Source organism: Phlebotomus papatasi, chromosome 3 (genome assembly GCF_024763615.1).
Source record: "Phlebotomus papatasi isolate M1 chromosome 3, Ppap_2.1, whole genome shotgun sequence".
NCBI lineage: Eukaryota > Metazoa > Arthropoda > Insecta > Diptera > Psychodidae > Phlebotomus > Phlebotomus papatasi.
In genome coordinates this window covers 23,530,017-23,791,245 of record NC_077224.1, presented here as the reverse complement: position 1 = coordinate 23,791,245, position 261,229 = coordinate 23,530,017, and the positions used below count along the sequence as shown (strand labels likewise).

At 33.2% G+C, this 261,229-nt stretch overlaps 5 protein-coding genes and 1 long non-coding RNA gene across 6 annotated transcripts; 3 read left to right on the top strand and 3 right to left on the bottom strand.

The window, feature by feature from the left end:
• Positions 1-2,622: 2,622 nt before the first annotated feature.
• Positions 2,623-4,293, bottom strand: LOC129808282 (malate dehydrogenase, cytoplasmic). Its single transcript, XM_055858123.1, has 2 exons — positions 3,976-4,293; positions 2,623-3,788 (listed from the first exon to the last, which is right to left on the bottom strand). Exons 1-2 carry the CDS (start codon positions 3,976-3,978, stop codon positions 2,802-2,804), a joined length of 990 nt encoding a protein of 329 aa, XP_055714098.1. The 5' UTR covers positions 3,979-4,293; the 3' UTR covers positions 2,623-2,801.
• Positions 4,294-8,584: 4,291 nt separating this feature from the next.
• Positions 8,585-13,704, top strand: LOC129808265 (uncharacterized). Its single transcript, XM_055858100.1, has 2 exons — positions 8,585-8,720; positions 8,782-13,704. The coding sequence occupies exon 2, from the start codon at positions 8,810-8,812 to the stop codon at positions 13,388-13,390; it is 4,581 nt and encodes a 1,526-aa protein (XP_055714075.1). The 5' UTR covers positions 8,585-8,720; positions 8,782-8,809; the 3' UTR covers positions 13,391-13,704.
• LOC129808280 (phosrestin-2) lies at positions 13,692-19,135 on the bottom strand. The gene is made up of 5 exons (XM_055858121.1): positions 18,945-19,135; positions 16,278-16,378; positions 16,152-16,211; positions 14,904-15,138; positions 13,692-14,848 (listed from the first exon to the last, which is right to left on the bottom strand). Exons 4-5 carry the CDS (start codon positions 15,010-15,012, stop codon positions 13,809-13,811), a joined length of 1,149 nt encoding a protein of 382 aa, XP_055714096.1. The 5' UTR covers positions 15,013-15,138; positions 16,152-16,211; positions 16,278-16,378; positions 18,945-19,135; the 3' UTR covers positions 13,692-13,808.
• Positions 19,136-29,895: 10,760 nt separating this feature from the next.
• Positions 29,896-70,055, top strand: LOC129808272 (sialin). The gene is made up of 6 exons (XM_055858107.1): positions 29,896-31,231; positions 35,047-35,149; positions 60,808-61,655; positions 65,187-65,319; positions 65,380-65,621; positions 69,110-70,055. The coding sequence occupies exons 2-6, from the start codon at positions 35,113-35,115 to the stop codon at positions 69,296-69,298; spliced, it is 1,449 nt and encodes a 482-aa protein (XP_055714082.1). The 5' UTR covers positions 29,896-31,231; positions 35,047-35,112; the 3' UTR covers positions 69,299-70,055.
• A 19,617-nt stretch (positions 70,056-89,672) lies between these two features.
• Positions 89,673-256,650, bottom strand: LOC129808268 (POU domain protein 2-like). Its single transcript, XM_055858104.1, has 9 exons — positions 256,032-256,650; positions 245,925-246,512; positions 238,382-238,417; positions 152,687-153,184; positions 119,686-119,733; positions 94,125-94,216; positions 93,150-93,491; positions 92,390-92,940; positions 89,673-90,949 (listed from the first exon to the last, which is right to left on the bottom strand). Exons 2-9 carry the CDS (start codon positions 246,109-246,111, stop codon positions 90,580-90,582), a joined length of 2,124 nt encoding a protein of 707 aa, XP_055714079.1. The 5' UTR covers positions 246,112-246,512; positions 256,032-256,650; the 3' UTR covers positions 89,673-90,579.
• On the top strand, positions 99,689-103,044 carry LOC129808295 (uncharacterized). The gene is made up of 3 exons (XR_008752360.1): positions 99,689-100,016; positions 100,459-100,638; positions 102,228-103,044. It is a non-coding gene; the product is annotated as an uncharacterized LOC129808295 (long non-coding RNA).
• Positions 256,651-261,229: the final 4,579 nt, after the last annotated feature.

Genomic DNA, 261,229 nt, shown 5'->3' with positions numbered 1-261,229 from the left:
AGGATTATTCACATACAATTGTACATGTTTGCCTACGATTGTGAGCTTTACCAGCTAATTTGTGACACAATTTTTGAAACAATTTTCAGGAAATTTGAAAATCATTTCTTATAAACAGTTAGGGTAAGTGTGCCAAATTTCGGCATACTTGCTTGCAAGCGCCAAAGTCTTAGGTTTTAAATGTAATATTTTTAATGCAAATTTAATTTTTTTGTTACTTCTTTTTAAGGAGTGTTGCTCGGAATCTTGTAGACAATTTATCGTCTTTATTGTCTTTAAAATCATTTTTAATGCATTTTAATATGAATAAAAAATGTAGACATTGCTTTGGTGGCCTATTTCGGCCACCTTGGTTCTCATAATACCGTGTCCTTCCGGAATTCTTGCAAAGTATTTTTCACATCATCTCGATCGTAGAATGGACATTTTTGCTACTATTTGCACGGTTTATTCTCTAGAGTTTGCAAAAAACTAAAAATTCATGGAATTTTGAGAAACAAAAGAGGTGGCAGAAATTGCAAGCTGGCCGAAATTTGGTACACTTACATTAGTGCTAAAAGTTACCACCACTAATGTTTTTCTGCAACTCCTGTGATAATTTCCTATGCTCTACACAGGATCCCGTAATTATGCAAGGGGAAACTCATTTCGGGGAATTCGAGCCAATCTGACCAGGGAACTCACGGGGAACCCGGGGAACCCATACAGTTTTTTTAGGGAACCCGGGGAACTCATAATACTTTTGAAGGAACCCGGGGAACCCTTATAATTTTTTCAGGGAACCCATGTATTTTTTCAGGGAACCCGGGGAACTCTTACATTTTTTTAAGGAACTCACGGGAAATCCATGTATTTTCTTTAGGGAACCCTGGGAACTCATGTATTTTCTCAGGGAACCCGGGGAACTCATGTATTTTTTCAGGGAACTCGCGGGGAACTCAGGGAACCCGGGAACTCGAGCCACTCTATTTGCATATGAATAACCTCTTGTAATTATGCACATTTTCGGGACCGAAAAAAAACAGGCGAAATTGTATTATGCATCCATAAAATTTTACATTACTTCACCCGTAGGAGACTTCTTTTAAAAAAAAGTAAAAGTAAGTAAGAAAAAGATTCAATTGTTAAGAAGAAATGAATTAAATAGCAGTTGTAGTCGTAGCTTTCTAATCAACATCGAGTTAGAATTATATTTTTTGGATTTTAACTGAATTTCTGTTTTATTAATTGAGATTTGCAGCTCTAGTTAGAGCCTATGATGCAAAGGCTTGAATATTCTTTTGATAACCTCAAATTGATTTTGCGTAGTTTCAGGAGTTTTATTTTCTTGGGAATGTTCAGGATTTCCAAATTTTACATCTGCAACTTGTTTTTAATGTAATTTTATTTTTTAAAATTAGGAAATTTTAGGATTTTTAGAAACCAAAGTATTTTTTTTTCACAAAAAAGCTGAATTTATTGTTTTACGACCCTAAAACCTTGTAGCAAAATTAAGAAATCAATGAAAGAGTTATAGGTTAGCTTATTTGGCTGCTAATTAATAGTAATTTTGGGAATCCAGTTTCAAGGTATGTATGTATGTATGTATGGTTTTATTCTATCTCAATGAGTATAATACATGTCAAAGAGAGTTATAGAGGAGACCTAGCCTATTGGCTGTTTGGCTCCTGTTGAAAATAAGATGAAAAGCTCACTAAGAGCATGCATATCTCGAACAAACTACAGAGTCAATAACTAGTGGTGGGCTTGACTCCAGAAACCACGTAATCAACACACCTCTGCTAAGGTTAGGTATCTCGCGCAGAAGGTTTTATGATCAGGGGCGCTGAGAAGTTCACTGATCTTTTGAATCGCTCAGAAGAAGGTCTTGGTACCATCAAAGCCTCATCTCTACCGAGCCCCTCATGCAGAAAAAAGAAAAGGGTGAACAGGTTGCTTCGTTCCCCCTTAAGGTACTCATCAGCAATTCTATATATATAGAGATTTCTGACCGGCATAATCCTCCACGCGTCAAAGAGAGGCTGCGAATGATCCGTTCTCCCAGCAAACGACATTACTCGTATCAATGACTTTTGCGCCGTCACCAGAGGGGTCAGACGCGCACTATAGGTGTTCCCCCAGAACACAATATCATACCTCATCCTGGATTCAGCCAGAGCATAGTAGGTTTCTGGTTTCTCGTGTTTCGCATGCATTTCTTGAGTTTTAGGACAATTGACAAGGGTTTCTCAGTATGAGTCACCCCTTGATAACCGAGATCCAAAAAGTCTCGGATATTACGAATCCGATTATGGTAGCTGGTAGCTTTACGCCAAGAACCCCGCGGAATTTTGGGGGCCTAAGACATTAGCGATCCCGGGATTTACGAAGTCCCAGAATTTTCGGAATCCTTTTGAATAACCCCACTTTTACAGCTTAACATCTTTCGAGGTTAGGATTAGCATAGAAAATCTCATCACAACACAGAATCATGTTTCAATTGAGATTTTGTCTCAGGACTCTTCTATGACATCACAGGGCTAGCCATCACAGAAGTCCTATGTTAATGCGTTTGCAGAGTAAGGACAAGCCGTTTTTTACTTGATTTTCCTTCCAAAATCCTCTAAAAAAAACCCAAAGCTATTTTTCCTTCAAAAACTTTTTTTATTGTGCATGATGGATATAACTGAGCCAGCACCACTTAGAAAATAATAATTATATGTGAATAATTTTCCGTTGTTGCAACGACTGAACTGAACCACCCTGTGGCTTGTTTCCGGAGATTTTGGCATGCAATTTTACAATTTACTGGGGCCATCTAGTCAATCTGCCGAGCAGACCACCACGGCCTCAGCCTTCTCCTCTTCCAGTTCTTTGGCCGTGATGGCCAGTTTCTCCTTCCCGAAGTCCTCCACTGTCAGTCCCTGAACGATGCTCCATTTGCCGTTCTTCACTGTGCAGGGGAAGCTGAAGATGAGGTCCTTGGGGACTCCGTAGCTTCCATCGGACAGCACTCCCATTGACACAAAGTCTCCGGGATTGGTTCCGTTCCACCAGTCGCGCATATGATCGCAAGCTGCATTGGCAGCAGACATGGCTGAGGACATCTTCCTGGCACTGATCACTGCAGCTCCGCGCTTCTGAACAGTCGACACAAAGTCACCCTGGAGGAAGGCAGTATCCCCCACGGCAGAGTAGGCATCCTTTCCAGCCACTGTGGCATTCCGGACGTCCGGGAATTGGGTGGAGGAGTGATTGCCCCAGATGACAACGTTGCGCACTTGCTCAATGGGAACTCCGCATCTGACGGCAATCTGGGATCGAGCACGGTTCTGATCCAGCCGTGTCATGGCCGTGAAGTTCTCCTTTGGGATGCTGGGAGCGAAATGGGAACAGATGAAGGCATTGGTGTTGGCGGGATTGCCAACAACCAACACCTTCACGTCCTTCCGGGCATGCTGATCCAGAGCCTGACCCTGAACCTTGAAGATCTTCACATTGGCCGACAGCAGATCCTTCCTCTCCATGCCCTCCTTCCGTGGCATGGCTCCAACGAGGAAGGCCGCAGACACATCCTTAAAAGCCACCGCTGGATCAGCTGTAGCCACCACCTGCACCAACAGAGGCAGAGCACAGTCCTCCAGTTCCATCACAACTCCCCCGAGAACGCCCATCATCGGCGGGATGTCCAGGAGGTGCAGGATGAGTTTCTGCTGTCGCCCAAAGACATCTCCCTTGGCTATCATGTGCAGCAGGGAATAGGCAATCTGCCCGGCTGCTCCTGTCACAACAACACGAATTGGTTCGGCCTGTGAACAAGCATAAATGCCCAAAGGTCAAATGAATGTTAAACTCCCGGTTTGCACATCCCAAATATGCAAATCTCGCGGCGGAATTTGACCTCCCCGGAGGAATTTAGCCGATTTGGCACGCGCGTTGTTTGTGGTGAAAATAGCCCGGGAAAATGCTTTTCCGGACACACATTACGTAACTCACCATTTCCACTCGAGAGAGATGCGATGCAAGGAATTAGCAAAGAAGCGACTCAGACGCAGAAATAAATGGAGAGACTGCTCCAAAAATTTGGAGAGGTTTCACTCTGCGAATGGCTCCACCGGAATCTGCAGACTTTCCAATTGGAAAGCTCTGGAGGCAAAAGGCCTATTCGCTTTTCCAATTTGAATATTTGAATACCAACGGTTTTCCCTCGCATTTTTTTCCTTCTCTCATGACTCTGATCACTCAGATAACTAATAAAAACATTCGCGAGTTTTATTAATGATAAGATTAGGAAAAATATTGACTTTGCACTTTAAACTATTTCTGGCTGAACTTGTTGACTGAATGAGAGGCGCAATTTAAGGATTAACCTATTATTTTTTCTGGTTTTTGTTAAAGTTAACACGTGATTATGCTTTGAATAAAATAAATATTTAAAATTATGAACTTAAATTGAAATTTTGAAAAAATCAAAAATAGGAAAAGCAAGCTAGGTCATGTAAAAAGACAAGATTCGCTGAACAAATAAATACTTCAATCTTAGTGAGTTCAAGAGGATTTAACAAAGGAAGGGAGCAAGAGCAATAAGATGGAAACTGCTAATTCCAACCCTTGGGATGCCCTAAGCCGGAAGGTGGATCAAAGTGGTATCTCTTAAATCGTCTGCAGGTAATTATTTATGTAATAATGTAGTTGAAGAAACAGAGTCAAGAATAAGTTATTTAAGTCATTATCCAAAAAGCTTTGGCAGGAAAGTCTCTTTGGTTGGTTGAGAACCTTGAGAACAGTCAGAAGACGCGAACTGGAGGCGAAATTGAGCGTTATTTTAGCGTTTAACCCGAGTCGAGTGGACATATTCTTGATAAAAATATTTAGCTGATAAAAAAAAAATAAAAAAAAAAATAGAAATCCTTAGAGAAGAAACTTATTCTAATCAATCGAACACTCAAACAGCAAAACTTTTCCCAGAAAAGAGTAATTTACTGTTCTCACAGACAAATTTTAGTTTTCATAGGTACAGAAATTAGGAGCAGACAAATTTTACTGTTCGTAGAAAGAGTAAAATTTAATGTTTTCAAGAACAGTAAGATTTTCTATTCTCAGGAACAGTAAAACTTACTGTTCTCAAAGAAAAATTTTACTGCATGCATGCATGCAGAAGCATTATTTCACTGCTTGCTGGAACAGTAAAATTTACTAGTTTTAAGAAAAGTAAAATTCACAGTTCCAACAGAAAACTTTTATTATTCGCTGGAGCAGTAAAATTTTACTGTTTGCTGGAAAAGTAAAAACTTGCTGCTGCAGAAATAATAAATTTGCCAATCTCATCATTCTCACATCAAAATCTACTGTTTAGCAGAAACAGTAAAATTTTATCTTTTCAGGAGCAACAAAAATTTACTGTTTCAACTGAAAAAGCTTAGATTGTAAGGAATCTTAGCTAAAAATACTGTTAACAGGAACAGCAAAATTTGATGATTTCAGGAAAAACAAAAATTATTATTCCTAGGAACAGTGAAATTTGAGAGAAAAAATTTACTATTTGTAGGAACAGCAAAATTTGCTGCTTTCAGGAAAAGTAAGTTTTGCTGTTCTTACAGAGAAAAATTACTGTTCTCAGGCACAATAAAATTTACTATATTCAGGAAAAGTAAAAATTGCTCTTTCCAGAAACAGTAAAATTTACTGTTGCTAGAGAAAAATTTTACTGTTTGCAATAATAGCCAAATTTGCTGTTTTTATGAACAGTAAAATTTCCCATAGAAAAAAATCTATAGAATAGCAAAATTTGCTGTTTGTAGGAACAGTTAATTTAACTGTCCCTTAGAAAAGTTTTACTATTCGCAAGAACAGGTAAATTTGCTGTTTCCTGGAACAGTAAACTGCACTGTGGACTATTTGCAGGAACAGTAAAATTTACTGTTCTCAAAGAAAAAATTTTCTATATCCAAGAGCAGTATTTAACTGCTTTCAGGAACAGTAAAATTCACTGTTCCAACACTAAAATTTTACTATTCACAGTAGCAGCAAAATTTTAGTGTTTGCAGGAAAATTAAAAAAAAAATCTGTTGCAGAAAAAATAAATTTGCTGTTCTCGCCGTTCTCACATCAAAATTTACTGTTTATAGCTGAAACAGTAAAATATTATCTTCCCGGAACAGTAAAAATTTACTGTCTCCTTGAAAACCCTGAAAAATGTTACTGTCAATAGGAACAGCAAAAGTGTGCTGCTTTCAGGAACAGTAAGCTTTGCTGTTCTTACAGAGGAAAATTTTACTGTTCTTAGGCACAGTAAGATTTGCTGTTTTCAGGAAAAATAACAAATTGCTCTTTCCGGGAACAGTATAATTTACAGTTCCTAAAGAAAATTTTACTGTTTACAGCAAAAAATGTGTTTGTGTTCGTGTTTGTGTTAACATAAAATTTCCCGCAGAAAAAAAATCTGTCAGAAGGAACAGCAAAATTTGCTGTTAGCAGACATAGTAAATTTAACTGTTCCCAAAGAAAAATTTTACTATTCGCAAGGACAGGTAAATTCGCTGTTTCCTGGAACAGTAAACTATGCACTGTGCACTAATCGTAAGAACTGCAAACAGTTTGAAAAAGAATATCGGTGGCGCGATCACTTTTATAATATTTCATGGCCTAATTATGACGATTGCGCCACGTCCATTCTGGATTTATAATAAATAACATTATTGTATTTTTTGTTTCGCAACAAATTTACTATTCGCGGAAAATTTTAATAAGTCACTTTTATGTCGGGTTAGGAAATATGACTGTATTTTTTAAAAGCAAATTTAACTGTTCTTGCAAACAGTAAAATTTTACTATTCCTAATTGGGAACAGAAACTCCCAATAAAATGGTGAACTATACAATAAAACCTACCACGAAAATAATTTATTGGTTTATGGTCTTTGTATCTTTTCGAAATAAGTAGGGTAAGTGTGCCAAATTTCGGCATAGTTGCATGCAAGCACTAAAGTATCATGTTTGAAATGCAATATATTATATTTAATAGAAATTGATTTTTTCATTTCCTTCTACTTAAGGAGTGTTCCTTAGAACCCTGTAGACAGTTTATCGTCTTTATTTACTTTAAAATCATTCTTAATACATTTTAAAATGAATAAAAATGTAGACATGGCTTTGGTGCTCTATTCCGGCCACCTTCATTCTGATAGTTCCTTGCCCTTCAGGAATTCTTCCAATGCCTTTTTTACATCATCTCGTTTGTCGCAGCTATATTTCTTGATATTATTTTGCATTGTATAATCCCTGGAGTATGTAAAAATTAAAAATTCATAAAAATTCGAGGAACAAAAAAGGTGGCCGGAATTGCAAGCTGGAATTGGGTACACTTACCCTAATTTTTCAAAAAGGTATTTAAAAAAATAAAACTTAGGGAAATATTTTAAAGAATCACAGTGAATATTATTTTACTGAGTGAACTCATAGAGAGAGCAGTTATATAATCCACTCTTTTTCAACTTGTAACACGGCTAGAGGCCAAACGGTAAGAGATATCGACTTCCGGTATTCGGGGACCCCCCAGTCTGTTTTCCCTTTTTCCTCCCACCCTTCTCCTTCCCCTCAAAACCATATTTTTTTTTGTTTATTTCGGAAACGGCTCCTACGATTTCTTTCATTTTCTAATGTATTTTAGAGGTAGTCAAGGCGCATATTTCGTCCTTAGACACCTATCTTCAAAAACCATTTCAATATCGAATTTTCGAACATCAAAGTTTAACCACTTTGGCGGGCTTATTTTCAAATGATTTGCTTAAATTTGGATCTTGAAATTTTCAACGCGACTGCATCGGACTTTAGTATCCGTAAATGATTTACTTTTCTCGGATTTAATTTTTTATTCGAAAGTTTGTTAGTCATATGCTAAAATCTTTTAAAACCTATTTTTCTTAACCAATTTCTTATTTCGGAATGACTTTTTAAATTCATCAATAATTTTAATAGGTGTAGTAAAGCGTGTACCTACAAAGCATGCGAAAAATTAATGCACCGATAGCTCTTTCTTTTGAGTTCGAGTACACTTCAAAGCTGAGACACTTTGTTTATTTTTCATTTAGAATTTTCTGCATATTTTATTTACTTTTGGTAACATAGATAGCAAGTAAACATTGTAAAATAGTAGAAATTCGAACATCCCTTCTGACACGGGTAAGGGACCCCTGCTCTAAGACTTTAATTAACAGTCAGCTTAGACACATTTACGACTTAAGCCGAGAGGAGGCTTAACGTTATTATAATCAAAATAATGATCGGATTACAGTTCCATCAGTTTCTGCCTAATCCTTTACTTAGCTCAAATCGAAAAACGACTAAGATAGTAGGAAACTGATGGGAACTTAGTTAAATCATTATTTTGATTATAATTACGTTAAGCCGTATGTCGGCTCAAGTCGTAAGTGAGTCTTGGGCATTAGGCTCTATTTTAGGTTTTATCGCTAATAATTGAATAGTAAGTCTGGATTTTAAAGTCTTCTAATAAATTCTGCATTGTTGACAATTGTCGACAATGTTCCAACGTTTCAACGATCAAAAGTGTAATTTTTGGGTCACCTTTTATCTGTCAAAAAATGGGAAGATAAGACCATAACCGGCTTCTAAGAAAAATGTGATTTAGAATTAGTTTCCGGGCACTAAATACCGTGAAATGTAGTGCAAAATCCTCAATAGAGTAGTACCCTGAGATAGATGCTTTTTTCTCCTCCCTATCAGGTAAATCCTATTGGAATTTTCTTAAATTCTTTCGTGCAATAAAGATAGTATCGTTTGATAGCCCCAATTCCCTGAGATATCCCTGCTCCATGGATTCCGTTTTGGGCTGTGAATATGACTCTGAAGTCACTGGAGATCATGGGTTTGAGTTTCAGGAGGAACTCTTGCTCCATGTCTGCCTCCGGATGGTTGAGATGGAGTGTCAGAGCTTCTCTGTTGGTCTGGAAGTCAAAAAATTCCCCAAGTTCGATGATGTTGTCGTGGATTTCGATCACAATGGGAGAAAGTATCTGATCTTCCTCCAGGCCAAGCATGTGATGAACCAGAAGAAGAAAATCCTCAGTGATCATTTCTATTGCGGCGTGGAAAATGATATTGAGACGAAGACTACCAGAGATTTGTGGAAAAACTTCAATTTGAGGCAATACCTCAATGCAGCAATGAATGAGACCTTCCAGGTGAGCCTGCTGCATGCTCAGGATCATCTTCTTAGGTACATTGTCCTAACCAATCTGGTATATGTTGATGATGATGATACAGTTGAGGAGGACAATGAGGATGTTCAGGAATTGTTTGCCGTCTTGAGCGACAGAGGAGCTGAGATCTTCAAATTTGGAGATAAATCAAGTGCCAATATTCAGAAATTAATTGATCTTATTCTTAAAAATTCCAAAGAGAAAGTTTTGGACTTGGGACTGAAATACTTCCAGGATCGTATGACGATTGTGTCTCGGTCGCCAAATCTTGATAAATTAGCTGCCATCAACGACAAGATGTTGTCAAAGAACTACAAAGTGTTCAATGTGGAGTCCTTCAGGAAAATCTTCCGGAAGAATCTCTTTGAATTCACTGCCATTGATCCTGAAAAGAGGTCCAGAAAGACCCTTGGCAGGGATAGTTGGGAGAAAATTTTATGTAAAACAATCATTGAGGTGGATTTCCCGCCTATAAGTGAAACCTTCATCCAGGATCTTCCCGATTGGGCTGAATTTACTGATGAAACTTTAACTAACCTCTTAGAGGAAGTCAGAAAGTGCCATAAAATTGTCTGTGATGGGAGTGTAAAGTTAGCAATACTGAAGGTTCATGGAGCTTTGAGGAAGGAAATGGAGGATCTATTGGTTGTTCCTGCTTCAAAAATTTCAAAATTGCAATTTAGTGCTCTTAAAACTTATGATAAGAAACTTATTTTGTACTTGGATGACGCTGGAAAATTCACAGAAGAGATAACAGATAATGATTGCATAATTTTCATCGTGAAAAAATGGGAAGAAGAACAGGCTGACAATGTATTAAGAATAAATCTCTGTAGGTTCGAGGAATTCACAGAAGCATCAAAGGACAAGTTTATGGACAAGAAAATCGATTTTCAGGGATACTCAATCCCCCTTTCTAGTATCCCAATTTACCATGATGATTCCTATTCTAGTTTCATGAGTGACGTCCTGGAACGTTTGGCTGAAGGAGAACAGGTTCAGATGGGAAAGGAACTTCCTCGGGATAAAATTCCTTCGATTTATTTGGAAAGATGGCCTTTTACTTCCCAAAATCACACAGATATGTTCTTTAAGAGAGATAAGGATGATTTCAGTAGGGTCAGATCCAAAGGGATGACTTACATTGTAACTGGAGGACCTGGAATGGGCAAATCCTGTGGATTGCAGAATGCAGCGATATTCTTCAAAGAGAAATTTTCCTACTTCTGGGTCGATTTCTTCGACTTGAAACGATATTCGAAGGTTTTCTTCGAAAGGAAATCATCGAGTTTCACGGAAGAAGAAGCAGTTAACTTTGTTCTGGATAAATTGGCCACCTATGGTCCCAATAGGACCTTGGAAAACAAGCTTCTGCGCATCTATGTAAATGATCTGTCATCTCCATCAATTTTCCTCTTCTTCGATGGATTCGATGAAATCTCTCCAACCTACGAAACCTTAGTTTTGAACCTAATCCATAAACTATCCAAGAGGAACTTTAAGTGTTTCATCACTAGTCGTCTCCACTGCAAATATATACTTCAGGGTCCAGGTCGTCCTGATCCATCCTATGTAACATCGATAAATCCTTATAAGACTGAAGAAATCGAAAGATTTACATGGGAGTACTGGAAATGGAAGCTACCCAATATGGTTCATCTAGAACGAATCCTCGAGTTTCAGGAGAAATTTTTGCAATATTTTGAAGAATTTACAGCTATCCTACAGACGCCGATCTTACTCAGGATGCTCGCTGATATCACAACAAGGGATTGCGAGCGGTATTGTGAAAATCCTGGAAATCGCTTCCTAATGAAGTTCGAAAATGTGGATACTTGGACCATTTACGGGATCATCTTTGAGATGTCCTTTGATGGTTTCTATGAAAAGGAAGGGATAGATCATACGTCAAATTTTGCAATAGCTAAGAGAAAACAGGATATTGAAATCATCCGAAAAATTCACAAATATCTGGCTGTTGTCGAATTGAACCTAACTCACATAATCGAAATCGAAGCTGATATCAGCAAGGACGTTGAAATCCTAGCCAGAGGTTTCATTACACGATCAGACAACGGTGACTTCTTCTACGTACATCGAACCTACGCAGAATACTTCTGTGCCGAATGTATTTTTGAAGAACTGGAACAGTACAACAAGACTGTTCTAGAATACTTAGCACAGCAACATCCCGACACAGTCATCAATGACTTCGTTTATAGATTTTTAATGGAGAAAATTAAGACAAATTACGCATTTATCAGTAGAGATAGACTATTTAGCTTGGATCCAGAAGGGAACATATTCAACTACCTCTTAAAATTCTGTGATTTTTTCTTACTGCATGTGTGGAGACACAAAATCAAAGAAGTTAATAATGCTGTGAAGTTTATAGAAAATATTTTTAATCCAGAAGAAATTCAAAATTTCAATTTTGACGAGTACTACAATCTTCTTGATAATGGTTATTTGTTTATAAAACCTCCTCAGGTAGTCTTTGTTGTTAGGTATTCTATTAGAATCTTCGGAGATTGTGAAAAGGCGTCAATCTTGCAAAAAGCTGATGCATTTGTGAAGAAAAAAATTGGAGGGTCTGATGCCGATTTCCTAGAAGAGTACTACAATTCTCTAATAACAGAAAACGTTCTGACGGAAAACGAAGTCGTTCAGGAATGTCATCAAGCCCTGAAGAAATACGTAATGTCCACTTGGCATAGGACAAAATTCTTCTTCCTCTACTTCAAACTGAAGCGCATTGATTATGCTGATGAATTCAGTGATTTCAAAGATTGGATACAAAACCGATTACTTACCGAATTTGATACGCACTACATTAGGCATGTTGTCCTTATGGAGGAAGAGTTTAACAAATCGCATGACTACATAGATAATATAGCTAGGTATCTAGTACAAGAAGACATAATGTATGAATTTTTACGTCGGTATGACCTAGATCATCACAGTCGAACTGATTTTGTTGGAAGAATCGTTGCTGCATTTTCAAATCTTGGTCTCAAATTTATTTGTGCGGATAACAATTCGATTTTGTACTACTTCTGGGTAAACAAGAAAGACTACTTGATGAAAGATTTTCTGGCAGTTCTGAAACCTCATGAAATTGAAGAATTAACTACGAGTCCTCATTTCAACGGAAGATCTCTTCTGGAACATTTTCATTCAGATGAAAATGCGGACTACGTCAACGAAGCATTTATAACGTATATATTTAGAACGTTTAACGAAGAAACGCTCTTTCAGTACCTGACCCCCCTGTCCCATTGTTCTGAAAGTGATAATATCCCTTTGTCCATTGGAAGAGATTTGAATCTATGCCTAGCTCTTGGCAATCAAATTGAGTCTGATGAAGACGAAAAAAGTAACATCATTGAGAAACTCTTACTACGAATCCTTGAAGATAAGTTCTCCTGGAAATCCAGAACTGGTAACAAAATCTTTTTCCTTCATACTGTTGTTGGTTTCAAATTTAAATATCGAACCAAGAAAGCTGCAGACTTTATCTACAACTGGCTCAAGAGCAATAAACCTGAAGAACAAAGTAACGTTGACAGATATTTAATGTCGGAACTAAATGACTTCGATGAAGACGGTAATTCCGTTCTTCATATTGCAGCGTCAAAAATTAATTCCAACTTCTTCAAGTTCTTATTCAAAACAATTGAAAATGAAACATTAATTCGTCTTATGACCCTTCAAAATTCGAAAAACCAAAATTTTATGCATTGCTGTAGTACGAATAAAACAATGGATGAAATTAATTTTTACATGGCTTTGAGAGAATGTATCGAAAAAAAGAATGAAGAGATTACAGCATGTATAGAGGAATTACTACTTCAGCAAGATACCTTCAAAAGGACACCATTTCACAATCAATCCGAAGAGTTTTTCTTAAGGCATATTAGATTTGTATCTAAAGAAAAACGATATTTAATTTTTTGTCTGGAAGACGAGAATAAAGATACGCTATTGCATAAATTACCACAAATTTGTAGTAAGTCCTATTTCTTCAGTGATCTTGATATATTAATTACTCACCTCAATAGCATCAATACTGATCTACTTAAGAAACTTTTGCAAAATCCCAACAATGAAGGACTTAGTCCCCTTGATATAAGTAATACTGTTAAGAATGAAAGATTGATTAAAATATATGAAGATTTTATAAATATGGACTAGGAAAAAATATAATTTGAAAAAGTCGGGACGCATACTGAGTTAGCACAGACACACACCATTGTGCACTATTAGAAATAATTTATTTTACTTCCTTGGTTTTTTTTGTTTAATAAAACATTGAGAATATGTTTTTATCTAAATTTAAAAAAAGAAGACGAAAAAGAAGTTTCTGGTAGCGCTAAAGACTACACTTAACGTAGTTTATCATGACTATAAGGTATGTGTCTTAGCTAAACCTTGATGGTTTTTGTATCTCCCCCTATTTGACGTTTTATTTTTCAATCTTAATAAAAGGTTTATGAATGTTTGAATAATAATTTTATTTAAATTTAACCAGTATTCCTATTCTGCAGCATTAGATATATTTTTATAAGTCAGTAACACTTGTTTACTTGTTGGTTCATGAAGTGCAGAGGTCTTAGTATCCGTCAACTGACATATCGCGATCAATGGTATCCTGACGGAATGTTTCAACATCAGCCTGGCTATCAGCCTGCATGAGTCTTCCCTTGGTATTGGGTTTGGGATTCATAAGGACGAAGGGAAGTTCAGCTGATACTTCCCCACCTAGAGCTCCTAGGAAAAGTTTCACTTTGACAGCGTAGGATACAATAATGCCAAAAGCATCCCTCTGTTCGGGATTAGCAAGTAATGTTGTAGATGCCAAGTTTCCATCAACATGCTTAAATTGTCCCTCGAGAGCAATTCCACGGCGGAATTTGTTGGAACTAATTACTGGCATGAGGTACATGACTTTCTGAAGACTCGAACCAGGTTGAATAGGACATCCTTCGCTGGTTTCCATCGTGGCAACAGTATTTCGATACTGACCATTCTGGAAGAGTACAACATCTACTCCCTGCTGCACCATTGCCTTGATCTTCTTCACAACCTTGTTGGAGTTGTTGCGGATGCAAATATTCACTCCGATCCGTTCACCATGGTGATAGAGTTGTTTATCAAGGGTCACTTCCAGTTCCAGTTCCCCAGGGCTCAGCATGAAATCCTTCCGAACTACGGTGCATGGTTGTGCTCCTTGCTTCGTTGGAGCGTACTGAACTTTGCGGATACCCAAAGTTACAGTTGATCTACGATGGGATCTATCGGATTCTGATTCTCCCGTGAAGATCTTCACAAAGTACTGGACCCCACATGGATCTCCTTCTTCATCTGCGCCCTGTTGAAGTGTAATTGAAGCAGGAGCACTAGGTTGAATAGTGAAGGTGAAGGGATAGGCATTAGGTCCTAGTTTCTTAAGCAGACGTTCCTGCAACTTCGTCAACGATGGATTGGACTTTTCTTTAGGGAAGATCATCTCGGATGCCAAATACAATTCCTTCTGGAAATTGAGGCCCATAACTTCATCCTCCTCACGACCATATCGGAACGAGCAGACAACCTGGCCAAAGACCCTTCGTTGATCTCTCACATATTCATCATCCAGCACAATGACACCATCTGCAAAAATTTTATTAATTCCAATTTGCTTAATCCTACTCAAAGCTTTTTCCACCTATTGGTTCAACAGCTGAAAGATGATCAACGAAATCACGCTTTCCCATGTACAGCGTAACTTTTCCATTTGGAGATGACTTCTTGAACACCTTGAAGTTAACCACCATCTTTGCTACTTTTTTTTCTTAGTTAATTCACTTGAGAATACAAGACACAACTGCTCTAATTTCGACTGCAACATTTCCTTTTATACACCTTGCACCACTAAGGGAATCCAATTATAGTTCTCAGTTCTACGGATTCATTTTAGTGGGTGTTGCGAAATCAATTGAGGTGAGATGGAAAACAAAAAGATTTTCCAGGTGCATTGGAAAAGGAATGCACCAAAGTCTAAAATCAATAGCGATACGTAACTTAATGGTTAACCTTTAGGAATATCAATAAATTAAATTAGTTCAGTTACGTAGAAATTTCTGTGACTTGATAAAATTTGTGTTATGAAATAGAGAGGTTTTGAATACGTCATCATTGTGATATTATTTTCACGTGTATTCACTTTCAATATCTTGTTATAAAGAAAAAGGGCACTCAATGAGTCAAGTGGTAGAGCACTCGCTCTATGATGCAAGTGTCCCGGGTTCGAATCTCCTTTAGGTCACCAGGAATTTTTCTGGCGTTAAAGGTGTTTGGATTGCATCCAGTAAGCTTCACTGCACTTGTTGATTGCACGGGCATGGGACTGACAACCTCATCCGTACAAGAAAAAATAATAATGCATGTCTAGAAATCCCCTTGTGGGAAGGCCTAGTTCCTTCATGGAATGTTGTGCCAGCATTATTGTTATATTAAAAAGAAAAAGCAAAATAAGGGACCTAACCAATATCTTAACTTAAATTTTTAGGTTATGGTAATTCTAACCTAAGAAATTCAAGACATATTTCGTATTATAAATTTCTTAGAGCTTAAACTTTCATGAAGAAGAATTTTTGAGTAACATAAAATTCATACGAATAAGTGATTTAATTTTTTTAAATTAAATTCTTGTGTTAAATACATTGATCCTAACTTACGAAATAAAACAGATCCAGACCGTATATTGGTTTTGGTGTTTTTGATAAATTATGTGATGTATATTTTAGATTATTAAATTAAATATAAAATATACACGTTTTTATTACGTTACATTAACATGGAAAGTTTACAATTACTAAATAATTTTCAAGGTTAGTTTATATGGGTCATTACATAACCTCAACATCCATAATAACTGTACGCCAAAATAAAAGAATAAGGCTTATTACCTTACCTTACGTTTTAAGAAGTTCTAAGAAAGAATATGTTTCGTTCACTGACCGTTTGCTCTTTACTAGAACAGAGATAAAATCGTTAACTTTATGGGATGTTAGATAACTTTTCGTACGTCAATTCTTACTTTGCCCTCACTTGTATCTTTCTATGTAAGTGGAGTACTCCGCTGGAAAGAGCTCTCCGTGTATTATCTTTTCGCATGGTTTTTGGGTGCATACCGGTTTACTATACCGATTAAATTGATTCATTAATTAAATTAAGTGAAAAAGTTTAAATTTAAGCAAATCGATTGAAAAATAGGCTCTCTAAAGTGGTTTAACTTTGGCCTTTGAAAATTTGATATAGAAATGTTTTTCGGAAGTAGGTGTCTAAGAACGAAATGTTCGTCTTTACTATTTCCAAAACATATTCGAAAATGAAAGAAATCGTAGGAGCCGTTTTCGAAATAAACCGAAAAAAACACGGTTTTGGAGGAGTAGATGGGGGTATAGGAAAAGGAAATACAGTAGACTCCCGCTAATTCGGCTCTTTTAAGATCGGACTACTTTTTAATTCGGGTAGCAGTTAAATTTGAAAAAGTTTGTTGATATTTTTCAAATTTGGTTATGATTATCAAATGAAGCAAATATGCGTAAAATTATCATGATTTGTCTTAGTTGTGATGTGTTTTTGCATTATTAAGGGGTTTTCATTAAATTTACCATAAATATGAGTATGTAAACTCAATATGTGTGTGCAGATGAATAAAAAATCGTTTCATTTCAAAAAAATTGTCGACCGAATTTCTACCTAATTCGGGTGACATTTTGGTCCCAAATGCCCAAGATTAAAAGAGTCTACTGTAAAAGACTGTGCTCGATAATATTGACATATGGGGAGGGGGGGGGGTCGTCGAAGACCGGGAGTCGATATCTGTTACCGTTTGATCTCTAGCCGTGTCACAATTTGAAAAATAGTGGATGAAATAACTGCTCTCTCTTTGTGTTCGATCAGTAAAATGCAGGATTCGATGTACAGAGAATCGTCAATTACAGCAAATGATACTAAAATCATCCATTCCTCTACGGAGTGAAGATAGGGAAAATTCCTGCCTCCACCCAGGATTCAGAATAATTTTTGAAACATGAAAACATTTCTATGAACACGAAATGTTTTCTCTTAACAGTTATGGTAATATTCCAATAAAAAATGAAAAGAGAAAAGAACAATTTTTTATTAAGTGCATGGCTGTTCTCATGCGCTTCTGCGTTATCGTCCTTCCTATTGGTTCTTGTCACTGCTCTTTGGTGATTTTACGACGAGGACGGGTGAACATAGTCGTGCCAGGAACCAACGCAAAAGAAAAGCCGACAACGCAGGAGTACTTGAGGACAGCTATGCACTAAAAAATATGTTCAGGAGAAGATTTTTTCATTTTTAATGGGAATGGTCCCATTACTCCTAGGGGTCTAAAGGGGGGGGGGGAGAGATAATTACAACTGCATTAAGCTATCTCTTGGCTTACGTATAGGTCTGTCCAGTACATTGGTCTTATTCTAAACGGAGATATTTCAAAAATTCACCCCACTGTTATGTATTAGTCTTGGAAAATGTATTCTTGTGGTTTGTTTTTGGAATAATCTCCCAGTTTTCTGCTGAATTTAGAAAATAAAAAATATCGAAATTTTTAGCCCTATTTTTGAAATATTTTCCGTGCAAAAGATATTAATTATTAGCTACTTATTTTAAATTTGATACACGGGTGAAAATTTCCCAAATTATCTGGATATTCTTTGAATACGAATCCACTATCTATTTTAGAATTTTACAAAGATTCTTTTCTCCAGAAATCCTTTTATTAAAAACGACCACTTGGGGTAAAAAGTAACAAAAGTTATGGAGCAAAAAGTAACAATAACCGATACAATTTCTTATGTCGAACGGTGCAAAGAAACGTCAATGCTATGTGTTGCCGCTTGTTTGCATTGGTCAAACGATTTGCAGTCTTTTGTGTGTTTTACAAAGGTGTAAAAGAATAAATTTCTAATGAAAATATGTAATCTACGTATTTTACTTAAATTTACGGAATCCCGTAATAAAGCGAAACAAAATGTGATAGTATCTCATGCTTGAAACTATTTGCCTCAGCATTTTTGAGAATGATCACAAAATTACCTTTTCGAAAACGACTCGATAAATATATGTCCTTACAAAATAGAAGAAAATGACTTTCACAGAGTTGTAGAGCGGTAAATTTCCTATAAAACTGTGCTAATTAGAATTTTGGAGGTGCACAGGTAGCTTATGAAAAAAATAAAATATCCGTTTTATGACTTTTTTTCCCCGGTCTCCCCTACGAAATATGATATAATTTGAAAGATATTCGAATTTCTCATGAATTTAACCCATTCGTATCTATAGAGTTTTTTCATTGTTATTATACGCAAATTGAACGATCTTGCTTAATTTATTTTTGCATAACTGATAACGTGCGAAAAATAGCGCAACAGAGGTAGAAATATTATTTTATTCTTTTTTCGCTTTGCTGAAAGTTAAAGGAAGTTTATGCACGAAAAGTTTGACATCGTGTCTATTTTGATAATATTTTTCTTCAGTCTCTTTTCTGATTTGAATTCTGGATGGCAAAGTTTGTCTAAGATAGTCACACTATATAAATAAATAGTGTTTGAAAGAGTTTAATGTAAAGAACTTAAATTGAGTGACCGTTAAGACGATTGGTTGATAGAGGCTTACCGCGCAACTTATTGATATTTATTGCTTTTAACAATAATCATCTGTTAATTTGTTTTACCTGTCTTAATAAAATTAACTAGAAGTGATTTGAGAAATGATTTAAAGTTAAAGAATCTTCATGAAATGCTTGATCTCGTCGTGGGTACTATCCTATTATTTCTCTTAACTCAGACAATTAACAAACTTAATTTATTTTTAATTCAAAGCGAATAAAACTAAAGAACTTTTGAGCTTATCGAAATTACTAGTGCGAGCACTCCGTAAAGTTGGGACGTATTGCCATTACCACCCCTTCTTACATAAAATCTTTCAATGTATATTTTCTCCTTAACCAATCATAAAACTTGTTTTATAAGAATCAAAAGCGCCGCAAAAAGACAACGCTTACAAATTCTATATAGCAATTATAATTTCTCAGAATTTATATTACATACAACGCATATGTGGTATTTGCAAATATACTGTGCATTTCATAGGAAGTGAATAAACAATACATGTCGTTGAAAGGCAAAAAAAAAGTTATGCAAATATTTATATAATATTCGATACCACGAGATTACTCACTTAGTATGGCATGTATGGCCATATAAAAGCAATACGATTGTGAGATATTGGATTAAAAAAAATATATATAGTCGATTAATTAGTCAAGGAGAGCTTGTGAGAAGACCACTTGGGAGGCTCGTCATTGCATACGGAGCTTTCATTGGTCAACAGTCGGAGGCAAAGCCACATTCGCGCTTTCCACTTAAAAATCACCTTCAACGAGAAAATGAGCTTTTTCGCCTCTCTGACGCATTTGCATGAGGAGGGAATATACAGGTAATTTATGCAAATCACTTGTGCTCCAACTGAATAAATATGTCATATATAGAAGACAATGTGAAACATTCTGGAACGTGTGTACATAGCAATTGATATTTGGAGTATTTGCACCAAGAAATTCTTTTGCGTGTGTTTGTGCCTTTAAAATGAAGGCAGGCTGAGTAGCAAGAATGTTCCTGACAAGTCTTTTTTTCTTCTTATTCTCATTCTCAGTATTTTAAGCCATTTGGCTTTCCATTTGCGGGGTCGAGAGCTATTTTCATTTCAATGTTTGTTGGAAAAGCATTTTGACTAAAAAGAAAAGTCGCAAATTTGCAAAAACTAACCACTTGGTATTCTTTAAAATTAGAACAGTGCGTGAAGAAAACTGTGAACCATGTGATCTCATAAGACCATCACGAGTTAGCAGTGTCTGCATATTTTTCCAATCATCAACAAATACGGAATTTATCGTAAACCTATCGGATTTTATCTTATCATGTTCGTGCGCCATGAAAAAAAAATTGTGTGGTGGAGCGAAAAAAAATTTCACATGTCTTTCAGAGTATAGATTCAATTAACACCTGTTGGTGGCTTGTTAAACCACCACTTAATTTAATTACACTCAACAGAATCCATTTATTGGACAAGCAATTATCAGTTTAGTCATCTTTTCTTGCTACTCTGTACTCAATGAAATTCGAAGAATTTTACTATATAGTTCAGGAGCTGTGTAAATTCCAGGTTAATGCTTTATTAAATTAATTAAGAAATTTGGCACAAAACTAAAAAAAAAAAAACAATACCGGTGTTCTTTTACCATGCGTCATTATGATCTTACGAGGACATTGATTTTTGACAGCCTTGTCAAATTTTAATTTTGAAATTTTATTAACAAATGTGCGTTACAATTAGCTACATTTATTGAAATACCCTTAAATTTATGGAAATATTTTCGACACGGTAAAGGCTCTTCTTATGATCAGTTAGAAACAAGAATTAAGAATAATTCGGAAATATTTCTTAAGAATTTTTCACTATTTTAGACAAAAATCACGAGATAGAGCTCATCGTGAATTAGCTTTTTGCATAATCTTTTGAAATCACTGATCTACTAGAGATCAAATTGATTCATAAATCACAAAAGCATTTGAAAATCAAAAAATCGGTACTTAACCGATTCATTACCGATGAAGACCGATGCAGCCGGGTTCTGATTTGCAATACTTTTCCAAAAAAAACCAAATTTAACCAAAAAGAAAAATAAGCCTTCCAAAGTATTTGACCTTTGACCTTCAATAATTCAAAAAGGCGAATTTTCCGGTCATAGGTATATATGGGCGAAATATTCGCCTGGACCAGCTCTAAAACATATCCAAAACTTATTGAAAAAGCTTGGGCCAATTTTGAGAAAAATTGAAAAAACATTATTTTTAGGGAATATTAATTTTATTATGGGGATGTAAAATTATTCAAAAATCGGTACTTAATCGGTTCATTACCGATGAAGACCGATGCAGCCGGGTTCGACACTGCAGTACTTTTCCAAAAAAAATCAAATTTAACCAAATCGGTTGAAAAATGAGCCTTCCAAAGTGGTTGACCTTTGACGTTCAATAATTCAAAATGGCAAATTTTCCGGTCATAGGTATGTTGGGAGAAATGTTTACCAGGACCAGCTCTAAAACATATTCAAAAAAATACGTAGGAGTACTCTTGAATTCGGTATCGATCAAAATCCCGAAAATCAAAATCACGAAAGCCAAAATTCTGAAAAACAAATTACAGAAAAGCCAAAATCTCTAAAGCCAAAATTCCGAAAGCCAAAATCCTGAAAGGGACGAAATTGTATGGAAGACAATGCGTAGAATAATTTCCCAAAATACAAAATATTTCCATTTACCTTCGACAAGCGCGAGTGCAATCGTGGGAGTAGCTATGACACTTTTAGGAATTCGGGATTTTAGCTGTTTCGAGATGTTGGTCCATTTTGGATTTAGGATTTTCGGAGTTTTGTCTTTCCGAGATTTGGGAGTCCGGTATTTTTGCTTTTAGGTTTTTTGGTTTTGGAATTTCGCCCTTTCTGGATCTTGGTGTTCGGGATTTTTGCCCATTCGGAATTTTGGCTTTCGAGGTTTTGCTGTTCGGGATTTTGAGAGACCCCTTAAGTTCAAAGGCCTCTAACACATTGGGAGGAATTCTCGTCAAAAATTGCAATTTCAAAAAGTTTTTTTTTTGAAATTGCAAAAAGTTTGAAAAAAGTTTTTTTTAAAGATGAAATATTTGGTCGTGAGAAAAAACGCTGTAATCCGTATATTGATATTGCAAATATTACATTTAACGTACCGTAAGTCCGGGTGACTTTAAACCCGTCCTATCATAAGCTTTTTTTAATTCTAATCTTTAAGGACCGTTCTCATCGATCAGACATGGTAGATTCGATAGGTAAAGACCATCCTTAAGTTCTAGAAGTAAACAAAAGCTTACGAACAAGAGGGTGTCAAAATCACCCACACTTACGGTATAGCGTTTCGCTAAACCGTTTGACAACTGTCAAAGTAAACTAGTAGCAATGCTATATGCTTCTGAACCTGAGACGTTAATCTGTCGTTTATGTATTTATTTGATTTTCGGATTTTAATTGTTATCGGCTATGATCTATAACTTAGGTAAGGAACAAATTTAAAGTAACGGACTTCTGGTATACTAAATTCCGTGTGAATAAATGGGTTTATGTAGAGGACGACCTTTCATGTGTTCTCCTTAATTTGACACCCTTAATTCTCAAAAAATGTCAAATCCATTAGGAACGTAGAAAAAAATTGAGTTGTCTGAAGCTTGAGTCTTCCGAAATGACGCGCTTTCCCTTAATAGTCTTCAAGCAAAACCGCCTCAATAAGATCCGATCTCCGGTTCCATCTGGTTCGCAAGAATGAAACTCTGCATCTAGGAGATAAGGTCGACCGTAATACGCAAATTGATTTAGACTGATCCCCGAGAATATTTAGCCTGTAAAATTTGGCAGTAAAAGAAGAAGTAAAGGATAAAAGACCTCTAATAGATGATACTCCCTTAAGATGGTAGTTAGGACTAAACCTTTGTTGCCAAATTTTTACAGACAAATATTCTTGAGGATCAGCTTGAGTCCAATCAGGGCTTTAGGATGGATCAATGCCCTGATGTCAGCTCTTTAGGGGTATGTTAATATGCACAGTAAAAAATTGTGTGAGAAATAAAGTTGTGTATGGGAAAAGTTGTGTATTGTCACAAGCATTTTGGTTGTAAATTGTAAAATTACTATCATATTTGTAGTACGATACTAACATAATGCTAGTAAAATTAAGTTTGTGTAATGAAATTTGTGTATTGGAAATTTTGTGTGAGAACTGTCAAAATTTCATTGTTTACTATTGCAATTTTTCTAAGATTTTAGTCATTTTTCGCATTTCTAACTGTCTAATTGTCTTCTAGAATCATTCATTGGATTCTTAAAATATGCCTCAGTTGTAAAAAATGAGGAATAATTATGTAATAACAGAAAACAGAGGAAGCATCATGTAAATTAGAAAAATGGACGATGCAACTCTTGGCCATTTGCTTAAGAGAAGTAAGCAAATTCGTGGCGCAGCCGGAAGACGCGAGACCATCAACGCAAAGGTTATGGGTTCAACTCTCAGACCCTCTCTTCATATTTTTTCTTTTTTTTTTGTTCTTTTTTTCATTTTTTCTTTGTTTAATACTGAGACTTTTCACAGATAATACACATAAACCGAACAAAATTGCTCTACAATCAAAATTATGGACAGAAAGCCATTTTATAAAATTGACAATACACAACTTTGCCAATACACAACATTTCCAATACACAAACTTCACAACCATAGCGCTCGTGCAAAAATTACCAACGCTAGTGGTTGTAAATTTTTTTACTGTGTGTACACAGTAAAAAATTGTGTGAGAAATAAAGTTGTGTATTTGAAAAGTTGTGTAAATTCACAAGCAATATGGTTGTAAATTGTAAAATTACTATCATAATGGTGGTACGATACTAACATAATGCTAGTAAAATTATGTATTGTGTAAGGAAATTTGTGTATTGGAAATTTTGTGTGAGAACTGTCAAAATCCCATTGTTTACTATTGCAATTTTTCTAAGATTTCAGATAGATTTTGCATTTTTAACTGCCTAATTGTCTTCTGGAATCATTCATTGGATTCTTAAAATGTGCCTCAGTCGTGAAAAATTAGGAATAATTATGTAATAACAGAAAACAGAGGAAGCATAATGTAAATTAGAAAAATTGACGATGCAACTCTTGGCCATTTGCTGAAGAGAAGTAAGCAAGTCGGTAGCGCAGGCAGAAAACACGAGACCATCAACGCAAAGATTATGGGTTCAAGTCTCAGACTCTCTCTTATTTTTTTTCCTTTTTTATTCTTTTTTTCTTTTTTTTTCTTAGTTTAATACCGAGACATATCACAGATAATACAAATAAACCGAACAAAATTGCTCTACAATCAAAATTATAGACAGGAAGCCATTTTATAAAATTAAAAATACACAACTTTGCCAATACACAACATTTCCAATACACAAAATTTACAACCATAGCGCTCGTGCAAAAATTACCAATCGTAGTGGTTGTAAATTTTTTTACTGTGTACATACAGAAATATGTACAATATTCTTTTTCAGACGGATTTCAAAAGGCATATTTTAAGAAACCTAGAGTAAATACAATAAATAAAATAAATAAAACTAAAATACCTAGGGGAATACTTTCAGGCTTCGCACACACTCTCCGGTTTCGAACACTTTATATTTTTCTCATATTCCTTTAATAAAACTTTCCCCTATAAAATGTAATATAATCACAGGAAATAAGGGACGATTCGGCACCTCACCCATGCATGTTAATAGGGATTATGTTTATTTTTGAATAATTAATTAATGCCTTCTTCAAATTGTTTAGTTGATACACTGAGAGAAATCCGAAAAAGTTAAAATAACATTCCGGAAATGTTAATTTTACTCTGCATTATTGATCCGAAATCGGTGTAAATATTATGCTTTTTAGGTGTATTAGGGGTTAAATTAACCCTTGTCAATGTTAATTTTACTCTTAAAAAGGCGTAAAATTAACATTAAAAAATGTTGATATATTTTTACACCTAAAACGTGTTTATATTATGAGGAAAAAAAGTTAATCGCACCCTCGTTTTTTTCTCAGTGTAGATATTTAACATCCAAGTTCAACTAACATTTCATTTTTGATATCTCTCAATTCTCAAGGCTTAAGAGATGTTGCGTTTTGACAGCTTCTGTCAAAATTTAAAATTTCAATCTAAACTAACACGTGTTTCCTCTAGGTCATGAGTTCTACAGCTTACTCACAAATGCGATAAATTTTGCAATCAATGCTTTTAAGCCACAATTACTGATTAATGCTAACCCTATCGAAGAACACTGATAAGGTTTTTTTTTCTTTTTACTTAAAACTGTACACACATTTGTTCCAATTTTTGCAAAGTTTGAGACTCAGTCAGTGTAGTACCTCTTTCCCACCGAATTAATCCCTCTCAATTGTCCATTTTTCATGAGAATTCGACTAATGATTCGAATGATTCAGATTTCAGATATTGTAAAATGTGTTTTTTTTACGTGACATCTTCAATTTCATTTTTCATAAATTGAAGTCTCTCTGTTGGCGGTTTAAAGTGAGAAAAAAGAGAAGCCGAAAGAATAATTCATCATCAGCGTCATGTGACGCTACTTTGCACGCGTATCGCTCAATATTTCGTCTTATTTATTATTTATAAATACACGAAATAGAATCTGAACAAAAAAAACGTTTAGGTTGTTTTTCTATTGTAATTCAAGGTTTCAATTTTGGGTGTCATTCTCGCTGTAAAATTTGGCGGGACCAACGGACAAAAAAGTTGTTACATGATGCCTCTGCAGCACGCTTCCTCCTTCGGCTTTCAAGGCGATATGATGAGATTTTCAGTGTCAGAGGTCAACTCGTGGGCCTTCCTGGAGGCACTTGTGACGAGATTGGGAGGCCTGTCCACCCACCCACCTCCTCACAGGCGCCAACTGATGATGAAAGTGCAAAGTTGATTTATGGGTCTTTTGAGCGAGAAAAGTGGGTGTGTTACACCAACACCAAGATGCAGAATCTTGTATCGAAATTCACCTAGAAAAACCCAAGTATTCAATCATTCTGCCTTAATGATTAAAGGTCCATGCACACTTAGCGGTAAGGTGACGTAGTCGTTTTATGACTACGTTTTATTGATAGCCTTCACAAAATCCCTTAAACGTCAAAAATTTTGAAGGATTCGAACAAGAAATCTGGAAGGTGTCAACTTTGATTTTTTCTAAAAATTTACGCTTTAGGGAGTGTTACACGAATTATTTGGATACGGGTCCGTTATCATTTTTGATTCAATTATCACTCAAACTACACTGAAATGAGTGACATCTGAGACACTTATAGAGCAAAAGGGACATATTGTAATTCATTTCTCCACTAAAATAACCTACTTTACACTGAGATACCCATTTATTCGATGTACTTTATCTCCCGGTTGCCTTCTCCGTCTTTTCTAAACCCTCGAAGAGTCTTTTAATGCCGTATTTGGCTATCAACTAGAATTCGGCGTCATCATTTGACAGCTGTCAAACTAGCCATCATTTGACAGCTGTCAAAAAAGAACGATAATGCCGTGCTAACCCTGCAATATGTATGGACCTTAACATTCCGGCCACTTATATGTATTGGATCTGCATTGGATGGAATATCGCGAAAAAAAGAGCACATTAAAAGCAAAAAAAAAAGCTGGTGTGCCTTCTGATTCAGTAATTGTATGTCTATTTATAGCAGCGACTTTTATTGCGCACAGTATAAAGTGGCATAGGAACACACATAAGTCAATTTTCTCAACACATTTTCGCGTCAATCTCTTCCCGCCTCGCCTCTAGTCGACCAACAATCCAAGAAGTAATAAAAAAAAAATTGATTAGATGACCTTCAAGTATTAACGAATTTATCAACATGTGGAATTTCTGGCCAGAAGGGGGTGAAGTACGTGGAGACGCCTGGTGGTTTGTTCCACTTTTGCATCCGTGGCGACTTTTCAGCCAAAGACATTGCCTTGCACATGGTATAGTGCCCAATGTGGATCGATTTTTTGTTTGGCCAACAGTTGGTTAATGCTGGATTTGTGGCATTTCCCTCCTTTTCTGCCGTCGCTTTTCATTAATTTACACACTACAATATGCCTCACTTACAAGACGATTGTATGTCGCCGCTGGTGCTGTTGGGCTGCAATTTTTCATGAAATTTAACACTATGAAAGATTGAACGCTAATGTTGAAATGATCGAAATTCTATAAGTTTTAAATATAAAAAAAACTTGAATGGTTTGCAATTTGATTATAAATTATTATTTTCAGAAATTAATATAATATAAGAATCTATCTTCTTGATACATGGCCTTGATTAAATCTGCGAAGTTTGCAGCAGTTTATTACGTAATATTTTTTTTTATAATTGATTTACAAATGGTGTAAGACGCAACCTTGCATATGATTTAGAAATTAGAACGTGTTGCTGATACTTCTGCGTTAAAGAAAAAAATGTTTTTTCACGCTAAATTAAAGTTCTTTTGGAGTAAACACGATGTTAGTTGAATTGAATTCGAAAAATAGTTTTTGGGCTTGAAATAAGCATTGTTAAAAATAGAATTAATCATCGAAATTAAATGGAAAAGGCAAGAGTAATGGATGCTTTTCAATAAATAAAGAATCAACCAAGAAGTATGATGGTATTTCAAGTCTTTATATGATTTAGTATACAAATCTGGTCCTCCGAGTCGGATAGGTTAGTTAGAATTTTATAAATACATGTCATTTTTGTAAATATACATAAATGATTTATATAATTTAGTACAAATCTAAAAATTAGGACTTTTACTCATTTTATTCAAATAAGTATCTGACTTCAAATACATGTTACCATGTAGAAAATTAGTTTTAGCGTCTGTTTGCAGGCTAGAATTTTAGTTTTAGGAAAGCGGTTTTTTAAAAGCCTAAAATATCAGATAGAAAATATTATATTCTTAATTTCACATCACTTATTTTTATTTTTATTATTTTTAATTGTGGAGCTCAGAGGCAAAATGACACATATCCTATGGCTTAAGCATAGCATATGTGTCATTTTGCCTCTGAGCTCCACAATTTATTGTATTTTACACTACAGTTCTTATTAAATTACATTATTTTCCACAGATCGTTATGCAAAATTTAGTAAACTCACTTTGAGAAAAATGGGAAATGGGGCACCTTTTGAAATTGTTTTTTTTATATTTTTAAAAAGATTGGTGTCGTGCTTTGATGTTATTTAATTCGACAAACCAATGCTCAAGTTACTTCATGATAGCGCTCAGTTCCAAAATAGAAGAAAAAAAACCCAATTTCACAAGTGCCCCAATGGCCCCAATTCAAAGGTGCCCTACTTTTCCCTAGCGCCTTAAAGAGTGTGTAATTTTGTGTGTGAAAAATTTAAATTCTTTACTTCTTTTGAATTGCGAAGAAAATTACAGGGAGTTCCATTTTACGAGAAAACGGACTGAAAGAATTTGATATGAATTGCCTACTATTGGAAGCTAATTTGTAAAAATAATTTTTAATATTCCCCTAAATATATGCAAATATTTTACAATGCTGCAAAACAGTACAGTTTCAACAGAGCAAAATCTTCTGTTTTTGTTTTTTCTCTTTTTTATTGGAATTTCGTGTATTCAAAAAAAGTTCAAACATGTTTTTTACATGACTGGCACATACAACCTGAGAAAGAGCTCTTCCACCGTTTTGCTCTGGAGGTTGGTCACCAACGCTAAGACGGCGGTGGACGCTGAAAACTACACGGGATCTCAGTTAAACGAAACTGTACTTCGAAATCATTGTTGATGAATAAATTTATCTAGCTATCTATCAATGCATATTTAGCAGAGCTATAAACTGAACTTCTTATGGATTTTATAAGAGTCTGGTTTGTGTCTTGATTGACTAGTTCTTTTTCGAAATCGTGGATTTTTGCTAATTAATTAGTGAACTTTTATAACAAAAATTAGTTGAAATTGAAACTATAAGTGTTTTGTGATCGATCGAACAAGGAAAGGGAAAGAGAGGATCCTTTTTCTTTTTTGTGAGAATGGTCCTCAACGATCAAGCGTGGTAGATTGGATTGGTAAAGACAAACATTAAGTTCTAAAATTAAAGAAAAGCTTACGAAGATCAAGGAGTAAAGTCACGCACGCAAGACAAGGTCACCTGCATCCACGGTACACGATTGGATATGATGAAAAGTGTGGAGTGCAGAACGAAATTCTGTAGCAAGAATTGCTACGGTTCCACACCAGAACCGTTCCGGAAATGTTTATTTTACACTGCATTATTGTTCCTAAATAGGTGTAAATATTATGCTTTTCAGGTGTATTAGGGGTTAAAGTTACCCTTTTTATTGCTAATTTTACCCTTAAAAAGGTGCAAAATTAACATTAAAAATGTTGATATATTTTTACACCTAAAAAGTGTTAAAGTTATGAGGAAAAAAAGTTAATCGCACTCCCATTATTTTCTCAGTGTAGGTATCTTAGTGGACAATATTCTAGATTTGTGATGCAGAGATTTTGGTTTCGATGCTTATATCAAGATTATCAATTATCGTTATCGAGTATTGTTGCGAAAACAATTCGAAATGAATAAAGCAATGTCAATACACTTGAGAGAAATGCGAAAAAGTTAAAATAACATTCCGGAAATGTTTATTTTACCCTGCAGTATTGATCCAAAATCGGTGTAAATATTACCCTTTTTAGGTGTATTAGGAGTTAAAGTTACCCTTTTTAATGTTAATTTTACCCTTAAAAAGGTGTAAAATTAACATTAAAAAATGTTGATATATTTTTACACCTAAAAAGTGTTAAAGTTATGAGGAAAAAAGTTAATCGCACCCCAGTTTTTTCCTCAGTGTACGATTAATAATAATAAAATCATATCAATAATATTCCTCTTTACTTTCCAATAATTTTTTTCAAATTTTCATGAAATTTTGGAAATTTTGAAGAACAACCAAACCTCAATTATGAATCAACTTTGTTGCGTTTGCGCACAACTACAGTGACAATGTGAGAAATATAATTTGGACTACATGAGGGAATGTTGGGGGAGTGTTGTGGTAGTCTCTTGCCTCACTGGCGGTTGAGCGCGAAAAATTAACTTGAAGCAAGACAGTAAACTGCTCAACGTTGTCCCGTGTGGAGTTTTCGCTGTTCGTTTCCCCAAGTTCCCAAGTTATTAGCTTTTGTGACCGCGGGACTGTGAATGTGATAAATTTTTGTTGGCACTGCAGAGTCAAATAAAATTCACTATAAGTTGGATTTTTGTGGTAGAGCAGCATACACTGTGAAGTTAGAGGGTGCTAGGCGAGCAATTGAATCCCAGAGAGAGAGACGCTTTTCCTGGGCTGTATGTGGTAGTGTCTCATCGGCATTGATCACAAATCAACCGAGTTGAGATCCAGCTGCTGGTGGAATCGGAGTCAGTTCAATAGTCACTGTGCTCCAGAGTGGACGGAATTCTGAAGCAGCTTGGCCAGAAGCGACAAAACGCCCCAAGAAGATTGAAATCCCGTGCTAATCTCTGAGCCACAGACACATCGCAATCTTCTCCATCGAAGACCTACCACGAACCCGTGTGGAAATTCAACGAGGGATATTTATAGGCACTCGACATAGACTTGAGCTTTTTTTAAACCATCACGCATAATAAATTTCATCGGGTTTCGCTCCTCCTGTCGGTTCCCATTTCTTCTTCTTTTTTTCTCTCTCTATATATGCTATAATTTATTTCGAGAGGAGTCTTGACACAAGAAAAATCTCGGGAAGCACGAGATTTGGTGGTGGTGTTAGAAATCACGCGAAATTCCTCAGAGTGACCACGAGACTCTACTCTGGTGCGAAAATTAAGAGTAAGAGATTGAACCCAGTGCTACATTTTACGATTCATCGTGAAATTACCAGACTTCTGCTTAACAACACGATCGCTAAAGATCATCAACACAAACTGATAGTGTTTGATAAGATCCCAGTGACTTAGAATTCCCCTCCAAAAAAAAACCCACTAAATAAACTATATTATTCTCACATGAATAATTCATTGAGTCTATCCAAAGAACAGCAAAAGTGAAGAAAAAAAAATAGTGTATAAAAGCTAGAAACGTTACATTTTTTTCCTTGATTCTCATTTAATGCAAATCAAGCTGTAAAAATAGTCACAGATCGAGAAGAAAGTTGTCGATCACTGAAAGTTGTGCCGTGCATCAAACTCAATTGGCTGACTATTGAACCCTTTCCTAAATACAAAATAAAATAAGACAAGCCATAAAACCACAAGGTATCAATTATAAATTGATTTCTCAACTTGCTGTTTTAAAGTTGGAGAGTGACCGTTTAGTGCAACCTGTAGAAGAGGTATGTATGAATTTTTACCATCCATAAAAGTCACCTTAACGATCACTCACATTTTTTTCTCTCTCTCTCAATTCTTATTGCTCGAACTCTTATAGATAGAATTTATATATTACCTCTTGATTCTTTATAATCTTTAAATCATCGGCCCCTACCGTCAATGCCCAATATTTCTGAGAAATAATCATAATTTGAAATTTTGTGTAAAATCATGTCATATTGTTCTTCTTGGAGTTTCTTATGAGATCTAGAGGCCAAACGGTAGGGGATATCGACTTTGGTATATCGGAAAACTTCTTTGTAAGTTGACGGTTTCTTTACGGTTTACGATATAAGATAGAAACTTGGAGTTTTAGTGCATTAAACGGAAATATATCCTGTAATAAGGATATATAGAGTACAAACAGCTGCAAAACCGACACAATTTTCTCACTTCTAAAATCTAAAAGTATTTTGTTTGAGATTAAAATAACTGAGGGCTTGGAAAACGGGCATAGTAGCAAAACTGGTGGTGGTAGTCCGATAAGATTTCTCCTCTGAAGGGTATGTTGATGTACTCGTAGCTCAGGATCAACTGACAGTCGGCTAAGACCATTATAACTATTGCAAGGCATGATCGCTCTCTGCATAAAAATGCACACCCTTTACCTCCCACACTGAGAAAAAAACTGGGGTGCGATTAACTTTTCTTCCCTGTAACTTTAACACTTTTTAGGTGTAAAAATATATCAACATTTTTTAATGTTAATTTTACACCTTTTAAGGGTTAAATTAACACAAAAAAGGGTAATTTTAACCCCTAATACATCTAAAAGGGTAATATTTACACCGATATTGGATTAATACTGCAGGGTAAAATTAACATTTCCTGAATGTTATTTTAACTTTTTCGGATTTCTCTCAGTGTAGGGACAAGGCACTTTGTGTACCCTACCGGTCTCTGGGAATTCATTATAATGGAAGGGACTTTTACCCGTGGAATTGATTCATCTTTCATTTGTGAGGAATATTGGAGTATTCTCGAAAAAAACAACAAGCCTTTAAAATCTGATTATTAATCTACAAAAAAAATACCAGAAGTTCGTTCTAGTTATTCAGAAGTTCAGTTTTTTCCACTAGTTATATTCTCAAAACCGTTAGGATCCCGTATTTGTCCATGACATCTTAATATATCAACCGGGTTATTTAAGGATTAAGTGCTGCAATCAAGAAAAAAAGATTACAAGAACAATCGGTGGTTTGATTTTTTTTCATAATTATTATTGTGAAGTTATACAAAGATGAACTCCAGAAAAACAAGTACAGTATAACTCTGATAGAGTCAACTCCTAAAAATTTTAAACACCGTGAAAAAATCTGTAAAATTCCAGGTTTTAATGTTAAACTTTTACACTAATTTTATTAAGTAAGAACGAGTATTTAACGAGTGAAATAGTATCAACAACTATTAATAGAATATTGGAGATAAACAAGAATCAAATGTGTTGACTCTATCGGAGTCGTACTGTAATTCAAAAATGTGTAAGATTGATTACCATAGCAATGTACCCTAGAATATCATCCTCATCGGTATTACTCGAAGTACTACTTGAGAAAATACCGAGCTATAAATGAGTCCTAAACTTGTAGTAAGATTTTTGATTGATACGTACACTCTTAAAAAAATTTAGTCCCAACTACCTCATATACAGTCATGGAAACTATAAAATATAGTAAGCATAGACCCATCCATATATTTAGGTAAGGTAACTAAATGAAATAGTTGACCAATATTAGTTACAGTATCTTATTGATTTAGTTATCATAACTAAATTAGATTAATAACGGGTACTATAACATATTAGTTCCCATAAATAAATAAATGTGGTTGATACCCATCTTATTGGCTGTAATAACTATATCATATTAGTTGTGGTTACTATATAGCTCGAAAAAGCTTCAACACATAAGTAAAAAACCATTCTTTACTATTGAAAAAGTTCTCACAACTTTATGAAAGTATAGGCCCATTTATTTGCATTAGTTGTGAGAACTGAAAAGAATTAGTGACCAATATTAGTTGGGATATCGATTTCATTTAAATAACACAAGCAAATATAATTGTATGAGACCATTATCGTAAATATTTCCTTATGTTCTCACTACCAATAAATTTATTACGAGTAAAATGTTTTAAGATTATAAGAACTATTTTAAATAAATTTGATAATAATCACCCGATCAACTAATTTTCATTAGTATGGCTAAACTTTTCTAAGAGTGTACCTGGTAAAATGTCCGTTATGATGTCTTAGGGGGAAGTGGGGCACCTTTAAAATTTGAATTTTTCACCTATATTTTTAAATAAAATTGAGCCTTATCGTGATATAATTTGGGTGCACAAACAGATTGAGAAGCTAAATTACATTATGATATGGCTCATTTACATTTAAACATAGGAGAAAAATTCCAAGCCAAATCGATGGCTCAGAATAAGACTCGAACAACTCGTTATATAGGGGACGGATTGTATAGATGGTTAGGTAGAGGATAAGGTTTGGATTGGGAGAGTGGGTGCAGTGGGTGCTCAAAAATTTGTTGAGAGATGTATCCAGTCTTGCCAAGAATATCACGAGCTGTTGGGTAAGAATATGTTAGGTTATTATTATTAATCGTGTCGAGAATATGTTACATGAATTTTTGTCATTCTATATCCTGAGTTTACCTAAATTTAATTCAGTGTATTTTTTGTTAAGACCTGTTCAATTTTGAATCATTTTCACGTATTTCTCGAAGTTCCTTAACTTCCTTATGTTCTTGTCTGAAACTTTGAATAGTCAAATTTATAGCAAAGCGATTTCAAGCTCAGATCTTATATGTTAAGTATATATGTAAGCCTATAACTTTGACAATAACTAATTTTCAGCCATATTATTCACAGAGAACATAGAGGATGTAAAGTAGTATCCAAAAGCGAAAAAAAACGAATTTTGTAAAAATTCGAGTTATTCGAGTTTTATTCTGAGCCCTCGATGAAATTGGTTTTACAGATTAATTAAAGGATTGAGTTTCATCGTCTCTTAATCCACGTCATGAAATACGCACAATTAGTTTTATGTAATAAACATGCATTCAATCAAACAAACAATATAAAAACAACTTCCAAGACATTGCATGAAAATCACAAGGCCCAGCGTTTCGCAAAGTCTTTTCCACTGCGGTACCCCTTTGAAACTAAATTGCGACTTTAAATAATTTTCCAATAACGTAAAGATGTTCGGACGGTCTTTTTGCTAAGATGATCGTCAATTTTGATAAAAATTTCTTCCCATGTCAATCATTGACTGGACAAGCAGTGTTTTTTCTCCCATTCCACCAAGATTACATTTTAAAATCACCAGATGAATGAGAGATGATCATGAAAACAGCGATTTTATGCACAAGCTTTTTTAGTATTTTGTCTTAGTGGTGAAGATCATGATCAAATTCCAATGCGATGCTTTTTCTCAAGGGTGCATTGGGTTAAAAATGTTGATCGCGCGTTTGAGTAATTAATATTGCCTCCCATTTATTTATTTTTTTTCTTTAATTTTAGTACGAGAGACAGCAAAAATATTGCTGAGAGCCTCCTCAATTAATACACATATGTAACCTTATTTGTTTAATAGTCTTTGTGGCAAAAACAAGTTTTGATTGAAATGTTGTTGCAAATTAATTCAACTGGGCAAAATGATCCAATAAAATCTCATCGATCAAATCCAGTCCCGTCTAGACATAGTTGGATTCATGCATATCAATTAACCGGAAAATTATTCATGAGTTTCTTTTCCTTCTCTCAGGCAGTTTTCGCAGTCTCTCTCCTGTTCCCGCCATCCACCTAGAAGCTTTACCACAGACACTCCAACATGTCCACGGAAAAGTCACCCATTCGTCGTGTCACAGGTAAGGACTTTTGGTCCATTTGCTTTATGAAATACCTTGAAAGACTCACTCCGGAACAATCTAGCTCTTGCCTGGCTCGTTCCGGAAAAAACAAGATATCCGGAAGATCAATTGATTGAACGTGGGAAGGGAACTTTAAATGAAAGCATGAATTAAACAAGAATGTGGGATTGGTCAGTATGCTGTGAGAAAAGATAGTTTATCTTAAACCATTGATATCTTTTTTTTCAATTTAACGGTTATCTCGTTTGTAAATACCTCAGTTACTTCTGTAAACCAAATCTTAACTGCAATTCATTATAAAGTTACTGATATTTTCAAAGTCAATAAATTCTTTTGTAATATTAGAAGAAATTAATTAACAGGTGAATAATAATAATAATAATAAGTTTATTGGTTCATGCCCAGGATACAGAAAGTAACATGTAGGACTATACAATATACAATATACAATAAGTAAAGTATAGTTTTAATTAGTAATTTTATCAAGTCAGTAAAAAATTGAGAGTTTAGTAGGATATTTTTTTTAAGTAACCTGAAATTGTACGCTTGGTATTTGATCAAAAGTGAAACTTTGGACAGGTTGAAACTCTTGCTCTACATTTGAGAGCTTTTTGTTCCGAACATAGAGCAAGAGTACTAAAGGAGAAGCTAAGTACTAATGTTGAAATCCCTCTTCTGAGTTTTTAAAACTTACTTTACTTTGCCCAACATTTTCGATTTAATTTATTGTCTAGTTCTAAAAACACATAATTCCATATAATCTTTAATCTTATTTCTGATTGGCCAGAGCTTAAAAGCTTTCAAAACATTTATTAGCCAATCAGACAGCACGATGGAACTTTAATGTTTTATGAGACTAAATATTTAATTTCATCTGAATAATACTTTTAACAAAATTTGTTTATGCGAATATCGCATTGACAATTAAATAAACATATTGATTGATAAAATTAAGATGAATGAATACATTGGGAAAAATTCTTATTATTTCACAGATATTGATATATTTATTTTTATTTTTAAACATTGATATGTATAGTATCTTACTTTTCAAAATAAAAACTATAATGCATTTTCTAATGCTTTTTTTCGATTAAATGTTTGTTTTCTTTGAAATAGGAAATATAAAGCAATATAACAGAAACTATAATTTTTTCGCGCATAGCAAGTGACTTATCTTAATACTGGCTTCTTTATATTCTAAAATAAACTTTATTATTAATTTATTCAACTTGAACCATGAAATAAAAAATATGGGTTTTCAAATTAACAATTTACAATGTCAGTAAGTTTTAATTAGTTATACAGTAAAAGTGTAATTATTTTTTGATCGTATGAAGTTCATGTAAAATTTTATTTTATTTTATTATTACTACTATATAATAGTACTACTTTATTACTCTTATTTAATTCTTTTAGTTTAACTAAATTTAATTAATTTGCGAATGCTTTAGAATTCTTTTTCGAATTTAACCCTTTAGTTTCCATCATATGAAATGAAAATTAAGCGAATTTGTAAGTTTGACATCGCGTCGATTTTTATAATATTTTTATTTATTCTTTTCCTGACTTGAATTCTGGAAAACAAATTCATTTATGAGCCAGTAACACTATATAAATAAATGGTATTTGAAAGAATTTATTGTAAAGAATTTAAATTAAGTGCCCGTTAAGACTCATATTCAGAAATATCTCCCGGCCCTCCTTAATATTCTTTTTCTTTTCACAATGACCATTTATTAATGTGCAGAAGGAACAAATTCTAAATCATGAATATTCGTTCTTCAATAATTCTAAAAGTATAAAATTTTAAATGGTTAATTAGACAGTCATCTTTTAATTAACGTTTACAACTTAAATCTACTTTAAAAAAAATACAAGGGGTTCCGATATTATGTACATTTATATACATATATATACGTGTAGGAGACTTGTCTTAAATAATGGTCTCTACATAGAGAAATTTATGTGAATTTAGGCGATTTGCTTCAATATGGACATAAATTTCTCTAGTTTATATAAGCCATAAGTTACAGTAACACCGCAATATATGCAAAATATATTAGGTGCCATATATTTAGGGAGTATTTCAAACGTTAATTCACATTTTAGACCCCAGTGGTAGCCAAACTTTCATAAATATATTGCATTTATGCATGTATCAGGATTATACCGAAGTGAATAATCCCGAGACTCCTTGTATCGCTCCTTCTATGATCTTTCTTTTTAGAATTGGGAAGTAAAATAAATTTCTTATTACAATTATATCTCAGTTCATAAAAATTTACTAAGATTTAAAATTTAATATAATGAGTCAACAAACAGTTTCATGTACAGTATCAGCCAAAAGTTTCTTGACAAAGCAATGTTCGAGAAAACAGATATGAAAAATGATACAAAAAAAAATACTTTTTAAAATTTTCTCTTTTTTCAAATGTGTCAACAAACTTTTGGCAGATGAAAAATAATCAACTTTTGAAAAACAATTATTTTTGATATCAAATACATTTTTTTTAAATATATAAATAATATCTATGGATTACATGATCTGTACATTAATAGACATTAATACACTGTACTTTAATAGAAGTACAGTACGACCGCGATAGAGTCAACTCCTAAAAATTTTAAACACCGTGAAAAAGTATATAAAATTCCAGGTTTAATATCTAACTCTCAAACTCCTTTTGTTAAGTAAAAACCTGAGATAATTTTTAATGAATAAAATATTAACTACAAAAAAAAAATAATAACCTAGAATATTGCAGATATGATGACGGCATTACTTGTGGCCTGTCTTTACTTATGGCCCCGTCGCAATAATTTTTCTCAAAAAATAATTCCGAAAACCCAGAAAATGTGATCTGTTATCATAACACATTAAATATTTTTTAATTTTGACATTTTTCGAAATTATTTTGTGACATTGTAAAGTTCTCTGCGAAGAAGCCATAAATAATGCCGTCACCCTATAAGAATCAAATACGTTGACTATTGGAGTCGTACTGTATTATATTTTGTTCAGTTCTGCCATAAACATATTACCAAAACTGTTTTTTTCGGATAATTTAGGGATCTTTATTCTCTTTTGAGAATCGTAAAACGAATAACGGATTAGTGTTCAGGCTATCTGACTTGTTTTGAACCTCGGTCTCTTTCGATCAAACTTTGTCTTCAGTTAATTCAAGTTAGGGTAAGTGTGCCAAATTTCGGCATAGTTGCATGCAAGCGCCAAAGTCTAAAGTTTGAAATGTAATTAATATCTTTAATATAAATTGACTTTTTTCATTCCTTCTACTTAAGGAGTATTGCTTAGCGCCTTGTAGACAGTTTATCGTCTTTATTTACTTTAAAATTATTCTTAATACATTTTAAAATGAATAAAATGAATAAAATTGTAGACATAGCTTTGGTGCCCTATTTCGGCCACCTTCATTCTCATAGTTCCTTGCCCTTCAGGAATTCTTCCAATGCCTTTTTCACGTCATCTCGTTTGTCGCAGCTATATTTCTTGATATTATTTTGCATTGTATAATCTCTACAGTATGTAAAAACTAAAAATTCATGGAAATTCGAGGAACAAAAAAGGTGGCCGGAATTGCAAGCTGGCCGGAATTTGGCACACTTACCCTATATCGTTAAATTTTTCCTTTGAAATAAGAATCATTCAAAGCGCTAAAACTTTTTGTACGACAGAACTTCTAGAATAGCAATATTCTCTGACAGTTTCCTGATTTGGAGTGCTCTATTGTGCCCCATTTGCTAATGTTTGCGGCTAACGAAAAAAAGGGGATAAAAAGAAAAATTGTGGTTGACGCACATTTTCGCATTTTCCGTCTGACGTCAATTGGTCATCAGGCGTGCTGTCGAAATGTCTTGCACGAAAATAGTGGCGATGGAGTTGAAAACAAGCCTTACATCAATTTTATTTTATTTTTCACGATTCGTCAGCCAAAAAGTGAGAGAGTGTCTCGAAATACAAATTAACTATACAATACAATTTAAATTGTCGCATTTGAGTGGTTTGTTGTTATCATGCTTTTAACAACACACAATTTCCGTCTCACTGAATTTCTCAATTGGAGTTGGGTACATTATCGCCGCGAAATCTCAAAATGCCTCACAGTCCAATAGGCAATTTGGTATCAGAATTTGGGCTGTAAGTTGAGTCAGGGAGTATCGATTTGTGTGGATATACAGAGAAAATGAATGAAATTCCTTGATGAGCAACAACCACGAGCGACCTTAGAATTTAACAATCCACGTGCTTCAAGCGAAAGCTCACCACGTCATAAACTTGAACAAAGTAACGCATATCTTTCGCATGGCTAAATTTACTGTTGAGGAATGAGATAAGACATGTCCAATAGACACTTCTCATACCATTTCCTTTACTTGAGTCGAAGTCAAGGTCGTCGAAAGTGAAAATCGAAACACTTTCGGCATCGGAAGTTAGTCTAATCGATAGTCGCCTTTCTTCTAAGTTTTTATTTAGAAAATTTTCCATGAAATTAATTCTGATTGTGAAATATGTAGATTGAAAAAAACGAAGCTTTTTTTGTCAGTGTTACAATGGGACAACAAAAATTAACATCTTTCGGCAATTTTTCAGTTTATTCTTAGCACTTTAATGACAGTGCTTTCTGTCATCTTCCACATTTGAATGAGGTCACGCGAGGTTATCGATGCTGACTTTCGTCCACCCCGAATGTCTCATTGTCCCCCATGTTTTCACATCACCAGTAATTAATTTAATATTCACCACACAAGATAAACCTGTCTTTTTTTTGGTCCGACAAACCATCTCCTGCGGTGCTAATCACTTAACTTTGGCGCTAACTTTGCATTTCGTGATCTTACGACTGTGTCACAAGAGATTAACGGCAATCCATTTAGTGCTCTTTATAGAGATCAAATTCCAAAATGGCCCAGGAGATCGGCTCTCAAAGGATATATGTTTGGGAACTGCCAACATCACAATGTAATATATTAATAATTTAAGCACAGTAAATTGGAGCCAATAAAAAAAATAAGACATCGACCTTGCAATTAATAAAAAAGTGTTAATCTAGATTGAATATCAAAAACAGCATTCAGTCTTGAAACATCCATAAAATTTATTTAGATTATTTTAAGGAAGAGGTTTTATTTTATTCAACAGCATTTTTTTTATAAATTGCGAAATAATGGCTTTAATAGGATGTTGCAAACATAAAATAAAAGTTGCTAAATGTGTTTTATTGAATTAGATTTCCTATACTAAAACAATACGCTGTTATCGTGAGGGGTAATGCATTTGAAGAAACCAATGACATTTTCCTTAGACATTTTTCGCAAATCGCGATCAAACAAAGGTCTGTAGAAATAAGAGAAATCTAAAGTAAGAATAAAAATCAAATCTATAATATTTCTAAAAATGTTTGAAGAAACGAAGAACCACAAAAAATAACCCAAAAACGAGAAACCCAAGAAATTTATTGAAAACCCTTAATATGCCTAGTGTTGTGGAATAACACTAGAAAAATTTTTCAAAATCTGAGAAATTTTAGCAAAATTTTTTAAAATTTGGTGAACTTTCAATAAATTTATCAATATTTAAAAAATATAAAATATATTTTCCAAAAAATGCAAAAGAGGTAAAATACAGAAAGCCAATATCCCTCATTCTTAAAAGTATCATCGCTATTTCAATAAATGCACTAAATAACATAAATGCACTAAATAAATGGAGATTTTCTAAAGGGTAACTCATTTCGGAAAACTCAGCCAATCTGGCTAGGGAACCCGGGGAACTTGGGCAACCCACAAATTTTGGCAGGGAATTCTTACGGAACCCGGGGAAACCATGCATTTTTTCAGGGAACCATCTAAGAATCCGGGAAACCCGTAAATGCTTTATGGAACCCGGAGAAGCCATATCAGAGAACTCACGGGGAACCTTGGGAACCCATACATTTTTTCAGAGAAACCGAGGAATCCATATAGTCTTTCAGGGAACTCACGAGGCTCTCAGGGAACCCATATATTTTTTCGGGGAACTGGAAACTTGAGCCACTCTAATTGCTTATGAAAGCCCTTGAAAGTTTCTGTGTTTTGGGACATTATTGCACATATTATTCTCCGTATAACTTCGACCCTTTCAAGATTTTGACTATTCGGAATTTGGGCTTTCAGGATTAAATAAAAATTGAATAAAACTTTTAATATAAGATAGTAGGGTCGAAGGAACACCTGTTCGGCACAGAAGATTTATTGGCGATTTCATCAAAATTTTGAAATTTATTTAATGTATCTTAATAAAGGGCAAGTAATATGATGTTTTTTGATTAATCTACCTTTTCCTATAAGGCTAGGTGTTTAAATTCCGAATCCTAATCGGCACAGAATAAGGCGTCAATGGGGTCTAAGACGAGTTTTTAAACTACCAATAGGTCTTGCTTCGACCCTACAATGAATTATTTTATTTTCTGTTCACACGATTTTTCCAATTTTAACATTTGTGTCGTCTCGAATAAAATAAATAAACAATTAAAATCTCTGCGAAACCCAAGAAACGAAAAATGAACATTTAGCAGTGAAATATGGGAATGAGTCACCCCTTGAAGAAATATTTTTTGAAGAAGTTTTATTCATTCTAATAAAAAGATTCACTTAAATTCCTTTCACGTAATTCAAAAACTTCAAATGTTAGAAAATCTTGTACATCTTGAAAGTTCTATGGAGTTCTAGAAATTCTCTTAAAGTTTTGACAGCAGACAAAAATGTATGAACAAATGGCAATAGGGTCGAATGGAAACCTCTTCGACAGGGAACCTCTATTGACACTTTTTTTAAAATGTTGAAATTTATTTAATGTGTCTTATAATATGTAAGTAATATGGCATTTTTATGGTACAGAGTAAGGTGTCAATAGGTCCTGACATGAGTTCTTATAGTGTCAATGGGTGTTCCTTTCACTCTATATTACAAAAGAAATTCCTATTTGTATACGAATACTTAGGAACAAACGCGTATAAAAGAACAAATATGTTTGTTAATTCATTATTTTACGAACAATGTTTGTAAAGACAAACTTTTACGAACTTAGTAGTAATATTTTATCTATTTTATACAATATACGAGAATTTTGTTGGTTCCCCTTGGAATTCACGATTCCAAAATAGTATCACTTGCTCTAACTGACGATTCTCTGTTCAGAAATACAAATGATATTGAACAAAAAGTTCGCAAAATTCTCACTGTAAATCAAAATCCATGGGCACATGGGCTGGGCAGCCGGCTTAATTCTACGCATGATACCCTTTTTAAAATTCTACAAAATATAGAAATTTTTTTTGTAGTATATCTACTCGTAGCATAGGGGAGACTTGGGCAAAAAGTCACAAAACGGATATTTTATTTTTTTACAAGCTACCCTAGCGTCCCAGAAATTTCTAATTAGTGCAGTTTTATAGGAAATTTATTGCTCTACAACTTTGTGATAGTAACATTCTTCTATTTTGTAAGGAAATACGTTTATCGAGCCGATTTATAAAAGGTAATTTTGTGATCATTGTCAAAAATGCTGTGGCAAATAGTACCAGGCATAGGATATTATCATATTTTGATTTGCTTTATTACGGGTTTTCGTAAATTTAAAAAAATAGCTAGGTGACATATTTTTATAGAAAATTTATTCCTCTACACCTTTTTAAAACACAGTTTTCCCTATCTGAACGAGAAAAGTTCTTTTCAAGCTATTTTAGAAAAAAACTGCTAATCGTTTGATCAATGCAAACAAAAAGCGGCGAATCATGACGTTTCTTCTCGCCGTGAGACATCATAAATTGCTTCGATCTTTGTTACTTTCTGCTCTATACTTTTTGTTACTTTTTACCCCAATTGGTCATTTTTAATAAAGAGATTTCTGGAGAAAAGAATCTTTGTAAAATTCTAAAATAGATAGTGGTTTCGTATTCAAAGAATCCAAATCATTTAGGAAATACTCCCTCCGTTCCGAAATAAGTCGTACGTTTGCGGAAAAATTAGGGATTAAGGAATGGTTTCAGATAATGTTTTTGTTATTTGCAAATATCTTATGTATGAACTATCCTCCATGCTCAGGGATAATATGGGGATCCTTTCACGATGGTAAGTTGAGGAATCCATATGTTGAAGTTGTCCATTTTTCGCGTTTTTTTCAAAGAGCTCCGGTAGATAGTTAATTACTAAAAAATGGACTGTGATTAACATTACAGGCTAGAATTTGTTCTAAATTTTTAGTATGCACAAGTAGAACTCAACAGTTATTACTGATATGACATTTTTTATATCTCAAATTTTGCAGAATGAGCAATAAAAAGAACATCCTTTTTTATGTGTTCGAATATCTGGGTGCAAAATGGTGAGAGATAGGGACTTGGGACCTTCAGCGGACCCCTCATAAGTTAACCCTGGGACCATTTATATGTTTCTCTAAAACATATCCAGAATTGAAAAAAAATCGCACGACGTATTTTCGAGCAATCCCGAAAAACATGATTTTGGAAGGGAAGGGGAGGGGTGTTGGTAAAATGAAGGACATATTAATGGTCTCAGGGTCAACTTATGGGGGGTCCCCCGAAGGTCCCAAGTCTGTATCTCTCACCATTCTGCGCCTATTTTAGATTGAAAATAAAACTCAAAAAATAAGACATTTTTAAGACATTCGTTCCTCAACTTACCATGAAGATTGGATCCCAATTTTAGTTCTGAACATTAACAATAGTCCTTTGGAAGAGATATTGTTGATACACAAAACTTTTACCAACAAACTTTCCCTTAATCCCATTTTTTTCCCAAACGTATGACTTATTTCGGAACAAAAATTTTTCCCAAACGTACGACTTATTTCGGAACGGAGGGAGTACTTACCAGTACATAATTTTTGGAAAATAAGTAGGTAATAATTGTTATCTTCTGCAAGGAAAACATTTTAAAAATAGGGCTAAAAATTTGAATATTTTTTATTTTCTGAAATTCTTGTTCGAATTCTAAGAATCTTACGACTTTGAAGAAGGTCTATGGAGGATGGAAAAAATTAAGCCGCTATCTCTTTTAACTTGAAATTTTCAAATTTACAATTTGTGACTTTTTGCCCCAGTCTCCCCTAGTTTTTTTTTCGAAAATACTAATCGTATTTAGCCAAGACGTAAACTCCGCTCATTTCTTATTAGAATTCCGTTTTATGTCTTTTCAAATCCAGGAAATAGTGAAAATTTACCATTTGGGGGGTTTTACAGTAATGGTGTAGAAATTTGACTGTCAGGACTTCTTTAAACAGAAATACTTTGATGTGCTTCTGATTTGCAATAGTCCACTATGAAAACCCATCCCAATCTCAAATACAGAATTTCGAAAATATTTCGAATACGTTGAATACAGAGCTTTGCAAAGGATAATTTGCTCTCCGAAAAGTGTGGTACTGTTATTTCGGAAGAGATGTAGCCATATAATTTAACAAGCTTTCAATATGTTTCTCATCTTTTCTAATTAATTCGATTGCCTGGTTCGTGTCTCCGCTAACCATTTTATGATTTTTACCATTTTGACTGCAATACGGGTTTAAGACTAGCGGTTTAGCCCAGTTCCTGAAGATTTAGAATTCCCGAGACAGAAGCGATTGCAATGACTTTTTGAGAATATATTAGATCAATTGTCCTTACAATTCTAATCTTGCTCTTTGAGAAATTCTAGCAGTTAAGCCACACACATAAACCTTTAGTCTGAATACCGTATAAATATATTATAGCCTTAATGAGCAGTAATTTTCTTTCGAAATGCCGTAGATTTCGCCTAGAATTTTGAAATTTCTTGGAAAATCTCTGATAAATTTGTAAACAATTTTTGAAAATCCTAAAAAAAATCAACTAATTGTCCCTCAAATAAACACAATGGTTTATTAAATTCGAAGGAAAAAGAGAAACAATGTCTTTATTAGCAGCATTTGCCATTCAAATTCCATCGATAGTTTGTCGAATAGATATTTGCTTAATATATTCGCAAATATTGCATAATTCCTTCTGTCCTATTATTATGGACGTTTTTCCACAAATAAAAGAGACGAATAGCCATCATTAGCATAGTTCGGGGCTCCGAAAAAGTAAAACTGGTTGAGTGCTGGTTCTAGCTAGCTCGTGTACCAATAAGCCATGGAATAGATTGTACTTTAAATAGATCTTGACATTTTTTTTTCTCAATTGGTCAGTGGTGCCTTGTGGAAAATTACCAAGAATCTTTGTTTTTTCCTTCAGGCATGATAGATTCTTTCCAGTTTTGCAGATGATTCTTGGATTTTCCACACGAACAGTGAATTAGAATTTCTATTAAGATCTTTGCTGTTTTTTTTTCTGTGCCATATGAATTCACCGGAAATTTATTGTACTTGTGATCCACCCATTAGCAATCAGTATGGTATTTAGAGATGTTCTCAAGGTCTCCACTTTGCAAAGTTTCTGCGGAATTGATTTGGTTGAATGCAGTGGGAAATACTGGGATTATCGATCAATGATCGATAGTCGAGAGTCCACTTACTTAATCACATTTAGTGCAGTCTTTAGTTTTTTTTTCTGGTGTCGGAACTCTGAGAAATGTATAGAATTGAACGGCTGGGAAATGCGTCAGCAACTTTATTATCAAATAGCTGAAAAAAAGTGCTGTTTCTCTCTCGATGTTTATTATATAAATATAAATAGTGTATGGGTCTTTTTTGTGCATTTGTGTTTGTGAAAATGGGGGCTCGTCCATGAGGCATGCGAGAAATCTACATCAACAGCTAATACAGACGCATGTGCGCTAACTTATAAAAAGATCACGAAAGTTCAGACGGGCGACGATAGTTTTTAATTGATGGCCAGAGGAGGAATGTCTTCAGTAGAGTGATCATCTAATAAATTTTGCTCGAAACTTCCAGAACAATTTCAGAACGATGAAAAATCATGGCTCAATTGGCACCCAGTACCCCATCATCCATCTCAACAGCCCAATCTTTCTACTTCACCAATTTCCTACGACAATTGTAATTTATTGATCTGAGATCACTCAAGAGCGTGCGCCACTTCATTGAGACCCCCATTTGCGTAAGTGGGCTTCTTTTTAGTATTCAACAACAATAATGCCCTCAGTGATGCACAATTATACACCAAGTGTGAATTAAAACGAGATTTCTGTTAATTGAAATGATCTTGACATGATAAATGGAAGTGATCGACATTATCTCGATCACGACTGTCCGCAAAAATACATTGTAAAGAGGGAAAAACAAGGGTTCACATTCCAATAGGGTGGGGTGGGGCAGATTTATACATACTTCAGGAAATATAGTAACATGCAATCAGGATTTCAGGACAATCACTGAATATTAAACAAATGGTCTGTACGAAACTGCCCCATACTCTCCTATGATTCTGTTCTCACCTTAAACCCCGTTGAGGAAAATCCATTAAAACTCGAGAGAAACATTTCGATCTCTAACACTGAATGCCAAATTGCTCATTAAGATTACCAGAAGGTCAACTCTTAACAATATCTCTTTCAGGTTTTATGACATTTAAAACGGTTTTTGTTTTAGGAATTTTACGACTTTTTCCCAGAGCAGTGGAGCAAAGTCGGTCAATACCCTGCACGCAATAAAAATGAGAGTAATATTCTAAACAGCAATTATGCTAATGATTTAAGATGCCTATCTCAATAGAAAAAGTAGTTTAGCAAGGCTTACACGGCTTACGACGATAGAAAATACGTTATGTTTCATAATTCAATTTTCTAATTAGTTTAAAAATAAATTAAATCAGGAATTTAAATGTTTTCTTGCAATTATTATAAGAAAGAATTTAACAAGATTTTCATTATAAATATTTTGAAAGTGTTGTGGAATACCTTCAATTCGGTTTTATAATTTCGGTTTTTTTTTGAATTTTCTTATTATTGGAATTTTCTTTGTTGATATATTTTTTTATCTTATATATTCGAAAGGCATATAGATAAGATTAGAATCAATGGAAGTATTAGGAAATCGTTATTTTTTAACATTGTAAACTGACAAATTCACTAAGTTAATTTTAAAATTTCCATTATTTTTATATGATCTGTTCTATCTTGCTTAAAATAGTAAAATCGAAAATCTGCAATTTCGGCTATTGGCAATTTAATTTTCGCAATGGCGATTTAAATATGTTTATCATAGATTCAGTAAGTATGGTGTTAGCTCTCAAATGCCTAATGTGCAGGACAGACCTACGTCTTAAGCTGAGAGACGGCTTAACACAGTTATAATCAAAATAATCATTAGGCTACACAGAAAAAAATATTTTGTAAAATTGTTCGTAAATGTTTGTGAAATCCTATGGAGGACTTACGAAATGCTCGTGAATCATATAACCCACGAACAAGTTCGTAAAATTTTGTACTTTTATCGCAAACATTGTTCGTAAAATGATCATTTGACGAACATTTTTTGTACTTTTACAAACATTTGTTCGTATTTGTATATAAACTCGTATATGAAGTTTCAAAATAAATTATTGTGCGAAAATCTAGTTTGAAAATTCGAAAGTCAGTTTGAATATTTCGAACATAAACGACATTTTGTGGAAATCGAAAGCTAGGGTGGAATCACCACTTCTCGCCAGTGCCCCACTTTTCGCCATTTATATTGAAATAGATATTTTTCGCTATTTATGAAATAAATGAGCCGCAAAGTTATTTGTATTTTTACTACTGCTACGTATCCAGCAGAAAAATAATAATTATTCGTTTTGGATTTACGATTATGAGCATATTTGAGAGCAATATTTTAAGCAGGTGCATCGAATCCAGGATTTCTTACCCAATATATCAAGTGTCATCAAATTTTAATCAAGCAAAATTTAACGTTTTGAATAAATAATTTGTCTATTGAACATTTAATTACACTTGTAGAACAGATAAAATTTGTATTTAGTTAATTAATATTTCATTTTATATTATTTTTATATAAAAATGAGGCATGGCGAAAAGTGGCAATATTTTGGAATTATTTTACCACCTGTCGCCATCTCTTTTCTCAATTGTCAAATCTGCATTGTTTACTTTCTGAATTAACCCAATAGTTTGATTTCTCAAATAAAAGCGAAGAAAAATTATTTAAAGTGAGTAATGAATAGGGTGATCATGAGGAAAGTGAAATACTGAATATATTTTTTGCATAATATTGCCTAAAATAATTAAGTTTGAATCTTTCCAAGCGGGTGGCGAGAAGTGGTTATAGCACTGGCGAAAAGTGGTAAAAAGTGGCGACGAAGTGGTTATTTGTGCATTGTTAATAAAAATCAGTTTTTAAAGTAGTCCAATGTTGTATTGGAGGACTTTTGTTTTCACGAATCTAGAATCAATACATCTAAGTAGTTTTGTGTCACGTTTGAGTTATCTAGTAATAAGAGTTCAAAAGTTATAATAAAATTAATTCCCGTTTTTCCTAAGCATGGCGATAAGTGGTTACTCCACCCTATTTACCTTTTAGTTAAAATACTTTTGGAGAATCAAACTCCCGGCTGTATGCACAGAATTAGTGGAAGTTTTATTTAGACAGACTCAACTTTTATTTAGACAGACATTTTCCCCATATCGTGCGTCTATCGCCGTCTTAGCGTTGGTGAACAGCCTCTGATGCAAAACGGTGAAAGAACTTCCATACTGGCTGTATAAATTTTCTATTAGAATTCTTCATTGAACAGTCACAGGGACGTACGGGGATATAGTACAATATTTTTTATATATTTATAGTGACACTCTTTTCAGCACATTTTTGACATTTTTTAGGAAGGAAATGAACTAGAGGTTCTGGCGTGAATTTTAGAAAACCGATTAAGTTTTCTGTTTTATTGTGTTATTCCAATAATTTAATCAATACAATTGAACTTTGCAAATGCAATACAAAATAAATGATGAAAATTCCCATATTCATGAACCCAATCAAATTTTCCATTGAAACTTGATAAAGAGTTTTCATAGACTAAGCAAGAAAGGATAATGACTTCATCAAGCAAAAGCTTTCAGTCTTTTGTTATTTTCCTTTTGGAGTTTAGGAAAATCTCCAGATGGAGATAGAGATCCAATGTGCCCTCTGACACAGCAACACGACAAGATTGATTGGCACTTTGTTGAGATTAGTTAAGAGACATTTTGATCTCGGTTATCGCCGTTGTTTTTACGGCTGGCGTCTCAAGATGCACAAAAAATCCCACGGGGAATATAAGATTAATCTCTAAGTCTGTTTAATGGGATCTTGCTGCCAAAACTCCTAATTTCTTTTTTTTTGCTGGCACTAACCAGTTCAATATAGAAAAATATTTTGATAAAATATAAACAGAGAGGCTCAGAAGAGCTTCTTGGGAACTGGGTTGCGTACGAGTTGCATGCAACTGCTGCGAGTATCTTGTTCCCGCGAATGAATTATTAATGTTTTTAAGCGATCAGCCTACAGTTTTGTTGACCGTGAAATTGATATAAAATACTGGAAATGCGACTTATCTCGCCGGTAATGATGAGATTGCTCCGGTTTATTACATCAGATTAGGATTGGCTTTGTCCTTCTTCTCTTTAACCTCTCCCAAAGTATAAGTGTTCTCGTATAAATCTTCCGGTCGGAATTAAATGATGGAAAGTCCAGGATTTCATATATCAAGGCCCCTGACCTTGCTGCTGGATTCTGGGTCAAGTGATTCCAGTTCTATGCGGGTATGACTATCCCACAGAGTTTTCAAATTGATCCGAATGATTGAGATATATTTTGGCGCGCATTTTCCCGAGCTAAATTTCTCGTGTAACCCCCACTTAGTGAGATTAAATGATTATTAATCAGCAATCTTCTGACACTTGATTGTCTTTATGGCCACTTCTTCGCGGTTTTCCTTACAAATTACTATCTAAAAGCTCTCAAGAGCAAACAAGTGATGCGATTGAAGTCATCGAAAGTGTCACATTGTGATTGGTTCCAAACACGATTGTAGCAGTAAAATCGATAAGAAAATCGATTGATTGACATCAGATTGGATGGGGAAGAACTGATTTATCATCAATATTTGCAATAGATTGCAGTGTCATGTGTCACAGGATCAATTGGGGTTTGAGAAAGGAACTTGGGAGAGGGTGGACAAGAAAAACAAGAAGGAACATGTGAAAAGAATAAACACAAAGTATAATTACATGAGCCTCAATGGCAACTCATCAAAATCTATTATTAACTCTCTCTATACAACATTTTCATTCCCCTTCTTATTCATGTCTCTGTCGCCTGCAAATTTTCCGCTTCATCCTCGATCATTGGCACAATTTTCGCAATATTGTGAAGGCGAAGGAAAAAGCGTCTGCCATGAGAAGAAAAATACTACAATTTCCCATAATTGTTGCCTTTTGAGAATTTTCCGTTACTCACAGTGCCTTCTTATGCCACAAATTTAAGGAAATTACTGAATTACAGAGGGATTCTTTTACAAGGAGAGATAAGACTTTGATATCCTTGCTCTATGTCCAAAAGAAGTCATATTACGGTCATTAAGGAGTCAGATTACGGAAAGTGGCGGTTATTGTGTCTGTAATTTTGCGTCATTATTACAAATTCTGCGCTGAAACTCATAATGATGCTTTAAATAAGCACTTTTCAAGATTCTGAAATGTATGTAGCTTTTTTATAGAAATTACATACGTCTATTTTGTATTAATACGACAGAGAAGCATGTCAAATGCGCTGAGCACTTGTTTCATTTTTTCGAATATTTCTATCTTTGTTGGAATAATTTAATTTTCAGTCTCTCTCAATGACGCAGATTTTTTTGCACACTTTAATATTCTGAATGCATTCAATGGGTTAAGTGATAGAGCACTCGCTCTATGATGTAAGTGTCCCAGGTTCGAATCCCCGTTAGGTCATCAGGAATTTTTCTGGCGTTCCGTGCGCAGGGCTCTAGTGTGAACTGCGTCCAATGAGCTTCATTCCACTTGATTTCACAACCCCATCCCTGTATAAAAAAAAATAACAATGGGTGACCCGAACTCCCCTTGCGGGAAGGCCTAAATTCCTACACTGAGAAAAAAAGAGGGTGCGATTAACTTTTTTTCCTCGTAACTTTAACACTTTTTAGGTGTAAAAATATATCAAAATTTTTAATGTTAATTTTACACCTTTTTAAGGGTAAAATTAACATGAAAAAGGGTTAATTTAACCCCTAATATACCTAAAAAGGGTAATATTTACACCGATTTCGGATCAATAATGCAGGGTAATATTAACATTTCCGAAATGTTATTTTAACTTTTTCGGATTTCTCTCAGTGTATATGAAACGTTGTGTCACCGTTGTCGTTGTTGTTAATATTCTGAAAGTATTCATAACTCAAATTTGAAATGTTTTGTAACTATAGTAAAGAGAGGTAATCCGGATACTTTTCATAGAGTGCGACTTTAATGCTTGTTTTTGGACTGATGAAATATTTTTTCCCCATTCCAAATCAATAGAATTATTCTTTGTTTAATTTAGAATCATAATAGAAATAGAATTTTAGCAATAATATTGATGAAAATTAATAAAATTACGATAATATTAATATATGCGCAAGAATGTTACTGCGACGCTTTTATGTAACTCCGTTGAATTCGATCAAACTCGGATGCTCATTTTAAGGAAAAGTTTAATGCATAAAAATGAGAAGATATTATTTCAAAAACATTCTTTTAGAGTTTTATTCCATCACTTCATTTCATTAATTTATTATTTAATTATATATATTTTTATTTATTTTAAGATTGCACTCAATTCTTTGATTTTTCTCGGTTTTCTTGGCTGACTTCCTTCCACGTTTTTTTCTTTTCAGCTTCAATTGGCATTTGAGCCTTTTCCTTTACCATGTTTTTCTCCTTTAGTTTTATCTCCTTTTCTTCTGCCCTTATTTTTTTGTTCCTCTCTCTGGTCAACTTCCGTTCAGCAATTTCTTTCTTTTTTTGTAAATCCTGCCTCAATTTTTCCTCCTGTTCCGCGATAATTTCCTCGGAAGATACAATATACTGGTGTTTCACATTGCTGGCTTTGACCCTCTTCTTCCGACGACGTTTTGGAATTTCTCCTGGCCAGAAATAGCATTGTTTTAGTGTGTCGAAGATCGGTTGAGTTTCAGGAGGATCGAGAGTCTCAGAAGTTGCAGAGAGTTGGTTTCCAGGGATGACTGGATCATTTGAAGGATTATTGTCGGTGGCCTGATCGTGCTGGTTATTGATAATGGACTCCTCTGAATGTTGGAAAACAATTTTCGGGAAATAAAGACCAGCGTCTTCCGTGCTGATGATGGGTCCATTGTCAACAGGTTCAATGACAATATAGTCCTGCAGTGAAATGTCTTCCCTCAAACTGGTGTCTTCATTTTCAAACAGACCAGAATCCGAAATAGCACTTCACTGATTTGCGTTTCCTGAGCTGGAGATGGAGAAGTTATCAATTCCTGTATTTCTGTAGTCAATGGAGATTGAGGTCGAGGCTGATGTAAGAGATTGAGGTTCGCAACGTTCATTTATTTTACACCAAACCTCAAACAAGTTCTCATCTTCGAATGCTCCACTCCAAATGCGATCCTTTTTACATTCATTGAACTTGCTGAGAGTGTCAGGTGAGATGAGATGATCAATAATCCGCAGAGCTACTTGATAGTCAGAAGCTGTAAAAGCATTCGCAATGCTCTCGTCGTTCTCAGGAAGTGATTGATCATTTGACAGATTCGTTTCCTGATTCCCTGATTTCTTTGACTTCGGGATTTCCATGCTATTCACAACATCAGGATTGAATGGCACCAAACCACATCCTCGAAAGCCATTATTCGAAATTTTAGGAAGATCCAAATGCTTAAGGGCTGCACTCAAAACCTTGGCCACGTGCATAGGCTGGTATTTCACTGATGACAAGTTTGCCATTCTCCAATTCTTCACTTCCTTTGTGTAGGCTGTTTTCAGAGGTGCGAAGAAGACTGTATCCAGTGGCTGGTTAAGGTGTGTCAAGTTTGGGTAAAGGAGAACAGGAACAATTCCGTTCTGGTTACAGAACTTTTTCAATGGAAGTGTCACATGTGAAGCATGACCATCAAGATAGAGTATGACTGGAAACTCTATGCCTTGACTCTTCACCCAAGGATAGAATACATTTGTGACGTAGTCATAGAAAAGTGGCCCATCCATCCAGCCACTTTGTGGTGACGTTCCCATTTTCCATCCTTCTGCGTTGTGAATGGCAATTTTTGGAGTAATGTCAGTTTTATGAACAGCCATTGGAGGAGCAAGTTCGCCAGTAGCTGACACCATGAAGAGTACTGTGATACATTGCTTCGGTCCTGAATTTTTAAGAGATGGAACTACACGTGAACCTCTCCTGGACAGGACATTTCCATCTTCCGGTGTCAAAAAGAAGGCACTTTCGTCGCAATTAAAAACACGGTCTGGTGAAATGCTCAGAAGGTTGTGTTCTGTGAAATATCCAAGACAATTCTGAAACCATTCCGTGAGGTCTTCAGCAGTAACAGTAGCTCTTTCCAATGAGAAGGATTTTGGCTTGCGCATGCTGAGCTCTGGATGACGCTTAAGAAAATTCCTGAACTAAACGTCTCCGGGTCTTCCAGCTGTAAAATGGTTTGGAATTTTGTAGACCTCACAGATGAGTTTAACGCTGTCCAGAACTTGTTCCTTCCCGATGGGATGCCAGCCATCCGCACATCCCAGGATCCATTTGACAAGTTCTTTTTCCTGTTCTTTTGAAAGAATTGTTGGCCTGCCATTGGGGCACTCCTCTGGGTATTTGCCGGTCAATTTGTTGTGCAGTGTTGTTCTTGGGACATTAAATGTTTTGGATGCATATGCTATGGTAGAACCATCTCGTACACACTGCAAGGCATTCCTAAGACCTTCCTTAGAGTAGGGCTTGTCCTTATGGGTCTTTTCTTTTGTTCCCTTTGGCATCTGAAACAGAAAAAGGGTCCTGAACAATGCAAATTCTGAACCAAAACATTGACTTTCACCGCATCCGACTTGCATCGAAATGTAAACATTCACAAAAATCACTTATTTCTGTATGAATTATTAATATATTATCAATAAACTCTTACTCACCTTGTTGATCAATAACTACACTAACTTTTATTAATAATTTTGATTGCAAATAATGTTTTATTATATAGAAAAAACACTAAACTTTTTCCAGCGACGAGCTGTCAACAGCAAAATTTTCTCAGAAATTAAATTTTTAGTACACAACCCAGCTGACCCGAGCTTAAAAAATATTTCTTTTACCCACTTATTAAACCGATAAAAATATAATTTTTGGTTTTTCTTAAAGTAGAATAGTTATGTTATGATACTACAGTAATTAATTACAGATATAAAAATATAAATTATATTTTAAGTGGATGTATCGGAGTTAAATCGGTCGCGGCATCCGAGTTTTGCAATCGTCGGAGTTACATGGCCTTACTATATACGACGCAAGAAATGCTTCTCCTTTTTAACATTCCAATAAGGAGTAGTTTTCAGAACGATATTTTTCTCCAGAAATGAGTAAGGAAATGAGATTGATTTTGTGTTGTAACACTACACTAAGAAAAAACGTAAAAAGTTAAAACAACTCTATGGCAGAGTTGAATTAACTCTACGAATATTGATGTAATTGCTACTCTTTTTCGTTGTAAAATTTAGTAAATAGAGTTGAAACAACTCTTCATGCAAGGTGAATTAACTCGTCGGATATCGATGTAATTATTTCGATGTAAAATTTCATTTCGACTGAAGTATATGCTTAAGTGTTTTCGTTTTAAGAATATACTTCAATCAAGAAGATTTTCGTGTGACATAGTTCATGTTCATATTGAACATCAACTAGAAATATGCCTAACAGTGTTTCATGATGACATGTGCATGCATCATACGTGATATTTCGCTCGGAATATAGGAAACTTGAGATCAAGAAAATATTAATGATAAAATGATAAAATAAAAAAAACATAAAGTTGCAAAATCTATCCATTTTGGGATTTGAAAGAGTTTTATTAACTCCAAAAACAGATTATTTTAACTCTTGGAACAAGTAATTTTAACTCTTAAAACGTGTTATTTTCAGTCTTAAAAAGAGTTATTTACACTCATTTGTCATGTAAATTTTAGGAAAGAAAAGTTAAAACAACTCTTCCGAATATTACACCTAAATAGAAGTAAAATCAACTCTAAAATATAGTTAATCGAAAATCATAATGAAAAAGAGTTAATTCAACATCGATTCGAGTAAGTTTTACTCGATTCTGAGTGTATGGTAAGAAACAATAAACCAAGGCACATACCTACAGAAGTTCCTGGGATAAATTTTCGGGATCGTGAAAAATTACGTGAAATGGTTACCAGGACAGGATAGTTGATGTAAACCTTCTCTGAATTTAGAATCTGAAAGTTTTTTTGAAAACTGTATTTTGATATTTTGATTTCTTAACATTGTTTATCATGATTTTCTTTACTGTAATTAGATGTATGTCTCTGCTAACCAGTTTGAATTTTCAGGAACAGTGTTTTTAATCCCTACACCTAAGATTACTAAGCATTCCAAACCTTTTTTTAAAATCATTGGTTGGAGTTCTGAATGCTTGAGAACACAACGAGACCAAAGATTTCATGGGATTTAAAAGGAATTTACATGTAGGGAAGGATAATCGATATGCTCAAAGGAAATTTCCCTATGCTTTTTTCTAATTTCTTTTACATTTTTTTATCTTACCACATTTCCGATTTAAATTTTATTTAACTTCAAAAACCTATAACATATCTATTTTGTATTGATATTTCAGTTAATAAAGTCAACTTTTATCTCACTTCGCACCAAAATATAATTAATGAATACCTCAAAATTGCTGTTTGATTGTCTCTCGCTTGAAACATGATCACAATTAATTTATGGGAACAAGCACTCAATCAATTGCAATCTTATCAAATGTGCAAAAATCCAATTTCGGCAAATCACAAAACAATTTTGGCCAAATAGAATGCCCCTATTTTAGCACTCAGAACCTCAAAGAGCTCTTCCCCATGCGTAACTTGTTTACTTCCAATCAATTGTCTTCACTTTCAATTGGATGTTGCGAAAGAGTTCTCTTACGACATAAGTGACGGTATGCCTTCTGTCTCAATACTAATTTGCGAATTTGCATGAGGAAAAATCGATGAATTGGCGCGTAAATATTCTGCGTGTTTCATGTTTACATGGCATATTAGATGATGTTATATAGCCCCCTTCCGCGATGACCTCCAAAACAAGATACTTGATGTAATTAATTGCTGTTCATATTCATATTCTAACTGGCGCGAGAGCTTTGAGAATTGAGAAAATGTGTGGGGGCTGGAAAGGGGTGGCTAAGTAAATATTCATTGTATTTTTAATCACACTTCGAGGAAAAAGAAAATTCAGAGAATTCTCCTCAATTACCATTTAAATTTGTTTAGGGGAATGTAGGCAGGCTTCGCACGTGTGTGCTTTCAAACGATGTGAATTTTCTCTTTATTTCCAAAGAGTTGGTTCAGAATTTCTTAGCCATGAGTTAAGTAATTATGAACCTTATCTTCATTGTAAAAATAGGCAGCCAAGCCCTTCTTTCCTAGGTGCTAGGATCACAAATAAAAAATTGGCCCAAAATGGGTAATTTTAATGGCACATATTTCATTTGATTTCTCATATTTAAACTCATTTCTAAAAAAAATCACTTACACAGTGGATGAAGAGTATACTAGAGATGATATTTACGTAATAACTTTTTGCATCGGAGGGAAATTGTTTTCACGGTGCCGGAAAATTCGCAAGTACTACACTGTGTGTGGTTTCAAACACTGAATGTGTGAGCATTCGCATATGCATCCGGCAACTTCAGATTGAAAACCATAACTTCACTAAAGCCTCATAAGCCACAGGGAGACAATCCTGGACATTTCCTCTTCGACAGGCGTATAGTTTCCTGCCCATCTCCATGAAACGACGTTTATTCGCAGTGTGAACCGTGTGAACATGCTCACCATTAGCCTGGGACTCAATGTCACTAACTAAACTGCTACTATGCTAAAGGATATCGAAAAAATTATGAGCCACTTTAAACATTTGCAATAAGAATTAGGAAAACCAAACATTTTACTCACAAAGCGAGTGTTACTCGAACACTCTGAAAAACACAGAAGCTTATCACCTTTCTTAATATAATTTATGCAACCTTTAGGAAGGCAAAACAATATTAACATAACCTCTACAATGTTCCGGCGATTCCAGCTGACCAGACGATTAATTTTGACAGTTTAGTCGATTTTCGATATTTATTTGGAAGAAAAAACAGTGCTCCAGAAAATATGGAAAAAAGTGTTTTAAAGATCTTCTTTTAGTGCAGTGATAGTTTCCGCGGGTTCACGGGGGTACAGTATAACCGTAGGAAAATAATTCTTAATTGTGGATAAAATTTATTTCGAGAAAAAAAGCAATGACGAACCCAAACCCCCCATCGTGTGAACGCTGGCCCCGGGGGCAAGAATCGCACAAATCGTCATATTTTTTTCATTTTCATGTCCAGGAAAAACCAACAATTCTGTGATAGTGGACTAGGCATGCATAGAAACCTAAAGTATCACAGATTTTTTTGGTGTAGTGCAATTTATTGCCCATTTTACAGTTTAGTCAGAAAAAAATCCTGAATATGAAGCACGAAAAAACGTGCGAAGGCTGCCTACATTCCCCTATTTTTCTAAAAAAGAACAAGACACTGACGCCTCGGTAATTTATTCAGCGGCTTTAATTCTTTTGAGTACTTAATATCGTGGAGTATTAAAGTTTGGAAAAGCGGGGAAATGCAAGATGTTCAAGAAACAGTAGTATGGTATCACGACACGACGATATCAGGGCCATTTGGAAACCAGAACAGAGTTGGAATGAGCATGGATAAAAATGTAGTTGGAGATCCTTCTTACGATTCATAACAATTTTCAAAATTTTCTTGAGCGGTGCACAATATGCATTATGGAGTCTACACACTAGAAGCAATTTTCGTCAAAAAATGCATTTTTAAATATTCTGACGTTTCTGCCTACAAGGATAAGGGAAATTTTCTTTAAAAAGGCGTTTTTTAAAGAAATTTCTACTAGTGTGTAGAGGCCAAGGGCAGATACGATATTAAGGTTATGGAAATAACAACAAATGAAAGGAAATTAGAGAGCGAAAAAAATTTTGAATCTTTTTGAAAATTCAATCTCTACCGAATTTTTACATAATTCAGGAATAAGACATTTCGGTCTTATGCCCGAATTTGATAAACTCTATTGTACCTTCCTTTAACTGAACCTTAAAAATTCAAATAACGTTGTAGAGGAGACTGGGACAAAAAGTCACAAAACGGATATTTTATTTATTTACAAGCTACCCGAGCACCTCCAAAATTTATAATTAGCAATTTTTATAGGAAATTTACCGCTCTACGAATCTGTGAAAGTAATTTTCTTCTATTTTGTAAGGAGATATTTATCGAGCTGTTTTCTAAAAGGTAATTTTGTGATCATTCTCAAAAATGCTGGGGCAAATAGTATCAGGCATAAGATACTATCACATTTTGATTCGCTTCATTACGGGCTTCCGTAAATTTGAAATAAATACCTAGAGGACATATTTTCATAGAAAATTTATTCTTCTATACCTTTGTGAAATACTGTTTTCTCGAACGAGAAAAGCGCATTTTAAACTATTTTACAAAAAACACACAAAAGACTGCAAATCGTTTGACCAATGCAAACAACAAGCGGCGACACATAGCATTAACTGTTTCGGTTTTTGTTACTTTTTGCTCCATAGGTTTTGTTACTTTTTTTCCCCAAGTGGTCGTTTTTAATAAAGGGATTTCTGAAGAACAGAATCTCTGTAAAATTCTAAAATAGATATCGGATTCGTATTCAAAGAATATCCAGATAATTTGGAAAATATTCACCAGTGCATCAAATTTAAAATAATTAGCTAATAATAATTGATATCTTCTGCACGGAAAATATTTCAAAAACAGGGCTAAAAATTTCGATATTTACAGTTTGTATAATGTATCAAAATTTAGTTGATATGAAAAATTAATATCGAAATTTACAAATAGTTGGTAAAGGGAAAATTAAGAAAATTTAAACAATCTTGATTACGAAGATAAAGTTAGTTCTGATCATCTTATGGTTTTTAACAGGTCAAAAATATTTTTGCGTTTATTTAATTATTATTTGTATTATTCTTGAGTTCTCTTTATCTATAAATTATTTATAAATATTAATTATTTATTTTTTTTTGTATTGGACCATCTTGGCTATTTCTGTACATTACTTGGCTTACAAATGCTTTATTTACTTTACAAAGTCTCGTGAAAAATGTCCCTAGGTGCTTCGATCTTTTGCACCGGGTGGGATTCGAACTCGCAACTTTGACAATCGGGTTAGGATTCTCAGCGCCTAAAAGCCGAATGAATTACCAATTGTTATTTATCATTAATAACGAAATTTGATCATCAATGAAAATGTTCTAGTTAAGATGCACTATCATAAATATCATTAATATATGTAGTTTCTATATTATTGGTACACTTGGGTACAACTGAGAACTAGTCACAGATGCATTCTAAAGTTTCTTGATCAAATCTACTTCCGTTTTAATTTATTATTTTTTTCTACAATATTTTGAAAGGCTGTTGCTGGTAAATCAATTGGATATTAATAACGAAAGAATATTTCGTTTGTCTGAATTAGAAGGATAGGGGAATGTTGGCATGGTTCGCACAGAGTGAACCTTCAAACGATGCGAATTTTCTCTTTGTTTGGAAAAAGCTGACTTACCACTTCTCATCTCGTTTCATGAGCTTAATAATTCTCTATCTTATGGCTAAGAAATGACGAACTAGCTCTTTGCAAACAAAGAGAAAATTTGCGTTGTTTGAAGGTTGACTCTGTGCGAACTATGCCAACATTCCCCTATAACTTAAGAAATCGTCTTTTATGTTGCAACAATTCGTTCCTTTTCTGAGAAAAGCATATCTTATAACTTATTTTCTCAGTGTTCACAGACACTGCGCAAAAATACTACTACTACCTTGAATAAAATTTGATAATATTTCGAGAATTTTGCGAATATTAAAAATGTTAAAAATAAATTGAAAATATACTACGAGCATAATTATTCTTTCATAGATTCGTCCCTGATTCTCAGACAGCAATAAAGTGGTCTAGCCTCAAGTTTAGCCTCTAATATTTGTCTTTAAATCATCCAATAAATTTTAAGTGTGATTCTTGTGCGAAAATCATTCCTTGCGGACAATTTCTCATGTGAAAAGTCATCCACTTGCTTGTCTTTCTTCAATGAGATGGAAAATTTCAAGCACGCACTAAATTGCTACAAATGATTTCGTTGTCTCTTGTGCGTGGCTGGTGAATGAGTGCGAAAAGATGTGGGGAGAGAAGGGCTTGCAGAGGGGTATTTGACTGTGATTTGGGTAATTTAATCCCATTGACATTAATCAGGGACTTCCTATAGTGCCCTGAGTTCTGCTGAAGAACAAATTGTATCCCATTGTGACATTCTCCAATTGATCTCTCCACAGACATGATCTCATGCCGTCAAGTGCTAAACATTATGGTGATCCTGGGCTTCATGCTCAACTATGCCCTCAGGGTGAATCTCACAATTGCCATTGTTTCCATGACGGCTCCTATGCTCAATACCACCGACAATACCACAGTCACCAGTACTGGAGCATCTGCGGCACGCTTCAACTGGGATAGTCTGCAGCAGAACTTTGTCCTGGGCAGCTTCTTCTGGGGCTACATCCTCACAGAGTTGCCAGGAGGGCGACTGGCAGAGCTCATTGGAGGTCGAAGGGTATTTGGACACAGCATGCTCTGGGCCAGTGTCCTCACCCTTATCACACCCTTCGCTGCCATGCTCCACTATATCGCCCTGATCATCGTCCGGGTTCTTCTGGGCTTCATGCTGGGAGCTTCATGGCCCGCCATCCATCCCATGATTGCTGTCTGGATCAAACCCATGGATCGATCAAAGTTCATGTCTAACATGATGGCTTCCTCGCTAGGTGCTGCCATCACAATGCCAATCTGTGGCTTCCTCATAGAGTACTGCGGCTGGGCTAGTGTCTTCTATGCCACGGGTGGTGTAGGTCTTCTCTGGTCCATCACATGGTTCCTCACCATCTACGAGTCTCCAGCTACACATCCCCGCATTACTTCTGAGGAACGAAGAGAGATTGAGGATGCCATTGGAACGAGCACTTCCAAGAAGCGTCCTAGTTATGTGCCATGGAAACAACTCCTCACCTCAGCACCTGTCTGGGCCATCATCCTTGTCCATGGTGCTTCTGTCTTTGGGTTCTTCACAGTCGTCAATCAACTGCCCACCTACATGAAGAACGTCCTTCACTTCAACATTAAAGAGGTGAGTACATTGTCTTTTCACGGAATGTATTCCTGAATCTTTTGGACCATTCGTAATTTTTTTTTTGTAAAATTAAGTTGTAACTTCGGAGAATAGGGCTAAAATATTATAGCTTTTATTTTATTAGAGTAGATATCACAAAAGTTCAAGTAGGAAGATCCCAAAGAAAATTATTTAAATTTCACTCGACTTATCAAGATTGACATTAAAATTAAATAAATACTAATTTAAATTGAAAACAGATAGAATTAATACGAACTTTGCTTCATTTTTCAAATTTAAATATTAAAAAGACTCTAGAGAATGTATTTTTCAACCAATTTAGGCAAGTTTGGGGTCATTGGAAAGGTCTTGGAATCCTCGTAAATTTTGAGTCATTTCCAATCGTTTTATAACCATAGGTTATGAGCTTATTAATAATTTTGATTAGACAAGTAATTAGGGGAGACCAGGGCAGAATTATGCCCTAGACACACTTACGATTTAAGCCGAGAGACGACTTAGTGGAAAATGATGGAAATGCACTTTAACCATTATTTTTAATATAATTACGCTAAGACGACTCTCGGCTAATTCTTAGGTCTGTCAAGGCCCTTAGCCAGCAAATGGTGTTTGTCTTTGCTTATAATTTATGAAATACTTGTTTAAATTGGACAGATATATATTTCAATGGATAGAAAGAAAAGTTAATTGCTCAATATTCTTTCAAAAAAACTATGACACCCCACTGTCTAATTGTACTGCAGACAAATTATGCCCCGGTCTCCCCTATATTACTTCTATGCAATTTTGGCAAAATTTTAAATCGATTATGAACTTATAAATACAAAAAAAAGTAAAATGAAAAAAAAAATAACAAAAAGATGGCAAAGCGTTTCATCTTTGCGGAGTGCTTAAACTCATGACTTAGAACTCTTACTGAATCATATTTTTTGCAAAATTTTATTGTTCATGGGTGGACCGTAAGCTTTTAGCTCAGCAACAAACTTTCGGACAAATAAAAATACAATAATTCAAATATTATTAAACCAATTACGAGTACTTTACCGATTCATTACCGATTAAAAGCTGTACAGCCAGTTTGGAAATTTTAAGATATTTCCAAAAAATCCAAATTTATTCAAATCGGTTGAAAATGGGCCCTCCAGAGTTGTTTAATTTTGACTTTGGAATAAATAAATGTTTCCTTTAAATTCAAGCAATAATACTAAAACTTCGAAAACTTTTAACTTTGATTTGGTCTGCGTAAATATGTTTAGGGGGAGGTGGGGCTACTTTGAGCTATGGGGCTACATTGTAATACGTTTTCATCGTATATTTCTAAAGGAAACTGGGTTATAATAAAAAGTATTTTAGATAGACAAATAAATTGTGGATTTAAATAAAATAAAAGTAAAAATCAGTTTTATTTAGAAATAGGCAAAAAATCATATATCAATGTAGCCCCACAGCTCAAAGTAACCCCACCTCCCCTATTAATCTCAAGTTTTTCGTTAAAAAAAATCGGAACTTAGAAGCAATTGAAAAGAAAAACAATAATTTATAAAAACTTTTTAATTTGTAAATAAAAATTTTAAATATTTGATAAAAATTATTTTTCAAAATTAAAGTTTTTTTGTTCAAAGTAGAGTGGTTGTTATCTTACATCTTTTTCTTCAGTTTCCACTGTTTATGAGTTTATAAAATGTTATGTTAAACAGCTTTATAATAAATATTGACTTAAAAAAATCATAATATTCATTTTAAGATTTTATGTTTAGTTTGTATCTAATTGTCTGGAATTTTTAAAGACATTTGATACTTGAAAAGTTATTAGTCGCAGAATGTAAATTTAAATGTAGGTTTTAAGTTTTTAAAGCTTTAATTCTTCTTCGCAAGTGTGAAGGGGAAATTTTTAATTAATAGAAAAAAAAGTTATCAGCATATAATTTTATGCTCAGTCCCTATTTTGTTGTGTTGCATTCTCTGATTGGCTGAAGTTCTGAACGCTTTTAAATTTTAACCAATGAAAGAACGCGATGACTCAGCAATATTTCAGAGGATTAAATATTTAATCACATGTGGATAATGCTTAAAAAGAGTATGAAAACTTAATCTCTTACAATAAATAAATAAATGTTTTAAAGAGCGTAAAATTGAATTCAGTAGAAGCGGAACAAATGCGATTTAAAATCAGCATAATAATCATTGTCATAAAACGATTGATAAATAACCAACACAATTAATATCATTTGAATCAAAACGAAATAAAGGTTAAAAATTGTTGCATAGCGTAATATTCCCATGACTTTTAACACAATAATTATTGCAACTAATTATTATAATGTTGAACTATGGCAACTCATCAACATTTACCTTGATTTTGCTATGATTGTATCTTTGCATTGGAAGAAATAGCAAAATTATGACTGTCTAAGTATAACTAAATTAAATTTTTGTTTTTTCCGTCGACTATTTTTATGACTGTTATTTTCTTTATGATCAATTAATGTGGTGCTAAACAAATTGATTTTAGATTATAGTTTAGAGAAATTTATATGTGGAGTGACATTGAGACACCCTTGGATGATTTATTTGTGAAATTGATATTCTCCAGCAAAGATATTTAATTTTATTTACTTTTTATTGACTTTTGATTAAGGAAAAATTTTCAAATGTGATAGTTTTGCTATGATTTAATTATGGTCTAATAAATTATTGAAAATGTGATTAATTGCGTAAAAAGAAACGAGAAACTTGTTTTAGCATCATACTAGGGAATATTTGTAAATGATTATTTTTCAAATCGTGTGAATATTTTATTAGGGGAAACTGGGGCAGTAATAAACATGGGGTAGTTACAAACACTGCGATTTTTTCAATTATTAGATATTAAACTTCAAAGAGCGAAACCAATAAAACTTTATATAGGTAAGGGATTCTTATCCTGGATGAAAGGTCACCATAAGTCCAAGTAGTGTAGCCATAAAAAATAGTGATTCGTGCCGCCCCAGTTTCCTCTATAGAAGGTATTTTATCAATTCGAATTGACATCTCTAAGTTGTCTTTAATTTTTTTTATCATATTTTTTTAAATTAAATAAATATTTTTTAATTTTGATAAAACTTTTATTAAAAAAGAATTTAAATATTAAAATCGTATAAGTTAGTATAAGTTAACGAAATATTCATGATTTAGAAAAATTCAAGCGTAATTTTAAAAACAGAAGAAGAATAATATTACGTTGATAAATCCTAGAATTCCCTAAACATTTCTCATTTAATATTAGAATTAATTAAATCCGCCTCAACAATCTAAAATGGAAAACAAACATCATTGCGTTATAGGATGCTAAAATAGCCATGTGAAGAACACCAACAAGTTTTCCTCTCATTCTATTATTACCAAAATTCTTTTCAAATGCAATCATTCCCGCAATCATTCCCACAATGACGTAGATATTTTTAATAAATTAAATTCATTTTGACTATATTGAGACGAAACAGAATTTCACGAAAGTTTAATTAACGAATTGTCCTCTTTTCTCTTCAGAATGGACTTCTATCATCCTTGCCCTACCTCGGAAAATACATTATGGCTGTATGTGCTTCCTATTTAGCTGACTATCTTAGGCAGAGCAATCGCATGACCACTACAACAGCAAGGAAAGCCTTTACGACTTTCGGTAAGCATTTTTGGATTCTCTGCGGCTTGGAATAGATTTTAGGAATCTCTGTTTTTGCAGCTGTTTTGCCTCCTGGTTTAATGATGATCGCACAGATCTTCATGGGGCACAATCGTGTCTTTGCTGTGACTATCTTTACGATCCAGCTGACTCTCAATGGTGCTGTAACGGCTGGATATTTGGGCAATGGCTTGGACATTGCACCTAATTTCTCAGGTACAATCTTTGGATTGGCCAACACGCTCTCTTCCCTCTCTGGGTTCCTGTCCAACTTTATGGTCGGCTGGTTAACTCAGAAAAATGTAAGTATATTGCCATGGTTTTCTTGAAATGGAAAGTTTGTGATATGAAATTTTATTCGTCTTACTCGCCTATCAAAATACTCCGGTTTCTCCAGTTGTCTTGTTGAATCTTGTTTAGAACTTGTAGAACTGAAAGTTTTATTAAAAGGCTTGTATTTATGTAATTGATTTTTAAAAGGCTTAGAACGATAGGCTTACAGAAAAGTCTTTTTCGTATTTTCAAAATGTAATTATTTTGTTTCGCTCTAAATTCGAAACATAAATAATTTGAAAAAAAAACTGTTTTTTTTTAGAGATTTATGTTTTTTTTTTGATTCAAGAAAATAAAATGTATTTTTTTTTAAATCTTAAAATTATTTCACTTTTACATCCACAAATGTTTTATCTATCGAAATTATATCATGTCAAAACCCAATTTCCTTTAGAAATATGTGAAAAAATTGTGTAACAATGTAGCCCATAGCTCAAAGTAGCCCCACCTCCCTCTATGCCCTATAGATGAAATCGTGCAGGATTACAGCATTAACAAAATAATGATAGTTTGTAGAATATAAATCATACCAATTTGAAAACAGATTAAGAAATATAGAAAATTTGAGAAGAAACCTTTGGAAATATGGGAATTATATTCAATATTCTAAAATATTTCTTCTATACAAAACAAAAAACAATTTAGATTCATCATATCCGAAAAATAAAATAATAATAATAATAATTGTACTACTTACCTCTCATCCTTCATTTGTTTTCTTATAATTTTTCAAGTTCCTAAAGAAAATTCAGGGATCAAAAATATAAAATGTTTGCTTCAAGAATTTAATGAATGAGACTAGAAAAAAATATTAATTTGGCAGAAGAAAAATCTTGGATTTAGAAAATATTTCTCTTAATTTGGTAACAATTATTTCAATTTTTGAGCGAAATTTGAAGACAAAATTTATCTTTTTTATCACTTGAGTACATATAACAGGGCCGTAGAATTTGACGCTTAATATTGATCTAGTAAAGGCCCGAAGGTTTAATCCACCTTTAAGGCAGCCAAAATAGGGAATGCCAAAATCCCAAACGCCAAAATCTGGGAAGGACTAAATTCACGAAAACCAAAATTCCGAAAGCCAAAATCCCGAATGTCCAAACTCCTGAAAGGGATAAAATTATGTGAAGGATAATGTGTAGAATAACCCCAAGCACAGAAAATTTTCCTTTGCCTCCATCAAGCGCGAACACAATCGTGAGAGTAGCTATAACACTTTTAAGAATTCGGGATTTTGGCTTTCGGAATTTTGGCCCATTCGGGATTTTGGCTTTCGGGATTTTGATTTTCGGGATGTCGGCTTTCGGGATTTTAGCTTCCGGGATTTTGACTTTCGGCCTTAAGTTCTTTAAATTTTTTACAGATACAGTTACTGTTCGAATTCAAAGAGAAAGCAATATCTTAAGACATTTACGGCATTTATATCAACTAGAGATCTTTTGTTTTTTTTTTTGATCAAGGTGCTTCCAAGATTGAAAATGTCAGTATTTCTCAATTATCCCATGTACTTCTCTATTGAATCTATCTAAGCAGATGCCATAAAAATTACCGGGTGGAAATTACTCTGGTTCTACTGTTCCCCGTGGAGTGCCTAAAAATATCTATCCTCAGTTCGTGTACTTCTGCGCTGCCATTTTGTATTCAAAATTTAAATAAAAATATTTTTATATTCCTCAAACCATATGCAATAATTCCTGAAAATTTCACATTGATTGATTGATTAACAAAGTCACAAAAAATCACTAGAATACCGTTAATTATAAGCGTTCTCCTATTATAACCCCTTAAGGGGTTACGTGGGTCACGAGGACTAAAGAGCAGCATATTTTCTTCAAATATTTTCTTTTCGACATAATAAAAAAAATAATTTAAGGTTTCAATCATATAAAAGTGCAACAATTATATACTACTTTTATGAAATTTTCATTTAAAGATTTTAAAAAATCAGCCGCTGAAACCTGATTGTTGGAGACCTTTTATTGAAAAACTTACTCCGTGGTAGTCATGATTATTCAGATTAGATTCATCTGACATCAAGAAGCGACATGATTCCTGTTAGAATTAATTAAACTCGCACTTCAGTAAAGGATTTTTTACTTCCTTTATCAAAACTTATTTAACAATGACGATACGTGTTGTAAAGCATTCCGAATATGGCTATTTTAGTATAAAATTTTCCAGAAATACTAATTTTATTTTTTCTTTAGAAATTGTTGTCCACCGAAAAGCTGATTTTATTTCAACGTGTCCGAAAATCACGTCCCAGAATGGTTGAATTTGTAAAATTTCTAAATGAATATTTCGACTTGTCAGAATATAAGTCGAATAAGTCGATTTTTGCAAAATTAGTTTTCTTCGCTTTTTAGTTACTTCGTAACACCCTCTATCTTCCCTGTTAATATTATTAAAAAAAAAATCTGTTTTTAATCTTCATGACGTATATAACCGCATAATCCGCTTTTTAGGTCTTGTTATTGGTAGAGTTGAACCGGTAAGAGATATAGACTTTCGGTTTTCGGGGTTTTCGGTGACTCCCTTAAAAGTGGGCATAAAATCAGATAGTCTTTTTTTCTTTTTCTCCTCATCCCCTAAATATTACTTCAAAACTATACCATTTTGGTTTTTCTTGAAAACTGCATCAACAATTTCTTGCATTTTCGGTTATGCTTTGGCATTTGACCACACCAATATTTTGACCAAGTCTATGATCGACAAATTGAAATTTTGTGTTTTTTAAGGTCACATTTCCACGACTTTGGACCGATCATTTCTTAAACGATTTAATCAAACTTAGATTTTTAGGAAAAGTTTTGAATTTCCAACCCAGCTGCATCGGTTTTAATCCTAAGGAATCGATTAAATACCGGTAACTGATTTACGTTTCTCTTTTGATATATTTTCGAAGTCTTGTTTTTTAAACAGGGGCTAAACGGTGAGTTATACCGATTAATGGCTTTTTTTTAAACCAAATTTTGACTTGATCTGAATTCTTTGGCAATTAATTTAAAAAGAGAAAGTCTTAGTTTTTTTTTAGACAATTTAAAGTTTCATTGATTCGATTTTTGACTAAATTATCAATTTTCGAATTGAGTTAACAAATTGTCGTACCCTATATATCTCAATATGATTTTCATATCGCAAACTTTTTATAATAATCCTATAGGGGAATTCTGTAACAGTATGACAATGTCATATGACAAATTCTGGTAGTAAGTTCGAAAGCAGGGCAACATTAAAAGCCAGTCAATATCAAATCGTTATTCCAAGGCGATCTGTGAAGCCCTCAGTAATTGATATGAATCTCATTTTGGATTGTTTTTCCTAATTTACAGCATAAAAATTCTAAATTTGTCATATGACAATATCATACGGTTGCAGAATTCCCCATCTGGATAAGTCTTTTATTTTCGAAATACAATAGGATTTTTGGATTAATTTTTGAATTTGTTTGCAGCAAACTTACGGCCAGTGGCAAATTGTCTTTGGAATCCTCGCTGGTGTTTACATCTTTGGCTCTCTCGTGTATCTGATCTTCGGTACAGGAGAACTGCAGGAATGGAACAATCCTCCGGAGAGGAAAAAGAAGGGCGAGGAGGATGCAGAAGAGGGAGTACCATTGAAGAACAACAAAATTATTTCGTAAGAAATATGACGATAAAAATCTCTATGGAGAAATTCTTTTGCTCTGGAAGCTTCATCGTCATTTTTTTTTTAATAAAATCTCCAAGGGAGAGTTTGTTGAACCAAGAACACTGTAGCACGAAGTGATAGTGAAAAAGTATGAATTTGTAGACTAGGATGTTCTTTTTTTTTTAAATTGATATTTAGGATCTTTTTTGTTTAGTGTAGACATGAAGAGAGAATGAATTAATTCATCTCCAGAATCTGATTATCGATGGAACTTGCACAAATGACAGTCTGACTAATTCTTAGTGAAACATGGAGATAAATTTAGGATGAGTAGAGATTTATTTCTGGCTAAGTTTTTTTTTCATGTCTTTTGTATGGAGCAATGCATTAAATCCCAAAAAGAAAAAAAAAATATAAAACTGTTAATGATCAAAGAAAATCGATTCGGACGCAAGGTCGAGAATTATATTTTTTAAGTGTTTATAGAGCTTTAATCTTAAGTCATCATCCTCAATCCAGAAAATTTATGGAAGATTATATGATGCACAACATCGACCAATTTCGGAAACAGTGATAAACAGAAAAGTCGAAAACATTTTTTTTTCTACTTAACGCATACACAGGACACAACTTGATGGAAATATCTAATCGAATACTTTTTTTTTAATTTAATATAGCAAAAGATTGATACATCGTAAGATTGTACATAAAACTCTATTTTTATTAGATTTGTATATATAAATTGAATAAAATAAAAACTTTTGCCATTATTTTTAATGAGATTTTTCTGTTAAATGGAGTGGTTTGAGTCCTGGATATGCTACTGCTTTGTCGTCTACAATCAAAAATACCCAAAATACCTTCGAGGGAACAACGGAAAGGGCAAGTAGAAATTTTTACTAAAATCACTAGTGAATCCAATTAATATTGAAATACAATAGAATAATATTCTGAAAGCATTTGTTAATTATTTTTCAATATGTTAATAAATGGAAATCTGGAGACAGGAAATTTTACCCACTGCACAGTGGGGCCAAGACGGCCAAAACCTATTTTTTCAACTATTTTTAATTAAACCAAAATTATTTTTATTTCATTTAGCGATAAATGAAGAACATTTTCCCAAAATTTTCATTAAGATCGGTCAAAAATTGTAGCCTATAGAGATTCTTAAAGTCACCTTTTTATAAATTTTTTCGTCATTTTTGGCTTTTTAGCGACGTTTTCATGGACTCTAATTGATATAGCCAAGTGTACTTTTCTAAAGAAATTATGCCATATTTATTCAGAAGACATATCACTGAATGCAAACTGATCATTTAAAATTGTCCTCATAAGGATTTACCAGGACTTCGATTCATATAATGCGTATTACTTGAAATAAATTTCAAATTCTTAAGATTCCTCAAAGATTCTACTTAAGAAGCCGCTACTTGCCGCTATTCTGAAAAGCGTTTTTTCCTTCAAATTTAATCTACTTTCAGGAAATACTAACCTCATTTTGCCCAAAGTTGCCCGGGGACCCTTCCAAAGCAATTTTCTGAGACTATTCACACCCAGAATGAGGTTTTTTTTTAGTACCTAGGAGCAAAGGGATTAAAGATAGAGACTTTATACCTTTGGAGTACCTCCATAATTCGACCCAAGAATCGTTAACATGCCCCTCACTTACCAGCCCCCCATCGACCCCCGCCCTTTTAACCGCCAAAACCATGTTTTTTTGGGATTTCTCGAATTTCTGTTTTTTGCGATTTTTTTTTCATTTTTGGGTATGCTTTAGAGATTGTTTAAGATTAGTATGTTTTAGAGATTATTTTAGGATTATATATGTGCATAAGAATTACTTCTAATAACGGGTTTTCAAAGTATAAAAGATTACAAAAGCCCTAGAGAGCGTATTTCTTTACCGCATGGTATCATGTTTGGACTTCTCAGAAAGGTTTTGGAATTTCTGACAAGTCTTAAGCGGTTTTAATCGGTTATGAACCGATAATGAACCGGTTCATAAATCACTCAAAATATAGTTTAAGAGTAATAGAATTGTTTTTTGGACCAAAATTACTTATCGGTTATGAATCGGTTTATTACTAGTTCATAACCGATTGGAGTCGTTTCAGACTTGTCAAGAATTCCAAGGCCTTTCTAACAAGCCCAAACATGATACCATTCGGTTGAAAAATACGCTCTCTAGGGTCTTTTTACCCTTTGACTTTGAAAAACCGTTCTTGGAAATGATTCAACGGTATATTGTCGTTTAACGGCGAAATGTCCGCTTGGGTAATCTCTAAAACATGTCAAAAAAAATTTTAAAAAAAATTGTACCACACGTTTTCGAGCAATCACAAAAATACATGGTTTTGGAGGGGAAGGGGAGTGGTGGCGGGAAAATCGAAGGTATCATAACAGTCCTTGGGTCGCCTTATAGGGAGTCCTTCGAAGATTCCAAGTCTCTATCTCTAACCGTTTGCCTTACTAAATATGATTTGTTGGTGTTCGTGCGCCCTGTGTACATGTTACCCCCCTTTCCCCTATGATTTTTTTTAATTTTTATGGTCAAAAATGAATTCAGGGACCCCAAATTACCTATATATGACCTTCTTGCCTCAGAGTCAGGGTTTTGGCCGCAATTTGTATGGAGTGGCCCCACTGCCCAAGAAGCAATTTTTTCTTAATATAGTCTTGTAGAATACCCTAAGTAAGGCACTATAGAACCAAAAATCTTTTTATTTGCTTATAACGCTCTTGGTTCCAACACTGAGATTACTAAAAGTAAAGTGGCGCACTCTTAAGGATCTTAAGAGCTTCTATAGGAATTTCAACAGAAAATTCTCACTTTAAGCCTTTTGAAAGTGCACTAAAAGACTTTTCTAATACTTGGTTCTATAAGGCAGCTATTTTGCTTCTTGGGTGTGCACTGGAGAACAGCAATAATATGCCCCATCTACTAAAAGGGAGAAAGATTGGTGTGCTCGAATTTTCGAGGAATTTCACTGCTGTTGCGTCACGAATAAAGTGCTGTTAAGCATCATACACAATAGACTTAATCCTCATAGTGAGAGGGCACTAGGAGAATACTAGGTTGGCTTCAGGTCGGGATGATCTACGGTAGATCAGGTATTTTGTCTAAGACAAATACTTCAAAAGTGCACAGAATAGTCCATTAACACGCATAATTTGTTTGTGGATTTTAAACAAGCTTATGACACGATCAATATAACCACGTTATGGGAGATAATGAAGAGTTGTCGCAAATATCCGGGTAATTTGAAATTGCCGGGTACCCGGTTCCACTGAAATTCTTACCGGGGTACCCGGGTAGGAACAGGTTCCACATATCAATTTTTAAATAATATTTTTAACTGTACTAAAAATAGGCGCTCTCGGGCGCATGTCATTATTTTTATCCTGCTACTTCGGAATGTTAGCATCGTTTGCATCCGCGGCGATTAGTAAATCTCTCGGGTGATAGGTCATTTCGCTCTCCTTTCTCCCTCGGAAATGTAGGCAGCCACGAGGATCATTGTGTATATAATCAAATCCATCTTGAGAGGATAATAAACTTTTACTTTTACGAATACAAAGGACCAGATAATAATAAGGGCAGAATCACATTGACAATAAAATGCTCACCGTCACCGTCAAAGCCCTCACCGTATTTCGTTAATTTACGCATTTTCATTGCGATTCTTACGCAAATTTTCCATTACCGTATCACCTTATCTCATACTCGGTGGCACTAGGTGAAAATAATATAAGAAAATTGAAGAAATAAAACGAAAATGCGATAAACGGTGAGCAAAAAAACTGTAGCAAAAAATCCTACAGTTTTTCTTATTGCTTACCGTTTATCGCATTTTCGTTTTATTTCTTCAATTTTCTTATATTATTTTCACCTAGTGCCACCGAGTATGAGATAATGTAACACGGTAATTGAGAATTTCCGTAAAAATTACAATGAAAATGCGTAAATCAACGAAATACGGTGAGGGCTTTGACGGTGACGGTGAGCATTTTACTGTCAATGTGATTCTGCCCTAAGACTGCTAAATGGCGTTGAGCAGTTCTGTTTCGAATTTTGGTGCAAGATTTGGATGAAGTGCTGAAAATCCTTTCAGACTCAGCACTTGTTGGAGTGGAAAAGGACCTCCATGTGGAGCCTTAAAAATCCCAAAAACGACAAGATTTTATACATCCTTAAAAAATGTTATACTCGATAGAGCGAAGAAGTATACCTTGGCTTGTATGTTTAAGGCCAATTGCAGAATATGGATTTTTTTTAATTTTCCAATTGACCAATTGATCAGCAAACAAAATGATTGTGTTTAACTGAAGGTAGAATCTTACGATAATTTGGACATTCGAATGGTCACTGGAAGTCAAAGACCACCGTATTTGAAGGCCTGGACTTCCGCGATGGCCAATTATCGATTTCCACTGGGGTTTTTAAGCCGCAGCGTCAATATGAATGCCAATGTGTATTTGAAAATTGTCTCGGAAGGACCCCTGAAGCCGTGGGCATACAAAACTTTCGGTAAATTATTCTGGAAGTTCGAACAAGACTCGAAACCCTGCTCGAAACCGTCGCAGAAATCACGCTCCAAATAAGATTTCGCTAAAAAAAATAACGTTTAGCTTTTCGATTTTGGAGCACAATGACCTCAACGATTTCCGGATGCAAAACTGCTTGACTTCTCCAAGAGGGACATTTTGTTGGTTAAGGTTAGGGACTAAAATGTAGCGAAATGTCCATGAGCTGAAGACAGCCCTTCGTCATAAATGGCAGGGCATTCGGAAGGCTGGCATTCGTGCAAACTACAAATCGACGGTTCCATTCCATACTATTCTATCTCAGAATGACAACATTACAGGAGAGCCATTTGAAGTTTTGCAACTTAAAAACTATGTTTACGTGGAACTAAATTACTCTCGAACACCATGTATATACGAAATAGGTTCTTTTTAATGGTCTACACATAATGGAATTACCATCAAAGAATAATTCCATTATTTTCTTTAAATAATTATCATAATTTTATATAGAATGGAATTTTTGGATTTATTTACCTTTATTTGGATTCTAAGTCGACATAGAATAGTTTAACGCGGAAAATTTTGTACCAATAAACCTGTATGTCGACTTAGAATTATATAGTTAGGAAATACTGCCTACAGTTTTTTTCTTTAAGTGGACTTAGAATAGTATTACTTGGAAAATGTTGCAAATAAATCAAATATCACGCTCAAGCAACATTAAATATCTTAAGGTATTTATAAAAAGAACAATCTTTCATTTTCACGTTGGATGATTAAATTAAAGAGTTCACTATGAAGACTTTTTGTTTATTTTTTTATTTCAATTCATTTTAAACAAAGCTTATAAATATTTTTTAATTACAGAATATTATTCATCACTAAAGCATTCTTTCTCCACCATTTCTTTTTTAAGATCATCTTCCAAAACTAAATCTGCGAAGAAGTTTGAATACGCTTTTGGAATTACACTTTTATTGACAAGATTCACAAGGTCCTTATGCTTTTCTGCAGATATTGGCTTCTTCCCTTGTCGGATTTGAGGAATGGTTTTCAATGTCATCAGTTTTGGCATTGGTTTTTTACTCTTTCGAAGTTTTTGGTATGAACTGACATCACACAGTTTTATCTCATTTGCTTCTTGCTCAAAGTCGGTTTTATACAATAAAGTAAAGGGATTACTTTTTTGGACTTGAATTTCACGAATTTTAAGCCAAGGAAAATTTTCTTTCTTAGAATTTTTGGTTGTGTTCGCTCCTTCAAGGAGAATTTTGAATGTGAGAAAATCTTCCATACACATTTCTTCAACTTCATGCGCTTCCTTTTTCTTTGCGTTACGTATTAATGAGTACCATTGATTTGGTACAAAAATTGTCTGATTTTTTGTCTTCTTTTCAATGAGAGCATGAACACTATCAGCTTCATTCTGGGTATGACCACGCTCTAGATATCGATGAGTAATGTCAATTTTGAACGTTTTACACATCCATCCATAGAATGCGGCCAAGCATTTATTTTTATTCTGAGCAGGACAATTATCCGTCCAGAAAATAAAATGCTTCGTACCTTTTTCAATCTCTTGCCTCATATATTCAAAAAGACAGCTGGCAACTTCCTCTGCTCCTCGTCCTGAGATGCTTTCATCCCAAACGTAACACTTGCCCAGCTTCTTGGCAACATCGAATAAGGTAAAATTGAACACATTTAGCTTTCTAGAGTAATACAGTGTGCTTGTTGGAGCACTTGGGATCGTGATAACTTTTTGGAAGTCAAAACAAGCTACCAATGTCTCTGGGTGATCCTCAGCATATTTCGTATCACATTTCTTTAACTCTCTAGCTTTTTGCTTGTTAAATAGATGCTCATCGTGCTTCTGTTTTTTCTCTTTTTGTTCTTCTGGGCTCAAGCTTTCGTATGTGACACATTCATAACATTGGTCCTTCTTAGGATTTCGAAAGGAGATATTGAATTCTTGATTGAAAATGTCACGATATTTTCTTTCAGAGGCAGGAGCGCATGACTCATTCTGATCATTGAGCCACTCCGTATACAGACCATGCATTTTGGAAACATTGAGCCGGCCATCAATAATTTCTCGCGTTGAATCCTGTCTGCAGTAATGCGCTGGTAGTCTAGGAAAAGAGTTAATATGCTTCCTCACAGAATCTGATGTGGCCTTGTCTTCTTCAGAGATATTACGTTTAAATTTACCCCTGTAGTCTGGTGCTAGTATCTTTGTTATTAAATTCGTTTTTTGCAGTGCTGTTTCAACAACTTGGGAGGTTATAGCTAAAGTGGACCTAAACATTGTGGCGCAAACCTTAATTAAGTCACCATCAATATTTGGCAGTCTGTAAATTCTGGAGTACCTTCTGCGACTCTCTTGGAACATAAGTTTCGTTGACTGCTTTGAAAATTCCGTGCAATGTATGCTCAGGAATTGACGTTGATAATTTATGTCCTTCAATGCGTAGAAATTTTTGAAATTATTCAGCCTATCATTCTCAGTCAATCTTTCACTGCACTTGAGTCGGCAAGACTGAGGACAAGGAGTCCCAATTTCACGCGCATCATACCTTTTATTATACCGTGTATATTCTTGCCCTGCATTACGCGCCATTTTAGCAATATTTTTTTGCCATTTCAATGGGCGTAGTTTTCTCTTACGGCCTTTTGGAGAGCCTTCAATTTCATTCAGTGTGTCCATAGAGTGTCCTGGGTGAGGTAACAAGTTACTGATGTTTGTTTCTTGCACGCCCTTTGAATGGCTTGGGCAAGATGAGATGTTACTGATTCCTGTTGCTGGTAATGAATTTGATGGTTCTGGGTGCGGTGGTGTATTGCTTCTGATTATCTCATTTGGTAAGTTGCACGGCGAATATCCAGGTTGAGATGAGGAGTTACCAATGTCTATATTATTTGGCAAGACCTCCAAATGCTCTGCTGCAGGAGAGGTGTCAATAATTGTGTCAATTCCAATTGGATATTCCTCGGAAGCTCCCTGAATAACCAAGCATACTACTGAATGCACTGAACTCATCGTCTCACTACCGGAATTAACTGAAAAGGTACTACTGGAAAGTGATTCCATTATGTACTCATCATCTTTGCCATCATCTGGGAAACGTTCTGGCTCAGAGTCTGGTGATTCAGACGATGATGAATTCAATCTTATAGCCATTATATGCGATTTATGGTCCCTGATGTTTTGCGTTTATTCGGCTTATTTGCGGCTACAACACGTAAATTTATAGAACAACTCATTAGTTATCTATTATTGATTACAAAACGGTATAAACACATTACCTTTTATTCAGAAGACACAATAAAATGTATTTAATGCAGCGCAACAATTATTTACTTTGTATCCCATTTGACAGATTGCACAAATTTCCAAGCACACTGAAGTTAGCATACTTTCCCATATAAAATTTGAAAAATAACAGTGCAATATTTCCTAACCATATAATTCTAAGAAGACATATAATACACTTCATACAAATACTTTCCATTCTATACTATTCTAAGTCTTGAATTTTCAATTTTTTTTCTATTTTATGTCGACTTAGAATACTAATTTTTCAAAATAGTTCAAAAATTTCCGGGTAATACTAGTTTACGTCAACTTATACATAAAGGTAAGAATCTTTTTTTCACCCAAGAAAATTCTAAGTTGACTTACAATAGTATAGAATGGAAAAAGTGTGAAAATCCTTGTCTATTATAAGTCGAAAAAATTAAATAGCTCGTTACCCGGATATCCGGTGACCCTCATATTCACACAAGTTGTGGAGTTCAGTCTCAGGAGTAACATATCTCTCGGAGTAATATAATTCTAAGTCGACTTAGAATAGTATGGAATGGAGCCGTCGAAATGTATTTCCTGACAGACTTAAGACCATAGTCAAGTCAAAATAAGATTGTACTGAACAAAACCGATAGTATTCTAAAATTTTGATGTATTTACTACCATTTTATTCTTATTTCAAAAAAAGTTAAACAGAAAATGAGAGTAATACAGCGTCTTAATTTGTTGCAGTCTGCCACCCTATAAGGCAGCTATTTGTCTTCATGGATTTCTTGGGTGGTAATTCCGATAAAGAAAATATGTTCTTTTATGCGTTTAAAATTAAAAACATAAATCGATTAAATCCAATGTTTCGGAGGACTTCGTAAGCTGAAAGTTTGCTAAAGCCACCAAGAAAAATTTTCCTTGATGAAAATTACGGGGAATTGATTAAAAATGGAATGGTAAAAGCTCTTTTCCTTTGTTTATACTTTTGTGATACATTTATTTATTTATACTTTGTGACCATAATAAACTTTTTAAATGTGGAGGCCCCTAAAATGTGGGGACCCGGTGCCGTGCCCTCAGGGAACCCACCTAAATCCGGCACTGATAGCAACTAAATCACAAATTCGAGCATTCCGTAAAGCCTTGGACGCTTTGCTACCCCTTTCAAGAATAGTTCAATTTGAATAAAAAACAGGAGGTTTTTTTCTTTTTTTATTGTTTATTATTCAATATTTTATTCTACACACAAACATTTTTTCTCATTAATTTATTTTTTTATATAATTTTAGTTTATTTATTTTCTGTGGTTTTTTTTCTATGTTTTCTCCTTTAGTCAACTTCTTCATTTTTTCATTTAAATACATTTCACAAAACTTCCTTTTTTTCTCACTTTCGATCCATTTTTTGTTAATTTTACAGCATTAAAGTGATTTTCTTGTAAAGAGATTTCATATGACAACATCGTGTCCGTTGATATGATCACCAACATCAAAAAAAGAAATTCATGTGTTTTTTTTCCTTTGTTAAATTCTACATTGATTGAGTTTCGTCAATAAATTACAATCTGGACGTATGATTTTGGTAGAGTTAAAATTTTGGCCAATCAATGGATAATTAAAGTATTTCATTTAAATTTAATTTTTATGATCATTATTTATTTCATTATTTATTTTTCTTTCCTTTTTTTGTCTGTTAGTGTACGGCTAATCAAAGAAAATTGTTCTATGTACAAAAAATATCCATATTATATAAAACAACATCACAATTCTTCATTTTTCTCTCTTCACTATTTTTTTATTTCTTTTTTTTTCTTTATTATTTACTTATATATTTCATTTTATTTAGAAAAATTATTCAATAAGTTATCTTACAATTTTTTTTCATCTATTCAAGTTAGCTTCTTGTTGGGATATGTTGTTGGGCATCTTATCTGTGGGCATTTGTGTGGGAATCTCGAATGTTTACTGTGTTTTTTTGTGTTTGTCACACGATGGCGCTGATGGGTATCTTTTTGGAGACTTGCGTTCATGCGAACTTTTCTCTCCAATCTCCACTGAGTTTTGAACGGGGAACTTGTTGCATCTCTTTTTGTAACCTTTATCTAACAAAAATTACATCTTTTTCACATTTTTTTCTCTTTATATACATGCGATAACATGGGCTTTACAATTAACTATTTTTTTACTTATATTGCACTTTATCATTATTACTATATTTATTGTACCTATGGAATTTATACATTTCAGTTTGAAAATTACGGTTTATGGCAAATCAGTTGACTTGAATTTTTTTTTACTATTGTGGCAATTTCTTTTTTTATAAATAAAACTCAGTGGAGATTGAAATTTTGAAAAATTTCGCGTATGACACGAAAAAAAAATTGTTCGTGTGCAAAATAAAAAAAAGCAAAAAAAAAACATAATGAAACATAAGGGAAAACAATTTTTTTAAAGAATATTTTTTTATTTAATGTAACTAAATAATTTTTTTTAATAAGACATATAGGGGCATATCGCTAATTCGGCAAGACTATTTGGGCTTTAGTTCTCTCTCAGAAATACACGGGGCTTCTAACCAATAAGACAAAATGAAGGAGTTTTTTTTTACTAAATGAGATCGCGATTTTCGATGGTTTCTGGCTCATATCAGTTTTTTTTTTTTAGTTTTTAATCAGAATATCCCCCAACTTTTAATTCTTTCTTCTCTGACATCACTACAATCAGGTAATGTGTTAAAATATTTCTTTTTTTTCTCTAATAAAATGATTTTTTTTCTTGTTTTTATCATACGATTTTACATGCCTAAAATTTATTCACATTTAGAATACATCTTGTGTTTTAGTATACGATTTTTTTTTCATTTATTAAGAGTGTGTGTGCCGTTTTGGAATGATTTTTTCCTTGAACAAATTAAGATATTTTTTTTACACGCCAGACTTCTTTTGCAAATTGCACGCGATTGGCTTGTGGAAACTTGGATGAATTACGGATGGTTCAAGGTATTAAACAAGATTAAAATGGTATTAAAGTAAGACTGAACAGCAAAGTAAATTTTTAATGTGGAGAAATAGTTAATGAGCAAAGTTTGAACATTTGGTGAACTGATATGAGAAAAAAGGGGAAGATAGGGCAATTTCTTATACGATACATGTATGACTTCTTGGGATTTTGAAGATAAACAACAAGTATACTAGACAGATAATTTTTCAAAGTAAGGCACAATGGGGTAGAGGAGAGTGTTCATGCTACGTACGATCCCAAGCTTCGTAATGACTAAATTCTTTCTATGTTTCTAAATACAGTAGACTCGCTAATTCGGCTCTTTTAAGATCGGACTACACACGGCTCTTCGTTATCCGTCACTTCGTTATCCGGGTGACAGTTGTCAAACGCTGGCGGTTGATGTATTCAAAACGATTTTTTACGAAGCATGTAGTTTGTCCAGAGTGAATTAATGTGTTATTTTCATTTTATCAAAGTTTTTGACACACAATCGTGCTACAAAATGAAACATAAACACATCACAAAGGAAATTCTGTTGTTTTTCGACAGAAAACAAATTCCCACAGCAGAAAATATAAAAAACGTTGACCAGATTCAAAAAACCAAAATGTCATTTTGTCCCCACGTCAGCCGGATAACGAAGAGTCGAGTGTACTTTTTAATTCGGGCAGCAGTTAAATTTCAAAAAAGTTTGTTGACATTTTTCAAGTTCGATTATGATTATCGAATGAAGCAAATATGCTCAAATATCCCATGCTTTATCTCAGTTGAAATGATACTTTGCATTATTAAGGGATTTTCATGAAATTTACAGTTAATATGAGCATGTAAACTTAATATGAGTATGGAAATAAACAAAAAAAATCATTGCATTTCAAACAATTTGATGCCCGAATTTCTCTCTAATTCGGGTGACATTTCGGTCCCAAATTTTAGAGAGTCTACTGTAGACGCGACTCCGCAATATAGGGGAGACTGGGGCAAAATTTGTCAAAACGAAAATTTCAATATTCACTATTTTCTAAAATAAAAGAGACTGAGGCTTGAAATTTTTATTATAGATAGCCTTCATGAACCTTCTGAATCTTACAAAGTTTCAAGGGATTCGAGGAAGGATTATGTAAAATAAAAAATAATGAAATTTTGAGCCCTAGTTATTTTTGGAATATTTGGTTTACAGAAAATATCAATACTGATTAGCTCAATTTAAGCACATTTTTCGTTAAGATAGAGAAAAATTAACTTCGACAAAGTTGTAGAGGAATAAATTTCCTATAAAAATATGTCTATTTGATATTTTTAACGTTTGCGAGAGTAAAACGTCACAAATTATCCGAAGACTGACAAAATTTGCCCCAGCAATTTTGAGAATCTCCACAAAATCGACTTTTAGAAAATGATTCGAAAATCACATTTCCTTCGAGATAGAGCAAAATAGTCTTCTGCAATGTTGTAGAACAGTAAATTTCCTATAAGAATATGCTCATTATAAAACGTTTAAGTTTTCTCGTAGCTCGTGAAAGAATTAAGTTTGCGCTTTGACATGTTTTGCCCCAGTCTCCCCTATTTTAAAACCTTAGCATTCCCCCCCCCCCCAGTTTTTAAAATATGGGTGCGATAAGTCACATTTATTGAGAAACACAGGAAAAAATTAGTCATCATTACGAAGCTTGGGACTGTACGAAGCATAGGTACTTTTTTCTAGTTTTGGACTTAATTAAATTTTGAAATTTCCTCCGTGTTTCAGATGGGTAAACGAATGAGTAATAACCTTTCGAAGACAAAGCCAAATCTACAGTGCTGTCTCGCTATATGCACAGTTTGGATACTTTTTTTGACAGTTGTCTCTCTGAATATGCACAACTTTTTTTGAAATTCCCAACGGTTTTTTTTTCTTTTTTTTTTTAATAAATTATCATTTTTTTATTGTTCTAGAATTTCCCGTGTTATTTTAAATATTAGATGAGACAGAAAAAATAAAATTAAGAAAATTAAAAACAAGAAAAATTAGTTACCAAGAAAATAATTTTCTTTATTACTTTGTCAAAATGTAAACAAATTGATTTTGAATGCAACCGACACAAAAACTGTGCATATAGAGAGACAGCACTGTATTCGAAAATCTATCGTAAGCCTAAGTGCAAGTAAACGTACTCGCCGCTTTAGTGCTGATTGTTCTGCTATTTCAAATTTCGGTATTCTTTCCACTGAATCATCAACAATGTCAACAACAAGTGTGTAAACGTTTGCTGCAAAAAGTGATTTTTATGTAATTTTGTAGAATTTCAGGATGGCAGCACGTTTCAATTGCAATTTTATTAAGTTTAATATCCTTTTCATGAACTTGTTCCATTTTGTGTACTTTTCGGTTTAAACATTCGAACTTTCAACGGGTTTTTAGGTAAGTTCTCTCTGATATACCTTCGAATCGGTACAGAAAAAGCTGAACCGGAGAGAACTCTCAAATAGGAAAGGATATTACTGAACGAGAGGAATGAAGTGTTCTTTCTCTCCTTTGCCTATCTGTAATAGGGTAGAGCAAGTACTTTTCGCCATTTTAAGGGTTGACACCCTTATAATTCTTATATTTTTTGTCGAAATAAAATGAAATTTTGTGTACAAGTGCTTTGAAGCATTGTCTCGCTATTGAACCAGAAGACTTCACGGGAATTTTTGAGCATCTATTTGAAAAAATACATTTCCTGCAACAATGCATGTTTCAGTACTTTTCGTCACCTTGTAAACACTTTTTCGCCACTTGTTTTCAATTGAATTTTAAGAAACAGTAGCTTTCGAAAACTCCCAAAAGTACACAGCACAGTACTTTTCTTATTTAATACCGATACCAAACAATTATAAGAGTATTTTGAATGATTTTTTGCACATTTTTTTTATTTGCGATAAAAATCAATTGAAAATTATGCTCGTTTTAGCTAAATTCCGCAAGGTGCGCCACTTGTAAAATGCTTGGAAATATGTATGGCGAAAAGTACTTACACAGCCGAAAAAGGTAAGCCCTATTTCACCACATCCGAATTTCTTTATTTGTTTTGGAAAACATTATTAAAAATGATATTAGAACAAAGTTTAGTTAATAACAGATTTCGTAGTTCTATGAACTCAATAATTTTTTTTAAATGTGATTTTAATTAAGGTGGCGAAAAGTGGTTAGTGGCGAAAAAGTACTGACTCTACCCTAATGAGAAAATTCCAAATTTCAAAATTAGATCTTGTTCAAAACTACCCCAGTGCACCCTCTTAAAATTGTAACTGTGACAATATGAATCAACCACATTTTCCTTTAGTAACGAAATAAACTATAAATGATTAAGGTTCGAACCCAAGGCGTTGCAAGGCAAGATTCTAAAGAAAATTCAGAATCTTGCCTTGGGATCGTTCCCAAACATTTTCCTGAAGTGGTGGAGGGTCGACAAGCATTGGCTGCTAATTTGTTAAGTGGTTGAAAAAGAATTAATGAACGTAGCTCTTCCGGTGTTCGCCAGAGAATTTGGTCTCTTCAAATCAAAAGACTGGGCCATTTATGGCAAAAATTCAGAATCTTTTGATTTAAAAAGAACAAATTCTCTGGCAAACATCGGAAGAGCTGCGACTGTATACAATTACCGCCAGATATAATTCAAAGGGGAATTGTGCCAAATTTCGGACATGTTTCAGATACAGTAGACCCTCGCTTATCAGTGCAAATAGAACCGAAATTTAAAACGAAAAATCGACCGATTTTTTTGTTTATGTTTGTTTGTAGACTGAACTCTTATCTGATGGAATCGAAATTGTCCGTGATTATGCATACTTTTCTAAAAAGTCGCAATGAGAAAGAAATGGAACAGATTAGAGACCATTTAATTTAGCAAAAACCTCTAAAACGTGTACAATATGTCAAAGAAATTTTAAAAATTATTCAACTGTCACCCGGACGAAAAGTACAGGTATAAAGCAAGAGTCTCCTGTAAGCCGCAAAATTCTAAATTTGAAACTTGATATTTTTAATACAAATTGAAATTTCTTGTTACTTTTTCCAAGAGTATTATTTGGGACCCTAAAAAGTGTTATGTTATATTTGTCTTTTTTTGAAAATCATACTTAATACTTTGAATATTTAATAAATAAATATATTGTTTGTGTGTAACATCGGACACCGAATTTTCCGAAGTCCCTTGTTTATCCAGAACTTTTCCAAAAACTTTTAACACTCATTTATTTCTTTTAGACATAACCTTTGGAAATTGAAAGAAATAAAAATTTATGGAATTTGGAGAAACAAAAGAAGTGTCCGATATTGCAAATTGTCCGAAATTTGACACATTTTGGCTAATAATCCGGAATATGGTTTACATTCTTTTGATAAACGTAATATTTTTAATACAAATTGAAATTTTTTGTTACTTTTTCCAAGAGTATTGTTTGGGACCCTAAAAAGTGGTTTGTTATATTTGTCTCTTTTTAGAAAATCATACTTAATACTTTGAATATTTATGAAAGGGACAGATAATCCTAACCGGCTTATGTAGGTGAGATTCTTAACGTGAGCTAACTCGGAGTGCATGCAAATTCGATTTAGAGCTGAAGTTGGGAGACGCCATTCAGTTATCTTGAATAAAATTCGTGAAATTATACAAATTTTGTATTTAAACCAAAATATCAAGGATTTGGATGAACTGACAGAAAAGTGTTATATGGGTGAAATGTAGACCAGAATGTTCTCTATAATTTTTCCATAGAACATGATCTCATCGATTACTCAGAAGTCAAGATAATCGAGGTTTTTTGTTTCTTAACTCGTTTTTTCATCCAGAGTGCCCCAAGTAGTCATTTGTTGAACTTCAACTATATCAAAGAATTGTTGTCTTTTGTGGGACTTTCCATTCAAAACCCTATTTTAAGTGTCTTGGTGGAGTAGAGGCAGTCAAATTGGCATCTGAGTGATTTCAAAGCGTTATTATGGGAAAAATCAATTTTTTCACACTTAAACGGCAAAATCTGAGTGATAGCTTAGTCTGAGCGGAAAATGATGTATGGACGAAATGTAGAGACAAATGTGCTCTACAATTATGTCGAAGTAATCATCAAAATCGGTTCAGCGACAGTCGAGATAATTGAGGTTATGTGATATTGAAATTGGTTTTTCGACTGTGGCGCCCCTGGTGTTGGTCCCACGAAGTTCAAATGTTCTAGAAAGTTGTCACATAGAACCGGAGATATGATTTTTTAAATTTTGTGAACTTTGACCCCTCATATCTCCGGTTCTATTGAAACCACAGCGCACATACGCACCATTTTGGAAACGTCCTAGACTGGACTACAACATACTAAAATTTCATTAACTTGCACAATGCCGTTTTTGAGAAAAGTGACTTTGAATTTCGATGAATTTTGACGCTATCACAGCGCCACCTATGGTGACTTTTTGAACTTCCATCTGAAAGTGCTCATCGAGACGAAACCAAAAAGGTAAAATTTAGGTTGCTATGTTAATTAGAACCGGAGATAGAGGCCGGTCAATGTTCGAACTTTGACCCCTTATAGCTCGGGTCAGGGGTTATGGATCGACTTAAGTTTTTTTTTGTTTGATAGGTATAATCAACGGCTACAACATACTAAAATTTCAGCCCGATTGCATAAGGAATTTTTGAGTTATTTAACTTTTAAGATTTAAAAATTTTCTTTTTAAAAAAAGCGCCCCTAGCGGTGGTTTTATGAACTTGCGATGTTAGAAGGAAAAGTGGCATTTCACGAGAGCTTTTCAAAAAGCCCTCATTTTTTAAATTCTGACAATTAGAACCGGAGTTATGGCCATTTTAAGAAAATTTTTTTGGACCCTTATAGCTCGGGTCAGGGGGGTCGGGGGACCTTAAGTTTGGTATTGATGGAAAGCTCTAAGGCCCAGCTATAACATACTAAAATTTGAGCCCGCTCGATGCCATAGGGCCGGAGCTATTGAGAAAACAAAAAAAGGGGGGTCTTCAAAATGGCGGAAGGAGGGGTGGGGGGTGGGGGGTCAATGCACCATGTTGCAATTTTCATACGATATTTAACCTTTGCCGAAAACCGCAAGTCGATATCTTTTTTAGTTTAGGAGCTATTAAGCTCCAAAGAGCGGCCGGACGGCCGGCCGGCCGGGAACGTAACTTAGCCCCCCATTTATTCGTGATCAGGAAGTGGCGAAACACATTTTGGCCAAATTTGAGGTCGATCGGACGACATGAAATTTTGTTAGGATTATAGTAGGTGAGATTGTTAAGAATCTCACCTAATAAAGGGACAGATAATCCTAACCGGCTTATGTAGGTGAGATTCTTAACATGAGCTAGCTCGGAGTGCATGCAAATTCGATTTAGAGCTGAAGTTGGGAGACGCCATTCAGTTATCTTGAATCAAATTCGTGAAATTATGCAAATTTTGTATTTAAACCAAAATATCAAGGATTTGGATGAACTGGCAGAAAAGTGATATATGGGTGAAATGTAGACCAGAATGTACTCTATAATTTTCCTATAGAACATGATCTCATCGATTACTCAGAAGCCAAGATAACCGAGGTTTTTTGTTTCTTAACTCGTTTTTTCATCCAGAGTGCCCCAAGTAGTCATTTGTTGAACTTCAACTAAATCAAAGAATTGTTGTATTTTGCGGGACTTTCCATTTAAACCCCTATTTTAAGTGTCTTGGTGGAGTAGAGGCAGTCAAATTGGCATCTGAGTGATTTCAAAGCGTTTTTATGGGAAAAATCATTTTTTCACACTTAAACGGCAAAATCGGAGTGATAGCGTAGTCTGAGCGAAAAATGATGTATGGACGAAATGTAGAGACAAATGTGTTCTACAATTGTGTCGAATTAATCATCAAAATCGGTTCAGCGACAGTCGAGATAATTGAGGTTATGTGATATTGAAATTGGTTTTTCGACTGTGGCGCCCCTGGTGTTGGTCCCACGAAGTTCAAATGTTCTAGAAAGTTGTCACATAGAACCGGAGATATGATTTTTTGAATTTTGTGAACTTTGACCCCTCATATCTCCGGTTCTGTTTTAACCACAGCGCGCATACGCACCATTTTGGAAACGTCCTAGACTGGACTACAACATACTAAAATTTCATTAACTTGCACAATGCCGTTTTTGAGAAAAGTGACTTTGAATTTCGATGAATTTTGACGCTATCACAGCGCCACCTGTGGGGACTTTTTGAACTTCCATCTGAAAGTGCTCATCGAGACGAAACCAAAAAGGTAAAATTTATGTCGCTATGTTAATTAGAACCGGAGATAGAGGCCGGTCAATGTTCGAACTTTGACCCCTTATAGCTCGGGTCAGGGGTTATGAATCGACTTAAGGTTTTTTTTGTTTGATAGGTATAATCAACGGCTACAACATACTAAAATTTCAGCCCGATTGCATAAGGAATTTTTGAGTTATTTAACTTATAATATTTAAAAATTTTATTTTTAATAATAGCGCCTCTAGCGGTGGTTTTATGAACTTGCGATGTTAGAAGGGGAAGTGGCATTTCACGAGAGCTTTCCAAAAAGCCCTCACTTTTTAAATTCTGACAATTAGAACCGGAGTTATGGCTATTTTAAGAAATTTTTTTGGACCCTTATAGCTCGGGTCAGGGGGGTCGGGGGACCTTAAGTTTGGTATTGATGGAAAGCTCTAAGGCCCAGCTATAACATACTAAAATTTGAGTCCGCTGAATGCCATAGGGGCGGAGCTATTGAGAAAACAAAAAAAGGGGGGTCTTCAAAATGGCGGAAGGAGGGGTGGGGGGTGGGGGGTCAATGCACCAAGTTGCAATTTTCATACGATATTTAACCTTTGCCGAAAACCGCAAGTCGATATCTTTTTTAGTTTAGGAGCTATTAAGCTCCAAAGAGCGGCCGGACGGCCGGCCGGCCGGCCGGCCGGCCGGGAACGTAACTTAGCCCCCCATATATTCGTGATCAGGAAGTGGCGAAACACATTTTGGCCAAGTTTGAGCGCGATCGGAGGACATGAAATTTTGTTAGGATTATAGTAGGTGAGATTGTTAAGAATCTCACCTAATATAATGCTTTGTGTGTAACATCGGACACTGAATTTCCCGAAGTCCCTTGTTTATCCGGAACTTTTCCAAAAATTTTTAAACACTCATTTAGTTAATTTAGATATAACCTCTATAAATTCAAAGAAATAAATATTTATGGAATTTGGAGAAACAAAAGAAGTGTCCGATATTGCAAACTGTCCGAAATTTGACACATTTTGGCTAATAATCCGGAATATGGTTTACATTCTTTTGATAAACGTAATATTTTTAATACAAATTGAAATTTTTTGTTACTTTTTCCAAGAGTATTGTATGGGACCCTAAAAAGTGGTTTGTTATATTTGTGTCTTTTTTTTTAAAATCATACTTAATTCTTTGAATATTTAATAAATAAATATATTGCTTTGTGTGTAATATCGGACACCGAATTTCCCGAAGTCCCATGTTTATCTGGAACTTTTCCAAAAATTTTTAAAGAGTCATTTTTTTTAAAATATAACCTATAGAAATAAAAAGAATTAATAATTTATGGAATTTAGAGAAACAAAACAAGTGTCCGATATTGCAAACTGTCCGAAATTTGACACATTTTGGCTAGTAATCCGAAATATGGTTTACATTTATTTGATAAATTTACAGTGGAAAAAGTTAAGCTGTATGAAACTGCCCTATCTTCCCATACATCATTTTTTCGGAAAAAATGAACGATTTATCGTTTTTTCACAGATCTGTTCCCAAATTTCCGAAAATTTGTCCTACATAGCGTCTTACGATAGAATTGTTTGGCTACTGCGAACATGTGCATTTTATCATTACTGACCGATATTCTGGCTGAATATCGATCGACCTGCGTTATCGAACGTTGATTACAGTTCACCAAATATTCAAAAGACCGCTATGTCGTTTTCGCACTTTTCATGCACGTAAGAAAAAGAGGGTGCGATTAACATTTTTCTTCAGAAATTTTACACTTTTTCAGGTGTGAAAATATATCAACATTTTTTAATGTTAATTTTACACCTTATTAAGGGTAAAATTAACATGAAAAGGGGTTAATTTAAGCCCTAATACACCTAAAAAGGGTAATATTTACACCGATTTTGGATCAATAATGCAGGGTAAAATTAACATTTCCGGAATGTTATTTTAACTTTTTCGGATTTCTCGTAATTCCTATCTGAATCCGTAAGTCATCCAAGTTTGAAGAGGAATATCTGTGGACAAGAAAGTGGAATGTATAAAATTTTCCTCACGATTTGTGACGAAAACCGTTCTTTTGAAAAGAAGCACTTTTTAAGTAACCATAAATTAAGACGAGGAATAATTGTTTATCTAAGACTTTGCTAATGATTTTGAGGGTGTTTTATAAATAAATCTCTGCCAAAGTTTGAAGGCAAATATACTGACCTCAACTTGGCACTATAATACAAAGACCTACAATTTAATTTAATACAATAATTAAAAAGTTTACTTATAGATCAGCCTCAGTTTGTTGTCTTTAAGAGTTTCTATTTCGTGTTTTATTCTCTTTTTTTTAATATATATATATTTTTTAATTTTTTTTACGTTTCTCTTTCGCATAATAAATAATTTAATATTTTTTTCCTTCAAGGGGGGAATAAAGAGAACTGTTTGGAGGTCAAAAATAGGATGTTTTACCATTCACAATAAAATAACATTTAATCTTTTTTTTCACTAGCAACTTTTTTTTTAAAGAGAAATTACAAAAAAAAAATTGTCTCAATTCGCACTCACTGTCACGCAATTCATTTTCACATTTTTCTTTTTAAGCTTAGAGAATTTTCTTTTGGACTTACTGGATGTCTCTTTCACTGTTGATAAAGGAAAATGTTTTCTTTGCACGACAACGTTAAAAATTAAATTCGAAATAATTTTCTTTTAGGTTTTTTTTTCTTAATCACACACACCTACCATTTTTTCCTCCTTGTAACGCTATCGAATTAGTTGCATTTCCTCTTTTTTTTTTAATATTTAAAATGATTTCTTTTTAATCCTCTGCTTTGCTTATTAGTTATGTTAGGAATCTCTCCTTCTTGTCCTCATATTGTTGTAGAGCTTACGTTTTTCACTCATTTTCTTTGATTCCAATCATCTTTGGGTCATTGAAGAGTCCCTTCCAGGTTGATAAGTTTTTTTTTTGGTGCTAGAATTTCAAAGCAGAGATCCCTGACCTAGCTTTTCCGTGTAGGGTCAGGTCTGATGCTTCTGAGAAGGGATTCCATGACCCTGTGAAAGGTGAAAAAGTTCCCTGTAATGAAAAGAGTGTGTCCACTGCTGGATTTGCAGGATGATATGACTGAGAGTGTCGACATTAGTCTAGGAAACGGGCGCCGGCGTCATGATGCTCCGCCGTGAGCAGGGCTGTGCCGAAGGCGCCAAAATCCCCGACACCCCATCTCGGAGGTCATTCCTGCTTAATGGACGCCGCCGGAGACGAGAGTGGACCAAAGTACGAGGATCCATGGTGACTCAGGGACAATCCAGCACCACTTGGTGTGCCAGGATGATTGGGTGAATCCATTGAATTGGGCGGTGGATTGATGCGCTTCTCCTTCTGGCGCCTATTGCAGAACCACACCCGAACCACTTCCTTCTCCATGCACAGCTGATCCGCCAGCTGAGAAATCTCCTCGCTAGTAGGCTTCGGATTCATCATGAAGGCCTTCTCCAGCGCCACCCGGACCGACGTCTCAATGGACGTACGCTTCTTCCGGCGTCGACCAATTGTTTCAGGCGTGGTCAGTGGATTGCTTAGGGTACTGGTGCCAAAGATCCTACAGCAAAAGCAATGTTAATAAATCACTTACCAGTTTAACTTAAGCTGTCTACAAATTATTGAAATAATAGCATTTCAAAGTGACATTGAAAAGAAACTTCAATATTGAAGCGAATATTGAAACCAATATTTCAATAATTGCCTACACTAATTGACTTCAATATGAAAAAACACCAGTCTAGTCAGGGATTCACAGATCTTCTGAGATTTTCTTCCGTATTTTGTCAAGAACACCCAAAAATAACCAAGTTGATCAGAAGATTTCTCTAGCTTCCTCCAGGAAACCCCAGATCTTCTGGGATTTTCTTGTATATTATGTCCCATGTGATCTGGGATTTCCTGGAGGAAGCTCCAGGAATCCTCTGACCACAGAAAGTATCTGAAGTGCCTTGGGCATAATGAACAAGAAAATCCCAGAAGATCTGGGATTTCCTGTAGGAAGCTCCAGGAATCCTCTGACCACAGAAAGTATCTGAAGTGCTTTGGGCATAATGAACCAGAAAATCCCAGAAGATCTGGGATTTTCTGAAGAAAGCTCCAGGAGTCCTCTGACCACAGAAAGTATCTGAAGTTCTTTGGGCATAATGAACCAGAAAATCCCAGAAGATCTGGGATTTCCTGGAGGAAGCTCCAGGAATCCTGTGACCACAGAAAGTATCTGAAGTGCTTTGGGCATAATGAACAAGAAAATCCTAGAAGATCTGGGATTTTCTGGAGGAAGCTCCAGGAATCCTCTGACCACAGAAAGTATCTGAAGTGTTTTTGACATAATATACAAGAAAATCCCAGAAGATCTGAGATTTCTTGAAGAAAGCTCCAGGAATCCTCTGACCACAGAAAGTATCTGAAGTACTTTGGGCATAATGAACAAGAAAATCCCAGAAGATCTGAGATTTTCTGGAGGAAGCAGGTGATTAGTGCTGACGAAGTTGGGTTCTTGAGGAGATTGAACAAAATATATAACCAAATTCAAAGAATCTGGGATTTTCTGGAGGAAGCAGGAGAGATGTGTCTTGACTTGGATTTTGATCTTGAATGTGTTTTCATTCATGAACAAGGAAAATCCATGTTCATGTGATGTTCTGAAGGACGAAGATTCCTGACCATTAAAAAATATTGAAGGAAATATCAAATCAATTTGATATTTAGAATTTCTTTGAAATTTTATTTCAATGTGACTTTGAAATTTTTTATTGACATAATTTGGCCTAGTTTGTAGCCATTCAAAATAATGAAATAAAATATTGAATAAAATGTTCCATATGAAACAAATATTTCAATATTTGCCTACACACTGAACTATTTTCTTCAATATTGAAACATTTATGTCAATAAATCTTTGCAATGTGGAGGCAATCCTTGTCAATATTTGACATTGAAAAGATATATTTCAATAAATTATGTCTAATGTATAGCCAGCTTTAGGGGAATGCCTTACCCTCCGGGATTCGTAATGCTGCTATCAGCATCTTCCAGCCACTTCTGGAGCAATGGTTTCAGCTTGCACATGTTCTTGAAGCTCAGATTTAGGGCCTCGAAACGCGATATTGTGGTCTGGGAAAAGTCATTGCCGTACAACTTCCCCATGGCCAGACCTACATCGCCCTGCGTAAAGCCAAGTTTGATCCGACGTTGCTTGAATGTCTTTGCAAATTGCTCCAATTCCTCGAGGTCCGTGGTCTCCTCGGGTGAGGGTTCAAGGGCACGGGGAGCCTGAAGCTTTGGCATCTGGGGCGTATGAGTTCCCGAGCCGGGTGTCGAAGGGGTTAGGATACCACCAACATTGAGACTTGCAACATTAGGTGGTGTAGTTTGGTTGGGTCCCAGGAGACTCGTGGCACTCGAGTTCTGACCACTTGGTGATCCAGCCGGGCTGTGAAGTGGAGAACTCGTGGCAATGACTCCACCAGCTGAAGTCTCTGACTTCAGTTGCTGTTGCTGCTTCTGCAGAGCCTGCAACTGCTGAGCAGCCTGAGCTACAGCATGGACCTAGAGAAGAAGACCCTTGTTAGAAATCTCTGATCCCCAATTGGAGGACTTTCAGGACTTGTCTAGGGAAAGCCTGACCTGATGAGAAAATCTTGCTCCATCCGTAGATGAAGAAAAAGTCTGAGGCAGCTTTTCCACAAAAAAACAGGCAGATCATTTTTTTTTAAAGAAAAATTCTGCCATAGAATTAAAAGAATTTAGTGTCTCACCTGATTCTGCATTAGGAACTGTGCAGCCGCAGCCTGGGCATTGGCCGAGGTTGCTCCGGATTGAGCATTGAGTCCTCCAGCTCCACTCCCACCATGCATTAGCATGTAGTTCTGGATGTGTTGCTGGAGAGTTGCCTGTTGTAGGGTGTTGAGATCCTGCGGCGACAACCCGGCCAGATTACTGAGGCCCAGGTGACTCTGGAGCAGGAGGAGCTGCGATGCAAGTGGCAGGCTCTGAAGGGCTGCAATAGCAGCCCCAAGACTTCCACCAGCAGCACTGGTGGGAGCCGTTTGCTGGTTAGACGACACAGGAGATGGTGTATGTCGCGATGAGTCGGTTACCTGCTTAAGAAATCCCAATTAGCAGGGCTGGAAGTGCTAACAGAAATGGGTGTGATCCGAGATGATGGGGAGATGCGGCACGTGCCGGTGCGAACCCTCTTTAGCATGTCAGTTGTCTTCTGTCGCCCCCGGAAAAATTGACTTGGCACAAGTTCAAGCAAAAAAGCCAGGAAGAAAGTGCGCGTTCCTCGCATCAAATCAGAGAGATTTGGGATTGGCGAGAGAAGATTGAAATGAGGCGGTCCCATTGTGTCTTCCCTTGAAGCCTCAAACAACTCTTTCACATCAGCCTCTCTCTTGCCTTTTTGTCATGATGATCAAAAAGGAAGGGAGGAAAAGAATTGAGATTGAAATCGTGGCTTGTGGACCAACTTTTTAGCCCAAGGGTGTTTGAATTCTCTTTTAATATTTTATTCTGCCACTACTGCTGGAAGAATAAATGATCTCAGGGACTTCAGTTACATTTATTGCATTTTCGTGGGAGTTTGACACAGACGAAGGAGGTTTTATGCTGAAAGACCCACACCGCAGCTCCCATAACTTATGGGATTAATTTTATCCTTGGAGCAAAAATGGGGATGGGGAGGGACGAATGATGATCTTGACTACAAGAAAGGATGAAGGAATACTCACCAGATTTAGTGCCGATGGTCGGTCATCCTGATGTGGTGGTGGACTCTGTGATTGTTCCCTTTCACTGTGCTCATCGACAGAATCTCCGTCGTCTGAAAGGGAAGTCCAATCAGAAAATAAGGATGAGAAAAAAAATCTCGAAAAAGATTATCTATACTGGACTTTTGAAAGTTTTTCAGACACTGAATGCAAAGGATGGCAATAACGACGAAAATTTAATTTAACAGAGTGGCTGCAAAGGATGGGTTTACCACTTTCGGTCACTTTTACTTAAATATCTTAATTTTAAAGTACAGTGGGACCTCGATAGAGTCAACTAATTATTTCCAAATCTGTTGACTCTATTGGATTCGTTGACTCTATTGAAGTACGAAAAAAATAATTAAAATGTGAAATTTTGATAGAAAGGGGTATTATTTTATGTTTGTTCTAGAATCATAGATAAATTCAAAACGATAGTCGAATATTTATTTAATTAAATTAATGTTAATTTTAATTTTCTGTTGCTTATTTTGTTTTTGATCCAATTTTTTTTTGAGATACTAATCTTTTAAATTAAAAATGTAACTCAAAGTTAATTTACACGTTTTTTTAGAAGGGTAATTTTTAAGATTGTTTACCATGTACATTTTTTTTAAACAAGTAGGGTAAGTGTGCCAAATTTCGGCATAGTTGCATGCAAGCGTCAAAGTCTCAAGTTTGAAATGTAATATTTTAAATACAAATTGATTTTTTTGTTCTTTCTTCTGAACGAGTGTTGCTTGGAATCTTGTAAAGATTTTACCGTCTTTATTTACTCTAAAATCATTCTTAATACATTTTAAAATGAATAAAAATATAAACAAAGCTTTGGTGCCCTTTTTCGGCCACCTTGATTCTCATAGTTTCTTGCCCTTCTGGAATTCTTCCAATGCCTTTTTCACGTCATTTTATTTGTCGAAGCTACATTTTTTGTTATTCTTTTGCATTGTATAATCTCTAGAGTATGTAAAATCTAAATGTTCATGGAAATTCGAGGAACAAAAAAGGTGGCCGAAATTGCAAGCTGGCCGGAATTTGGTACACTTACCCTATGTTCTTTAAAAAGTTTGAATAAATTTAGAAAAGGTTTTTTCGCTATGTTGTATTCAAAAAATCTAGCATCCCTTATACGCTTTTCTTTACATTGCAAATATCCTTACATTACGCTCATAGGCCTAATCAAAAAATCAAGACAAGAGAGAAAAAACAAAACAACTTTCAATCGGTCAAAACGCTTAAAATCACGAAAAAAAATTATATTGTTGGAAAATGATTGGACGGTTAATATACGAATTTTATCATAATATTACCATGTATACTTTTATAAATGTGTTTCTTGTGTTAAAAAAAAAATTCATTGAAACACCAAATCATTGATTTTAATTTCGAAAAAAAATCTTAATTAAATCATATAATATTATTAGTGCTATAATAAAGCAAAAGTTGACTCTATTGGAGTTCGTAGAATAAAAAAATTGCTATTGATTCTATCGGGGATTGACTCTATCGAGGTCCCACTGTAGTTATATAAGTTCCACTGTAGTTATATAACGCTGAAGAAATGCAATACCAATGTTGCAACTAACAGTATTTTATTAAAGTAAAAAACTTATTAGTTAGCTAGCATTATTCTTTAGGGGAATGTTGGCATGGTTCGCATAGAGTGAACCTTCAGACAACACAAATATTTTCTTTGTTTGAAAAGAGCTAGTTCACCATTTCTTAGCCATAAGATAATTAATTATTAAGCTTAGGAAACGAGATGACAAATGGTAGGTCAGCTCTTTGCAAACAAAGAGAAAATTCGCATCGTTTGAAGGTTCACTCTGTGCGAACTATGCCTACATTCCCCTAAATATTCTCAAAGTGGCTGAAGTTGGTACAAAGGTATCCATTGGGGATAAAGTTGTTACAAGTAATAAAAGAAATACATAACCGAGAGTTAAGTATACGGCAAAATTGAAAGCTGTTGAAGAATTGGGAAATTAAACTAAATACTTGTGAATTTATTTATCAAATCGAAGGATAAAATTAACAAAATAAAAAACAAAATAAGGTGAGCAGTAAAAAGTCAAATTTGATCAGCAAAAATTCCAAAGCTTTAAAAAAATGTGATTTAATTTAATAATTAAAATCTGAGTTAGGTGAAAATCGCGATATTTTCTCATTTCTAAAACCTGCATGAAAATTTACAAAATTTTAAATTCTAAATTGAGTTACTGATATTTTCTAACGAATTCCGTTTTTATACAGTGACTGAATTAATTTCTTTTACTGAATATTATTCTGTTTACTATATCATATATTTTAAGCACCCATGTAGTAAAATCTAGTTATTTCTACATAAATTTTTCATTAGATATCTGTAAGTAAGAGATGGCTCTGTTTGTCAGATTTTCAAAGTACAGCGAGTTCTCCGATATTTGTATGACAGCTGTCAAACACACGAGAATATCAAAAGAATCCCTCTTCTCGCATAGGGTTTCTTCTATCATTTTCGGTCCTAATCACTCGAATAATAATAATAATAATAATTTTATTCAACTTCGCATTTCCCCCACACCATGCGTCCGCCGCCGTCTTAGCGTTGGTGACCAGCCTCCGAATATTGGAGAGCTTAGTGTAATCATGACAATACCACACAATAATATATTATAAAATCATTCTAAACGAATTAAATAAAATGACAATAGCTATAAAATTCTTAGAGTCTCCAAATATAATTCCAAAATTAATTAACTCATATGGGCGTATAATAAATGGTCAATAAAGGAAAAATCATAGGGGGAAGTGGAGCATATTTGCATTGGGGTACCTTTAAATTTGGCACTTTTCTTCTATTTATAAAAACCACTTGAGGCTTATCATAATGTAAGTTAGCTTCACAATTGATTTGTTAAGCATAATTATTTACCAAGATATAATTCCAAAATCATTTGCTCCCAATCCCATTTAATATTTATCCCATTAGTATATCAGTCCCACTTGACTCCAAAATCTATACATGTTTTGAAAAGTCTAATCCCAAACAGTTTTTTCAGAATTGAGACAAAATTTTTAATCCCAAAATTCAACAATGTTATGGAATTATTCCCTAGGTGAAATTGGTTCCTATAATATTTGTTTCAGTCCCAAAATCTTATTGTTCCGAATACTCATTTTGTATTATTCTCATTGGTATTAATCCCACTTGGCTCTAAGACCAAATTTATATTTCTTTTAAGTCTAATCCCAACCTAAGCATGTTCTCTTTTAAATTAAGACAAGAGTTTTTATCCCAAAATGTTTTAAAAGTAATTAGGGGAAAGTGCACTGCCTTCAGACGCCTCAAGCTTTGGACAACTCATTTTTTCGTATGTTCTTGATGGATTTTACACATAGTTCTTTTCTGGTAATTTGAAGCATTGGATTAGCTATTAAAATATAATATTATAATGGACCAAACTAATTTAAAACACATTGAAAAAATGAATTGTTCGAAGCTTGAGTCGTTCGAAGGTAGCGCGCTTTCCCCTATTAAATTTTATAGAATCAATCCTAAGATGAAATTGATCCCAATAACATTTAATCCCATTTGACACCAATTCCACATTGCTCTAAAATCAGAACTATATTTCTTTTCCAATCCCAAAATTTCTTAAATAATTCAAAATTGTCATGGAATTAATCCCAAGATGAAATTTATTTCAATATTTTTTTGTCAATCCCAAAATGGTATTGTTCTGAATACCATTGTGTATTATTCTTAATAGTAGCAAACCCATTTTGATCTAAAATCAGATCTATTTTCTTTTTAAATCTAATCTTTTTTTCAGAATTAATACAACAATTTCAATCCCAAAATGTTATAAAAGTAATCAATCAATTTTATGGAACCAATCTTAAGATTAGGTTGATTCCAATGACATTCTGTGTCAATGCCAATATTTTATTGTTCTCAATACCGTTTGGTATTAATCCCATTTGGCACCTATCCCAATTTACTCTTACATTGGAACTATATTTCTTTTCAAGGCCAATCCCAAAAATTATCACAACAGGAACTTGAATAATTTTCAATCTAAAAATTATTTTAAACTATTTTTAAAAACGGAATTTCCAAAATTTCATTTACTTTTTTCATAATCAAATCGTACTAAGCAAAGTTTTCCTATTCCTTTCTGATGATAGCATAAAGAAGACGAATATTAATGAAAAACAAAATATTATAGATAAATATATTTAACACATTTTGCACCCAAGTTTGTTAGTGTTTATATTTTTTATATAAATATTTAAATATTTAAAAGTAGAATTTTAATTTTTATTTTAAGGAATAACTACTATGCACTACAAATTCCTAAATAAAATATCTTTTTTTATTACAGAGAATAGTGGTAGGGGAGACCGGGATAGAATTAGCCAGCAAATTATGTTTTTGTTTGCGTATAAATTATGAAAAATATGTTTCAATTACAGTGGACTCTCACTCAATCGGCTCTTTTGCAATCGGGCGAAAAATTTTGTTGACAACTTTCACGTTTAATTATGAAGCTAATTTGCTCAAATTCGCTGTAGTTCTTCCTATTTTATCGTGATTCTTTATAATTGAGCACTTTTTGTGGAATTTACAAATGCTTTGACGCCCAAATCTATCGATAAACCGGATGACATTTCGCCCCAAATGCCCAATTGAGAGAGAGTCTACTGTAGACTGATAAATATTTAAATCAATAGGCAGCCAGTTAATTACTCTGGAAGGATAGCAGGTTGCTTAATATTCTTTCTAAGAAAAACTAGAACACCCTAATCTAAACTATCAAATACTATACGTGGCATATCTGCCCCGGTCTCCCCTACTGTTGAATGCTTCGTAGAATAAATTGTGATAATATTTTTTTTTAATATTGGCTATTTTGATAATTTTGCATTTTAATTAAAAAATAATATTGAAATAAATCGGATTTATTTAAAGTGGTTTTCAATGAGACATTGGCAGTAGGGGGAGGCTTTGATCGATCGCACATACGCTACCTTCAGACACTTCATATTTCTCCCATATTCCTTTATGAATCTCACATATGGCTATATATTGTAATAGCTAACCTTAAATCCCATCTTTCCTGAAAAAATTGAGAGTCTAATCCTTTTTTCCTAGTTTCAGGAAGCAAAAAATAAAAACAGGTCCAAAACTGTAATTTTGCTGTGCAATATTTCATACGATTGTGCACAATTAATATCACTTTTCTGAAAAACTACTATCACAGAGGGTAGAAGGGTTATTAGGGATTAGATTTAGGCAAAAATCTTTTAGGCTGAAGAGGCACTTTTTGTCGGTGGAAGAAAATTCACAAACTTGACTCACATTGATCGATCGCACATAGAAGACATGGCTTCTCTCACATTTTCCAGGAAACATAATTTTAGATGCGATCCCTCATATTCACATCTATTGTAATCTACCGATTTGATCCACCACTAAAAAGGAAAACTTAAAAATCGTAAAGTTGATAAACAAGAAGTAATTTGATTCCACCCCCCTGTCAATATCGTTATTTTAGCAAATTCTCTATAGAGAATTCAAAAATCGAGCGTGAGGGCGGCGCGTGCGGTTGTGCGAAGAACTAGTAGTGAACAACTAGCGAATCTGGCGGAAAGACATGCAAACGGCTTTTGACAGTTCTCGCGTGGAGCAATTTCCACGAATTTATTCGCGCAGTTTTTGTGAAAAATCCGGAAAATAGTGAAGAAAGTTCTTTAAAAACAAGTGCAAAGGTGTGAGAAAACTCTTAATGATAGATCTTAGTGGTGGCAAGTGAAAAAAATGATGTGCATTGTGAGAAATTGCAAAAACAGCGACCAGCGAAATCCTCTGGGGGTGTCATTCCACAGGTATTGTGCCCATAATTTTTTTATCAACTTGTGCTTACCCTAATAATTGGGCTCATAAATAGTCAGATAAATAGGGCTTTTATTGGTATAAGAATTATAAGTGTGCATAAAAAATATAGTGAGAGAGAACATGGGAAACTTGGTCGAATTTTGCAAAATCGGCAAAAAAATTTTTGTGCCCAGAGAGGAATTAGGGGTAATGCCCTTCGCAAAAAGTCTGTTATATTTTTTAATAGTGATAAACTTTCTTTAATTCAATTAGTGAGATCCTTAATTTGCCCCAACTCAGCTTACATGTAAATTCAATTTAATGAAGAGGGCGGAGGGGGCAATTCAATTCAAATCCTTGTTAATCAAATATTTTTATATTGTCGATATATGAATGAAATGAATAAACTAAAGTCGAATATTCACAACTTTTTGACAAAATTTCCTCTTTTAGATTTCCAGTAATTTTAGAACTGTGCGCAACTCGTCTGAAGCTCTCAGTTGCACTTGTGGACCGAAATAAAGCCGTATGCAGCCTCCACACTTCAATCCATAAAATATTTCACGGAAAAGTGCCTCAAAAGTGAAGCGCTCGAAGTACGTGCGATCCTTTGCTAAAGACTCCCTACCAATCGTAAGTCGTATTTTTTTTAATTCAAGAAACAAATAGGGGAATATGAGGCAAAATTTGATAAGCGAAAATTCTCAAATTTGGTTGCAATCAATATAGAAGTGACTAAGTCTTCAAATATTTAAAATAAATAATCCTTATGAATTTCTTTAAATTTTCAAGGTTTCAAGGCAATCAAGTAAATATTACGTAAAATAAAAGCTTTGAGAAACTTTCGGCCCTCCTTTTTTAAAATAATTACTAACAATCCTTACAGAAGATATAATTTTTACTGTATGTTCTTCTAAAATTCATGAAATATGTATATGTGGTTTTTTTTCGAAATACGTTGTATCTGCTCAACATGAACTCTATGTCCGTTTTAAGAATCCCTGAATAGAGAAATTTAGTGTTAAAAAACGAAAGATAAGTCCCATTTTTTTATTCAATATTATAGACACCAATATACTGCTCGAACTCCACACAGAGAGAAGTATATATAAACCTTTGATTTTCTCACCCTATTCCACCCCAAATTCCCACTATCTACCCCCTCGGACCACTTTCAAGACCGCCCACTCTTGACAACTCTGACTCTGCAATTTTTCAACTCCAAAATATCCGAACGTCAGAAACTCCCTCACACACTTCAAAGGATTTTAAAGTCTGACAGGCATGCGTGTGAGACTGTGTGAAATTTGTACTATTTTGAAATGGGGATATCAATATCACTATGCATGATTGCCACCTTTATGGATAACCTTGCTGAAGATAATGCAAGTGCTTTAAAGAAAGAAAGTCCAAGGATCACAATTGAAGACGTTGCAGAGAGGGTAAAAAAAAATTTTTTTTGACCCAGATTTGTGGTGATTAGCTGACCAGTACATAATTCTTTTTTATCTTTGTATTTTTTTTGTATTTTTTTTAATGTAAAAAACCACCCACTTTTCTAAAAAAAAAAACCTTTGGTTTGGAAGTGGTTTTTGATCTCTCTCAATTCGGTCTGATAACACACAGTCTACGAAGGGACATTTCCATCGTTTAGTCCTGGAGGCTGGAATCGACGCTAAGACGGCGATAGACGCATGGGAAGGCGGGGGGTAAAAAGACGAAGTGAGATGAAAATAAATTGGCTTGAATTAAAAAATGAATTGAAAAACTGATACTTTATTATTTTTGGATACTGCTTGTAATATTCCTGTACAGTAAGGTGGGGTAACTAGATCGCTTTCCGTAAAGTGCTACTTAAACGCTGGTTTTTGGACTGATGAAATTCTTTTTTACTTCTTCTAAATCCATAGAATTATTCAATGTGTCATTCAGAAACATAATATAAAGAATATCAAAAATATTAAAGAAAATTTATAAAATAATGATAATACTGAAACAAGTCAGCATACACGAACTGGGTCGCATTTTCGATTTTGGAACTATTTTTGCTTTTTCTCAAAGTTGATTAGTTATATTATGTTACTGTAGTGACTATATTACGGAAATAAAAATATTATTTTAAGTAGATTATCTAGTTAGCGTAGCCATAAACGTCATAAACGATCCAGATAGCTAAGTGCCCAGATTAGCACACTTGACTATATACAATCTTAAATTTCCAGGCATTCATTGGTACCACATCTTTTGATGGAAAGCAATATGCAGAACTACTTAAGTGTGACCATCTCTGTTCTCACATGTCACGATAAAGAGCCTATTTTTATTTTAGATGGAAACAGTCAATGAGAATGGATATGCAACATCATACGGTGTAAGAAATCCAGGCAAAGGACACATGAAGATGTCAATCGTATTACCAAAGCTGATTCGAAATAAGTTTTGAAAGTATTATAGAAACAAATTCTACTCCAATGCAACGAATAAGTTAGAGTTAGCAATTATGTTTTATTATTTCTTACTATTTTTATGCAGAATTAAGAAAAATGATGGACTTGATCTTTAATTGTTTCGAATAATTATAAAAAGTAATGAATTTATCCTAATTTATAGATAGCTATTTTTAAAATAAATTTATTCTCTATTAAAATTTTTGTTTTTTTAACCTACTTCAATTCAATTTGCAAGTTTGTGGCAAAATATTTAAATTGTGTCTCGTGTTGGATTCACATAATGATTTATACTTGAAATTCTCCTAGATCTTTGCAAAAAAAAAACTTCTGGGTAAATTTCTGTCTCGCTTCATAAAAGGACATAAAATAGAAAAGATTTCAGCATCTTACCTCGAAATAATTTAGATTACAGTTCTTCAATAACTTGCCAATTTTAGTGTGACAGAACTGTCAGATCTTCAGTAGAAATCTGATTTCTTCAGAAGAAATGGTAAACTTCACAGATGTGATAATCTTATAATGTGAGTATTTTCTTACCCAAAATATTCTATTTGATTTGATTTGAGATTCTATTTAATGAATATAATATTACTGGTTTAATATTTCGTTAGCATTATAGTAAATGTAACACTTGATGCTGATATTTAAACATTAGTTAAAAAACAATTCCTTATTTTTGTATTTTCATATTCATTCTATAAAATTTATTACCACAACGAAGCAAAAATAATGAGGAATAATAGATGTATAGGGTAAATGTCCTAATTAGAAATCATTTCCAGATCTAGATGCTTTAATTTTGACAGAAGATTCAACACATTAAGTTCATATTTTTTCTGAAGAGAATTACATAAATTTGCTCCTTGACTCTTCTAGAATGTTACTGTTTAGTGAAAATTCTTTAGATATAATTTGAAAACTTCTTAAATACAAGAAAAATTCGCGAGCGTAAAATGTTTCTATTGGAAATATATTAATCCAAATGGAGACAAGGGAAAGTTTCTAATTGGAGACAAACAGTGTAAGTGAAACAGCGACGAAAGGCTTCCAAAACCTTGTTAAGTTGCTCCTGAGTGCAGGATTTGTTCTTATTCCTGGTCTTTTCTTCTTTCCCATCTAAAACAATAAGAAAATCTCTCCAAAAAAAATCATATTTCCGGGGTTTCGTATTGAAGCATTTGCAGACACTTCAGAAAAACCCTTTTTGTTCACGAAATAGGTGATTATTTCATTTGAAAACTTCACGTATCGTTAACAATAAAGGTTAGCACTTAATTTAACTAAAATTAGCCAGAAATATGACATAAATGTTAAACAAAACGAATAAATAACAGTCACTTTATTGTGTTTTTCATTGGAAAACATGGTCGATCGATGAAAAATTCAATGATGAAAAGATACACTTAATTTTTCTGAGAAATGAATAAATTAAAATTTGTGAATATGAATGGATTTTCGCTTTATTTGGAGCAAAATTAACTAAATAATGAAACTGTGGTATAGGAAATATATAAATATAAAAATTTAATGCTGTCTTTATTATGAAAAAATTGACGTTTCCATTTGGGGTAGCAAAAGATTTCCATTTGGAGCAGGTTTTGAATTAGCTTAATTTACCCTAAAGAAACAGTAATTCTGACAATAAAAAAGCATACAAATCCTGAAAACATTGGAAATGATATTTTTAGCGAAAGTGAGAAAATAATTCATTTCAAAATGGAATAATTTTACGTCGTATTCTATAATTCTAATACACTCAGCAAAAAATATATAAAATAAAATTCTTCTTCTTCTTCTTCTTCGCTTTAAAGTTTTAGGCCGGACGTTCTGACAACATCCACACAGCCTATTAAATAAAAATAAATACCAAAAGATTTTACCCCTAATTACATCCCTGTCGAAGCGCCATCTCTAACAAATTAGATGTACACAACGGGTACTTGAAAAATAACGAAAATTTTTAAAATAACACTAAAAAAAGAACTCACAGTGCAACTTCTAACTGTGGGGGGGGTGTTTGATTCAAATAGGCTGCAGTTGAGTAATTATTAAGCAATTTTGCGTTTCTTTGATATAAAAATATTTTTCAAGCCTGCACAAACTGAATGTGCAATGAAAGAATCACATCTGCAATAAGCTCATACAGTTTACAACTGGTTTTTGACAATCTTTGACTTTTGTGTTGTTTTTCATGTCAAAGAAAAGAAATTGTCCGTGAGAAGCTGTTTTGTGAAAATTTTAGCCTGTTCACCTGCTGAAGCTCAATATCTGTGCTAAAGCCCGATTCCTGCAGCTGCAGGAACAGAGAAATCTTCAATGCGATGCGCATTCAAACGTTTTTGTGAATATCCGACTCCGTGGAGGAATGGTGGAATCATGTGTGGTCTTCTCGCTTGCAAAGTTTTAGTCAATTTTTAGCTTTAAAAACTTATTGATTCGTGTAAATTTGGTAATATTTGGACTTTTCAAGAAAGTATTCATCAGATTTAACCGTTTCCGGAGTGAAATTCTCGTAGAATCAAGCAAAAAAATGGTTTTTAGTGTCAATAAAACATCTATCAGAAAAGTTCCAAAAAAGTGATATTAAAATGTTTTATTCCTTGTACAAACGGTTTAATCAAGTAGATTAGAGTTCCTTTTAAACAATGATGTGCAACTTTTAGTGTCCGGTGCAAAATTTACGGTGAAAATGGGGTGCTCAATGATAATGTGAATCGTGTGCGAAAATAGAAACTTGATTCATCTATCGGATAAATCGCCATTAAATTTTCATTTTCCTCTGGAGGTAAATCTAAGGATTTCCTGGGATTTTGTGTGGAGGGATTATGAACCTTATAAGTAAGACATTTTTTTGGCATAGTTGGAGAATACATACGGTTTGCATGGTAGTCAGAAAAAATCACTGAACTTGAACATCATTTTTGTGTGCGAAAGTTCAAAGCCTCCCCCTAAATGTTATCATTATATCCTATTAGTGTATTCTAAATAAATCCAACAGTACACAACAAATTCAGAACATTTTGCAATTAGCAATTTTTTGGAAATGTGATTGATGATTTTGAGGGTGAAAGTTTAATAACTTTCACCCCATTTAATAACCATTTCCCAGAGGTTCTTATTAGGTGAGATTCTTAACAATCTCACCTACTATAATCCTAACAAAATTTCATGTCGTCCGATCGCGCTCAAACTTGGCCAAAATGTGTTTCGCCACTTCCTGATCACGAATATATGGGGGGCTAAGTTACGTTCCCGGCCGGCCGGCCGGCCGTCCGGCCGCTCTTTGGAGCTTAATAGCTCCTAAACTAAAAAAGATATCGACTTGCGGTTTTCGGCAAAGGTTAAATATCGTATGAAAATTGCAACTTGGTGCATTGACCCCCCACCCCCCACCCCTCCTTCCGCCATTTTGAAGACCCCCCATTTTTTGTTTTCTCAATAGCTCCGCCCCTATGGCATCGAGCGGGCTCAAATTTTAGTATGTTATAGCTGGGCCTTAGAGCTTTCCATCAATACCAAACTTAAGGTCCCCCGACCCCCCTGACCCGAGCTATAAGGGTCCAAAAAAAATTTCTTAAAATGGCCATAACTCCGGTTCTAATTGTCAGAATTTAAAAAGTGAGGGCTTTTTGGAAAGCTCTCATGAAATGCCACTTCCCCTTCTAACATCGCAAGTTCATAAAACCACCGCTAGGGGCGCTATTATTAAAAAGAAAATTTTTAAATCTTTAAAGTTAAATAATTCAAAAATTCCTTATGCAATCGGGCTGAAATTTTAGTATGTTGTAGCCGTTGATTATACCTATCAAACAAAAAAAACCTTAAGTCGATCCATAACCCCTGACCCGAGCTATAAGGGGTCAAAGTTCGAACATTGACCGGCCTCTATCTCCGGTTCTAATTAACATAGCGACATAAATTTTACCTTTTTGGTTTCGTCTCAATGAGCACTTTCAGATGGAAGTTCAAAAAGTCACCACAGGTGGCGCTGTGATAGCGTCAAAATTCATCGAAATTCAAAGACATTTTTCTCAAAAACGGCATTGTGCAAGTTAATGAAATTTTAGTATGTTGTAGTCCAGTCTAGGACGTTTCCAAAATGGTGCGTATGCGCGCTGTGGTTTCAATAGAACCGGAGATATGAGGGGTCAAAGTTCACAAAATTCAAAAAATCATATCTCCGGTTCTATGTGACCGATTTTGATGAATGAGGGCTTAAACGAAAGATCTCACCAAATGCTACAACTTTCTAGAATATTTGAACTTCGTGGGACCAACACCAGGGGCGCCACAGTCGAAAAACCAATTTCAATATCTCATAACCTCAATTATCTCGACTGTCGCTGAACCGATTTTGATGATTACTTCCACATAATTGTAGAGCACATTTGTCTCTACATTTCGTCCATACATCATTTTCCACTCAGACCACGCTATCACTCCGATTTTGCCGTTTAAGTGTGAAAAAATTGATTTTTCCCATAATAACGCTTTGAAATCACTCAGATGCCAATTTGACTGCCTCTACTCCACCAAGACACTTAAAATAGGGTTTTAAATGGAAAGTCCCACAAAATACAACAATTCTTTGATATAGTTGAAGTTCAACAAATGATTACTTGGGGAACTCTGGATGAAAAAACGAGTTAAGAAACAAAAAACCTCGCTTATCTTGGCTTCTGAGTAATCGATGAGATCATGTTCTATGGGAAAATTATAGAGAACATTCTGGTCTACATTTCACCCATATAACACTTTTCTGTCAGTTCATCCAAATCCTTGATATTTTGGTTTAAATACAAAATTTGTATAATTTCACGAATTTGATTCAAGATAACTGAATGGCGTCTCCCAACTTCAGCTCTAAATCGAATTTGCATGCACTCCGAGTTAGCTCACGTTAAGAATCTCACCTACATAAGCCGGTTAGGATTATCTGTCCCTTTATATTGGAAATCAGACGATGAAGAGTTTCCCTCGACTCTCCTCTCAGCAATTTTGCATTACAAAGAAATGGATGAATAAATATCTCCAATATTCAATCTTCTGCTTGACTTAATTCTTGCCTTATCATCTTCTTTGCAACACTGGACACTCCCTCAGGCTGTTCTTCCAAGTCAACAACAGAATCCACGCAGGAAAATTCATTTTTCCACCACAATCTCAATTGGAATTGGGATTCAAGAGAAGGTGCTCGATAAATTGTCAGAGAAATGGCTGCAGAGGACGGTCCTTTCGAGGAGAGATAATTTTAGGGGTTGAAAAATTAAACGAATAAGCATCATCATCTGCGGGTGATTTGGAAAATATGGCGAATGAATTTGAATGGATAAATTTTAAAATGGGAAATTATATTCACACCCCTTTTCCCAAATGGATTCCTCACTGTCAATTGGTGAAAATCTCTGTCGCGTGGCATTTGATATCCCTCTTTTATGTTACAGCATCTCATCTTTTTTTTCTTTTTTAAACAGTCTCTGGCATAAATTTCACATTCCCCTTTCTCTTTCCGATTATCGAGGCATAGAGAAAGGGATTATCAGTTTTGATTTACCATAAATTATAAATTTGTTATTAATAATCGAAATATATAGTCACATCTGCCACATTCTCCTCATTTATCTTCCTCCCCGAACCAATTGGATGTCGTCTTGCTTTTCCTTTTTATGCGACGAGAAAAAAAAAAGCAGTTTAATGTATGATTTTCACCCCTTTTTCTCCTTCCTCGGGGATGAAATTTCAATAAATCCAATTCATCATTGAGCAATTTGGTCGTACAAACATGACGAGATCGATGGAGGAAAATACTGCGCGAAGCCATTAAGGAAAATGCCAATGGGAAATTATGAAAAGAAGGCAAATTTGAAACGGTGTTGGGAGGGATTTTTTATTATTATACCATAGACTAGAAAAAAAATCTATTCATATTCTGTAAAATGTCTCGTTAGACGCTTCAACCAAAAAAAAAACTAAATATGAAAAGGGGTGAATTTTGATTGGCTTATTTTATCTTTTAAATACCACGTGAAAGTTATATCCATAGGGGGTAGGTTTTGAGACTCTCTCCTGTGCATCTCACCATGTTGCGCATTAAAATTATGCTGTGGGAATTAAAACGAACTTCCATATAGTCAACAAGGGCATTCTTGGCCCATTCTTACTGAAAGAATTGGCGTTATGAGAAAAATTGGGTTTTTCGTGAGAGACAGATTTAATGTAGGTCAGGTCAGTATAAGATGTGCATGAATTCTCCCTCTGGGGAAAAGGTTTTGAAGATATTTTTTTTTTGTTCTAGTGTTTAATGTGCCGTGTATACGTGACTTTAATATTAGCGTAATGAAAATTTATCTTTAATATTTAAAAACTCAGCTAAAATATATATATAAAATAGAACTATTTGGAAAGAAAATCAAAGGCTTTAAATAAAAACCTTAACATCCTTTACAAGAAATTTTCAGGTTACAAGAAATGCTGATTTATGAGCCAAGTAAATTACGACAATTGCTGATTCAAGCGACGTAATATTGAAATAAAGAATCAATATTTAGATATGTCCAAGAGGTAAATAACTGTGATGCTCACGGTTCACTCAAGAGCTGATCTATCGATTTCTTCCAAAATCAATCTAATAATTTCTGGCCAAATTATGCAGTTCCGACGTTTTTCAGCTTCAGATAGGCACTATTTTTCCGATTCCCGTTCACGGTTCACCCTGAGAGCCACTTATTCACCCGAGTAGAAAACGGTTGATTTGTGTGCCGATCTGTCGATTTTTCCAAACGTGGTGCCTACACTGAGAGAAATCCGAAAAAGTTAAAATAACATTTCGGAAATGTTAATTTTACCCTGCAGTATTGATCCGAAATCGGTGTAAATATTATGCTTTTTAGGTGTATTGGGGGTTAAAGTTACCCTTCTTTCATGTTGATTTTACCCTTAAAAGGTGTAAAATTAACATTAAAAAATGTTGATATATTTTTACACCTAAACAGTGTTAAATTTATGAGGAAAAAAAGTTAATCGCACCCCTTTTTTTCTTAGTGTATATGCCAATCTCTTGTCAATCTGCCGATGTCATGTCGACCTGCCTGCCGATTTTTGACCAAATTGTGCCAATCTGTAGATTTTAATCTCCAAATCGTCACTATTTTACCGATCGCCGCTCACGGTTCAATCTGAGAGCCACTTATTCACTCCTTGGGCATGCCATTACTTTTTTTAATATCGCAAATGATATTCAGCTGTTAGGTAAATAATATATAGGAAAAGTGTCTATGTCCATGCTTCGTACGATCCCAAGCTTCGTAGTGACTACATCTTTCCTATGTTTCTCAATAAATGTGATTTAATCGCATCCATATTTTAAAAACAGGTTAAATTTCCCAGTTTTTGAAATATAGCGTGAAATCACATTTATTCAGAAACACAGGAAAAATTTAGTCGTTATGAGGCTTGGGATCTTACGAAGTATGGGCACTTTCCCCTATGAAGAGGATATTATCTCATATTATTAAATACGACATTTTATTAAGATTCTTCTAATGATAAAAAAAACTCGCAAATTGTGTCTCAATGTGGCACGTATTCATTTGAAATATCTAAAAAAAATTATTACACTAATATCTTTGACAATGCTCAGTATTAAGTCTTTTTCAGACCTAGCGTTTAGCCACAAGGCAGTTTAACAACAAAGGAGATTTTTGTACAAATATTAGTAAAGGAAAGTAGAAAAAAAGCCATGTTATCATTTAGACTTTTAAAATTTAATAATTCTAATGACTATTTTAAAAAACCACCCAAGTAGCAAAAACGAACCCTGGCGGCGTAAATTGTAGTAATTTATATTAGATTTTAAAGTATGAATTTAAGTCATTAGAAAATCATATGATTGAAATTATGATATTTAACCGAGGATTCTTCGATGAACACTGCTTCTAAGCAGAATGTTGGTAACATTGGTTAGAGTAAAGTGATACAATTTAGAAGAATTTCCAGAGGCTTAAAGTTTGACACAAGATTAAAGACATAATAGATATATTTTTCCTCTAAAACATTACACCAATTTGCTCATTGACTCTTCACGAATATTACTGTTTACTGCAAGTTCTTTAAATATAGCTTGAAAAGTTTTCAAACACAAGTGCGGAACAATATTTTTTTAGACGAATTGGTAAAACTTGGAACAAGAGGAATTTTACAATTTGGAACTAGGCAAATTGAACGCGGAAAGTAAAGCGCTGAAATGGCATGATTTGATAACTGGTTATTGATATCCATTCCCTCAATATCTATTTCTGAGGGTTTAGGAAGTGTATCGGTCTGTGTAGGTCTCCAATTTGTCACAAAAACACATCAAAATACCCAAAAAATACACTTCTTGCAGCTTTTTGGAATCACTTTACCTCTTTATCACTTTACCTCTACCTAAAACGAAGCCTTTAAAAAATGCATTTGAAAAAATTTATCTTCCAATTTGTGCTATCGAAATGTTCCGACTTGTACCACGCATTACAAATTGTATCATTTTACTCATTTTACTCTATATCAACCATGTTGTACTTGGCACGTTAAGTTTGTTAATTTTGTCAAAAGAATATGTCAAATGTAGTCTGTGAGAACAATGATGGTAATATATTAAGTACATCATCCTTGTCCCCAATCGAGACAAAGTCCCAGAAAAAAGCCTAAAATTTTCGAGTGAGTGTACAAAGATTTTTGTAAAAGAAAATTATTTAATGTTGAAAAAATTCATCTCTTCAGCTACTGAAGAAGGGTGCGTAGAGCATCGTAAGCTCTGGGAAGAAAAGAAATTTTTATTCTAAGCTGGACTTCCTCCCATCCGACGATCACCGGATTTGTTCACTGAGTTATATTAAGTATATTTATTTTGAAGCGATTATTGTCTTTCTAATCTAATCAATAACTCTTGTACAGAATAACTTTCCGGAATAAAATTTAGCTACTTGTGAAAAGAATGTGATACTTTTTTTTAAAATTATTAGACAAACTTAGCTCTATGGTGACCAGGATCATTGGTGGTTTATTTTTGACATGGAATATCTTTCCCGCGACCCCAATAGGGATAAGCGGTTGAAAATGAATGAATGAATTTGTGGTCATTATGACGTCGCCACATCCACACTAAACTTACACCTATTTTGATAGGAGTCAAGCTAGTAAAATTTTAGTCATTCTGATGATGTAGTATGAAAGACATCTAAATGACGTCTTCATGACCTAATATTGTGCTTCTAGTCATGTGATGTTACTTGGGTTGTAATCAATATGACCATTAACATTCTTTATGATCTTGAATATTAGCCAAAAAACAGTTTAACATAATTATAAATGTAGTATTAATTAAAGCACAATCGTAACATAGAAAACATTCTAAGCAAATTCTAAATTTACATTTAGGTCTCAAAAGAGCGTAAGGTAAAAGTCCTTATACCGTTCGACATTTTCAGAGAAATCAGATGGTAATGCAGCATTTTATCACTTTAATATTCACTAAATGTAACACCATAAAATCTGGATATTCCCACCCCCTAAATCCGAATGATTCAGAGATTGAAGTTCCTTAGGAACTGTGGCAGTGAATTTTTATTGCGGTGATTTTGGCCAGAAGAAAAGATCTACTTATTATTCATCGTATGTTCATATTCAAATGATTCGGACAAGTTGACCAAGAGAGAGAGGCCATGGTGTAAGAGTGGATTCTTGGTGGATTTGAGAAGAAGGTAAAATGGATGTTGCAGAAGCAATTCTTACACCCCAATCTTGTACGAGAGAGGAATTGAACTAAAAGAAGAAATCACACTTGTGTGCAGTTCATATTTGGCGAATTATAAATGTTCCCCCGAAAAAGGGTGGTTTGTACGTGGAAAATCAGTGGTGGAAATATTTGAATTTTCCACGCTATGACCATGCCAGAAGTTCCACCCTTGAATACATATTCGATCGATTTGAATAAATTAAATTTATAGCACTCACCACTCAGATTCTTTATTCTGAATGACCCCTTTTGGATACTTTTGGACGAGTATCTAGAAATTCCTTCAATATTTGACTGCTTTTTGAAGGGTTGAAGGAGTTTCAATTGAAAATCACTTCACAAAGTCATCACTTTTAACCCATTAAGTGGATTTAATTCATTGTTGAGTGATTCAGACCTGCCACTACAAAAAAGACCACTCACCCCCTGCAAGAGAACCTCCTGATCAAACAGGTGAGAAAGAACCTCAAACTGCTGTACATTCAAAGTGGATTTATTTAAATTTCATAGCCCTAAAGTGGGCTTGAAAAAAGCAAGGGGATAAAAAAAGGCACTGAGGGGTGAAAATTATTCACGCCATTTCAAACTCTTTCAACTGGTCATGGAATTGAGGATGAGTAAGTTTAAAAAAAAAACAGAAACTTCTCCAACATTGGGATACATTGCGTGAAAGAAGGGTAGCTGAATTTTTATGGTAGTTGCACATGACCACGAGTGCGGACGTGTCTCTATAATTTGGGATCATATAAATCCACCTACGCACTACTGTTGAAGCAAAACTATTAAAGCTAAGAGCGATTAAATGCGGAGTTAGCAGGTAAAATGATTCTAGGAATAACTCAAATGGCTTTTGAGTATTTCAAAAACTCTTTTCCCCGCAAAACCCTATAAATTCAATTCATTGGGCGAATTAATGTGATGTTTCTGACTAAAAAATAATTAAATTCTGCGTGATTTCATTTTTTCAGCATCTTGAGCATATCCACTGCCCCTCATTTCTCACACATCTTCTCAAACATTCACTGATATTGCAACTGAATTCAACTTAGATTACAATGGCTTCGGATTTTTTTTGTATTTGCAAATTTTTTATGCAGAAAAATATTCCATATAAAAAAATTCCAATCAAATACAAGAAAAAAATTCTCTTAAATAAAAGCACAGCATAATTTGATAAAAGAATGGTGTTTTTTTTAGAATTAAATTAGAATATTTCCGTTAAAACGATAAAACTACCCAAGTAGCACATTGGAAAAAAAGATAATAGTCTCATATTCGTAGTCTGGACAAACGGAATTCTTGGTCTTCTGGCAAACGTTAAAACATCGTAATTATAGAGTAAAACATTGGTTATTAATGATCAAATTCCTTCTGTGTCAGAATGACTCAGAAATTACCTGCGGATGACTCAAAAATTACGTGTCAAATGAACACTTTGTAGATGCTTTTACAGTCGTTCTATTTTTCCAAGTAATTAAAGGGCACTCAGTGGGTCAAGTGGTAGAGCACTAGCTCTATGATGCAAATGTCCCGGTTTCGAATCCCCTTTAGGTCACTAGGAATTTTTCTGGCGTGAAAGGTATTCGAATTGCATCCAGTGAGCTCCTTCACTGCACTTGATGCCACGGGGCATTCGACTGACAACCCCATCCCTGTATAAGAAAAAAATAATAATGGATGTCCCGAACTCCCCTTGTGGGAAGGCCTAGTTCCTCTATGGAACTTTGTGCTACCATTATTATTATTATTTATTGAAGGACTAAAGAAACCAAAAATTCAATCCCGCCCAACAGTCATTCGAATATTAATTGTCCAGAAATAAATCATGCAAAATCAATTATTTTGCGTATGATGTGCAGTATGTACAGGATATACAGTAAAAAATGCTTTAAGAAATATCCAGTTGATGCAAGGTGTATCATTATCTGTTATTTTCTGTTTTTAAAAATTACGTTTATAATGGTAAATGGTTGGCAAAATAATTTAGTGCAGTAAACTTTACTTTGACAATTCAATTTTTAAGTCACTTAAATCACCTCTATCTAGCGGAGATACTTTATAAAAGTAAATTTTATGCTACTACCATATTAATAACTTATGTTAAAATTTGTTGATTAAAAAACCTACATTTTTCTAAATCATTCTTTAAAGATTATGTTACACATGCTTTATTAAACCGAAAGTTTTTTTTTATTTTACCGAAAGTTTTTTAACCTGTTCTTAGGCAAGTTACTTAGGTAATGGGAAAAATAAAGTGGGTCTTCTAAACTGTCAATGTATTTCTTGCACTAAAATAACACGCAATTTTTGAAGATTTCTTCTTAAAATTGCAAATTTACGTTTAAATTTTTAAATTTAATTTAACTAAAATAAAGTATTAAAATATAAAAATTAATAATATCGTTTATAAATATAAGTGCTACAGTTGCATAACGCTGAACTTTAATAATTGTTTTTGATTTTATTTAGTAAAAACCTGGAAGATAATTAGGTAACTTTTTTGTAAGATCATTGACCCAGAGATGACCGTAAGTTTACCTTTGGTAAATTCATTTACATTTTTTGCTACGAGTTTGCAAGAAAATGGGAAAGAAATTTAAAGTGTCACGTGTTTCTATTTAACCTTTACTTGCCACTTGGGTATACGTACATGTAAGTTGTCAGAACTATCAAAACGTTCAGTGCCAGAAAATGTTTCGTGGGTCAATCATATTCTTATTTAGCTTATATTTATTATATAAATGAGAGACTCTTAGATCTTGTAACTCTTATTTCAAGCATGATTAATTTAAAATTTAAAATTGACCATAACCCTATAAAACCACAAGATATAATTTTAATATTGAAAATTTGCAGGTTTATTTGATATCCATGGGCAATCAGAATGCAGAGCATTTAAAAACCGACCGAAGAATCTCGTCTATCATAAGCTAATTAGATCTCACTACATCTCTTCATCTACCCGTACAATTATCTTCTTAATGTGCATCTGAGAACGCACATAATATTAAAATTCTTCCCGCAACAGCAAAATCACGATCATCAAAAAGAGATTCACATCGTTCAGCTGATTATTATGTATCGTGTTTTATTATCGTGGATTTTATTGCCATCTCGTCGAATTATAATTTGGTGAATTCGCGGGAGAGTTTTAGTCTTGATCTCCCGTCTGCCAAGATGATGTTACCATCCAATGAGGGAAAAATTACCACCAAACAAATTTTTATTGCATCTTCTATACCTCAAGCTCTCAGGTTTGAATTTTTCCTCTGTTTGATCCAATATGTATTCCACTTTGGACTTTTCTCATTAGTATGCAGACCAAATCTTTTGTCATGCTTCACAGATTTACAACTCACGGAGCATTTGTGGTGTTGTGGCCATGGGGGATGAAGCCCAGTAGATGCTCGGCCTGGTATAAATACCCTCAGCTTCACTCTAACCCGGTTGACCAATGGTAATCGATTTGTATTTGGTAATTTTCAAATCGAATTTTCATTCTTTTTTTTTTTGGCAAAATTATTCGAAAATATATCTGAGATTCATTTTCAAAATGAATTAACAGAGGATGTTCGTATTGATTTGAAGCCCAAGGTCAGTCGTGTAGAAAAAGACTGTAAAATATTTCGTAAATATTTGTGAATTATCTCTCGGAACTAACGAAAAGCTCGTGAGTTGTATAATCCACTAACAAATTTGTAAAAGTTTATGCCTTTACCAAACACAGTTCGTAACAGTATCACTTACCGAACATTTTTTTGTTTACTTACAAACATTCGTCCATATACGTTCGTATACAAACAAAATTTGTATTATTTTGTAATTTGTTTGTTAAGCGTGTCTTGAATGCAAAAATGCACGAACAAAAGACAAAATTCAGCAAAACTATGTCTATCTGAGCAATGTTTCCGAAAAAATTATAAACTTTTATGAAGGTTATACGATTCACGAACATTTTGTAAGTCACCAATGGAAATTAACAAAAGTTTACAAAATGTTCAACAAAATATTTGTTCTGCATTGTGTGCAAAAACTGGCAATTATTTTAATATTGTCTATTCGGAAGATAAGTAGCTACTCTGAAAAAAATGTTTTGTCAAATTAACAAGACAAGTTTGTAAAAAGGATGTTTCCATACAGAATATGGAAAAGTTTTGTCAAAAGGGTGTTTTTCTATATAAAATGCAAGAAAAAGTTGTCAAATTGGTAAATAACATCCTTTTGACAAAATTTCAACAAAATCCATTTGATCGTTTAACGAAACATTTTTTCAGAGTAGTAAGTACTTGGAAGGGTTTACCAAATTCTCAATTTTGCATGTAAAATTCAAAGTAACAAATAGTTTTGTTAAATGGATGTTATTTGTTTGCTTCTTTTCAAAAAGAACATTTTTATTTTCTTTTTCCTTACAAGGAAATTTTTTTCACTTTGCTAAGAAACCAACAAAAAGTAATACCAAAATTTTGTCGAAATTGAAAGTGTCAAATCTTTGACAAACGTTTCCAAACAGTTTGTTAAAGGTTCATTGATAATAATTGCAGAAATATAAAACTAATTTGCTGATCTTCTTTTCACAGAACGGTCATTTGACGTACCGATTTACCAACATTTTGTCGTTTTTCACATGTTGATGCCCTTTTGACAAACTTTTGACAAAACTATGTTTTTTCAGCGAAGCACCACCGATATCACTTTCCACTCACCGGCAAAACGGAAAATTGCAGAGTGGAAATTAATTAATTAAAATTGAAATAGGGGAAAGCTCTCAGACTTCGCACACACTCTGCCTTCGAACACTTCGCATTTTCCTCATATTATTTTAATCTGACCTGATTTTATTAAAATATATTATCATAGGTCAGATTCATTAAAGAAACATGGCAAAAATATGACAAGTTCGAAGTTTAAAATGACTTGAAGCCGTTCAGTATTAAAAAAAAAAATAGTCACAAAACCTGTAAAGTTTGTGGTCAACCGGGATTCCCACTGTATTCAATAGTGGACACACACAAATGAAGGGCAAAATTCTTCTTTTCTGGACATTATTCAAATGTCTGGCACCCTACTTTTTTTCTGTGCCCCCGAAAAGAAACGTCCTACTTGTGGCATTTTAATTTTTTTTTCCTACCCTCCTTACCCAGGTTCTTCCAGCTACTTTTTCCTTCTCCCTGCCACCAACCCTCATTCTCCATGCGCAATTTACATGAGGAGTTTATCTATGGATCACTATTGTTAGACACGTGTCGTCATTTTTACCTGTTTACCGTCATGAACCCCTTTCTTCTGCCTTGTTACTCCATTTGAGATCCTTGTTGATTCATCCCAACCAAAAAAAAAACGACGATCAACATTTAATTTGTGGCTGACGCGCTTATCTTTCACACTTCCCTAAAGGGTTGCAGCATAATCGCAGGAATCACTCAAGGAAGTGTGTTTGACTCGTGTTTAGGGAAGTTAAATCTATCACGGAGAACTCTCCTGACTTTCAGGTAACACACTTTTAGAAGTGAATATTTCCTTCTTACGAGGGATGGCAACAAACAAACAAAAAGAATGATATTTGAGGCAGTAGAAATTCCTCATTTGTTGCACAACCCAAAATATTGACGATTTGTTTTGAAACACGGAAAAAAACGTTTAACATGACAAAGAACTACCGGAGACTCATTTAAATTCTCCTAATCCTCAGCGTGTGTTTGAACAGGAGAATTTATTCAAAATTATTCATTTGATTTCAAATAGGAATTGCAAAAGATTTACAAGGATGTGTTAGGGATCTTTGCATTTTTATTCCTTCAACAAAGACATCAAAATTCAGAGAAAACATTTGGTTTGCTCTATTTCTTCTTAAAGCGATAAGAAGTTACCGAATTTACCAATATGATTATTTGAATTGGAACATAAGGGAATGTAGGTATGGTTCGAACAGAATGAACCTTCAAACGATGCGAATTTTCTCTTTGTTTGCAAAGAGCTGACGTACCATTTCTCATCTCGTTTCATGGGCTTAATTCCCTAATAGGAGAATTTTGGCATGGTTCGCACAGAGTGAACCTTCAAAGAACGCAAATTTTCTCTGTGTTTGCAAAGAGCTAGTTCGTCATTTCTTACCCATACGATAGATCATTATCAGGCTTATGCAACGAGTTGAGAAATGGTAGGTCAGCTCTTTGCAAACAAAGAGACAATTCGCGTCGTTTGAAGGTTCACTCTGTGCAAACCATGCCTACATTCCCCTAAAGCATATAGATTGTCTGGATAATCGTTAACAGAATCTAAGTAGCCAGGTATGATCAGAACTGACGAGTAAAATTTAAAAACAAAGAAAAACTCGTCTAAAAATAGTCCAGATTTAGATAGAATTTTAAAGTGTAGCCCTTACGATCGTTTTGTAGAGAAAACTAAGATTATTTCCTAGTATAAAATTCACGAATTATCCTTTTTAAAATTGAGTACAAAAATTAATAACTTTCATTTCAAAAACTCGTATAAGACGCCTAAATTATTAGATAATTTAAATATTTGATTCTTAGGTATTCCAGGGAATATATGTCTCATAAGCATTAAAAAATCATTTGGCTAATCGAAATGAACTGTAATTTAATTAATTTTTTTATGGAAATGTAAATTTCTTTAAGTTTAGAAATTTTACGTTTCTAGAAAATTGTAGGAATTATTCGAAAGAAAATGATTTTCTCTTGAATTTTAAAAATAATAAGCCTAATAAAATATATTGATTAATAGACTGATTATAAATACTTGTATAACTTTCCCATATACTCGTCTAAACATTTGTAGTTGTTATTTTTCTTTTTTACTAATTTTTAACCCATTGCTATTTTTTAAAAGTAACACTCTGGATTATTGAAATAGAATCTCACTTAAGAGTAATGCAAAACAATTCTGATTTTAAAAATGTATAAAGATTCTGATCTCGTCTAAAGCGAATCTTAATTTAATTCACTGTATTTTTTGTCACATTGTCTAAATAAAATCGGATTTACGAGCAGCCAAATCCTAATAAAATTCGCAAGGTGCTTATACTTGTGACAGTGATAAAAATAATTCATAATGTTTTCTGAGAAAATCGTCTAATACACTTAAGATATTCAATTCTCTTAAGGTATCACTTATCATCATCGAAGAAAAATTCAAAATTCGTCTACTCTAAAGCGAATTATGAATAAGGAATTTAGTCTTAGTTTGCACTGAAATTCGATGAATAAATCGTTCAAAAAACTGGTCGAAAACGTCAAAATTATTTAACGTTTTTAATTTAAAAGCTCTATCAGAATTTTTGAATATGCAAATTAAGAAAGGATATAAATTCGTCTAAAACCACAGTAAATGTAAAAACGTCTAAATATAATTTAAATTCATCACCATCCTTTGCAGCATAAAAAATACTTTAAAACGACTTTCATCTCCCTCAAAAAGAATTATACATTCACTTACCATTGGATGGGGCTGGTGAGGGTGATGATTTGGGTATTCGACTTAGATCTGCAAGAAAGAAAAAAAAATAAATAAAATTATTGTACTGCAGACGGCCATGTGGTTGAATTTTATTATGGTTGGTCATCAAATGGAGATGTATGGGAAAAGTAGCCCATAAAAGAAAACATACTCCACAGTTGCACATGAATAAATGATGTCTACATTTTCGCATTCAAATTCGATCCCAAACCCTCACCGATTCCCCGTTCAGACCCTTGACCACCCCATGTCCACCCTCGCGCGTATTCCTCCTGGCCATATCATCCCAAAAATAAGCTGAGACCGTTTTGAGTGCGCGCAGAAGAGACTCACGGAGGAGTTGCATCTCTAAATCACATGAATATTCATTGGGTGAATATTCCTTGTAAGGGTGTCCTTTCCAATATCCATCGTCTCTAACCCCTAACCCAAGCATTGTGTGAACAACAGGGGACTGAAGTTTATTTATAGTGGGTGTTCTTCCCAGCATTTACATATGGTGCGCCTTAGCAGAATCAACTCCGATATTATATGCAACATCTCTTCATCCCTCCTGTGACCAACGCAATATTTGTGGGGGATGCCAAAGCAGAGAATGACCTGAGATGAAGACACTATATTTACCTATACATTAACGACTCTCCAGGGATGTGGGACTTATGTAGCCCTCTTTAAATATAAAAGTACCAAAGAAGACACCATAAGAAAGTCTTGGACGTTGTTACACCCCATCACCAGGAAAATTGATAGTCTCTTTCAGGGAATATGGCATCGAGTCCATGCACAATACCCATCAAAGGGCATATTTTATCCTTCTCTTAATTAAGACAATAAACAGAAACCTCTTCCAACCCTCTAGATTTAAACTGCAACGACGGGTTTTCACCCCAAAAACGTCTCTTTGTGATCGATTGCATTGGAAATGCACAATTTCAGGCTAAATTCAAGGGGATGTGAACTAATTTGGTTGATGGCTCAACAATAAATATAATATTTTTCTTCACCTTCGAATCTTTAAGAAAAATATAAATTGTAAAAACATTTATTGAAAATTAAAGGGATTAATGTAGGAATAGACTCATTTAAACAGGGGTATTTCTATCTTGTTTAAGAGAATTAATCAGTAGGGGTTCGTTCATAAGATAAAATGTCCCTACTGTCTGTTATGTGTCTCGGATAAAATAAAAAGTAAAACAGGATTTTATATTTTATTAAAAAAGTGACTTTGTAGGTAAGAAAGTCATGACCAGTAGAGGAATTCTGTAACAATCTAACAATGTCATATGACAAATCTTCATGCACTGAGTGAGAGAAATACGAAAAAGTTAAAATAACATTCCGGAAATGTTAATTTTACCATTCATTATTGATCCGAAATCGGTGTAAATATTACACTTTTTAGGGGTATTAGGGGTTAAATTAACCCTTTGTCATGTAAATTTAACCCTTAAAAAGGTGTAAAATTAACATTAAAAAATGTTGATATATTTTTACACCTAAAAATGTTGAAGTTATGAGGAAAAAAAATTGATCGCATCCCCATTTTTTCCACAGTGTAGAGACAAAAAATACACCAAATCAGACTCTGTTTGCTTAACGAAGGTTCGATGTAAGACATTTTACAAGTCTTGTTTATCGGTTTCATTTAGATTACTAATTTTCGGTCAGTGAAAACTGTCTCGTCGTTAAAGGGTTAAAATGTGCCCTGTAGGGTGGAGTCTACACTTATGGATGTTATACACTTATGGACAGCGTGCAAAAATCTTACGTTCTTACGTAAAACACATTTTGAAAAGTTATAAAATTATTAGTTTATGATATAATTAACAATTTTTTTTGATTTTTGGAAATATGTTTAACGTAAAAACTTAAGATTTTTGTGTTGTCCATAAGTGTGTATAACATCCATGAGTGTAGACTCCACCCTAGGGGAATTTTGTAACAGTGTAACAATGTCATATGACAAATTTAAAAATTTTAATGTGGTAAATTCGGAAAAATTAATCGAAAATCATAATCATATAAGTTACTCAGAGCTTCTCAGAGCTCCTTGTAATGGCCATTCGATGCTCACTGGGTTATAATGTTATTTTGCACCCGAATTTACCCCGAAAATTTGTCATATGACATTGTCATATCGTTACAGAATTCCCCTACTGAATGCGATACTTTTGAATCAAAATAAAGTTGATAGTCGTAATATTGCAGTTTATTAAGCTCGAAAAAAATATTTTTAGTATTATTTAAAACTGGAACGTTATACAGCCGTAACTTCCAATGTATGCAGATTCTGGAAGCTAACACAATTTGTCAAAATGAAAATAAGATATTATTCTGAATTATTCTAGTGATACTAATCTCAATTATTTGATTAAATTAGCCAATTAATCCTTTAAGGAGGATTGGGTCACCTGTGACCCAAAAATGAAATTTTCAATTTTTTGGCCTTCTCGTCCTTAAAGGGTTAAACTATTATAACCTATTTCTAAAAGCTTTTGTTCCGTGAGTTTTATTGATTAAATGTTATGTGACTTGTCCCTTGTTTTGTTCTGAATTAATAACAGATGGGCAGCGAGTGTTTACGCAATTTCTTCTTACAAATATTCAATTAAAATGATCCATTTCCGGATTATTCATACTGTCTCGAGATATTTGGAAAAATATGTGAATATCTTGTTGAAAACATATTACAATTTTACAGAAAATTACAAGAAAAACAAGAGGCTAAAGAAATTACAGCAAATGTTGATTAGGAAAAATGTTGTATGAAAAATTGTCGTAACTTCATCAAAAGGACACTTACGATAAATTTTAATTAAAAGGGTTTTTATAAGGGTTCCAATTTTTTCAAGTTCATTTAATAAATAAAATTACGTAGATTCCAAATAAGTATATGTCGCAAAATCGCAAAAATGGAGTTACGACAAATGTCGATTTAACTGACGCAAAGTTTGAAAGTTGGTACTTTTCAAGTTTTTTTGGATTTGTCATTTGTAGCGGTATCTAGAAGTCAGTTCAGGGATTTATTGAGTGATGTGTTAGCATAAATTAAGTTCTTCATAAACATCGCGCCATTGATTTTCCCATTTGCAAACCCTTCCCAAAAATTTGTCGTTGAATATCCAAAATGAGGAACAAAGAGACATGATCAGAAATTTTATCCAAAAGTTGTACTATGCTAAAATCCGTGAATTTGCAGTGAAAAGCATGAAGGGGTGGACAATATGTATAAAATTCCAACGTCATAGATGTCACATTAAATATCCAAAAGGAGTCTCATCATTTTTCATGATATGAATTGATCATTTTTGCAAAAGAGATGTGATTTCATTTTTTTTTTATTTTTCGTCTTTTCTATTTGTCACCCCGGACATGAATTCACAGAAAAAAAAATTTGAGAAAGAAAGAAAAAGACGAAAAGAGATTCTGAGAGAAAAAAGTAAAAGTCATGCTATAATTTTTCGCAAATCAATAGATAAAATGTGTCCCTTATAAAATATCTCTTCAAGGGTATGGCAAAACATTCAGCAAATATGAAAATGTTTTAACTCTGAAGAATAAAACTGAATGTGTTTTTGGAATAGAAAACTTTTTTGGATTTTGTATGGAGGGTGAATTTAGAGAAGAAGAAAAAAATGCACCCAAATTTATTTATTATTCCGAAAAATTCACAAAAGGTACCACGAAAGATTTTGATCTCCTTCTCACACTCCTGGAAATGCATATATATAAGTTGAGGTCTTCAATTTGAGCTTCTCTCTTTTGCTCTAAAGAGGATCCTTTTGTTGAGGATCGAACCTCAAACTCTGCAGCTAAAAACGGCAGAAATGTCTTGAATGGACTTCAAAAGGAGGAAAGGAGGGCAGTTGAGAGACAAATTTCTGCAGACAGTGTATTCAAATTTTTACCTGTGGACGGTGATCATGATTTTAAAGGTGAAACAGTATAATCACACAAAAAAAAATTGGACAGAAAGGTAAAAAATAGAAAACTATCGAAAACACAATAATTATATTATGACTCTAGGATTCCATGCACGAAAAACATTTTATTATTGAGATAGAAGTGAGAAGAAGAAAAAGGTGCACATGTCCCTTTTTTTCTTCTTCAAGCCCAGATCCTCATACTCATTTTCTTCAGAACCATTCCCATCAATTTCCAAGATATCTACCTCTGATTTTATGCATTTTTCCCTCCTCTCCAGGAAGACAAAAAAAACACAGTTCCCTGCACATGAAATAGCCCAATATCTGAATAAATGACTCCTACAAAAGGTGGACTAAGGACATGATGGAAAAAAAATTCCTGTCTTTGAAATTGGAAGCGTGAATTTTTTTTTGGGGGGCTAATATAGAAAATTCCGTCCTTTCAGCCATTTGATTTTCGAGATAACAAATATCTCGAAAATGTAATTATGAAGAGAATAAAATTTCAGGAAAAAGGTCTTCTCTTCGATCGCAATCGAACACTTAGGCCACCCTCTTATTCCACAGAGATACATAATTTTTTTTTGCCAAAAAGCAAAAAAGAAATGTTTCTTTTGTGATGGCACAACAATCGAATGATTGACTGAAATGCAAATAAAATGCACAAAAATGTGAAGAAATATTTCTTTGATTTTTGTCAATAGAAATTTGTCAAAATAAATCAATATTTTTGTGCGAATGAGTCGGCATTTCAATACACAATTGTCGTAAGGAAGCTCCTATTACATACTCATGTAAAGTCTTCAGACTAAAGATTCACAATGCAATGGATTTTCAGTGATATAAGTCTAGCAATAATTACAAGGTTTTATCAATAGGGGGAACTGGGGCAGCTGTGAACACGGGGTAGTTGTAAACACTGCTCTTATTTTTAAACTGGACTTAAAAAAAACAAGACCTAGGGTAAGTGTGCCAAATTTCGGCATAATTGCATGCAAGCGCCAAAGTCTCAAGTTTGAAATGTAATATTTTTAGTACAAATTGAATATTTTTGTTACTTTTTTATAAGGAGTGTTCTTTGGAACCTTGTTTACAGACAGTTTATCGTCTTTATATTCTCAGAAATCATTCTTAATACATTTTAAAACGAATAAAAATGTAGACATAGCATTTGTGGCCTATTCTGGCCATCTTCATTCCATTGTTATACTTGCCCTTCCGGAATTCTTCCAATGTCTTTTTCAGAACATCTTGATCGTCGAAGTGACATTTTTTTTGTTATTTTTTGAACTGAATAATCTCTATAGTATGCAAAAACTAATAATTCATGGAAATTTGAGGAACAAAAAAGTTGGTCAGAATTGCGAGCTGGCCGGAATTTGGTACACTTAACCTATATTTCAATACGATTGCGTTTTCTCATTGGTTGCTTCGTGAAAATAATCAAAGTTTCAACCAATCAAAAGGCACGATAGGTTTGAAATATTTGATTTATCCAAATAAATAACTTGATGAAGATGATGTATTAGTTTTAAAATTTTGAAAAAAATATGAAACAGTCCTTTTAAATTTCACATCAATATTTAAAAAGAAAATGAAACCATATGAAAGCTTCGTAATGACAAAGTTCAATTGACACTTTCCCCTAGTTTCTAAAATATAAGTGTGATGAGACACATTTGTTGAGAAACATAGGAAAAAATAGTCATTACGAAGCTTGGGGTCGTACAAAGAGTATAGGCACTTTACCCTAATTTTAAGTAAAAACAGAAGGATCCTTTGACAGTAGTGAAAAATCTTCCTTAATCCAATAACTATAAAAGTTTAATAAATAAGATTGCTATAAAATTTGAAATGTAAAAAAATTAAAAATGTCTCAAAGCAGAGTTCTTTCACTGAAACTAAAATGGTAAGCAATATAATAACTCATAAAAGTTATTTTTGCCGACTAGTAATAGGAATAAAATAATAATGTAATTTTTTTGAATTTAATTTTTGTAAATATTTCTTTTGGATAATCTCATAGCAAATCCTTTCTGATTAGTTGGGAAACAAAAAAATCATAAGAGTTTTAAAAGGGGCTTTAAAAAAATGCTAAGCTCCGTTCAGACTAAATCACATTATCCCTGATCCCCACTTAAGACTTTCAAGTTAGAAAATTCCTCAGGAGACAATCATCCCTTTCGGTGTCTCAAAAATACTTCTGTTTTGTTTCTTAATCTGCTGTGAATGTCTTAAATACACAAAATTTTAAAGTATTTCGCCATTTGCGGAAAATAAAATTTATCACATTAATTATGTGAAATTGTTTGCTAATTAATCATAAAAGTTTAAAACCAATTTCTTTTCCATGGTATGTAAAATATATAATTCTCAATTTGGAACATGCGGTATACCGTAAGAGTTAATTGAACTGACAATTTGGATATTATGTGCTGACATTTCGGGCGGACTTTGAGGCCACCACGAGCCACCCAAATGTGGAGGCATAATCAAAAATTCCATTTTCATAAATAGGGAGAAAAATGAAAGGTCGGAAATGAGATGAATTATTGAAATTATTACGTATTAAAGCACCCAATCATTAGGCGCAAGCTTCAAAAACCTCTCTTACCTCTTCTTAAGATCGAATTAGTGACTTTAGTATCGAGAAGTTTAAAAAAAATCTACACAAGGCTGTGTGAATAATCACACTGGACTTGGATGAATTTAATTACAAATGAGTTTTGATGTTTTATTGGTTTCATCTGACGCCTCATCATCATCAACGGACTGGGTGCTCTGGATTAAATGGAATTTTTCGAGATAATCTTAAGCATCATTATAGATAAACAAACAGTACACGGGCCTTAAACGGTGAGATCCTGGGGTTGGATTCTCACATCAAGTCGACATAGCGTGAAAAAAGTCAATTCCTTCAAAGACAATTAAAAATTGTATTAAAAAAACGAGTGTATTAAAAATTTAAATTGGCAAAAGGTCACATGCGTTTTTGAAGTTATTAAGAAAGAACGTTACAATCAGGGGCCTCTCGACATTTCATTTTTCCATACGTTTTTCCACAGAGGCACTGAAGACTATTGGCAAGTTTTTCCTAAAGAGAATTTACTTATCAGTTTAATATATTTCGAAATCGTGCACTAAAAACTATCTAAAAATACATATTTTATAATGCTTGCCAAAATAATACAAGAACTATTAGGAAATTCGTTTAAGTCGCGGTGCAATATCTGCAAAATTTTTACAAGGAAAACTGAAAAACATCTTCACCTTTTATTAGGCTTGATGGGTCCCTGGTTACAATATTTTACTTTTTGATGAAGAGAACCTGGAACTAAATGAGATAAGAGTGGAAATTTTATTTCCTCATGAAAAACCGGGGAAATTTAGAAATTTGTAAATGACACATGCTTATAAGACAGCTACTGTCCTACGATTTTTCAAAAGACCATATTCCTATATCTCTCAAGAGAGATGTACTTTTTGAGCTATTATCAGAAAATTAATTCTGTGCAGGTAAACTGTTGCACTTTGATCTGTTCTAGTACGGATTTTCGTACATAAAAAAATATTTCGTTGGGAGATTTTTAAAAAGAATTTATTCCTCTACAACTTTGTCAAAGATTATTTTTCTCTATTTTAATGAAAAATTTGATTTTTGAGTCATTTTTTTAAAAATAATTTTTGGCAAGAAAAGTATTTCTAGGGTGGTTAAGGGTGTCACTAGCGGTTCATACAAATTGTAATTTCGTACAAAAAACGACTGATTGTGCCATTTTTATACTGAAAATTGGTGACTTTGGAATCTCTGCGTGAAAAAATCACGCAGTCTATCGATTTCTGTTCAGAAATCGTGTGATCTTGCGATTTTTTCACTTATGTACTTCAGTTGATTCTGTGATTATACATTAAACTTTTCTTAATCATTTTCCTGGTCTAGAAAAAGCCAGAAAAGATAAACTGGAGGCAAAAATTGGCACTACCCAAGAAGCAAAATATTAAAGTATTAAACAAGTATTAAACAAGTCTTTTAGTACACTTTTAAAAGACTTAAAGTGAGAATTTTCTGTAGAAATTTTTATAGGAGCTCTTAAAATCCTTAAGAGTGCGACACTTTACTTATAGTAATCTCAGTGATGGGACCAAGAGCGTTAAAAGCAAATAAAAAGAATTTTGGTTCTATAGTGCCTTACTTAAGGAATTCTACAACACTATATTAAGAAAAAAAATTGTTTCTTAGGTAGGGTAAACTAAGGTAATTTTGAATCTTTTTTAATTGGGGGATTGGGGATTTTGAGATGTCCCCTTTCTGTTTTATTTTTTATTTTTATTTTTTATTCCGGGGTCCATCTGGAAGCTATAAAAGAAGAAAACCACGAGGAAGTACTCTTTAATTAGGATCTTGAATTGTTCTTATACTTCCTTGTAGTCTCGTTTTTCTCTATGATTATCCGAAATAGTGAGGAAATCTCAAAATTTCTAATTGAAATGATTCTAAATTACTCCATTTTACCCAAAGTAACATTTTTTTGTTACTTTTTGCCCCATGGCTTCATCTACCACATTTCCCGCTAAGAATGGAAAGAAAACTCATCGAAAATTCATAAATCGGACAGAGAATTCATAAATAGCGCACATTTCAAAAAATTACACGTTTTAATCGGACAATTCTTTTTTTACTATTTACACTATTTTAGTAGGGAAATACATATTTTTTTGCTCTGAGCGCCTCAAATATAATGCCCAACGCACAATAAGTTTTGTTTAGTAAACATGTTTTTGACATTTGAATGAGAATGAGTGAGATCTAGATCTAGTCATCTCGCTCATTCTCATGGGAAATTTTGAAAACATGTTTATAAACAAAAGTTATTGTGCGCTGGTCATAAACGTCAGATAAACATGTAATTAGAAAGTGTGCAATACAAATTTTGTGTAGGGGAAAGTTGGGCACCTTTGAAAGTGGGGCACCTTTGAAATTGGGATTAAGAGAAATATTTTATAAAATAGAGCTTAAAAGTTTAATATTTTATAAAACACATTATCCACGGTTAACTCCCTTAAAATATCAGTAGTTTAAAGGGGTTCATGAAGAATAACTAATGCTAAAAATTTGATGGTTCAGTTTTATTTTATCTTGTAAGCTATCAAATTTTGAAAATTTAGGATTGCTACACTTTACCCTACGGGTTTTTAGTCTTTTTAATTACAGTGAACTGAAAATGAATATCAATAGAAAAATTGTGAATTATTACGACGAGATTAACTATAATTTACAAAATTTACAGAATTTTCTTTTGTAATTCTTGTAAAAGTTCTTAAGTCCCTTAAGAGTTCACCCCTTTACTCCCATAGTGATCTCAGTTACGGAACCAAGAGCGCTATAAGCAAATTATGAGAATTTTAATTCTATATAATAACGTTTGACTTGCAGCATTTTATAAGAGTATATTAAGAAAAAAATACTTTTTTGACCATTTAAATGGATTATGTAAAAACTTTAATCAACATTTGAATGAATTTTTTGCAAGACTAATAAGGTAAAGTTTTAATGGTGAATTTCTATAAAATTATAACTGATTCGTATTTATTTATGGAACAATTTACCTATTAATATTAGATCATACGCCAAATATTAGTGCAAATATAAATAAATTCAATAAATAACTCTACCGGTCGAATTGAGCAACCGGTCGACTCGAAGGCATTTTACCTTATGAATCCTAATTTAGATAGTTTTTAAATTAATTAATCACTCATCAATTTGAAAAATTACTTGAGAATATTTAAATTTTGGGATTGTCACAAATTTGCCCCATATTCCCCTACGATTAATATTATAACGTACATCTTGTGTGTGTAAAGGCGGCCTGAGATGGTGCTCCTCGCAGGATGTCCCTCTTGAGGGAGTTGTTGTTGTCCTCCTGGCTGCCACCACCCCAAGCCCTCGCCTTGTAGAGAACCATCATTGCAGTATTCTGTGGTTTTCCTTCGTGGCATGAGATTGGGAAATTTTAGGGGGGATAACCTCTCGATTGCCGATTAACTGTCTCGTCTCCACCATTAAGAGTATTTTCCTCCCCAAACAGAGGCACTCGTTTCCACGTTTCCGACACCCACAAAAATTGTCCTAGGAATTGTCCGTCACTCACGTAAAATTTGCATTCAACCCGATTTATTCAAATTAACCTCAAAAAATTCAAATTAACCTCACTTATGCTAATTTAGTCAAATTCGATAATATTCAAATTTTATGCTAAGGACGAAATGGTTTTTTCTTCAGTAAATGCGTTTTTGTTAGCTCTGCCCAATGTGTCCGCAATGGCTCAGCAATGGCAACTGACTGAGCTGTGTTGATTGCCGAAGACGAATAGCTCCTGAGTTGGTTGAAAGCCGAATGAGCCGGAGAGGGATGCAAAAGGATATAAGTGCGCCGTTTCGGTAACCGAAGGACGCATAAAAAGAAACGAAGGAAGAGGGAGAGAGCACATCGAGAAAAATACCTCCATAAAAGCTAAAGCGAGTGTAGTCAAATCAAGTGAAAAGTCTTCAATCCCCTGCAATGTCCTTACCACCCCTTTTTGAATATCATTCACTGTGTTGGTGCGACGCCTTACAAATACCATAAAAACCCGAAGTATATAGGGACGTCGTCGGTATACAAAAGCGAATTTCGCGCGAAAGTTACCACGATTTGAGTGGGGATGACACCGAAAGGGGCGCTAGAGAATTCACAGCAAAAGAGGACTTTTTTAAGAGGGGATGTCTCCTTTTTTTTCATGCCTCCTTGCACTTAATATATGCTTGAATATAAAACCTAAGGGGTAGCGCGTATAAAAATCACATGCTGAGTGGGTGTGGCTTCACTTTAAATCTTTCATAAATGGAATAGTCCGTGGAAGTTTCTCGCGGAATTTCAGCGGATGCGCACTGAATTTTTTGAATTTTTAATTTTTGCCAGCATCTTCTTCTCAAGAAACCTACCCCTAAAAATTGCACTATAAATCATTCTTATTGCTTGGCATTCTTCCAAACTGAAAAAAACCAAAAAAAAGCAGCAAAAGACTTTTTTACAGGTAAATTGGGCATTTTTGTCTCTCTCACCGAAGAGGGAGAAAAAAAAGAGGCAAATTCATGTAAAAATACGGCAAAAAGTATAAAATTTCAGAGAAAAAAAAACCTATGCTTACCCTCACTTTCGGGGTTGCATGAAATTCCCAAAGAACGAAAAGTACCTAAAAAAAACTCCCAAAAAACCGTCTGACCCGATTTCATGTACAATTTTTGCTTGAGAATTTTGTTTTTTGGGGTCTTCACCTCTTCATTTTTCCCTTCAATTTTTTTTCAATCACAAAATACCCCCAAAAAAATCTTCACCGCATTATGTAAGAAGCCCATAATATACAAAAAAAAATCCATAAGGGAACAATATAAAAAGGAGATTTTTCAATCCATGCAATATGCATCTTAAATTGGAATATTGCAAGGATGTTTTTTTCCAAAAACGAAGATACAGAAAAAACGTTCTCACGCGATTTTTGTCCAAGCAAAAAAAACCATAGCCATAATTCAGGAGAAAAGGAGAGGGATTTTGATGCAATTCAGTGGAATAAGGGATTTCACTGGGATTGATAGCTCTGTGGATTAGAAGGTGAGCAGGTGGTGGGTTAAAGGCATCAAACATTGGAAGAGAACTTGTGAGATTTGGTCCAAGTGAGACTTTTGGATGTGAGGGATTATTTGCTATTCTTTTTTTTAATGAAATTCTCTCTGGTTTCCTGGACAGCTCTCTCGTGAAGACGTGATGGGAAATTCACGCGAATTCACTGTTGCGCAATTCTCAGAAGAACCTCCGAAAACAAATTGGCAAATATGGCTGGGTGGGTAGGAAGTCATAAAAAAATGTCCTGTATATGACCAATAAAATCGTAAAAAAAGTCAAACATAATTGCACATGGAGTGCGAGGCAGGACAGATGGAAATTCACTTTGCTAACTGCTGGCTCTAGGGCTCGCTTTCGGGACTATGCCTTAAAGGCAGAAGATATTAATTTGATAACGATTTATCAAGAACAAAAGGTGTGAAGTGACTCAGTGAAAAGATGTGAAAGTAGCTTCATCATTATTATTCGAGTGTCCCTTCCGTACTTTTCTTCCAAGATTTTAGCCCTTTATTATTTCGAGTGCCATTTTTTATTATGATTATTACAGCGAAAAAGATAATATAGAAAAATTTAGAAGTCGAAAATTACAGTTTTAAATCATTTTTTTAAAATAGCTACTAGTTACAACTTAATGCTCTAAGCAGACTTATGCCTTACATCGACTTATGTACTAGACATACCCATAACTTAAGTCAAGAGACGGCTTAACGCATTTGAAATCAAAACAATGATTAGACTACATTTCCATCAGTTTCCCACTAAAACGTCTCTTGGGTTATAAGGCTTGGGACAACTCATAAGGCATGAGTTGTTTATAGGTTTAAGCCGTAAATCTGTCTAGGGCATTACGACTTAAGCCGAGAGACGGCATAGCGAGAAACTGATGGTAACGTAGTCTAATCGTGATTTTAATTATAATAACGTTAAGCCGTCTCTCGGTTTAAGCCATAAGTCTGTTCAGCATATAATCCTGAATACTTCTCCCTGATTACTAGATGGAATATACGGCCTATTGACCCAGGGTTTCTGCTGTTTATTTGGTGAAACCGGTAATGGTAAGACGGCAGCAGACGCAACCACAAAACAGAACTTTGGGATAATAAAAATCTTATCTTAAAAAATCTTAAGTTACTAGGGTGGAGTCAGAGCTTTTGGCTATGTAAGCACTTTTGGCCACCTAAAGTAAAATCATATTATAAGGCAATTATGAGTTTATTTAGAACAGAAAAATGGGTCTTATTTCGTGACCTCTATCTAACAAATCAGAAAACCATATTTGATTTTGTATCGACTTGATTAATTCAAGGTAAACAATCACAAAAAACACATGGGATTCTTCAGAAACTTGTTAATGTTAAGAGAAATTGTTATTTCATATTTTTGATGAAAATTTTGATGTTATTCAATGACAAAGTCCATTTCTTAATTAACTTAATTTTATTGTGATATCATCCTTAATAAGATTTTCTAACAAATTAAATGAAAATCGGATGTGGCTAAAAGAGCTTACTTTTTTCGGCTGTGTAAGTACTTTTGGCCATTAATTTTCCCATACATTTTACACGTGACGCACCTCGCGGATTTCAGTAAAACCAATCATGGCTTTTGACTGATTTTTACATCAAATAGAAAATGTACAAAAAGTAATTTAAAATACTCTAATAAGCACATAAAATTGGTGTTAAATAAGAATAGGACTTGTGCTGTGTATTTGTGAAAGTTTTCGAGAGCTATTTCTTCTGTTATTTTATTAAAATTCAAATTATATTTATCATGGTAAGGTTCAGATCTAAATATATAAGAATAAGACAAAAATTGTCTTTTAAAGGCGCCCCAATTATAAGATAGAGTGAAGTGGGGAAGCTTTAAATTGGATACCTCTGAAATATGGTTTTTCCTCATATTTTAAATGGAACTGAGCTTTATTGTACTTAAATTTAGCTTCACAATTACTTTGTGGAACTAAAATATTTCATGGTAAGGTTAAATTCCATTTAAAAATACGAGAAAAAGCCCTATTTTGAAGGTTCCCCAATTCACAACTATCCCACTTCCTTCTCGTTATTACAAATTCATTAATATGAAACCATATTAAATTTACATTTAGTTTTTCAGAGTTCTATCGATTCGTCTTCTAACAAAATTCACGATTATAACAGTATTATTTTCTGGAATGACATCCATATTTTCAAAAATTTGTAACAATATAATTCAAGAAATTTTAAAATATTCAAAATCATATTTTTTATTCTAAAAATATCGTAAGATCATTGATCAATAAATTTGACAAATAAAGTTCTTTAAATTCTAATTAAATCAAATTCTAACCTCAGAAAGTTTATAGATCCTGGATCATCAAAAATGTTTCAGTTACTTTTTTTAAATTTGAAAAAAAAAAGTTGAAACTTCCATTTCATTCGTAAAAATTGCACCTCAAACATCAGACTTTTTTGTTGTGAGATGATTTTCTTTTGTGAGGTTAGGTCAAATGTAATCCTAAGTTAAAAAACAAACTAATTTTTAAATAATCAAACTTGGCTCAATAAAGAGTAAACATTCTTGATAACTATTAAAATTTAAAGTGACATTTCACATTAAAGTATGATTGAATAAATATAACTGAATAAACTATTTAAATTGAGAAGAATTTGAGGTTATAGTACCAACTATTTATTCAAGAATCATGAATTTTGTTTTTACTTAATCTTCGTCCTTTCTCTTTTAATATATTGCCAATTTTCCTAGAATTATTTAGTATTTAAATATTTTATTTAATAGTTAAATGGAATATTAGTCTGTCCTAAATTAATATTTTAAACAAAATTTGAGGTTATGGTGTAATCAGTTCTTTCCAAAATATAATAGGGTGGTGGAACTACTTGTGGCCTGTCTTTACTTATGGGCACAGCGCAATTTTTCTCAGAAAATGATCCCGAAAACCATAAAAATGCGATGTGCTATTAAAACACATCAATTATTTTTTTTGATTTTGAGGTTTTTCGAAATCATTTCGTGACATTGAAAAGTTTTTTCGAAGAGGCCATAAGTAAAGACAGAGGCCAAAAATAATGCCGCCACCCTATTGATTTAAGTCCGGTTGAGTTCTTTAAAGCTGATTTCGCATTATTAACTTATTCTTAATATTAATTTATTTTAAAAATATTTTCCACTTAAATTTGATTAAAATTTTAGGTTATGGTAGCAAGTTTTCTCAAATAATGCAGTAAGATTTAAGTTAAAAACCGTTAAAAACCTGTTTTCACTAACCTCAGACCATCTCTAAAGATTCTGATTTAACCCTTTCACTTTTACTGCACCCCGAAGCCAAAAAGAAAGCGAGATTGACTTCTAGAACAACCCTATTCACTTTTTTACCCATTGTAACTACTGTTCCAGCAGTGGACTCCTCATTGACACACATTGAGTGCTTAAGAAAGTCGACTTGGAAGTGTTTTATTGAGGGGTTGGTGACAGTTTATTTTTTTTTTTCAGGAATGTCCTTCACTTTAGCGATTGTTCTCTAAATTGGAGTCACTTTTTTTTCTTCGTCTTCTTCTACCTTTCGCTAAGAGGAAATTGCCGTGAGGTGTCTATATGGTATAAAGGAATGGATGTGCAAATGAAATGAGGAGAAATTTAATTAATTCCTCCTCCTTATGGAATTATTATTTATGCCACACACCGCCAATTGGACTCCAAACGATCAATAATTCAATGTAACTGTGTGTGAGCTCGTGAATTTTCCTCCTTCTATTTCCTTTGCCCTCCAAAATATATTCCACATCACGACAATCTCCTCCAAAAATAATGACAAAACAAATACAATCGCCACTTTTGCCCATATCTATAGATAAAATGTGTAGTACACTTGATGATTGTCCGGACTCTGGTCCATTTGGTACTGTATTCTGCACCCAGGAGATGATACGGGAGAGTGAGGCAATATCACTATATAAGGGGATGTTTGCAATATTTTTTTACACAGGCAGTATTGAAATTGAAAAATAAAAATTATGGACTGTTCTTCATTAAGTTCAAGATATACTTTAGTGTCGACGAGCTGGTATACGGGTTATTATTAATTATTATTATTATTCGATCAATAAAACGAAAGATCGTCAGAGCTCACAGAGAAATATTTGCTTTTCGATTTATTGGTTGCTCTTAACGTAACATTTTTAAAGCCTAAAGCCCAAAATAGACACAGGGATCGGCTTAGGGATCAGCCCGAAAAATGAGGATTGGTGTCGATACACTCACGGATCAGCCCATAATTTGGAGGATCAGGCTGATCTTCTAAATTCATGAGGTCTAGTGAAATTACGGGGAATAAGCGACATCATCATTTTTATAGAAGCGATGGTTTTTTCTCTGGACATTGTAGAACTCAGAAATTGAAAGAAGCACAAAATGAATAAGAAATTTAGGAAAGCAAAAGATGTTGCCGGAATAGGCAACACTACCTCACCGGAGAGACGCTCACAAAGTATATACTTTTTTAGGCGAAATACAGGATCCAGTTCGGAAATTTTACCCGAAATTTAAAGATTGATTCATTATTAACATAAATAGAAAAAATCTTTAATGAAAACTAATCAATTTTCATGAAAAACACCAAAGGAAAGTCTTTCGCACTTCACCACAAATCAGAAGACTGCTAGAAACACAATCGATCTGTCACATTCTTTGTAAGACTCTTTCCACACTGAGTTTTTACAACGCTTTGTGTTAATACATCCTAAAATGAATAAATATTTAAAAGCAAAATGAATTCATTGACTATTCGAAGATTACATGCATAATTTTAATTAATTTATTTGCATGGCCGAAATTACACTCAAAGTGGCCGAAATTTGGCACACTTCCCCTAAGGGTCTTAGATATGACTAAATCAGTACGTCAGATTTACTAACAACGCCGGGAGGATTAGTTTTTGCTACATGGGTTGGATATAAGGTAAAGTACCCTCGCTCGACCGGTTCCTCGTCTCGACCGGTAGATTTATTTATTCAATTTATTTATAATTGCTATAATATATTGCTTAAGATCTTACATTAATGGGTCAATCATTCCATGAATAATAATAAGAACCAGTGACAAATTCATAGAAATTGACGAAATTGATCATCAAACATTCAAAAATTGACCCACCGGTCGAGTTGAGCAACCCGGTCGAGTGAGAGTACTTTACCTTAATTAGTTTCAGTTTTTTTATAAGTTTAATAAATCCTTCGCAAATTTAATGAGTGAAGCTGCCCCATCCTCCCGTACCTTCTCCTCCCAGAGTATTGAGTGTGTGTGGAAAATTGCTGAGTGTAAGTAGCAACTTGGCCACATTGAATCACCACACCATAGTACAGAAGAAAAGACGTATAAAAATTATATACAGCAATCGACAAGCATAGAGACCACCCTAGTTGGGATACTATATAAAATCGATAATCTGCAACAACAATTTAGTTACTCGTACAATAGAAAGGACAAATGCTGACAAAGAGGAATAACGATAGATTCGCGACACTGTTGCAGACAATCTATCTACTGGAACGTCGTCGTTGGCGGTTGATTTTCCATTAAATTTGAATAATTAATTTTTCATTCTACCTATGAAATGAACTACGGAGACCATCTTCCAGCCAAAACTATGCGTGATTTGTCCAATTGAAATGGTCAATGGTACATCCATAAGAGGTGCTGACAATGGTGTTGAATATCCCTTGGTGAGATTTATGAATTTCACCAAGAGCCATTCTTTCGAATTTGGCCCATGAATAAACGCCCCAAAATGCATCTAACACCGTGAGGGTGGAATCAATTCGTGTGAGCCTGAACAATGAAAGAAGACAAATGTAAATGGGTCCAGATGTTGCCAATATCGCTTGACCCCTGTCCACTAGAAACAACAAAAACGAAGGACCAATTTCCATCACTGCACTCCTCAACAATGGAATGCCCTCCTGCGTGTGCCACCAATTTTCCCATATTGAAATTTATATTCAATTTTTCCCAATAAATAATCACTCTCGGTCCCACAAAGGTCTACAAGGATGATGGTCCAGTTTGAAAGATAACCGAATTACTGAGGCGGGAGGAATGTATTCCAGGTTGAACATTTTTATCCTTTCATTGGTTAGGGGAACACTGGTCTATTCAAATACGGTTTCTTTAAAAAAATTATTCTAAATATTCCCAAGTAGCAAAAATTATTTCTTCTCTTTTACTTTAACGTATTATTTATTCCCAAGCGGCATTTGATATCTAAATGATATTTGTCTCAAATGTAACCAGCATATTTTCATCATAATCGAAATATTTCAAAAAATATAATGTATGAACATGATGGAAGTATATTGATTGAAAATTATATGCATAACATACCAGAAAAATAACCAAAAATTGTATAGAAAATATCAGTTATTTTCTATTAATATGAATAATACATTTTATTTGATGAATTTCAGTTAATATATTGGTATTTTCCCTTAAAATTACGACTAAATGTTTTTAGATCCATAAACAAGTTATAATATAATCTATTTTTGAGTGAAAATGTATAAATCTGTGTCGAAAATATCGAAAGTATATTTATCATACATATTCTTGCTATTATGTTCACATAATGGCATGAAATTGTATAAATATCACGTTTTGATATTTTTTAGTTACATTTGTTCCGTAAAGCAGACAAGTTGTATAGAACTTGTATTCTTTTTGTATGACGCTGTGAGATTGTCAAATTCTTCTTTGTTTACCAAGTAGAGGTTCATATTCCAGTGAAAATTTATGAAAAAAATGATGTTGAACTTAAATTAAAGCCTTGAATTGCACCAACGTTTGCATTGGAGTCGAGTACATAGATAGAAGGGATAAAATTTGAAAAAGTAAGTGTAATTGATGGAAAAATTGTGAAGTTGAACGCATTAGGACAGTTTCCTGATCTCTGATGTCCAACTAAATTGCAGAAGCAGTGCTCAGAATGCATAAAATGTTCTTAAAAAGCATAAAATTTCAATATTTTGACATTATTAACTGTGCAGTAATATTTTTGTTAAAAGGAATCTCTAATGTGAATATAATGTACCATATAATGTAAACATAATCACAAAAATATGTAAAGACGTGTTTTCTTCTATATTTTTTTTTATTTATTCAGGTTATAACAACTTAATTTTATTATATCGGAACAAAAAGAAGATTATGATGCGGAAAATTACAGAAAATTGGTGACGCTAAACCCAATTTAATTTAAAATTATACGCAAAACATTGATGAGCCTCGATATTTGTCCAGAATTGTGCTCCAAATTATTATATATTCTATGAATACAAGCAGTAAAAATCTGATATCTTTAAGTTTTTCAATGATATAATCGAAAAGGTAATAAATTTATTCAATTTTATTTTGATTAATTTACCTGCTTTCCCTTGAGAATTTCAGTTCAGAAATGAAATATTATTCACTAATATTGTATCCTCTAACGGAAAACAGTCACTGTATTAAACCTTCATACGCAATAAAAGTGCACGAAGCATAGAAATTCTGACTGAATCGTTGAGGATAAATAATTATTCATTTAAAGAAAATATTTGAGCAAGTCTTAAATGAAAATGCAAAAGAAATGACAATTCTACGATAAGTAGTTATGAAATTGATATTGTATAGTGATTATATTTTATTTAGTTATAATCGATACATATTACCATGCACGATGACGTGATTATGTCTAATATGAAAAATTGGTATATTTCGGATGTAAAAATTCCCATTTACCCGAATATAGACCTCTTTTAGGCGATTATATAGAAGAAATTTGTAAAGTCTTCGTCATTATTTTCATATAGATATCAGACATCTCTTAGTCATTTATAGCGATTATAAATATTGTAAATATGGGTTATTACTTTATTATTTATACTCATTTATTATTACGAAATTTCATCTCTGTGACTCATGTATTTTTAATCTTTAGGGCTGTAAAGCATATTATAACTAATAGTCGCCGTGACGTCGGTATTACGTCACTAAACTTTCCTCAATTTCGATTCCTATTAAACTAGTTAAATTTTAGTCATACTGGTTATATAGCTTTAAAAGCGTTCGTAAAGCGTCTTCATGATTTAATGTTATGATTCTAGTCATGCAGGGCTACTTGGGATACGTAAAGCTCACCTCGAAATTTTTAGTATTAAAATATTTAACCGTTTTTCAGGTGTCCTCACGATGAACTTTATTATTAAATTTGACAATAAAAATTATTTTAACTCAAAGTTTTAATGATTGGCTTTGTCGAGCAATATGAATCATCTTTTAAAGGCCGATTTAAAAATTTAAAGCTTGAAGAAAACATGAATCAATTATGTTATAGGATCTTTATTGCAGAATATCTATAAGCGTTTAGAAACTTTTCAAAGATTAAAGTTGAAGCTTAAAAATTTATCTAATTTTTAAATATATTGTCATAATTCTAAAAATAAGTATAGAATCTGAGCATAAGGTATTTCAAATAAATTTTCGTAATTTCCTAACGATTTACTTATGTTTATTTCAATCCTGTACCTATCCCCAAAACTTAGGTTCTTCAATAATCGAAAACTTTAAGTACTTTTGGTGATTTTCAGCTGAGTGCCTTTCATCAATTATTCAGTGGGGGTCAATTTGAAGTGCGATAAAATAAAATGTGTGAGAATTGAAACACGTGAGGTCCACCCTTGCTGGTCAGGGCAATAAATAGATGTGACACATATTGGCTCAAATTTGCGAATGGCAGAAAAATATGGAATTTCAAAATGAAAATTTATCACAATAAATTGAGGTGTGAGATACACTGAAGAATATATCCCAGGGAAATTGTTTGTGAAAGTTTTTCGTGTCCAAGTTGCCAATTAATGTCACTGATTCTGTCACCATCTGCAATTTTTCGTTATTTATTGGAAACTCAGAGTAAGGCGAGAGAGAAAGAAAATCTAACGAAATAACCACTGAAAATCCATAAATTTATTCGAAAGCACCACTATCATTTTCACTTTTCAATTCATTTCACAGTTCTATTGGTTTTCTTTCTTTTTTTTGGGTTTGATGTTGAGAAATTGATTGAAATGGCCGTCTTGAAAGGAGTGGAGATGAAAGGATAAGGCATAAGGGTGAAAACCAACCCCTTCAGCTCCTCATTTTAAAGCCATTCCTTATCAGCTACCCTCCAGCCATTTCCAAATGGGTGCGGGCACAATGTCCAATGCGGTGATTTTGATCTTCTCACAAAAACCCTTATCTTAGGCTTCAGCACCACCCACATCCACCCCTTTCACTCCCCCAAGCCTTTCTTCAAATGTAGCGAAAAATTGTGCTAATTGAAATTGTCTCAATTGAGGATTATTAATATTTCTGCTTTTCCGAACATGAGGGTAATTTGAGGCCATTGGAACTCGTCTCCCAAGGAGAGAACTTGTGAAATGCAGTAAAAAAAAATGGGAAAAGCAAGAGAAAAAAACATCAAACATCCACCACCCTCCTATTTTCTCTCCCTTCAACCACCCGTAGAAAATTCGACAACAATTTTTCCACCAAAAAAAAAAACCTTTCGCATGGGGTTGAGATTCCGTTTAACTGATTTGAATGGGAAATAAAAGACTTTGGTCGTCTCGTTTGTGTGTGCACAATAAATTGAATGAGTTACTGGGGACCATGGAGGTGGAGAACCCCTAAGAGATGAATGTGAAAAGAAAATTCGATCAACTTTTCCCCAGTACTCACCAATGTTATTTGAAGAATTCTCTGTTCATTGAGAAAGAAAAATGGTTGCAAATTTTATATAAACAGGGGAGAGAAGTTCTTTTCTGGGACTACCCATAGGACTTGAGGAAAATAACATGAGGATTGAATGCTAAAGTGCACACCATATTGAAATGTTTAACAAGCAAATTATCTTGCTCACAAATGCCTTCTTTAAATCTTATCCCTTGACCCGGCTGGGCCTTGTCGGTCGGCAGGAAAATTCTTTAGCTAAAGCGTAGTATTTTAAAACTTTAAACTGTTATAGTTTAACCTGGAATAAATAGATTGGTTCCAAGATCCAAGATACACGACTTCAAAGTTTGACTATATGACCGTATTCAATTCGAGCGATTATTATTATTAATCGTATCGAGATATTTATTACAAGGTAATCATTTTTTTTACAATGTCATATCTCGTGTTGGAAGAATCTGCGAAGTCCATTGTAGACCGCCCAGGAGCGCCTTCCCGTAGTGTGGTGAATGCTTCTTCCATGCTCCCGGAGTTGTTCGGCAGAGGCGGTGCATTTTTATTACGTTATATCACAGTGAAAATGTCTTTTTCTAAACATTCAGATCTTTGCACCGGGCGAGACTCGAACTCACAACAGTGAATCGAGCCGGGGAATCGATCCGCCCAAGAGCCAACGGTCTTGCCTATTGCGCCACTGATTCCCCTGCCTATTGCGCCACTGATTCCCCAGCTCGAGCGATATTAACTTGAAAACTAAAAGAAAAGCTAAACTTGTACCATAGTAGCTCACTAAATGGTAATGTCTGATTTTAATGTGATTACTACCCAAGTAGGAAAAATTAATTCTAAAGGTAAAAATTTTAGTAAGTCTGACATATGGAATTAGTCACACGTGAGGCGTTTGAAAGTCATATGACCGAAAGGTAAACGTCAAGAAAACCCCTGGGAATCTCAGTGGCGCAATATGCAATACCGTGGGCTCTTGGGCGGTTCGATCCCCGGCTTGACTCACAGTTGTAGTGAGTTCGAGTCCTGCCCGGAGCAAAGATCTGAATATCCGATTTAGACAATGTTAACATGTAATAATAACGTAATGCACTGTCTTCGTCCAACAACTCCGGGAGTATGGAAGAAGCATCCACACTACGGAAAGGCCTAGCCCCCGGCGTAGTATTTTTTTTATATGGAACTGTTTAAAGCCAGTTCACAAATTGATCAGAAACTCAGCTTACACTTCTCAGAACAAAACCGCATTTAGACAGATATATAGTATATTTATCCTTCTTTACAAGGCCCAGAGTCTTGTACACAAGACCTACCTCACTTTTGACATATATCGTGTAACGGTCACGAGTGCAGAAAATTTCCCATACGCATTTGTATGTGAAAGTAAGAAATTGGCTTCAACTTTGAAGGCCACTCGCCGGGGACTAAGAAAAGGCGCTCCTGGGCGGTCTACAACGGACTTAGCAGGTTCTTTCAATACGAAAATTAACATTGTAAAAATAATTACCGTGTACTACAATATCTCGATACGGTTAATAATAATAATAACCGAAAACTCATTCAACGACTAACGTTCTTAAAATGTTAGCTGTATTGGCAATATTGCGTTTAGCACGTCACACTTATGAAACTTGTCAGATTAGTCTGTCAAATAAATTTTGTGAGAACAATGGTATTAATATCTAAAAAAAAGTTATTTGAGCGTAATTTACTGTATTTAAACATTTAATTAGAAATTACCAACGTTTCGTTAAAAAATTTAAGGGTAGGGCAAGACTTTCAGGCAAAATTTGCTTTTTAATACTAAACCTACCAAGACTGGTTAAATTGACCGGTTAAAAACTTTTTATATTTAGCATATTATTTAAACGGTACAATATCGCTATCAAACTTTATGAATTTCTTAAAATATGCATAGGGGAATGTATTCAAGGTTCGCACAGAGTGAACTTTCAAACGATATTTTCTTTTTGTTTGCAAAGAGCTAATTTACCATTTCTTATCTTGATTCGTGAGCTTAATAATTATCTATATTATGGCTTAAAAAAATGACGAACTAGCTCTTTGTAAACAAAGAGAGAATTTGCGTTATTTGAAGGTTCACTCTGTACGAACCATGCCAACATTCCCCTATAATTAATATATATTTCCGTGTTTAATTCTAATTTTTCCTAATTTCCAAGAAAAAATTGTTGAGTATCTTACGTACAGTGGTCTGTCATTTTACCGAGTGCGCTAGGAAAAACGTACAAAAACGGTCAGTAGGTTTAGTTTTAGGAAAATAGGTGTAATTATGAAGGAATCACACCTAAATAGCCTAAATAGGTTAGTTAATTGGTTATTTAATAATAATTAAATTCTGACGAAAATTTCTCCCGTTAGTACAGGCTTTGAAAAATGACTTAAAACTTTTCTTTTTATATTTTACCATAAAAATTCTGGAAAATGGATTATAAAAAATGGATATTATCCAACAGGAAACTTTTTCTTGTGTAGGCTGGCAATATAACATTCAAAACCACTCTTTTGGTCATTCATATTAATGATCACATTTTTTGCCAGAATTGAAGGTCGTCATGACGTAAGCATATCGACACTAAACTTAAATCAATTTTGATAACTGTCAAACTATTAAAATCATATAGTTATTCTGCTTACATGGTGTTAAAACGTTCAATTAAGGTTAATGACCTATTTTTTGCTTATTTAGTCATATGCAGTGTTACTTGGGTAGTAAAATACTCTAAAAGTTGTATAGGGGAAACTGGGGCACCACCAAATACGGGGTAGCACCAAACACTACGATTTTTTAATCAGATATTTGACTTCAGAGGACAAGAAATTTATAGGCATTATAGGGATGCTTGTCCACAGAAGAAATTGTATAGATAGTCCAAGTAGTTTAGGAATAAAAATTAGTGTTTGGTGCTACCCCATGTTTAGGGATGCCCCAGTTTCCCCTAGGCTTATAAACTTCACAAACTTTCGCCAATTTAAAATTTTTGAATAAATTTTCTAAGTTTCTAACTTTAGTCTTAGTAGGAAGAAGAACTATTCATCCGACCCCCATAACTTATGCTCAGGAGGAATGAGGCACCATCTTGAAGTGACATTTTCTGGTCACTTCTAAACTCAAGGATCCAGTCTCACCCTTCAGACTACAAAGTGGGTTGACATTTTTATTTTATTAAAGACATTTTCAACAATAGACTCCAAAGTTTTCTCCTTTGCAAAGGGACAGGGGGTTATAGGTCTATATCGCTGACCCTCTCATATATTTCAAACATCCCCAAAAAATCCCAAATCCGCGTGTATAAATTCTCGAAGAAAGAAAACAAAGTGTGAACAAGAACTTTGGCAAGGGTGACAAGAACAGCAGGGAGTTCATAGAACCAGGGACAAACCTCTCATGTCATGTTTTACATTTTCTTTAACGGGGGGAAAACCCTCACTCCCTAACACGGTGGAAAGCTTCTGATCCTCGGAAGCGGATGAAGAATATACCTTATGCACTAATGCTACTGGTGGATGGTTCGCTGAGGAGGTTAGTATAAGGGAATTTCTGGGGTGCCAATGGAGGAAGGGTTGTCACCAAATTTATAGACTCGAACAAGATGTAATTTTTTCCTCGCAAAGCTATGCCCAGGAGGCCACCCCTCTGCATTTCACCCCTTTATTTAGTTCTTCCTCAACCCCTTAAGGCATTGGTTTGGGAGGTTTTTTTTTCTGGAGCGATGAAATCTCACAAACCCCTAAAAGGCTGTTTATTGTGTTCTCTCAACTCTCGAGATATAAACATGCGGGTCAAGAACTATTTTCCAACAATTTTTTTGTGTGCCTCTTCCGACTTCACCTTATGGTGGAAATCACTCTAAATGGCAAAGGGGTTGGAGGTCAAGTGGGAAGCTGGGGGTTGAATTGCTAAAAATTGAAATTACATGAAACACTCTAACACGAAAGATGTGCAGAGGGGGTAAAAATAAAAGTTTTAATGGATCTTCCTTCACTTGGTTCTACTTTCTTTTTTTTTTTGTCTTTTGCAAGAGATGCTGGAAGTTATCCAAGTGAAAACCTACCCCACAGAAATATCCTGACCCCATCCGTGCTTTTGAGTGCCGTATTTCATATTAGAGATAATTTATATTCAATTTTATGTCGCATAAGAAATTTATCAATTTTATTAGAGACAAAATGGATTGTTCAGCACCCATTTCTGAAATTCTAATGATATACTACCGAATAAACTCAAAAAGAACACCCATTGCCGTATGCTTTATTTTCCATTTAAATTTAAATTCGTCCTCATTGGAAATTGTAAATAGTTTGAAATGCTGAAGGAAACATGCCAAAAATTGCCAATTGATTCCACTACAATATTTAGAATATTCTGTGACGCTACACTGCACTTTTCCGATCCAATCCACTTTTCCTCCTCGTCAGCCCATTCACTATTCCACCCCCAGAATAGAACACAGCATTCCCTCCACGCTATGAAATTCTAATAGGGTTTGTCCATCAAGAGCCAAAAGGAATGGGTTTTCTTCATCTAAAGAGCTTCAACCCAAGACTTTGTTTCTTTAGTCAAAATGGGGCATCTTTGAGTAAATCTGCATTTAAATTCCCTTTGGAATTCTCCATGAAGAAAGGTAGATCAAAGGATATTGGACTCTGCAGAATACTGGAGTTTGTACAAAAAAAAAAACGAAAATGTATCTTCAGACAAGGCATATGAGTCAGCGCGCGATACCTTCGCACGATTCAAGTTTCGAATAGCTTATTAGAGGCAAGTGGGGCACCTTTGAAAGTGGGGCACATTTGAAATTAGGATTTTTCATCTTTTATTAATTAAAATTTAGCCTTATCATTACATAATTTTGTTGCACAAACAGATTGAGAAGCTAAATTACATTATTGTGGGAATGAATCAGTAGAACAAATAATACAGAGTCCTTTCGAATTTGTCAGAGAGAGAAGATGCACTTTTTCACTCATGAATTACATTTTATGAATTAAAGCTGTTGTTCTAATTAAAAGAAGAGTTTTTCCCTCATCCCTCTTTTCCCAAATCTTACATTATGATATGGCTCAGTTCTACTTAAAGTTCCCCACTTTCAAAGGTGCCCCATTTCTCCCTATTTCTTTATCAATAAGTTTTAGCTGAGATTCTTTACAATCTCAGCTTATGTGGTCCGAGGTGAAATACGACCTCGTCAGATCGGTCTCAAAATGTGCATGTACACGTTTTCACTCTCATAGATCACGAATATCATACATGCCAAAAAACGATTTTCGTGGATGTCCGGCCGATTCTACGTAGTACAAACGCTTCTGGCGAGAGAACAGGAAGAGATATCGACAAGCGGTTTTCGGCAAAGGTTAAATATTGGGCGGACGATATCCGATGGTCATATCAGATCCACCCAACACCCCCCTTTCCGCCATTTTGGAACACCACAAAATTTTGTTTTCTTAATAGCTCAGCCCCTATGGCATGGATCGGGCTCAAATTTTAGTATGTTATAGCTGGATCTAAAAGCTTTCGATTAAAAAAAATTAAGCTGCCCCAACCTCTTGACCCGAGCTAGAAAGGGTCAAAAATTAAATTTTAAAATGGCTATATCTCCGGTTCTAATTGTCAGAATTTTCTAATTGTAAGAAGACTTGATTTTTGCAAAGAGACGTGAGGAGAGAAGTGTATTAAGTTTATTTAGTGAATTCTTTATAAAAATATTAAATTAAAATACAGAAAAACGACAGTGACGTAGAGTTAAACTGTGTTCAGTCTAGTAGAGGAGAATACTTGTAAATAAAATAATTGGTGAAGGTGAAAAGTGTGTTTCACTGCCTCAGTGGATTTGGAAAAGGGCATTTGGCGGTCATCGAGGAAACGTCTTCTGGAAAATCCAGCCGCCTACGTTCCGGATCACTGTTGAAGATATTTAATAAAGGAATATATATTTCCAGGTACGTGAATATCACAAACGGTAGAAGGAAGCCCAAGAAACACACAGTCCCTGACAGATTTATAACACCACAATATATTTATAGGTAAACTGGGCAGGAAGAAGAGGGTATTAGATATCACAGAATCCTATCACAGAGAAATTATTGTTTACCACAGGTAATTCTCCACATCAGTGGTTTGATTTGATTTTATGATTTGGAAAGTTCTCGTTAAATGCTACAACTATTTGAACATCGAATTTTCATCTGATTTAATCGAAGGTCCGATTAATCGAAAAATCGATTTTCGAAAATTCGATGTCGAATATCTCAGAACTTCCATTTTCAATTTGGATGAAATTTTAATATGTTGTAGCTGAGATCAAGAGCTTTCCAACGGTAAGTCGCACTTTGCCCTAGCTCTACCCTGATACCCTAACCCGAGCTATAAAGTAAAGTAACCTGACCGGACCATATCTACAGTGTTTATGAAACGATTTCGATGAAATTTTATTACTTTGCATCTGAGATCGAGACTTTTCAGACGATAGGTCGCAACCGTTCCTACCGCACCCCACTGTACCCTGACCCTTACTATATCGAAATTGACCGGACTCTATCTCTAATGTTCATTAACCGATTTCAATGAACTTTTTTTTCTTAGGTTTCCCTTCCCCACTCAGACGACTCAGACTATTTAAAATAGAAAATTACCAGTGATAAGCCCCGATAAGCTTATGGTAGCTGAGATTCTTTACAGTCAACTTCGGAGTGCTTGGAACTCGAGGTGCTTGCAACTCGGAATGCTTGAAAATTCGATTGTGAGTTGAATTTTGGGGGTAAAGAATCGCGTCAAGTAAACTGTCCTTGTAGGTAGAAATGGATAAAATACCATAAGTTTATCTGGGCTTATCACTGTTTTTTTTTATAAATTTTAATAGCTGGTCCTATGCCTCAAATTTCCTGAAAAGAGCCGTGGGTCAAATCCATTAAGAATATAGAAAAGAACTCAGTTGTCCGAAGCTTAAGCCGTCTGAAAATAGCACGTATTCCAATAAAAATAAAAAGGTTTTTTTTTTTTAATAATTCTGGAACTCCTCGTAAAATTTCTTTAACAATTTCTTTAACCCATACCTTACCATGGTATTATACATCATACGCAAATTGAGTGATTTTAGATGATTTATTCCTGGGCAATTTTTATGCGAATTGCTGTCGGGTCGGGATTGGATTTTTAGTAACTTTAGTTCTCCAATTTCTTGGGAAAAATAGTCCGACAGAGATGGGAATACATTTTGTTATTGTTCTCTTGCTTCGTAGAAGGTCATGCAAAATTTTTGATCAAAATGGCGGACGGAAAATACGACATCCCGTCGAATTTATTAAAATTGGCCTCTTTCCTCTTTCCTGATTTGAATTCTACTTGCCAATTTGTTTTCTTGGTTAGTTACTCTATCTAAATCAATAGAGTTTGTAATGAATTAGTGCACAGAATTTAAATTCAGCGACCGTTAAGACATGTGTTTGACAGCCCCCCCCCCCGCCTCCATAATAGATACAAATTTTTTTCTTTTCAGAAATTTTATCTATTAATCTGTAGGAAACTAATTCCAAAATATGAAATTCTATCTCAAGTATTTTTGGTACATTGAATGAATGGGTTAAAAAAGATTAGTTTGCAATACAACTCTCCCCGCATAAGATGCAAGCGAATTCGTGCATTGGAATACTCAGAAGATTGCCTTGAAAGTGAGGTGGTGCGGATGGGTTTTTGGCCAAGTTGAATGAGGAATGGGAATTGAGTAGCGGAAATTGAAGTGAGGTTGCTCTTGAATTCGAAATTTATGTATACAAAAGGTTTTCGTGCTGGCCCCACGCGAGCGCCTATATCAAAGTCAATAGTCAACCCTCTAAGGGATATAAAAGAGCTATTTCCTCCCACTTTGAATATAAATTACACTGGACCATGGTCCAGTGGAGTTTCTGGAATAAAGACTAAGGCCAGAGCATTAAATTAGGGGTGCGATTTTTATCAAAATTATCAAATTGATCATTATGGGATCCATTGAACAAAAAAATCCCACCAATATAGCTCCCCTTTACTTTTAATGCCATAGGGAGAGGAATAACTTATTTATGTTAAAGTCCTGGAAAAAAATAGGAGCAAAGGTGGGATTGTAAAATTGAAGACAAAGTGGTGAGTATCTTGAGAAATTTACAGCTTAGGAGGGTTGTATTGCCATAAGAAAGAAACTGGTACAATTTCCATTCAATTCCCACAACAATGTCCAGGCATCACTGCCACAATATACCTTCCCACACTCTCAATGCACATTCTTCGGATGGTCATTTGAATTCCCCAGCAGCCAATTCAATCAGCAATTTTGTGTTCTTCGTAATATATTCGTAAGTAAGTCATGTCAACGTACATTTTGTTTGCCAATTTTCTATTTTCGAATGTCTGCATCGCATGAAAATGGGGTGGAAAAGCCGACGACAGGAATTGTCAACCCTCCACCAGGCAAAAAAGAAAGGCCCTTATTTTGTTTGATTACCCCCATTTGTGATTTGGCCCCATCAAATGTAATTTATTAACTGATTTTATGTCTTGCCCACCTTTCCAAACAACCCCGTCCCCCCTTCCGTCCCTATATATGGGCCTTATGATGATTTTAGTGAAATTGCGCTGAAATGTCTGTGGTCACCACGTGAAAGACTTTTATGTTTACCCCATAAGACGTGCTTACCATGGCATTCATTAAATTTTCACATTTCAAATTCACCCAGAATATTTTATGGAATATTTTCCAGTAAACCACGAAGAGGTTTAAGGACTTCATTGATCGACATTTTTGGTTAGGGAAATGACTTCAACAGTGAAAATTGTAAACAAAAAAGAAAAAATCGAAGTATGATAAAATGGTTTTTTTTGGAATTTTGGAAGATTGCCTAGAAAATGCGTAGCTTTCCTAGGCAATTCCATTGTGAGGAGGCGTAGACCTCGAGGCAGACCTAGGACAAGGCGGCTGAATCAAATTCAAAATCTTGCCTTGGAACGTCTTGGGATTGAACCTAAACATCTTCCTGAAGCCTGAGTCTATTTGGGCCCTTAAGCGGTCTTCAGACTAGAGGTTTATCCCAGTTCTCAAAAGTCTCAAAATTTAATAGGTCATTTGGCCTTAAAAATCCAATCTCAAGTTTATATTTTTTCAAAAAAAATTAATTAATAAGAAATTATATTAATCCATATGTCCAAGTCTTACGTCTGTAGCTCGTATTACACTTAAGAGTACTTCATTGTGATTCTTTCCTTTCCCTACAAATTTTCTCGTCTAAAGCATTGAAGAAAACTCAAAATTCCGAGTTAGACGTTATTCCAAATTACCCCATTTTACCCTATAAAACCAGTAAATTTCGAAATACTGTAAACCTATTTCTAATGAATTGTATGCGTTACAAAAATCCTGGCAGTTATAAACGTTACTATTTAAAAACGTCCCTGGACCCCCTGGGGCGTTTCTAAGTCGTTGTGGTATCATTGCCTTCTGGGTGTTTGTCACTGTACCTATAAGTTGGAGAACCGAGAGAGTCAGTCCGGTCTAGAACGTCAGAGAAGAAAGACGTGTGGACTTGGGTCTATCGGCGGGGGAATCTGGCTGGGTGCTAGAAAGTGTGAGGGCTAGTTGCTTAAGAGATTTTCTATTAATCCTTCCAACCTAAGAATCCAACCGGTAGTTTACAAATACGAAATAAAAGTTCAAGGGATCTTAAAATAGTTACTATTCTGTATGGCATACGGAATACGAAAGGACAATGGGCAGAAATGTATAGGAGCTGGCCCAACCCTTTGCCAGAGATGGGACTAGGCCTTTGTAGGTGTTGGTGTATGACTTAAAATTTACTGATACCAAAGTCAAAAAGGACTGTCAGTCCTTTTTGACTTTGTACTTATTTATTACTCGAAAACGGCTTAACCGATCTTAATGAAATTCGGGACAAAGTCGATGTATGATTTAAGCTTTAAATAAATATTTTTAAATTTTCCCTCTGACTGCTCCATCTGGTCGCTCCCATACAAACTTGCCATGTTTTAAAGTCATCGCACATTACAGGGCAACAAAACGAAAACTTTTTTCGTTTAATGGTAAATCACAGATATTTTAGGAGTTCTTGATGTACCTTGAACAGAAAAAATTAATGGTCCATCACGTCAACTTTTTCAGATGTCCTCAAGTAAGTGTTCTTAAGAAATTGGTAGAACTATTTTTATGAAACTTGTTTTTTTTTAAATAACGGAATATCGCAAGTTGTTGATGTCAAAGAAAGTTTTCTATAAAAGGGAACTGAATTCAAGGAACATTTTCCTAAAAGAAACCGTATCCCTATCTCTCTTGTATCCAGATTTTCCTCAAATATCCTCAAATATTCTTTAATTCCGTTAAACGTATTTCCTCGATTGCATCCTTTTGTCGTCTTTAGAGAAATATTCTCCTTGAAAAAGGAGCTAGGATTGCTGAAGTTCATAGGGTTGTAAGGGTACCGTTACTAAACAATTTTAGCAAAAAGTTCCCAGTATAATTAAAACATTTTTTCTCTGAAATTATTACTCAAAGTATTTAAATAATGGTATCTTTTTGGACCCTGCGATCTTTAGAGATTTTAATTTTTTTTCAAGAAGAATATTACTGCATAGAGACATTTCCCTGGATACAATCCTTTTTTATCAGTATGAAGGATCGTAAAAGATTTATAAGGAAGATCTGGAAAATTGCAGGGAAAGTGAAGAGATAAAGATAGGGTTTGTTCCAGGAAAATTTTCTTTGAGTTCTTCCCTACAAATTATTCTTAGAAACGACCAATATACGTTTATCGTTATTGTATAAAAGGAGTCTTGCAAAAAAAAAATCATTACAATTTTCTTATACATATGTTTTATGCTCTAGTGCTTTTCCCACATATTTTTGGGGTTGGCCCCGGAGCAAAAGTTGTTACCTTTGCCAATACCTATTCGATGGTATAGGTCTCATTCGTGGCGAAAGGTTGGACCGTTTTGCCCAATGTCCTTTGTTTTGTATGATCGAATTAGTATGTTTGAAATCCTAACTCTAAAGAAAGAACTAAATATTATGGTTAAAGCACAAAAAAATGAAGTACGAAATTTAAAAAATACTAAGTTCAAAGAATTATCTTTGATATTCGGAGCATAATGCCGGCGTCAGACTGGAGGTTTATCCCATAGTTCTCGAAGGTCTCAAAAAACTTAATAACAAGCAATTTTATTGTTTTTTTCAAAATCTAATGAATCATTTGCCCTTAATGTTCAATCCTAAACAACATTCTCCTTAAAAATCATGCTTGATGAGGAATTAAAGGAGTTAAGCCAGATAGCTAAGCCTTAGGTCTGAAGCCCGTATAAAGTTCTTAGCTCAAAGGAGGAAGTTTAACATACAAAGTATATAAAGTCAGTACCAAGTTTGCATACAAAGTTTGAGTACAAAATTTGATGCACAAATAACAAAGTTTGAAGTTCGAAATCATTAGTTTAAAGATCGAAATACGAAGTACAAAGACCAAAGTTTGCAGTACAAAGACTGAACTTCAAAATTCCAAGTATCCTTATTAAAATATGGATTATGAATTTCAAAATACCAAAGAGCCAATCTAGATTTTCAAGGTATAGAAAACAGGCAAAACTTACCTAGACTCTTGGGCTTGGGTTGTGGGCCATCGCGTTCGCATCTCAGGTCCCGCTCACGCTCATTGTTGTTTAGACATTTTTCGCGTGCCCCATCGTGCCGTTGCATCATCAGACGCTCCCTGTCCGCCAAATGTGTCGCCAGGAATGGACGATCACGACCGGGGGACGCCGTAGCCGCCGCGTGAGTCAGTCCCGTTGGCGACGAGGATGAAGAAGAGGGAGCCGAAGCGACTGTAGTGGTTGTGGTTGTGGCCGCAACAGCGGCTAATGCTCGCTTGGCAGCCTCGTGCTGTGCCATCAACTCACGCACGGGGATATTGCTGTTGGTGATGGATTGCTGTATGGTGGAGTGGCTACTGGTGGCGGTGGAGGCGGTGGTGTTGGGTGGATTCGTTGGTGGTACTGATGATTGCTGGGTGCAACTGGCTGCAGCTACAGCAGCCGCTGCTAATTGGTGGCGCCACTGCATCTCACTGACATTATCTAGCCACAATTTTCCTATAAAAGAAAGAAAAGGAGTTTATAAAGAAGCCGTTACGTTTGAAAAAGTGTTTAGGAATTTTAGAAATATTTAGTACATGGCTGTACTAAAAGACTTATAGGAATTTGTAATTTAAATGACTTTGCAGCCCTGCTTTTCTTGAGCTTTTCCTTAATAATACCGGTTTTAATAGACGGTATAATAGACGGTACAAAAGCATTTAATGATGGTCTAAAATTCATTCTTAAGTTCTAGAATTAAAGAAAAACCTACGAAAACTAGGGATGCAAAGTCACTTGCATCTACGGTACAAAATTTATTAGATTAATCGTAATATTCCTATACAGTTCCAAAGAGAATTTATATCCATGTAGGGTAAAGTGATATAATTTAAAATTAGTGTTAAAAGTTGGACAATTCGCTGGTACAAGTTGGACATGGCTTTCTTCTTGATAAATACAGTACAAAATTTGTTTTTAAGTACAAGGAACCAAATTATAAAACTAAAGCATTAAAAATATACAAATAAAAATGTAGTACTAAATTTATCAAGACAAAAAGCCCTGTCCGAATTGTACCATTGTCCAACTTGTACCACTGTCCAACTTGTACTACTTTACCCTACCAAATTTTTAGGACAATCTTGTACTAAAATATTGAAAACTACATTTTAAAACTTAAAAATTTTCAGCAACAATTTTGCCTTTAAATTCTTAAAGAGCAAATTCAAACGAAGGTCATAAGTCCAAATCGTCCAAATAGAATATGTTTCCCTAAATCAATTGAATAGCCATCTTCAAGATACCCTCTAAACCCTCTGAAAGCTCTCTCCTTGCTGTCTTTAGCAGATGATTTCAAAGTAGGACACTTGAATACGAAATGGCGTTGGGGACATGCATTTAGGGTTGATCGCTTCAACGATTTTCCTTTTGGAATCAACCCTCCCATCAACATTTATTTTGCCTAAGGACTTCAAATCAAATTACCACTTGATGTTTTTTTTTTGGGTACCTCATGCCTTCTTAAGTTTGAATTTCTAACCCCTTAAACGGGCCAAAGATTTGGCTGAACTGAACAGACCAATGAAGTGGAAAATGGTATGATGGGGAATTTTCTTTTTTTCTTTTTAATTAACATTCCAGGTGCATGGTTAGAGAAAAAAGAAGTCAATGGGATGTTTTAGCGAGAATTATGTGTTTTGGGAGACGTCGCTTGGGATTATTGTTTGGCCCATTAGTGTTTTTGGGGGGAGGTGGAAATTTAGCTCACATGTGACTAAGTGAGTGACTTGGACACATTTTGTCGGCGGCATATCATCAACACATTAGGAGACACAATCTTGATGACGACGTCTCTGGTCATTGACATTCTCTCTCTCCGTTCGTCTGTGTCCTTGTGTCTCTCCTGCTCAGCTTCGATGGCCGGACTCACACCTCCCTGGTCACCCACCCCCGATGAGCGGGGGGGGGGGAGGAATGGATGGCCAGGAGGGTGAGAGTACATGGACATTGTCATGTTGCTGACCACCATGTGCAGCTTCTCTTCGTCTCGCCGTGCACAAAATCCACCAACAAAGTGGGACAAGAAAGACTCTCTGGATACTCTGACTCATGCGCATTTCCATACGATCGATAAACGCCTCGTCCTCATATCCATATATACTAAATTGGGGGATACCGCAGTTGAGGGGGTCAGACAGAGAATTCTTCATCGACTGCCTTTAGCTCTAATGGCATTTTCACAGCTAATCATTGACACAGTCTCTCAATGTTCACAACCATTTTCTTCCTCACAATCGTCTTTTAACCAACAACTAACCCTTTTGCGCGCCATTTACATAATTCGTGAATACGGCACAACCCTTCCACCACTAAAAGCATAACATATCCATCGCAACCTCCATTATGTAAATTCCCCCTTTTACATTTCTTTTTTTTACCTTCAAACCGGGGCGTCGTGATTTTGGCTTTTTTACAGCGCATACACTTTATTCCCTTAAACTAGGGGGAGCGAAAATTTTCATCGTTCAAATCGGATTGGAGAATCGTGTTCCACCAATCACAATTCATATTTTGATATTTTTCATTTTTCCCACATACACAGATTTTTCACCATCATCACCCCCAAACCTGGCGCTCCCTCAGATCTCAGTGAAAGGACGCCCAACACGTCAAAAATTCATGGTCCACAAATAGTACTTCGCAGCCAAAATGCGTGGGTGTTTACCAACCTACCCAAATGCGTAGCATTTCTCAGCAATTTTTTTTCTTTTACTTTTTGGGAGGCCATATCATCCCCCGGAGTTGGACGTTTATTTCATTTTTTTTGCTTTTTGGCTGTTGTCCTCTAATGGTGGAAATTTTCCAAGAGGAAAATCCCTGGAAGGTATATAGCAAACGGGAATGGGGGTCCAATATTGAAAATTCGAAAGACAAACACATCCAAATGACGCTGCACAACATCGCTACAATTTCTTAGACGTCTCCCCATGGACAAATAAATATTTGATTAATATTTTTTTCCACTTGCTGCGCCTTCTTATTTGCTCAGGCTACTCGTCAGCCCCAAAACTTCACACCACTCTCGATTTATTGTTTCCGTTTGGACATTGGGTGCTGCTCTTGATGTCTCGTGAATTTCCACAGATACTGGGATTGAGAAGGATGATCCACAGTAATGGTATTAATTACCACAATTTAGTTTAGTTTAAATTTTGGTTAGCAAAAATACTTTAATATTTATAAAAAATAGTTATACAGTGCTGTCTCTCTATATGCACAGCTTTTGTGTCGGTTGCATTCAAAATCAATTTGTTTACATTTTGACAAAGTAATAAAGAAAATTATTTTCGTGGTAACTATTTTTTCTTGTTTTTAATTTTCTTAATTTTATTTTTTCTGTCTCATATTATATTTAAAATAACACGGGAAATTCTAGAACAATAAAAAAAATGATAATTTATTAAAAGAAAGAAAAAAACCGTTGGGAATTTCAAAAAAAGTTGTGCATATTCAGAAAGAGAACTGTCAAAAAAAGTACCCAAACTGTGCATATAGCGAGACAGCACTGTAGTTTTGTTATGCACTAGACACACTTACGACTTAAGCTGAGAGACGGCTTTATGTAATTATTCCCATTAGTTTCCCACTAATTAAGCCGTCTCTCGGCTTAAGTCGTAACTGTATCTAGAGCATTACTTGGTAAAAGAAACCTGGCTCAACCTTTGGAATTTCGTACAAGAAATTTAGAGTTCAGTTTAAAATTTGATAAACCTCTAGAATTACGTAATTACTAAATGTGAATTAAAATAATTTGTCCGGAATTCTAAAACTTTCCCTATACTTTCACTTGTCTATTATAGTAGGAAGTCCCAAAACGACTCAAGCCGATCCTCGAAGATACTTATACCGTAAAATTTACCAATAAAGCATTACGTAGAGGAAATTTATGTAAAGAACACCCAACCTATAGGATAATAGTCTATATCTTTTCTTTAACGCAAAATGTTGCTGTCTTTATTCCCGAAAATCTACATGAGTCTAATTAGAAAATTCTTTTTTTGACTCTTCTTTTCTAATAATTAAATTTTACTCAATAGAAATTTTATAAAATTTGACAAAATAGGGGTAGGCTTTCAGGGTTTGAAAATTTCATATTTTTTCATATTGATGGGGAAACCGGATATCGTCGAGAAATCAGATATCTCAAGGAAAACTCATCAACTTTTCCCAAAGCTAAGGCACCAAACCTTCATCAGTAGCTGAATCGGACCCTGAGCCGAAAGCCTTGGGAAAAGTTGATAAATTTTCCTTAAGAGATCCCATTTCCCGACGATTTCCGGTTTCTCCATCAATATAATTATCCTCACGTCAGTTCTTTGCTTCATATATCTTTTTTCCAAATTGCTTTAATAAATATGATCAAAGTTTTTCAAGAAATATGCTACTTTTAAAATATATGGTTATAGGTAAGGCAGATCTATTAAGAAATGCGGGAAAAATATGTAATTTTCAAGGCCAGAATGTGTGCCAAACCTGAAAGCCTACTCTTAAATCTAAATTTTCCTGAAATATATAAGATATGTTCAAAAATTTAAAAAGCTTTCATCGTCAGTTGGTATGACTCCATAATTTTTACTTAAATTCGTTGAGAAGTTTTGACTTTAGAGCCATCCTTAAATTTGACCTTAAAAAACTTCGAAAAGAAATGATATTCCTTGTAAATATAAACAACTATAGAGAACATTTAAAATATATTTAAAATTGAAAAGAATTTCACGATGAGTTTTCGAGATATTCTAAAAGAGATAGGATAAAGTTTGTAATTCCGGACAACGCGTAATTTCGGACAAATAACTTTACAGAGCAGACAACTAGACCCAACTAGACCCCAACTAGACCTAGGAATTAATTCTGACTTAACCGTATCGTCATTCTCCCTGACACAGTAGAAAGAATCACAGTGGATTAGAGTACATTTGCATTAAAAGAAAGCCAAACCATGAGCAACTTAGTCAATAAAATCTTTAAAATTCAAATGTCACCCAGATTATTCTATGTCATCCGAACGAAAAGTCCCCGGATAAGCAAAAGTGAGTCTACTGTACACCTTTTCTTAGAGATGTTTAAATTTTTATTTAAAATGGTGCTATAAGCGTACCATTAAGTCATCAATCAAGTTCTTAAAGTGCCATTAGATGTTCCTTTCCCCTATTCCAGAAATCTATAATTACTAAATTGTTATACTAAATTAGCAAAGTTCGATTTTCCAGATTCATTTGTCCAGGATTACGTATTGTCCGAAATTTCAATTATTCTCCAGAGATAGATAAAAATGTTAAAATAATAAAAATGTGTCAGATTTCGATTGTTAAAACAAAATTATGGGGTTCCTTCGAATATTTTAAGACACTAAATACGTTTCGTATCTACGGCGTTATCTTTTTGGGCATCCGCTGCAATTGATTGAAGGGAAATTCGATTCATATGGAAGCTAGAACGTTTTACCAAGCCTTACATAGTCTTCAGCAAGCATGTGGAAAGTTAATTTTTTTATATGGAGCTACTTGAAGCCAATTTCCAAAATTGATCTCGGGCTCAGCTCATAGTGCTCCAAGGAAAAAATGTATTTAAACAAAAATTTAGTATATTTATCCCTCCATACGGAAAAATTTCTCACTTTTTAGATATTTCCATATAAATTTAAATCGAAATATGAGAAAATGGCTTCAAATTTCAGGCAACTTTCCAGGGGTGTGATCTTCAGACCTGGCGATGATAATTCATTACGATTTAACGATTTTTTATTTACGATTTAATGCTAACAGCAAATAATAATAGATTTAAAAAAATAACTATAATTACTTGTTGTTTTGAATTAAAAGACCTTTAGAAATTGGGATAAACTTCAAGTCTGAAGCCTGTTTCATTTGCAAATTCAGCAAGAGCACCCGAGAGGAACTCAAGGGCTAAGTAAAAATCCCAATCGCAATAAGTGTTCAAAACTTAAACATTTCTTCATCTGACTTTCTTCCGAATCGTCCAAGTGATTGATACACTGGAGACTTTGGATCATAAATTGAATATAATTTTATTGGGTATCGATTGTTGGAGAATGAGTTGGGTGTTTAAACACGAAGGAAAGGTAAGCTTTAAGAAGTCCGTTAAGTACATTTTTTCCTTCTTCATCATTTTCTTCCAGCAGATAGAGAACTCGCACCCTTTCTGGATCTCAACCCTCTTGCCAATGATGACGCTCATTTTTTATGTGACACTTTTGCTTCTGTTTTTATGGAGCTAATATATATTATTTTTTACCTGGCCCAGAGGTGGTGGTGCAAAGGGGGAGAGAAACGGCTGCATTTGGCAAAGGTGGCATCCCTCTGGAAGGGACTATGAGTGGATACAGCGGAATATATATAAATTTATTCTTCCGGGGAGTGCGTGTTGGACTCGTGCGCGCCAAAAAAAAAAGCAAACCATCGAGGGAATGAGGTTGATCAAGGGGTAATGTTGAGAGTGAATGTTTGCTGAATAAAAGCGAAACCCCTTTCCATTTTGTTCCTCCTTCCTCTGTATCTCTCTTTTTTTTCATTATTTATATGTAACACACATTTTTCCGTATGTAACAGTCACTAAATGTGATTTAAGGGGTTGATATTGTTGTAATTTATATATAGGAGATTCGAAACAGAGATTTAGTGAAAAAAAAAGGTGGTTGCTCCTTCTCTTTGCCAACCATTCTTAGTTCTTCCACTCGTATTTTTTACTGCCTCTGTAATGCATTCAATGTTGGAATATTTCCACTTCCGGAATTAATAATAAATCTGTGTTTACGTGTATTCTGTTTTGTTGCTCGAACTCCAAGAGAGGCTAATATTGATCTTGAGATCTTAGGTTATTCCTTTCCAAATTTGAAAACTTAAAATTTGAAATCAGAAAAAATGTAGCAGTTTTTATCCGTCCGTGCTATCTTCCTGTTTTAAGTTAAGTTGGGCCAAGGTTCGGGATATCGACTTCGAGTTTACGATGGCTACCCCGTAAGTCACTATATTGTCCGTAAGGTTTTCCTTCTACATTTTTTTAAACCCATCGCTCTTCTGTAATTTTTATCAACAGATCAGTTAAAATATTTTCTAGTAAAAATCATAAGAGCACTGTCCCAAATTTCGGACGGTTTGCATATAAAATATTCTAGAAATAGTAACTTCCTCTTCAGGAGTGTTGACTGGAACCTTATAGAGTAGTTTGTCCTCTTTTTTTACTCTGAAGGAATTTTTAATACACTTAGAAATGGTAAAAAATACAGACATTGCTTTGAATCTAATATCGGACACTAAGTTTTTCAAAGTTTCTTGCCCTTCTGGAACTCCTTCAAGTCTTTTTCACAACATCTCGTACGTAGAGGGTATGCCTTATTGTTTCTTTGACATTGTACAACTTCCAAACATAAAATTTATGGATTTAGAGGAAAATGACAAGTGTCCGATATTGCAAGCTACTTGAAATTTAACACAGAAGCCGGATGTTTAACTTAACTAAAAATTACGTAAGAGAAGCAAACATTATATATTAAAATTTAAAACATATATCCAAATTGAACGAGATTTTCTGCCATTTTAGCATAAAACGCATAAAACTTATGCATTCGAGCATTCAGCAAATTTTATTTCCACTTCACAACTGAATGTTTATGTAAAGCAAACAGCAAACAGTTGTAAAGAGGAAAATATGAAATATATTTAAAAAAAAAGGTCTGTATGCAAAATGTTGATATTTCCTCTATGATAAAGTTCATCATTGCTGGGATATAAGTCAAAAATGATAAGCTCATAAATCAGGCAAAGTTGTCAGGTTATTTGAATATTTTCCATGTGCTCTCTCTCCACCGGTCAGTAAATATTGAAATTTGTTGAGGCGTGAGAGGAGATTGTAGGTGAACAATAAAAAAATGAATATATTCATGCTTTTTTTTCATTCACACAATTCAAAAATAAGTCGATAAATCAGGAGCATTCTTAATTTGCTCCCTATTTACATAAATAAATCATTTTTCGGCTGCTCAATTACAATTAATTAAATGTTAATTGAATATAATTTCTTGACCACATAAAATATGACTCCTTAGCACGTCACTTAGCTTTTCTTCTGGGCCGTAGTCAAAAAAAAAAAACACCACCAAGAAGAAGTCCACAAGAGAATTAAGCCAAATTATATAATTTTTTAGAGAACCATTAAAGACATTAAAGGCACTTCGATAGGAATCTCTCAAATTTTTGCTGGCTTTTCTTATCCCCTTTCTCCATTGCAAATACCCATCATTGGGTATCTTCTTTTTCTCAAAATCTCACACTATAAATCCATCAACCATTTAGCCATCTTATCGTCTCCACCTCGTCAATTTATAATGATTACAGTGAAGATGAAATCCAGCTTCTCGATCAATATCATTTTCCATCAAGATCTACCTCAAAGTGAAAGACTGCGAGATGCAAAAAAAAAATCAAAATGCGATGCAGAAGGAAAAGGAAGCGAAAGCTAAAAGTTTCGCTAAGTGCTCAATTGAACTTAATGAATTAATCATAACCCTTTGCTCCATACTGTATTTTTTTTTTAACTCGATTCACATTTTGTCAGAAAAATACCCAAGAAGCATTTTGTTCTCAACACTACTGTCTTGTAGAATTTTCTATGTACCCGGCTAACACATTAAGCACTTACTAAGTGCTTAATAAGTCCTTAACTCAATTACTTAATTTGAATGAATTGTACAACATTCAACTACTTAATAAATGTATGAAAATGAGACAAGTGTCGGCACTTTGTGGCGAATAGCGAAACTAGTATGACGTAGCTTTGCTGCAAATTTATGTACTTATTTAAGGCATATGTAGAAGTCTTAATTAAGTAGTTTGGAGTAAGGATATAAAGAGTATGTTCACTATATACTTAGTTAAGGACTTTTGGCTAAGCACTTCTTAAGTAGGTACCCTGTCTATAAAACAAATATTTTTAATGTTTAATTTTCTTATTTCTAAGAAAAAAAAAACAAAGAAAGAAAGCTTTATGAAAGCACTTCACGCAATTCATAACATGTGGTTATGTTTTTTCTGAAACGTCACATTATTCTATCTCGTTCTATTCAATGGTTATCCTGTGTCCATCATATTCTCTGTTTCAGATTTCACTTTTTGCCACCAGATGTCGTTACTGTTGCCCAAAAATTCCTTGACTAAGTACTGAGTAAGTACTTATTAAGAACTTATTTTATACAGTCGGACGAAGCTCTTTCTTTAAGAGCATGAACAATGCTTTTAATTATAGCATTAGGCTAGTAATAGCTCACCTTGTGTTAACCGGGTAAGGCGTTATAGAATCAAAAATCTTACAAACTGCTTATAACACACTTTATTTCGTCGTTGAGACTACTAAAAGTAAAATGGTGCACAATTAAGGGACTTAAGCTCAAAATTCGCATTGTAAGCAATTTAAAGGTAATTAAAGATTTGTCAAGACATTCGTTTTACATGATAGCTATTATGCATCTTGGGTACTCAATTAGGGGAATGTGGGCATGGTTCGCACAGAATGAACCTTCAAACGATGCGAATTTTCTCTTTGTTTGAAAAGAGCTGGTTTACCATTTCCCATCTCGTCTTGTGAGGTTAATAATCAACTATCGTATGGGTAAGATGTGACGACCTAGCTCTTTGCAAACAAAGAGAAAATTCGCATCGATTGAAGGTTCAATCTGAGCGAACCATACCTACATTCCCCTAGTCTGTAAACTCCAATCACACCATCTTTATAGGTAATTCTATTATATAATTTTATTTATTTCTATCAAAAATATATCAATATTGCAAATAACTGCCTAAACGCTTACTAAATTTAAATTGTTTAAATTAAATTATTACAAATATTATTTATTTATATTGTGTGACTATCTAAGAAAAGAATTTGTCATCCAGATTTCCAATCAGGATAGATAATGAAGGAAATTATTATCAAAATTGATGCGATGTCAGACTTTCCATGTGTCACATCGTTTAAAACCTTTGCACAACTTTTTGAGAAGCGAGAAAAGAGATAGAGAATGTAGTTCTCCTTATGTCGGACTATTTTTTCTTTCCCGAAAACAATTCGGATAATTCGGAAATATGCAAGGGTTAGAACTTTGACAGACTTATGACTTATACTGAGAGACAGCTTAGTAGAAAATGATGGAATTATAGTTTAATAATTATTTCGAATATAATTACGCTAAGCCGTCTCTCCACTGAGATAAATCCGAAAAATTTAAAATAACATTCCGGAAATGTTAATTTTACCCTGCATTATTGATCCGAAATCGGTGTAAATATTACTCTTTTTAGGTATATTAGGGGTTAAAGGAACCCTTCTTTATGTTAATTTTACCCTTAATAAGGTGTAAAGTTAACATTAAAAAATGTTGATATAGTTTTACACATAAAAATTGTTAAATTTCTGAGGAAAAAATGTTAATCGCACCCTCTTCTTTTCTCAGTGTCGGCTAAGACTCAGGTCTGTCAAGGCCCTTCAGACAGTAAGAATTAGTACTTACGATGTAAGTTTTAAATCTAGCGTAGAGTCTTGTCAAAAATCAGTAATCTTGTTAAAAGATTGTGTCAAGTCTGAGTTTGTATAAGTGATGCTAATATATTAATTAAAATAATTTCAATTCCTATCAAACAAGTGAAATATAGTCATACTTATGACTGCTATGACGTACTAAAGACGCACGATCATTATCTTAATGATCTATTGAAAATTTGACAATTTCTAGTTTGTTTTTTCCGTCAAAAAAAATTAAGCCGGTATTAAGGTTTAAATACTTTTATAATTTAAATTGGTTATTTAAAAATATTGTCATTGAACATAATAGAAGAAAGACGTAACGTTCGAATTTATTATATTGATCTTTGCAAAATGTTTGATGATCGATTATTCGAAAAATAGAACTCTCATCATACCCTTGTTCCAATCGATTAATTATAGTACTCCAACATTCCTTATAAAACACTTTGCGAGTTCGTGCAATAAAAAGTGTCTAAATGCGAGTCTCTTCTCCTATTCTCTCTCTTTCTCCCGTTTAAATGATAATTTACCTTGAAAGCGTCGAAATCTAAACTCCTGGCAGATGTTCTCAAATTTCAAAGTGATGGTGTGTTAGTGATATTTTTTTCGGAAAAAACCTTCACTAACAATTGTACAAGCACATTGTGCTATCCCCGATTCACAAATTCGTAATAAAAAGGACCTGATTGATTTATGTAGCACCATCGCAAGAAGAATAGAAACCCAGAGTTGATGGAATGAATACCATGCACCCCCGCACTCGGTCAGATTTGTGCAATATTCACCCTGGAAATTGAATATGATGCCATTTCATAGGGTATATTTGTGATTATTGGATCGAGAAAGGAGTTTTTGAAAGGAAAATGCCAAAATTTTTACTTCAAAAGGTCCCTGATCTTCGTCTTGAGCGCCTTAGTCTTAGATATTATATTTATTCAGGCGTCCAATAGTGCTGAGTTATGCCAAAATGCATCTGTTGCGGATGAAAGGAGATCTCTCAATGCAACTCCTTTGATCCAGAGAAATCCTCATTGGATCGTTCTCTAATGTACCTCCAATTTTATTCAATCGCATTTCAGGCACGCAACATACAAAGGATGCGTACGCCAATGCTCAAAGGGGTTTCTCCTCGAGTTCTTAGCACCTTTCAACCCTTCCTCCAAAAGACACTACACAATGTAAACGAAGGAACTCCTCTTTCGGTGATTAGACTATTCCTTGCTGAATGCAGAAAATGAAAGGGTTGCGATTGAATTTAAAATTAATACGTTTCATATTCAACCCTTTCGCTTTTTAAAGTGCGTGCAGACACCTCAATTCTTTAGGCATCCTCCCTTGTCTGAAGGATCCTGGCATTAGTTTAAAATTCCCATTTATTCAATTTACAATTTAGCATTAGGGCATGGCAAATTCCAGCATAAGGCGCGTGGCAAAAAAAAAAAACGTGACTTAATTTCGCAATAACAATTTTTTAGCTGATCATTATCACAAATTTGTTGCAAATTAATCTAATTAATTAATTTAAGGTTTTGTAAAATGCTTACCAATTCACCAGTTGAAATAATATGTTAATCATTTAATAAATATTACATAAAGAATTATCTTATTACCAAAGGTTCAATTAAAAAGTTTTAATGTTAATTAATGCAAAATTTATGCTCGTCTTGGAAAATTCAAATTCTCAATAACTAATTTTTTTATGTTTAGTTATTCATTAAAACATTTAAAAAGATAATGTAATATAAATAGCGTTCTTAATTCTTATGTATTTGAATTTCAATTGAAGCCATTAAAACATTAGAATATGTAAAGGTTTTGAAAATTGTTTTTTGGTTGACTTCTCATGCTGTTTTTCTTACTGGTTTTTCCTTAAGCTCAAAAGGGCAAAAAATACTCTTAAAACTTGATAACATAATCTATAATAAAATATTAGCTGTATTATTTTTCCATCAAAATATCTTTCATTCTGACTTCAAAGTTTTTAGGGGAACTGTGCCAAATTCCGGACACGTTAGTGCATATAAAAACGGATGTCTAAAATTTAATATGTAATTTTTTTTTTTATACAAATTGAAATGTTTTAGAAGTTCTTCTTCTGGAGTTTTGCTTGGTGTCATAAGAAATAGTTTATCATTTTTTTTCTTTAAAATTCTCAATATCTTCAATAATGCTTTGTATTCAATATCGGACACAAAGTTTCTTGGAGTTTCATACCTTTACGGAACTCTTTCAATGTTTTCTTGCTCCTTTAGCATAATACACCCTCTACAAATTGAAAAAAACTCAAAAAAAATTATGGAATTTCGATAAAGAATAAATTGAAAGGTGTTCGAAATTTGGCACACATCCCCTCGTAAATTAAAAAAAAATGTAAAAACCAATTTTTACAATAAAATAGTGACTAGTGAAAAGGTCATCACTTTCTCTGTTGCTCTTAGGAGTTTCTAAAAAAAATGTAAGGTAAAATGTCCTAAAGTCAATCGGTAGAGGTATTTACTCAATTTTTTATTTTTATAATATTTAGCGTACGATATATCTTTAATTGGTTAATTATTTCGAAAATAATACAAATCAGTGACAATTTAATAAAATATTCAAAAAATTTAATAAATAATTCTACTGAGTTGAGGAACTGGTCGACTTTAGGACACTTTACCTTACTTTACTTAACATTTTAGAATAATTTGTAAATTATGTTTATTGAAAATGAAACTAAAAGGAGAGGAAAGTGATCTAATTTCATTTTTCATTCCAAAATATATTTCAGGAAATCTCGTACAAATTGTTTCATAACCTTTGGAGGGGTTTCCACAGAACTTTTAGTCTTTGGGGTTCTGGAAGAGTCATCTGGTCATAAAAGCAAAGATGTTAGAAGGGATCCTTCTGTTAGATTACAGAAGTCATCCAACGTGTAGAGAATACGGAGTAAAAGTTCATTAAGTACTTTTGTAATGTCAAAGACTCATTTGTCCGCCTTTTAGCATTCTTGTACGACTTTTCATTTTTTTTTTTGAAAATTTTGGCTAGCTTGCAATTTCGGCCACTTCTTTTGTTCTCAAATTTTCATGTATTTTTAGTTTTTGCATACTCTAGAGATTATACAATACAAAAGATATGTCGTTTCGACAAACGGGATGATGTGAAAAATACTTTGGAAGAATTTCGGAAGGGCAAGGAACTATAAGAATCAAAGTGGCCGAAATATATTACCCAAAACTATGTCTATATTTTTATTGTGTGCAAGATTCTTGTGTGCAACTATGTGCAAGATTCCAAGCAATACCTCTTTAAAATGAGTAACAAAAAACAATCAATGTATATTAAAAATATTTCATTTTACAAAACTTTGGCATTTGCATGCAACTATGCCGAAATTTGGTACAGTTACCCTATTTCTATTATTCAGATGAACTTTTTATTAAAAATTCTAAAAAAATTCTTTTAAAATACTTATAATTTCAGCAAAAACAAATAAATTTGAAAAATTAAAGTTAAATTTTTATGGTGTCTGCCTTTTCAAATTCTGGGGTGACACGTTTCGATCACTGAGAGAAATACGAAAAAGTTAAAATAACATTCCGGAAATGTTAATTTTACCCTACAGTATTGATCCGAAATCGGTGTAAGTATTGCCCTTTTTAGATGTATTAGAGGTTAAAGTTACCCTTTTTCATGTTAATTTTACCCTTAATAAGGTGTAAAATTAACATTAAAAAATGTTGATATATTTTTATACCTAAAAAGTGTTAAATTTCTGAGGAAAAAATGTTAATCGCACGCTCTTTTTTCTCAGTGATTGTATCGACATCGACTATTGATTTTGCAAAATTTAAACGATAGCTGCACTTTTTGTTGCTAATATAGATATTTATGAATAGCAATATTCTTTTAGGAATGTCACAAAAAATGTACAACAATGCATAAAAAGTTGGCATCAAACTTAATCTAAGATTTATCGATACTATCGATTCGATAGTATCGATAAGTCATCATTCCGCTCCTGATTTAATTTAATTTTTCAATTTTAATTTATTGGCTAAATCTTTTCTTTTCAATATGAGAGATCTATGTATAGAGGACTTTGTGAATGTTGCAAAGATACTAGCAAATTATATTCATATCCAGTATCCACCTTCCAATTGATGATGCAGGTATGTGAGTCTTGCACCTTAGATGATGGGTCAAAAGGAGAGAAACACAAAAAAATTTCTGCAATTTTCTGAGGGTCCTGTAAAATGGATTTTTTTGTCCATTTCCCCTTACAATGATCACAGATCGGGCAAAAAGGTAGAAAAATGTGGAATTTGGACAAAAAAAAAAACGTTCAGTGCATTTGAATATCGTGGGAAACTTGCATGACGAAGAAGCACCTTTCTGTCCTTATGCTTCAAATGAGAGAACGACTGCATTTATAATATTTTTTATGCAAAGAAACAATAAAAAAAATGTAAACATAAAATGTAAGGAAGTGAGTCAGGTGAATTAATTATTTAGTGTTACACTTTCTGCATTATATGTAGTTAAAATGTTATTTTACATAAATTTGATACTCAAAGTTTAATGGGCATTCCATATTTGAAACTTCCGCTGTTAAGTCACACATTTTGACGGTTTTATTTTAAATGTTCCTTTTATTGATTTAGTGAATTAAATAAGAATGCAAAGCATGGGGGAAGTAGAAAAAAAAGAGTATAATAGATGCAATTTGTTGCAAAACACATAATAATAATAATAATACTATTTTTTTTTATAAATTATAATTATTAATATTATGGTAACAGTTATTCCATGAAACTCTCAAGTGTATTAATTGTAAATGGTGTGTAAACATGTCATAATTGTGAGTTTTTTTTCTTGCTCTTCTAATGCACACCTTCTTCTCCATATAAGTTGATTATGTGTCTTGCATCAATGAAAATTCACTTGATGTTCATCGCACAATTTTCACCAATAAACAGCACTTTAATGCCGAGCTCGTGCATTTAACAACCTTAATGTTCCCCTCCCCCCCCGCAAAAGTGAATGATGGAAAACATGAGGGAAATTGCTTGTGAATTTGAAGTTATTGATTTTGCTAACTCTGTACAACATTAGGACACAATTTCTGCACTTTTGCTTCTTCACAACTTTTTTTTCTGCACTTCTTTTCTCAACACATCATTTTATCAGTATATATGGAATTTAAAGGCAAACATAAAAAAGCATAATATGGGCAAAAGAGAATAAACCAAGAGAGTCATATAATTTATTTTAATGATAGATGTGTGCATTTTACGCATTGCTATTTTTATTATGATACTTATTCAACTTGATACGCAGATCTCGTACATTAGAAGTGCATCTTTTATAGGCATTATGAACATTTTGCTTTCTTAATTAATCATTTCTGCGTAATTTAAATTTTATATACACACCAACAATACACCACAAATATTATTTCTATTATTTCACATATAAACACCAAGAAATTTTCCGAGCAAAAATTTATATTCAAAAAGCCTTGTCAATAAATTAAGAGAAACGATCTAAATGGCCAGTGATTAAAGAATATGGAAATGCTTTTGATTAAGAAGAAAGTTTTGTACTTTATTGCTCAATGTTTGGAATACCAATAAGGGGAAAAGTTTATGAATTAGCATATTTTTTTTAAAATTAGGGATAAAAATAATTTGTTTTACCAATTAAGATTTATAGGGGGAAGATCCTCGGTAACTCCAGACCACTGTCGTTCATCATTTTACCTCTATATCTGATAAGAAACAATTACACAAATAAAAATACTAGTTATAGTACGAAACTGAATCTTAGCAGGGGCATAGTTCCACAAAAGAAGTAATAGGAGAATGATTTCCGGTTTCGCAGATACTCTGGCTTCGAAATATATTCCCCGTATTTCTTTGATGTGTCTGACTCTGACCTAGAAGCAATATAAGAACTAGTCTTAAGTCACAAATGTTCTAAAAAAAAACTATTTTGGATTCATTGAAGGAACATGGAAAAAATGTCGTGTTCGAAGCCAGAATGTGTTCGAAGTCTGACTGGACGCCTTCCCGTTTACGTAATATAATTTTATTTAAAAATGATGTGTTGCATATTTTACTGCTCGAACTCAAGGAGCGTGAAGTTATATAATTCACTTTTCTTTGAAATTTTGACATAGCTAGAGACCAAACGGTAAGAGATATCGACTTCTGATCTTAGACGAACCACCCATATGTCAACATTATCTAGGACAGTCTTTTTTAATTCCCTCCCCCCCCACATCCCTCTTACCCTCCCAAACCATGTTTTTCTTGGTTTATTTATTTTTGGTTTATTTTCTAGGAAAAAACTTAAATTTTCACTCAAATTGAAAGACTAAAGCTGACAAGATATTTTTTTGTAATAATATTTTATTTTATATAGTACATAATTTTGTATTTCAATTTTCTAAAATTATATGTTTCAAAAAATGCTGAAAAGTGAAATTTCAAGCGTAAGTGGAAACATCTTAAAGATCGCATGAGTTTTAAACAAAATTGTGCAATTTTTTGGACCAAATTCCCCAAAAGGTGATTTCTTTAATCCATTATTGGCGCAGTGAAACACCCCTTGACTCAAATTAGGCTTCTTTTTGAACTGAAAATCCATTTTCTTTCGAAATTTATATGCGGTAATGACAAAATCGTAAGGATTGCACGAGTTTTACACAAAAACCACAAAATAGTGCGATTTTTGGACAAAAATCGACATATCGCAATTTCTTTATTCTGTGATTGCCATAGTAAAACACCCCTTGATTAAAATAAAGTGTCTCTATTAACTTAAATTAAATTTTCAATTCATATTCAAATATCTGTTTTAGGCGGGGCCAGGGAACCATACCCAACCCTTCGCCCCTGTTAGGTAATATTTAAAAATCAAAAAATGTATCTCATTAGACTTGATTTAACCTATTTTATAACGCTCAACTGATAAAGGTTTTTGAAGGATAAGGCAGAGAGAACTTATATATTGTCGAAAAACCGTTAGAATTTTAATAAGCAACCCTAACAGTCTTCACAAAGTAACGACCCCTTTTCAGTTGCAATCTCTTTCTATCAAAAGAAAACGACGGTTTGCCAAAAAACAATTTCTTTGGTGTGTTATTTGTAAAAAATTGCACTTTTTTCGCAATTTTTTTTTGCTTTGAGTTTGCAACTGAAACATCTTTTATGAATTGTCATTCAATCAAAACCCTTCTCAAGACACCATTGGTTGATCTTCTGCCACAGATTTTCACGAATCTAACGATTTCTCTCACCATCTCACTCACAACCATCCTTGGTAAATGCCATTTAAATATCTCCATTGCATGTTTTGGAATCTCAACCAAAAAAAACTATGTAACCTCGAGGATTTCTGGTAAAAAACTCACGTGAAACTTTTTCCTGAGGGATGCCAAAAAAGTACCCTCACCAGTTCTTTTTTTTTTTTGGATGAGGGAAAGAGACTTTCTCGGAAAAAAAGTGCACCAAAAAAAATAGCTACATGTGTTTTATCGTGTTTTTTAGTTATTTTCAACCCCATTCTTCCCTTCTCCAGGATCAAAGTGTATAAAATGCGTTTTAACGCTCAAAAAACGAATTTTTTGATTCATACGTAAATCGCGCAACCCTTATATAATTTCGACAATGTTAAGTTTGGAAAAACGAGACTTTTTTTTTGAGAAATTCACCGTCATTTTTTTCATGTCCCATCTGACAAATAACGAACTTCTCTCTTGCGTTTTTTTTTGGTGCGCGTCTTTTTTTTTGGTACATGGGGTGGGAAATTTTCTGGGAGAATTGCGAATTTTCAGTTAAAAAACTGCTTCAATTCCCACAATTTTTTGTCTTGAACAGCAAAAGAAGAAAAAAAAAGACATATCTCGTGAGATTTTTCTAGCTAATCCACCAAAAATTGTAGTATTCGGATGGGAAGGAAAAGAAGCTGAACTGCAAGATGAAAGATTACTTGGGAAATTGTCTCTCAAATGCAATTTAGAATGAGTTTAGATGCTTCTTTTTTTTCTCATTCTTCTATGTCTTTTCTGCTGAAAAATATGATTGACTGGTCAAAAGAGCCATTTTGATGTGATTTGTTTTCAATTTAATTTTGATACCATTTTTCCCGGCTCTTTCATTGACGATTTTTCAACCCTCAACTTTTCCCTTTATCGTAAGAGAGTGCATTTCATCTCGTTTTTTTTTGGGAGAAGCGGAAGTTCCTATAAAAATGAATAGACAAAGGATTTTAGACTTCCCAAAATGATCTCACTGTCATATGCATACAAAATTTGGTCAAATTTTGTACTTATAATAAAGACCCGTTTAAACGAGAGTACATATTTCGATTTAAAATCTCCCTTTCCAAATAAAAATCCCATAGTGTTCTTTATCACGGGGTATTTTTGCCTATTTTTTGGAGCAAAAAATTCTTAATGAAAACTCTGTGTAGGTAATGTTCGATTCATTTGTACACTTGAATTCAAGCTTTTAGAATCATCTGTTTCTAGATGATAAAAAAATTCAAGGGCAATTTTCCAAAGAAAATTTAGCAAATACCTTGTTTGCAGAAAGCCATCACTGCGACACCAATAAATAAATACAATTTCTAGATTCAAAAAATAATCAAAAATTAGTTATTTAAGTAAATAATTTGTAGTTTGTTTAGATTTAAGAATTTGAAAATAATCTAAAATAGTTGTATCTAATTAATTAGTTTAGTTTTATAATTCTTCTCAATATTTCTAAAAAAAAAATGAAGATCTGTGAAGCTTTCTATTTAACCGAGATAAGCTTAGGGCGATTGTAATTGATGGAAGGGAGTTTTATCTCAGGAGCGAACGAATTTTCAAGACTCACTAGTCCATAGTGCAATAGGATTCACTTTAATTCACTCACAATTAAACGAATCTTAAACGGGTAAAGCTTATTAAAGCGTCGAGGAGTGGAAAAAAATTAGATAATATAGGGGGAGGTGGGATTACCAATATATTAACCTGAAGACTACATTAAAAACGTAATTTTTCGCAAATATTTTTAATGAAAACTGGGATTTAACGTAATGTAGTTTAGGGGTCCCGGTGAAAATCCCGAAAGCCAAAATCCCGAAAGCCAAAATCCCGAACGCCAAAATCCCGAAAGCCAAAATCCCGAATGGGCCAAAATCCCGAAAGCCAAAATCCCGAATTCTTAAAAGTGTCATAGCTACTCCCACGATTGCACCCGCGCCTTCTGGAGGCAAAGGGATATCTTTGGTGTCGTGGGAAATCATTCTGAATATTTTCCTCCATATAATTTCATCCCTTTCACGATTTTGAACATTCGGGATTTTGACTTTCGGGATTTTGGCTTTCGGGATTTTGGCCTTTTCGGGATTTTGGCTTTCGGGATTTTGGCTTTCGGGATTTTGGCGTTCGGGATTTTGGCTGCCACCGGTAGTTTAGATAAGCAAAATATTTGTGGATCTAACTCAAATTATGGCTTAGGTGGAATTTATATGTAATATACATATAGCCTCATTTCTGCCTACGGTAAAAGTTTGATAAAAAGAACTTATTTGATATTAAATATATAACAGCATCATTGAATTGCAGATAAAACGTCTTTCAACGTAATACAAAAAATCGTAATTTCTTTTCAAAATTTTCTTTGAAAAAGAATACAGTTCAATGCTTTTGTAAAAATATAAAAAAAAATCTTTTTTGTTTTTTTTGTCATTTCAATCAATTTGTGAAAAAGATAAACCAAGCGATATAAAAAGGTGGTTAGGGTTAAATTTGGAATTCCAAATCACACATTTAAACACAAGCAAATTGAGAAATCAAAGATTTCTGTTGAATTTGATAAAACTTAAATAAATAATTTTTAAAGTTGGTACTCTTGAATTGAATAATTGCTTAATTTTTGCAAGATTTTTAAAGTCTGAACTGTTGAATCTGTTAATCTACAATTTTAGGCTGATGCTGATTCCATTACATAATTTTCATTAGACAATCGTTATGCAGCAATTTAAATGCAATTTAAAGCAATTTAAATGAATTTTTATCAACAATTATCTTATTTTCTGATTTATTAAACTTTTCAGAATTAGATAAACTAGTCAAGTGTCTTTTTCAACGGATGATAATGCCTTTGATGGTAACGAATAAGAAATGTTAATAATTTTTTTTATAAATCATGTTAAAATAATTCTCAATTTGATATATCTTAAACCTATGGCAATCTTCTAATCTGGCACCCTCTGGTATTTTTTGGAAATAAAAAAGAACAATTTAATAACTAATAAAACAAATTGTAAAATTTCATCTCGACTGAAGTATATGCTTAAATGTTTTCGGTTTAAAAATAAACGCCAGTGAGGATGATTTTCGTTTGGCAAAGTATGGGTTCCGGACAAAACCCCGAAAGCCAAAATCCGGAACGTCAAAGTTCCGAAAGCCAAAATCCCGAAAGCCAAAATTCCGAATTCTTAAAAGTGTCACAGCTACTCACACGATTGCACAAACGCTTGCTGAAGGCAAAAGGAATTTTTCTGTGGCTTGAGAAATTATTCTAACATTATCCTCCTTATAATTTCATTCCTTTCAGGATTTTCAACATTCGGAATTTTGGCTTCAGGATTTGGCTTTCGAGATTTTGGCTTCCACAGATTAAAAAAAAATCATTAATATTATAATTAATATAATAAACCGATTAAAACCCGATTAAAATCAGGCCCATTGACCTCAAATAATTCAAGGTAAATGTATCTAAGTAATTCAAGGTAAATCTTGAGTTGGACAACCTTCAAAACGTATCCAAAAATTAACAAAATCCCCAAGGCCAATTTTGAGATATGTAAAGAAACATTCTTTTGGAAGGGGTGGATGGGGCGGGGGGGGGTAATTTGAGTAAGTTAGTTCGCTAAAGAATGTGGACTTATGGGGGGGGGGGTCATCGAAGATCGGAAGTCAATATCCTTTAACGTTTGGAAGCCAGGATGCTGAGAAGTTGAAAAAAATTGGATTGTAGCAACTGCTCTCTCGTGAAGTTCGAGCAGTTTAAAAGAGTTATTACATTATAAATTTTTTTTAAATGTATATTTTAGGACAAAAGATTAAAAGTTACTCTAAAAAAAGTTGAAACAACTCTTCTAAATATCACATATAAATTGAAGCAAAATTAACTGTAAAATGTTAATGTTAATGCAAAATCGCAACGAAAAACAGTTAAGTTTCACTCCTATTTTTTTGACTGATGTTATTTCTAATCGGTTGCGTGTTTGACTGACTAATGTAATTTTTTAATGACTAATAAGGATCCTTTCACTAGCCAAATAGCTGATTTACTGACTAAAATTATATATTCTGTTATTATTACTTTAATGCTATACTTATTGTTTTTGACCCTTTCATATTTTTTCTAATTTCGTTTTCCGTATATACTGATCACTTGGTCAAGATCCTCAAAGAAAGCTCTTACAATCATTTACTAAAATTTTAGAAATAGAAAAAATATTTCTTGATCTTAAATTGACAATTTTGTCAGCAAAAATATTAAGTAAATAATGCACAATTGATCAGAAAGCACATTAAAATTTTTAAGTTATCAAGATGAATTTAAAACTTCTAAATCATTCTTTTGTCAAGAATATTTTCACTATGTATTTTTTTAAATTGATTTTCAACACTGACAGTCTTTGTAAAAATTCTGCACAATCCGGTGCAATCATTAAAAAATACTTATCAATTACTTACAAAATGTTTCTTTTCTCATTAAGTTTTCCGAGTTTCGCCAACAATATTATACTGTTTATTTATACATCTATTGAGGGGGATTTTATCTGAGGAACTTTGAGCAATTGAGAAAGGAATCTCTACTGTCTTTCTTAACCCAATTGACCCCAATTTATTACCACCAAGAAACTAAAGGAGCAAAAGAACACGAAAAAAAAGAAGTTCATATTCAAAAGCACCAACTTCAATCTAATATTTATATTTCTCTGTGTTAATGATACTTGTTCGTGCTTAGATGAAATTTAAATTTTTCATTAGTCTACCTTCTTTTCACCATCTCATATTCTAAAGACTATTCAGCAATGGATTCTCTGTAGAGGATTTCTTTATTCATTTTTCTTCTTTCCACTCTTGAATCTCATGACTGTGAATATTTTTGTGGTGAAAAAGAAAAAAGAGAAGAAACCAACAAAATAGCATCAAATTAAAATATATAAAATGCAAATTATGGCAATGACACCATGCTTCTTATTAAATTCCACCTTCTCATTCAAAATATTATTTTTCATTGTGTAATCATTGTGAGATTCATTTTTCCTCTTAAGCTCAAAAACACTGCCTGACTTTATCAAATTAATTAAATGTATTTCAACGTGAGAGATCATCTTGATCTCTCACATTTTGAGACACAAAACAGAGAATCGCCGCAATTGTAATATATATAGCAATAATAATGGAGACTTTTGCAAAAGAAATGGTTTAAAATTGAGTCGTGATTGCTCAATTTTCTAACGGGAATTATATATTTTAATTTAGAATGTTTATAGCAATATTTTAGATGAATGCTCTTAATTCTTTTTCATTTGATTTTGTACCCAGAATATTGTCCATACTACATTTACCATCGAATTCCGTGTAGTAACAATGAAATAAAATTTTCCCTCAGCAATTTTTATGTGCATAAAAAGATCATTTCATTTTGTTTGTGCCTTTTTGGACATGATTTTTAACAGTGAGGGTGAATACGATATACTCCCAAGATCACTGAATAGAAAGAAGTTATATTTGTATTACTATATAAATTATTTAAAAGGTTAAAGAGATAAGAGAAGTCAGCTAACAAAAAAAGAATATAACAAACAGAAAAATTATAAATTAGTAATTTTTATTATGAATGCGCGAGAGCTTATTGAAATAAACCTGTCCCAGGTAAGCATTTCATGTCATGACATGCTAATGAAATCATTAACTGTATCATTGTGTTATTGTATATATATATATATAATATATAAGAGCACTGAGGAAAAAGAAATATACTTTTAAAATTGGAAAAAACAACATTCATGTAAAGAGTACTTAGGATATGGGGAAGAGTTTTATAACACAGCATAACTTTAATCATAGCATTAACATCTTTCAATTAATCGCTATACAATTAAAATTTAGTTGAAATATTTACACTTAAATGATAGTTTTTGATATTTGAGATAAACATTTTATTTTATGAAAAATAAAAAGCAAATAAAATGAAACATGAAACAGAGATTAAATATTCATTTGCATTCTTTGTATTAAACATTCAATGAAAGTTATGATATAGGAATAAAGTGGATGATCGCAAAAAGAAGCAAAATTAGCCGAAACTTTAAAAACGAAAAAATATATGACATGAAAATAATTATTATTTAGGGGAAAATTCACATTTTTCCTACGTTTCTCTGTGAGTCATTGCCATATTTTAAAAACTAGGGAATTCGCACAGTTTTTAAAATATATTTTAAAGTCGCATTTACTCAAAAACTTAGGAAAAACTTAGCCATTACGAAGATTAGGTTCGTACTAAGTATAAACTAAATACTAAGTAGAACTTTCCTCTTAATCACAGGTGAGCGTAAAAAAGTCACATACATACATGATTTTAGAGAAAATATTAGTGCCTTAAATAGAGTAAGGCTGGTCCTCAAGAATAGCCTATGGAATTTGGTGGTAAAGGATCAGCCCAAACGATCATACATTGAGGCTTTGTAATTGATTAGAAGTTATTTGCTTAAATTTTCTTCACCTGTGGTTCTCTTCTGCCAAATATTACAGGCTAAATATTCTCGAGGATAAGCTTGAGTTTAGTGAACCTTAATCAATTGCTAAAAATTGATGCTAACACACAAATTTCATAGATTTCTTTGAGAAAATAAAGTAAAAATTGGCCACAAATAATAATTTTATACTAGTACGGTTATAAATGTGTAAGGACCTCCTCTTTGTTATTTTTTGTTTTTCCTCACTATTTGTCAAAAAAATAATTTTAAAGATTGATGATTTTGATATCTATTTTTATGGATGTATTTAGGAGGATTATTAAACATTAAAGGATTTTTAACATAGGATATTGGTCAAAATATGCCTAAAAGCAGGGGCCTTTTGACATTCATTTTTCCATATACGTTTTTGCATAGAGGCAATTAAAACTAATAGCAAGTTTTTTCCTAAAGAGAATTGACTAATCAGTCTGATATATTTCGAAATTGTGCATTAAAAACTATCGAAAAATACATATTTTATAATGTTCGCCGAAATAATATAAGAACTACAAATAAATTCATTCAGGTCGCGGTGCTATATCTGCAAAAATTTTGAAGGAAAAGTGAAAAATAACTTCACTTTTTATTACGCTTGATGTGCCCCTGCCTAAAAGCTAAGACCTTAGTTAGGGGGGGTAGGTAAGGGGGGATATAAAAAAATTAATTTTAAAAAGTACAAGAGATGTTCAAGTGGTGCATAATTTCTTAATTTTCCCTTTACCAAAAATACAGTGTCGGCCATAAGTTTCTTGACAAATCTATGTCCGAGAAACCAAGTGGAAAAATGATAGATAATATAACTTTTTAAAATTTTTCTTTTTACAAATGAGTTGATTGTAATCCATAGATGTTATTTATGTATTTAAGTCAGTTGCATGTATTTCACCATTTTGAGTAAGTTTTATAATACAAATGTCTCAAGAAACTTTTGGCCGATAAAAAATGCCCAACTTTGGGAAAACATTTATTTTTGATATAAAAAGAACTATTTTCTTTTTTAAATACATAAATAATTAAAAATTTAATAATAAATTTAATAATTTGATATAGTATAAGAAAAACTAATTAAAACTAATTTATAATTCGCTGACAGCAATAAATCCATTTCCAAGAACTAATTCACTTCAATAATTCAGTTAATTTTATTTTATTTAAGTTTACTTTAAAGAAAAACAAAATAGGGGAATACAACTCTTTTACAATGCGTGGCAAATATATAATGCAAAATTTGAAAAATGAAAAAGGAAACTGGAAAATGTTTGAGTTTAAAAGAAAAAAAATCTTATTGGATTGGCAATTGAAAGTTTAATTTTTGAATTAATAATGAATTGAATTATTTTTCTTCTAATTTTTGAACTTTCCCACCTAATGTGTCCGCCGCCGTCTCGGTGTTTATTTAAACCTTCTGGACCAAACGGTGTTTAAATGTTCCTTCTCTGGTTGTATGTTCTGGACTTTTAATATGTTTTACATTTCATTAGATCTAGGCCAGTCAAAAAAAGAGAGAACAAGATTGCCAAGCTAATCTAATCAGCAGCATTTCGGCAATTTTAGTATAACCTGCGTTACTAAATTCTCATTAGCACCGTCAAATATTTCGTATTTTAATGTGTAAGGTGTTCTCATGCACTAAATTTGGCATTTTATTTACTAATGAAATTTTATTTTTTATTTTTTTTCTCAAAATTTGTTGTTCAAAAATTTCGGAATTTATAAAAAAAAACATGTCTCAAATTCGCTAATTTTACAAACTTAAGTTTACGTGCTCTTTGTATTTATCTAATTTAAATAAATTAAATAACATGCCTAAAGCAATGTTAAATCAAATAAAATCTTCTCGATTAGGCATTTTAGAGAATGATAAATTTATAAAAAAAACATTTCGAATAAACTTCACTATCTATGCATACAAACAAATAGTGAGTCTTTGATTAAAGAAGAAGAGAAAATAGCTCTTTAATTAAATTTTTTTTACACATTTTCATTTTATATTCATCATTTTATTTTTTATTTTTTTTTTCTAGCAGAAATATTTTCGTCACAGAGATTTACAATTTACGCATTTTTATACAGCCATAATTCAAATTAGTTTCATTTTTTTTTTAATTTTTTCGTTTTTTATATTGATCTTGCATAGAAAGCAAATAAAAACTATTCTAAGGAAATCAATTAATATATTTTAATATATTCTTAAATTAGGTCTTTACAATAAATTGTCGCTATTTGTATTGTGCCCATTGCCGTCTTAGCATTGCTTTGAGCCCTCAGGACAAATGATAGAAGAGTCATTTAAGTGGTTCTAAGTTCTATAAATTTAAATTTTGCAGTATATTTCGGTCGAAGGCTCAAATACTAACCGAAAGGTAAGAGAGCACCATTATTCGTGTTTCAATGATTTAATACAAGGCTAGGGAAGAATGGGGCACTTTTACATATTCTTTAATTACGAATATTGACATTTTTTAAATAATTTATAATACCTAATAATTATATTTTCATATAGCTAATACCCAAGAAAAATTAACCGGCTTGAGTTAAATATGGTTTATATCGTCGTGAAAAAAATCAACTGCGTGAAACTGCCCCATCCTCCCTTACTACTCCGACACAATAATTTGATCAAAACTAAGCACCATATTTGGAAACTGTTAAAAGGTATAAAAACCTTAAACAACTAACCAATAAAAACGAATGTTCATTTTATTATTTTAAAGAATTTTAAAAATTTTTTGGCAGCTGATTTCTTGGAAAAGAAAATGAATTTTTAAGAAAGTCAATTAAAATTTATAATTTATTGCAGTGCAAAAAAGCAAAAGCCCTAGAAAACGCTTAATTTGTTTCTTCAAAATATTCTGAATTCTTAAAAATACGCGAACCTTATAAGGCTTATAAGATAGTCTGAATGTTAATTGTGCCTTTGGGCGCACACATGAAAAACAGTAATATCAATAATCAATAATTAACATAGCATAGTAATTGTAAATACTTAGCATACAATTCATGTACATTTAGCAACAATTGTAAAAAAAATAAGTAAAGTGAAAATATCCCACCATCCCCTTTCAATTAAAAATTTATATTATAATCAATTTTTAAATAAAAAATGTACCTTATCTATTTAAATTAAATCATTGCTTGCAATTTTCCAATTGGAAAATCAGAATCCTAGTTTTAAATTGGAAATTCCCAAGAAGCAAACCCATGAGAAATCTAATTTGATGTCCCATAATATTCCTATTCGGAACGTTATGTACGAAAAAAAACGCCCTTATTGTAAGGAACTTGACATAAAAGATCCTCATCTTTTGAGGTGGCACCACTTAAAATCAAAATTGAATCCAATCTGCGTCATATTGGAAGCACACACAGCAATATATTTTCCGTTTGTGAAATTCCCTTTGAGGGGTAAAATTTCCTGTAATTCAATTCTGTTTACCAAACTACCACCACTCCTCCTTAGCATCTCTCCTGCTTCAAAAGGATCTCCCTTACTTTAAGACGGACTACACGAATAAATGGAAGGGATTCTTGCAATTTTTTTTTTCAGGGGAAGCTGGAGAAATGGCTTTAGAGAGAATGGCAAAAAGAAATTAATGCTTGAATTAGTCTCTGACATATCCGACATAAGTGGAATAAATTTATAGAATAATTTAAAAAAAATAGACCATCGTAACAAAAAGGAATCCCAAATGAAGTGATAATTGAATATAATAAGTGATAATTAAAATATTAGTCTTAATACTTGTAAGAAATAATTGGCTGTCAAAATATTAATTATTCTCACAATTTTTTATTCACTGAATTGCGTTAAAAGTAGTTCCCCCTTGTCTTCTTTCAAATCATTTGCCCCCAGAGTGCCCCAGCAAGATAATAATCAACTCAAATAAGAAACTGAAAATGAATTAGCAGTCATAGATTGATGTTTTCGATAAAATTCCGTTTTGCCGCGAGTTGAGGCTTATTGTTATTATTGTACAGTAAAAATAAATAACACGGTGTGAGCATTTTACTTTCAGCTAATGTGGCGCTCACATTGCAAGTGAGAAGAAAAAAAAAGAGTGGCAAACATACATTTGAGTGATGAGATCAAAAGAAACAGACAGAGATGGTAGTACAAGAAAAAAGCGTCATACAATGTGTGTAGTATGCTTAAGTGAATGAGAAAGAAAGATACGAGTGCCAATAATCAGTGCGTTACGTGAAGAAGGAGAATCATCTCGTCAAAAACAAATAAATAAAACTTTTAATTGCACTCAGTGGTAAAGAAATTAAAGTTATTTAGACTCATTTAATTAGATATCCACTCAAATATCTAAAACGCATTATTTATTGCATTTGGGAAGCATTTTTCTTACTCATAACACATATTGGGGAGTATTTGATTTGAATTTGATTTCTTGTCAAAAAGGTCATTTATAGAGATTGACAGGTGTCAAAAATTTTGACAGATCAGAAGAGATGTGAAACAAAATCTGCAGATCTTATAGATTTCCGCAGAGCCTATCTACAATTCGGAAGAAACTATTTTGACTTTTTTTGTGTCAACATTTCCACAACGTAGATACGACAACGGTCGATGCAACCGACGTTATGTCGAGCAGTCTATATCTGAAGAGTTACATTTATTCAGAAACATAGGCAAAATTTAGTCATTAAGAAGCTAGGGAACGTACGAAGCATGGGCACTTTCCCCTAAAAGGAATTTTGTAGAAAATCTGTAGATTTCCTATGCACAAACTCTAACAATAATCTGCAGATTTTCTCTGCACAGTTACAATTCAAAAACGCCGATTAGAGTAAGTCGACCACTCAGAATATAAATCGAACTCGATTTTTAACAAAAATCGTTCTATTCGCTTTTTGGATACTTCTTTATACCCTCCACCTTCCCTGTGAATATTATACTTGAATGATAATTATTTTAAAAGTTATAGAGATTTTAACTGAGAAGAATCCTATACTCTGCATGTAAAATGTCCGCTTCAAATCGCTCTCTTGTAAAATTTGTCTACTACGAGTTGTTCGTTTCTTATTCTGAGCAGTCGAAGTGTACCAAATTCCGGCCAGCTTACAATCCCGGCCACTTTTCTTATTCCTCGAATTTCCATGAATTTTTAGTTTTTGCATACTCCAGAGATTATACAATGCAAAAAAAATGGCTTCAATGAACGAGAAGATGTGAAAAAGATATTGGAAGAATTCCGGAAGGGTAAGAAACTATGAGAATGAAGGTGGCCGAAATAGGGCACCAAAGCTATGTCTACATTTTTATTCATTTTAAAATGTATTAAGAATAATTTTAGAGAAAATGAAAACAATAAACTGTCTACAAGGTTCTAAGAACACTCCTTAAGAAGATGGAATAAAAAATTCAATTTATATTAAAAATATTACATATAAAAACTTGAGAATTTGGCACTTGCATGCAACTATGCCGAAATTTAGCACATTTACCCTATTTACCATCCAAATTTCATTATTTGGCAGAATTTGACGTTAAAGACTCTAACACACCTTTCAGATTAGGGTAATTTTATGAAATCGAAATTCACATCTCAGTTTTTTCAAACGTTTTTCACATCTATCTCAGTCTTTCACACTCTTCTTCTTCTTATGAAGGTCAGAAGAAATTGAAATTCGTTCAATTCAATCTAAGTGACAAAGAATGAGCCAATAGATGTGAATTTCGATTTCGATCAAATTTTCCTGATCTATAAGGTAAGACGAAGCCATAAATTTCTAGAAAGTTTCCTTTAACATTTCGACCAGGAATTTACATTGAATTTTCTTCTTTCCTTAAAATTTCTAGCAATTTCCAATAGAAATCATGTGAAAAATTTCAAGTAAGGCCCCAGGAGGTTTCGCAGTAAATTCCTCTTTTTTCATAAGAAGTTTGCATGATTTTTTTCACCTTAAATTATTTTTAAAGTCAAAGTTTAAGCATTAAAATTAAAGAAATAAAAAAAAATAAAGAAATAACGGAGAAAATTCGAGTGATTTTTAGAACGAATAACCATTTAATTTATAAATTTATACATTTCTATACACTTCTAACCTTAAGAGAGATGGCAAAGCGTCCCAGCTTTGCGGAATACTTGAACTCACGAGATAGAGCTCTCCGTGAATTAGTTTTTTGCATAATTTTTTGGTACTTACTGATCTACTAGAGATCAAATCAACTTGTCGGAATATAACTCGAATAACTCGATTTTTTGCAAAATTCGTTTTTCCAAATTTATGCCCTCTACCTTCCCTTTGAATATTATACCGGAAAGTTAATTATTCCTAAAGTTATAGGGATTTCAAATCTTAAAAGTCCTAAACTCAGCATGTAAAATCTCAACTTTAAATCGCTCTCCTGCAAAGTTGGCCATTCGCGATTTGTTCATTTTATAATCTGAGCAGTCGAAATTAATTCGACTTATGGAGCGGTCCTCCGAAGATCCGAAGTTCGTATCTCTTACAGTTTCGTCTGTAGATGGATAACAAGTTTACGGGCAGAAAAAGAATATATAAAAAAAATTGGTCATTTACGGGTACTTAACCGATTCATTACCGATTGTAACCGATACAATCGGATTAGACATTTCAAGACCTTTCCAAAAAAATCAAACTTATCCACATAGGTTGAAAAATTGAGTCTCAAAGTAGTAAAGACTTTTTCTTTCAAAAATTCAAGATGGTGATTTTCGTAGAACATAAGTATGTATGTACGAAATGTGCACCTGGACCACCTCTAAAACATATCCAAAAATAAAGGAAATTGTAGGAACCATTTTAGAGAAGAACCAAAAGACCGGAAATTGATATCTGCTACTGTTTAAGTTCCAGAACAGTGACAAATTGAAAAAAAGTAGATTATATTATATAACTGCTCTCTCTTTGAGTTCGAGTAGTAAAAGCTGGTAATTAAGAAAGACTTGAATATCTATCACTTTTGTTTTCACTCACAGTGTATAACCATATTAGTAATATTCATAAAATAATAGCAATAATTGCAGAATATTTATTTCAAATTCAAAAAAATTTAGTCCCTTTTGAATTAACAGATATTTAGGGGAAGGTTTTCAGACTTAGCACACACTCTCCTAGTTTAATACACTACATATTTTTACGTAGATTACCCGAATCTGACCTAGTGGCAATATATTTTAATAGGCAGTGTTAAGTCACACATTTCCGGAAAAGATTAGGTAAGTTTCATTAAAAGAATATGAGAAAAATATAAAATATTTAAAGCCAGAGGGTTTGCAAAGCCTGAAAGCATTATAAAATTTTAGCAAAAATCGTACAATAAAATTGTATTTTGAATATTAAAATCTTGTACAATATATACACTGAGAAAAAACGGGGGTGCGATTAACTTTTCTTCCTCGTAACTTTAACACTTTTTAGGTGTAAAAATATATCAACATTTTTTAATGTTAATTTTACACCCTTTTAAGGGTAAAATTAACGTGAAAAAGGGTAATGTTAACCCCTAATGCACCTGAAAAGGGTAATATTTACATCGATTTCGGATCAATAATGCAAGGTAAAATTAACATTTCCGGAATGTTATTTTAACTTTTTCGCATTTCTCTCAGTGTAGGTAATCCATTGTTAAAACTTTACCACATTATCCAATTGAACAATGAGGATAATAAATAATAACTTATACCTGGGTTAACAGTTGTCAAATATGTCTTACGCTCAGTAATTTATTTACCCGTAATAAAAAATTCAAATTGAACAAACAAAGTGCCAGCTCTTTCACACCAAATACTAATTAAAATCTTTATTATTATACAATATTTCTCTCAAAATTAATTCCAAGAACAATCCTCGCATTCTTAAATAATAAAAAATGTTTACTAATTTATGATAAAAAAAAATAAATTGCCTCCACAAATTATCTCTATTTCAGCACACCTTGTGGTCTAATTTAGAGAGTTCTTCGACTTTTAATTTACACTCAAACACTAGTGGCAAATTCTTAAGGCTACCAACAATTCTAAATAAATTCATCTCTACTGTAAATTTTTGCCAAATGCCCATTGGCAAAAGCTGTTGGCAATTTCTCACACCATGTACATTTAGATAAAAAAAATGCCGAAAAGAAATTTAATATGAGAGGGTGAATGAAAAGCATGAAAAAGGCATGAGCATAAAAGTCAAATTGATGCAATTTAAATCTCACTTTTCATATTCAACATGAAAATTATGACTTTGGTAATTTCTCCTCCTTCTTCTTATTATTGCGGCATTTAATATGTGGCTCACTCTGGTAAACATTTGCTTTACTTAATCATTCATTTAAATGAAGCGATTAAAATGAAATTAGCATTCACACACTGCGAGCTGATGAGTCATTTGATGGAATTTTCAGAGGAGATGAATTCATCTCATAGTGAAATTGTTGTAATATGCGGTAACATTAATAGTACTTTATTAACTGGGTGGTATGAGTTGGTAGAAGAAGCGAGAGCTTTTAGTGCCCTCCCTCCACTTCGGATGGACATCAGGCATCCCAGGTGGAAAGCCAAAGATGTGGATAATGTGCCCGGTCTGTAATTATTAGATGAGTTTTGAATATTCACCAGAAATATGATTTCCTGGGCAAAAGCAGGACGCAGAGTCTATTCCCACATACCCAAGTAGTACAAATCAGTCATAACAGGGTGTAGTTTTTTGATCATATTTAGAGGAAGGATTTTAAGCTTCGTACATACTCTAGCTTCGAACACTTGATATTTTTATCACATTCCTTTAATGACTCTGACCTACACTCAGTCCCGGGATTATGCACATTTTCGGGAGCGAAAAAAAAACGCGCTAAATGGCATTATGCATCGAGAAAATTTGCCTACCCGTAGGGGCTTTCTTTTGAATAAATCGGCCGTAGAACGAATTTCGCGCGGAGTAAAAGTAGTCAAAACAAAAAGTTTCAACTGCTTAATAGAAATACATTAACAAACAGCACTTTTTGGCCAGAGTTCTTCAATAAATGGAAAGAATATTTATAAATTTTACCTTAATAAAAGAAATTAAATTTTTATTCTGAATAAGAAGCACAGTGTTTTCTAATTTACCGCGTCGTAACATAGTATACATTCAGGCGTATTTAAAAAATGATTTCATAAGTTGACTCCCAACGGTAGGCAAACATGCATAATTATATGTGCATAATTCCGTCAGGTGCATAATCCCGAAGTGCATAATGCCGGGACTGAGTGCATCTATGGCATACATATTTTTATAGCTGGGACGGAATGATAACTTTTCGATACTATTTAATCGATAGAATCGGTTATTCTGTATCTGTTGGATCATTTAGTATCATTTAGTGTATGACGCATTTTTAAAAACTATTGACTCATTTATTGCACCATTCTTAAAAGAATGTGACTGTTGATAAATATTTATATTAGCTACAAAAAGTGCAGTAATTATTTAAATTTTTCAGAATCGACAGTCGATACTATCGATACTATCATGTCACCCCTGGTCTTAAGTCATACATTTTCCGGAAAGAAAATTAGGTAAGGATCCTCAAAGAAATATGGAAAAATATAAAGAGTTCGAAGCCAGAGTGTGTGCGAAGCCTGGAAGCCTCCCCTATTTACAATAAATATAAATATTTAAATGAAAAATGAAGAATTTTAGATTTTTTAATTAATTAATTATTCAATTAATATTATACAAGTTATTTTATTTTGTTAATTAATCAAGTTGTTTTATTTTATTTTATTTTGTTTTATTTGTCTTAATATATTCAATTATATAAAACACTTGTATGGAAAAGAAATATCGATGTTTTAGCAATCAGATGCTCTGATGACCGTTATATGACTACATTTTAACTTTTAGCAATCCAACGCCTAAGTCGGTGATATTACTTTAAGTTTCGATTAGTCATAAATCCACCTTGGTTAGCCAGGACCAGCTTATGACTCAGTGATTTTACTAGATTTTATTAATCAACTATGAAAGATGGCGCTATTGTAGTTTCCGTTCGAATAAAGTGTCTTCTTTTAATTTCATTTTCTTTATAATAAAACAATTTTATTCAAGAGCAAAATGAGAATATGTAAAATTATCCAAAAATTGTCTTAAGTTCGATTTAAATGAAAAGAAGAACAAAATCGAAGAATTTTGGTAAAATTAGGGAAATCCAACCATTCTATTGTGCAGAGAAAATCTTATTAAGGCTGTTCAATTTACTACATTTATAAATATAACTTCTTTTTGAAATCCCACAGAGGTCTTTATACCCCTTTCAAACAGATATTTAAGAAAGGGTTTTGCTAAAAAATGTTACTTGGGATTTGACCCGGCCATTCTCTTAATCAATTTCTTTTTATCGATGCCCCTCTACGACCACAAGAGACAAAAAGTATTAATAATGCTTTTACATACTGCAAAATTTCTGCTATTCATCACAAAAAGGAGACGATGAGAATCCAATTATTGGACCAAAGATGCCAAATAAAACAGAAATTGTGCCGTGAAGGCTTTCCAGCTGAAGAAAAAAAGACCATCCCAACATGCAAATTGATGGATTCGACGAATTGAAAAGGCCACAGAGTTGTAATTAATGACGCCACTGACGCAATTTTGATGCCCGGAACTAATTTCTTTGATGTTGGATTTGCATAGAAGCCAACAACTTTAATTTGTGATGTGTCTTCATTCTTAACGTGCTTTTTTTCTCCTTTCAATCTCGATCGTCTCTCTGGCTTTTTTTTCCTAAACCATCTCTATATACCATGTCAGGATGATTTCTTGAGATTTTTTTCCTCACACCAAATTATCTTCTGAGCATCTGAATATTTGACTCAACACAAGAGATCCATGGACAATAATAAAAATTACCCACAATTATTCATCTCAGACACTGCACCGTGGAGATTTATAAGAGATTTTCGGTTGGAATTATTCGAGTAGCAATTTTTCGTAGACTTAATTATTTACAATGTTTTGTATATCAAAAGGTAAGTGCAGTTCTGTGACTGAAGTAGTGGTGCAGGTTTTATATTTTATGAGCTTTATAATTTAGACTGTATCACTGATTCAAGAGAACATTTTAGGTGTAGATTGATAGTTTATTCTATTAAGCACGTGCTTTCGATAATATTTCAAATTAGATTTTTTTAGAGGAAATTTTATACACCAAAAGGTAAGTAATACCGGCTTCAGACATAAGGCTTAGCCATATGATTTACCAGTTCTAATTTCCTATCAATCGAGATTTTTTTTGGCAAAATTTGACTTAGGATTCGATTATTAAAGATAAGTGACCTATTCTTTCCGTACAGAAGTAGATCTTGAAAAATTCGAAAATCTATTTGAAGATTCAAAAAAGAGACTTTCTTACTTCTTAATACTTTCGCAAGGTGGCGGAAGCTGCATCTTGTTCGAATTTCGAAGTGCTCATGTGTCAAAATGTGACGGTCTTCACATTTTTGTGAGGAAAAAAACAGAACAACGACGCTTACTATTCTTGTCCCATTACTTAATCACTCCATAATCACTGAGTAATTCTTTTGCGAGCTTTTTAGTGTGATATTTGATAAATTTTCCCCACCTTGTTCGAAAATTTAGTATGAAAATTCGAAATTGAATTTGAATTCTTCGATCACCAACGACTTTTTGTGCAAATAAAGTTCCATTTACCTTTTATCCAAGACACTATTGGAGAATCAAAATCTACTTGTGTTTAGGCTCATTAGGTTCTCCAAGTCAACAAAATTGCTCGCTATTTAGGTTTTTGATACCTTCGGGAACTGGGCTAAACCTTTAGACTGAAGACTGCTTAAGAGTCATTAGACTTTGGAAAAGGAGATTTCAACTCCGATATTGTTATTATTTGTGGATTTAAACATCTTTTACACAGAGAAATTTTGAAATGCATCAGAATGTTTAAGGGTGACAGTATTTCTCGGAAAATCTACTCCAGTGTGGTTCGTTCCTGAGATAAATTTTCTCCTCTTTTTAACTTCTCTGTTATAACTGTCCCAGGTGTGTCCTGACTAAAATAGAAAGTATGGTAGAGGAAAGTACTCTTCCTTCGAACGTTCATGACTTCGAATAATGTAATTTTTTTTAATTTTTCATTAGTGACTCATACATAATTATCAATAATTGATAATAAATTAACTATTAATAGAAATGTGGAAGTCTCTAAGGAAAATAAAAGAAAATTAACATTGTACGAAAGCATGAGCAATCGAAGGGAGAGTACTTTCCCCTAGAATTTCTCGTTTATTTCTAAACGTTTCGATCTCCAATTGAACGCTATTTGATTTTTTTAAAATTTTTTTTCAGACCTTAAAATGTTTTCCGAGTATTCTCAAAATTAATTTACGTAAAAAAAGAAATATCTCTTGAAAACTAAAATACAGTTAATTACAATCTCCTGAATAATGAAATTTTTTAACAAAACAAAAAATAAACGGAGCTATCAGAAGCTTTTAAGCACCGAAAGATAGGCAATTTTTCCCGGAATAAAGCTCAGTGAATGCCTTTCACATCGAGATGGAGGTTTCGAATAAAAATTCCGCCGAAAGCTCGTAATGTTCCAGTTAGAGCACGCCCTATTAAAATCTCAAAACAAGGTTATGTTATTTCTTGTAATATTTGCACTCTATTATTTTAGAAATAAGCGGAAATGAAATATAGTGGAAAGTACCCATGCTTGATACCATTTGAAGCTTCGTAATGACTAAATTTTCTGTGTTTCACAATATATAAGACTGTTCGCAATCATATTTTAAAAACTATAGGAAAGTGGTCAGTTTTAAAATATATTGCGGAGTCACGTTTATTGAGAAACATAGGAAAAATTTAGTCATTACGAAGCTTCCAATGGTATCAAGCATGGGCACTTTCCCCTAGTTCTTACAGATTTTCGAAAATATTTCGAACATTGCGGCTTTTTCGATAAGATAGCGAGTTCGCTACAAAGCGCCAAAGTGTAGGCAAAAATGATCTGGGGCAAAGCTCATTGAGGGGTTTTTAATTTAAGAGGGAGATTTAAAATAAAAAATACCCTCATCTAAATGAGCCTTTATAGTCTGATTAATATTCTACGATCAAGATTTTTGATTTTATTTTTTTTTTGTCAAAAAATAATCAGAAATGCAGCTATTTAGCAGATTTAGCTATATAAAAAGAATTTTGTTTCTTCGCAATACTTCAAAGTCCATTTAAGAAAATCTTCAAAATAATTTGCTTCATTATTTCTTTCATAGTACTGTATATAATTTACCACTTTAATCATCATCCTTTTATTATCTTCTCTAATAAATCCTTGCAGAAATGCATACGAAGGGTTACCATAATACAAATAATTGTTATTCTTTCCATCACAATATTTGCTGTTTGCAGCTTATTGTGTTGATGAAGAAAAAGAGATGTTGAAGAAGTTGAAGAAGAACTCATGAAGTATTTATTCAAATGAATGAATAAAAAGTGATCTTGTGGTCAGAGTCTGTTGGCGGAAAGCTTCTTCCTTTTGGTGCATGAATCAAATTGTGGAGTGAACAATTGGGATGGAGAATCGTCTTCTTCGCAAAAAAATACTTACTATTATATATTTAAAATCAATTTCAATTTAGTCACACAGTGCAATTGTTTTCAATTGATTGCGCCTAATGAGGAATGGACTATTGAAGGAATTGCAAACATTTTAATTGGTCATCTCAATTGGTCCATGAATCGCAATTGATGTCAAAATTCTCAAGCATCACTCCTTTTTGGCACAAAACTATGCAAAAATTCTTCCTTTTCAGTGATATTGGCACCTCAATGACTCCATCGACGATGACTTTTGTAAATTTCACGTGATCAATTTAAATGTTATTCTTTTTTTTTTTTGGATGTATCCAAGAAAGAGAGAAGATTTCCGCGTAAATGCATAATATAGTTGTACAAAAGTGCTTCTTAGAAAGCAAATGAAAAGAGATACGATGGTCTTGGGCGATGGAGAGAAAAAAAAGCTGTAATTTTTGTATATGGTTCGATGGGAAAAAGCTGAGAAGCAGAAGAGTGGTCGCGGCTGGATCAAAGGATGATCTCCGGAGCGCCACAGAACGCCGCCTCAGTGGCCCTCAACAATCTTCCGCGGATCAATTAATTCTCCCACAAACATTTCAATGATCATGCAGCAATTTAAAGAAGATCACTCATTTGGCCCCCTTGGTTGATGATTTTGGGGGCCTCTGCATCGATGTTTAATCAATTTTAAGCTTTTATATTAACTTCCCCAAAATTGCACCTTTGACCATTGTTTGTTTTCTCACCGATAAGCACTTATTGATTGATTGTGTCTCTTCCTTCCCTTTTACCACACAAAGAAAGGTAACTTCAGCACAAGGCGCTTCAAAGTGTAACCGTCAGTAATTCAAATTTAACGTTTGAATTTTAACTGCTACTAAATCCCTCTAATCCTTTCTCAGATTTAGTACAAATTTAGTACTTAATTTTAAGTAAGATTCTTAAAATCTCTTTCTTCTTCTGTCTATAAAATATTTTGAAGTACATATTTAGCATTTAATTTAACTTGTACTAAAGAAAATGGAGGTAGAAAAATGTGTTCATTTATGAAATTAACTACAAATCATAAATTAATAGCATAGGGTAGAATAATTTAATTTAGAACGTGATCCATGGTAAAAGTTTAAATTAAATTTTATTTTTGTATCATATATTACGATAGCTACATGTTTAAAATAAAAATAAAATTTATTACTGTGTTTATTGAGGAAAAAATGGTATTGCTATATGGAATTGTGAATAATTTCCATTCAGAATATATTATGAACTAGATTATTTTACTCTAAGTAAAAATTACTGAGTCTTATTCAAATTTATTTAGTACATGTATGTTCTAAAACCCACAAGCCATTTAAAATGAAAACGATAGTTTTTAGAGTAAGTTTATTAAATTAAATAAAATAAAAAAAAAAATAAATAAAAAAAAGTAAAAAAAAAATAAACCAAAAAGACACATAGACTTTAAATAAATTTAGTACTTAATGAATCTTAATACCAAATTTGGTTTAGTACAAGATTTTCTAAAAGATTAGATGTTTTATATAATAGTTTTTGCACAAAAACCCATTTTAAAAAGAAATTAAATAAAAGAAATAATAAACTTAAAATCTTCCGTTTTTAAATTAAGGGCAGAATCACATTGACAGTAAAATGCTCACCGTATTTTGTTAATTTACGCATTTTCATTGCAATTCTTAACCAAATTTTCCATCACCGTATCTCGTATTCGGTGGAACTAGGTTAATATAAGAAAATTAAAGAAATAAAACGAAAATTCGATAAACGGTGAGCAAAAAAAAACTGAATGATTAATATTTCTTACAGTTTTTTTTTTGCTCACCGTTTATCGAGTTTTCGTTTTATTCCTTTAATTTTCTTGTATTATTTTCACCTAGCCACCGAGTATGAGATAAGGTAATACGGTAATGGAAAATTTGCTTAAGAATTGCAATAAAAATGCGTAAATTAATGAAATACGGTGAGGCTACGGCGAGTATTTTATTGTCAATGTGATTCTGCCCTAATTTGTAAAAACAATGTTGCTGGAAAATTCTTCCTACTTTATTAGCTGTCTGTATCATTTTATTTGTACTAAGAATAAAGTCGAAAATAGAACGAAGTTTGTTGTATATGTCTCGTAATTATATTAATATTATTTTCTAATTTGAGCAAGAAATCGAAGATTCTTTCTTTTTTTAACATTTCGAGTAAATATATACTAATGAACATGCATGTTCTAATTTAATTTTACCCCATTTAAAGTATGTAGTCATCTCCATATAACTAATTTACAATCTTTGTTATGTATGCTAAATCTTAAGAATATTGTAAAAGACTAAACCATTTTTCAGGTTTAAAATAAAAATTTATATCATGGCTTATTTTAGCACATGTACTAAATATTATATTTGACTTTGTCTGTACTATTTTTTATAAATATTGGTACATTTATAGCTTTGATTCTTTATTGTTATTGTCTTTATTCATTATTGAAATTGATTCTCTAAATAAACCGTAAGTACACGGAAAGTTTATAGGTCGTAGAAAAGTAATTTATAATTTTACCCAAACGCTTCTTCATTTAAAATTTAAAAAAAAAATAGAACGAAAAAGAAAGTTAGGGTAAAAGCTAGTAATATTGATTTAATTTTCATGTAAACAATAATACACTCTTAATATACCTTGGTGTATCATCGGCATTCTACTCTTCGATTAATTTCTGCGTGATTCTCAAATTATTTTCTGCCCCCTTTTGTCCTAACCTCACCCATTAAATACTAGTCATCAGACGACTCACCAGAAAAATCATATTTAGTTGTGTATTAATGTGAATAAAGTGGCAGTACAAGAGAGAGAGAGAAAGAGGATAAAAGACAAATAAAAGCTATTCAATTTTACCACTTAATATTATTAATATATTATTATATTATGGAGAGGCCGTCTCTTTGAGGCGGAAGATGTTTTGCCACTTTTGCAGTCACACACTGACTTAGTGAAAATTCAACCCGTTCCAAACTGATAAAAATCAGAACAAGTCATCCACCAAGGGCTGCAATTATAATTATAAATGCATTAGCGTTCTCCATAAACAATTTTGCATAATAATTCTTCCATCTGTTGTGAGACTTTTCGCACGTCACAGTCTCGCAGGAGAGTTGTGCTGAAAAAACCATCAAGCTGAGGAAAAAGCCTCCGAAAACCACTCAATCATCGAATGGAAAAGAAATGAGTGCGAAGAGATTCCAATTGGAATAAGCCAAGGAAAAAATTGGCGCCAAAGAAAGAGCTTTTTTCGGGGTTAAATTGCTTATTTTTGCACCAAATAAGATGGGCACATTGTGTTTACACTGCAATTCCAAAAAGGGGTAATCATTTAACAATTTCTGCATTTCAATTTATCAATTGGAGTTTTGAGTGAGGAAAATTCAAAATGGAAAACAATTTAGAAAGCTCTGATTTAGTCTTCAGCGATATGGTATTCGAACGTAAATTCGAAATTTCTAACAACTTAACGGCGTTATCGCACTTGCACATTAAAATTTTAATGTGATTCACATTAATTGTCGCTTGTGAGCGTCCAAATATGTTATTTGTATCTTTGAGTCAATTAATATTTGGGGTTTTTCTATTTATTGATAAAGAAGTGGACTTGGCCTGCAAAAATAAGTCTAATTTATCTAAAGCACAAATATTTTTCACATTAAAAAATTAAAGAGAAAATCGCATTAATTTTTCGCATTAATGCTATAAATCAATTTATATCAAATTTTACGGGCCAAGTCTACCTTTTTATCAACAAATACATCAAATTTTGAATATAAAATGATTCAAACACACAAATTACACATTTGGACTCTCATCAGCGACAATTAATGTGAATCATATTAAAATTTTAATTTTCAAGTGTGATAACACAGTAATAGGTTCTCAATATATGGGACAACTTAAAGATGTTTCACATTTACATTTTAACTTATTAATTGTTAAGTTGCTATGGCTTTAACTTTAAGTCTAAATCCAATATGACACTAAATAAATATTAAAGTTTTTAAACAAAAAATACGAACTGCATTATAAAGGGTAAATAAAAGATATTAAATTTAAAATTTATCTTTAGTCAATTAAACTACAACTTTTCTATATGCTGTAATTCCTTTATTTCAAAATTAATTTTAAATGGTATTAACGATAAAAAAATCAGAAATCCTTCAATATTTGAAAATTCATTTAAAATTTCCGTCATAACCACCTTTGGTACGAGCTATGGTCTTGAATCTGTTGACGAGAATTAATTTCAATTTTAAAGGCAATAAAGGCCATAAGGGCACTTAAGATCGGCTAAAGACCGTCTTTAAGGATCACAATTTGCACATTTTTCAATAACAGTAATAAAACTGGCTTAAGCATTTTTGCTTAGTACGTTATCACTTTAGTCAGTGAAAAAGTCATTTGGTAAATAGAATATTTTATTTTGTTCAGTAAATTTTAAAAAAATTAAAAATAAATTCCATTAAACCATACTTAAATAGGTAAGGGTAGTTCATAATTTCTTATTTTATTTTTTACAAGAAAAATATTTTATTTTATTTAAATTTAATTAATAAATTTATTAAAGAGAGGCTTATGAAAAATCAGGGGTGCAATGTCACCTCTGGAGTGCCAAGTCACCAACATCAACGATATCCGAACTTCAACTTCCAGAATATGAGGCAACTCACGATGAAAATTTGTCTTCAGCTTTACTTTGCTACTTTTTAGTCATGATCTTGACCAACAAAATGCCCCTTTTAGAGAAGTCAAACGGATTTGCATCTAGTGAGTATTTAACTTACTCACCGCCTGGTGATTGTTTCTAAATTGGAGTTTCCTACAGCTTTCAAATATTTAATTTTGAATGAATTAAGTAGAGGAAGACTTTTAGGCTTCGCACACACTCCAGCTTGAAACATTTCATATTTTTCCCATATTCCTTTAATGAATTTGATCTATCTATTGCATAGTTTAATTGCCAGTCTTAATTCGCACATTTGGGAAAAAACAAATAGGTCAGTTTCGTTAAACTGTGTGCGAAGCCTGAAAGCCTTCCCCTACTATATACACAGAAAAAAATATTTTGTAAAATTGTTCGTAATTGTTTGTGAAATCCTATGGAGAACTTACGAAATTGGATGAAGAACTGGCGTGATGTGTATCAATTTACGAAATATTCGTGAATCGTATAACCCACAAACAAGTTCGTAAAACTGTACTTTTTTCACAAACATTGTTCGTAAAATGATCATTTCACGAACATTTTTTGTATTTTTACAAACATTTGTTCGCAAATTTTCGTAAACACACAAAAAATGTTCGTAACATTTTGTCATTTGTTCGTATTTGTTCGTAAATTTTTGCCAGACAATCAAAAAATTTACGAACAAATACGAAAAAATGAAAAAATTTACAAACATTTGTTGTGTGTTTAAGAACATTTACGAACACATGTTTGTAAAAGTATTAAAAATGTTCGTCAAATGGTCATGTTACGAACAATGTTTGTGAAAAAAATACAAAATTTTACGAACCTGTTTGTGGGTTATATGATTCACGAGCATTTCGTAGGCCCCCCATAGGATTTCACAAACATTTACGAACAATTTTACAAAATCTTTTTTTTTCTGTGTACAATTAATATCAAAAATTAATTTTGTTCAATTAATTTATTGATATTGAATTGCTGCTGAGTAAGTTTTTGATTAACTTCGTTTAATATTTCAATGATTACTGTGCTTCTTTCCAAAGCCTGTAAATTTCCAATATTTCAATGAAATTATGTTAAGAAATATTTCAATTAAGTAAAATTGAATATAATCATAGTTATACATTTTTTTTATTACTTTATTATTTTCAAATAAATAACGCAATTCTGTGCAATGCAATTTAAATTTGAGCACACGATGCAAATATTACAACAGTTATTATTGTAATAATGATTAACCCCTCAACACTTCCAAATTCATCACATCTTTAATTTTTTTTTTTGGTCCCACCCTTCACCCTTAATTCACACTCCATAAGAATCTCTTACGTAATTTTGTAATTATTTCAGGTAATAATTCGTCTTTATGACTCTGTTAACAGGTGAAGTGTTGTTGGACGACGCCATAGGAATGTTTCCGGAAGAGATACAAGTGTCTGACTATATCATAAATTTGAGGATTTTTACGATGTTAGATGGTGTGGCCTATTTTCATTGCATCCATCACGAAATAAGACATTCCTAAAAGCACCTTTTTGGCGGATATTAATTCACCTCAAAAAAAAAAACAAAAATTAAAGAGTCTCACCTTCATCTAATCCGGAAGGCAATGCGATGTTGAATGAATCTCATTCACACATCGCTCAACTTAATTTCTCATATATATATTTTTTTGTTAATTGGTGTCTTGAGACATTATAAGAAAACAAAAATTTAGAAATGAGATAATTTGCATAATTTACATCACAAATGAGATTGTATGCAATAAGTGTGATTTTTGAGAAAATAAATGAGTTTATTTTTTTTAATGCTCTGAGAAGTTGCAATTTTCATATAAACAGAAATTCAAGCGTCTCTGGTGTCTTCAGTACACAGTTAATTATGCGTCTAAATCCATAATCCTTCTCTATACAATCATCTCTAATCACGCCCACGCAATAAAACATCATTTACATTTTCGTCTTGCTCTTTTGCAAATACATAAATGTGAAATTTTCTAAAAAAAAAACACAGATACATAACGTACAATATTTTCTTCTCCCTCTTTCTATAAGAGAGTATCTCTCTAAGACAAATGCAATAAATATGAAACTTCTTTCGCGCAGTTGAAATAGTATTAAAAACAAAAAGCTCTCCAAGAAGACGTTAATTCATTAAACACAGTGAAAAAAAAGAGTATTAAAAATGTATGAAAAAAAATATATATACGTATAAAAGAAAAAAAAATGGGAAGGTTCTCTTTTACGCTCATAAAACGGCATTGCGTGCGCTTCTTGAGCACAACTGCAGACATTCGTACAAGAGAATGGCATAACTAATGAAAACAAACTCAAAAATTATATCACTCCACACTGTACACTATTATATTAAATTATTTTATCGTAACAATTTCTACTTTGCGATAATCGTGCGACTGTCGAATATGCCACATGGAGTAGTAGAGAAAATTAATTGTGGTGTGGACATGAAAATTAAAATTTGAAATATCACACAAAATAATAATTACTCGAGACTTCTTGGCTATAATATCCAATATATGCAACAATATTGTACCTTCATTTTTTTTCCTATATCTAAAATGTTTCTTCTTTGCACTTAATAACACATTTTTTTTAATTACCGGTTGTCTATTTCCTTAATTGCTTACTTTTAATTCCCATTCCCGTGTTGCATGGGGTTTTGCATGAAAATTTGCGTTTTTAATTTTGCTGACTTTGGAGAAAACGATAAATCCTCAAAGAGAATCATATAATTAACTAAGTTAGACACTAATAGAAATTTCAGAATATTCTTAATATCAAGAATTCTATAATTGCATAAAAAGATTGCAAATAATTCTACTGAATTTATTTAATTAAATTTGATTAAGAAGATAATTTAAAATGGAATTCATAATTCCTTATTGCAGAATTAAATATTGTCTTGCAAGGAATAAATTGAAAAATTATTAATTATTCTTATCGAATTAACTATTCTTATTTGTTCGAATCCCCTTTAGGTCAACAGGAATTTTTCTGGCGTTAAACGTGTTCGAATTGCATCCAGTGAGCTTCACTGCACTTGATTCTACGGGCATGGGATTAACAACCTCATCCAAAAAATAATAATGCATGTCTATCATAAATAATAAATAATAATCAAAATAATCATAAATAATAACGAAAAAATAATAATGCATGTCTAGAAATCCCCTTGCAGGATGGCCTAGTTTCTTCTTGGAATGTTGTGCCATCATTATTATTATTATTAAAAAAAGAAATGTTTACAAAAATGGATTTAATTTATCACTGAATATGATTGAAGCTAAAATAAAAAAAAAAACTTTATTTTCCTTTATACATAACTTGCACGATAATTTTTTTTTTATTTTCTTCAACTTTAAACGCAATTTAGTGTTTTGTTAGAATCAAAGCTACAAAAAATGTCCTTAATTTGTTTTATTTGATATTCCATCATATTGAAATATTAAATTGAACTTGAAATTTTCATTTCAAACTTTTAAAAATTTGGTGGACAAGATTTTTCAGAGTATATTCATTTGACGTCAGAAAATTACAAAAAATTAAATAATTTCTATTATCAGATGAATTAAACTTGCACTTGTACATTGTTACCGTGTACAATTAAACTTGTAGACGGTAGAATTTTTTACCTACTTCACAAGTTATTTTACAAGAGAAAACGTGGTGAAAATACCTCGAAAATAGCATATTTTGCATAAAATTCCGTCAGAAATCCATATTTTATTTAAAAGAAAAATGAACTTACACTGAGAGAAATCCGAAAAAGTTAAAATAACATTCCTGAAATGTTAATTTTACCCAGCAGTATTGATCCAAAATCGATGTAAATATTACCCTTTTTAGGTGTATTAGGGGTAAAAGTTACCCATTTTCACGTTAATTTTACCCTTAAAAAGGTGTAAAATTAACATTAATTAACGTAAATTAATACGTAGGATTGCGGGATTAGTTAGTGTCTGTTTTTACTTATGGCACCATCGGAATTTTTATCAGAAAATTATTCTGCAAACCAAAAAACAATGCCATGAGATGTAATAACACATTAAATATTCTTAATTTTGTGGTTTTTAGAAAACATTTTGTGTCAAATGTTGACGATTTTGACGACGCGGTCATAAGTGTAGACGGGTCATAAATAACGCCGCAGCCGTATTAGTTATCAGCGGCCACTGACGTCTTAGCATTTATAATCAACCTCCGGAGTGAAAACGTTAGAAACCTGCATTACACATACTTTGTTAAATTTCTCAATATCTAATGCATCATTTTCCTTTCTTAATTCTTTGAGATCGTATATCAGGGAGAACTAATAATTTCTTAATAGGTTTTTGTTAAAGCTTTATTATTTTAATACACGCCTGTTCTAAAATTATCACTTCAGGATCACATTCTAATAAAATTTTGTCATATTTTTTTATATTTAATTTAACGTTTTATTTTAAATTCTATAAGTTATACAGTAGAGTCCCGCTATAGGCCATCGCTCTATAGTACACAATTTATCGACTGTTGATTTCAAAACACTGATTTTAAGTTAGGTTATGTTTTTTAGTACGCGACATGCAATGTTGTCATAATTATTTTAATATTTTTGGCAAACATTATTGAGTAGTTATGATAATTGTAATCCATAATGAAGAGAGCGAGGACAAGTACCACAATCGCAAAGAAACTGGAAGCCGTCGAGCAATTTCAATACTAAAAGTCGTTGATAATTTAAAAAAATGACAAGGACTATAGTGAGACCCAACTGTCAAATCTGGAACCAAATATGGACTATAGCGAGACTCTACTGTACTTCAAATAGGATCTAATTTTTTAATAGTTCTTTATTTCTACTTTTATATTTTAATAAATGCCCGTGCTAAAACTTTCTCTTCAAAACCATATTTTGGAATCATTTCTCATTACCTAATATATAATTTTCCTTCTTTTTAATTTCTATGATTTGTATTTAAAACATAACTATTAATTCCTTAATTAGTTCTTTACTTTAGCTTTATCACTTTAGTACATGCATGTACTAAGATATTCCTTTCGAGATCATATTTTAGGGTGATTTTGACATATTTTATAAATCAAATTTAGGGTCGAATGAACACCTCTGCGATAGGGAACCCCTATTGACACTTTTGTCAAAATTTTGAAATTTATTTAATGTATCTAATAAAATGTAAGTAATATAGCGTTTTTTCATTAATCTTCGTTTTTCGATAAGTGTTCAAATTTGGCATTCCAAATGGTACAGAGTAGGGGGTCAATTAGGTGTTCCTTTCACCCTATTTTATTTCTTATCCCATTCTTGATAATTGTACCAAAAACTGACTAATTTTTTTCAATAAGCCTTTTGGTTACTGTATTATTTTTAGTACATAATTGTTCCAATACCAAAACTTACTCTTGAGGAGCGTGGTATAAGGGATTTTCAAGAGGTCGATTGAGAGGTCCAAAAACGTCACCTGCAAAACAATTTACAATTCTACCCGTATTGTAAGACATGCATTGTGATTTATTGAGTGTACTACTTCCATTGTCCTGTGTATGAAGTACACAAAAGCATTGTGACATGACTGTTTTTTTTTTTACAACCTCCTGACTTTCAACCCTTCTTTGAATTCTTCCACACTTCACTTTATAGTGCTGAAGATGAATCCCCTTTATTTGACATGGCACTTGCCCATTCTAGACACCTCTTTCTTATATGGTTTTATATTGAGGTAACCGTTTGCTATTAAACTGACAAATAATAACCGTGGAAGACCCCTGATTTTAAATAGTCCCAGAGGGAATATCATTAAATTGCTAGGCCGTGATCAATTGCCGAAACACCAACATTAAAGTGACTTCACACTAATGAATATATCAGTTGATTAAATTAGACTGCTATACACAGGTAAGGTAGTTAACGAAGAAATTTCAATTGTTGTGTGCTGATGATTGTGAATATTGTCTTGTGCTCTCTATTTTTGGATTTAATGATTGTCAATGAGTCTATTTTAGTTGTGAATCTCCCTTCAAGTGATTACTAACAGTTGCCTTTATTGAATTCCACTAGTAAAAATAAAACGATGAAATGACAAAAATTTCAGTGTTTCAAAAGATGATATATACTCCATCATTTTGAAACAATGATTTTCATCTTTTGTCAATAGATGACCAACCATCTTTTTTCAAACACTGAAAATCATCTTTTGGAAACAATGGAATATATAGCATCTTTTGAAACACTGATTTTCAGCGTTTGGGAACAATGCTTTTCGGTGTTTCATAGGATCAAAATTTTGCATTTCATTGATAGAAACACTGTTTTTCAGCGTTTCTGATCAATGATTTTTAGTGTTTTACACGATGAAAATATTGAACTTCATTGTTCGAAACACTGTTTTTCAGTGTTTCAGAACAATGTTTTTCGGTGTTTTATACCATGAAAATTTTGCACTTCATTGTTCGAAACACTGTTTTTCAGTGTTTCAGAACAATAATTTTTAGTGTTTCACGATGAAAATATTGCACTTCAATCACTGGAACACGGTTTTTCAGAGTGTCGGAAATGTATTAGATTACATGACACTCTGATTTCACGCCTTTCGATACAAAGTATTTAATTTTTAATATCAGTGTAACAAGGGTTTAATTAAAAAAAAACCTTTTGATGCTATGTTTTTTCGTTTTCTTTTTTTGTATTCAAACTTCAAACTTGGGACATTGGGACTTACAAGCAACCTGTTCCAAATTACACTTACAAAAAAATTATTTTCGCTTTGTTCAAAAAAAATTCGGACTCGACATAAAGGGCGTATGGACTATGTCTCGCGCTTAAATACTCACTTGAGATTTTTACATAAATGTTAAAAATGCTCTATCTTCGGCAAGTGTTGAGGTTTTTTATTGTTCTTTTTTTATTTTATAAGTGATAATTTAACAATACTTAAAACTAGAGCCCTGCGCGACGACCTTTTTCGCTGCGGCGGCGCCAACTTCAAAAAGTGTTCGCGGCGGCGGCGCGCGACGCGCGCCGAGCTTATGGAGCAGCGGCGGCGCGCTTTCGCGCGCCGAGGTTTTTCACGAAGTCGGCGCGCGACGCGCGCTGATTTGATAATTCTGCGGCGGCGCGCGTTCGCGCACCGAGGCTTTTCACGCGCCAATATTTTCCCACGCAACAAAAGGCACAAAAAATTAATAATATGAACTCTATGAAACAAATCCCATTCATATTTTAAATTCAAAATTTAAAATAATAAGAATTTAATAATTTCCAGAATAAGAATCATCGAAATTCGAAATTATTTTCACGTTCACCGGATTGCCTCCACATTGCAAAGATTAGAAATAAACGCTAATATTCCGCTTGGAATTCTGCGGAGTTATAAACTCTTTTTCGCGTGAATTTGCAAGACTCCATGGAAATAAACACGAAAATTCTGCAATAATTTCTCGCCCTAACGCTGTAATTCTGCCGAGCTAGACATACTCAAATGTACGTTATGGTAGCAATCTTTTCAAATCAAAAGTAGAAAAACTGAGTGTTTATCTGATAGATGAATACTCTCCAAGTTCTAAATTGTCAATTGGCACTGATCATCCATATTTCTGGATGTTTTTTTTTCGTAGAAATTTTCTATGAAAATTCCACGCCATTTTTAATCAATTTTATGAATTATTTTGAAGAAAAATAGAAAAAGAAATCCACTAGAAAGGTCGTGGAATTCCGTAACCACGGAAGTCTTTAACTCTTTCGCGTCATTAGGGTCATATATGACCCGGGGAAAAAACATTTTTTTTGACTATTTACATTAATTGAAATCTATCTGTTTGTGCACAACATCATAATAGAAGGATGTAAGATTCTTGGCTAATTTTCTCAAGACTCCAGATATTCAGGAAAAAAAATATTTGAGATCAAAAATCGCTAAATTCGAACTTTGTGAAATGAATTTTCTTTTTCAAAATTTTTTATATTCATTTATTTTTTTCAGCAAAAAGTTCTTTAGAAACACAAAACAGAATGTCCAAAGACTGTATGTTGCATATTTTGATATAATAAACTACTCTCAATTTTCCAGAAAAGCGCGTAGAATTTTCCGCGTCATATATGACCCTATTGTCGTCAAGGGTAACAGTTGATGACAGTGTTTTCGTCCCAAACCTATAGCGAAATGTAGTTGGGACATTGTTTTTCTTTGTGAAATGCAGGTGGGACATCTTGCTCCTGGACATTTCATCTTATATCTGATGAATTATAACATATTTTGCAATATTTTAGAGTATTCCACAAGCGTCTCATATTGTGCAATTATATTGTGTATGAAAAAATATGTAGATAAGTTTATTTTTGCCAAATACCACTCAAAATTTTGTGACAGTGACTGTTCAAGGGATTACCAGAAAGATTCCTTGAACACCAGGAGTACAGTGTTCATCAAAACAATCCAGTTTACCATGGTTTTGGCGAAATTAATAACTTCAAGAAAATAAAACTCTTAAAAAGCCCGTGATATAGATTTTGAAAATGGTATGCACACTTCCCTTGAGGACAATAGAGTCGTATATGACCCGGAGTTTTTCCGAGTTTTCACGCAATGGAATTTTTTTGGCATTGAATAAACGAGCAGTAAAAAGTTAAATTTGGTCAGCAAGAAATTCGAAATGATCAGTGAAAAATAAAAAAATGGTCAGTAAAAAATAAAAAAGGGCAGCACAAAATTAAAAAATGATCAGTTAAAAAATAAAAGAGCAGTAATTTATTAAAAGCGGTCAGTAAAAAATGAAAAGTGGTCAGCAAAAAATTAAACATGATCAGTAAAAAGTAAAAGATGATCAGTAAAAAACAAAAAGTGGTCAGTAAAAAATAAAAAGTGGTCAGTAAAAAATTTAAAATGAGCAGTAAAAATATTGAATTTGGTCAGCAAAAAATTAAAAATGATTAGTAAAAATATTTAAAAAAGCAGCAAAAAATTAAAAATGAGCAGTAAAAAATAAAAAGTGGTCAGCAAAAAATTTAAAACGAGCAGTAGAAATATTCGAGATGATCAGTAAAAAGTTAAAAAGTGATCAGCAAAGAATTAAAAATGAGCAGTAAAAAATAAAAAATGGTCAGTAAAAAACAAAAAGTGGTCAGCAAAAAATTAAAAAGTGATCAGTGAAAAATAAAATATGGTCAGTAAAAAATTAAAAATGAGTAGTAAAAAATTAAATTTGATCAGTAGAAAATAAAAAGTGGTCAGCAAAAAATTAAAAGTGATCAGTGAAAAATAAAATATGGTTAGTAAAAAATTAAAAATGAGCAGTAAAAAATTAAAAATAAGCAGTAAAAAATAAAATTTGATCAGTAGAAAATCAAAAGTGGTCTGCAAAAAATAAAAAGTGGTCAGTAAAAAATAAAAAGTGATCAGCAAAAAATTAAAAGTGATCAGTGGAAAATTAAAATTCGTCAGTAAAAAAATTAAAATTGAGCAGTAAAAAATAAAATTTGATCAGTAGAAAATAAAATGTTATCAATAGAAAATAAAGAGTGGTCAGTAAAAAATTAAAAATGATCTGTAAAAAATAAAATTTGATCAGTAAAAAATAAAAAGTGATCAGTAAAAAATAAAAAAGTGGTCAGTTTAAAATTTAAAATGGGCAGTAGAAAATAAAATTTGATTAGTAGAAAATGAAGTCGCCAGTAAAAAGTTCAATAAAAAACAAGAAGTGGTCAACAAGAAATTGAAAATATTCAATACAGTAAAAGACTGGTCAGCAAAAATTGAAAATGTGCAGTTAAAAATAAAATGTGGTCAGAAAAAAATAAAAAATGGACAATAAAAAAATAAAAAGTGGTCAGTAAAAAATTAAAAGTGGTCAGCAAAAAATTAAAAGTGATCAGCAAAAAATTAAAAGTGATCAGCAAAAAATTAAAAGTGATCAGTGAAAAATAAAATATGGTCAGTAAAAAATTAATAATGAGCAGTGAAAAATTAAAAATGAGTAGTAAAAAATTAAATTTGATCAGTAGAAAATCAAAATTGGTCAGCAAAAAATAAAAAGTGGTCAGTAAAAAATAAAAAGTGATCAGCAAAAAATTAAAAGTGATCAGTGGAAAATTAAAATTCGTCAGTAAAAAAATTAAAATTGAGCAGTAAAAAATAAAATTTGATCAATAGAAAATAAAATGTTATCAATAGAAAATAAAGAGTGGTCAGTAAAAAATTAAAAATGATCTGTAAAAAATAAAATTTGATCAGTAAAAAATAAAAAGTGATCAGTAAAAAATAAAAAAGTGGTCAGTTTAAAATTTAAAATGGGCAGTAGAAAATAAAATTTGATTAGTAGAAAATGAAGTCGCCAGTAAAAAGTTCAATAAAAAACAAGAAGTGGTCAACAAGAAATTGAAAATATTCAATACAGTAAAAGACTGGTCAGCAAAAATTGAAAATGTGCAGTTAAAAATAAAATGTGGTCAGAAAAAAATAAAAAATGGGCAATAAAAAAATAAAAAGTGGTCAGTAAAAAATTAAAAGTGGTCAGCAAAAAATTAAAAGTGATCAGCAAAAAATTAAAAGTGATCAGCAAAAAATTAAAAGTGATCAGTGAAAAATAAAATATGGTCAGTAAAAAATTAATAATGAGCAGTGAAAAATTAAAAATGAGTAGTAAAAAATTAAATTTGATCAGTAGAAAATCAAAATTGGTCAGCAAAAAATAAAAAGTGGTCAGTAAAAAATAAAAAGTGATCAGCAAAAAATTAAAAGTGATCAGTGGAAAATTAAAATTCGTCAGTAAAAAAATTAAAATTGAGCAGTAAAAAATAAAATTTGATCAGTAGAAAATAAAATGTTATCAATAGAAAATAAAGAGTGGTCAGTAAAAAATTAAAAATGATCTGTAAAAAATAAAATTTGATCAGTAAAAAATAAAAAGTGATCAGTAAAAAATAAAAAAGTGGTCAGTTTAAAATTTAAAATGGGCAGTAGAAAATAAAATTTGATTAGTAGAAAATGAAGTCGCCAGTAAAAAGTTCAATAAAAAACAAGAAGTGGTCAACAAGAAATTGAAAATATTCAATACAGTAAAAGACTGGTCAGCAAAAATTGAAAATGTGCAGTTAAAAATAAAATGTGGTCAGAAAAAATAAAAAATGGGCAATAAAAAAATAAAAAGTGGTCAGTAAAAAATTAAAAATGAGCAGTAATTTTCTTCATTTTCAAGTAAAATTTCGCACATCTTGAGCCTAAAGGAGATTTTAATAGGGTGTAAATTATGAGGCCTCTATCTCTCATAGTTTCCAAGGGTTTGCGGAATATTTCTTTTTTCCATTTTGTTTTTTCCAATTTGTCTTTGGAATCTTTATCTATGGAAATCTTGTCTTTTATATATTTTAAACAAATATATTTTATTAAATAAAATAATGATATTACAATGGTGTTTTTTGAAGTTTTTAGTTTCGTCCTTCAGGGCAAAGGGAAATTTTCTGTGTTTTGGGAAATTTTTAGTTTCGTCCTTTGGGACAAGGGTATTTTGGGAAGTTAACAGTATCGCCTGTCGAGACAAAGGGAAATTTTCTGTTTCTGGGAGGTCTTTAGTTTCGTCCTTCAGGGCAAAGGGAAATTTTCTGTTTTGGGAAATTTTTAGTTTCGTCATTTAGGGCAAAGAGAAATTTCTGTATTTTGGGAAATTTTTAGTCTCGTCCTTTGGGATAAGGGTGTTTTGGGAAGTTAACAGTATCGCCTATCAGGACGAAAGGAAATTTTCTGTTTTTGGGAGATTTTTAGTTTCGGCCTTCAGGACAAAGGGAAATTTTCTCTTTTGCGAAATTTTTAGTTTCGTCATTTTGGAAAAAGGAAAATTTTCTGTGTTTTGGGAACTTATCAGTATCGTCTGTCGGGGCAAAGAGAAATTTTCTGTGTTTTGGGAAATTATCAATATCGTTTGTCGGGGCAAAAGGAAATTTTCTGTTTTTTGGAGGTTTTTAGTTTCTTACTTTGGGGCTACGAAAAATTTTATGTGCTTTGGGAAATTTTTAGTTTCGTCCTTTGGGACAAAGCGAAATTATCTGTGTTTAGGGAAGTTATCAGTATCGTCTGTCGGGGCAAAAGGAAGTTTTCTGTTTTCGGAAGGTTTTTAGTTTCGTACTTTGGGGCAAAGGGAAATTCTCTATGGTTTGGGAAGTTTTTATTTTCGTCCTTTGGGGTAAATGGAAATTTTTTGAGAAAAAGGAAATTTTTTTGAAAGGTATAAAATATACTTGTGCAAAATGTGTTACAGACAAAATTTATGAAAATTGTGAAAAATGTATGAAAGATAAGATTTCCAAAGACAAAGTTTTTAAAAACAAAAGTTACCGAAGACAAAGATTCCAAAAAAAACCGGGAAAAACAAAAGTGTAAAAAACAAAATGGAAAAACGAAGATTCCCGATCCCAAAGGAAATGCACCTCTATAAGCTGATTTAGGATTATCACTGGCTTAATTCTTCGCTGACCAATTTATATTTTTTACTGACCAATTTTAATTTTTACTGACCACTCTTAATTTTTTACTGATCTCTTTTAATTTCTTGCTAACCACATTTCATTTTTTAGTGACCACTTTTAATTTTTTACTGGTCACATTTAATTTTTTATTGTTTACTTTTAATTTTTTACTGACCAATTTTTATTTTCTAGTGACCACTTTTGATTTTCTACTGATCAAATTTTATTTTTTACTGCTCATTTTTAATTTTTTACTGACCATATTTTATTTTTTGCTGATCACTTTTAATTAGGTGTGATTCTTTCATAATCACACCTATTTTTTACTGACCACTTTTAATTTTTTACTGACCACATTTAATTTTTTACTGTTCACTTTTAATTTTTTGCTGACCACTTTTTATTTTTTGCTGACCACTTTTTATTTTTTGCTGGCCACTTTTGATTTTCTACTGATCAAATTTTATTTCTTACTGCTCATTTTTAATTTTTTACTGCTCATTTTTAATTTTTTACTGACCATATTTTATTTTTCACTGATCACTTTTAATTTTTTACTGACCTCTTTTAATTTTTTGCTGACTATTTTTTATTTTTTACTGCTCCTTTTTAATTTTTTACTGACCACTTTTTAATATTTCACTGATCAATACGAATATTTCTACTGATCATTTTTAATTTTGTGCTGACCACTTTTTATTGTTTACTGCTCATTTTTAATTTTTTACTGCTTTTTTAATTTTTTTTGCTGCTCATTTTTAATTTTTAGCTGATCAGCTCGAATATTTTTACTGCTCATTTTTAATTTTTTACTGACCATATTTTCTTTTTACTGACCATTTTTAATTTTTTGCTGATTAATTTTTAATTTTTTACTGATCAACTCGAATATATCTACTGATCAATTCGAAGTTTTTACTGACCAAATTTAACTTTTTACTGACAAAATTGAAAATTTTTGCTGATTATTTCGAATTATTTGCTGATCAAATTTGATTTTCTGCTGACCACTTTTGACTTTTTACTGATCATTTGTTTTTTGCCATTTTTTTTCCTATCAGAATTATTATATTTGATCATAAAGCATTAGGAAAAACTCAATTTCACATGAATTCATCTGCTAAATATAAATGTGACGCGAAAGAGTTAAGACACTCTAACATTTTTATAAAAGATATTTCAATTGAGTGTAAGACCTTACACCTTCAGTATAAAACGATCACAATTCTGCACAAAAACTACACATAGTGCAAGCATGTAGGGGAAAGCGCGCTACCTTCGCAAGCCACAAACTTCGAACAATTCAATTTTTTCTCTATGTGCCTTATGGATTTTCCCCTAGCTCTTATCTGAAAATTTGAGGCATTGGACTAGCTATTGAAATATAGCTTTCCACTAATAAATATGCTTTTGCACAAAACCGGCACAAGTTTAGCGTAAAGCGGAAAGGATTATCTATAAAGATTGTGTAGCTCAAGAATAAAACGTTCTAATATGCTGGAGACACCTACGACTAAAGTCCAGAGATGACTAAGCTCGTTCATAGCCAAGTTAGTTCCTGACATACTATAAACGAGGCTTAACATTTTCTGGCACTCACAAAACATAACTTTCGTGGGTTTTTATGTAGATATTATGCCGATACTACTTAGGTTAAACGTTTGTAAATTTTTAAATTTTTGTAATTAGATCGATATGAGAGAGATGACAATAAAATGAATGAATGAATATTCCTACTGAAATGCACTAGTACTCCTTTGAAAATTAAACTCCTTGTAAAATAATTTGACAATTCACTATAAGAACGTCAAACATAATTTTGTATTGTCGTAATATAACGGTTAAACTTGTGCTGACAACACTCCCAACTCAATAATAAAACGGTTAAGAATACGCTTAAAGACACGCACAGCTCTGTCTTAAAAGGTTAATAGTACGCACAAAAATAGGCACAGCTCAATAATAAATATGCTAATGCGCTCCAGATTGCGCACAGCTCAATCATAAAACGGTAAATGCGCTTCAAATCACTCACAAGTCAATCAAAAAACGGTAAAAACGCTTAAAATCACACACAGCTTAATCATAAAATGGAAAATGCGCTTAAAATCACGCACAGCTCAATCATAAAACGGTAAATGCGCTTAAAATCATACACAGCTCAATCATAAAACGGTACAAACGCTTAAAAACACGCACAGCTCAATCATACAACGGTAAGTGTGCGTGATTTTAAGCGCATTTACTTATGCAGCATTGTTTTATGACGGAGCTGTGCGTGATTTTGAGCGCATTTACCATTTTGTGATTGAGCTGTGCGTGATTTTGAGCGCATTTACTATTTTATGACAAATCTGTGCGTGATTTTTAGCGCATTTACCGTTTTATGATTGAGCTGTGCGTGATTTTAAGCGCAATGTGAACCGTTTTATAATTGAGTTGTGCATATTTGAGGCGTTTTCTTTAACCATTTTATAATTCAGCTATTTGTAGCACAGAGTTAATCGTCTTATACTTGAACTTTACATGTTTTATATATACATTTTACCGTTTTGTGATTGATCTGCGTATTTTTTTCTAAAGATGTCTAGTATGACTTTAAAATATTTAATTTTGAAAATTAATCCTTCCAGAAAGTAGCATTTTTTGTTCATGATTGCATATAGGTTTTTATATATTTGAAACTCAATACATTATTGTCATAATAGATGTTGGTTTTCTACTAATATGTGCCATTTCATTTCATTTACAAATGCCAATCATCCTTATTATAAATTTAAAATTATTAATCAGCGGTCGTTAAAACAATTATCCATTAAATTTCACTGTGCGACACGTTGTGGGTGTCTTTGACGAGAATGCCAAAACTTGTTAGAGGGTCATTTAAGGACCTCAAATCTGCAATCCGTTTGTCCGAGGCGACTCTAGATTTTTTTTTTAAAAAGCATTTTTAGTTTTTTGCTGTTTCATAGAATTCAAAAATTCATATCTCCGGTTCTAATTATCCGGTGGTATTAAAAAAAAGCTAAACTGACGCATAATTTCATCCTCTACAACTCTTGTGAACATATCAAGCACCTACGATGAAAATGAATTATATTTTTTAAAGATTTTTTGAAAAAGGACATCTAAAATTGTGCATTTTTCTGTGTTTTTTCCATCTTCTAATAATTTTCCCACTTTTATGGAGCATTTTATATGTCAACTAACCATGTCTAAAAGTTAGAAAATTTAATATTCTTTCATTTCCTTTTAGTTTAATTTTTCTATCATAATTCGTTTATTTACAATAATTTATTGAAATTAAAATGCATTAAAATCTCTAAAATATACTCTTATACTGATATCTCTGTCTAACCTACTGAAAAGCACTCTCTTTTTCACTCTCGCTTACACATTTCATATAAGAACAGGAGAAATGAGAGAAAAGGAGGCGTATAGAGGAGGAAAGAGAGGAGTAGCTGTTTAGCACTCATCATATTATACTCTGATAAAAATCGCTCGAAAAATTTTTGTAAAATCTCGTTGCCCCATATAGAAAAGTAAAATCTGTTCGTTTCCAACAAGATATCTTGTTGTTACCGGATATACCACAATATTTACTAATAATATACAAAATCTCGTAAAAGTTTTGTCAATATTCCTTTTTTTGTTCACCAAAAAATGACGATTTCTTTGTCGGAAATGGTCTCTAAAGTCCTATTTTATCATTACCTACAGACATCATACTGGCGCATAATACCTAGATATATAACATAGAGCATGAAAATCGTGATTATTATTTCCACCAAATTGATAAACAATTTGACAGAACATATTCCAAGACCATTTTGAGAGAAAGACATAAAAATGAAAGAGAAAACTATCTATTTTGCAGCGCCATCTATTGAGAAATTCCCCTGAAAGCACGATTTTGAGAAACCTTTTACAAGATTTTTGTTATTAAATTTTGATGGATTCAGTTTTAACAAGATATCTTGTTGAAAATGAAAAGATTTTACGAGAATCCCTATGGCGACACGGGTAGCCAAATATCTTGTTACTTTTCCATACAAATCGACTTATTTTACAAATATTTTACGAGATATTTTTTTCAGAGTATATGTTCATCATGTAGGAGTCTGTGAACAGATATACCTCTCTTTACTTTTCTTTTTTTTTTTGTTTCCCCCCCTTTACTACCCCTTGTTCAGGTCTTAGGCCTTAGGCCTATTTTGACTCTTTACTTTTCTATACGCCTTCTTTTCTTTCATTTCTCCTGTTCTTATATGAAATGAATAAGCCAGAGTGAAAAAGAGAGTGCTTTTCAGTAGGTTAGACTGAGTTTAGTAGGTTAGACGTTAGTATGGAAGGTATATTTTAGAGCTTTTAATGCACTTTATTTTTAATAAATTATTGTGAATAAACAAATTAAGACAGAAAAGTCAAACTAAAAGAAAATGAAAGAATATTAAATTCTCTAACTTTTAGGCATAGTTAGATGACATATAAAATGCTCCATAAAAGTGGGAAAATTATTAGAAGATGGAAAAAACACAGAAAAATGCACCATTTTAGGTGCCCTTTTTCAAAAAATCTTTAAAAAATATAATTTATTTTCATCGTAGGTGCTTGATATGTTCACAAGAGTTGTAGAGGATGAAATTACGCGTCAGTTTAGCTTTTTTGACTACCACCGGATAATTGGAACCGGAGATATGAATTTTTGAATTTTATGAAACAGCAAAAAAAACTAAAAATGCGTTTTAAATAAAATCTAGAGGCGCCCCGGACAAACGGATTGCAGATTTGAGATTCTTAAATAACCCTCTAACAAGTTTCGGCAATCTCGTCAAAGACACCCACAAAAAGGTAAATTTTGTCGCACAGTGTTTTCATTAGTTTCATAAAACTGCATAATTTTAACAAATTTCATTAAAATTTCATTGCTATATTGTCTTACAACTGACCAATATTGGAAGTTGGTAGGGTAAATGAAGCTAATTCAAAACCTGTTGCAAATGGAAACTTTTTGCTACTTGAAATGGAAACATTATTTTTTCCATGATAAATACAGTATTCAATTATTATTTATGTATTTTCTATACCTCAGTATCAATATTTAGTTAATTTTGCTGCGAATAAAGCGAAAATCCATTCATATTCACAAATTTCGATCGGCCATGTTTTCTAATGAAAAACATAATAGGGTGAGTGCTCTTAATTCGTTTTTTAAACATTTATGTGACATTTCTGACAAAATTATGTGAACTTAAGTGTTAATCTTTATTGTTAACGGTACGTGAAGATTTCAAATGAAATAATTATCTCGTTCATGGATAAAAAAGGGTTTTTCTGAAGTGTCTGCAAATGCTTCAATAGGAAACACCGGAAATATGACTTTTTTAAAGAGATTTTCTTATTGTCTCGGGTGGGAAAGGAGAAAAGACCAGAAATAAGAACAAATCCTACACTTAAGAGCAACTCAACAAGGTTTTGGAAGCCTTTCGTCGCGGTTCCACTTTTACTGTTTGTCTCCAATTAGAAAATTCCCCTTGTCTCCCTTTGGAATAATTTGTTTCCAATAGCAGCATTTTGCTCTTGTGTATTTTTCTTATATTTAAGAAGTTTGAAATTATATTTAAAGAATTTTCACTGAAAGGTAACATTCTAGATGAGCCAAGGAGCAAATTTACATAACTTTCTTCAGAAAAAAATTGAACTGAATGTGTTAAATCTTCTGTCAAAGTTAACACGTCTGGAAATGGTTTCCAATTAGGACATTTACTCTATACATCAAGTATTTTTAAAATGATATTTGGAATTAAAGTATATATAAATGGCAAAAACATGTCAATGGCATTAAAGTGGCTTAAATACCTAAACCGGCTTAACCAGTGCCTAAACCCGTGAAAAAAACCTGGCGGGTACCCGGGTATTCAGGAACCGGGTACCCTGCGCTGCGTCCATTAAATCTAACTCATAATATCTGAAATTAATTCCAAATAATATTTTTTTTTATGAACTTTATTTCTAAAATATATTTTATAACGTTAAAAGAGATAAAATTTTGTTTTGCAAGGTGCCTCATATCATAACATAAAAGCGATCTCAATTTTCTCCATAGTAGGCCAAGAACGTGTTCTTTGTTCTTTGTAAACAAGTTTAAAAAAATATATTTTAAATTTTATAAGACACTTTGATGTATATGAAATAAAAGAAAGGCCTTCTGTAAGGTACTTTTGGCACAAAAAAAATTTTTTTTTTGCTATTCTCATAATATTGCAAAAATGGGAAACCGCCGACGCCGCACCATAATTTTTTGAAATCCACGCCACCACAGCCGCTCTGTTTTATTTTTAAAATCGCCACCGCCGCCAATTAAATATCAAAATAGCGCCGCCACCACCAAAAGGTACCTCAGTTCCGATCTCTAGTTCGGACTTCCGAAAAATTGAGGGAAATGTCACGTTCACGGCCAATTTTATAATCAGTGGACGACACTTGTATTATAAACTTGTATTTGCCGCGAAAAAACTGACAAATTTTGCTCGCGCGCGAAAAAAAATGTAGCGGCGGCGCGCTTTCGCGCGCCGAAAAAAATCATCTGCGGCGGCGGCGCCAAAAAAGGCCTCGCGCGCCGCGCGCATTTGCTCCATTTCGTTTTGCGCAGGGCTCTTAAAACTATATTTTTGGTTTTCAATATCGTCGCTTGCATTAGCAATTGTCGGAACTTTCTCATAGCCTATTATGCAATTTATTGAAGTAATATCGTAATACATAGAGTATAAGAATTGTTATTTAAGCTATCAGAAGATACGACAATTGTTGATAGATGCAACGATATTTATTTTATTTTTTTGGACTATCCCTCTATTAAAAAAAAACGTTTCAAAATTATTAGACGTCAGACACAAATTTTAGATTTGTTTTAATGATGATCAATTACTTTGAGTACCACATTCCTTGAAAAGGAGAACTTTCAGTTTTACGTTTTTAATCTATAAATATAAAATTAATGTCAGAATCTGAAACTTTCAGTTTCAGTAAAAAAGAAAGCTACGGTTGTATATAAAATTCACAGGTCTTCAAAAATACAATCTGGCTGTGTAGAAATTGCTCAGCTTTAATAAAAAATGACTAGCATTGTGTACGATTATTTAGTGCTATTTTTTTTACTTTTTACTGACCACTTTTTATTTTCCTATGACCACTTTTGATTTTCTACTGATCAAATTTTATTTTTTTACTGCTATTTTTTAATTTTTCACTGATCATATTTTATTTTTCACTGATAACCTTTTAATATTTTATTGACCACTTTTTGTTTTTTACTGACCATTTTTATATTTTTTACTGACCAGTTTTTATTTTCTACTGCTCGTTTTTAATTTTCTACTGACCAATTTTTATTTTTTACTGACCACATTTTATTTTTTTCTGACCACATTTAATTTTTTACTGAGCACTTAATTTTTACTGAACACATTTAATTTTTTACTGACTACTTTTAATTTTTACTGACCAATTTTTATTTTTTTACTGACCACTTTTAATTTTTTGCTGGCCACTTTTATTTTCTACTGCTTGTTTTTTATTTTTTACTGACCAATTTTTATTTTTTACTGAGTACTTTTGAATTTTTTACTAACCGCTTGTAATTTTTTACTGACCATATTTTATTTTTCACTGATCACTTTTTAATTTTTTACTGACCACTTTTTGTTTTTTACTGACAATTTTTTTATTTTTTAATGCTCATTTTTAATTCTTTGCTGATCACCTTTTAACTTTTTACTGATCATCTCGAATATTTCTACTGCTCGTTTTTAATTTTTTGTTGACCACATTTAATTTTTTACTGAACATATTTAATTTTTTACTGTTCACTTTTAATTTTTTACTGACCAATTTTTATTTTTTACTGACCACTTTTAATTTTTTACTGACCAATTAATATTTTTAACTGCTTGTTTTTAATTTTTTGCTGAGCAATTTTTATTTTTTACTTACCACTTTTTACTTTTTACTGACCGCATTTTATTTTTTGCTGACCACATTTAATTTTTTTACTGAACACTTAATTTTTACTGAACACATTTAATTTTTTACTGTTCACTTTTAATTCTTACTGACCAATTTTTATCATTTTACTGACCACTTTTAATTTTTTGCTGACCACTTTTTATTTTCTACTGCTCGTTTTTAATTTTTTACTGACCAATTTCTATTTTCTACTGACCACTTAATTTTTTACTGACTACTTTTAATTTTTTACTGACCAATTTTTATTTTCTACTGACCACTTAATTTTTTACTGACCACTTTCAATTTTTTACTGACCAATTTTTATTTTTTACTGCTCCTTTTTAATGTTTTGCTGACCACTTTTTAATATTTCACTGGTCAATTCGAATATTTCAAATGATCATTTTTAATTTTTTGCTGTTCAACTCGAATATTTTTACTGTTCATTATTAATTTTTTACTGACCATTTTTAATTTTTTGCTGATTAATTTTTAATTTTTTACTTATCAACTCGAATATATCTATTGATCAATTCAAAGTTTTTACTGACCAAATTTAACTTCTTACTGACAAAATTTTACTGTTTACTGACAAAATTGAAAATTTTTACTGATTATTTCGAATTATTTGCTGAACAAATTTAATTTTCTGCTGACCACTTTGGACTTTTTATTGACCATTTGTTTTTTTTCCAAAAAAAAACGAATACAGTTTAGGTAGGTTATAAAACTAACGCAACCTTAGTAAAAAAAATGGCTAGAAAAAATCCAAAGACGATGTATAAAATTCGCACGGCTTCAAAAAAGGTTAGAATTGTGTACAAAATTTACACGTTTTGAAAATAAAATCTCAATTCAGACAGATCTAATCTCAATTCAGAAGGGAAAAATGAAAATCGCTCCATCATGGTTTTAAATGCTTTTTTTATTTACATATTATTAAAATGCATATATAATATTTTTTTCTCTTTGCCAAAAAATATTCTTGGCCTCAGATACAGGGTGTCAAAAATGGCGTCGACGAAAACTTTAAAGCACTCTACCCCGGAAAAGGGGTTGAAATTTTTTCTAACTTTATTTTATTTCATAGTTCAATTTTTTCATGACAGGGTTCTGATTTTTTAAAGAATTTTTTATCCGAAAATTCCCATTCTTAAAAATTTTAATTTTTTACTGTTGATCAGTAACATTGAATACTATATGCCCTAAAAAGGAGAACTTCCATTTTTGCGTCTAACTTTTTTTAAATAATTAAAATTTTACGACATTTTTAAAAATTAAATAACACCAGTTTAACACAAAATTGGAAGTTCATTTTTTCAGAGAATAGAGTACTCTTTAAAACTTATGAACAGTTAAAAAATCAAAATTTCTTGAACTTGCATTTTAGATATTTTTTTTATTTTTAAATAAAAATGTGTCTTATTGACAAAAATACAACTTTAAGAATCATTTGACACATGTGTTAACGTGTTGATCTTTTAAACTTGGATTTCATTTTTTTAATTTTTTTTAAAAAATTTTTTAATTGATTTCTTCTAAAACTGGAAAGACAAAACAAAACACACTTATAGTAGGGGAAAGCACTCTCCTTTCAAACGTTCATGCCTTCGAATAATGTGAGTTAATTTTATGTTTCCTTAGAGATTTACACATAATTATCACGTAATTACGAATAATTAATAATAAGCTAACTAATATTTAATAGAATTGTGTAGGTGTCTTAGGAAAATTAAAAGAAAATTCATATTATTCGAAGGCATGAACATTCGAAGGGAGAGTACTTTCCCCTACTTGAGTTAAATATGATTAGAAGTTTTTTTTGTCAATAGAAGACATTTTTATGTAAAAATAAGAAAATCATAAATGCGAATTAAAAAAAATTATTTTATTTAACTGTTCACAAGTTTTAGGGAGTACTATATTCCCGAAAAAATTGAACTTAAATTTCGAGTTCAACTGATGTTATTTGATTTTAAAAATGTGGTAAAATTTTAATTATTTAAGAAAAGTTAAACACAAAAGGGAAAGCTCTTCTTTTTAGGGAATATAGTACTCAATGTTACTGATCAATAGTAAAAACCAAAATTTTTGAGAATGAGGATTTTGATAAAAAAAAAATCTTTAAAAAAATCAGAAGCCTGTCATGAAAAAATTAAATAAAATTTTACATTAAACTCACCTGAACCACCTGAACCATCTGAATCCAGACCATCATCCCAACCATCCGTGACTTTATTTATCTCCTTCCGGAAGTGGTCAGGAAAGCATCCCTGACGGGGAATGCAGATCTGCAATCATCCTCTCTCGTGTGGCATCTTGTCGCATCTAGATGAGATCACACCACTTTGAGCTTTCAGCAGCTTACTTCCTGTACCAGGATGTCTTCCTTGTAGTAAATTCTAAGGTCCGGCATCCGAACTAAATTCATTAAAATACATTGTAGTTAACATAACCTCACTTTGAGCTTTCCGGGAACTATTCTTCCCACCCTCGGCCCAAAAACCTGGGCACTGAGGGTACATGTGATATGCTTGTCACATGACTCTAAAAGACGGTCAAGAAATTCCCTAGAGAACCAGTATTGTTTCTCCAGGTCTGAGCACTTTCTCTCGAAATACTGTCTCAATTGTGTCATTTCCACATCTTTGTCAGCCTTCTCGACTTCCAGTCGATCTGCCAGCACCTTAATCTCTGCCTCATGCCTCATCTTCACCTTCTCAATCTCCTGCGACAGGAAGTCATCGAACTTCTTCTGAACCATGAAAAAAATCCTCAGCTCATCGGCCGACAAATATTTCTGGAACTGTTCGATTTGCTTGGACACAGAAAGTTCCGGAGGTATCATCACCTCATCCAATTGCCTTTCCCGGCTCTCTCGATTGGATCTGTCATCCGGACCACTCTCCTCATCAGTCTCACTCACCAGATCAATGGAAATCTCCGAGAGACGCTGACTCTCGAGATCCCTTGGACGACTGTGACGCTGCAGAAGATCAGATGTCTCTGCCAGCTGCTTCCTCAGCTGATTCACTTCCACCACCAGGCGATCACTCTGCGCCTGGAGATCCTCTCGGGCCTCAGTCGACTGCAGAAGCGACGTCGTGAGATTCTCAATCATTCGATCGCGCTCAGCAATGACATTCTGAATGTCCAGAGTCTGGAGCCTCTGCAGATACTCCTCCTGGAGAGTCCGGCACTCCGTTGAATTGATCACCAGGCTGGCTGAATCCCTCTCTGATACTGGACATTCCCTCAGGGAATCCCTTCCCGAAATTATCGCTGAAATAGGCAATTCCCGGCCATGCTCCCAAATATCCTTGGCCCTGGCTTCAAGACTCATCGGAGATTCTGCCCTTGGAGACATATTCTCGTCCTCCTTCTGACTCGTGGGCAGTGATCTGAGATCCGGAGAAATTTCCCTGTTTGACTGACTGAAGAAGGAATTACTGGAAGTAGTTTTCTTGAACCAAACAGAGAGGGCAGAGATGAGGACAGAGTACCTTACTGACAAAATTCCTCCCTGGAGAAGCAGTTTCACCTGCACGCTTGCAGTTTCTGATGTGTCTTGGCACCAGTTACAAGTTGACACAATTTGTCCTGGAGATCGAGATGACGCAGGATCCGGAAACTCAACCAGCCTCAGATTGGAGTCTTTTGTTGACAGCCACAAGAGTCAAGGGATGTCTTTCACTTTTCACTGAACACCAACATCCCTTTCACAGCATCACTATCACTTCCAACGCACTTCACAAACATAGGGCATCTTCAAATAAGTTTTGGTGGAGAAATTCTGCCCATTTCTTTATTTTTCTGCGACAAATTGCACAGACAAAAGAAACACGCCACCGCACTGACGCCATTTTCTTTGACAACTGACATGTTTGTGATGTGTCAACCACTGATATTTGTAAGCGATGTTTTTCAGTGTTTCAGTAAATGAAGTTGCACGAAAAATATTACCCGTTTTTCAAACAAAATAGAGCAAATTGAACAAATAATTCATACTTAACCTACTTTTTGGGACAGAGCAAAGGCAAAAAATGTGTAACCTGCTCAGTCCCACCAATTTTTCCCCAAGAAAAACCCGTCTGAAAATATTAGTAATTTTCAGTGATTTAAAAGATGGTTTGAATGTATGTAAAATAAGCGACGTTTTTTTCAGTGTTTTCTAATAGATGAAATGACGAAGACTTTTTACTCGATTTTCTTGTGGAAAATCGTGAAAAGTTGCAAGATTTTGCTCTCAGAATACCCTTTAGATCTGAGCAAAAAGTTTTCCACAGACATCTGATAGAATTTATTGTTAAATCTGAAAACACTTTTCAGCTTTTTGAATAAATGACATATCATCAATTGGGAAACACTGAAAATCAGCTTTTCAAATCAATAAAAAATAGGCGAATTTCGATCAGCTTTCTCAAAAGATGACCGATCATCGTTTTATTTTTACTAGTGTCATTAACGCGACTTTTGCTATCAAAGTCACGGTTTTTAGGCAAAAGATCCACTTTCTGGGCTTGTTATTGCTGCCACATCTTTGTCTCCATAAAAATAAGACTATAGTGAAAGACTGATCATTTTGGTTAAATTCCAGAGGAATGTCTTTTGTGATTTACTCCAATTTATCATTTCAATTGGGTATCATGCTTAATTTACTATCTTCACATTGTCAGTGCTTCTTTTCACTTCAAGCCACATTACATAAAAAAAGCCGCTCAATTTTCCTAAGTAAATAATACCAGAAATTATTGAAATTGAATGAAAAAGAATCAAAAGTTTTTTTTTAACGTTCCTGAAACACAAATCGTAGAAACTTCGCCACTTCCTGTCCCAAATTATTCAAAATTTGTTTTATATTTGTGCTATATCCCCCATTATTAAGTCTTTTTTCGACCTGTGTCTAGAAGAAATAAAATTGGCACGAACGATGCCAGCGGCACTTCCTTTTGTTCTTGTCTCAGTGCCTCTTTATCTCCCTCTCTTTTTCTCTCATTTTATGATTTACACGATACCAACACATCATAAATGAGTTTTTGGGGAGTGAAATAAATAATTTAGAGATGATCTGGGTAGAGGAAGCAAATTTAATAATATGAATTTAAACACTCAGAGAAAATAATTATTTTTAATCGATGTCATTTTGCTATTTTATCATTTCGCTGATATTATCAACAGAAATATAAATGGATAAGCCGAGACATAAACCTGATACTCATAAAACCATGTTTAAGCTCCTTTACGAGCATTCTTGCAAACCTATTTTATGCTTTTGCAGTTTAAATCGCCATTTAAACTCTAAATTAGCTGAGACTTTTTTTTATATTTCATTCTACAAATTTATCATTCATTAAGAATATGCTTAGGTACAAAACAAACGATTTAGGAGAGGTGTACGTGTCTAAGCTTAGCATGAGAATTTTAGTACACAATTTTCTTTAATAATTTTCCTAATTATCACATATCAAATTTTGTGAAACAAATATCTTAAATAAAAATAAATTGATAAATAAAAAATACATTAGAGAAAATCGTGTACTAAAATTCTTGTGCCCAGCCAGGATACATTACATACCCCTTTCGTAAATTATTAGTGTTGCTCCTATGATGTTTACAAAGCATTTTATTCTACAATATTTCTTAATTGATTAAGAACAGAATTACATACTTGAGTCAAGCAACTTGACAAAATATTTTTTTTACAAGAAGGGTGTGTGTCTTCGCTTAACACGAGAATTTCGTCAATATATGCTTGTTAGTTTTCTTTGAGAAATAAAATGACATAATGAGCCCGATCACAAGTAGATTTTGATTCTCCAATAGTGTCTTGGATGAAAGGTAAATGGAACTCTATTTGCACAAAAAGTCGTTAAAGTTCGAAGAATTCAAATTCAATTTCGAATTTTCATATTAAATTTTCGAACAAGATGGGGAAAAATTATCAAATATCACACTAAAAAGCTGGCAAAAGAGATACTCAGTGATTATAGAGTGATTGAATACTGGGGCGAGAACAGTAAACGTCGTTGTTCAGTTTTTTTCCTCACAACAATGTGAAGTCCGTCACATTTTGACACTTGAGCACTTCGAAATTCGAACAGGATGTAACTTCCGCCACCTTGCGAAAGTATTAAGAAGTAAGAAAGTCTCTTTTTTGGATCTTCAAATAGATTTTCGAATTTTTCAAGATCTACTTCTGTACGGAAAGAATATTTTATTCAGACAATTTTTCTTTATTCATTAAGGAGAGTCATGAATAGTCAAAGACAAAATAAATCATTTAGCAATGGGTGTGTCTTAGCTTAACTTTAGGATTTTAGTACACATTCGAACACTTTTGGAATATATTAGACTACTTTCCATATATTCCTTTATTAATTAAGAAAAATCTAATATAGTCAGAGACAAAGCAGATTAGAAGAGCAGTGCGTGTCTTTGGTTTGAACTTAGAATTTTAGTACACCATTTATCTGATTTTCTAAACATCAGTTTATTTAAACTTGTTCATAGCATTAGTTTAAGTTTATAAATGTACCTATATAGTTATAGGGCCAGCTTTGTAATTTTTCATTTGGTTAAAATAATATAATTCTGTAGAAAATAAAAAAAATATTTATAAAAAAAACGTCTGAAGGTGTATGTCTTGGGTAAATTGTACGATTAGTACTTTTTTGTTGTGCTTCTGATTATGCGATTAACGAGCTTAATTTCTAGATCTAAAATCAATTAGGATTTACTGACAAATGTGATTGCTTAAGGATATTATTTAATTACTGTGCACCAACAAATTTCAATATGTTCTGTAGCTCACTGGTGCGTTTCTTGGCTTACTGTATTATATTTTTAGTACAGTATTATTCTTGCATTGATATTTTTTAAATTTGGTATGTATTCTTTTTAATTAGGCATTTTAAGGCCAAACGATTAGAGATATCAACTGTGAATCTTGAATGGCCCTCCCCCTTCAAAATATTGAGCACCACTGGTAATATGTTTCTCCCTTAAAGCGTTCTATAATTAGTTTTTCTGAGTGCAAAAAGGTGAACTTCTGTGAATCAGTCCCCGGAAAGATCCCACTAGAATTTGAATCCTCAAACACAAATTAGAAGGGAGAAATAAACACGAATGTCTAGAGAGTGACTCGGCGTCTCTTAATTCCTTTCCATCTTTGTCCATGGGATGAGAAATTGCAGAAAAAAATTCCCAGATATGGCATTTTCTCTTCACAAATGCGCCCTTTCGTGTCTCTTTGTTTTCTTAAGTGATCTTCCATAGTGGCAGGATCCTCTTCTAACCCTAGATATATTCTTTTTCTCTATATAATACTTAGTTCCAAAATTCCAACATAAATCCGTGAGTACAACTGAGGTTTTTCTGCATTCCGGGCGCCAATATTCTAATTTGTACCTGAGTTGCCACCTTGAGATTGTCTTCTCTTCCCATCCTTCTTTGTTATTTATGTAGATTTCTTCCTCTTTTTTCTATATACAACCATCTATGTTGAGAAAAAACATCCCGAAAGACATACAATGTATATTAGCACAAAATTCAAGGAGTAATAATGATGAGGGAGAGATGATGACTCTCCAACCGTACAAAATACCTTTTTTTACCTGTCCTCATTGAGCATCTTCCTCTCTTTTTTTTTACATATTTTATTTTCGGTGCAAATTATCACAAAGTAACACATTCTCACAAGATTTTATATTCTTTTTAAGGGTTCAAAGAAATCACTTTGCCGAAATGTTCGATTTTAAATTAAATTACTAGAAACATGTCGTAACACTTCCGTTCCTTTCGCTTTTTAAAATACGTAATTTAACGATAATTTCTCAGTTTAAATATTTTTTATCTACGTCATGTATCTTTGTAAGATTTTATTAATAATTAAAAGACTTTTCGTGAGCTCTTTAACTTGAAATTGCTTATTGAACTCTTATGAAATGAGAAGTAAAAATTAAATTTAAATTTATTCTTAAATATATCAATGACAATGTGCGTCAATGAGAGAATTCATCCAATTCACAGTAACTTTCTCTCCCGAAGCATAGGCTTTAATGGTAAAATCGCCAAAATATTTGGTTTTGTCTCAATAACCATTCGTGACAATATAAATTAATCATCAACAAATAAATATTTCCCTTTACTTGAGTATTTTAATAACAATAAAATATTTTACCTTTCTACAGCACATTACAACATTCATATTCAATACGCACTTTACTTTCCGGAAGATCAATGTTCAATAAATTTAATGGATTAGGCCTATATGATTGGGACATGAATTACTCAAAATACAAAACGCACAATAATTTATAATTTACCCCATGAAATGAATTATTTTCAGAGTGAAAAGGAGGAAGGTGTAGGAGATTTTCACATTTCAAATTTAATACATTCACTCGGTAAGATAATAAAACAATAATAAGCAACATTGAGTGAGTTATATGGAAATGCGTCACGCAGCTAATTTCATTAAAATATTTTCATTTTGCTTCCACGCTCAATAAATTTGAAGAATTTTTTTTCTTCAATGGAAAGCAATTATTAATTGACAATGCAATTAGCATATGAAAATTGTTAGGAGAAGAAGTAAGTAACATTGCAAAAATGATACACTCAAACGCAGTCATTCTGCAAATTTAACTTAATCGCACAACACCCACTCAGCCAGTTAAAACATGCTCATAAGGGGAGGGATGTGGAGATTTTTTACATAATTATCGATGTCAGTAATTTGATGGCAAATGACTAGTGAAATGCACGCATTTATAGACAATTGAGAAATGACACACATCATTCACACAGCATTATCATTGACATGATTTTCTTATTTTCTTCTTACAATGCTTTTATTTTACACGTGTAGAAAAAATCGCGTAATAATTTTACTGATTTTGACTCATTTTAAATTCCATTAGAATTTTTTGTTTGCCATTTCTATTTTTGTGCTTAAATGGCGTAAAAACATGTTGTGAACGTTGTAGGATATGATCTATCTTTGAAAGCAACTTTTAGGTGTTTAAAACGACGTTTTTAAGCATGCCGCACGAAAACGCATGTGTTTTCTACACATTACCAAACTTTAAACACGTATTTCCCGAAACTACGCTTTCAACCGCGGGTACCAGAGTAGTTTTCAGGGAACCTGCTAAGATATTCTCTATAGAAGTACACACGATTACTAAAATTGATAAACAATTGCATTTGTTGTAAAGAAATAAACGTGATTTTTTTTAGGAAAAAATGATTTTTCAAGGTTCTACCAAAATTGCAAAAATAAATATTTTTTTATAATCGTATGCACGCACTTCTATGGAGAATCTATTTAAGTAGATAACCTGAAAATTTCAAGTCAACCGGATAAATTTTACTCAAGTTGTACCGTTATCCGCGGACCGCTTCATAAAAATCGACCCTCAGTCTGCGCTCTGCTGCACCGTCATTTTGTACAAAAAATTAAAATAGAATTATTGTTTATTTTTGTGTACCTCAAGACATAAATAACCTCTAAAATTTCATATTGATCGGTTCATTAGCAAAGTTACAAGATATAACCCGTTACTGGGGATCTTAGTGCAGCGGTGCAATAGGCAAGATGGGTAAGACCGTTGGTCTTGGGCGGATGAGATCTCCGATTCGACTCTCACAATTGTGAGTTCGAGTCCCGCCCGGTGCAATACAACTGAATGTTCGGAAAAACACATTTTCACACGGGATAAAACGTAATAACAATGCACTGCCTCTACTCAACAACTCAGGGTGCATGGAAGAAGCATCCAAACTGCCGAGAAGGCGCTTCTGGGCAGTCTACAAACGCACTTAGCAGATTCTTCCAACACGGGATCAGCAACAATATAACATGATTTACATTGTAACAAAATATATCTCGATACGATTACTAATAACCCCTTAAGAGCTGACAATAAAATATTTTAATGCTAAAGATGATTAAGTGCACTACTCTTGGTTCTAGTTCAGTTAAACAGCAATTTTAACTGCTCGAACTCCAAGAGAGAGCAGTTTTCACAATCCAATTTTTTTTCAAGATCTCACAATCCTGGTAGCAAAACGGGAAGAGATATGGACTTCCGGTCTTCGGTGACCCCCCCACAAGTCAGCATGCTCTAGCGAACTAATTTACCCCAAGTACCCCGCACCCCTTTTTTTTTGACTTTGCAAAAAAATGGCTCTAGCGATTTCCATTATTTTCGGATATGTTTTGTAGTTAGTCGAGCTGAACATTTCGTTCTTAGACACCTTTCACCGGTTAATTCGCCATCTTGAATTATTCAATGTCAAAGGTCAACCACCCTGAAGGGCTTAATTTTCAACGGATTTGGTTAAATTTGGACATTTTTGAAAGATATATTAATTCTGAACCCGACTGCATCGGTAACAATTGGCGATAAATCGGTAAAGTAACGGTAATAGCCCTAATTTAAAAATACTGTTTCTCGCACTTTTTGCTCAATTGCTCAATTTAGCGATTTTGTAACTCACGATTTTCTCCAACATCCGCTTAGTTACCCCTTATCTTAATATATTAAATTTAATAATTGTTTAATGGTATCAATTGGAAGTTAAACTGTCGTCGATATTTTAAAATAACTACCTAAGAACCATCTTTTTCTTTATATGGTCCTGTACAATTCTCCACACACAGAAAAAATAGTTTGTAAAATTGTTCGTAAATGTTTGTGAATTCCTAATGGAGACTTACGAAATGCTCTTAAATCGTATAACTCATAAACAAGTTCGTAAAAATTTGTACTTTTTTTTACAAACATCATTCGTAACGATCACCTGACGAGCATTTTTTACTATTAAACATTTTATTTCAAAACATATTATTTAAAGTTTTTCAATCACATTGTAAGCATAATCAATATTTAAAATAAGTTTGAGGTTATGCATAGCGTAAAATATTGTATTAAAATTATCTAATATTAGCAAATTATTTAAATTGTTTTCTGTTTTGAAAAAATTGCATTAAAAACGTATTCTTTATATTACTTTTGTTTAATTACATTGCGCTAAAGCTTTTAGCAATGAAAATTCCAAATATTTTGAGGTTAGGTCTGGATAAAATAATTGTAAGGGAATTATTAAAACCAGTTACATATAAAAAGAGTATAATAGTAAATATACGATTTAATTATTCCTTTGAAGTTTAAGCACTTTAATTTTAATACAGCTCCTTGGTAAGGTTAATGTAATAAATTGTAATAAATGGCGTAAGAGACTTAGCATAGTGAATATCGTTTTAATTAAATTCATGATATTCATGAGTGTACAAAATTATCAAAAAAAAAATTACACCAAAACCTTCCTGTAATAAATGTCTTTTCTAGAAAAGTTTCACAAACGAAAGTGAGGGAGGCACAAGCGCAGAAAAAATGCTATAGAGAAATGAAGAAAAAAATGGCAGAAACAGTCAATTTAATTGCAGTCTTATGCACATATTTTACATGATGGATCTCTTGAATATCTAATTAAGTCATCGTTTCATTACAATATACACGCTGTGAATGTTTTAATACTAAGATCCGCACTACTTTAATTACTGACTTGTGTGCTTTGTGTTTGCAACTTTATAATTATGTTGTGATAGAAGAGTTTAGCTCTTTTTTTTTACCTATATGCCATGTCAGCGATTTGTAACCCATGCTAAATAAGTATATTTTCATAATATTCTGTTCACAATTTCAAATTAAGGAGAATAAGATGGAAAAATATCAGCCTAATTATCTCCCACATGACTATCGATGGAAAAACAATTTTTCCATATATGCAACACATCTTCTATACCGTATATAAATAATCTTTCGGTGGAAATCCAATAAATTGAATGTTCGACATGTGTTATGGAAGTTGCTGGGCCGTGGATGGTTCACCAATTGGACATCCCATATAATACTCTCTGCTCTCTCACTCTCGATATAATTCCCTCAGCATCGATATCCACAATGAATATTGGTTTGGTATAAAATTAAACGTCTTCCGTGCGCGTATTTTTACCATACACCCATATTCAAATGATACAAGTGAGGTATAGAGAATATAAGCGAAAGAAGAAGCATAAAGGTAATTCCCAGTGTATATACCTTGCATACGATGCAGAAAAGAAGTTGAGACGCCCTCCGTTCGCCCATCAATCCAATATAGTTCGCAATTTAATAAAATTCATAATATGAAAATGAAGTTATGGAAACCAGATTATTTTCTCCTCTTCTCCTGCATGCATCCAGTATCGAGATGGTAATGTTGGGGCTCCATCGATGGAGCAAAAGAAGTTGTTTAAGTCGGCAGAATGAGAAATACTGATGTTACAGTCAATAACAAAAATATAGGATCAGTTCCTGGAGTAATTGAGATATTAGATGATGATAATGATTTTTCGAATGTGGTTTAACTGATGTAATTAGACTTAGAATTGTATAGTAAAGGTAACGTAAAGTAGTAAAGGTTCCGACAATAAGCTTCCAAAGACAGTTTTTTTTGAATTTTATATCCAAATATAAGGAAATACATATAATTTAAATATTGTTTTTTTTTTATATAATTAAGAGCTTTGATTAAATGATTTTTTATTACTTAAAAAAAAATATTGAAGGAAAGGTGCGTTTTGGTTTCCATAACCCACGTAACCCCTTAAAAAGTTGAGTCAATCTACCGACGGAAGTAGCGTTGTGGAGTAAGATGCCCGTAGGGGAAAGTGCCTATGTTTGGCACGGTCCCAAACTTCATAATGACTAAATTTTCCCTATGTTCCTGAATAAATATGACTCCGCAATATTTTTTAAAAGTACTTTCACCTAGTTTTTAAAATATGGGTGCGATTAGTAATATTTATTGAAAAACGTACGAAAAATTTAGTCATTATTAAGCTTGAGACTTATTGTAAAAGTAATTTTGCATCTGGGAGGTCTGTGGTGCAATTGATAAGAGCGTTCGACTCTTGGGCGGTGCTACCTACGACTCAATAATCACAATCGTGAGTTCAAGCCCCGGCCGGTAAAAATGATTGAAGGGTCAGATTCTGACCCTTCAATCATTTTTGGCAGATTTCATGAAATTTCACTGTAGTCTCCATCTACAATAGGCGGAAAAACGTGAAATTTCATGAAATTTGCCATCTATAGTCGGAAGGAACATATTTCTCATACACACTACAATCTGAATAATAAATTATAAACTGAATTATGTACAAAATGGCAGAAATAGCCCAGTACACAAAAATAAATATAAATAAAACAATTTTTTGTCAGTCCCATGCCCGTGGAATCAAGTGCAGTGAAGTTCACTGGATGCAATCCGAACACCTTTAACGCCAGAAAAATTCCTGGTAACCTAAAGGGGATTCGAACCCGGGACACTTGCATCATAGAGTGAGTGCTCTACCACTTGACCCATTCACAGCGAACAGACTGGGCTTTTCTACATGGTCATTGCTTTTTTACGCCTTCATTGCTTTTTTACACATGGAAAAAATATTCAAAAAATTACGGCACCAAACCAATTTTTGCGCCAATTTGATGTTTTTTCCGTTTTCTGAAACAATATTATTTAAAAAGAAAATGATTTATTTGTACAATTTGCCAAATCTAAAAACCTCGAATTAAGAGCAAAAAGAAATTGACCGGTCAATTGCTCTTTACTTTTTCTCAAGGACAAACGGAAAATTCTACTAATATATCATTTTCTTTTTAAAGAATATTGTCTCATAAGGCGTAATAAATATCAAATTAGTCCAAAAATTGGTTTGGTGCAGCAATTTTTTGATTATTTTTTCCACGTGTAAAAAAGCAATGAAGGCGTAAAAAGTAATGACCACGTAGAAAATCCCAGTCTGTTCGCTGTGAGTGAGTGCCCTAAGCAAAACATACTAATTCAAAATATAAGTGAGATCATGATCATTTCTCAGGTAGTTTTTGGATAATAATTAAAGTACATTTACTAAGAAAACCATACTCCAGCAGAAAATCGTATTGTGTACGTTGATTTTGTGTTGATACGACAGAGAAACACTTCAAATGTTTAGTACTTAATTTTTGTCGTAGCCTATTTTGTAAGAAAAACTACAGTCATTTTGAATTATTTTTAGTACTCAACGGTAGGATAATTGTTCATATCTTAAAATTACGAATGTAATCCAAATTTAAGTTACGATATTTTTGTCAATAATTTCCCTGAAACATTTTGTAACCAAAAAATAAATAAATACAGTAAAAGTAACGCAATTTTAACAAAAAAAACTTTTTCCTTACATTTAATTTAGACAAAAAGTTTGTTCCAACAAAAAGTTTGTGGAGTTAATACTAAAATGCCCTGATTCAGAGTAATTTTCTTAACATTTTTTTCTTTATAAACAAGTCACTTTAGAGTCAGTATAATGACTTGACACTTGGGTAGTCAAATCAAGGTTGTAGCTACACTGAGTGAGAGAAATCCGAAAAAGTTAAAATAATATTCCAGAAATGTTTATTTTACTCTGCAGTATTAATCCGAAATCGGTGTAAATAGTATGCTTTTTAGGTATATTAGGGGTTAAAGTTACCCTTTTTCATGTTAATATCACCCTTAAAAAGGTGTAAAATTACCATTAAAAAATGTTGATGTATTTTTACACCTAAAAAGTGTTAAAGTTATGAGGAAAGGAAGTTAATCGCAACCCCATTTTTTTTCTCAGTGTAGTACAATAGGCAGCATACATTATTCAAATCATTCAAATATCTGTCCCTCGTCTAACAATTTAAGAATATTGTTCAAGTTCTTAAGTACAGCCCTTGTTTTTGTACTAAAACTCTGAAACTTTTTTTCCCAAAGCAGAGTGGCCGAGAGAAATCAACTCGCATACTCCGCAGATTCAAATCCTTCTGGTACGACTCATTTACAACATAAAGTACTCGTTGCAAGGGTTGCAAGTAATCAAGAATCTGCGGGGTTTGCGAGTCAATTTCTCTGGGCCACTAAAGAATTAGTAGGTGCAAGTGAGAGTTTGAAAATTTGGCCCTCAGTTTACGTACGGGCGCGACCAGAACCTCCATTTCTAAATTAAACAATTTTAGTACAAGTTCTAAAATCGTTCCAAAACTTTGACTACCGTCTGTACTGGAAATCGCACCAAAAGAGCGAATCGTTTGCATCTCAAGAGAACAGTGAGATGGGCAGAAATGGTATATGATGAACACACAATGCGTCCATGACTTTCGCATAAATCCAACCCAAAGGAGCGCGCGGCTCAGAGATGATGGCAAAGTGCTCAATAATGAAATGAAAACAGCCACAAGAGCATTGCGCACATCAGAATAATAATAATAGCAATGAGGGGCAAAGAAAAAAAAAGAGAAGTGAAATAAAATAAACATCACAAGTGAGAACGAGAGGGTGATATTTGATGTCCATGGGGTAGAAGAGAATAGTGAGATTAGTGAGTGTCTTGGAGAAGAAGGCAAAAATAGCAATATGAGAGAAGCCCCATATCTCTTGATGTGATTCCCAATTCGGGAGCTCCGCCCTCGGGGATCGCTTAAAAACTGTAATCAAAGCACATCGCGAGATTGTATGCAACCGCGAATGGCAGACCAACTTAAAGAGTGGATTGATAATGCTGGCGGATGGAATGGAAAATGAATGATGATGGGGAAGTCAAAGTAAGTGGCCGCTTGTGGGTGTCACCCAGACAACATGTGAATTATCTGCTAATTTTCTCTCTGGCTTCCAGAAAGTTTGTCAGAATTTTCCAGTACACCTTTGGACAGTTTTCCTTCCAACAAAAAAAAAACAAAAACAAAAAGAAATCCATCCTCGAAGCACGTCGACAGCCCGTGCCAGTAGATGGGCCCAAAAGGAAGAGGAGACAACCTTGCCACAAGCAAAATTTCACAGCACCTCCAATAATAACCATAATTGACCCCAGAAAAAAAAACCATATTTCATTTAAGATATTGACTCTGTGAGATTGACTTTTTTTCTGCCTGGACACACTAACAAAAATCCATCGAACAATATAAATCAAAAATTTTTCCATAAACAACATTTTATGGGAATGCCACTCATCTTCCAGACATTAGAATATATGCAAATGATTGATGATTGCTCGAAGGTGTAATCTTTAGCGGAAAAACAACACTTCTTCTTGCCGTTGTTCAAATTTAAATATTATCACATTAATCAGATAATACTGCAATTTGCATGTAATTGCATACAATTTGCAAAAGTGCATTGCATGCAAATTGTAGCTGAATTTTTACCTCTTCAAACAAATAGAAATGTTTGAGCATCTCGTGAGAAAATGACATATATAATTTGCTACCCGGCGCCTCCATACAATTCTCAGTAACTTATTATACCAAAGATTATCTCAAAAGATACTGTGTTTCTCATTAAATGGAAAGCTTCTCCTGAAATTTGACTTCAGATATAAATGAGCATTGCCTAAGCAATATTTGTATAAATAATCAGCAACTATAAGTGGACAAAATTGTGCTTCTGGGTAGGATTATCATACCAAACTTGAATCCAATTAAAAATGTCAACTACACAATTAAAAAGGACGTACAATTAAAAAGGATACACCCCGAAGATTGCTGTATGAGAGTCCAACCATTTGGCTAATTTATTCCATAAACATTTGATTGGAAAAAATTAACTTTCTTAATATAGTGTTGTAGAATTCTTTAAGTAAGGCACTATAGAACCAAAAATCTTTTTATTTGCTTATAACGCTCTTTGTCCCATCATTGAGATTACTATAAGTAAAGTGGCGCACTGTTAAAGATCTTAAGAGCTCCTATAGGAATTTCTACAGAAAATTCTCACCTTTAAGTATTTTAAAAGTGCACTAAAAGACTTGTTTAATACTTGGTTCTATAAGGCAGCTATTTTGCTTCTTGGGTACTCAACCTGAATTGAGATATTGCCTTTTATTTTTTATTACGTCCATTTAGGGGACACCGAGGCAGAGTAGTCAGTAGAAGAATTAAACAGGTGTGTTGTTATAATTTTTATTAGAAAGAATATTAAGCAAACTACTATTTATTTAGAGTAATTAATACGGGTCTCGGTCAAAATCCCGAAAGCCAAAATTCAAACAAATTCGAATATTCAGAATTTTGGCTTTCGGGATATTGACTTTCGGGATTTTGGCATTCGAGATTTTGGTCTTTTCGGGATTTTGGCATTTGGGATTCTGGCTTTCGTGATTTTGGCTTTCCGGATTTTGGCTGCCACCGATTAATACCTCTTCTATCCATTGAAATATTTATCAGTCTATTTTAAACATTTTTTTTCCAAATTATAAAAAAAATCATTTGCAGGATAATTCTGCTCTGGTCTTCTCTAATTACTTTTGAGTCAATTCTGAATATAATTAGTTTGAAAACAAAATTCCGCTTTTCTGAAAATATTTACCATACGAAGAAAGTATATTAAAATTTTAAATTCTTAATTCTATGATTTCAGTAAACATTTATTCCTTATTTTATATTAATTTTAGCATATAGGGATCTGGGGCAAAATGTTACAGGCTAAAAAAAAGCCAATATTAAATTTCTTAACCGTCCAAAGTAATAAGAGACACGAGCAGAGAATAATGAAAAATAAAAAAAAATATTTCAATTTCAAGCCTTTTCTAAATACAAAACAATTAAACATGCAAGGGATTTTCCATAATTATCATCCTGGGGGTTGGAATCGGCGCTAAGACGGCGACGACCGCACGGGAAGTGTGAAAACCTGAGACAAATAAATCAAATCAATATTTTTCTTACATAAAATGTCAATTTGATCACCTGAATTTCTCAATTACGGAATATACTACGTTCTTCTATACTGAAGTGAGATTTTCGAAGAGACAATGCCATTTCAAAGCCAAGCCAAGCCTATTCGAAAATTTACCGGAAGCCCAATGTGCAAGTTCACGTACTCACCGCTTTAGCGTTGACTGATCTGCCATTTCGAATTTCGTTATTCTTGACAGTTCAATCATCAACAATGTTAACAACCGTGTGCAAACGTTTGCTACAAAAAGTAAATTTGTGTGTAATTTTGTGGAATTTCAGGATGGTAGAACGCTTGAATTGCAATTTCATTAAGATAAATGTCCTTTTCACGAATAACTCGAATTTTGTATAACTCGTCGGTTTAAACGTTCGAACTTCCAACGGGTTTTTAGGTAAGTTCTCTCTGATATACGTTCGAATCGGTAAAGGAGAAACCTCAACCGAAGAGAGCTCTGAAATCGGGAAGGTTATTACTCAACGAGAGGAGGATTAAGGAAGAAGCCTGAATTAGAAGGCCGAAATTTAGCTGTTTTTTTTTTTTTGCAATTTATCCTAAAAGACAAAGTAACGACAGAGCTTTTTTGGAAATTTTAGCATCTGTTTCTAAGTATATAAATTGCTTCAATTATTTTTCAAAAAAATACTATACAGAATAGCAATGAGTGCTTCACAGGAGAGCTCGTCATAGTACTCGTAATTTTTGACAGATAAAAATTCTAAGAAAAACTTTCGATACTTTATAGTTAAACTACATATTTCATATAGTTAAATAAAAGAAAATCAAATAACATCGTGGAATGGGAACTGTTTATGAGTTTAAAAAGAAAATTATATTTCGGGATGAAATATAATATAGAAGAAAAAGTAATTTCGAACAAAATATGCCTTAATTCGTTTTATTCAGACTCCACAATCAAAGCTTCCACTAAAGCTTCGGTTTCCACTAAAGCTTCGGAAAGCTTCGGTTTCCACTAAAGCTCTTGGTCGAATTTTTTCTCAAGTTCAAATCCCAGTTCCGACCAAAAAAATGTTGGTTACTATTTTTCTGCTAATTCAACAAAATCGTAAAAATTAGAAATGTATAAAACACGCAACAAACTTTTGGCTCTACTTCCGAGCTCCAGCAATTTTGATCGGTGCTCCTTTTCTTCTCTTTTTGAGAACATCTGGAAACAGCTTTTGAATTTTTTGATATATTCTGACATAGTTTTACCTCACTATTTATTCAATAATAAAAGAAATTGATTCTTTTGACCTTATAATTTAGGCTATCCATTGAAAAATTACATTTACTCGAAAATTCATTCGAATTTCCAGTTTTCCTTTTCTGCCTCTTCTCATATAATAATTAAAATAATTCTTGTGTAATATTAAGACATTAAATGCTATTTACGAGAATTACTAATCCTGATGATAACTTGACTTCAATTAGTACATTCTATTTGATTTATTTAATTTTTTTATGTCCCTATACATTAATCTAACTAAGTGCAAAAGTGGGGCTGTATCTACAAATAGAGCACATAGATTATCAAAAGCTGCTTTTTCGAAAATAATTTAAGGGGTTATGTGGATCTCGAAGATTAAAAAAAGACATTATCTCAATTTGTTCTTAACACAACAAAAAGTTTTTAATGCGAACTCTTAAGCATATAAAAGTACAAAATTTTAATATTCTTCAGAAAAAAATAAAGCAATTTTAAAATTCTACCATCGCGTACTTAATTTTCAGAGATCAAGACAAGATTGATAAACTTAAAATTGAACAAAAAACTCTTGAAGACATTGAAAATAAATAAAGTAACAGAGCAAAGTATAAATAGAAATTAAATAAATAAAGTAATTTATTTGAATACTTATTTAACGTTTACAGATATCATAAATAACCAACTCTTTAGAATTCTAGTATCCCGACTAGCCCCGCGTTTCCCTAAAATATGATTATTTCCTTCTAAAAAAAATCCACCTGCCTGTGATAAGCCTTTCAGACTACAAAGCTTATGCTAAAATTAAAATACCAAAAAAATTCTTGTTTTTCTGATTCAAAAATGATTACGGTTCTAATAAACCGCACAGCTTTGTAATTAAATACTCGCAATGACCCATGTAGCGCATTTTGTTCATTAATGTATTCAAATCTTGATTCAAATTTCTCTTTTAAATTTCTATGCATAGCAGTTTCGGTACTTCCTAAAAAGATTTTTGAATGAAATATTTGCATATTTCAGCCGCGGAAATTCTCATTATCTCACCGTTGATTTATGTTTAATCTGCTTGCTAACTAGAGCCATTTGAGGTTTAAAATTGAAATTGTAGCAAAATATTACATTTATTCGTGTTATAATCATTTAAATAGATCTTGAACTTAACCCGTTCTACTTATAAATTCTTAATAATTTATGTTTCTGTTTTTCCTACTCTATTTTACCCCTCGGTTTTATGAAGTGTTGTTGTCCGAAATTGGCACAATTATTGCTTACGGGGTTGAGCATAAATTAGGCCTTAAACTTATTACTAATTTGTGCATAATTATAAAGTAGTTCTGTGGAAAAATTAAATAACTACCTGAAAAACGAATGCCAATCTTACAATACAACCTTCTGTCTTCTATTTTGCTGTGAGCTAAGCAATAAAGCACTTGTTTTTGAACCAAACGTTCAGGTGAGTATTTCGGTGGAGAATCCCATGTGCTTGCGAGTAAAAAGGCATCATCAATGTGAGTAAGAAGGGGAGACATAGAGGCAAAAATTCCCAAGAAGTGCTGCCCTACGGAATACTGCCGTGAGATTGTGCGGAAGGTGATCTTCAGCCACGCACCTCGAGTGCAACGAGGGAGAAGGTGAAGGATGGTACAATGGGCTCAACAGACGTGCCATGGCTCAGCCATCATCTGCATACCGCGCGAGACCAGGGAATATTATTATAAATAATATCAGTATCGATCGCGTCTCTACCATGGATGTTCTCAAACATGGAAATTACACTACACTGTTTCATATTTTTACACGGCTAAAAACATCTTGTTTTATTATGCTGAGTATTGGATAGGAATTTTTTAAAATCGAATTTTATAACCTAAAATGTCAAGCAGCTGTCAAAAAATTCATTTAATATTGACGGAAGTGTCACAACAGAAAAATTACAAAATGTGTAGCGATTCTATCCTTGCGACTGTTACAACAATTTACTAAAATAACCTAGAAAAGCTTAAACAAAATGACAAAAAAACATTAAAAATCCATATACATTTGCATTATAATTTAGACTTGTCATTCAAGTGGCTGGAAAACCTAAGAGAAGTCACAAGACAAGGCAATGTCAAAACACATCAAGACAATAGCTAAAATAATTTTAGCATTTTGACAGAAGCTTTAGAAACATCAAAAATTTGATACAAAACTTTATAATTTTAGGATCCTTACTATAATAACCAAGAAATCTTAAATAAGTGTCAGAAAGCATTGAAAATTTAATTTTAATTTATGAATAGCTTGAGAAAAATGACAGATATTTTAGTAATGTCAAAAGTCAATAAGACAGCACTTTAAAGTGTCATACTGTTGTGATTGATCATTTAGAACAGAGGTGTGCAAAAACCGTTGAAACCGAATAAACGTCAAAATAAGTTTGTTTCAGTACCGTTTGGATCATTGACGTAGAAGTTTCATTTGACGTTTATTCGGTTTCAACAGTTTTTGCACGCCTCTAATTTAGAAACGTCAAAAACAGCATAACGGTTATTAATAATATTTATTTATTTAAAAATTGTAAACTTTTACACTGAAGGCCTTTTAGACGCGAATTTGGACACAAAAGTGAATATGAAAATTTGAAGAAGATACGTGTAGCGTTATCTTGGCGTTTTGAATGACCTCTAAAGCGAAATAAAATGCAGATACGACAACAGTTGATGCAACCGACCACAAACCGATAAAAAACAAAAAAAATGAGATAAAAGTTGTAAAAATTTTCAGTTTCTGTCGAAAGTTATAAAATTACACTAAAATAACTAAGAAATAACCAAAATATATCCAAGAATTTTCCAACAAAATTAGGCATTCATAAACGTTGGAAAGGTTAGAAATTTGCGATACAATTACTAAAATTAACCAAAAGATAATGAAAGTGACAAACACGAGCATGGTAGAAATTAATATTGTTCCATATTTTCCTCAAAATAACCTAAAAATAATAAACAAGGGACAGAAAGAGTCGAGTGAGATGACAGATACTTTCATCTTCGTCCTTTTTATATTTTTGACTGGTAGATACAAACGTCAAAATTCAGAATGACAGTTCTGATCACCACATTGCATTGAAGTTTCCACAATACCCATATTCTAACCTCAATATTAAATCAACATTTCTAACCTCAAACATTTTGACACTATAAAATCTAGCACCGATTGTGGACAGTGTAGGTGAGGTAGGAGTCTCTTTTGCTCTCTACCTTTTTCTTTGACCCGTCTCTTCGTGGTGTGAGTTAACTCCTCACGAATTTTCATTAATCCAATTACCAGATAAGCTGTGTACGGGGATCGTCCAATCGTCTGTTCCTGCCTATTAATTCTCCTTGATTACAATAATCGCAGGGGAAAAAATTTATATGTTGTTAAAAATTACCCCCGTGAAATTGATGAGAATATTTTAGAGAGAGTCTCTCTTCATCAATTTGCCTTTTGAAGTAACTGGGTATGGCCCTCGAGACATCACCCAAAAGGGTTACAACTTAAGACTATTGTCGTTATAAGGGTTAAATGGTTAAAAAGGATGACTTACCGCAGGGTTTTTCTCGCATTTCACTATCACTGTTTTCTGCAAAAAAAGGAAAGAGGGAGAAATGTTGTAAAATTTTATTGTACTTCCACGTGTCTCGCAGAAATTTCTCCATGGGGTGATAGAGTGAGAAGGGGACCGGGAAGAATGGGTGGATAAAAAGAGAGGCACTTGAAGGTATTATTAACAAATAAATGGGTTTATTACGTGGTTTTGTGCTCGATGCCATTGAAACTCCATAATTATCATTAGATTGCCGTGTGATGTGCATAACGGCATCGTATTTCATCTCCCAAACACTCGGATTTTTATGAATGAATTTTTTTTTCTACCATCTCACACCTCTCGCGAGTATTTACAAAATGTCGAGGTTCAACAGGTACAATAAACTCAAGGTGCCAAGGAGGTTTGTTTACATTTACACTAATGACGATAAAAGAATTATGAGATATCTTCATAAAACGTTCATTCATAACTCTTCGAAAGAACTGTGACGTCACGTCACTTGAATTTGACAGTTGACAGTTATACAATTTCAAACATAATTAAAGTCTAGAGGAGTGAGCCTTTAGAATATCTGGTAGAGGAATGGGTTACAGTAGACTCTCGCTAATTCGGCTCTTTTAAGATCGGGCTTCTTTATAATTCGGGCGGCAGTTAAATTTGAAAAAAGTTTGTTGACATTTTTCAAGTTCGATTATGATTATCAAATGAAGCAAATATGCTCAAATTTGTCATGATTTGTCTTAGCTTTGATGTGATTTTGCATTATAAAGAGGTTTTCATGAAATTTATGATAGCAATGAGCATATATACGATATATACTCAATATGAGTATGCAGATGAACAAAAAATCGTTGCATTTCAAACAATTTGCTGCCCGAAGTTATCTCTAATTCGGTTGACATTTCGGTCCCAAATGCCCGAATTTGGGAGGGTCTACTGTATTAAAGAACTTCACTAGAACGTATTTAACGTAATTATTTTGTCGTACGATTTTAAAATTCTAAATTTATATAATTCGGACTTAAATTGACAGTTACTCAACGGTCTTTAAGGTTATCAATAAACAGTATAAACCTAACTTTAACATTCAACGCTATTTAGTAAAATCAAGGTAAGGTAGAATAGCCTAATTCAGAACCTTATCAAAATGGGATTTTCTAATAAAAAAACAGAGTTTTTCCTTATAAAACATAGGGGAAAGTGGGGCACTTTGAAATGTGCATGTCAAATGTGCAAATATTTATGACCATTTTGTAAATTTCCAGTAGATTTTGCAAACTTTTACAAACAAATCACAAAATAATATTTATTTTGTGTCCCATCAAAGGAATAAATTCTTCCGAGGCCAAAATTCTTCCTAATCGAATTTATTACGGAATATAACTCGGTATAGGTATCTTTAAAATTCGTTTTCGATACTCAACTGATATTCGAGAGTAAATACCCAAGAAACAATTTCTTCTTAATATAGTTTTGTAGAATTCCTTAAGTAAGGCACTATAGAACCAAAAATCTTTTTATTTGCTTATAATGCTCTTGGTTCCATTACTGAGATTCCTATAAGTAAAGTGGCACACTATTAAGGATTTTAGAAGCTTCTATAGGAATTTTGACAGAAAATTCTCACTTAAAGTCTTTTAAAAGTGCACTAAAAGACTTGTTTAATACTTTGTTCTATAAGGCAGCTATTTTGCTTCTTGGGTATGCAGTAAAAACTCATTTCAAAACGGAAAAATTGAACATTTTCTGGGAAAAGTATGTTTAGTTTTAAATTGTTTGTTTTTTTTCAATTATAAATACGCCTTAGGACACAAAGAATTTGCAAGGAATTCGAGCAAATCGGAGCAGAATTAGCTACAAATAGACTTAACCCTTTAAGGACGACACCGGTGCCCCAAAAAGAAAACAATTTTTTTCTGAGTAGGGTGGAGTTATCACTAATAGAAGTTACACTTGTATGGACATCCTACAAAAATCTTGAGTTCCTATCTAAAATCGATTTTAAAAAATCCCAAAATAATACTAATATCATAAACTGATCATTTTATGATTTTTCGAAATATGTTTTAGGTGAGAACTCGTAAGTGATGACTCCACCCTATTAAAAGTTTTTTTTGTCCTCTAAATAGTCTCAATAATTAGTTTTTATTTTTGGGCTACCGTTATCCCATTCGTCCTTAAAGGGTTAAATAGTGACATGTTATAGTTTGTCTAACAAAAAATGAGAAAACTTCTATTTATTCGAAGTAAACACTTCCGTTCCTCAATGAAAAATTACGCAATTAAGCAACGAAAAATTTCATTTGCTTGTTAATATGCCCCGGTCTCCCCTATAGGATGTTTAACTAAAAACATCTTTAGACTAGAGAACATGTCCAACCTCTAATCACCTTGGAAATCCATTCTTTTACCCAAGAATAAATGTATAGTCAAATTAAAATGATTAATCTAAGTTTTTCGGTCAATTTAGAGGAGATGGTAGCCCCCGAAAGAGTTACCCAAGTGCCCAAAAACATTTGAGATAGAAATCAAGCTAATGTCTTACACATTTGCGATGCGACAAAATGCTTGTTCTGTGTAATTGCCGAAATTGTCAAAACTCCCGTTAATTAGGTGTCACCTGATGACAAATGTTTAAAACTGTTCCAAAATTATTATTCCCATAGTAATATGTGAGAGGGGCCGGTGTTATTGTAGTTTAGAGGTATTTCCATTGAAGCAAATGACCAGCTACCGTCGCTTATTGTTAATCCCCATCGTAGTTATTGTCTCGGGCAAATGGCAATTATAGTCCACTGTAAATATCTCATTTCCTGTTCCCGTCTTGAATAATAAAAATTCACATATTAAATACCGAAAAATTTATTATTTAGATCAAGAACAACACCAATTTCTTGTTGATTACTTTCTCATTGTACCGAGTTTTTGATGTACACAACCCAACATCAAATGCTCACGCAATAGCCATTTGGCCAAATGTGCGTGAATCTTAGACGATATAATGCACAAATATCACTAAACACAAAATCAAATTATCTTTTTTTTTTATTTTGAAAGCTCTATTGCGTATGATTCCCCACTCCCCTTCAAGACGTATATAGAGGAATAATTAAAGTTGAGAAAATAAATAGAGAAATATATTATCCAAAATGTCGTGCATGAAGCGTGAAATTATTATTAGACTCTTTATATTAATATGATGAACAACCTAACGAAAAAAAACGACGAAATAAACAGAATTTAATTTAATTAATTATATTATGTGTCAGTGGCATTTTAAAAACACTTGTAGCCAATTTAATTGGGATTAGATCAAATGAGAGATTTTCACATTCCCGTTTTACCATTTATTCACCCCTTAATTGTTTGTAGCTTTTCGACTTGAAATTTATAATTGAAATCCCATTTGAAAGTCTTATTATCACCCTAGGTGCCTCTTAGCTAATGTACCTTGAGGTAGATGTATAGCTCTTCATCCGATATGAAAATTTGCAACACTTAAGAACTAAAGACTTTGAATAATCATAATATACTTTACACTATTAACTTTTGATGGCTCACAAGAAATTGTTTACGTGGTTTACGTGAAATTTTCATTACTATAACCCTATCAATAAAATTACACAGAGAGAAATCCAAAAAAGTTAAAATAACAATTCGGAAATGTTTATCTTATCCTGCAGTATTGATCCGAAATCGGTGTAAATATTATGCTTTTTGGGTGTATTAGGGGTTAAAGTTACCCTTTTTCATGTTAACTTCATCCTTAAAAAGGTGTAAAAATAATTTTAAAAAAATTTGATATATTTTTACACCTAAAAAATATTAAAGATATGAGGAAAAAAAGTTAATCGCACCCCCTATTTTTTCTCAGTGTACTAACTAATATTGAACTTTTCCTTAATAAGCCTAATATCTTTTTGAAAAAAAAAACTCATAAAATATTTCACATAAAATACTTTTTTATATTAGCAAGAGATTGTAGGTAGGCAGAAGTGGGGTACCTTTGAATTGGATCACCTTTGAAATAGGGTTAGCTGAGAATCTTTTCTTTTTTTGTCCTACTTATAAATGAAACTGGGCCCTACTATGACACAATTTAGCTCCACAAATAAAATGTAAAAATAAATTACATTATGATAAGGATATTTAAATATAGGAGGAAAAACCCTATTTCAAAGGCCCCTTAATTTAAAGATCCCCTTCTCCCTATTCAAAGCTTCAACCGTTAAGAGAACACAAATCAACTCAAATATTTGTCTGTAACAGTTTGAAGAATTATTTTTGTAAAAATATTTTTTTTTCAGTACGTAAATAAACGAAAATAGAAATTGTAAATTTCCGAAAATAAGTCAATAATTTTTAGCAAAGGAAAAATAAAGAAGTTCTGAACTATCTTGGCATTTTCAATTTGATTTTATAGGTTTTATAATTGTTCTTTACATTTTTAATAGATTGAGACTGATATTCGAGAATATAGAATAGATATGAGTGCAAACTTTTAAAATTAAACTTTACGGACTAAGTATTGTTGAGGATAAGTATGAGTCTACTTGGGGCTTAATTACGGGTCTCGATCAAAATCCGGAAAGCCAAAATCCTGAATTCTTCAAAATGTCATAGCTACTCCCACGATTGCTCCCGCGCTTGCTGGAGGCAAAGGGAAATCTTCTGTGCTTGTGGAATCATTCTAAATGTTTTCCTCTATATAATTTCCTAATATTATATATATAGAAAATAATAATTTTCTATTGCATTTTATGTTCCGAGCGAAATATCACGTATGATGCACGCACATGTCTTCATGAAACACTATTAGGCATATTTCTAGTTGGTGTTCCATATGAACTTTGTCGCACGAAAATCTTCTTGACTGAAGAATATTCTTAAAACGAGAACACTTAAGCATATACTTCAGTCGAGATGAAATTTTACTTCGAAAAAGAGTAATAATTACATCGATATCCGACGAAACAATTCAACTCGCAAGATGAGTTGTTTTAACTCTATTTACTAAAATTTACAACGGAAAAGAGTACCAATTACATCGATATTCGCAGAGTTAATTCAACTCTGCAATAGAGTTGTTTTAACTTTTTAGGTTTTTTCTTAGTGATTTAAAAATAATTCTGCACGTTCCAAAATCAACATTCTTTTGATATTTAAATCTAATGATTCGATTTCTTTATTTTAAGTTCTTCATTGAAATATGGAAGCTGAGAATTTGAAAATCATAAAAGGCAGAGTGAGAGGCAAAAAGTTACAAATCTAAAATTTAAAAAATCAACATTTTCCAATTTGAAAAAGTATTCTTATGTGTTGGACTCACCTACGACTTAAGCCGAGAGAGAGTTTAAACGAGGTTAAACGGGGAGAGAGTTTCTGGGCTTAAACGGTACCAGCTTAGCGTCAAACTTTAACCTTAGATTGATTTAATCAATGTCTTTAAACGTAAAAAGACCTCTAGAGTTCGAACAAGAACTTGTAAAAATAAAATATTTTTAACTTTTAAAATTTGTATTTTTTAAAATAATATTTCCTTATAGGGAATTAAACTATATTTCATTTAATTAAAGCATATTTCTCGTTAACATAGAGAAACATGGTCTTCTACAAAGTTGTAGAAAAATTGTCAACTGAATGTTCTTTTTTAAATTGACGACGGCAAAATGTGACAACTTATCCCATATCTCTAGGGAAATTCTGTAACAGTATGACAATGTCATATGACAAATTCAATTTTTTTATGCAGTAAATTTGGAATAACTAATCGAAAATCCATTTCATAACAGTTACAAAGAGTTTCATAGAACTCCTTGCAATATAGCCATTTGATGCTTATTGAACTTTAATGTTGTCCTGCTCCCGAATTTTCTACGAAAATTTGTCGTATGACATAGTCATTTTGTTACAGAATTCTCCTACTGATACTATTTGCTTCAGCACTTTTAAGAATGTTCACAAAATCAACTTTTAAAAAATAGCTTGAAAAGTACATTTTTTTTGTATCCCCCCTTCCCTAACCCCCCTTACCCAGGTCTTAGGTCATGAGACCTATTTTGACCATAGTTCCCGATATTTACACAAACACCTAGCACATTATTTGCTGTACTCTTGAAAAGTACATGTACATATACCTTCGAGATAGAGGAAAATAATCTTTAGTAAAGTTTTTGAACCGTAAAATTTCTATGACTATTTGGACTGATGAAATTCATTTTTACTTCTTCTAAATCCATAGAATTATTCACTGTTTCATTCAGAAACATAATATAAAAAAAATATCAAAAATATTAAAGAAAATTTATAAAATAATGATAATACTGAAATAAGTCAGCATGCACTAACTGGGTCGCCTTTTCGCTAATTCACTTTTAATTAAACCCTTGGATTTAAAATGTTTAAAATACTTTTTTCACAAGGAAAAAACAATAAATGTTTTCTATCAACTAGCTGTTATTAGCGAAAATATCACTGCTAGAAAATATTTATAGAAGATTCCAGCTGGCACAAGATTGAAATGAGTCGATTACACTCACTTATTTAATGGATAAAAATAGTTGTTATTTTTTGCTTTTTCTCAAACTTTAATAGTTATATTATGTTACTGTAGTGACTATATTACATAAACGATCCAGATAGCGAAGCGCCCGGATCAGCACATTTGACTGTAATGTATTTTCCGTTCATAAAAGTATAGCGAAATATTTTTGAGAAAGAAAAAAACTATGACGTTACGAAAATTATTATTTTGGATAAAACATTTTCGTAAGTAAATTAGTAAAAATGGTTAGTAAAATAGTAAATTTGGTAAGTAAAAAATTCAAATTGGTAAGTAAAATATGAAAATGTTTCATAACTTTTTACTTTTCCCTTATAATTTAATAATATTTCACTATTTACCATTTTTAGTTTTTACTTATGGTTTTTACTAAAATACTAACCAGTTTGCTTCAGCCATATTTTATAGTCCTCTATTCTAAAATCATTTGTGACTAACTAACTTAACGTTTTTACTGATCAAAATTGAACATTCTACTCACCACAAATTATTTACCATTTTAAATTAAATATATTTCTTTATTTTTTACTGCAAATACGTTGCAGGTATTGGGATATTTTATTGTCTACAGTAAAATGTAGTCAATGATCCTGTAAGATCCCACCTCGGCTGGGAAAAAAAGGTTATAGAAAATGAGATGCATGATTATGAAGCTCCCACGCTATCACCTTAAATTTTATTCACCCTCTTGACTTTTTTACTTCAACCCCTATTCCAGATTTGCAAGATGATACTAGAATTTTCTCCCCTGTGACCTCCCAAACCACCAGCAAAAAAAATCTATCATAAATCATGACGTGACGAGTGTTTGGTGGGCGCGAGGGATGGCAGCGATTTGCTTAACATGCTGCTCAAAAGTTCCCACTTGGATTGGGGTTTGGAATTTGTTAAATTTTCCCCCGGGGGAGGATTGTTGGCTTCTACGAGACAGTTTAATGGGTTGATGGATTGTATGGGATTTCTATTTGGGAGACTTACCCAGTTCTTCGTGCTTCACGTAGGGCGGTGGGGAATCATCGGCTCCGTAGTACTGACGATATAGTTGGTGCCTGGTGGATGTTTTGAATTTGGACATGGTAAAATCCAAGGGCTGGTCTGTGGCCGGCGCTGAGCTGTGGTCAAGTGCCACTCGATGTGAACTCCGCTGGGCGACCAGAAGCGGCATAATGCACCTCCGTCCGAGCAGCTTCCTTTCGTCGCACGCTTTCCCCGTCTCCCACGTCAATTTTCCGGATTAGCACTCAACACTTTTCTACTTGTCCCCCAGAGCAAGAGTCCCTCTCTTTGCTGCCCTCACACTTTTGCTATAATATCTATCTGAGTTCAGGATACTTACACCTCTATTGCACACGTTACCGATTTTTTTTCTCTAGCACTAAAATAGATACTCCCGCACTCTCAAAATCTTACTCAATCCTTCTAAATTCACTTCTTGACATCCAAGGTGGATCTTGCAGTCTTTCTCGCCAATCCCATGGACATTTTCCACACTGATTGATTGAATTTTCTCAAGAGCATCATGCCTCTGTCGCTAAACTCAATTGCGATTGCCGGATACTGAAAAGTCTGTAACAAAAGAGGAAAATATCACTGTGATTTGAATGAGTTTTCCACTCAGAGAAATTTACAATGTTACTTTAACAATTTTTCTTCCACAAAAAAGGTAGGGGAGACTGGGGCAAAATTTGTCAAAACGAAAATTTCAATATTCACTATTTTCTAAAATAAAAGCAGGGGCCCATAAAGCCTAATAAAAAGTGAATCTATTTTTCACTTTTTCTTGTAAAAATTTTATAGATATTGCACCGCGACTTAAACAAATTTGCTCGTAGTTCTTGTATAATTTTGGCGAACATTATGAAATATGTAATTTTAGATAGCTTTTAATGCACGATTTTGAAATATATCAAACTGATAAGTTAATTCTCTTTAGGAAAAAAAACTTGCCAATAGTCTTCAGTGCATCTATACAAAAACGTATGGAAAATTGAAATGTCGAGAGGCCCCTGAAAAAAAAGAGACTGAGGCTTCAAATTTTTATTGTAGATAGCCTTCATGAACCTTCTTAGACTTACAAAGTTTCAATGGATTCGAGGAAGGATTATGGAAAATAAAAAATAATGAAATTTTGAGCCCTGTTTTTGAAATATTATATTTGGCTTACAGAAATATCAGTACTGATTAGCTCAATTTAAGCACATTTTTCGTTAAGACAGAGAAAAATTATCTTCGACAAAGTTGTAGAGGAATAAATTTCCTATTAAATGTCCTAGGGAAGCGGTTACCGCCGACTTATCATTTCCGACCTTATAAAAAAAGACACAAATCTCAAATCATGGATCATTTGAGCCTTAAATTAAAAATCAATACGATTTAAGAAAAAATCAGTTTCTCAAATGGTTTGTTACAAAAAATATCGTATAGGGGAAAGTACTCTCCCTTCGAACGTTTATGCCTTCGAATAATGTGAATTTCTTTTATTTTCCCTAAGAGAATTACACAAGATAATCATGAAATTATCAATAATTGATGATAAACTAACTAATATTTAATAAAAAACGTGCAAGTCTCTTAAGAAAATAAAAGAAAATTCACATTATTCTAAGGCACGAATGTTCGAAGGGAGAGCACTTTCCTCTATAAAGTAAGTTAAATCGTAATCCTTTTTGTAAACTTACTGCAATGAATATCTTCGTTAACAGTCTCGTATTACAATATTTTGAAAATTTACTATGCTAAATAATAGAGCACTATTAAACCAGGAGTTATATCCAAGAGTTTCAGACTGGGGATTTTGCCTAGTTCCAAAAGGTATCAAAATTCTAAATTGTACAGTATTTTAGTATTTTTTTTAAACTAATGGATTAAGATCCAATCCAATCCTAAGCCACATTCTCATAGAAAATCTTTCGTGATAGGAAAATATAAGACTTGAGCCACATGACGCATTCTAAGATGTGAAGACCGTAGGGGAGACCGGGGCAGAATTAGCCACATATAGTATTAGATAGTAGAATCTTATAGTTTGCCTGCGAAGGAATATTGAGGAAACCACTCTCTATTCTAAATATAGACTTCACTTCCTAATTGAAATATTTATCAGCCTCATACAAACATTTTTTGTACAAATTATACGCAATGAAAAATTTCATTTGGTCGCTAATCTACCCTGGTCTCCCCTATTAAAGTAATTTTAAATCGTCTCCAAGAAATTTTAAATTTTTATTAAAATTCGAGATTAATCAGTTAGATATTTCAGAATTATTTTAATGATTCATTTGTGTTTTTTTTTTTTTTTCAAAAAATAATCATTTCTTCTGTAAGGTAATTTTTTTAGAGGTAATTAAAAATAAAAATAAATCCATAGATAAATAAATAGAATAGAATAGAATAGAATTTTTATTTCATCTTTTTCTTTTCTTTTAACGCACCCCCCGTGCGACCATCGCCGTCTTAGCGTCGAGACCAACCTCCAGGGCAAAACGATGGAAAAGCCCCTTCTCAGGTTGTATGTTATGTAACTCAGCATCAGATTAGCAGGGTTACCAGCCCAGGCGGTGGGGTATGCCCAGAGAGAAAGAGAGAGACCGGAGGGAAATTGAGCCAGAATGGCTGTTCGATTCCCTATCACTTTAAGTTTATAGAAGTATAGAATAAATAAATAAATAAATAAATAAATAAATTGGTGAGATATCATTAAATTACACATAAATACGCCTTTTAGCTGTTGTTCTTTATTATTATTAAGCTGAAAGTTTACTTACGTTTACTATACTTTATTTCATTCACTAATGTATTGTAATCTCTATTGTTTTATTAACTGAGAATGTTTTATTAAAAAAAGCAAATTTTCTTTTCTATTTCTCGTCAATTTTTGCAAAATATAATAAGTAATACGTAAACTATATAAGTCCATAAGTGTGCATTTTTTTGATCGTTTGTAGACTTATGGCCACACCAATTCAGTATAGTTATTCCCTTATAAGTTACGGAATTTAAATAATTGCCAATGCTCCTTAAAGTTATTTGCATTGTTTGTGAATTAGAGTTATTTAGGAATTAAATACAAAATTTAGATATAGAAATATTAATACAAAGATTAAAAAAACAAGAGCGTGATGTTCTTCTTACATCAATGGATCTAAAATCCTGTCTTAGAATTGATGTGGTCCCAAATGGTCAATTTTACATAAAATTAGTAAATTAGCATGTAAAAAAATAGTATATTAGTGAAAGTATGCCTAATATATCTATAATTGATGCCGCACTATACTACGAACATTATATTGAGAATTATTGTTCTTAATTGATGAAAATCAGTAACTCTTTGTAAAAAAGCATTAAAATTTTAAATCGAAGAAGGAGGAATACCTATAGAATAATTTTAGCTAAGATTTGCTGAGATTCCCCGTACTTATGAACTTATTTCACGAATCCAAGTTTTTAAAATACAGAAAAGAATTATAATGATATAGAAAAATAATATAAATCAAAAAAAATCAATTTTATAAATATTTTTATTTATTTTACAGTTTTGAAAACTTAAGACATCATTATGAAAAAATCAAAATATAAAAATTTAATTTTAAAAAGATTTAAGATGCAGTATTTTTTTTAAATAATTAATATCCTAATTAATAATCCTAAGTATTATAATCCCATAACTAATAATAAAAATAAATGTTTAATCTATGAATACCGAGCACAAAAATTCCCGAATTTTTCTAACTAGTGATAAAACTTACGATGCGATTTCTCAAAGTACATCCAATAAAATATTCACAAGATTGTTCAATGATAATTTCTCACAAATTATTGTGCAAGTAAGAGAAAAAAAGCCAGAGAAAAACAATTTGAGGAGGTGAAAATTGATAAGTCTATTAGAGGCTCTAGAGATGAGTGTAAGTGTTTTTTGAAGAACTTGCCGGCATGTCAAATCTATAAGGGAGTGAAATAATGGTGAAGAGAATCTCCTGCTGCTTCCTGATTGCCTGACCCATCAATTTCTATCAATTCCCTCCACATGAGTCTTCCGAGCCCACACAAAAAAAATCCCTGTGCATCCGACAATTTAATTCAAACAATTTTGCATATTGATTTATCTCAATTTTAGCCACTGAATTCCCACGAATCCCCACAACTGAAAAAAATTTAATCTTTTGTATTCAAATGGGGAACATTCGTGGCCTCCAGAGTTTAAAGAAGTATCGAGCCCAAAGGTATAAAACTTCTCTCTCTCTCTCTGGAGACACACTTTTAGTAATTATATTTCCCTCCAACCTTATCACATCGATATGATAAAAAAAAATCGTTTGTATATGAACTAGTAACATTTAATCAGTTTTCTTATGTACATAATTTATATTTATTTGTCAATCGCACTGGAAAACGACACAAATCGATGTCGGGCAAAGGGAGGTGCGAGACGTAAAATCGGCTTAAAATTCACATTTTCTTCTTGTGTTGCCCCACAAATTTATTATTGATACCTGTTATCAACTCTTGTGGAGCTCTTCCAAAACGCAAATATTTGTCATTTTGACTTGGTGTGTTATTGTGATTCTTTTTAAGTCTTTTCCAGCGCACCTTCCCTTCGCTCCTTCAAAACTTTTTTCGAGTCCGGGTACCTCACTTGTTTGCCATCGTATTCACTTGTCCCAAAAGAAAGTATACACCATAAGGTGTGAGTGACAAGAAGAAGGGTGAAGAAATTGGTGTTTTCGTGACGACGATGAGTTTGAAAATATCAATTTTAATGAGAACGACGTACACTGTTAGAAATAGGGAGGGCTTCCTAGTCCCATGATTGACAAAAAGGCTTGTCCCGATGACGGAATAGTGAAACTGAATAAAGATTTGTGATGAAAATCAGGAGAGAATTAGTCAGGAAATAATAGGGAAAAGTGCCCATGCTTCGTACGATATCAAGCTTCGTAATAATTCCTATGTTTCTCAATAAATGTGACTCATCGCACCCACATTTTAATAATTAGGGAAGAGTATTCAATTTTTAAAATATATTACGAAGTCACATTTATTCAGAAAAGTATAAAAAATTTAGTCATTACGAAGCTTGAGATGGTACGAAGCATGGGCACTCCTCTACCTCTCTCCACTAATATGAAGAATTGGTTCTTCCTTTAAATAGTTAAAGATTTACTCAATACTCTTTATAAAATCAACCAAAGTATACCACAATCTAAATCTATCTCGGTTCTTCCTAAAACCTTAGATTCTAAAGATTAAGTGAAATTGAATGAAAGGTTTTACTTAAATTTGCGAATTAAAAAAAAAGACTGAAAATATTGAAAATAATAATAAAATTAAATAAAAAAAAGTACACACAAAGCTGCTAGTAATTGTATAAAATTGTGCTAGTCCTTATTTTTTTAAATATTGGACAAGTTCTATTTTATTATTAGATCGAAGTATAATTTTATGCACGTGCTTTTAGTGTTCATGTAACACAAAATTTAAACTTTCCGTACAAGAGTGTAATTCCGTACAAAACAATTCAAAATTCGAACAAAAGAGTGTAATTCCGGACAAAACAATTCGAAATTCGGACAAAAGAGTGTAATTCCGTACAAAACAATTCAAAATTCGGACAAGAGTGTAATTCCGGATACAACAATTCAAAATTCGGACAACTCTCTTAAGACTTGAAAGTAGTCTAGCAGTGCATAAGATTTATCAAAGTCCTAAAATAAATTAGAAGAAAGTTTTAGGCTTCGAACACACTCTTTCTTCGAACACTTCATATTTTTCCTTTAATGAATACGACCTAACTATGGCAATATATTTTAATATCTTGTCTTAAGTCACATATTTCCTAAAACAAATATTTCAGATTCATTAAAGTAATATTGTAAAAATAAGAAGTGTTTGAAGCCAGAGTAGGTACGAAACCTAAAAACCTTCCTGTACTTATTTGTCCAGAATGCCGCATTGTCCGAAATACCGAATTCTACTCTTTCTGAATTTAACTGCGAAATCTCTTATCAACAATTTATTTTGTTTAAATAATCTTTGGTTAAGTGGTTGTTGGTACCAAAAAGAAAAGGATTAAAATATTGTAGAAAATGGAGGAAATAAGACATTAGACTGCTTTTCATCTAATACAATATATTAATTTAATTCGTTTAATTTATTTATTACTTTACATGAACGAAGAAGTACAAGACCTACACTCAAAAAATACTTCTTCGTATTTTATAACTAAGATTATTCTTTTTCCCATCTAAAACAGTGTGGAAATTTCAATAATCCAATTTAGAAACGATTCCAAATAGCCCCATTGTACCCTATCCTAAGATTTTCTTAGTTGAACCCTCTGAATATGTTATAGGAAAGCTTAATAAAATTAAATAAAAGGTAAGCCTTTGATAGTGATGATTATTGTATTTGCACCCTTAAATTTCTTTTGTAAAAATTTTTCTATTATGGAGAAAAAGTTACGCGATCTTTAAACATAAAGTTTAGCTATATGGCTTAATTTCAATAACTCAAAGTGACCAAGTTTATGCAGAAATTTTTACTTAAAACGGTATGATAAGAGCAATTAATAATTAAGATGTGTTAATAACGCTTAAGATTTATGTGCTGGACATATCTACGGTTTAAGCCAAAAGACGGTTTGACGTAGTTATAATCAAAATAATGATTAGACTACATTTCGAGTTGTCAGAATATAAGTCGAATAAGTCGATTTTTTTGTAAAATTCGATTTTGTTTTGTTTTTCGGGTAGCATTTGATGCCCTCTACCTTCCCTATGACTATTATACCGGAAAGTTAATTATTCCCAAAGGTATAAGAGTTTCAAATCGTAAAAAACCTATACTCATCATGTGAAATCTCTCTCTTTAAACCGTCGATTTCCATCAGTTTTCCCCTAACCCGTCTCTCGACTGGACTTAAATCGTAAATCTGTCTTGATCGTTAAGACAGTTTAATTTAACAGTTTACTGTGGAATAATTGTAAAATTGTAATTTTCCTTATATTATTTTTAAGTTTAAGGTCTAAATAGAATATTTTAATTTTAAAATTAAATAAGGTTAAAAAATCCAGTAGTTTAGAACAGTAACAGTAACTATTTTTTTTACATTTTAGAAAATAAATGATATTCTTCTTATAAAAATCCACAAAACTAAGCTTTAGATCTGAGTAACTTGCCATGCTTTCTTGCGTGTGAATTTCCCAACATATACTGGTTCTGTGTAAAATTAAAATTTTTACCATCAAAAGCTTTATTGAAATCTCTGTGTGGAAACAGTAAATTTTCTTAGATAGCTCAAAGTCTCTAAATTAATCGTTTTGTAAATCCTTCAGCATTTTGGAGTCAAAATATCAGCCGGATATTCGTTAAATCAATGAAAATCTATTTCGACTGATAAGGCCATTTTAAGCCCAGATAACGCTTTTGCTCAAAAACTGACCATTCCGATTTTATCACAATTACACATTTCGACGAACATTGATTAGGAAATGTTCAAGAGCATGTTCCATCGCCCTCAAGAAGGACTTTATTCCACCATCACGCTCAGTGTAAGGAAAAACTATTATACAGCTGAGAAAAAATTGAACTTGAAGGACGTGAAGAATTCCTGAGAAATTGCCATTATTCGCGATAAGGCAAATGATACCGTATCTAGTTTATAGCGTCATTCACATCAATTCAGAATTTATTGACAGTTTCTCATCCACGACGTTTCACCCTCACCTCGATCTTGCCATCTCAAAATGTTTGCAAAAAAAAACACACACATATTTCAAATTCGGCGGAAATGTCCCATAAAACCTGAAGAAAATCAATTCTATGTCGAAATTGCAATAGAAAATTATTTCCATTGATAAAAGTGTTTTTTCCTTATCGCAGGTGAACAAGTCATAGGAAATTTTCTATCGTCAACTCTCTGAGACCATTTAGACGGTCTTGGTACTTATTTTTAAGTATTCACTCATTATGTTTGTCACTGGCGAAACACCACAAATTGATTACGCATATCTTGGAGTGTCAATGATGATTTTTAGGGCACCACACGATAATAATTTTCGATAGCACATCGGCACAAATTACAGGAATATCGAGGTGATTGCTTTGAGAAAATTATGGCTATTCATCGTGCCCTATGTTTTCTTTCTTATGCTTAACCCTTTGCTTTCCGATTTTTTTTTTTTGGGAAGGACTTCAACTTGTATTTTACGTACAATAATCTGGTTCCTAATGTATCATTCACATTTGATCACAATGTAAACACTTACCTACGGGAAATTTTTGAGAATTATTACAAACCGATTTTTAAAAAGAAGAGTGACTTTAAATCACATGGAAACTCATGAGAAATATTATAGTGCCATAGAGAACCCTTAGGAACATTTGAGAACTGATGCGGTATTCTTGAAACCTACGGAAAATATTTAGGAACACTTAAGAACTCACACGGAACCCGAAAATATCGAAGAAGGTTTGGAAACAGATGGTAACCCAAGGTGCTTTCTAGAAACGTATGAGTAACGTTTGGTAACACTTAGGAATTCATGAGGATCCCGATAAATCTATAGGAAAATTTTGGGAACACTTGAGAACTAACGAAGATCCCGATAAGGCCACCGGGAAGTACTTAAGGACGAATGGGGACTCACGGGAATCTTAAGAAATTCATATCGAACTGCTGCAAACATTTAACAACTCACGGAGGATTCTGAGAACGAATAAAGATTCCTTGGGAACACTTAGCGATCGGGAAACCCACGAAAAGGGCTTGGATTCAAATTCATAGAGAACCCGATAAACCCACGGGGAATGCTTAAGAAGTCATGGAATGTAGTGGAATTTCCAATAAACTCATAGAGAACTCTTGGAAATATTTTTTTTAAAACTCGCAGAGGATACTAGAAGCCTACAATGTTTGCTTGGGAACACTTGGTAATCTATGGGAAACCTACGAAGTATACTTATGAACAAATCTACAAAGAACCTGATAAGTTCACAGGAAATGTTTAAAAATACATGGAAACTCACGGGGATCCTTAGAATCTCAGTAGAAACTTAGACACACTTACGACTTAAGTCGAGAGACGGCTTAGTGGGAAATTATTGAAATGTAGTTTAATCATTATTTCGAATATAATTATGCTAAGCCGTCTCTTGGCTAATCCTCAGGTCTGTCTCTAATAAATATTAAGCAATTTGTGAATAATGCTAGGAACCAACTTGCTTGAGAACACTTAGGAACCAACTAAGAACCCATTAAGAACGCTTAAGATAAAATCTACAGCAAATCCGATAAACTCACGGAGAATGCTTAAGAACACATGCTTACTCACGAAGATCCTAATTTACCACTAACTAAATTTTCCACTAAGTCATGTCTTGGCTCCAGTCGTAAGTGTATCTAGGGCATAAGAATCTATTGGAAGCATTAAAAAGCTTACGAAGAATACCATAAACCTACAATATTTCGCTTAGGAACACTTGAAAACTCTTATGCCCTAATAATAATGCCCTGATAATCTTATGCTTTATACACACTTACGACTTAAGCCGAGAGACGACTTAATTGAAAATGATGTAATGCATTTTAACCATTATTTCTAATATAATAACGCTGAGCCGTCTCTCGGCCAATCCTCATGTCTGTCAAAGCCCTTAGGAAATCCACGAAATATTCTCAGTACCCTCAGTACCAAGTTCACTGATACCCAAAAGACTCACGGAGCACATGTAAAATCACGGAGAATCTTGGAATCCCACATCGAACTCTTAGAAACAGCCAATAAACACATGGCAAAAGTTTGGGAACACTTTCTACTCAGAAGCCCATCGAGCACCAATGAAATTCATAGATTTTATTCGGAAATCAGGAACTCAGACTACGTTAAATACATACAGGTTGCCCGTAGGTTTAACCGATTTTATAATAAGCAAGATTGAATTATCAAATAAATGATCATAAAATTCACTGCACTTGCTTGCGGTTTAGAAATCAAAGACATTCGGGAAAGGTATTTGGACTTGAAAGCACACAATAACTCAGTCCTAAATTAGCTCAATAAAGCTCAAATTCCGTTGAAGGGTTAATACCTGAATTTCGGAGTTGGCTGTAATCCTGCTCTGATGTAGGTGCGCTTAGGGTGGGTTGTAGGCTTAATCTCAAAATGTAGTGACTTGTCTTTCCAATATGGAAAATTATGTAGGAAATTGTTGCACTTTTGCACAAAAGCACTTGTCCGTTTAGTTTCTTAACTATACTTGTAATAGCGAAGGGTGATATTTCCCAAAGCCGTCGCACTAATTTTCCGCACTCCACTCAACACGAATAGTCCACTTGGTCTGCAAAAACTTGATGGTTCGGCTGATTAAATTCACAACATTGTGCTCATCTTGGGTTAATCTTTCCGGGGTGTTCCCTCATTGGGTTCAGGTGCCATATAATTGCGTGATTTCACCTCATCTGAGTTCGATGAGTTTTAGTGTACCTCGACGAAAGTTCCAAGTTGGGCAAATATTCAAATGAACTAGGTAAACTGCCCAGATTTAATTCTTCATGAGGTGTTTATTGCACTTGACTTGGAAGGTGCGCGGTTTTTTTTTTGTCGGTTAAACACGAGATGGCGATCCAGAAGAACACGGAACGCGCGTTTGCGACGGAACGTGGTGGATTCCACATGCGTTACCAACGGATCGTCAAATGTGACTAGGTGGCTGTTGGTTGAGAGTAAATAATTCGTGTTGGAATTGTATTTTGTGTATTTGCGCGCCACTCATGGACGCTACATACAATACATTCTCACAAAGTTTTATGCTCTTTTCTCTCTCTGGCTCTCCCAATGGACGCTGTTTTGTATGCAGAATAGCCGTAGGAGAGAGAATGAGGGCTCTCTCAACTCTTGGGTATTATGATAATGCTCATATGCTAGTACCAAAGTGAAGTGGTGGAAGCCGCCCGCGATTTATGTTTGTGAGTGAAAAACTTATAAAAGTGAACCGAGAGAGAGAGGATGTTATAATATCAGGCAGCTTTTGTAACATCGGTGGGGATTTTTCAGTATCCAATCAGAATTTTGGATTTTGAATTGCGCGATTTTATATGCGCATTTATGTTAAACAGACCAATACATATATACATGAGCTCCACAATTCCTCAAATGTGCTCTCACACCAATGGTACCCCAGTCGAAGTGGGTGTGAGAGGGAGGCCCGAAAGAGGGCGACATATGCATGATATTCCAAAAGAGAGTTTGGGGTTGCCAGAGAGAAGAGACAGCCTAGGAGTATGGGGTTAGGTACTCTTGCAACTGCAACTATCCATCTAACCCTACATCATCAGAAGTGGGAGGATTCCAAATGCTGCTTTCAACTGATCTATTATGTATGTGTGAAAAGGTGAAGGGGGTGGCTCATACAGGGGGCTGGAAGGGGTGGTGGGGGGGGGGGGGTACCTTTGCAGCCAAGCAGTGAAAATGACGCTTTATTTATGTGACAATCATAATAATAAATAAAATCCACACACCCGGAAAATAGCCAAGAGGAAAATGTTGTCTCTGCTGCCATCTATTCCATGCTCTCACCTCCCAAGCAACCACTACAGGCGATTACGACTGTCTGACATGGCGTTAGGATATGGCCAAAAAATCAACACATACCGCAAAACTATATTTTATTTCCTTTCCTCCAAAAACCTCCATATACTGTCCATTTATTAATCATCACCCGGTGTCATCGAAGGCCTTATCACCTCAAGTCTCTACTTGGAAGATTGCACAATATTCTTTCTCAATAAATAAATTTTCTTATCGATATCCAATTCGACACGATTCTCGTGTCCTACGCAAGCGAGTCATGATTAAAATTTGATTAAATTAACGTTTGTAATTAGATGAAATGGCAAGTAAGAAATGAATCACCTTTCCTTATCGATTTTTTTTGATAAAGTTTCTTCTTTTAAAACTCTCCAAAAAATCCCCCTTTTGTCACATTTTCACAAAATTCCTGAGAAACCCTTCAAAATAATCATGATAAATAAACATAATTGGCGACATAGTATTTATTTCCAATTATTATTGATATATTAAATATAACCAATTTATATTTCCTCAATATCACGAACATTGCAACGACCGCATTCTTGAGAAAAACTACTTTTGCTGAAAAAAAAATTGTCTATTGTGTTATTGTCAAATATGGACTTAAGTTGGTATTTCATTTCATATTTCAGTGTAAATTATATTTATTGAGCCACTTGTACATAATGCGCATTTATGTTTCAACACATCACGTATCATTTTCTCTATATTGTCCACAGTTTTTCGAATTGATAAAGCACCTTATCTGACATAAACAGTAAAGTTTACAGAAATCTCCTTGAGATTGCTAACCAATTGAAATCATACAAAATATACTGAATTTTGCGTAATAATTTTGTTGAATCATGATGATTGTTTAGGATTTAAAATATGGCGAATAATGATGAAATTTAGAGACTACAATTTAGATTTTATTGGCACTCTACAAATTGGCAGTAAAAGTTAGATTTTGGCAATAAGGAGGGTGAGTTCCATTAAAATATTTTCAAGGGGTTAAGTGATCAAGATAAACCAATCGAGAGGGTGATTTATGGTTTATATTGTTTACCAAATAAATTTTGAATAAAAGCTCAGCTACGTGATACTGTCCCGCCCTCCCCTAATGAAAAAACAAAAGCAGTGAAATTAGTTGGACATAGTGTTACAAGTTGGACAATTCGCCGGTTCAAGTTGGACAGGGATTTTTTTCTTGATAAATACAGCACTAATTTTTTTATAAACACAAGGATCCAAATTAAAAAACTAAAGCATTAAAAATATACAAATAAACATGAAGTAGTAAATTTATCAAGAAAAAAGCCCTGTCCAACTTGTACCGTGGTCCAACCAAATTACCCTAAATGTTACATATATTATTAGACCCATTTTTGTGAAGGCTTTGGCTTTTACTGACCAAAATTTATTTAATCTATATTATGAATTCTCATTTCTTAATCTTAATATTTCACCGCACATTTCCTTTTAGCAATTAAATTTTAGCTTAAACGTAACAAAATCTTGCTAAATAATTTTATAAGGATTCTCTACAAGATAAAGATATATCACTACAGTGTTATAAATTAGACAAAATCCCTCTCTTATTCGGATCGGAGTTATTCGAATGACATCTTGACGGCTTTATTTAAAATTTAAAAACAGAGTGTTAAAAAAATTAATCTGTGAATTTTATGTTTAATAAATGAATTATAAAAACAAAGAATTCTCTAATATAACAAAAAAAAAGAGATGGTAAAGCCTCTTAATTTTGCGGAATGCTCGAACTGACTAGATAGAGCACTCCGTGAATTATCTTTCTGCATGTTTTTTGGGTATATACAGGTGAAATTCATTCGCAAATCGAAAAACAAATTTTAACTAGAAAATAGGCTAAGAAGTAACATACTTTACGCGCAAATAAAACGCTATAATCAAGAAAATAAATATTCAATTGATAACAAAAATCTAGATTTTTCTAAAAAATCCAAATTTAACCATTTCGATTTAGATACGAACCCTCCCAAAATGATTGACCTTTGACCTTTAATATTTCAAAATGACGAATTCTCCGGTCATATGTATGTTTAGACGAAATGTTCATGTGGACTACCTCTAAAACATATCCGAAAATCAATGAAAAAGCTTGAGCAAATTTTGAGAAAAACCAAAAAAAACATGATGTTGGAGAGGTGGATGTATGGGAAAAGAAGAAAAAGAAAAAAAAGACCGTGCAAGATTTTGTTCACTTATGGGGGCGGGGTCATCGAAGACCGCAAGTCGATATCTCTTACCGTTTGACCTCTAGCTCGGGAACAAACTTACGGTCAAGTAAAAAAATAATTTCTTTTCCAGACGTTTAAGCAAACCAGACGTCGTCGATAAATTTAATGATCTTTGACTCTTTTACAATCATTTTGTTTAATTTTACTAAAAAATTTCTAAAAAAGGGAACTTTGTAAAATGCTCAGAATTTGTCTAAAAATTTTCAGTAGTTCAGGATTTAATGGCGTAAAAAAATTTAATCTTTAATTAAAGTCAAATTCAGCGTAATTTTGTCACAACTTATCTGAAAGTGAGGAAAATCGCAGATAATTAGAGGCTTTTTGAAATTTACAGGGTAAGATGGGGTAATTCGGAATCATGTCTATTTTGGAATTTTGAGATTGTTTTCATTGTTTCAGATAGAACTTCAATTAATGATTAATTACATGTGGATTCTGGTTGAAATTTATATAATTTTAATAGGTATTTCCATCTTCTTATATAAGGGAAAATTTTCCATGCGGGTAGTTATTATTATTCTTTAATTATTCGAATAAAACTAGTCGAGATTTTAATCAAGTCTATACTAGTGATTAGTGAGTATAGAAAAAGTCCTTTCCTTTCGAACGTTCATGCTATTCGAATAATGCTAATTTTCTTTTAATTTTCTTAAGAGATTTAGGGTAAGTATGCCAAAATTCGGCAAAGTTGCATGCAAGCGTCAAAGTCTCAAGTTTGAAATGCAATATTTTAAATACAAATTGATTTTTTTATTCTTTCTACTGAAAGAGTGTTACTTGGAACTTTGTAAAGAGTTTACAATTCTTAATACATTTTAAAATGAATAAAAATATAGACATAGCTTTGATGCCCTATTTCGGCCACCCTCATTATCATAGTTCCTTGCCCTTCGGGAATTCTTCCAAAGTCTTTTCACGTCATCTCGTTTGTCGAAGCTACATTTTTTGTTATTCTTTTGCATTGTATAATCTCTAGAGTACGTAAAATCTAAAAGTTCATGGAAATTCGAGGAACAAAAAAGCTGGCCGAAATTGAAAGCTGGCCGGAATTTGGCACACTTACCCTACATATGTCTATCAATTAGTTGTTATCTTATTATCAATAATAAATTGATAATTATGGGATAATTATGTATAAGGGAAGAGCATCAGCGATCTGCAGTGTTCCTCGGATCGTCAGGTTATTATCATAATGCTACACCAATTCAAATGAATTTTGAAAGATTTTATTAGCTACCTTTCACCATTTAACTCTCATAAGAATGCAGTGTATTAGTTCAGATTTAATTTATAAAATCAATTATCCGTGTGATACTTCATTAAACTCGTGACAATCCGAGGTATAGAGTACATAGTTGCAGTTAGTAAAATTTCAAGATAATTTTCTGATTTTTGAAAAATTATGTCTGAAAAGTCAAAACTCAAAACAAAAAAAAAA

Excerpts from the sequence above, each read along its gene's own strand:
- LOC129808272 (XM_055858107.1), top strand. The coding sequence starts at position 35,113 with ATGTCCACGGAAAAGTCACCCATTCGTCGTGTCACAG. Across the intron at positions 61,656-65,186 it reads TTCACTTCAACATTAAAGAG|AATGGACTTCTATCATCCTT; the intron begins GTGAGTACATTG and ends TTTTCTCTTCAG. Across the intron at positions 65,320-65,379 it reads GAAAGCCTTTACGACTTTCG|CTGTTTTGCCTCCTGGTTTA; the intron begins GTAAGCATTTTT and ends CTGTTTTTGCAG.
- LOC129808280 (XM_055858121.1), bottom strand. The coding sequence starts at position 15,012 with ATGGTGGTTAACTTCAAGGTGTTCAAGAAGTCATCTCCAAATGGAAAA. Across the intron at positions 14,849-14,903 it reads TTCAGCTGTTGAACCAATAG|ATGGTGTCATTGTGCTGGAT; the intron begins GTGGAAAAAGCT and ends AAATTTTTGCAG.
- LOC129808268 (XM_055858104.1), bottom strand. The coding sequence starts at position 246,111 with ATGCCGCTTCTGGTCGCCCAGCGGAGTTCACATCGAGTGGCACTTGAC. Across the intron at positions 238,418-245,924 it reads CGTGAAGCACGAAGAACTGG|AAAACAGTGATAGTGAAATG; the intron begins GTAAGTCTCCCA and ends CTTTTTTTGCAG. Across the intron at positions 119,734-152,686 it reads ACCCAAGCCCAAGAGTCTAG|ATCTAAGTCGAATACCCAAA; the intron begins GTAAGTTTTGCC and ends TCTTTCTTGCAG.
- LOC129808265 (XM_055858100.1), top strand. The coding sequence starts at position 8,810 with ATGGATTCCGTTTTGGGCTGTGAATATGACTCTGAAGTCACTGGAGAT.